This window comes from Toxotes jaculatrix, chromosome 12 (genome assembly GCF_017976425.1).
Source record: "Toxotes jaculatrix isolate fToxJac2 chromosome 12, fToxJac2.pri, whole genome shotgun sequence".
NCBI lineage: Eukaryota > Metazoa > Chordata > Actinopteri > Toxotidae > Toxotes > Toxotes jaculatrix.
Genome location: NC_054405.1, coordinates 12,953,787 through 13,231,279, shown reverse-complemented (window position 1 = coordinate 13,231,279; position 277,493 = coordinate 12,953,787). Strand labels below are relative to the sequence as shown.

At 40.4% G+C, this 277,493-nt stretch overlaps 19 protein-coding genes and 1 long non-coding RNA gene across 37 annotated transcripts; 10 read left to right on the top strand and 10 right to left on the bottom strand.

The window, feature by feature from the left end:
• The first annotated feature begins 11,278 nt into the window (after window positions 1-11,278).
• Window positions 11,279-11,999, top strand: LOC121191245. Its single transcript, XR_005895075.1, has 3 exons — window positions 11,279-11,361; window positions 11,519-11,698; window positions 11,894-11,999. It is a non-coding gene; the product is annotated as an uncharacterized LOC121191245 (long non-coding RNA).
• A 17,964-nt stretch (window positions 12,000-29,963) lies between these two features.
• Window positions 29,964-49,517, bottom strand: cxxc5a (CXXC finger protein 5a). Of its 2 annotated transcripts, XM_041050777.1 has the most exons (4): window positions 49,413-49,492; window positions 49,222-49,279; window positions 40,512-41,530; window positions 29,964-31,409 (listed from the first exon to the last, which is right to left on the bottom strand). In XM_041050777.1, exons 3-4 carry the CDS (start codon window positions 41,304-41,306, stop codon window positions 31,365-31,367), a joined length of 840 nt encoding a protein of 279 aa, XP_040906711.1. In that variant the 5' UTR covers window positions 41,307-41,530; window positions 49,222-49,279; window positions 49,413-49,492; the 3' UTR covers window positions 29,964-31,364. The 2 variants fall into 2 exon arrangements, with proteins under 2 accessions (XP_040906711.1, XP_040906712.1); XM_041050778.1 differs by having other exon boundaries at window positions 29,964-31,406; window positions 49,222-49,517.
• Window positions 49,518-57,963: 8,446 nt separating this feature from the next.
• ppp3ca (protein phosphatase 3, catalytic subunit, alpha isozyme) lies at window positions 57,964-80,160 on the top strand. Its single transcript, XM_041051505.1, has 14 exons — window positions 57,964-58,018; window positions 64,308-64,508; window positions 67,162-67,286; window positions 67,528-67,639; window positions 67,915-68,060; window positions 68,172-68,311; window positions 74,294-74,371; window positions 74,497-74,591; window positions 75,699-75,824; window positions 75,961-76,038; window positions 76,744-76,828; window positions 77,036-77,133; window positions 78,256-78,306; window positions 79,982-80,160. The coding sequence occupies exons 1-14, from the start codon at window positions 57,964-57,966 to the stop codon at window positions 80,158-80,160; spliced, it is 1,569 nt and encodes a 522-aa protein (XP_040907439.1).
• Window positions 80,161-84,788: 4,628 nt separating this feature from the next.
• On the top strand, window positions 84,789-91,422 carry dnajc18 (DnaJ (Hsp40) homolog, subfamily C, member 18). The gene is made up of 8 exons (XM_041052167.1): window positions 84,789-85,388; window positions 86,352-86,511; window positions 87,064-87,209; window positions 87,978-88,184; window positions 88,413-88,525; window positions 88,866-88,975; window positions 89,094-89,266; window positions 89,558-91,422. Exons 1-8 carry the CDS (start codon window positions 85,262-85,264, stop codon window positions 89,680-89,682), a joined length of 1,161 nt encoding a protein of 386 aa, XP_040908101.1. The 5' UTR covers window positions 84,789-85,261; the 3' UTR covers window positions 89,683-91,422.
• A 1,320-nt stretch (window positions 91,423-92,742) lies between these two features.
• On the bottom strand, window positions 92,743-103,459 carry brd8a (bromodomain containing 8a). 3 transcript variants are annotated; one of them, XM_041052393.1, is made up of 20 exons: window positions 103,083-103,459; window positions 102,573-102,669; window positions 102,069-102,138; window positions 101,882-101,931; window positions 101,660-101,782; window positions 101,459-101,539; window positions 101,264-101,328; window positions 100,948-101,090; window positions 100,216-100,404; window positions 99,208-99,298; window positions 98,622-98,771; window positions 98,118-98,224; window positions 97,420-97,900; window positions 97,269-97,312; window positions 96,899-97,155; window positions 96,625-96,717; window positions 96,441-96,509; window positions 96,059-96,341; window positions 94,573-94,617; window positions 92,743-94,287 (listed from the first exon to the last, which is right to left on the bottom strand). In XM_041052393.1, the coding sequence occupies exons 1-20, from the start codon at window positions 103,123-103,125 to the stop codon at window positions 94,228-94,230; spliced, it is 2,541 nt and encodes an 846-aa protein (XP_040908327.1). In that variant the 5' UTR covers window positions 103,126-103,459; the 3' UTR covers window positions 92,743-94,227. The 3 variants fall into 3 exon arrangements, with proteins under 3 accessions (XP_040908327.1, XP_040908329.1, XP_040908328.1); XM_041052395.1 differs by lacking the exon at window positions 94,573-94,617 and having other exon boundaries at window positions 96,009-96,341; XM_041052394.1 differs by lacking the exon at window positions 94,573-94,617.
• On the top strand, window positions 100,959-106,995 carry gng8 (guanine nucleotide binding protein (G protein), gamma 8). 2 transcript variants are annotated; one of them, XM_041052396.1, is made up of 3 exons: window positions 100,959-100,972; window positions 106,511-106,595; window positions 106,854-106,995. In XM_041052396.1, exons 1-3 carry the CDS (start codon window positions 100,959-100,961, stop codon window positions 106,980-106,982), a joined length of 228 nt encoding a protein of 75 aa, XP_040908330.1. In that variant the 3' UTR covers window positions 106,983-106,995. The 2 variants fall into 2 exon arrangements, with proteins under 2 accessions (XP_040908330.1, XP_040908331.1); XM_041052397.1 differs by lacking the exon at window positions 100,959-100,972 and having other exon boundaries at window positions 106,500-106,595.
• A 636-nt stretch (window positions 106,996-107,631) lies between these two features.
• On the top strand, window positions 107,632-111,059 carry tmem45b (transmembrane protein 45B). Its single transcript, XM_041051819.1, has 6 exons — window positions 107,632-107,759; window positions 108,973-109,170; window positions 109,260-109,472; window positions 109,576-109,760; window positions 110,062-110,204; window positions 110,779-111,059. Exons 2-6 carry the CDS (start codon window positions 108,981-108,983, stop codon window positions 110,888-110,890), a joined length of 843 nt encoding a protein of 280 aa, XP_040907753.1. The 5' UTR covers window positions 107,632-107,759; window positions 108,973-108,980; the 3' UTR covers window positions 110,891-111,059.
• Window positions 111,060-111,257: 198 nt separating this feature from the next.
• nfrkb (nuclear factor related to kappaB binding protein) lies at window positions 111,258-120,315 on the bottom strand. 4 transcript variants are annotated; one of them, XM_041051815.1, is made up of 26 exons: window positions 120,255-120,315; window positions 119,771-119,908; window positions 119,451-119,652; window positions 119,218-119,345; window positions 118,974-119,145; window positions 118,712-118,816; window positions 118,545-118,618; window positions 118,391-118,472; window positions 118,097-118,292; window positions 117,887-117,998; window positions 117,669-117,795; window positions 117,483-117,560; window positions 117,325-117,401; window positions 117,180-117,226; window positions 116,936-116,999; window positions 116,677-116,851; window positions 116,453-116,559; window positions 116,125-116,248; window positions 115,750-115,829; window positions 115,434-115,630; window positions 115,035-115,305; window positions 114,725-114,904; window positions 113,875-114,603; window positions 112,572-112,678; window positions 112,071-112,206; window positions 111,258-111,905 (listed from the first exon to the last, which is right to left on the bottom strand). In XM_041051815.1, the coding sequence occupies exons 2-26, from the start codon at window positions 119,894-119,896 to the stop codon at window positions 111,765-111,767; spliced, it is 3,837 nt and encodes a 1,278-aa protein (XP_040907749.1). In that variant the 5' UTR covers window positions 119,897-119,908; window positions 120,255-120,315; the 3' UTR covers window positions 111,258-111,764. The 4 variants fall into 4 exon arrangements, with proteins under 4 accessions (XP_040907749.1, XP_040907748.1, XP_040907751.1 ...); XM_041051814.1 differs by having other exon boundaries at window positions 119,771-120,289; XM_041051817.1 differs by having other exon boundaries at window positions 116,936-116,996; window positions 119,771-120,289.
• A 1,958-nt stretch (window positions 120,316-122,273) lies between these two features.
• On the top strand, window positions 122,274-167,011 carry LOC121191219 (ryanodine receptor 1-like). The gene is made up of 106 exons (XM_041052363.1): window positions 122,274-122,406; window positions 125,450-125,569; window positions 125,655-125,753; window positions 125,899-125,919; window positions 126,054-126,128; window positions 126,284-126,362; window positions 126,444-126,556; window positions 126,647-126,746; window positions 126,836-126,932; window positions 127,210-127,284; window positions 127,375-127,531; window positions 127,663-127,827; window positions 127,944-128,065; window positions 128,179-128,365; window positions 128,480-128,615; window positions 128,762-128,857; window positions 129,127-129,245; window positions 129,369-129,502; window positions 129,619-129,860; window positions 129,995-130,187; window positions 130,301-130,517; window positions 130,586-130,690; window positions 130,802-130,905; window positions 130,989-131,072; window positions 131,185-131,344; window positions 131,439-131,586; window positions 131,719-131,924; window positions 132,005-132,179; window positions 132,286-132,494; window positions 132,576-132,934; window positions 133,057-133,186; window positions 133,358-133,518; window positions 133,634-133,796; window positions 133,884-133,970; window positions 134,083-134,309; window positions 134,410-134,848; window positions 134,924-135,496; window positions 135,606-135,806; window positions 136,242-136,353; window positions 136,458-136,601; window positions 137,043-137,316; window positions 137,424-137,538; window positions 137,697-137,829; window positions 137,917-138,011; window positions 138,089-138,224; window positions 138,320-138,506; window positions 138,588-138,699; window positions 138,819-138,939; window positions 139,153-139,322; window positions 139,429-139,649; window positions 139,728-139,818; window positions 139,910-140,050; window positions 140,141-140,304; window positions 140,407-140,485; window positions 140,669-140,899; window positions 140,986-141,063; window positions 141,143-141,218; window positions 141,315-141,438; window positions 141,730-141,845; window positions 141,963-142,030; window positions 142,122-142,243; window positions 142,383-142,432; window positions 142,652-142,712; window positions 142,807-142,933; window positions 143,020-143,131; window positions 143,220-143,301; window positions 143,380-143,510; window positions 143,603-143,923; window positions 144,029-144,269; window positions 144,433-144,520; window positions 144,612-144,704; window positions 145,117-145,131; window positions 147,611-147,781; window positions 147,885-147,944; window positions 148,076-148,210; window positions 148,393-148,505; window positions 148,604-148,700; window positions 148,810-148,919; window positions 149,037-149,088; window positions 149,189-149,263; window positions 151,747-151,846; window positions 151,956-152,035; window positions 152,142-152,218; window positions 152,328-152,401; window positions 153,282-153,299; window positions 154,654-154,734; window positions 154,828-154,916; window positions 155,253-155,381; window positions 155,460-155,564; window positions 160,424-160,505; window positions 160,603-161,924; window positions 162,201-162,283; window positions 162,650-162,809; window positions 162,915-163,001; window positions 163,174-163,446; window positions 163,642-163,772; window positions 163,879-163,921; window positions 164,002-164,135; window positions 164,232-164,292; window positions 164,423-164,569; window positions 164,654-164,788; window positions 164,884-165,040; window positions 165,230-165,294; window positions 165,374-165,474; window positions 165,588-165,639; window positions 165,751-167,011. The coding sequence occupies exons 1-106, from the start codon at window positions 122,359-122,361 to the stop codon at window positions 165,844-165,846; spliced, it is 15,252 nt and encodes a 5,083-aa protein (XP_040908297.1). The 5' UTR covers window positions 122,274-122,358; the 3' UTR covers window positions 165,847-167,011.
• Window positions 167,012-167,252: 241 nt separating this feature from the next.
• On the top strand, window positions 167,253-171,227 carry LOC121191004. Its single transcript, XM_041052047.1, has 5 exons — window positions 167,253-167,295; window positions 168,237-168,495; window positions 169,031-169,064; window positions 169,583-169,757; window positions 170,004-171,227. Exons 1-5 carry the CDS (start codon window positions 167,253-167,255, stop codon window positions 170,345-170,347), a joined length of 855 nt encoding a protein of 284 aa, XP_040907981.1. The 3' UTR covers window positions 170,348-171,227.
• Window positions 171,228-171,863: 636 nt separating this feature from the next.
• Window positions 171,864-180,824, top strand: sms (spermine synthase). Its single transcript, XM_041051287.1, has 11 exons — window positions 171,864-172,015; window positions 173,256-173,376; window positions 175,774-175,861; window positions 176,199-176,263; window positions 176,385-176,560; window positions 176,786-176,940; window positions 177,101-177,190; window positions 178,150-178,264; window positions 178,588-178,667; window positions 179,262-179,377; window positions 179,695-180,824. Exons 1-11 carry the CDS (start codon window positions 171,970-171,972, stop codon window positions 179,723-179,725), a joined length of 1,083 nt encoding a protein of 360 aa, XP_040907221.1. The 5' UTR covers window positions 171,864-171,969; the 3' UTR covers window positions 179,726-180,824.
• A 612-nt stretch (window positions 180,825-181,436) lies between these two features.
• On the bottom strand, window positions 181,437-194,314 carry LOC121190495 (adhesion G-protein coupled receptor G2). Of its 2 annotated transcripts, none has more exons than XM_041051286.1 (30): window positions 194,230-194,314; window positions 192,608-192,678; window positions 191,847-191,924; window positions 191,406-191,476; window positions 190,769-191,319; window positions 189,406-189,442; window positions 189,288-189,325; window positions 189,073-189,203; window positions 188,911-188,989; window positions 188,700-188,758; window positions 188,432-188,476; window positions 188,265-188,332; window positions 188,095-188,138; window positions 187,946-187,985; window positions 187,643-187,677; window positions 187,425-187,552; window positions 187,183-187,303; window positions 186,760-187,016; window positions 186,463-186,664; window positions 185,908-186,064; window positions 185,205-185,369; window positions 184,960-185,082; window positions 184,805-184,850; window positions 184,626-184,729; window positions 184,349-184,473; window positions 183,789-184,160; window positions 183,383-183,666; window positions 182,491-182,592; window positions 182,216-182,359; window positions 181,437-181,958 (listed from the first exon to the last, which is right to left on the bottom strand). In XM_041051286.1, the coding sequence occupies exons 2-30, from the start codon at window positions 192,675-192,677 to the stop codon at window positions 181,855-181,857; spliced, it is 3,780 nt and encodes a 1,259-aa protein (XP_040907220.1). In that variant the 5' UTR covers window position 192,678; window positions 194,230-194,314; the 3' UTR covers window positions 181,437-181,854. The 2 variants fall into 2 exon arrangements, with proteins under 2 accessions (XP_040907220.1, XP_040907218.1); XM_041051284.1 differs by having other exon boundaries at window positions 194,050-194,311.
• Window positions 194,315-196,965: 2,651 nt separating this feature from the next.
• On the bottom strand, window positions 196,966-204,995 carry gabrr3a (gamma-aminobutyric acid type A receptor subunit rho3a). Its single transcript, XM_041051642.1, has 9 exons — window positions 204,853-204,995; window positions 204,051-204,163; window positions 200,949-201,016; window positions 200,609-200,832; window positions 199,822-199,904; window positions 198,885-199,022; window positions 197,890-198,042; window positions 197,406-197,599; window positions 196,966-197,259 (listed from the first exon to the last, which is right to left on the bottom strand). Exons 1-9 carry the CDS (start codon window positions 204,993-204,995, stop codon window positions 196,966-196,968), a joined length of 1,410 nt encoding a protein of 469 aa, XP_040907576.1.
• Window positions 204,996-213,623: 8,628 nt separating this feature from the next.
• On the top strand, window positions 213,624-229,556 carry phldb2a (pleckstrin homology-like domain, family B, member 2a). 3 transcript variants are annotated; one of them, XM_041051400.1, is made up of 17 exons: window positions 213,624-213,763; window positions 216,221-216,344; window positions 217,046-218,013; window positions 218,122-218,349; window positions 221,982-222,116; window positions 222,278-222,415; window positions 223,538-223,684; window positions 224,546-224,656; window positions 224,739-224,828; window positions 224,995-225,132; window positions 225,558-225,657; window positions 226,390-226,588; window positions 227,030-227,120; window positions 227,234-227,380; window positions 227,521-227,740; window positions 227,921-228,006; window positions 228,266-229,556. In XM_041051400.1, exons 2-17 carry the CDS (start codon window positions 216,290-216,292, stop codon window positions 228,404-228,406), a joined length of 2,994 nt encoding a protein of 997 aa, XP_040907334.1. In that variant the 5' UTR covers window positions 213,624-213,763; window positions 216,221-216,289; the 3' UTR covers window positions 228,407-229,556. The 3 variants fall into 3 exon arrangements, with proteins under 3 accessions (XP_040907334.1, XP_040907333.1, XP_040907332.1); XM_041051399.1 differs by having other exon boundaries at window positions 218,122-218,454; window positions 226,393-226,588; XM_041051398.1 differs by having other exon boundaries at window positions 218,122-218,454.
• A 10,141-nt stretch (window positions 229,557-239,697) lies between these two features.
• Window positions 239,698-242,856, bottom strand: LOC121190566 (organic solute transporter subunit alpha-like). The gene is made up of 8 exons (XM_041051401.1): window positions 242,778-242,856; window positions 242,263-242,414; window positions 241,998-242,071; window positions 241,214-241,372; window positions 240,968-241,079; window positions 240,729-240,875; window positions 239,952-240,057; window positions 239,698-239,843 (listed from the first exon to the last, which is right to left on the bottom strand). Exons 1-8 carry the CDS (start codon window positions 242,851-242,853, stop codon window positions 239,698-239,700), a joined length of 972 nt encoding a protein of 323 aa, XP_040907335.1. The 5' UTR covers window positions 242,854-242,856.
• A 1,622-nt stretch (window positions 242,857-244,478) lies between these two features.
• On the bottom strand, window positions 244,479-251,550 carry LOC121191121 (palmitoyltransferase ZDHHC20-A-like). Its single transcript, XM_041052203.1, has 13 exons — window positions 251,433-251,550; window positions 249,838-249,864; window positions 249,649-249,743; window positions 249,394-249,514; window positions 248,558-248,627; window positions 248,191-248,223; window positions 247,887-248,007; window positions 247,100-247,232; window positions 246,885-247,011; window positions 246,539-246,625; window positions 246,377-246,456; window positions 246,200-246,246; window positions 244,479-246,113 (listed from the first exon to the last, which is right to left on the bottom strand). The coding sequence occupies exons 1-12, from the start codon at window positions 251,548-251,550 to the stop codon at window positions 246,203-246,205; spliced, it is 1,056 nt and encodes a 351-aa protein (XP_040908137.1). The 3' UTR covers window positions 244,479-246,113; window positions 246,200-246,202.
• Window positions 251,551-252,693: 1,143 nt separating this feature from the next.
• Window positions 252,694-257,453, bottom strand: pcyt1bb (phosphate cytidylyltransferase 1B, choline b). Its single transcript, XM_041051542.1, has 8 exons — window positions 257,188-257,453; window positions 255,863-255,962; window positions 255,305-255,421; window positions 254,927-255,078; window positions 254,736-254,814; window positions 254,516-254,658; window positions 254,208-254,396; window positions 252,694-253,324 (listed from the first exon to the last, which is right to left on the bottom strand). The coding sequence occupies exons 1-8, from the start codon at window positions 257,266-257,268 to the stop codon at window positions 253,079-253,081; spliced, it is 1,107 nt and encodes a 368-aa protein (XP_040907476.1). The 5' UTR covers window positions 257,269-257,453; the 3' UTR covers window positions 252,694-253,078.
• Window positions 257,454-257,556: 103 nt separating this feature from the next.
• On the top strand, window positions 257,557-263,860 carry lipia (lipase, member Ia). 4 transcript variants are annotated; one of them, XM_041051538.1, is made up of 11 exons: window positions 257,557-257,694; window positions 259,730-259,814; window positions 260,849-261,219; window positions 261,299-261,407; window positions 261,680-261,781; window positions 261,946-262,035; window positions 262,122-262,289; window positions 262,689-262,778; window positions 263,048-263,156; window positions 263,250-263,423; window positions 263,574-263,860. In XM_041051538.1, the coding sequence occupies exons 2-11, from the start codon at window positions 259,757-259,759 to the stop codon at window positions 263,656-263,658; spliced, it is 1,356 nt and encodes a 451-aa protein (XP_040907472.1). In that variant the 5' UTR covers window positions 257,557-257,694; window positions 259,730-259,756; the 3' UTR covers window positions 263,659-263,860. The 4 variants fall into 4 exon arrangements, with proteins under 4 accessions (XP_040907472.1, XP_040907471.1, XP_040907475.1 ...); XM_041051537.1 differs by lacking the exon at window positions 257,557-257,694 and adding an exon at window positions 258,981-259,138; XM_041051539.1 differs by lacking the exon at window positions 257,557-257,694 and adding an exon at window positions 259,562-259,581.
• Window positions 263,861-263,993: 133 nt separating this feature from the next.
• On the bottom strand, window positions 263,994-266,966 carry si:dkey-71d15.2 (SH3 domain-containing kinase-binding protein 1). 4 transcript variants are annotated; one of them, XM_041051543.1, is made up of 6 exons: window positions 266,786-266,966; window positions 265,978-266,078; window positions 265,469-265,579; window positions 265,155-265,366; window positions 264,954-265,017; window positions 263,994-264,801 (listed from the first exon to the last, which is right to left on the bottom strand). In XM_041051543.1, the coding sequence occupies exons 1-6, from the start codon at window positions 266,841-266,843 to the stop codon at window positions 264,763-264,765; spliced, it is 585 nt and encodes a 194-aa protein (XP_040907477.1). In that variant the 5' UTR covers window positions 266,844-266,966; the 3' UTR covers window positions 263,994-264,762. The 4 variants fall into 4 exon arrangements, with proteins under 4 accessions (XP_040907477.1, XP_040907479.1, XP_040907480.1 ...); XM_041051545.1 differs by having other exon boundaries at window positions 266,026-266,078; XM_041051546.1 differs by having other exon boundaries at window positions 265,155-265,312; window positions 266,786-266,888.
• Window positions 266,967-268,522: 1,556 nt separating this feature from the next.
• Window positions 268,523-276,514, bottom strand: si:ch211-114c12.2 (uncharacterized protein LOC336578 homolog). 2 transcript variants are annotated; one of them, XM_041051535.1, is made up of 10 exons: window positions 276,437-276,514; window positions 275,000-275,061; window positions 274,175-274,870; window positions 273,185-273,823; window positions 270,197-270,309; window positions 269,922-270,033; window positions 269,728-269,803; window positions 269,500-269,571; window positions 269,255-269,405; window positions 268,523-269,101 (listed from the first exon to the last, which is right to left on the bottom strand). In XM_041051535.1, the coding sequence occupies exons 2-9, from the start codon at window positions 275,038-275,040 to the stop codon at window positions 269,265-269,267; spliced, it is 1,890 nt and encodes a 629-aa protein (XP_040907469.1). In that variant the 5' UTR covers window positions 275,041-275,061; window positions 276,437-276,514; the 3' UTR covers window positions 268,523-269,101; window positions 269,255-269,264. The 2 variants fall into 2 exon arrangements, with proteins under 2 accessions (XP_040907469.1, XP_040907470.1); XM_041051536.1 differs by having other exon boundaries at window positions 269,728-269,800.
• Window positions 276,515-277,493: the final 979 nt, after the last annotated feature.

The following is a 277,493-nucleotide window of genomic DNA, read 5'->3' as shown; positions in this document are numbered from 1 at the left end:
TGATTTCATTTTGACACTTGCAGTATGTGGTGTACAGCAAGCCATAGATTTAGAGTCTTGGAATGTACATCTCACCACTGCAATGGGAGGCGTTAGATCACACCTTCTTTGGAATGACATAAAAAATGTACCACGGCCTGATCTGCAGTCTGCTTACCAGCTAATACACCAGCACAGTGTTCAGACTTCGCCCATACAGCAGTGGTTCTTGTTTGTAATCCCTGTGCCACCTTATCTGTCCAGCATAAATGTATTATTCAATGCAATTAGTCAGTATTACTGTTTTAACTTTGTCCATGTTTGGTGGGGTTGAAGACTGCATACAAATTAATTTTCTTAACAAAACAGTGGTGTGTGGATTTCTGCAGCCTGCAATATTGTTGACAAAAAAGAGGTGACTTCAGTGCAGTTTAAAACTAAAAAAATTCACAAAATCTTTCTGCATTTTTGAAAAAAGACAAATTTTCAAATTTTAATTTGAACAGTTCTCTGGACAGTTGCATTGCATGTTTCTCTTCTGCTGAAATCATCCTCCCAGTGACTTTGCACATTAGCACTGCACATTTGAACGTATTATTAACAGCTCTAGCCCAAACCCAGCTTAGTGTATGCAGTTTAGGGCTACGGCTGTAGGAGCTTGGGCAACATACAGTTGGGCTCTGTTGGAAAAAACAGGTAGTGGGTATGACCCACTTCAGTAATGCCCCAGACAGAAAAAGTGAATGTGTGGTACCTTCAAGACAGGGCAGAAACCCTGCAGCTACGAAATCACTGGGAAGAAACCCACAACCCTAAAGAGACAGCTCAGATATCACAGTACACAAAAGTATAAAACACTATATAATGAAACCTTGTTGAGCCATAACAGTGACGACTGGAAGCCCCTGAATTTAAATTCATGCAATTCAAAAGTAGCTGATGATAGTCAGCTGATGTTGGGAAATGATTCAACACTGACACAAGAGTAAACCTCAGCTGATGCTCAGATGATACTAAGTTACTATGGATGGACAATCCATATGAAGTGTTTTTTCCAGCTTTGCCTCCCTCTCATTCAGTGCATACACCACTATGTAGAACATACATGCCTGTTACTAAAGTTTTAACTCTAACTTGCCAGTAAACTGGAGGCACAAAGTATGAACTTTGAAAGTGTTAAGTATGTGGACTCTTTCAATGTCTTCCTTCTCAGTTAAAATATGATTATGTGCCACTTCCTGTTCGATTGTAAAGTGTTATCTTCTGTGATTCCCCTGAGTAGACACATCACTGACTCGTCCATTATTTGTCATTCACCAGATCCCTGTGCCACTTTTCTGACTAGTGAATCTGTCTCAGAGAAACATCTTTGAACTGGCGGCGTGATTATTTCGGGTGATAAACAGAAGCATCGTTTTCCGATCAGTAACTCCACTGTTGGTACTGTATGTTCTGATAAAAGTGTTGCTTTAGTACAAAACTGAAGCAGTAATCCAACATGCGAGCCAACCACTTGACGTAGGTCCATCTGTGTATTTATCCATATTTTGGCAAAAATATGACTGTTTGAAACATATTGAGGATGCAGATGGACAGAGGAGGCTGGATGCTGCAGGAGTGGTTTGAGAAGTTTCTGTGGACATGTTGACACTTTTTATCCACTGCGATTATTACTGACACGATCAACATGAATTCAAGTTGCTTATTGTACTCTTTTACACTTATTGTATACTTTTTAATATTTAAATAAAAGTGTGTTTAAACTTCTCATTCAATCACTGTAGTTAAAATGTCTGTGTCACGGAGTCACGATCGAGGCAACCGGGAACACAAGGGGAGAGAGGACCCAAATGTAAAAAACCCCAAGACAGGCATATGAGTAAAAAACAAAAGGAAGGTAAGTCCACGAGTGGGAAAACACAAGGCAAATGTACACGAACGAACACAGGGACTTGGCAAGGCAGAAGCACACACAGGAACCAACAAGGATAAAGACATGGGCAGACTCAGGTACGGACAAAGACACATACTCAGGTACAGACAAACTGAAAAGGATGCAGGGCCACAACGAGACTTAAATACACAAGGCAATGGGCAACAGGTGACACCAATTAGGGCAGACAATCAAAAATGGCGGGAAACTAGACAAAGACAGGAAGTAGAACAAGACGAGAGACACAAGGACTATAACTTCAAAATAAAACAAACAACAAAAAAAAAAACTTAAAAAACTAAACGAGAGTCCAAAACAAGGTCCAAAAGTCCACCAAGAGTTCAAAACAAAACAATAGGGTTCAGAAAACAGCCCCCTTAGGGACTAGTCATGACAGTCTGACTCTGAACAGCATGTTAAGAGTCCTGGGGAACATCATTATCACCCAAAACCTTTACAAAACAACACCTGTTAGTCACTTTTCTTAACATTTAAAGATTCAAACAAGAAGGCCATAAATATACACATGCGTTATTGATTAACAATAAGCAAGAAAATAAAAGGGGGTGGCAGAGAGTGTAAACAGCACAACCATTAATAGCCATTTATAGAAGGTGGGACAGCAGGAATGAATGAGGACATGACAACATAAATAGCCTGCCTGTCTGAAGTGTTTAAAAGTGTCTGGTGTTTGGTTTGGTTTGAGTTACATGACCTGTCTGAACTGAGATGTTCAGCAGCTCAGCATCATTAATATACTGCATGAGCTTTTCAAAAATTTTCTCATCTCAGAGATTTTACTGAGGCTTCTCATATCTAATTAATGCATCTGAAAACACTTTTAGGCAGTAAAATAATATGTCACTGATAATCCCTGCGGTAGCCTACTACAGGTGCAAACCAAAGAGTTGTTTTATAGTATTTCAGCTCCCAATTTCCAAATCAATTAGAGAAATGTTATTTCTTTTGCAGATGTTGCTTCCAAATGTTCTTATCCAAGTATATAAGTGGCCAAATATAGACCCATATAGGCCCCAGACATGTATTTAGGCCTCGCCTATGCATCTTGAAGAGGGATATGATTGGGCTCTAGGTGGGGCCCAAGTGAGTGACTTCTATGAAACCCATGTAAGCCCTACCTGTGTGTGCCCATCTGGGCTTGAAGTGAGCTTTGACTGGGTCTTAGGTGTGGCTTAAGTGGGTCTGTTCTGTCAGTCCCATGTAGGCACCACCTGTGTGTTCCCATATGGACTTGAAGAGAGGTTTAACTGGACCTTACTTCAGGCTCAACTGGGCTGAAAGTAAAATGGGTTTGCACACAGTTACCAAAGTGGCCCCAACTGTCTCCTTGCCCTTGCTTGTCAGTTTACGTGAATGTCTGTGTCTTGGTAGGTTTGCAGTTGTGCCATATGCTTTCCATTTTCGAATGATGGATTAAACAGTGCTCCATGAGATGTTCAGAGCTTGAGATATGCTTTTATAGCCTAACCCTGCTTTAAACTTCTCCACAACTTTATCCCTGGCCTATCTGGTGTGTTCCTTAGTCTTCATGATGCTGTTTGTTCACTAATATTCTCTAAAAAACCTCTGACACCTTCACAGAACAGCTATATTTATACTGAGATTGAAGGTCGCACAGGTGGACTCTATTTACTAATTAGGTGACTTCTGAAGGCAGTTGGTTGCATTGGATTTTATTTAGGGGTATCAGAGTAAAGGGGGCTGAATACATATGCAGCCACACTTTTTAATTAAGTATCATTTGAATAAAGTATATTTGTATGTTAAGTATCATTTTTCTTCCACTTCACAATCATGAGCTACTTTGTGTTGGTCTATCACATAAAATCCCAATAAAATACATTTACACCCCATGCCCACTTAGCCCACTTACATTGAATGTAGGGCACAAACATGGGCTCTCCATGTGGCACCCATGTAACTGAAACCAAATGAGTGACGCACAGTGTTTCCCAGTTCCAGCCCATGCCCATTTAGCCCATATATATGGCCTATAAGGCCCATGTAGTGTGACAGCCAAGAGACTAAAACAGTATTGGTCCCTCATAGTTTTTCACAGTTACACCCCATGCCCACTTAGCCCATATATATGCTCTATGAGGCCCATGTAGTCAGCCCATATGGGCTCCCCATGTGGAGCCCATGTTACTAAAACCATAGGCGACCCACTAAATTTGCCCAGTTTAAGCCCATGCCCACTCAGTACCCATGTAACCCGTGCTTAATCCATGTGGGGCCCACACTGTCATGCTGGCTGGGAGCCAGTCACAATACTACAACACAGTACAGCTCACGATCACAAAAGAAGACTGTGAGAAGCTCTGTGCACACAATCTATGGCCACAGAAGATACATAGTAAATGGTAAAACATGGTATTTAGCTTAGTGTAAGTAGGAAGTGTAAACATGGCCACGTACCTTAGGGGCTCCTGTGCTGTTCATCAAGTTGTTAAAACAACAAAAAAAAGGTCTAAAAGAATGGACAGATTTTAATGATTTTCTAGCCAGATAGCAGCAGGTGGCCCCTCTGGTCTGATCTGCGGAGGCAATAGCACGGCTTGTAGGCAGCTGCTTGCTCAGTGTCACCAACCAAAGACCCCAAGCACTTTGAACAAAGTACAAAGCATTGATTCAACTCTTTATCCTTCATCTTTGATAAAATAAATTCTCGAGATTCATGAGTAGATTGAAACGCCTAAAAAAATAAACTAAATACCTTGAAAAGAATTGCTGTTTGCTGCTGATTGTTTTTTTTAAATCTTGTTACCTCTGTGGGATTATTCCACAGAGATATTAATAATAACAACCAACTGAACAGTTTGCTGCTAACTGAGTATGATTGTGTATGTTTGTACATGCCTGTGAGGGGATGTGTTTGTGGGTGTATATGTACTCTTTAGGGGATGTGTATCTGTTAGGGATGCTGGAGGCCTGGTTTGCATGCAGCGTGCAAAAGACTAATGCAGCTGCAGGGCCTGCACAGTGGGAAGTGTTGCCATGGTGAGCCAGGCTATTGGGGCCAGAGAGACCATCCTCGCAGGCCATACGGACAGTGCAGATATCTTTACTATCTGCATACCAACTATTTGTGTACATATATCTGTGTTAGTCCATCAGTGTGCACGAGTACAAATTATGAACTGTACAACAATAAAAATAACACAACCGTGGTTCAAATTAGCAAAGCAACAGAGCAACAGCTGGAGCAATAATGCACAAACTCACCTCAAACTGTGCTTCCTCATTCGCCCTTTCTTCAGACACGGCAACTGACAGAGTAAGACGTCCTTAGAGATCATGTCCACTGGGACCAGAACCACAGAGGCAGAGCCCACAGAGAGCCACAGTGACACTGTCCAAGTACAACGTGTCTGTTATAGTCATCCATGTGTGACGAGCTAAAGAAGGAGGATTTTACAATGTGTTTGTTTCTCAGAGGGACGTCAAAGAAAGCTGAGAGACGGGCAAACATGCAAATACTTAAAGGAAAAGCTTAGCATTTTAGGACGAACACTCATTCGCTTTTATGCCGAGAGTTAGATGAGAAGATCGATACCACTCTCACTGTACTTTAAGTTTCCAAAGCCAGCTGTGTGTTAGCTTAGCAAAAATAAGTTTATCTAAGTGAGACTCCACAACATTCATTCATTCATTTTCTACCGCTTAATCCGTATGGGGAGCTGGAGCCTATCCCAGCTTACTATGGGCGAGAGGCGTGGTACACCCAGGACTGGTCACGAGTCAAAAGACACTTTGACACACAAAGACAGACGCACACACTCACACTCGCAATTTAGATTAGCCAATTAACCTAACCCATGCATTGTGGGAGGAAAGCGGAGTACCCGGAGAGAACCCACACAGGACATGTGTGGGGTTTGAACCTGGAACTCCCTTGCTGTGAGGCAGCAGTGCTAACCACTGCACCACCGTGCCACCCACTCCACAACAAGAGCTTTGAGGATGCATTCTGGACCACCTGTAAAAAGCCTGGGATGTCTTCATAAAACAGATTAAAAGGGAGCTACAAATAGTATAGATGGGTTGAAATAAAAACACACCACCATCTCAGCTTGTGACATAATAGCTCAGAGTTTAGCCATATTTCTCAGCTGAAAAAAAAAACCTAGGAATGAATCAAAAACTTCACATGCTGTGGTCCTGAGATGATTCTGTTACTATGTGATTATGTGAAAGTAAACATCTGGAAATGATTATTTGAAATTGTACTTGGGTATTTCTTCACTGACGAAGCCAAACCCCTGGCTATCATGGCACTTCTTTCTTTGTTTTATCTTTACTCATAAATAACTTTTCTGTTACAATTTCCTATTTGAATAAGCACCCGTTCTTTGAGCAACACCCTCACGAGGTGTTGGATTGGTGCTGAAATTTGAAACGGGATTTTCTGTTTTATTGTTCCCACCCACATATGAACTGAAATAAAACTTACATTTCTACCTACATAGCAGCTTTCACCATTGCAACAGTTAGAATATCACGAGTATTATATCTGGCTGGTGCCCTCAAGTCCCATGACTTTACAACAGCCGCTTGTTGTTGAAAACGTTTTCACATTTGTTATGTGAAAAGGGAAAAAGTGTCTGGGCAACACTAAAAAATCAAGTTAAGATGTGCATCTGTTGTCTACTGACATAACTGTAAAGGATAACATAATTAGAATGAGCTGTATTATTGTTTTCTGACACAAAATGTAATTAAATTACTATCAAGTAGTACTTTTGCTGAATACCAAAAATTACTGCTTCAGTACCTTTCTCAGCTCTAAGCTCCTCATCTGCCCCATTGTGGTCATAAAAAAAAAACCTAGATGATGAATGTAACAGCCCACAGGAAAATAAGCAGAGGATATTTTGAAAATCCAATGATCTCACAACCTGTAACCACAGTTACAAGGTGTAAAACACATAAGTGTTTCTCTGCATGCTGTTTACTTGAAACATCGTGGCCATGCATAGACGCAGAAGATGAAATGCAGTATATGAAAGAAAACAAGTCTGGCTCTCAGCAGCCAGGCTGGTGGACCAGACTGCGCCCTGTGGAAGTCTGGTGATGAAGAATTTGTGAGCATATCTACTTCTGGTGTCCTCAGTGAGTTATGGGTTTGAGAAAAGCACTTAAATAAGGCCACGAAGCCAGCATGAGAAAAACAACAACAACAAAAACTAAAATGGCAGCATGTGCTATAGCTCTGACTGAAAATGGGCAGCCAATGGGACTTAAAGTATTTCTGAACTTTGACAAAACAATCTCAGTACTACGGCAAAAATCAAGCACAATTCACGGCCTTTATCAGCAGATGGAGCTGGCTCAGTTGTCATCACATCATATTTCTGAATCTGCGTTGTGGGTTCTAGATGACCTTTTGTCACTGAGCGTTATTAAGATTGATACTGAGTATGGAAATCATTCGAGATGCTGAGCGTAAGCGAAAGTGTAGGTGCAGTGTCAACGTGTGACAGCATAATGACTGCACCCTCACCCAGGCTTTCTGTGTCTGTAGCAGGCGCCCACCTTAGTTCAACAGCATGTGGATTTGTTAAATCAGACTCTACTGGTGCTCAGCCATGGTATCCTGTGTGTCAGACTCAGACATGGTATGACAAGGATGCTGAGCACTTAGTATAAGGCATTATCACAATTTCAGGTGAGATTTGGACATCTTGGCAAGATTTCAAAAAATGACTCATGCTGACTCATTCTTGCCTCTATATTGAGTCATGATCTGCAGAGGTTTTAGGCCTATGTACAGTACAACTCTACTCAGACGTGGAAACATGTCATTGATGTAACACGCAAGTTCAACAAAAACTGAAAATTAGGACCTCCTTGCAAGAAGGATTTATTGCAGGATTGTTGGATTACACTGCATAAGCTAAGAATCGTTGGGGTTTGTTAGCTTAAAATGGACCCTTCACATCTACATAGGGAGCAGATCTTCTTCGCCATGTTGTACCACCATATTTCTACAGTAGCCCAGAAAAGACAAACCTAACCTAGCACTAAAGAGGGCAACCCTCAGTCTTACTTTACCTGAAAGTCACTACATGCTTGAAAAGGGAGGTGTCAGGGTAGGGGCAGTCAGGTGGTTGCATTCTGCAACCTCACCAATTGATACCACTAAATCATACACACTGGTCCGTTAAATTTCACTAACAACTGGAAAAATGGGGTTACTAAAACTATCTAAAACTTTTGACTGTTAATGTATGTGACAATAAATGCCATATTTAGGACTGTGTAAACTCAACAAGGGATTTATTACATTAAAGTAAATGAAAAACATTTGTTACCAGGGCAACTCTGGTTCTCAGACAACTGAAATAATTGTAGATTGACTTACCTTAACCTTATGTGCGTGCAAGCTATTTTATTGTTCTAAATTTAAGGGATTATAATGGTTAAAAAAAAGTCTGTAGAGTATATGACAGAAAATGTGGTTATTTCACAAGATATAATGTATATCTACCAGAGGACAGCTGAAGAGAGGATGGCTGCACCAATGACAGTGTTTCTGAGTGACAGCAGTGAGCATGTCAGAGAGAAAAAAATGCTGGAACCTCGTATTTCTATTTATATGGCCACATACACACCTTTCAGTGCACACAGAATTGTGGTAACCCATTGTGGCCGTCTTTGATAAGCAAAATTCTCTTTACTGTACTGTTGATCATATTTAACTGCCCTGAAATAACACGCATCTCACCCACGTTCTTGTTTTTGGTTACCACCGTCCCTTATGTGATCACTGCCCACTCAGGATGCCCTATCTCCATATCCATTTAGCTAGAGCTGTGACACATGAAAGGATGTGGAGCTCTAAGGTGATGTGAAGTGCCTGAGCAACTAGCACCTGGGTCGGAAGTTTTCTCATGCGTAAAAGTGGACATGGCATTACTGCTACCATTGGCAAAATCGCACAGTGCTGTGCAGTTGGACTGGGTACAGGTAATGTCTGAAGACTCTTATTCAGTGAGGAGAGATCTCAGTTGGTAACATGATAGAAAAAAAACAGAGAAGGATGAGGTAGTTTTTCACTTTATAAAAATGTTGGCTTATTAAACTGTGTTAGCTCAGAATGAACTGTTTTCTGATATTGATGCTTTTTTTGAGGAACTCCCATCGCACATTAAGTATCATCATGGTCAAGTTGCCAGTTGGTTGCACCGACTTGCTAAACTCGGATGACAGCCGGAGCTGCATCTGCACATTTCTGAACATATGCGGATCATAACAAAGCTTTCAAAAGCAAGGTAGAGATGTTTTCTGTCTGATGAGGTCAGGCACAAGAAAATCTGCATCCTGTGTAGATCACCACTTGGACCTTGTTATTTCATGTTGGTTGTGGCTTTATATCCCGAAGATGCACATTTTCTAAACATAAAACCCACTATGAATTATACTTAAACTGATATATCATAGTGGAGGAGGAGCAGAGATACTTGATTCACCAAAAATTATGACGATTGACAAACAGCGCACAAATTCAGAGCATACATTGCAAATCATGCAGCTCAGTGGTAATCACAGAACTCTTTTTATGCTGATCTGAACTGGAAACAAAGAAGACGTTTGTCCCCTTTGATATCACAGAAATGTCATACACCCTGCTGCGAGCATCAAGGTAGCCATTGTAACTTAATGGTGCCCACTGTGATGTAAAGTTGCCCATTGTGATATAAAGGGGCATACTATGACCATTTGTATGTGCATTAGCATATTGGATATTTTACAAGAACAAGTGCATTTGCTTGTTTTTGTCTTCAGACAGAATGAAATATAGCCATCAGGGGCATGCACAAAAGAACAATATAAGCAGAGCTAAAGCTAATCAATTCTGGAAAAAATACTTAGTGAAAAAACAAAACCCAAGATTTGTTTATTGTGATGTTTAGGAAGCCTGTTTATTCACTTCAGCTCAATATTGAGCTGAAGTCACAGATAGCACATTTCATTTTCTCAAGTATGTCCATTTAATTCACTTGCCATTTGGATGGAAACATGACAGAAATTAACTTAGAACATGTAAGACAGATTTATACTTCTCCTGTGGCTCTAGTTAGAAAGAATTGAGCTTTCTAACTAGAGCTTAGCAGACCTCAGTAGCCCGATCCTTATCTCTGCTTGAGGCTAGCAGCTCCAGGCTACATTAGCCACTTCTAGAGAAAAACACCTGAATCTGCAGCTAAACTGTCACTGGTCAAGTTGCATCGTGGGTAATCCAGGTGTCAGGTTTTGCACATTAATAAGGAAATGTGGAAAAGAAATATCTGTGAATCTGCTACATCGATTTTGATAATTTAAAAATACATAAAGAGAATCACACCCACCTGCAGTCCCCACTGATGAGTCTTTGGGACAGTCATGATTGTTTATATACTCTAGAATTGTCTATCCATATCTTGGCCTTTTATTTTTTTCTTCTTTAGGGATGCTGTGTCTGTATTCGTATGCTCACGGATACCCGACTCCTGTGTGAGAGGACAGACTGCAGCAAAAGTATCGTAGGGACATTGACACACATCTCCTCCCAGCACTCCTGGGGGAGGATCCATTCCCTTCCAAACACACACCATCGCCTGAGGGGCAGAGTGACCGCTCAAGCAGCGCCTGCCTCAACACACACACTCACGCTCTCGCACACACACAAAAACACACTGAGGCACATCCGTGTTATGCCGTTGCAACAATTGATTAGAGAATACTGAAAGCCAAATGGACTGACCACCGATTAGCAGCTAACCAAGCCGCATGAAAGATGTGCAGCTCTCCAAGCAAAGGATGGATTTAGCTGTAGCAGCTGTACTTGATCACACTTTGTCTTTGTTTTTTTTTTTTTTGTTGTTGTTGTTGTTTTTTTTACATTTTAATACAATGCTCTTATTCATCCATCATTTGTCTATGTAAAAGTCAGACCATATGTTTCTGCTGTGGTTATTTCTTTCATGAACAGAATTGGTAGCCTCATTAGCTCTTAAAAACAAAAAAATAAAAAAAAACCCCACCTACAGCAAGATGCATCACGTGTGCAAGCACTTTCTTTACTCCACTTCCCCACAATTTCTCCCATCGTCCTGCTGTTTATATCTTTGTCTTACTCTCACTTTGCAGCTTTGTCTTCTCTTTCATATTATAGCCACATACCTCCTTGTTTTTCTGCCTCACGCCCTCCCCACTGGCTTCTTCCTCCGGTTTCCCACCCTTTGCAGACCTTGTGCCTGACACCTTCCCCTGCCCTTTGACATGCTCCACTTCATGTTACGAGCATCACATGCCACCTCATTGGATTTCGTGTGTGTGTGTGTGTGAGTTTGTATGTGTGTACACGTCTAGAGGGCATGTGACCATTTTCCGCAGGAGGTGAGTGTGAAGAAAGGAGAAGAGAGAATGAACAAGTGAACAAGGAGGTAGAGTTTACGCATTTAGCACGAGTTTGTTAATAATTAATGTGTCACAGGTTTGCAAAATTGCCTTGCACTCCCTCTGCTCAATCCTCCCTTCTTCCTCTCTCCCTCTGGCTTTCCTTTCTCTCTTTCACTCCGTCTTCTCTCTCCTCATCCTTAGCGTGGCGTGGGCTACCTCGAAGCAATGCTAATATACTCGCAGGGAAACAGGCAACATGCATCCAGCCAAGATGCCCACCATGACTCCATCTTCCTGACCAACAGTGTGGGCAGTCCTGGTGACAGTGTGCTGCCATAACAACAGGGGGATGTCAAGCTCACAGTGAAATTTGGTACCACTGTCAGTGAAAATTAAGGCTCTTTCACTGGCTCAAATATCTGTGTTGTAGACCCTGCTGCTAAGTTGCTTGTAGCCTTCCAGTTAAATTTACACATGACATAAACTACTAATTTGTATGAGTTTTAAAAATCTACCATTACAATTAAATGAAAGGCATTATGGTCATGTCTCTGCCTCTCTCTCCTCTCACTGCAGTGCCCGTCACTATGCCAGCCGTCTACTGCTTCAGGGTGCTGGACTGCGCAGGCGGCAGGTGACACGGATTTCAATAAAAGGGATTATAGATGTGGGGACTGCAGAGAGGAAAAACAACACATTCATGTATGCATTCGGGGCAAAAAAAAGTATGCACCTTAAAATGAGTGTTAGATTACATACATTTTATTTTAATTTGAATTGTAGGTGTAATGAACAGAAGAACAATTCAGAATATGTAAATGTCTGAGGAAGAATAAAGCAGCAGGAGATGGTAGAAGTCTTCATACAACCTGAAAGATGATTCCACTAATCACATGTTTTTTAATTCACAATGTGAGTGTGTAAAATGGTAATGTTTTCTCAGCTGAACCAAATCTAACACCTTTCTGTGTTTAAGTGCTGGAGGAATCAATTAAAGGCAGCTGGTGTGTGATCAACATATAAAACAAAGAGGTGTTTTTTTTTTAACGCAGAAGCTGAGTTAATTATTGATCATTTTTTTAATTATAGTTTTCAATAAGCTGAGAAACACAAAAATGGGTGCTTGCCATCTGTAGAGGCCAAACATGTCAATTATATATGAAAATTCTTATATAATGTCAAAAACGTAGATCACATCTTTAAGTGACTGAATAAATAAGGCCATTATTTAGTCTGTGCGGCAATTATCTTTGGACACAAAGAGGCCAGCAAAGTGACAGCAATTTAAACGAAGATCCTCTCAAGCTCTTCTCATATGTGAAACCCTTTACAGTGTGTCCATTGTCAGGTGCTGGACTTATGGGTCTCAGTAGGTGGACAGAGGACCACACTGTGACCTGCTCGGGACAGCTGCTGACATAATGAGGCCAGTAAACAAGCATCTGTCTCCCCAACTGAAAAGTGAACCCACTCAGACCAACCAGGGCATTTCTCTTCCCGTCTCCCTCATTGACAGTGGAAGCCGGGATGCTGCAAATGGTCGAACTGGTGACCATAAAAATAAAGAAACTCCTATAAGATTATGGAAATAATGTAACAGAATGGCCTTACTGGCATTTGCATTCTCCCCAATGGTTAGGCAGATGTGGAAGATATTTTTAGTTGCTACTTATTCAAGGAAGAGTTTTGTCAAGTATATATATGTTCTTTTTTTCAGCACAGATCTTCTCCAAATCCATACAATTACGTTTGGCTCATTTCTACTTTGATCGACATTGCAGCACCACAATCTTGATGGTCATGTGTTTGTCATGAAGGCAGTTCTTAAAACAGAAATTATCTGCAAATTCTCAAAAATACTGAGTGGTCCAATAAACCATCCTCCCATGCAGACAGAGCCACTCAGATCACAGTTAATCATCTTCTTATACTCAACTGTGCCAGGTAATTGATGTACCAAATCTGAAATCATATTGGGCGCCCATGAGGAGAAAATAGCATGTTTGACAAAGTTAGGTTTGATGATCACAGAGCATTCAAAACTCAGATTTACATTTGTATGCTGATTTGTACAGTTACTGGTTTCAGTGAGGTGATTATTCAAGTTTAAATCAACCAGATAAATCAAATTTTAAAAAGTACAGTTATTAACATTGTTACTGCTGATGATTTTTACTCACTGTTTTTCTTGCAGTTTTGCAGTCCACTGCAGCATAAGATAGCATAAGACACACATATAAACAAATGCTGGCACTGATGACACTAATGGCATTGTATGTGGTAAAATTGAGGAGTTCTGTTTTGTACAGGGGGAGGCTGAACAGGAGAGATTTATTGCGCCATAAGACAATAAGGGGGGGGGCTGAGGTTGTTGCCGAGTGAGGGGAAGGAGAACTGTTGAGTCTTTTCCTGTAGTGTGCGTCATTGTTGGCAACCTGACTCTCCAGTCTGATTGCCTTGTTGAGCTGGCTTTTGGCTTGGTGGCGTTCTCTCTATATCCTCTCCTGAGCGCCTGCTCCATGATATTTATGGGATTTCTGAGCTCTCTACTAATACTCTGATGCAACAGTGGTGAAAGTCACATTTGTCTTCCTCAGACTATATCAACTATTACCAAACACTATGAATTTAAAATCTTGGCGCACTAGATTGACGGTCAAAGGCAACTGGACCTGCTATTTTTGTCTTGGAGATGTTTCAGTACTCATCCAAGTCACTCCTTTAGTTCAGAGCTGGATAGTCTTTAGAGGAAATACAGTTGCCTTTGCCTTTAACATTTTATATTTAAGGAATTTAGTTGATACTTTTAATTAGAGAGAGACAAGATGACTGCAAATTCGACTTTGTATATGTACATGTAGTTTTGAAGGTGTTTTGTCATTAGTTAAAGGTAAGAAGTGAAAGAACCACATTTAAAATACTTTATCAGCATGTGTCACGACATTATTGTGACTTATATATAGATATGAAGGCAAATGAGAGCTGTGAGCGGAAGCAGGTGAAATAAGAGCTTTGGAAAAGAATTTATGAAACACAAAGCCTTAGACCAAGGCAAATTAGAAAAAAAAACTTGCAGTACAAAGAAATCCAAGGCTATGAGGTGAATTTTGGGAAGGTGATACATTTTCTGCTAACACCCAAAGATAGGTAGTGACTCTGCTGTTGAGGCTGTAGAGGGAAGGTCATTCCAGCATTAGGGAGGCAGGGGGAAAAGAGTTTGGGCTGGGTGGAGTGCTGATCTGAGAAGGAAGGGCCAAGCAAGAGAGGGAAGCGGAGCGTAGAGTACGAGCAGCGTGCAGGGCTGGAGCATCGCCTGGAGGTATGGGGGTGCGGCTCCCTCGGCAGCGCTGTATGCTTGCACCAGGGTTTACAATCCATTACGAACAACCACAGGCAGCCAGTGGATGGAGAAATGCACAGACGTCAACAACACAGCAAGCACAAAGGTCTGCTGGGCTGAGTTTTAACCAAAATATGGTTATGCCTTTGCTGGTAATATTAATAATGGGTATAGGTAAGAAATGTGATGGGCTGTTAACATGTAGTGTAGTTATTAGCTTTATTTGGGACTGATGGCAAATATCGCAGTGGCTTTTATTTATTCCCTTTTCATAGAATGTAATATTTATGAATAAATCTCATATTAATCAGCGAGCCTTTGTTTTGTCCTTCTGCTGGGTGCATATTACAAATAAGCTTTAAACTGCATGAGGCCTGCACTCCGACAGGCGAATGAAGCACTCCTCACAAAATCACACACTTCTTGCTTTCTTTTTTTTTCCAGCAGTACTCCACATCCTAATAAATATGACAGCAAGGAGTATGTGATTGCGCGAGGAACTCTTCATTCATTTGCTGGAGTGCCAGAGTCATGCAGTCCCACACAGTTTTCGTTGTGAAATTTAATGAATTTTAAAATTTCTGAAATTCAGTGACCACTTCTGCATTCACGCAGAGGTGGATAAATAGTTTTGTAAAATACAATGTCCATCCAGGGAGCAAAATCTTTATCAGGACTTTATTTTGTTTGTTTGTTTGTTTGTTTTTTTAGACTCATAAAGCTTACCACATCATATAAATGAAGCTGAAGATTACATTTATTAGAAATAATTTGTTAATCAACAGAAGTAATACCAACTACCATTAACAGTTTCTGCATTGTCAGGTATTGGGCATACACTAATGGGGCTGTGATTAAAGGATAAATCTGGTGATGTTCCATATTTTTGTTATTGTTAACAAATTCAATCAAAATACCAAAACCAACAATGATTGTGTCCTCCCAGTGTTCCCTGTGTAGCCAGAGCCTCATATGGCTATTTCCTCTTTGTCACAGAGCTCCACTGTTTTCCAGAAACTATCTAAAAAACACATCAGTGAACCACATTCTTGCACTGGGTGATATGGTGCTTCATCAACATGAACATGCGCACTGTAGATTATTTTGATTTAATCCCACATACACCATCCAGCTGCCATAAATAGTCAGTCAAGCACCACAGCTGTGTCTCAAAATAGACCTCAGTAAACACACTCTTTACTCCACTTTGAGTAATGTTTGCTAAAAAATACAGGGTCCAGCCATTTAGAAAATGATTTAGACATTTTAAACTGAAACCATATATTTGTCACCTGATTTACATTTCAGTAGTAACCAGTGTGCTTTGGGCTGAGAGCCACATACTGGTTGGTGAAGTTAAAGTGTTGTTGATGTGGTCTTTTCATAGACTTGCTGACACTATATCACCAGCCTTATCCTTTAAGACTATCACTGAACAAACAGTAGGTACATAAATTAGTAGTACATAAATTATGGTGAGTGAAAAGCACTTTTGATGCATCAGAGGCTTGAAATACAATCTGTGATCATTGGCAATACACACATATTAATTTAACATGAAGTAGAGGGGGAAAAAAATCTGTGGTTAGAAGTGTGTGTGTGTGTGTGTGTGTGTGTGTGTGTGTGTGTGTGTGTGTGTGTGTGTGTGTGTGTGTAACAGCAGAGAGAGTTAGGTTAGAAAAGCTTGAGGCAATCTCAAGGTGCTTTCTTAAAAAAAAAAAGTTTTTGGAAAACAATTGTGCCAGCTTGAGTAGGCAGTCTCTTTGACTCCAATGGAGGGAATTCATAAAATGCTATGTCACCATGGATGCGTTGCCAGTATCAGTAAACTAGACAAAGTTGATCTGATCTGAATGGACAATTGTGACAACAAACCATCTTAGAAGTGTTGTGTATTACTGGACAATTTGACATTTTGATGATGGCGCTATAGGTGGCAAGTTAAAGCAAAAAGTTAGTAGGATCTTTGGAGATCGTGAATGTCTGTGCAAGATTTCGTGACAGCCCTTCCAATAGTTGTTCAGTTATTTTAGTCTAGACCAAAGTGGTGGATCGACAGAGCAACATTGCCATCCCTGGAGCCACGCTGCTAGCATGGCTGAAAATCATGATCCCACTGTCCCTGCTGATCTTGTTCTTGTTATCAAAATGACACAACTTGGTTCTTAGCAAACAAGGCACTAAAAGCCACAATAGTCATGGGATGCTAGTTTTACACCTCAGCCACAATTCCAGTTGCCACAGCCAAACAAAGAACGTTTATAGGTCTTTCTTCATTCTTCAGAGGGGCCGAGTGAGAGTTGCACAGACACCAGGAGAAGGCCTTAGATGTAACACTGTGTTTTCCCATTTGACTTAGACCTGGAAAAATAAGTCAGACGGTGCAAGAGAAAAAACTGTGGAGGCAAGATAAAACAGAGTAGAGAATGATAAAACCCGGGTGGCAGCACAAAGGGACAGGGTGGGGGGCATCTCATCTAGGCATAATTGGCAGTCTTTGTCAAAGGGAGCCCTTGATTTAACAGGCGGGTCTGGTGACTAAACCACTGGAGTGCAAACAGTGAGGAACTGTGGCAAATCTGGAGTCTTCTGACCGGCCACCCCTCCCCCTCCATCTCCGTAGACAACTGGCTCACAGCCTGTCTGCCTGACTGCTTGCCCCAAAGCCACACTGCATACCTCTCACCACCGTGGACAGAGCACACTGCTGCACACACCCATAGAGCAGAGGAATTATCAGTTCCTCAGCATATTAAGAGTTCATTGCGTCTGACGACAGATGGGAAAACTGCCATGTAAAAATTCTCCTGGCATTTTTAGTGACAGAAAACATGTGCCATGAATTTATTTTGGATGATTTTTTGTTGTCCTGTACTTACTTTTTCAGTTGACTTCTCCAGATTGTTCTTAGTAACTTAAATTCAACTAGTTAGCACTTTGTTCACAGGTTGTGTTTTGACTAAGATGTACAGAGCAGATGTTTGACACACATACAGTAGGTGTGATTGACTAAAAATCAGATCTACCAAGTTAATAATGGTGTGTAGGTGTTGCTTATGAAACGTTATATGAGCCGCAGGAGTGTTTGCAACAGTGACACAGCAAGGTTAGCAAATGCTCAGTGGAGCAGGAGCGTGCAGAACAATACTATATTGACACTTTAAATAGTAAAGTGTAAAGTGTACACTGAACATATATTGCCCTGCTCCATTTCAGTTAGCCAACACATTGTATGGCGTTACTGTGTTAAGGTACAGCAGGTATATTTGTCTAGGCTCTGACTTTGTCATCCCCTGCAAGCACACACCAGGCTTAGCACTAAAGAGGTGCGGGAGTGACAATAACAAATTATAACTGAAGTATGACACCACTGGATACATTGATAAATTGAGAAATTTTTACTATTGAGTCATGATATGACACAGGTAGACCTCATCATGTTGATCTCCAAAACAAAAGAAAATTATTTGTTTGATATAGTTTGATATATTAAGTCAATTAATTAAGTTTTATATAATATGTCTAATAATCATACTAACGGAAACAATCAGCAAGCAGAAAAAAACTAGCTATGCAGCAATTTAAGGGTTGAGGAGCACAAGGATCAGCATGTCTGATTCATTCCAACACTCCAGTCCAAAAGAGACATATATGCTGGTAACTGTTGGAGAAGAGATTTATAAATAAACACAAATCAATACAGATGTCTTCTCACGTTCAGACAAGGCCAACGTTTTATCTAAAAAAAGAGTGCTGTGTGCCAGGTATCTCTGCTTTACAAGTCATGACAGCATCTAGGGGGTTAAGAACAGAAGCCTATAGATTACATCACCTCACCATCTAAAACAGAGGAAGACAGTTTCCAAAATCATATGCTTCACTGTCAGTTTTTTTTGGTATCAGTGCACCTTGTGTTCAAAACTGTTGATCATACATCATTCACAGCTGCAGACTGAGACTAATCTGAAAGGAGGTTTTGAAACCACCCACGGGTTATAGGGTCTAGGCCAATGAATAAAAAAGCCTGAGGAGCAGAAGGAAATGATAGGCTGCACCTGAGCTGACCCACTGAAGTTACAAAACCTAAGCTCCGGTATGTTCAGCCCTTTTTTTTTTATAACACACTGGTAGTACACCACACCTTGGAGAGCTCAAATTGTACATTTGTTCAGCTTTATGCAACATATTGCAGTGTCTCAGCAGTTTTAATACCCATTGTAATTAAATATGTGCATAAAGGTTATTTTCAAATAACTTACAGCACCATCAGTGCTACATAACAGTATCTTACTGCAATGTTATGCCAAGTCTTACTGGTTTGTAATATTTTACCATACATGCTCAACCACATATGCATTACAGTGTATATCTATGTGTTTAAACCAAATTTGTCATCCAGCAGTGGAGTGAAAAAGGTGCTAGTGCTCTAGTAATAAGGGAGCTAAAAGGTGGAACAGAGGAAGAATGGTGGGGATGTGTGGTGATGGGGGGTGGCAGGGCGTGAGGCTGCGTCAAAGCTATGATTAGCGCCGACCAAGCTACGCTCTTATTGATTGGCACAGTGGAGACACTGGGCTGCCTTCCACCACACTCTAATGAGAAGCCCTGACCTCCACTAGTCAGCAAGGTCACCAAAGCCTACTGTAATTGCACTTTCTCTAATGGCGTCAGTCACGCACGCACTCAAACCCCAGTAATGACAATTACCATAATGTCACTGGGCTCCATAGGGGCCTTCCAATCATCCGTCACTTTGGGAGAGGGGATGTTAGTCAACTGCTGCTAGAGATTCAAAGGGGTGCAACACCATATTTGATTATGATACTTTCACACACTGAAACCTGTTTCTTAACCACCATGCTGCGACAGATTTAATAACAACCATACCATACAACTTCACCTTTTCCATTAAAATGATTCCCGTTTGGGATATTCACCAGTTCTTGGCCTATTCAAAGACACCATATCAAGTTTATTTTCTATTATTATGTTTTTTTTTTAATTTAAAAAGATTAAGATTTATCTTAATACCTTATCTTAATTATTTATCCATAGTTTGCTTCCTTTTCTGTTTTCTTTTCTTCTTCAGCTTTACGACCTGGCAAAGTAGAAGGTTTTATGTCATTTTCACACTTGTCTTTTGATTTGAAATCTGAATTTGGGTGGCTCACTTATTTACAATTGTTCTTATTGACTGTTATCCTCTGCCCACACGTGATGTGATGCTCAAACTAACTGGAAGTATTAACTAATTTGTGCAATTTGATTCTCTTCTGCCAAGCAGCCACAACAACTCTGACACCTGCATTTTACCACTGTGCTGAGTTAAGGTGCTGCATCTGTAGCAAAGGTGAGGTCAAGAGTGGGCCAGGAGGTGGAGATAAGTATGGGCAGACTGATGTGATAATGAGTGATTCCCTTCAATGGGTCAGTGTCTGTCAGCTGTTCAGGAGAGAGAAAAGCCAAGGGCAAAGCCACTATAGACATTAAGTGTTATGTTTCTATGCTACCAGCTCAACTGCCATTAAAGGACCATAACAGTGGTGTAGCAGGCTTTAGCCGAGTCATGAGAAATCATGAGAATTTGAAGTGTATGTTGACCATTTTCCAGAGCACTATACATTTCAATACATCTTAATTTATCGTTACTCAGAAAAAACATATTTATGGTAGACACTTTAAAAAGGAAATATGCAGACCACTGATTAAGTTTGGTGAATATTGTAGTGCAAAATATTGTGTATTGTGTACCGGTAGTTGTCTGCCTTATTGTCAGAACATGATGCCATGCACATCAGTATGTAGTACTGTTCATGGTTACGCAGGGTTTTGAAAAGTAGTTGTTTCCATGGTCTTGCCAGAGCTGAGAGGATCGTACAAAGACAGTATAGATCAGAGAGGAAGTTTGTCATTTCGGCGTATTTATACCAGCAGTGTATCTGTGACTCACTATGTGTCAGAAGGAGGTTATTGTCCTAAAAGGTTGTGAAATAGATCTGAGGTTATTGAGTGTGGTTGTCACACACACGCCACATTTTTTTGCCATCACCTGATAAACCTCACACTTTATTTCAGATAGTGTGGCACCTGTGTTGTTCATGTCCAGTTGTCTGTAGTCTCTTGTCTCATGTTTTTGTTTAAAGCAATGAAGGAATATTGGAGCTGAAGATTTTTACTTTCATATAAGATTATCATTTAGGGGCCAACATTTGGTCAAAATATGTATATTTTTATTACTCACTGTAGGTTTGTTTGTTTGTTTGTTTGTTTTTGTATTCCCTCTTTATTGAGTTTCCAGTAGAACGATGCCAAACGTCTCTGTGGGTGTTTTTAATGGCCTACTGTGTTTGGCTTGTGTTTGCAATTCAGTTAGTATTGAAGGATCAATGTTTTTTTTTTTTTCCTCTCTTTTTCCTCTTCAAACACAGATGTTTGTTTGTGGCTGGTCCTGGTTTCCTTGTAGCTGCTGTTTCGTTTGCCAGCTGATAACGGTAGCTAGCTGGAGTGTTAGCAACATGGCTACCGATATCAGCCTGGCTACTGTGCAGAAACAACCGTTAGAATCCCAGTTTGAACTGGAAACCCCAAGCTCAGTGCTGTGGTAAAGGCAGAGTGAAACACTCAGTTGTATTAAAGGTTTTCTTACTTACTAATCTAGAAGAAATAATACCAACTGAATGTCGGTTTTGAGCCAGACAGAGGCTCACTCTTGTTAACACAGTTGCTCAGGTTAGTCCACTATTTCTGCTACCTGGGTAAAAAAGTTGCCTCTTTGAAAAGGAATGAAAAAAAAAATAGGTTTTGAATAAAACACAGTTAGAATTTTAAATAAAAGCCACAATGACGAAATAGATGTCACTCTAATCTTTCAGTCCATAGAGTACGTGTTTATATTCATGTCTAGTAGTGTGTAAAAGTATGCCACAGGTAGAACAGTGGGTGGTGGGTTCTGCGATAGTGAAAGAGGTTTTTCTATTTATTTATTTATTTTAGTCAAGCAGAGGGTCCAAAGAAAATTTTAATAATACTGTCGAGGACCTTGCTTTTTTTTTTTTATAAAATAATATTTAAGATTTCCCCCCTCATCCCCACCACAGAAATTTATGTATAGTCCGTGAAGAAATGGAAAGCAGATGAGCGGATTACACAGAGTAAGTATGGAGATTTACCAGGTGACAAAATATCAACATATTTGGTTCAATATTTACTGGACATGTCCACCACCACATAAGAAGCTAAGTTAAGAAGCGATTGCCACTGTGCGATAAAACCAAAACAAGTGCAGATAGGAGGAGGAGTGGTGCAGGAAAGCTTCACAAACACCAATCATCATCAGCAGCAGCAGCTGCAGCAGCGGCAACGGCACTGTGAATGTGCTGCAGGAATGAGTGTGAGCCACTCCGGCTTGAACAGACCGACTTATTGTCAGTCTGATTGTAACTTGTGTGCTCATGGGTCAGCTGATAGCATGCATGACTGACTGTCCTGTATGTACTGCTGCAAAGCTCCATCATATCCATTTAGACTTAACCTAGCCCCATCTACAGGTGAGTCTGGTTTCTTTATGTAGAGAGAGTTCTTTATGTAGTCAGCCTGAACCTGACTAACCATTAAACAGAATAATGTTATCACTGAGGCAGCCTGCACAAGTACAGTGTTTAGTTGATATGTACTTCATACCAGCATAATTCCTTGTTTCACAATGGCATGAATAGATTTCTTTGTTTTTCTTCTAGCTAATGAACAACATGAAACGACGTTTCTGCAGACAATACCTGATACTGCAGACCTGATAAGGGGGCTAAGGTTTAAGCCCTTTGGCAGAAAACATGCGCTCTGCCCCTCCGATTTATTGCTGTGTCTTTAATTTCACCAGGTTCACGTATTTAAATGAGAGCTAGGGTCATAAAAAAAACAGGGAGGGAGAAAGAATAAGTAAAAATGAAAAAAAAAAAAGATGGCCCGGGTAGGTGGTAGCTAAATCAGTGAGAGCACAAAGAGGCAGGCGTCTGAGAGGTATTGACCCTCCATTGATCGTCAGAAGCTGCGTGGTGGTATTGACCAGATAGAGGAGAGACCCGGGGAGGCAGCACACAGCTCCACCACTGAGAGCGAGAAAAAACAGAGAAAAACAACCATATACACTGCCTACTCTGACCTTGTGGGCCGTCGCTGTCCTACAGCCCACACCACTCAACCCCCACCTCACACACAGATATTTAAGCGTGCATGTGTGTGTGAGTGAGAGAGAGACGCAGACCCCTGTAGAGAACCATGCAGAAAGCTCAGCTTTATCTCACTGAGGCCATTTCCTATCGTGCCTCTTATGAAGCTTCACTGTTGCGCCGGTAAACACTGCGGCAGTTAACCATCCACAAGGCCTTCTGCTGCCTCTGCTACACACACACACACACACATACACACACACACACACACACACACAAAGCACAAACTCCCAGACACATCCATATGTAGAGCTGGACCTCTAAAATCATCACGATAGGTCAGTATATTTGTTATAATCCTGACTTTATGAATTATTACCTAGTTGACACACTTTTTCACACTGTAAACAAAAGACTAACAAAACTGATCTTCTCCAAAACAAAGCATTACTTGTTTAATAGCATAGTCCAGTGCAAAGACTAATTCAAAGATCCCTTAGCTTGACAACAGGTGCTGCCGCCATTTTCCCAGAGAAAAGGTGGTGCCCGTATAGTAATTGGCAAGCAAACATAGGCGGCAGAGTTGGATGGTGGATGGCAGCATGGTTGATCGTTTGTATGATATTTTGTCACTAATGGCCTTGATGCCGGTCAATAAACAAGCATTATTTATTTGTATACATGCATAAATAAGATGTGTATCAGCACCGTGCAGACATAGGAAACTGAGCTTGCAGCTCCAAATCCAGGAAAGTCATGGGGTAAAAAGCAGGGAGAGAGGAGGGGGGTCATTAAAGTGAAAACCAGGAGCCACATGGGAGGCAGAATTTTAAATGACTCCCCTTGTAGCAAGACCAGCCCAACAGAAGGACTAAACCTCTCTCCCTCTCTCTCTATCCATCTCGCTCTCTCCCTCGCAGAGATGCAATTAATTCGGATAGAGCGTGCCAAGTGTGCAGAGATAGAGCGAGTGGGATGCGCCCTCGCACATGCTGGAGGGAGGACAGTTTCGCATTCCCCAGAACAAATACAGATTTGGGGCTTTGGGTCCAGCACATCGTGACCAAACTTCATTTCATCATTTGCACCTTGTCTCTCAGATTTTTTTTTTCCAGTAAGGACTCAATCATTTAGCAGCCCTGAAAAAAATAAAATAAAATAAAATAGAATGAAATAAAAAAAAAATCTCCCTTTCTCCTGCAGTGCTGCAGCAGCTTAACACCACCCAAACTTTTTACACCTACCGTACTCACAAACCAATTGGCTAAAAATACTGCATTAACCTAGATTTTAAACTGACTCCCATATCATGGACGTGGAAACATTTGTGTTTTACAAAGGATTCTTTGCACCCTTTCCTCTAGACTGTTGATATTTCTCAAGGCCGGGATCGGGGGGGACTGCAGGTGGGAGAGCCAGGGGTTGGGGAAGATGTGGTGTGAGTGTGAGTCATGTCATGGTACACAAAGCACGTACCATGCAAAGTGCAGGAGGGAGTGTAGCTCAGGGCCAGGGAGGCCATCGATACCAGGGAAATTGATCGTAATCAACCAAGTTACAGAGAGTGAGCAGGGATTGGCCGACGACCTTCTTTCCCTGCTTCTCCTCCTCCCGCCTCCCCCTCTTCCTTTTCCCTTGTCTTCTTCCTCCATCTTATACTATGTTTCTTGATCCAGACTAGAGAAAAAATGTTAGTAAGCAATTAAAAACAGACCTTGGGAGATGTAAATACCAAAAAACCTAAAGTGACAGGTGTGTATGCTTTGTTCATCCAGTCACACAAACAATTCTTCGTTAGTTGATATTTCTTTTAGCTTTGTCACTTCATTTTGTGGAGGCATTTTGCAATATTTTAACTTGTCTGATAGAAACATACTTCGTCATATCCTCTCTGTATAAGTCTGTTTGATCAAACAAATCAAAACGGAACCACACAGGAAGAAAAACGTTCTTGAAAATCGGTCACATCTTCTCTGCTGTGGCTCCACTATAATTTCTCATTTGAAGACAGTGGCATACCTGGCAGTGCAGCTGCACCATTAAAAACGCTGGCCCAATTATAGCATAACACCTAGCCTTATGGTTTCCATGGCTGCACGATGCATTTTCCCGCGGGACGCACCGTGGAGAAACGAGCGTCTTATCAACCATCACCCTGGTAATAACACTCCCTCGAGCCTTTGCCGCATGTGTCAGACCTTAACGAGAACCCTGGGTGAAATCTCTCTCCCAGTCCAGCCACAGCCATTGATTTGGACTTAATCTGTTCCTACGTGTCCTCGTGAGGGTGTTTGTGTGTGTGTGTGTGTGTGTGTGTCTGTGAGAGAGAGAGAGAGTGTTTGTGTGTGTGTGTGTGACAGAAGGAGAGAGGGAGAAAAAGTGAGAGAAAAAGGAAGGGGGAGTTTGCATGTCTTTGTCTGTCTGGAAGTTTATGTGTTTATGTTTGTGTAAGATTTAGAGCATGAATGAATTTCAACCCTTGTTCTTTGTCCCTGTTTATTGCCCCGTGTGTGTGTGTGTGTGTGTGTGTGTGTGTGTGTGTGTGTGTGTGTGTGTGTGTGTGTGTGTGTGTGAGCCTGTGCATGTGTGTGTATGCATTCATTTGTTTTTTTGCTAATCTTAAACAGTTTCCCTCTGCAAAGGAACATCCATACAGTGCATAAGGAATGGGCTGTTGCTTTATGGTTGAATCAAGAATATAAAAATTTGATATCATATTATACTATATCAACGGGGAGAAAAAAAAACTTAACATATACATTTTTCTCTTGCCTTAGCTTTAAGTCTATTTACAGAGAACATAACTTACGCGAGAAGACACCTCAACGCTCGAGCGGTTGAAAATGATTTATTGAGATTTATTTAGTTTTGCCGCAGACTCGGATGCCATGGCTCTTGTAGTCCAAGGTTGTAGCAGATGTTGGCAGTGTGCATTGCAGGAGGGCGTCTCGGCCTGCCCAAGCATACAAACAAATGGATATTAAACCAGTTATTTGAGCCCTATTCAGTGATGGCCTTGTCCCAAGGCAGTGTACCATTGGCAGTGTGCCACTGGTTCAGACTCAGGTACTTGGACCCTGGTTTACCTGTTTGCAAGTCTAATGTATTCCAATTTTTATAATGGAATGTGTTGTGTATTAACTAAAATGGTGAAGTAGTTACATGTAAAAATTCTAGTCTGTTATTGTTCAACATGATTAAAACACATCCTCATTGGAAAGGCATTGTAAGACCATTTTAAGGGATCTTCAGTTGCAGGATTCTCCACATTAACCTTCCTAACAGCAAAAGTTTCATTGTTATTATTTTTAACAATGAGAATTAGTAACCTGTGTGTCATTCTGATGGCATTAGACATTTGAGTAGAGTCTAGATTATGTTTTTTTCTAGGTGTGTAACACACATTAAAACAAAAAAAAAGAAAAAGAGAAAGAAAATGGTCCCCCTGAGCAAGGTCACTTGTAAATTATGCTGATCGTCTGTAAATTTCTTTTTGATGAACACGACCTTAGACATCCCTAAAGCGCTGCTGGTTATCAATAATATATTCAAATAGTAGAAACGGATGGTGAGAGAAATCTGCCAGATGTAACTTTTATTTCACTTATCAGTTGTCAGTATATATAGAATATCTGTAAGATCTAACAGCTTGTTCTTTACTTTTTGTTTTTTTTTGTTATGCTTTGCTATATCACACCATCATTTTAGCAGTGTAGCAGTTAGCAAAGGAACAGCATTAACAAAAGTATTAATGGTCACTGGAACTGAACAGCTCTCCACTCAATACAGATTGTCACAGGCTCATATTATTAATGGCATTTTAGCATAAACACCCACAGAAAGTCCTTCCCTGATTCCATCTGTTTAGTGCTTCAGGTTAAAAAGGTAAAGCAAATTTTCAAATGAGAGCTCAGTGTGACTCTTAACAGTTGAGGCACTTAGATTGTGTATCCATTAAGGCAGCATCTAGACATGATGTTTGACTTTTATATTATTCAGTTACACGGCAGCAGGAAGTACTGGAAGTCCTGACACCATTTCATTGGATTGAGCCTGTGTTAGCTTCTGTCTGTGTCTGCTACATGCTACTATGTGAAAGAATAGTGAACACAATGGATTAGCGCAGGTGATAGCGTTGTGTTTTTGTCATAAATGAGTTCAGCACATTTGCAATAATATACTAACAGCTTTAAATATACGTGTGTGTGCGTGTGTGGACAGGTGCGTGGGTGGGCCGTGGCAGTGGTGGTTGGAAGAGTAAACATTTTATTCATTCATACCCAAAGTGAGATTTATCCTTTGCAATTTAGCACAATATTTACCTCAGCATGAACCCTATTCTCTCTGGGAAAGTCATATTTATTCTTGTGAAATCAAATGTCATGTGCTTCTGTAATAGATGTGTACACAAATGTGCGTTACATGTTACCTCACTCAACCAGGAAGGTTTGTTAAAGTAAGTGAAAGCGTGCTTAAAAACATACCCTACATTTAAATTGACATATTCATAAAAGATCCATCCATAAATTAATTGTTATGCATAAAAAATACAGATAGTTCATATCAGGCTTTGTAGGAAGAAAATCTGTCATATCATCTGTTATTACAGGTTAATGTTAATTGTCACAAAGCAAAAAAATAAATAAAAAATAAAATACCTGCCTCACTCTCTTTAGTTGCCAGCCACACACCATTAATACACTGAGTGGGTGACAGACAGTTTCCTTTCTATTATCAGTTTATTTTAATCTAACTTTATTATCACTATAGCTGTTGTTGTTGTCAGTGGGCCTGCCCATGAAGCAGCTCCGTGCAAAAGCGTTTCAGCCTGTGTTCACACCGGCAGAGCACAGCATGTTTTGATTTATATCACCAAACAAATTATAATACGTGTTATCAGAAGCTATTTACAATTACGGTGGATCTGAATCTTTCATCATAATAATGGCATACAGTTTTACAAGGGTGTTTAGGCGTTTATAGAAAAGTTGGTAATGCAGCATCTCAAATTCATAATAAAAAACAAAGACTACAAACTATCTAAAGGAATTAACAGCTCACCTGGAGTGCTTTCAGATAAATCTAAGACTGAAAACATTCATGAAAACGCAAATTTAACACAGTGTCTTCATATATGACCTTCGTTTTTGCAGCTTCTTTGTCAAACGTGGTGAGACATAAAAGAAATTATGTTCACGCTAATGAGACAAACTTTTTCATCTTCTTTCCTGCATTACACAGAGATAAATGCAAAATCCCTAGATAGCTGTTATTCATTTAATAACAACATTTTCAATTTCCAAAAAATCTAAGCGTATCATATTATATTCGTATTCATGGAGCATCATGCTGTCTAGTCCCACACAGTTTGCGTGACACAGAGAGGTTAGTGTCTTTTCATTCAGTGTATCCAAACCTCCTACAACAATTTGTTTGGTAACATAACGATAAAGAAAATATGTCACTTTAATATTCACATACACCACATTATGTTTCTCTCTCTGACTTGATTTATATTTAATGGTCAAGCGGTTAAACAGGGGTCACTGCTGACTCTCCAGCACTCTGGCCCGTGTACTCACTTGCGTTGTGTTTTTCTTCCTGTTAGTCACATTTTACAAGCAGCATTCCTCCCTCCCCAACAATTGGACTGCATCAGTTCCCGCTATCTCCCCGTTCGAAGAAGGTGGCAACTGAGCTGAGAAGGGGCCAGCCTGTGCAGGGGCATTTGGATGGGGGAAGGGCATGTCTGCTGGCAACGAGGGTGAGTAGATCAGTGCGGCTCAGTGTCTGTGAGGCGGTGATAAGATTCCAGGATTTTCCCAGTGTGACAGGCCTGCTCACCAAGCCGTACGCCCCTCTGCATGGAGACAACCACAAAAACCACTATCACCTGACCCCCCCACCCCCTCCACTCCACCCTCCACTCCACTCCATTCCCGGGCTGCTACACCTCAGCAGGCAGGAGCAACACTCACCTGCAACCACACCCAACACCTCCCCACTAAAACTGAAAATCTTAATCTTGAAGCATGTCGTCGTATATTTCTGTTTCAGGTGCAAAGGTAAAATAAAGTCTGTGAATGAATTTCCACTTTACAGTCATATGCTTCCACACTATATGCTGGTCGTGCTGTCTCTTTCTTTCTCTCTGGCTCACTTCTCTTTCTTTATCTCTGCCTCCTCAGTCCCCCCTCCCCACTCCCTCTCCCTTGGATGGCAGGTCAGGCAGTGAGCTGTGCGGGCTCAGAGGAGGTAAGGACACCGCGGTGCACATTAATAATGAAAGGCCTCAGCTGCCCCCCCCCCCCCCAAGACACACACACACACACACACCCCACTCACACTCACGCACACACTCCCCCCATCGCCATGGCGATGGCACTAGCCCAGCACTGTCACCGGGGGGGAAGCTGGGAATATAGCTACACTCTCCAACCCTCCGTTCGCCAAGCTGATCACGAGCTCGTACACAAGCCCACCATACTGGGCCTTCCACTGTGGATATTCACTAATTAAAAACACTCAGTACAACGGCTGCGGCAGAAATCTGCATCTACTTCCCCACCTGGATATGAAAGACTGACTATAGAGCTGTGAAAAAAAAAAAAATCACTGGAAATCATCACTTTGCAGGAAATGGAAATTCACTCCAGTGTCACAGACCTGAGGCGTTAGAATCAGTAATGACATTAAGACCCATGTGAGACTGACCACATTTTTGAAAAGGTTTTCAAATCAGCACTGCGTTCACTTATCCATGTCTTTATCCAAACTTCACTTCCCTTCTACCAAATGTATGCATAACACACTCGGCCCTAAACACACACACACACACACACAGTTTAACCAAGCTTCTTTATGTCAGAGCTTTATAGCTCTGACGACAAAACTCCCCATTAGTAATCCATGACTATGAATGATTTTCTGCTTGTGTTTTCTGGCTGTAAATGTCATGGAGTAGGGCGAATGTCACAAAAATCTTGGAGAAGAGCAAAAAATCATTGAGGGAAAAAAATGACATTTAGGAGGATTTTTTTCAGGAGGTTTCATGCATTTTGAAGAAACACCGCAATCAAAACTGTTCTTATTCAAACATCTTTTAAATAATTTTGGTTACATTTTAGCATTGCAAGGCTCCATCAGTCATTCCACTATATAGGAAGTTATTACATAGGCAGTTAGAGAAATATCTCAGTCAAACCAAGGACATCACGGTGATCCATACCACCGCCTCATTTACTTTTAATGAGTTCTTCTCCTGTCAGAAGCTTTCAGAATTTTTTTTTTTATAACATCCAATTATAAAAGAAAAGGGAACAGTTTCACCAATTTATGGAAAATTTATACTCGATATTTCTTTTTGTCAAACCAGCCGTTTAAAAAAAAAAAAAAGAAAACATGCAAATAGACAAGTAGACAAACATCAGAACTGTAAATTTTGACACGAATACATGCATTCCTTTTTATTCACAAAACCAGTCCAATTTTCTAAACGAATACAAAGATTGGTTATTTTTAAAAGCTGCAGCTACCCAGCAACATAACAAAATCATGAAAATATAACAAATAAACAAACAAAAAAAAAAAAAAAAAAAAGTAATCTTGTCTCAGTGCGTTCAGTAGGGTAGACTCAGAGCAAGTGCTGTCTCTTAGTGCTATTGCCCTGAGCAGTATTGGCACATGCTCAGTAGGGCCACAGTAACATAAGGCTGCCAGTTTCACTAAAGGAAAAGTTTGGAAATGCAGAGGAGGGCTGATTGAGGAGATTACAGTAGTGACGGCTCTGGCGAACAGCGTCTTCAACCCAGTGAAGAGTCTCTGGAGATCTGCCCAATAACGTGACTTTTTTTCAGTTTCATTGAAGTTCGAAATCAACGAATCATCGCAATTTGAAACATTTTCTTTGCCTTTCAAAGACAACCACCGATCAGTCTGAAAACTGTACTCTTCAACGAAACAAATCTTAAAATAGACAAAGGGTTTAAGTAACATAATGGTGAAGAATTACAATAATGTTTGCCATTAGCCACTAGTTTTAAAATATAGCTGTAAATTTACATTCTCTACACAAGTACTGTATCTTTCCACACATGAACAACATTAACACCAAACACAGAAATTAGTTGATTGTCCACACTCAGTCCGTCATTTCTGTTTCTGGTAATGAACAGTTCCATGTTTAAGCAACAGAAAAAAACCTGCTGGAAAAAGGACAAAAGGTACCAAAATGGAAACATAGAAAAGGGAATGAAAGTTGCCATAGATGCTTTTCTTTACGCTTCATTTTTGGTTCAAGGAATAAGTAGGTGCATCCATTACCCGATTGATTTCTTTCTTTCTTTTTTTCTTTTACTTTTTTTTTTTAAATTTCTGCTTTGTTTTTGTTTTGTTTTGTTTTGTTTTTTTTGTTGCTTTTTTTTTCTCCTATAATTTTATTTGTTGCTTGTTTGTTTATTAGCCAGTGTCTGTTCCGGAGACAATCCAGGAGTTGGCATTGCACTTGATGGCAGAGCTTTGGGTAGGGAGTGGAGGAGGAGTCCTACTGGAACCACCGGAACGCTGCTCCTGTAGGAAGCATCACCTTCTTGGAGAAACAGAAGAGAAGGAGGGAGGGGAGGGGAGGGAAAGGGGGGACGGTGAGAGGAGGTTGGAGTTGTTAATGAAAAGCAGCACTTTTTTTTTTTAAGTATTTGCAAATATAATCCCAAAATGTACTAGAAAAATCTGCAATGTGTTCACACCTTGACAGAGAAGCATACATAATCTAGATCTCCTGTTCCTACAATCTCCAATTTAGGGCTAATTATTGTCATTATTGATTCATCTATCAATTTTTTTAGTAAATTGCTTAATATGTGAAATGTGAAAAAGGATAAAGGTTATCAGAAACCTAAAGAAGATATAAGTTTCATAAACCTAAACATTTTCAGTTTGTATTGTTATAGATGAGACAGAAGCAGAAAATCTTCCAACATACAAAGACAGAACCAGGGAATGTTTGGTCATTTTAGATGATAATAGACTTAAATGATAAATGTCGATCACAGAATTGATTAAACAGCAAATGAATTCAGCACTAGCTCTCTTCCATGCTTAATGCCTGGATGGGTATTATGTGTGAAATCTCTACATCCTACATTGTCTGGCCCATCAGTTGCCACCCTCTCCCCTCAGCACCACCACAGGAACAGGCTTCAGTTCTGGCTTCACACAAAACCCAATATGCCACATTTATTATTTAACCACCACACGCGTTGCTCTCCCTCACCATCATCAATGATGATGCCGTTTTCAACCCAACCTCCCCCTCACCCCCATCCACACCCCTCTCTCACTGTGGTTATCTGTGTGTCTGATTGCACTGAGCAGGAGTGGCACACATGCATGCAGCTGCAGGGCTCAGCAGCGGCCTGCCAGTCAGGAGATAGGGAGCCACTCGGGTCCCTGCAGCTGCAGCACGCCTGGCGTCCTCTGCAACTCGATTCTGCAGCACGGATTCTTCCGTTCGCCAGCTCTGCCTGGAGCGAGGCAGGAGGAGCTCGGCAAACATTTATGCACCCACACACACTCTCACACCAAACCAATATGTATTCAAGTACAGTCACACACCTCCACACACAGTGGTACGTTAACCGACACTCACAATACACCCCCGAAATCACACCAAACAGTGAGACTGTTAAACTAAAATTCTCATGCGCGATGGATTCAGATTCACTTTTCCATCAGTGCTCGACAGCAGAGGGTTTAGTAATGAATCACACGTACCATGAGTGCAAACACAAATACACACACCCAAATACAATCACACCTATCTCATTGAAAAGGAATGATGTACTGCATGTGTCATACATCATTGGCATTCAAAATATTTGTATTGCTATATACAGCAAAGAGATGAAAAAGTTAAAATTCTACCCCTAAATTCTGATGAAAAAAAAATCATCTGTAACCTGTAAATAATAAGATTTAGAAATTTCTGTGCGTCTTGTTGTGCTGCTCTCTTCCACAGCTGCAGTGAAATTATGAGTTTTTCAACAAAGGCAACTCAGAAGCAAATGGCCCATTAGTTCAGAGAAGTTTGTTCAAAAACAATACCAGCCCTAATTACTTTTCCGGCCCACTTAAACCATTCCTCAACCCTTGAATCAGCAGCACAGTGTTCTTTTGAATGCTATTGTTCATATCTGGACATGAAACTGAGTGACAGTGGGGTTTGTGCTCCCCAGGTTTCATTTACTTTCATTTTGAAAGTTAACTCCTGCTGACAAAAATGAAACATTTTTGCTCGGGTAAAAAGACTTCAAACAAGGTAATTACTCTGGTGATCTCAGCCAAATATAGCCCGCACTGTGCTTCATTTGTTAAATTGACTCAATCAGGAATAATCTGACAGCAGAGACACTGAAAACCACGGTGCCGTTCATTGCCTCCATGTGCATGTGCCAGTTCACATGAACCTCTCGGCTCCATAATAGTTTCTCGAAGATGTACCAAATGTTTTTTGATGGTGCAGGTTTAGTATAAATATATACAGAATGTTTATGATGCTGATCAATTGTTTACCTCACCTCATCTTGCAAACTGTAGCTTTCAGTGTAATGCGCATTATGTCGCACATATTTAAGAAATGTCTTTTTGGCTCAAATGAACTTGAATACGAATCGCTAACCTGGAGGTTAACAGCAGCATATTGCCAACATTATTTTGTGGTGTGTGAGCTGAGTATAGTTAGCTGCTCATCCATCTCCGCGATGACCTTTCTACAGCAGCACTCAGCTGTTCAGAAGACGGTCCGAGGACAACAACATCTGCCGCTGCCACAGATGTCAAAAACCTGTTAAAAAGGGCTGGACCGACCATGACGTAATGTGTGGGAAAGAAAATCAACTCGTCCCTCGACTGAACCGTAAATGTTTTTTTTTTCCCCTCATTATCAAACACATGTGCAATCAATGAAAAATGGCAGCAGCTCAGGAATAGAAAAACCCTTCCCTCACCAACACTGATTGCACAGGTTCAAGCAGATGGGATCTGTGGGTGTGAAGTGGCCAATCACTATAATCGATGGATGTTTTTTTTTTTTTTTTTTTTTTTTTCAAAACAAGCACATTTGTCTTAGCATAGCACAAACAATTTCTGTGTCACATAACCACAAAAGTAGAAAACAGAAACTAAGCGCTTCTTATATGAGCTGAATCCACCATCATTTATAATGGACAACATGGAGTATGGCGCATGGTGTTAGGTGTTACTGATGCAAATTCCTGTTAGCCCATTTAAGCCATCATGAATTCAATGTTTTGTCCAAGGACACAACTGATCAGTCTGGTTATTGTTTTCATGGCTTTATCATCAACAATTGTTAGGTTTCCCTTATGGACACCAACAAGAAAGAAAAAAAATCTTTAAAAATCCTTAGTTTACTGATCCAACAGCTCACCTGAAGGAGACTAAATGAAATCCTCCACAGCTGAGGCCATCACTTTTCCCAGGACACCGAGCAACCAGTCCCACTCAAGAGTGGCAAAAATGGAGTTCAATCCCCCAGCCTACCTCACTAACACTAACTAACTCAACCCTAGTCTTCAAGTGGCTACTTGTGGTGGGTTCTTATACACTCTAAATCAGTGGGGTGGGCAGGCAACTGGTAAACCAGCGACCCCCCCAGAAACCCCTGAGGTGTTCCCGAGCAAAATGCTGCACCCACGTTCACCACTACACTAAAGTTGGAACAACGGAAACCCTACGCTGAATCCGTTGTCTAAGCCTAGCAGGGGGAAAAACTCCAACCAAAAAAAAAAAACCATACCCCAGCCACTCATTTAGAATCACCACTATACCAAACTGAGCAGCCAGAAACTGACCAACCTCTCTCTCTCTCCCCAAAACCAAAAGCAAAAATAAGGGAGATGACACAAACAGATAGGTGGATAATCAATTAAGTTTATTTAAAGTATAAGAAAACGTAAATTCAAAAGTTAATGTAGGAATCTGTACAGTCAGTGGTGTGGGGAATGTCTGCATGTGTGAAAATGTTGGATGTAAAAATACCCGAACAGAAAATAAAACAACCAAACCTTAACAACCAAAATCTACATGCTGGAGTGAGAGAGAGAGAGCGCGCACCAGCCTCTCCAGCCCTCTTTTATGGCTGAGTGAAACTCAGCTCAGGTGTGGCTCAATCAGGAGGACACACCCCTGCTACTCTGTCTATCTCCTGAGGAAAAGGAAAAAAAAAAAAGAAAAGAACACCAAATACAAACCCAGGAACACAGAGTAGGAGGGATCATCACACACATAAACTGACACAATGAACACAAAGCATCTCCACATACAGTAACGTATGTGGGCTGTAACACTGTCTGCTGTTCAGAGAAGCAGAAAAGAAAACCTTTAAAACAACCGAATCAAAACACCAGTGACCTCTAGTTGGCATAAACACTCACTGTTTGTCTGTCTGAAGGGGTGAAGCGTCTTCCTAAGCCTCCTCTCCCTTCCTGAATCAGTTATGATTGATATATATAAATGCATTGATAAAACTACTCTCACTGGGCCAGTCCATACATCTCAAAGCCAGGGCAGGATCATTCACATACACTAATCAGTCAATCAACTAATCGTGGCAGCTCTTGTTGTAAATATGCCAAAGACGATGCCGGAAATGTTTGACATGATAAATCCTAAAGCTAGTGATCCAAAACGTCCACACTAACCTGGATATCTAAGCTAAACTGGGCTAATTTGGTTGGAAACTGAAAGATATTTGGATGACAAGCTTTTAAATAATGATTGTTTTAATAGCATTTAAATGACTGTATTTACATTTACAAAATGTTGACACTGAATGACACTATCTGTCCTTACTGGGCTGACAACAACCTGGATTTTTTTTTTTTTTTATATGATTGTCTCTCTTAGAGTAAAGGGCTGTTTGCTTAATCCGGCTCTCAGTCCACAGTATGACACCTTGGCTGCCTTACTTCTTTCTCTCTCTTTCTGTCTTCCTCAGCCTCCTCTGTCCAGTCCAACTTGTACCTCTGTCTGCCCAGCAACTTGCCCACACATCCATGTGTCTCAGTGTCAGTCTGCATGCCTGTCAGTTTGCATGAGTCTCCTCTGTCCTGACTGTCTGGTGTACGGTGTCTCGGCGGCAGGAAAGACCATGAGGGAATACACTTTTCCCATAACAACATCCGCTACTGGCAAAGTGGCCCCCAATGGGCGAGACTAGTATGTTCAGGTGTTAAGTGTGTCTGATGACAAAGAAGCACAGTCTTTGACATATTTCATTACAAAATATATCATTCTATATGTAGACTATGGAAAAAACTCAGCTCCTGTCTTATAATATTTTCAAATATTATCCACCCACAAGTACAGTCCAGCCTGAATGTAATACAGTGACATACAAGTAAAAACAAGGTACACTACAACTTCCTAATCCTGACTCTCCTTCTTTCGCTCTGTGTTGAACAGCATCGCTGAGACTGACACCACTGGAGGGTATTCAGACACAGAGCAGAAAGGAACTGCCTTCCCACTTATTTCTCTCAAATGTAGCATTCCCAGAATAAATCCAGACATCTTCAGCCAGTGAGCTATGAGGTGGCAAAGGCCTCAGCATGCTAACTCCCCCTCACTTGCCAATTTTACGCTCCTCTTTGAGCTGCCATGAGCTTTCAATGGAAACCGTCAACACCCTTAAAATAAGCACACTGCTGCTGGACTGCACTTGTGTACCAACGCGTATATGCTCACAGGCTTCTACAAACACACGAGCATAACCTTTCGATGCAAATGCGGCACAGCAAAGCCAAAATGTTTCTGCCAGTCTTTTTGACTCACATGTGCGTGCACACATTGACGCCCTGCAAAGCAGTCAAGACCATCTGACAAACTGACCGCAAGACACATGTTAAATAAGACGTCATGCCCCTTTAGAGACTGCACACTGGGGGTAACAGCCACAGCAGAAGGGGATGTACCGCTCTGTCTTTGATTGAAGGGGAATGTGACACTCAGGGGCTGTTTGAGCTGCAGCTGAGGCTCACTGCAGTTCACTGTGGGCTCGGAAAGCCAGGAGGATCTTCTCTTTTGGCACAGGTGCAGTCCAAGTCGCCCTGAGCGTGCATTAAAGGCGTCGATGGGAAGAAGGAATTTCTCCTATAGAACCCTTGTTTAAAGGCAATAAAACTATATACTGTAATTGACAATCTTACATCATCTTCTCGATATTGACATTTAGGATTTACCGCTGACTCCCTGCTCTCCACTTTCTCTCCTGACGCAGCACATCCTCAGTGAATCTCATCCTCTGACATTTAGCTTGTACTGATGACATCACGCTCACTGACGGTGCGGCCCGGCCTGTATTCTCTGATCTAATCACCTGCTGAACAAGAGCTGTTGACTTAATAAGAAAGCCATTTGAGACAACTACGAGACTGCTAATGGGAAATGTATGAGTGCATGAGGACACATAAAAAAAAAAAAACAGACAAAATTGAAAATGTTGTACTACTGTCAGAGCTCTGTACGGGGGAGGAAAAGGTTGATACGGTTGTGCTGTAGCAAATCAATTTGGGACAAAAGCGTAACAGGTTGCAGACCTCTTTGATGGATTCCTGACTGAATGAGAACACTGTTCTCATTTTGAGTTAAAGTCCATTTACTGTCCGTGTGTGGTTTACATTCTGTCATTTGTGTTGCAGTGTATTCATGATTAGCTGCTTTGAGTACAAACTTTATCTTATGACAAAGACGTCTGAAATATACTGTAAGGAACATGAGTAAGGCCGTTACGGTTATAAGGCGACATCAGAGGAATAATACGAGAATTATTTTGTCTCAAAGATTTTATTTCTTACCGTAGGTTGTCAGGTGATTGCAGTTAATTTCTGATTTGTGCTTTCTATATCAGCAGACGTGCATGACCTTCAGTACATCTGTGGCACTGCAGAAACTTTCAGACCTCCAGGAACGCCCTACAGCATTGTTGATATAATGTCATATTTCATCTATTGAATGCCTACAATGCACCTGTAGTTTTGGCAGTTAATGAGACCCTAACCACTAATGTATTCACATCCATTTCTATTTAAATCTTTAGTGTAACAATCCACCTTTTGGCCCGCTGAAAAATGATAAAACTTCAAGTTTATTCCAAAACCCGCTTTTACATTTGCATTTAGCAGCTACACTAATGTTGGTCAGACACCATCAGGGATGATGTAGTGGAGAAGTGTAGTTCATACTATAACTGCAAACTTTAAAAAGCACTGATATAATCCTTTAACAATACTCATTACTCTAATATTGTTATAATATACTGTAAAGGTGAAATCGAGTCGTAAGCAGGGATTTGAAGTCTCATTTCTTATCTGAAAAAGAGGAAATTCCTTGATAGACACATTAAATAAATTAGCAGGTAGTAGATCTTCTCAAATGGCAGGAGTCAAAAAAAAATTTGTGCAAGGTAATTACAGCCTGTACAATTACTAAAGTCAATAATCAGACTGCTATTATACTTGGTACTTGGAAGGCTTGGCAGGTTTATGGTACCCTGGAGTTTCTTTCATCAGCAGACTGTGACGTTACAAGCAATATGATGACCTGCATCAACATTCATGAATATTCAAGCCGCAGACATTGAGTCGTACCACCTACATTGCAAGCTGACACATCTCACCGTTTTGGTGACCCATCAACGCAGACAAATGAACCCTCTCATCAATTTGCAACCGAACAATACAACACTAGAAGACACTGTCCCGACATTCAGACACATCAGCCCGATTCTCGACATACGTCTGGTTTTTCAGTCACTATGATGGCCAACACATCGATCCTTGAACGTCACACCATTAAAAGACCATGCAACATTTCTTGAATGTTGTAGCTCATTTACTGCAATGCAAATCAAGTGCACTTTTTGAATTGTCACCCGCTGTTTTCCAAAATTTTACCATGTGTTTTTAAAGTGTTATAGATCTGTTCTTCTCTCTGTTTTCCATTTGTTTTTATATAGTATGATGCAGGGCTGCAACTAACAGTTATTTCATTATATTATTATTTTCAAATGTCATGTTTGGTTCAGTCAAAGTTCCAAATACCCAAAAATATTTAGTCTACAATGATATATGACAAAGAACAGCAGGATATCCGCTCATTTCAGATGCTGGAATTGATTAATGCACTAATTGTTTCTACTCTAATATAATAATTGCTGTCAAGAGCAATATTCAAATACTGTATGTTCAATTATTTTTGTGAGATAGTGTACACAGACTCTTCATATCAGCCTGTACCTACACATGCACTACCACTCAATAAAAGAATAAATCGGTCATAAGCACATGTTTAAATCTCTGCGGGTTGGGAAAGGTTTTCATCATTTTGTTTCACTTAATAATAACCAAACTTCGGATTTCACTGTGCATGGCCAAAGTCAGCACATGGGGATTGAACAACCAACCTTTCAGCCTACAAACAAGAGGCCAAGCTGTCACCCTCAATCAACATCAGAAAGAGAAAGAAGTAAAGCCATTAGCAGTTTGAAGCACAGATCCAGTTTGTGTCAATTAGACCAGAGGCCTCTCTACTGGTTCATGCTCACGCTGTGTTACATATCTATCAATTTATTATGTAATGCCAAAGTGACACTATTATCCATTGATCACAAAGTTTATTTCCTTTGAGATGGAACATCTGCTGAAATTGATTTCATGATTGGTCGTTCTGTCACCACAGCCAGGGTTAGTTAGGCCACTGAGTGTGATGGAGGTAACAGACAGGAAGTTTGGAGGGGCCATTTAGATGAGCAGGAGTGTCACCGGAGAGAAGGACAGCGGCAGAAAAAGAGGGGGGAGCATGTGCCACACTGACACCTGGTGCTCCAGATGACAGCTCTGTGGCCAGATGGGCCTTGTTACATGCACAAACATACCCACGCATGTACACTTACACACAAACACATACTGTACACATATTTACAATTACTGCCACCCTGAATCCGCACACATTTTTTTTTTCTGTACAATCCACAGATGCACAAGTAAGCACAGGGAGGATGCAACAGAAAATGTTCCAGTGAAGTGAACTACATTGTGTAGCTCTATTTGAAAAACACAAACACTGTTTGTGTTTTGGCTTGAGAATTAGTCTTCCAATTGAAAGATGTGAGCAGGGTTATGGTGTGGTTATGGTGGACAGATTAAAGAGACCCCATGGTGCATGCTTACCCTGCACATACCCACCACACTCCTCGCCACCTGTCATTTCCCTGCTTGTGGAGCCATCACCCCCATAAGCCATAAGCCCCCCTGTACTACTTCCCTTAAAGGGGAATGACATTCAGAACTAAAACACCTTCTTTGTGCTTTCAGATGTGAAGCTCAAATTTGTTTGTGAGGTTTGCAGATCTCTAGTATTTTTAAAACAATTTTTCAATTCTTTGGAGTGGATCTACTCCAAATTTTAAATCTCGTGGTGACAAACTTATTGCTTATTTGTCTTGTTTTTCACTTAGGAGTAATGGTTAACATACCCAAATATTGTTAGTTTTTGTTAATGAATGAAAAACTTTGTAGCAACTCTTTGGATCAAAACTCTTTTTGCTTATTTCTGAAGAACCCTAAAGAATGGCTTACAAGGCAAAGGCACATCATAATCACCACCCTCTTACCTCCAGAGCAGCAGAGGGCTTCTTCTTCAGTTCCTCACATTTGCGAAACTTGCAGATCTGGTGGCCTGTTTTGCGATTCCGGCAGCTGCTGCATTGCTCGCAGTTAATCCGCCGTCGGCAAGGTGGGCACATGCCGCAACGTTTTCGCTTCTTTTTACCGGAGTTGATAGCAGAGGCCAGCTCGCTCTGCGCTGGGTACTCGGCCAGGCTGGCCATGTGTAGCGCGCTGTCTGCCAGAAACACTCCAGCCGGCGTCATGATGAAAAGCCCCGGGTTGAAGGGGAAGCCACCCCCTACTCCATATGGGAAGTCAACAGGACCACCTACGGCGTCCGTGACAGACGTACCCTCCAAGTCGCTAGCCCCCGAGCCTGCGTCTCCACCGCCAACTCCCACTCCCATGCCCCCAGGCAGGAGCATGTGCTCCATACCGGCCCGCTTTAACAGTGCTGCTGCCTGGGCAAAGTGCAGCAGGCCATTCTGTCCCTCCAGAACCTGTTCTAGGGTTCGGTCCAACTTGGCTGCTGTCAGTGCAGAGACAGTGGGCTGGGGCTGCGGGGGTGGCTGAGGCTTGGCCGAGTGGCTCTTACTCTCACTATTGTCCGTGTGTCCATTGGTGGTGGCAGAGGAGACTGCTGTATACTGGGAGAGGGTGCGGGAGTTCTTAAGGCTCTTACTAAGGGGCTCACTGATGATGCCACTGCGGTTCCTGCGCTCTGTGACAGGAGAGTCCTGTTTGCAGCTACTCCGCTCCAGGTCCTCTGTCCGGCCCCCCTCCGACAGCCCGGTAGACATGGTCCAGAGCGTACGTGCCTGGGTTGGGGGTGAGGGTGGAAAGGGGGCAGGGGTGAGCGAGGAGGGGGAGCAAAGACCTTTTCTTGGTCCGTTCTGTGCCCCGGTGAGAGTGGTGCCTCACCTCAATGGACCAAACAGCCAGCCGACAACGGGCAGGCCCCGGAGCCTTCTGCCTGCACTATATCTCAGGCCTCATCCACATTCTTCCATGGGCCGTCTGGAAACTTAACACAAGGGAGAGAAGGGAGGTGTGTAAATTACTTATCAGTGATCACTTCATCAAAACACTGAAACACACAAGAGAGACGTTTTCCATTTTTGTTGTAGGTCAAATTATGCAAATGCAAGAGAAACTACAGCATAGTATCTAAACTGATTTTTTTTTTTTTTTTTGACAGTGGAAACAAGTTGTGAACATGAGATTGACATATTACCAACTTTTAAGTTCATATAATGACCTTGTTAGCAATCAATTTGCTTAGCTACACATTCATCAGCAGCATTAGCATACATATGGAGTCATGTTTCTGTCCACCTGAAAATAACTCCAATATTCACTTGGTTATAGCTCTGTTTTTGGTCTCTACCAATGGCTACTAAATGCTCCACTTTGTTCACCAGCTAGTTGCTAACTATTACTGTCACATTGTTCGAAGATAACAGCTCAAGTTCAGAGTCGCTAAAGCAGCCAACATGACAAAGCCAACATCCTGATCCAGGATGACAAATGTGACAAATAATATAACTTATAATAATATTTCATAATGTTAAACTATGCAAACAGTCGAATTAAACATTGTGGTGGCAAATGAGAAGTCTGTCAGTGTATTTAGCATAAAGTGTTTTGATATGACAAGGGTTAGTGACGCTCGTAATCTACACAGAAATTAGTTTCACAAAATAAATTCTTACACAGGGGCCACCCAGTGTTTTCATTTTTAGCCCAGAAAACACTGATCAAGATATGCTGATATTAAATTAAAATTCAACCTCGAAAAATCAAAATCTTTAATTTCATGAGGTCTGCAGTCATTACAGAGGTGGAATCTCTTCAACAAAAAAGGCCCTGAATCTGCAGTGTGACATTCAACAGTGCTGAACACAATTCCATATTATCATTATTACCTGTGTTGAAATGATGCCCAGCTGAACTTCTCTAATAGCTCTCTGACCTTGTATCAGTACCATATCTGAAATAATTCCCCTTTATATAACCTGCGAAGCCCCCCGTTTGAGGCTAACCTGCTCTGTTGTGACTGCTTTATAAATAAACTGTATTGACCATACTGCAGCTTAGTCACTTAAGAAATGTTCCATTTATTGACTAACAATTACATGGTCATCGATCTGAGTGTATAACCTTGTGATACAATATGTGAGAAAACAAAAATCTGTCCCTTATTTGACTCTTTCACCCAACAACCTGGGGAGCTGCTGAAAATTCTGCCAAAAGCCCAGAAACAGAACCAACCAAACTTTTGATTTCTTTTGGTCACAGTCATCTGACAGTGCCAGTCAATTATTTTCCATCCGATTAAGTTGAAAGACTAAACCTCTAGCACAGTATATTTTGGTGAAATGTTAGATTAAATAGTGTGGTGAGGCTTATGAAGAGGGTTCACTAGGCCAGTAGTGGGAGACTTCCCAGTGGAAAGAGATGCATGCATCCACAGGCTTTTAGCGTTTTTCCTGTGACTGCTCATCTATGAAAAAAAAACACTATGCTGCTATTCTCCTGACCTGTCCATGTTCACAAACAAGCATACCACCTCCCACAGAAAAGCTGAGGAAATGGCCGGGCCAGTCCTTATAAGGGAAACAAAGGGAAAGGGAGGGGAAGAGGATGGGGGGGGGGGGGGGGGTGTCTGTGCAGTGTGTGGAAATTGGAAGGCCAGAATTAGTGGGAGGTAAAGCTTCAAAGGCAAGAGCACAGCCCCCACATTCTCACCAGCTCAGGGGGATGTGGCGCCAGTGAACCAGAGCCAGCTCCGCAGCCCCTCAGCCCCATAGTTTCAGTTTCTCCCACTACAGCACTGACCAGGGTCCGATTTCCCAAAAGCATCTCAACACTAACTGCATCTCTGCTCAGTTGTGGGTGAATGAGTTACAGCACTGAAAATCATCAGAGTGATACGAGGGGATTTTTGTGGTTTTACGGAACATTGGATGTGAAAAATTATGTATTTAGTGGTCAGTTATGATTAGTTTAATGTTGTTAAATGTGCTTTTTCATTGAGATTCTGATGTTACATCGTCTCAATTGAACTCTATGGTAGCTGTGTGTTTACAAAAGTAAATCCGGGTAGCTACTTGTACAACAACAAGTTGATTAATCATGGCCTGGGAGAATATCCAGCTCTGATCCAACTGCTCTATCAATGATCTAAATACAGTAAATGTGCTAAAAGACTTGAGTATTCCACATAATTAATGAACTGGCACATTATCAATAGATAATCACTAGAATAAATGAGAATGAGTTCTCAAGTCGGCTACAAAGTGACAAAGCTGGCAATCAGTGCTCGTGAAAACAGTTTCAAAAATACCACTGATCAGCTGTAACATAATAATTCAGCCAGGACACTGTTATCCCACCAGCCTGGCAACAGCTGACCTGCTGATGACACCAGTGGCTTAAAAAAAAAAAAAGGCAAGTCTTTCAAATTAGATGTATTTCACTGGAAATAGTATGGATGTGACACAATGCTTTTCAAGTGTCTTGTGTCAATCCCAGCAACACCCACTGTATGACGATAATACAGTCACACACACACACACACACACGCACACACACAGACTTTTATTTCTTTCTTCTATAAAATATAAATTATACGACAAATGGCTGGGATTTTTAGGCAAGCACAGGTTTTGTTTGTATTTTAACTGAACGCATCAGTGTGACAAGCATGACTGAGTTATAATGCTTCAGTAATTAAGGAACTTCTCAACAAGCTGTTTTATGGTGCAGTGATGTAAACCTATACTATGTTTGTGGAAAAATAAATTGTATGCAGAGTTAAGGTATTGTACTGGCCAACAGTTGTCCTATGATTTGTAACACAGAAATGTATATAGTGATGCGTTGGTTTAAGGATGTTGTAGTAGTTTCACGCATCAACAGCATTTTGTTGCCTGACTGAAGTTCAAAACTAAAAAGACTGGAATGACAACCATGTGTATCCAGATTTGTGTTTTGCATGTTTACAGCTTGTGTTCAGACCGAAGCCAAAACCGATGCACCACATCACAGCTGCGAAACAAATGAAACCAGGGGCACCTTTTTTAGCCCCCCACCCCCAGCTCTGTGTGTGTACATCTGCTTGCCATCCCACTGACCTATCAGTCACTCCCTTTCCATCGCCATCAACCCTGAGCATGGCATATAGTCTCCGGCTAATCACCTTCCTCCACTTCCAGCATCATGGCTCTTCAGATCCCTTCAGCTCATCATTTACAGAAGAGGCTTATGTCCTTATGTGAACTGCTGCTGAGAGAGTCAATGCCATACAGCTGAAACCAGATAATTGGTGTTGTTTTGTCCTTTACGCATGTTTACTCAATTTCCTGTGATGTTATAGACTTAATACAGTGGCTCACATTAAAGCCTTACACCTCAGATTTCTCTGAATTGGCCTGATAAGCGCACTGTAATTAGTCACATATTACAACCCTGTAAGAGCCACATTTCTTACACCTCGAGCTGTCTCAAAATAAAAAATCAGGTGCAAACATCAGTCTTTCTTGTTTTGTTTTTTTGTTAATCTGTCCGCACAAAAACAGCTGCACAGGGTTGGCCAACGGAGACTAAGATCTGGATCTCACCGATCAATATGGTCCAACAACTATGTGTGTGAAGCCTTTTTTCAGATTGACCAATGAAGCTCAGCTGGAGATTGCAGAGCATGGGTGTGGCCTGAGATGCATGAGAACAAAATAACTGGTGGCCAAAACTGCAGCAGGACTGTGTATCAGTATGACTTTCTGAAATGTTTCTTTAATCATCATTATAGACAACACTGCATCTGTTTTGTTAACTTAAAGAAAGTAAATCTCAGTGGCATAGAATGACTCCAGTTTTAATGGTCAGTGGCCAAACTATTGACAAGGCTGAGGAGGTATAACGCAGCACTTTTAATGCCATTGTCAATGCAGCTGTTCATTCAGTAAAGACACTTATAGATAAAGTGTTATCGTGGGATTGCATTTAAATAGCACATCACTTTCAGGGACATTTCATGTGTCATGTCTAGGGTTAGGGTTGAGATCTCAAGCTTTTCACGTGTCATTTAACACCATTTTGGTTAGAGGGACAGGGGTTAGTCAGTTGAGAAGTGACGTGGTGTGAAATGACAAGCGAAAAGCAACAAATGCGTTGTGATAAAACAAAATGACTTAAGGAAATTGGCGTGTTATTCACACTCCATTTGACAGGGCTGTTTTAGAAAGTCTTGACATTAATTGGGCCCTGTTTTGTCGAATCAGCTGAGTGATGTCAGCTCAGTTACTCTGTCACTTTGTGGACACCTGGTCAACATCAGCTGATCTGCAGAACTTGAGAATTACAATTTAGAATTTCAAACCATAACGTTTGAATGTCTATAACAAAACGTCACATAAGTCAATATATGGGTAATGAAGTGAAGTTTGATTCTGATCAATCAGCTGATCGATAAGAACTGAGTCTGGGTTCATATATACTGTGGCTGCTGCGTCAGTGAGTGAAATGGGGTGTTTAGAAGAAATGCCATGTCCACATAGTTATATTCTACTGAATACTGCATTGATCCTTTAAGAAAGATTCTGTTTCTGCTGTCTCCCCGTTTGCTTCTTAACCATGCTGCCTGAAATGTGTTCCCCCCAGGCCTGTGTTTATTGTTTAAATCTAATAATTTACATAAAACTTGATATGAAGCTACAGCCGGGAGCTGGTTAGCTTAGCTTAGCATTAAGACAGGAAATACAGGCTGAGCCAGCTAGCCTGGCTCAGTCCAAAACAAACAAAATACACCTAACAGCACCTGTGAAGATTACTAATTATCACTAATTTAACACATTTTAGTCCGTACAATTTTCACTATTTAACAGGACTCAAGTGCTAAATTGTTTCTTAGCCATGACAAGCTGCCAGACAACCAATGGAGACTCCAGGAAGTTACTGGTCCTGGCCAAGAAATAATCTTGGTATATAACCCTCTACAGCTAGCCAGCTGCTAGCAGTAGCTTCATAGCACACAGACATGTGAGTAATGTCACTCTTCTCATCTGACTCTCCGCAAGAAAGCAAATAAAGAGCATTTTCAAAAACTAGCTTTCTAACTTTCAAGACATATGGCACAAACGTGGTCAGTACTGTTGCGCATATTGTTTTTACCTGAAGCAAAGCTGATCATAACACCTACATAGAGAGTCTAAACATTGTGAAACCATTCAGAACCATAAACTGATATATCAGAGGTTCAGTATATGAATCGCTGATAAAAATCCGGTAGCAGAGGTCTTCTTTTTGTGTGGAAACTTTTGAGCTTAAACCACTGGTGAATGAAGCAGTCCTTTAATAGATTCTACATTCACAGCACTAAAAATGATGAGTACCTCCTAACAGCCACAACGCTACTGGGTGAATTTTGTCAGCACTATGATTTTTGTATGAGCAAAAACTGCTCATTTTAACATTCACATGCAGCTTCGTAATAGTTCCAAACTTTTACAGTTACCTTGACTACACATCTTTCAAAATGATTTTTTCTCCTCAGGTGTCTGATTTTATGCCAGTTGTTAGGTTGGGATGCAGAAGACAGATGAATGTCAGGCTACAGTATAATGACTACTGACTGACTGATGGATGGATGGTTGGTTGGTTCAGTTGTTGACTAGTGCGATCGATAGGTGATGGAGGAATGGTGGAAAGCATTTAGGGCCAGTGTGTGTTTATATGTATTTCTCATTGTTTTAGGATAGTGGGCCTATAATCTTTATCAGAACAGCAATGTAAACCAAAACCACACACTGGCTTGGTCTCCACAGTTGCCTCATATTACCTGCTAGGGTCATTTATGAGTTCAGTGAAACAAATCAAGCATAAACTCAAGGTAGGGCTCTCTATGCAACTTTGTTTCAGCAAACAATAAACCCTGAATTATTTACATTTTCAATAAAATAAACACATTTCCCTGCTAATTGAAATCACACGTTAAGCCTGACAGCTCATCTCATTTAAACCAATTAAGCATCAAGGTGTAAGAACTGACAGAGGTGTCATGAGCATCAGTCAGTCAGCCTGTGGTTCACCGTCAGGTAACGTAACGTATGTCCACGTGTGAGTCACGAGCGCAACTCTTGAATAAGTTTCCTTCACTGACGTCAGTGCATGCGCAGGTGCCAGGTAATCACAGTCAGCTTTTTTGCTTTTTTTTTTTTTTTTTTTTTTTTTTTTTTTAAGGAGGTGGGAAAACTATTGTCTTGTTTCCTGCAGGGTTACGAGGCATTTGGTCGGCGACAAACTCTGTAGTATCTGACTGCACCTCTGGAGACGCGAGAATACTTAATTCATTCGTTCAGGCGACGCACGATGCAAATGCAGCGTCCAGACGCGCTGTCTGCGGACCCTTGTGCTTGTCTACGGAGAGAGAGCAACACATTCTTTATTCCTCCCACTCCTGTCGACTGTGGCGCGGGCACGGACAGGCACGCGCGCACACACACGCACACACACACGCACGCACAAACGCAGAGGAAGTTAAAAAGCGTGGTGACAATAATTAGACTCAAGGCTTCATCCATTGTCCATAACCTGCTGCGTCTTATTTCCCCCCAGTTAGGCTATGCACACAAAAAAAGTTAAGAGGAGGAAAAACAACCGCGGCGTGAATGCTGTGACTTCAGATTATTCGCAAACACGAGGAGCACCTGGAGGAGCGGCACTGGTGGCGGATTGCAGTGGGGGGGCGGTGGGGGACATGACTGTAAATCTCCGGTTAGCGCGGTGAAAGCTACCTGGGAACTTTTTAATGATGCTCGGAGAGAAAATAAAGAGAGACCAAGACACGAATATGACATCTGGAATTATATATATATATATATATATATATATATATATATATATATATATATATATATATATATATATTTATGTTTTTTATTTTTTTTAAGCCAATGAATTCTTCACCTCTCTTTACACGAGTGGAAAACTGCGGTATCCATTTATTAGATTTTAGGGTGACAGCGGATTAAATAAAAGTTTCAATTACACAGGGTGACGATCAGAGAGAGTCCGTTGTCAAGATGTGAGCATGATCCGACTCTAATGCGCGTTGATCATTTCTATCATTAACTGGCAGCGTCAAGTTTCGTGCGCATTATTAACAGCTGATTCACAATAAACCACCGGGCTTCTGGTTCAGTGTGCGGTGCCGATCCCTATCAGCGCTTGCGGCGACTTATTAAATAAAGAGAAATGAGGACTGTTCTTGAGAAGAAGAAAAAAACTGACAACAGCTTGTGAAATGTCTCCTTCATCCCAGCACAACGCTGAAGCACCATTACCAATCCGATCGCCGTCTTTGTAGGTAAAGCTTTATTATTAGTAGGCCTATCTCTGTTCTTGTTTGTATTTCAAAAGTCGATCAAAATAGCTGGCTTTTGTCTGGACTCAGAGATCTATGAGCACGGTAGCCTTTCTGCGGTACCAGCATATGGTCTGCAGTCGCACATTTGAGGATATTACAGAGGAGCCCCCCCGGTTCACCCAGCTATAACTTGATCCTATATTAAGATGACATCCCAACTTTCAGCAGACTTCAACAAAGTATGATTCCCCCCCACCACCACCACCACCACCCCACCATCCTACCCCTCCTCCTTCCTCTTCCATGTATCTGCATATTTGCAAACACGGGCCCATTTTATTCGCACCTACCAAAGCAGATCCGAGTAGAGGGGAGGGCTCCCACAGTCCGAGCGGTCCGTCTCTCAGCCTGCCGTGCAGAATGGTGACAAAAAAAAAAAAAAAAGAAAAGGCAGGGGGGGAAAAAGCTTATTCTCCGAGAACACAATCCTACAGAGTGCCTGTCTGTTAATGACAAATGTGAAAAGAAAAAAAAGATTCACCGTCAGTTATTTCGGAAAAGCGTACTTTCTCAGAGGCTTGAACGCGTGGGTTCCCCCAGCTTTCTCGGTCCTTGCAATCCCACCTCTACATCCCCGCTTGCAGAGAGGAACATGCAAACACATTTCATAGATTTTTGGAGCTTCGCGGAAAAACCGAACTGGACTTTTGTGCGGTGCGCGCGCATCAGCTGAGGCAATAAAAAAAAAAAAAAAAGAAAAGAAAAAACCGAGAGAGGCCGAGCGGTTTAGTGTGATTTCAGGACAGCCGGGGAGAGAGGTGTTTGTTTCACAATAAAACTGTGGGCTGAGAGAACATGACTGTATTCTGCCCGAGTGAGCTTTTGTTAATAATGCTGTGGCTCAAATGGTGATGATATAATGTAACCCAAATAACTAAACGTTTATTTTTATTTCTGATGTAGATTATGTTTGTTTTTAAGTGACAGAAAACTCTCCGGATGAGCTGTGATTGTTTTAGTTTTATAATTATAGGTTTAAAAAATATATGCCTAAAGAAAATATTTCTAACATGTTAATAAATGCAAGTTTGGGGATCTGGTGTTTTCCTGTTTTAAGGGGAGACCCCCTTTGTCAGGAGGACAGAGGGGGGACTCAATTCACTCATCAATATTTATTTATTTATTTATTTATTTACTTATTTATTTATTTATTTTTGAGATCACAGGTTCCACCATTCAAGGCTGAGACAGAAATCAGCCTCATCCCTCCCTGCTACTCCTCCTCTCCTCCTCTCCTCCCTCAGCCCCAGCCCCAGAGTCCACTCCACCTCTTTCGACTGCCCTGTCTGCTGGCAGGCGGCCAACCCAAGTGTGTGGAAATGACACCGCCAGGGCGGCAGAGATTTTCCTTCATTTCTCTCCTTCCCGATCGCAGACTGGCTGACATTGGCCAGAAAGTGGAGCAGCTCGTCAGGGACAATCAATGCGAATCGATCGAGCTGTGCGGTTGAGGCTCCAGAGCTGGAAAATATCGCGGCAGCTGAAGAGAGAGAGAGAGGGAGAGAGAGAGAGAGAGAGAGAGGAGGGGGTGTTCAACCAACTCTGCCAGTAGCTAAACAACCTCCCTGCAAACAAATATGCTGTGGCTCACATAAACATGACACTTACTTAGCAAACAGTAAAGTCAAAAAGCCACCAAAAGCGTACTTACGCAATTTGTGTTCCAAACGCATATGCAGTAAAGATATTCACCCAAACAAGTTATTTTATGTTTTACTGACTTTAAAAATAATTTAAAACAATGACTTAAAATATAAAATATCTTGAATAAAGTCTATCTATCTATCTATCTCTCTATCATGTACAAGGCCATTTCACTTGTATCTAGGTTCTTGGACTTGTTTCAAAGTAGTTTTTGTAATTTTTCAAGATGGAAAAACTGGTTATAACATTTTATATGATGCTGTAAAGGTGCAAAATGTAAAACATCACACACCTTCCATATGAATGATTTCGCATGATCCATTGTGATTCATATTTATTTGGCACAAAGGCCTTAAATTCATCTTAAATTATTGAGTAAACACAATAAATTCTGTCCTAAATTTCAAGAAAATGTGTTCAGATGACATTCATTTTCAACACTAATCCATAATGTAACTTTAAATCCATCAGTCAGTGTAAAGGAGTGAATGTCATTCATCACAGTGATGGGTGTCTCATTATGGAGTGTGATTCCCTAGTTGCACAGCTATTGTTTAAAATCCAAATTAAATCCTCCTCAAGACATGTAGAATAAAATGTGCATGGCTGCGCGGTTCTTCTACCTCAAGGATAAGGAATTATGCAGCGACAACAATAGAGGGCATTAGTACAAACAAGACTAGCAAAGCAAAACGTGTTGCTTTCTCAAAACTCTGCTCCAAGACCCCCCACCCCAATATCACCTGTGCATTCACTGTCAGGCTTTTTCACACTTTTTTTTCTTGAAACTGATCCCTTCAGTTTCAGGTTTGTAGCAGAGGTACAACCTGAACAACCTGAACAATACCACTTTAAGTGAATTAAAGTGGTATTGTTCAGGTTGTGAACATGATCTAACAACACACATCAAGTGAAAAGTTCAAATAAAAATGACCCTTTTTCACTGCTGGCTATGTCCCATGTCCCAAACATGACAACATTGAGATTACATCCATCAATTTTGCAAAGATTTCCATTACAATTTTGGGGGAAAGGTTTTGTTGCTCACATTATGTTTTTCTTCAGCATACCAGACAAAATGTTCATGTAGCACATTTCTGAAAAACTTACACCAACGCTCAGCTTCAGCTTAATTTGGACACACTGGACAACCCTCTTCCCTCCTATGCATGGACAAACATGCTCTCATGGGATTGTGTAGAAATATCAGGTCACTTTCAGGACATTTCACTTGTTGCATCTCATCTTGTTGCATGTCAGCTCCCTTTAGTACGGAAGGCCAAAGCTGCCGAACTACATCACTTGATGTTGTTAATTTAAAAAAAAAAAAAAAAAAAAAGTACAAAAAGCTGCTTCCTGACAGTTTTTAATTTTCTTATGCAATTTTGTTAAAAAGAAAGCATAAAATAATTCCCTAAAGCTGCCACAGCGCCGCTTTTTGGGCTGTTTTGTTTACAAAACCCGATTGTCAAGTGATTTAATTTGGCTGCTTTGGCTTCCAATACTTTAGTCCTGTGTTCAATTTAATACTGTTTTTATTAGCGATAGGGTTAGGTTAGTAAGTAAGTATCTCTATCTATCTATCTAAGTAGAGACAAGTGACAAGTGAAAAGCAAAACACACACAGGAAATTGATGTGTCCACACACTGTTTGATGAAACCAGGCTGGTATAAAAGAGGTGTGATAATGGTTAGATAGTGAAGGTTGCAGAAACATGACAGCTCTGAATAATGGTGTGGAACATACTGTACCATGGCCCTGGATGTGACACTGGTGTTAAACATGTTAATGTTTAGCTGCATCCTCAGCCTCCACACCTTTACCTTTAGCTGCATATAAACATTAATCTGCTTCATACATCACAGTTGCACAAATGTACAAAACTCACTGGAGAAAAGCATGGACAGATTCATGACTTCCATTTGAAAACTGCATGTGTTTGCCATGTAGCTGTGATAAAGGTCGTCTTCAAGTGATATAGTGTGTTGTAGTGCAGAGTTCATGTGATGTTACCCAGGGCTGTTCTCTGTTCACTACTCTCTTTGAAGCATCTGAGTTGCACTAAGCTCAGTCAATGCTCGATCAATCCAGGCAAAAATGCTGATTCCCAGAATCTGATTAATTTCATGATCGTGTTTATTTAACAAATGCAGCCACCGATCCTCGTTGTTGTCCAGCAAATCTGTTATTATCAGAGGAAACTGATCATTTTCCAATTTCCAATTTCAAGATTTTTTCAGGACCGGTTCATACCCTGTGTCACAATAGGCCAAAAAGTTCACATGTAAACCAGTGAATAAAATAAGTCCTGATGCAATACTGGGACCATGGACTAGATACTACACTATCTCTTTCTTTCTTCCTGTCTGCTACTTCTGACTGATTCTGGAGACATTGATTAGAGTTTCACTTTTGTTTCTAAATTTTCTGTATGTTACCAGTCGGAGTTTTGTCTCTATGATTGTTCAGTCATATGGAATAAAATAAAAAAGGAATAATTTTGCCTCTATAAAACCCACTCTGACCACATTCTTTTGCTCTTTTGTCCCTTTTGACCTTCTAAAGTCTTCTGTCGCCGGAAAGGCAGAAATATTACACTGTAGTCTGCAATCATACGTGACATTCATAGGTTGAAAAGAGGGTCAAAGAGAGAAAGCATGGGAGAGAAGGAGAGTCATGCATGGATAGATGGGTAGGAGAGAGCAAGCTGTGACTCTTGGACATGTTCTGGTGGGTGCACTGAACCCCGGAGGCTGCAGCCACACTCAGCTCTTTGTTGTTTTCGTTCTGCACAGGGAGGCAGGGTACTTTCCTGAGCTGGGGAGGAGGATTAGCATTGCATGGCCTCCATCCCCAGCTGCACACATGACCAGACCGTAGGAAAGCCCCCGAAGACGGCCCAAAAAGAGGTACGTAAGGGATGAAGGGAGCAGGGCGAGACACGAAACATCAGCCTTCTCCAATACTGTGGAATGTTGCAGTCCCTGTAAAGTCTCCAACTGATCACTGTAACACATTTTCAATATCCCCCTTACTTCTGAGAGTTTCTTTTTCTGCTGCTTGTTTCTGCAGTGTCTCTCCCAGCTTACATTTTGAAATGTTTTTTTTCCTTTCTCATCGTTCAACACAAACACAGAGACTTGTTACATTCACACCTTAACCGCTAACCATTATCAGCATCAGTAAACGTCATCAGCCCATCCCCACAAGCAGTTTTATATTTCTATCTGACTATATGAATCAACAGGAATTTCTAATTTGCAGTCTAGAAAGATGCCTGTATTGTGGTCTAATCCTCTTGTTGACTTGTTGCTTAACTATCACTTAACAATTATTTAATCCCGTCGTAAACAATAAAATTACATTTACAAAATTAACTTATGTTATCCTCAAACCCAAACATGTGTGAAACATGAAATACAGGCAGCTAACAAGAGTCTCCCAGCCGCCTTTTGGCTGGTTTTTGGTGCCTGGTGAGTTCACTTCCTATAGAACACCATAGATCATCTGTCTCCAAAACCAACCAGCTGTTGGAGCAGAGTGTTCCAAGTGCTGTTTCTTTTCACAAACTCCCACATAATCTTTTTTTTTTTTTTTTTAATTTCCACCACATAACTCCACAAAAAAACCACAGTGTGTGGTTTTGACATTTCGGTTTCTGCACAGATTAAATGAGCAAGACACAGTGTGTTAATCAGTGAGCTGTAGAGTTACATGTAGGTGTTTGTTTGAGCCTTGTGTCTCCCAGCTTCCTGTCTTTATGCTAAACTAAGCTAACCACATCCAGGCTACCTTGTTCCATAGTTAACTAACAGACAGTGATGAGAGTGGTGTAATTGAACTTATCTCTTGGTAAGAGAGTGAATTGGCATATTTCCAAAAAAAGGCCACACTATACATTTAACTATAACTAAAGTCAACTTGAACCCCAACTAAATCCAGATTACCTAATCTGCAATGGAGGAAATCCAGACATTTTCCCAGGGCATTTTATATGGAGGACCATAGGTGTCATGTCAATGATTTTAAAACTTTTAATTCATCTATATGACATTTGAATAAGTAACAGCTACTTGAAAAAAAGAGCCGTTAGAGAATCATGAAAAAAAAGACAGATATATTAATATACTCATGAAATGTTAGTATTTACAAGCCAAGATATTTTGCTTGTGATGTAGCTGAATCACATTCAACATGGCTTGTGATTTAATTAATTGCTTGTGCTGTTAACAGGACTGCCAGTAAATAACTGTGAGTTTATTATGTGGGAACATACAGCTGGATAAGCCACAGTATGTTGGAAAAGGCCATTTCATAGTGCCATTTTCCCCTGCTGTTGTGCCAAGACAGCATGCCAGCACAAACAGTATTCAAAGGAGGGGTAAGGAAATGTAGCCGCACATAAGTCGTTGCCACTTAAGAAATACTTTTTTTTTTAAATAAGCAAATTTAAAATGGGATTGCACACTTTTCCTCTTTGCATATGATAGTCAGCTCTTCCAAAACCATGTCATTTGAAAGTAATGCAAGACTTCTTAGGCAGCCAGTCACACTTTATTATATATCATCATTTATGTGTATAGCATGTGCACAGCACAGTAAAATATGACACAAAATCCAGCATAGTTTCCTTTGCTTTTCATCATCATTCTCTGGTTTATGTGGCCTGGCAATATTGGCAACTTCAAGGACATCCAACAGGCACCTTGGACAGGTATTGGACACTGCTATCAATTGAGTCTCTAAAGGGTTATGGATTTTGTGGTGTGTTTTCCCGTCCAGTTTGAACAGACCTAAGTCAGTCACACCTTGTGTGAGCCTCTCAGTTGCACGCTGCAGAGGCCTGATGAGCAACACTGGCTCCGTTTCCCGAGATTTATTACTCATCCTGCCTCTAATCACATGCTCAGCCTCATCTGTCAGGAAGAAAGTGGTTCTATTGTGTTGACTGACAGTTTGAGGACAAAAAAAGCATGACAAAATTACATCAACAACTGTTTAGCTTGTAGCGCTAAATACATAGTGTCACTGCCTTCTGAAATGATCATGTCTCTAAATGTAAACATTGGCCTTAATGTAGCAGTACCAGCCACCAGCTGTTGCTGATGTTGCAGTCAAAATCAGGGTTAGGGCCCCATCTAGTGGCAAGCCTTCACAGAAGTTGTCTGAGAACTAGCTTACAGAATAAATATGAATCAGGAAAAATGATTAGGAAAAGAGTTGGCTATCAAAATTGTGTTTTTAGGCAACAAATAGAGCATGTTCCTCTCACATGCTGTTGCTTTCAGTGAATTCTATGTTTGAAAAGAGTTTTTACTCTTCTTAAGAAAGGACCCAACTGGTCGCCAGAGTACTGGCTATAAATTCAACCATTAAAAAGTGATTCGATCAATTTAAACTTTACCTCAGCCAGAGATGGAGGTCAAGGCTCATTCAAAAAACCTGCAGACATGCAAACATGAGCAATATTCACTTCTAGTTTCCTATGGTGAATCTACACCATATTCACTTCTAGTTTCCTATGGTGTAGATTCAACAAGGGCGCTAATGCTGGCTTCTCCTTAAATATTTCATAATAATGAAAGCTGAGATGAATACATTGAAAAATTAGCCAGCAGATTTAGATGTTTGCTTATTTTTCACCTGTGATACCACACACTGACTGTTTTTGTTTTGTAACAGTTTACATTTGCTGTCAGCATAATTGTGTAAAATGGAAGGAACATAAAGATTTTACCCGCTGGAACAGGTGACACTTTTTTTTTTGGTTAATTTTGATTCAATCTTAGAAAATGAGTTAAGAGTGTTGTTTGAAGCTTAAAAAATAAGATTTTAAATATTATGGGCAAACCATAAAGACAAGAAGGCATCCGTGTCCTTAAATAATCTTGAAAATGCAAATTTATTGCACAAACATTAAAATAAATACAAGTATGTATTTCTGTTAAAAGTGCAAGAGCACAGAGTAACCTGCCTCTATTGGTAGTGTGTAAGAACTGCAACAGAGACAGATCGATTAGCGCTGTGGATCCTTTGGGTGAAAACACCTGTCCCTATTAATACAATAAAAGGGTTTTGCTCTAAAGGCTTTGAGTTGTGTTCAAAATCTTTAACTTCTTGCTCATATAAAACTGTGATTTGTTTCTAGCAAGATCATTGCCAATTTCAATTTGATGCCTCCCATTAATGTGGTGTTCCAAAACAACATTCATGTGTTAAAATAAGGCTAAAGTCTGTGTAAGAGTTCCACAGATCAGATGCGTTACTTTGGCATCATTGGCTGTGTGTATGTGAACAGGGCACAGAGCTGTGTCTGTCTCATAGCTGGCTAAATGAAGAGTGAGGTGGGACTAATCAGGCATTTGCCTTACAGTCATCACTCAGGGATCAAAAGTTCAGGTGTCCACAATTTTGGGGTTTGTAGATGGTTTTAAATATTTGTACATTAATATTTCTTAATTTTAGTACCACGGAGGTAAGTTCTAACCCACAGTTCAGTCCATAGATTTAAAAAAATGACTAAAGAAATCTTTTACATTAAAGTGTGTGTTAGGCTGCAGCAGACAAGTTTCAACCAGTATCAGGTATTTTGATGTGAGCTAAATCATGAGAAAATGTATTTACTGATCTTTCCTGAGGGACGAGAGCACAATTATGTCACATCATTACATTTGTAAATTGCTAAAATTATTATTATTATTTCTTTTATTTTTTAAAACTAGATTAGTTTTGCACAAACCTCTGGTGGTTTGTCGCCACCAAGTGAAATTCTTCTGCTAACATTACAATAATCCTGCCTGCCTGTTACGTTCGCGTGCAAGTGCAAAATAAACGATCCTGCCGAGTTTATTGTGAATGTTAACACACGTTTGAACCCCAGGCCCGTACACTCTCGTCTTCAGGCGTACAAAAAAAAAAAAAAAAAATCAAATCGAGAATACCGAAACATGGCGCGCCGTGGCGCCGTTGCGTGGGGGCAACCCCGTCTCAGCGTCCATCTGATGGCAGCATCAGGCAGTTCCGTGGAACATTTGCGTGGGAGTTCCCCTCACCGCCATGTCGGGATAGTGCACATCTCTCTCTCTCTCTCTCTCTCTCTCTCTCTCTCTCTCTCTCTCTCTCTCTCTCTCTCTCTCTCTCTCTCTCTCTCTCCCTGTGCATCCTCCCCCACATTAACAGCTTAGCACAGCAGCAGCAGCTCCTACAGCATCCAGCATCCATCCCTGCCTGGGGAGCAGCAGTCCTACCCGGCGCAGCACCGACGCACGGAGGGGGCGCATCATCTAAGTGATGCCACAGCATCAGTCGCATTTCGACAACAAATACTGAGAGTAGATCCCGAAAGAGGAAGAGAAAACGCTTCAGCCTCGGAAGACAGCAACTGCCCATGAAGATGTCTAACGCTGACATCGTCTTAAACGCCTCCGATCGGGTGGTGAAGTGTAAGTTAGCCTACATTTTTTCCCCCCCGTTTGGTTATGGCTGTAGATATTACATAACATCTCAAGTGTTTGGCTCCTTGCGGTTAGACAGAACATGGCCTTTATTTTCATGTCGCGCTTTAATGGTTATATATGCGGCCGCCAAGTTGTGTTCATGGTGGTGGTAGTGGGCTGCTGGAGCTTTGATGTTGATAAACAGTCCGGTTTTCTTTGCTGCACAGACCCCCTCGAAGAACGGACATAAAGCTTAGAATCGCCAGCAGTGCACCGGAAGATGTGGATATGTTATTTTAAATGTACAGATGCATTTCTGTTTTAATCTTTGCTGTCACGATTCGACTGTATCTTGGCTTTGGCTCCGGTAGGCAAGAGGGGAGAGAAGGAAAAAAAAAAAACAGCTGAATTGCCGAGCTTGTGGTAGAAGCTGGGCCAGTGATGCAGCAGGATTTCACAGGCTTCAACAGGGCCAGTGGAAGAAGAAGAAGAAGAAGAGGAGGGCATGAAATTGACATTTAATGGAGAATATTTTATCAGGAGAGGATCATGTTTTAATTTCATCATCAAAGGTCTTTAAGGAATTCCAAAAGCTGCATCAGTAGATGTGGAGAAGGCTGCTCTGTCAGAGAATTACTGAGGATACAACTTGGATCAATGGAGGATGATGAAGTGCTCACAGTTGTGTGCCATAACTCATTTAGCCCTGCTCCTTTTGACCACAGATCAACTCACAGTCAGAACTGTGCATGAATAAATTCACATTTAATATATTATTATAATGGCTGACCAGCCCAGTCAGCATTAACAACTTTGTGCTTTCAGCTACAGGGTTGTAGAAACAGGGAGTAATCTGCACTGTGAGATGCATTCACTGTATGTGACAATGCCTGCAGGCACAACAAATGTACTGTATGCATAAGCTGTTAGAATTGAATGAATCTTTATTTAACAATTATGGACCCTCAGAAAAAGGAACTGTTGTTAGAAATTCACCCACATCCTTCCTGTGGGACCTTAACAGTCTTTTTTATTGTGACTCATTTTTGGTGGAGCACTTCATCGGAGTGACATAACAGACAGAGGACATCTGAACAGTTTCCTCTCACAAACTCATACTGAGGTGTAACATATACTGTGCATCCTAAATTATGAAACTTATCCATGAATTCATACTGTTGACATATACTTTTCCTGTTAGCAAATGATACAGTTAATCATCTTATTAAGACAAACAGTGCATCTAATTGCTGCAACGTTTGTTGTTGATCAGTCTAATGTCCACAATAAGAGGCAGAAAGTAGTTGGTCTAAAATTGCATGTTGTATTTTTGAGCAAGAATTCACAGCCATGATAAAACTATTGTGGTTGTCTCTTTCACAAAAGCTTTACCGACATCCAGGCATTTAAAAATATGTCAAAACAAAAGGTTTATATCAGCAAACACAGCACAGCCAAGAATTCTGACTCAGTTTTTTGCTTTTGTAACATGGTCACGTAACATTCAGGATTTTCTTACAGGGTTTGAAGAAACACTCAAACCATTTTTTCCTCTGGTTAAGGAAAATCATGTGCATGTTTCTTTTTTTGCTGTTCACAAAGCCTTGGGCTATGTAATTTAGAAATCAATAATAGATAATGATTAATAGATAAATAGTTTCATCTACAACTTTAAATCTCCATGAATCTTTTCTTTGACTGTCAAAAATGAATCATTTCACTAAACCCTCATTTGTCTTGTTGATCAGATGCTATTATTGTTGCATCAGAACTCTTATTTATACCAGGAAGGCTGGATATTGCTTGACAAGACATATGAATATTCTTTTTGTCACTTTTAATCCACTCTCTTACTCTTGTATTCCACTTTGAAAAAAGTGGAAAAGTACACACACACATATATATACACATATATATATAAGAAATGCACCCTTCAGTTGATCAAAGGGTGCTACCAATACAATAGTGATTTTGATGAGTTGAGACTGCCATTTCTTGCACTTATTGTGAGTGGTGCATAGCAAACTACTGAACACTGATACTGCAAGCTACTCCGAGTTATTTTTATCCCAGGATACATAAAAGTTTCTCTCTTCTCTTACATGCTTTAACCTGACAGAACATATCCAAAGAGATATAATAACTGCTGGTCTGTGCAGTTTGTTTTCCACTGTACTGTCACCACTGTGCTGTGGGCATCAAGCATATTCAGGTCAGTTATTTCCGGGATAAGGCCTTAAAGTATACCTGTGAAGTATCTTACTTTTTTATAGGATCTTACAAAATAATTTTCTTTGTGTTATTGACTTTAAGAATATTTAATTTCACAGTATACATACAGTAAACATAATGTAGATCTGTAACAGTTTTTATCCACTGTTTGAAGTTAAAAACAGTTTCCTTAAATAAATAATTATGCAACAATATGAAAATCATTGCACAGAGATGTAATATGTCAGCTTCAAACTCAACAGGCTCTGTGACAAGCTAAAGCATTTACTCCAGCTTTCAGAAGCAAACATGCAAATTGGATTCAACAACACTTAAGCTGATATTAATAATTTATTCATGGTTACAATACAGCAATAGTTGCATTTGGCAGAATAGATCTGCTTTCATCTACACGTTTAACATTAGTCACATGACCCTTCAAGTATCACATAAAGCAGATCACAGCAGGTGGAGTTATAGGGGGGTGGGATGGTGAAAAAAAAGCAACAAGACTCTTGTGACATTGTGTTAAAAGCTTGACACCTGTGTATCTGTGTATGTTAATTGGACTGCTTATAAATGCACAGTCTAGTTAGTCCAATCAAATGAAGCCATCCAGTGTCTCCTGACTGAACCCAGGGTTGTTAATTAACAATGCAAACCACACACTTCCTCTTCTTCTTTAAAGCCTGCAGAATTGAGAAACCGTGGAATTGAGGATGCGGTTTAACATAGAAAGTCTGTGCTTCATGCTGAGACTGAGAAGTCTGATGGGAAAAAATTGACATCTACTGTATCTGCATTTTCCAGCAGCATCTATGTGAACCTCCAATGCAAATTGCAGTTTTCCGTGGCGGCACTGGCTGTACTCCAACAGTCAACTGCTGCTGCTGCTGCTGTTGCTGTTGCCCGGCAACATACAGTATTTCATAGTTCAACTCTGCTCGGGTGCTGAGCAGAAGTCAGCCTTTTATCTCTCCGCCATACATCTATATCAGTATGCTTATATATCTGTGGCTACGTTTGTCTGTAATACACGTCGCTCAAGATCATTTGCTTTGTTGGAAAAAGTGAGTTAAATGAAGAGTTCCAGGGTGATTTGGGTTTCTGCATCACATGTATCTATCTCATAAATTACAGTACATACCCCAGTTTCATTTCACAGGTTATAGGTCTATTAAACATAGCACATTATCATTGGTAATTTCCAGTTCTGACTGATATGTTTCAGTCGGTGTTGTTATAACTCATTCGCTCATTCATTTCTTCTCAAGTTGTGTCGTCATCCCATCAGATTGCCGCTGTACTGTTTATGTTAAAGCCAAGAATCAAAGAAAAATCACTTCAAATTCATCAGTACACTATGACATTAACTAAAACCAAAACTTGAGAGAAAAAAAAACTTGAGTGGTGACTGTGCTGAGTTTGTACTAGCTGGTAAAGTGTCAAAGCACACATCGCCATCACAGATACACACTGCATACTGTGAAAAATGTTAGTCCCATTAAATCCACTCGCTGGGGCTCGCCTCATTATCCCAGGAGCAGCGACTCTGAGATTTCTCTAGTCAAGCATTCATTATTAAAGAGCATGTTGATCATGTTCAGTTTAAGCCCGGGCTTTGAGACTCTTCCTTTGTCTTCTCTTCATTTGGCACTGCTGAGTGGCCCTGTTTGCTATTCACAGCACAAATCTGGCAAGCATACCCATACTCCTGAATATACTACTGCTGACGGCTTATGTTATGTGTACATATGTGAGTGTGGGTTTGTGTCTAGCTGTTCTAATTAATTGTGCAACTGGACTTCATCTGACTTATTTTTCTTTTCACGTGAATTATTTACAGCTCCGACACTTAGAAAGAGTTTTCTGTGTTAAGCCAGATGATCTGTAGATTAACGTCGATACATTGGGCCCTGAAAGCTTGTCGTCACAGCGCAAAGAGATCAGCACCAGATCTAATGAATAACCTTTGCTGCCACTGAAGTAATGATCTGTGGTTGGATTTCACAGTTTCACATGCAGTCTGTTGGGTAGGTGACTGGTGCATTTTAATTGCCACAGGCTTTAGCTGGATGAATCCAGTGCTTATATGTTAGCTGAGTTTTATCCAGCACTCAGAAAATACTTAACAAGTAACCACACATCTCTACTGGAATAACTGTTATTAAGTTACTGAACTTCCCTGCTGCCATGTACATATATATAAAAAGGGGCTTTATTTTCTGTATTTTGCAAAGTTCAATACATAATGCAATAGTCTGTAATTTACATATAAAATTTAAATTTATATTTAAAGCAAGACATATATTGTGTTTAATTGTTTGCTTTACGAATAGACCTTACTGACACATAGGAATATAAGAATTTATATGCAACACATTCAAAACTCACTGCAAAAATAAATACAATGTTTTGCACCTCTGCATGTATATATAAATATATATATTTGTAAATGTAAACATCAGTGAAGAACAATGGTGTCTGACATCCTGTACATGTCTGAATAATTGAAGATAATTCTATTTCTTGTTGAATTTAAATCTGCAAATGGCTTTTTATACTCCATTGTCTCTCTGTATACAAAGCAAAGTCATGTTTGTAAAGATGGTTTTCATGCCAAGGATGCACATATACTGTCAACAAAGATGGATACAGCAGCAGCAGTAGCAGCAGCACATTATCGCCTCTGGGCAAAAACATGGATGGGTTTTTTTTTTAATAGAATTTCTGCATGAATCCTTGATAAGTTGTTTGTATCATTGCTTTGAATGCAGTTTGCCACCGTTTCTTCACCACAGTGCACTGAAAAAATGTTTTGTTGAATTTACTCAATTTTAATATTGAAAGTGGTTGCTAGACATCTAGACATATTTTTTAAGTTGGCTGTACTTAATATTTTTGAGTAATTTCAAATAAATTATGTAAGCAGTTTCAACACAAAAATTCTGAGTATTTGTTACTCTGATTTCCTTAGTAATTCTAACTAAACCCATGTTTAATTTACTTAAATTCATTATGTAATTCATATTTTGTGGTTACTAATTTGTTGTTGTGCTTTAAATTAAATTGTTTTATTTTACATATGTAAAATATGTTGATTCAATTCACAATTTTATTTAAAACAATCAAAATGCACATGTAGATGTGAGGGTGGCCGAGAAACCCGGTATATAACAATGAGTTGTGGCAGTCTGGAGAAATTCCCAATTCCACTTTATTTGACAAAATTAGAGTCTTGTTCAAAAACTTCACAAAAGTAAGCAAAAAAGGGGGAAAAAATTCTCAGGAGCACTTCTCAGGAAGAACTAAAATAATACACAACAAAAGAATTTGCTCTAAAGTGCCTTTCTGGCTATACCCTTAAAGTTTGGGCCCATGGCAGGAGCTACAATCTGGAGCTGTGTTCTGGAGCTGTGCTTCTCTCCTCTAGCCTCCGGCCACCACAGCCTCCTCACTTTTATACTGGTGGACTCCACCTTCTCAAGAAATCAATATCAATTATCTCTTCCAGCACACTTACTATTAATTACTAATAATTCCAATATTAAATAACATAATATCAAATAGAAGTCTCCACCCCCCCACCCCACCACCAGCAGTTCACACCAGGATCAACATTCTGATAAAAGCTACCTGAGAAAGAGTGTGTACCGCATGTGCCTTACTTTGGTGCATGGGGTCTCCCCGTAACAGTAGAATAAAACAATTTAATTTAATTTAAAGCACAATAACAAATTAGGTAACCACAATATATGAATTACATAATGAATTTAATTAAACATGGGTTTAGTTAGAATTACTAAGGAAATCAGAGTAACAAATACTCAGAATTTTTGTGTTGTAACTGCTTATATAATTTATTTGAAATTACTCAAAACTATTAAGTACAGTCAACTTAAAAAATATGTCTAGATTTAGATGAATGTATTTCGTGGAACCACTTTCAATATTAAAATTGGGTCAATTCAACAAAACATTTTTTCAGTGTGGCAAAGACAATCAAGAATTGTATTCTTGATGACATTAACAGTAGCCATAGTTACTCTGCTTAAATGCCAGTGTGCCTGTGCTCTGTCCTCAGCTGTCCCCTTCCCCCTGAGCCACCGCCTTACAATGAAAGAAGTGTTCGACTGCGAAGGGAAACCTCGTGTGGATCTCCTGAAAGCCCACCTCACCAAGGAGGGCCGCGTAGAGGAAGCTGTGGCGCTTCGAATCATCAATGAGGGAGCAGCTATCCTGCGTCAGGAGAAAACTATACTGGACATAGAGGCACCAGTCACAGGTATTAAACCTGTTAGAGACATTTACCTGGCGTGTGTCCAGCTGCACTTACAGTCAGCTGCAGGATGCCACACCTGGAAATTGTAATGATTCCGTGTTCTGGGTTAAAGTATTTTACCCAGTTGGATGTAATATGATATAGGGCTTGAATTAGAGAAGCTAATTTTCACCACTTCTATCTGCTTCTTCAGTTTGCTAATGTTTTAGCTTACCTGTTATGTTATGTTATGTTTTACAGCAGGCACAAATAAGATAAGATAAGATAAACCTTTAATAGTCCCACAATGGGGAAATTGCACATGCAAATGACTTATGCCATGGCTTTTTACACTGGTGATGATTTAACCATGTGGCCATTTTGCAAGCTGCAGTTTGTAGTGGTGTTGAACTGTATGGTTTTATGTGAATGGGAATTAATTAGGTTAGAGTGACATCTTAAGGAAATGGCTCCATCATCATTACCTTAGCTGTTGCTAATTAAAGAACATCTGCCTAAATTTACCTTCCAAAAATTTAAATGATACCTGCTCCATGTTGCTAGACACCTTGTTATCCATGCCCTTCAAAAGATTTAGCTATGTATAGAGTTTAGAGTAGTGTAGACTAGTCCTAAAACTTATAAGCATTTGCTCAAATTAAAGTTAGAATCTTTCAAGTCAAGTTAGATTTTATTTGTATAGCCCAATATCAAAAAAAATTCAAAATTCATTAAGGCACTTTGTAATCTGTGCAGCATCCAATAGCCTCCATCCTTAGACCGTCAAATTGGATAAGGAACTGCAATACAAGCCCAAACGCTTATGTTCTGTTTACTTTGACATGTCATTCAGCTTCACCTAAAACTCTGCGATATTAAATATACATGCACAAAATTAGCATGCCATCAGCTTAATTGTCTTACTTGAAAGCAAGTGCGGTGTTTAGCCAAAACGAAGGTGACAAATGGATGAAATGCACATTGACTTGGAGAAGTCTGAGGCTCCTCATCTTGACTGGCAGCAGGAAAATGGAGGCTTTATGTATTAAACATGAAATATGGATGATGAACTGAGTGTTGTGTACGGGCATTTGTGAGTGTGGAGGTCTGTTTTATATCTTTGTGAGGTTGAGTTGTGTTTGAATGTCTCTGCAGCTGTGTGTGTGTTGGGTTCATATATTATGAGGCATTTATGCACTTGTGAATCTTTACTTGCATGGTGTTTGTGTATGTACGTGTATGTGCGCATGTGTGTGTTTGATTGCTTTAGTCACACAAGCAGTCTCCCACTCACATTGCTCTAAGCTTTGAGTGGGCGAAGGCCACTGTGGAGCTGATAGGGGAGACAGAAAAGAGAGAGGAGATGGAGGATAAGTAGGAGAGAAGGAGACAGAGAAAGATGATAATGAAAAATTGAAGGCAGTGAGGAAATTAGGTGTAGGTTTGTACTCCAGAGCCATAGTGTTCACTACGAAAAAGTATGTATCTCCCTGGGGGCTTGAGCTTTTTCTGCCTCTTTGAGTTGAGAACTTCTCATTTTTCTGTGGACGACAGAGGCCTTTAAGCCAAAGACCATAGAAGATATCTGTGCTCGAAATACTTTCTGTATTATTTAGTAGTTTTAATACACTGTAACTGTAGATTAATAGATATAGATATATTCTTAATGCAGGAATGTGCATATGCAGGAGTATTATTTTCATAACTCATAGCCTCCTCTGCTGACTGTTTAAGTCCTCCTTGTTTCTCCAACTTATTGGCATTTGAGCAGGAATGAAGACTTAATGGTTAATAGACTATGAAACTTTTTTTTGTTTTTTTTTGACAACACAGTCAATGTTAAAAATTGACTGTGTTGTGTTTTCCACTGAGAGTTGTAAATGTGCGTTAAAGGACTGTCAGCCTGTTGCATACAATAATCTCTAGTAATGCTATATGATAATAGCTGTAACACACTTAAACTAGGATACAATAAGCTGTTGTTATTCGTGACTGTTTATGGTTACATAACATTTATATTTCATGAGACATTATACTTCATTATCAGTGATCGCTCATCGTAAGTTTATTGCTTTAATATCTTAGCAGTAGTACCAGCAATCATTACTATAAAGACAATTTATCACCTTTATCAAATGAGAATTATTGAGACTGTTGAGATAGAGATACTTCTGGTACAAGATGTTCTACTCTGTACTGCCAGAATGTTCTCTACTGTTTCTCTTGTTTTCTCTCTTTGAGACTTGAGAACTAATAAATAAAAGAGGTCTGATCTGATCAGCTCTTTTGACATGCAGATGTTACACGTCTATGTAAATTCATGCATCATGACTGTTGTGTAAAAGATCTATTTCTCCTGAATCTTTTTGTGAAGGAAAAAGTGCTTGATTTTTAGCTTCATGATAACACACTTACAACTGTATCAATTTATTTTTGAGTGGGTTTCGGAAACAACCCACTCATCCCTGTATTAGCCTGTAGTGAGGTTTCAGTTATTGTTTCACTGAGTGGAATATGCCAAAATGACTGAATATTAACACAGACCTGTGCTGAGCATGAGGAGTGCGTATTTGGCAGGATGTGCACACAGACATGCAAAAACACAAAGCTGCAGACAAAGTTATTCAGTGAGATTCTTTGATTTTGTAACGTTTGCTGTCCTTTGGTTGTTTTCCAGTGTGTGGGGACATCCATGGGCAATTCTTTGATCTTATGAAGCTGTTTGAAGTGGGAGGATCACCAGCCACAACACGATATCTGTTCCTTGGGGACTATGTTGACCGTGGCTACTTCAGTATTGAGGTAAAACCGTCAGAATATCATTAACTTTGTGACGAGGAAAAACAAAAAGCAGAAAGCTTCCTATAATCAATATAACATAAGTTTAAAACTTTGGTTTTTTGAGAGTAGCATAAAGGAATAAAATGTAATTTTGCTACAGTCTTGTGTGTATAATGATAATTAACGTGAATCTTGAATAAGTTATGCTGATTTTTGAAGCTCTTTGTGTGGAATAACACTTTGTCTATGTTTGTTTTGACAGTGTGTTTTATACCTTTGGTCGCTGAAAATCCTCTATCCAAAGACACTATTTTTACTTCGTGGAAATCATGAATGTAGACATTTGACAGAATATTTCACCTTCAAACAAGAATGTGAGTATCCTCTCAGTGTTTATCGTACTATTTTGATTTTGATTACTGTTTTTCTCTCTTTCTCTGTGTTGCTAGTGTCATGTGTTGCCTGGAGTGCTTTTGGTAGAGGTATCAAGTAAAGCACCTGTCTGTGGGGACTGTCAGGGTAATTCAGTGTGACGGCACAAAAATAAAAGGGGGATGGAATTTTAAAAAATCAGTGAATAAATACATGGATGTGCTATGTCACAGCTGAGAGCACTGATGCAGCTGATTGCATTTCTGTCTTCTGTCAGGTAAAATCAAGTACTCAGAGCAGGTGTATGACTCATGTATGGACGCGTTTGACTGCCTCCCCCTGGCTGCACTCATGAACCAACAGTTTCTGTGTGTTCATGGTGGACTCTCACCTGAAATACACACCTTAGATGACATTAAAAAGGTAATAACCTACTGGCTCAGCACTACCAGCTCTTAACTCTGCATTGGATGTGTGTGTGTGCTTGTGCCTTTGAGTTTTTCTAAACCTGCTTTCTGGTTTCTTTATCTTAAGTTGGATCGGTTCAAGGAGCCACCAGCTTTTGGGCCCATGTGTGATCTGCTGTGGTCCGATCCTCTGGAAGACTTTGGCAATGAGAAAACCCAGGAATATTTCAGCCACAACACAGTGCGAGGCTGCTCCTACTTCTACAGGTGAGCTGTTTCTTCTTCTTCATCTGGACCTTCTAGGATTATTATAACTCAAACACTGTTGTTGTCCTTACTCAGATGCTTGAGGAAATAACTGCATGACTTTGAAATCGGAATTCACTAAAGGATACAGGGCAGTGCTACTTTCACACAAAATTATTAGTGCTGATGAGATCTAGTTTAATCTTTCAAGAGAATTACGGGAGTAGAGGGTGAAATTTGTTTCACAGAAGCCTCTGAACTGAACTCTTAATATCAAAAATAGATGATAAGATTGTAAATTATTCATAGAAATCAAACATTTATTGCTACTTGAACATAACCAAAAAGAACAAAGCAAACAATTGATGCACACTTAACATCCCACAATGGGAATAACATGGGAAGCAGATGGTGATTAAGGAGGCTGACTGATTCAGTGAATGAATAGGTAAACATGTCATTAAAGCTCATAGATAGTGTCTGTGCTGATGAGTAAATGGGTCATATTGCCTTGTGGTTAACAACTGTTTTTTCATAAAAAGTTTGTCTTTTTGACTTACAGAACAGATTGTTACAGACAAAGGATTAGCTGGGTGAACCTGGAGTCAAATAAAAATAGAGGCAAGGAGAGGGGGACAGAATAAAATATAAAACATAATAGCGAGGAAAATTGGGAATGGGTTTGTTATGCAACTATTCAACCTCCGTGACAGAGCGTGTTAAAGAAGGAGGAGTGAGCGCTGTCCTAATATTGTTGTGAGAAGGAAGAGAGCTGTGGAAGTAGGTGGTGGTGAGGAGAAGAGATTAGGTGGCAGTTGTGGTGAGAGTTTTCTTAATGAAGGTTCAGAACAGTACAGACCCCTGCGTAGGAGCTGCTCAAATCACAGAAAGTGAAGTCAGGAAGATTTATTCCTCCACCTAAGAGGAAATGACATTCTGGACAGTGTGTGCAGGACAAGTGCAGTTCAGATTCACGTTGTAACCCCGCTGTAATTCTCATTTCTGTGTATGTGCACGCACATGGTGAAGTGTCATTTGCTTCAGATGAGATCTGATGAAATAGCTCCACTGATGCGTTAAGTGCAGAAGTTTCTGTTTCTCAATTTATTTCCACCTTGTGACTTTGAGAACAACCTTAAAACTGTCCTGACAGTTTTACACATTATAGCTTTGTGAACTTCCATTGTGCACACTGTCTGCATTAACCCTGGTCTTTTCAGAAAGCATGGCAAGTTTTTAGTTTTTTTTGAACGAGTTTTTGTTTCCAATACCTTTTGTGAATAAAGGCCATTGCTTTCTGTTCCAGAAATGAAAGACATAAATCACAGTGAAATTTTTTGGCACTTCTAATTTTTATATTTTATCAAAGGTACATTATTTTTGTGCAAAGCTTCACCTCAAGCAAGGACCATTTGAAAACTCTTCTTGTTGGTGAGCTCAAGACCTTTTAAACATCTGAGATAACCCTGCAATAAATGCAACAAATGTTCATTGAAGGATGAACAGTGATGGATTACCATCACTGAGCAAGTTTGCATCTAACAATCAATTTTATTACCACCCTGAGATGAACTGAACCCAGTGATTTACAGAAACATACCAATCTGAAAATTTACAGAATATTATTCTTAAGTATTATAAGTAGTATAAGTACTGTGTTAAAAACAAGCAAAACAGCACCTGACTCATGATTGACACTGATGAATAATAATAGCGTATTGGTAGAGTTTACCAGCACCCGTGGAGAACATTGGATATATAAAAAAGAAGCAGGGGAAGGGTGTTCCCCTTTCACTCCTGTTAAATGATCCCCGATGAAAAAAAACAAAAAAACAAGTATTCACAGTGAGAGAGGAGCTTAGTGAGGATTATTCTGTAGATGTGTGGAGGATGTTGCTATAAAAGTCATCTATCTCCCCATGGCTTTGTTCTGCCTTCACTCTCAAACTTACCTCTCCATCATTATGACTCTTGCCAACTATACAGTATGTATGCTGCACAGAGAGCCACATTCTCCTGGGGATTTCTGGGAAATGCAAGGAAATCTCTATCTGAAATAGAAGTAGATATAACAGGTTGAGAGAAAAAGGGGGTTACATTAAAATTCAATGACTGATTTTACTTTGAGCTACAGTACATATTGACAGCCACTGATTGTTGCAATACATGAACTTTTCACGCAAACACACACTGGTGGTGCATTGGGCAGCATTATTTGGCTCCCTAAAATCAATACTGAACAATTTTCACAAGTAGTCATACAATTGCTTTCTCCTCAGAGCTGAGGAGAATGTGTGAAATAGATGCAACATATCGCAGAATGTCCAGTGCTTCCTCTAGTATTTATATGTGATATATAATATTTATGTGCAACTATAGCACATCAGCTGACTTATTCATTTCAATAATGTAATGTGATAATATTTGTAATGCTCACTTATAAGGGTTTGTATTAACCCTGTTGTCTCATAATACTGGCTACACTACATGTTAAGTTCTGTATTACATTCTGCATTATTCACCAGCTAATGAAGTCTAATTTCTTAAGTAGTGATTGTAATTAGAAAAATGTGATTCTGCTTATTGATTAAAAATGTGGTTATCAATATGAGTTTTTTCTATATATATTGGGGGAAATTAATGTGATGACCACCACCCCGACAGACGGACTTTCTTAGGGGACCGAAAAAAAAAAAACCTCTCAGTTTCACACTCACAGCACAGCACTTCCATCTCTCTCTGTCAAATTCACTCATACTCACTTGTCAGATTTCTCGCTCTCTCTCACTCACAGGCTCACCGACACATAATTGTGTGTTTTCACAAAGGGGAGAGAAGGAATGTGAGCTTCAGGCAAGCAATGTGTGTGTGTGTGTGTGTACTGTGTTCCCTCGCAGTAATCAATACGATACTGGTGGAACGGACAAAAAATAAATTAGTACATAGTGTGTGTTGGGATCTTTATTTTTATGTTATTACATGACATTTGTGCCAGTACTGTGCACCAGATTGTGAGATGAAAAATACTGTTTTGCAGCTATGACAAACATAATCTTTAATAAGTGCGATGTAAAAATTGGCCTTATTTCTAAGTTGGAAATGAACTGTAGATGTGGTTTGAATAGAAACAGTTATATAACGTTTTTGAGACCAGCATTTTGCAGTTCTGTTAGGGTGCACTGTCAGTCACAGTGGAAGGAGTTACAGCATATTCATATTAGTCATTTATACAGCTATTCCTACAATTTATATACTGGCCACCCAGAGAATGATAGAGCTGTGTGACCTAGATACATGGCACAGGAGGATGGCACAGTTTCGCCAGGTGCGCAGGGCACAGCAGTCTCATTGTTTTTCTTCCGGCACAAACCTTTGAGCACTTAAATATTTTAAACACTTCTGAAAATTTGATGGGTCCATGGACGGCAATGACTGTAAGAAAGAGGATTGTTGCTGGGGAGGATATACTGTATGTTACTGTAGCTTTGGAAAAAAAGTCTAAGTGACTGGTGTTGAAGCAATTAGTTGATTAAGAAAAGCAATCCATAATTTCAAGAAGTTATGGACACAGTTTGAAGGGATGATACAGTTTCTGAATGACATAACAACCTTCTAGGTATTACATAACAACTGAGCTGCTGAATGGCAGGCTACATTCACACTGCAGCTGGAAGTGTCCCAAGTCTGATTATTTGTCCCTCCTGCGTGACACAGGTCTGATGTTTTCTGTGAGATTCCTTTTTTCTTTGGAAACAAATTCTGGCATTAAATCTGCTCCATATCTGATCTACAGCTAAGCAACTCTAGTCTGAAAAGTCACACACTGTAGGAAATCATGTGGTCATCTTTCTCCATGGGGACAGCTCATTGTCCATCTGGCCAGAAAAACATGGAGAACTACTTCAGAATGCAGCCAGCAGAGAGATAACAATATCACCATTTTAATTAGTCTTTGGGAAATGATTCAGTTAAAAGCAGCACTGGAGAGGTTGTATTACAGTTAAATCAGTGCTTGAAGGAAGTAGGTCATATTGGTGGCTTTACTGTTGGATACATCTAGATGCTAGCACCTTCAGTTACTGAAGTTTTCAGCCAGGAGGTGATGTTGTCAGGTAGCATCCAACTTTCCTTGGATATTTTTCAACCCTAGACTACAACATCCTCCAGTTGGTGGGTCCGAGGCCTCTTTGCAGCTGTCTTCCCATGGGACCATCAGCTAAATCAGGATGATACTCTTCACCTCAGGAGTCCATATGACTATGTAAGACCTCAGGGATGTTTGAATGACTTGGGAAAGTGCAGTTTTCTTCCCACCCTCATCCCTCTTCTCCTCCTCCCTGATGAACTGGATGGGTGCGGTTGGTCTCATGTGGGCCTGATGCTTTTTCTGTCTATCCCAGATGAGTCTTGGTAGCAGACCATGCTGATCACTTTGCTTCTTGACTTTCTTGGTTAGCACTTGATTCTTGCCCAGGTTGCCAAGTCATTAAGTGTCTTCAGGATCCGCCTTGCTTGTACATGGAATGAAGCTGTTATGGACAGGTCATCAATAAAGCTTCATATCGGAGGTGGGCTACTGCCAGACTCCATTGTCGGCCCTCTGGATTCCTTCCCTGTTGCTGTTACAAGCAGATTCATTGCCGTGATAAACAAAATGGGGGAGGTAGTGCACCCTGTTATGATTCCCTTTTCCAGGTCCTGCCACTGGGCTGCGAAATAGAACTTTCTCTCTCACAGGTTGGGTGCCTTGGGTGGCATTAAAACAGTCCCTCCTGTGGCTTTGGGGTGGAAAGGCTGCTGAGAGGTCTCCTGTGTTGTGTTTCCTGTCCTCCTGCATTTCACTGCTCTGCTTTGCATCCATTTCCCTCTTCCACTTCCACTTCCACCATATGGTCCTGGATTGATATATCTTAAGTACCTTTGCTTTCTTGCAAACCTTCCCATGATGGCACTTCCCCCATGTGTGTGGTTTGGGTGAGATATCTTGCTAACTGTGTGTTTTCCATGGTCGTTACCTTCCTGTTTCAAGGTCTTTCAACGTACCCTTCTCGGGAGACTCGGGGGGTATTGCTCATTGTTCACTCCTGTAGTTTTGTCTTTCCAAAGTAAGATTAATCTAGATTCTAAAACATTCAGTCACTTTCTTATGACTGAAGCTTTTGGCCAGGAGAAGATGTCATCAGGAGAACTTGGTGTCCTTTAGTAACAGACTGTCAGATGCACTACAGTGTCAGATGGAGGCCTTATTGTCATTGGTCACTTTGGAAAATTAATCTTAACAAACATTAATTTATTCCCAGTTGACCCATCTGTACTTGAGGGTTGGAACTCTCAGCAACATATCGCAATAAAAGATCTTAAGAAAGTGAGAAGACAAATAGGATCAAAATCATGCAAAAATCTTCCTTCAAAAATATCCAAAAATTTTACAGCATGCACTTTTCAACAATAGCAGATCAAATGAATGGGTGGGTCACCACTTAAAAAGACCTTGTGGCAAAAGATGCATTGGATTGTTGCAGCTGCTACATTTTGCCATGTATGAGTGTAGCAGCGCACTGAGTTGTCTGCCTGAACTAGCTCAAAGGCTTCACTCCCTTTCAGGCACATTTCCTGTCATGTTAGAGCCAGGGGGCAGGAAGCTCTGACTGCCGCTTACTGGGTTAGTTTGTTTTCTATGGCAACAGGTAGCTGTTGGATTGGTTTTTCATACCCTTGCATCATCCACAGCAAGGCTTTCATAAATTCATTTATGAGTAATACATCTTTGTTGTTTAATTTTCTACTGTGTAAAACTGAAAATAGTAACTCGAAGCTTAAATGTAGTTCTGCTGTGTGTTGGAAAAATATTTTTAAAGTTCTATCAAGTTATGGTAAGATTGTATTCTTAATTGAATTGATTTGTACTCTGACTTTTGCTTGCTCTGTTCTTTTCATTTTCACGACATTAAAAGCATTTTTAAGTGATGTTTCTAAAACCGGTTTTTATTTACTCTTTTCCAGTTATCCAGCTGTATGTGAGTTCCTACAGAGCAATAACCTATTATCCATTATTCGAGCACATGAAGCACAAGATGCCGGGTATGTTATCCTCTGCAACACAGATAAAAAGATGCATACCCACACAAAAAACAGATACTTGTTTACATATATAACAACAAGCCTTGTCTTTTTTCTGTCTTTACCTCCACCTGACCGACTTGAAGCTACCGGATGTACCGTAAAAGTCAGACCACTGGATTCCCATCCCTCATCACCATCTTCTCAGCACCAAACTACCTGGATGTTTACAACAACAAAGGTCAAAAAATCTTTTGCTCCTTTTATACAGGTCTTTGCTTGAGTTTTGCAGATTCATTTGCAGTTCTGTCATTTGCTTCTGCTGTCTGTCTGTCTGTCACGTTTTTGTGCAGAACTACAGAAATGGTTGTGAGTGATATTAAGCCATGTAAAATGAAATGTTCCTGTTGAAAAGAAAAAAAATATGTGTGTGTGTGTGTGTGTGTGTGTGTGTGTGTGTGTGTCTCCTGTCCTGTTCTGCACCTCTGGCCTTTTAACTGTACCTGGGTTAGATTTTATGAAAAACAAAAATATCCAATCAAAGAGTCTTGTATACTGTCTGTTGCTGAAAAAACAGGCACATAATGGAGTTGGACTAAAGGAACATTTGTAATTTTAGAACCTACTAAAAACATCTCTTTACATCATATAAAATGACTACCATGGGCTCCTCTGATTTATCTTTTAAAATGGTTTTAACAGCACAAACTGGAGTGTATGGGTTAATCTAACTGCATTTAGCTTGTGAGCAAGCATCAGGAGGCATCAGGGAGCATCCTCATTTGTTTGTGTTCTCAGATCTGTGTCTTGGTTGCTATGGGCTGTGGGAGATGGGGAGTGTGGGAGGGACTGTCGGCATCGCTGACTATCTCCATGTGGCTTTATCCCTCTTGATGTAACAGTGTCAGCAATCCATGGCCTCAGCTGGGCCATCTAGTGGTTGAATGTGTCACCTTCTGTTCTGCTTCTGTTTCCATACATCATGTACACATTAGCAGTGTTGGTAAAAATATTAAAAAGGGTAACATCACCAAACATGAAAACATTTGAAGCATATATGAAACAGTATTGTACAGATGGCTGTGACAGTATGTGACGCCTATATAGAGTATCAGTATTCTCTTTATCTTAAAGAAAGGCATTATTCATCTTATACTCTTTGTTGCTCTGGATAAATAAATCTAGACTTGTTATTCATTATATTCATTATATTCATTATATTATACTTAATATGTACTTTTACGTAAAGTGTGCTGTAAGTCTTTAGTTACATCACCAGGTTATAAAACACTACAAGATTTGAAAGGAAATTTTTACTCTACTGTCTCTCCATCTGTTCTCTCAACAGCTGCTGTACTGAAGTATGAAAATAATGTCATGAACATCCGACAGTTCAACTGCTCACCCCATCCCTACTGGCTGCCCAACTTCATGGATGTCTTCACCTGGTCTCTGCCATTTGTTGGAGAAAAAGGTATGAAATGTTTCCAGAACAAAGTCTTCTGATATCTGACAGGACTTTTTAGTATAACACCACATCCTGATCCATTATCTCTCTGGCCTGTTGCTAAGTGACTTTACATCTTTCCTATTCTCTGTTTCCTCCGCAGTCACAGAAATGCTGGTGAATGTGCTGAGCATCTGCTCTGATGATGAACTCATGAATGATGAAGATGAGATCTTTGATGGTGAGAAGTCTTGTAATTAACAATTTAATAATTCATTATTTATTTTTATCATTAGTGCATGACGAGTTCAACCCCGACTGCATAAAATAAACTAGGTCTTTCATGAAGTGAGATCTGCACTCTCGAGCTGTCTCATCTGCACTATTGGCACTAAGGATTTAGGGCTTCCTTTGCTTTTGCCAAATTAGTTAGAAAGTTTGGCATCATGTTCTTACAGAGAGGCATGGTATAAAATCAGGGTTTAAACTGTTCTCTTTTTCATGTGCTTTTACAAAGGCACCGCCTTAAATAAATACTGGCTAGAATTTAGTGTTATTAGAATGCATGCAGTAAACAGTCACATGACTGAGACATGTCAATAACATAAAACTAATACTGTAGCTTATAATCCATCAGTAAAATAAAGTCTTGTACTTTACTGCATTACAAAACAGAGGCCAATAAACAGTTTCTGATTCACTGGATACAGGCTGTCGTGAGTCCCAATAGGATTATAGTACATTTAATGCATCACAGTGGCCTATAACAAAAGTATATTTGTATATTTTATTATAAAGGATTATTACAGCATCCTAATCATAAAAAAGGGGGAAATCTGACTATTTTATGCATTATGGGCCCAACAAACCGTCTCATTTATTACATAAGCACATCATCTGTTGTATCAGAGAAGCATATAACGACAGTATGAATGTTTCTTTGCAGCCAATGCAGCCGCAGCACGCAAGGAGGTGATCAAAAACAAGATCCGGGCTATTGGGAAAATGGCCAAAATGTTCTCAGTTCTCAGGTAGACTTAATGTTTGTGCATGAATGTAAACTGTATTAGGTTTTTCTGTGTGTACATGTATGTGTGTAGAGTGAGCAGGTGTCATGTGTGCACACACTGTATGTCTATACTCTGCTGTCAAAGTCGGGGCATAAAGTTTTCTTTCTTTTTCTAGATTGATCAGGACTCAGCAAAGTTTTCTGACCTGTGTGTGTGTGTTTCCTGCAGAGAAGAGAGTGAAAATGTGTTGACGCTTAAGGGCCTGACGCCCACTGGCATGCTGCCGAGTGGGGTTCTCTCTGGAGGCAGGCAGACACTGCAGAGTGGTGAGTACAAGGTTCAGCATAAAACTTTTCTCTGTCATTTATTCCATCTTTTTTGTTTAATTTCTTCCTCATCATTCTCAGTTCTACCGTGGGTCTAATCTATTTCTCTCTCTATCCTCCTCATGCTGTAGCCTGTAGAAGAGGGAACTAATGTTACAGACTAGACCAAAGCTATTTTTCAGTATTTCTGTCTACAGTAACTCATTACAGCAGTCACACAACATAGTGTAACACCTGTGTCACTGCTTTCACTAGAACTTATTGCAACTGCTGTATCACAGATCCCATCACAGTGCCAGGCAATGACGGTGCAAAGAATAAAACACAAACTCACACCATCGTAGACCTATTGACTTTCCAAGTTGTTACAGCTCAAGTGTTAGCAAACAATACCCTATTTACACATTCAGCAGACAGAGAACAACATGGGAATCCAATTCCTGCTTCTCACTTCCTCAAGTCTATTATTTGCTCATTTTTTTAGTCTTTGCTTAGTTTGCCAGCTCGCTAGATGTTAAATTTTCCTCACCAGCCCGTCCTTTACCTCATCACTGCAGCATTTGACGTGAACCGCATCTAAAAGTTTCAAAGAGCTATAGAGTTCAGTGTTGATTCACAGAGGGATTGGCAGCACAAGCCCCCACAAAGAGCCATTTCATTCAGTGTTTAAATCAACCCAATCATTGTGATTGTGCACAAAATCTAGGTGGTATCCATAACTGTGTGTCACTACTGGTGTGCTGACAGCAGTGATAGCTATAACACTACTTAGCTCATAGAAAATTAAAAAATCATGAAATGAAATCATGAAATTTTAAAATATCTAGTGCAAAGACAGAACAAGAAAATTTTGTCCTCTTACCTAAGTTACAGTCTCAACTATTGCTCTTTCTGTCTCAATATCTTTGTCACTCTCTCTCTCTGAGGATCTGTCTTTGTTATTTTTCATATGAATTTTCCAACCCCATATTGACATTGATTCTTTTAGCACTAATGCATGGCGCGTCTCTGGGTTTGGCTGTATTGCCAGTTTGCCTAACACAAGCCGCCTTCTCGCTGGGGCTGCCTTTTACATTTGCATGGCTTTATCAACAGTAACCTGCTCCCCTCCTCCCCCCTCAGCCACCATTGAAGCCATTGAAGCCATCGAGACGCATGATGAGGACAGAGAAGGTAAACCTGTGCTCCCCCCTCCCACCCGTCCAAAACATATACTGCCAGGGTTTCCTGCTCCAGAGGCAACCTGCCACCAACAAGTTCATTCACACAACAGCTCACACAATAATAACTCCATCAATCAACATCTCATAGAACAGTTTGATGCCAGGGTGGCTGGCACTTTACTTTGCAGTACTATTGAATGATTGGATCTAAACTTTTAGAGAGGGGGGGAAACTTTTAGAAGCCATAAAAATATCTCATAAAAGACCATGGATTGTTCTAATGGGTGCTTGAGTGGTGAAGAGGAAAAACAACCTACAGTTGATAGTATTCACAGGGTGGGGAGCTGGTGAGGTCACATGTACTGAGGAGGGAGGGAACAGAGAAAACAGCATGAACTGCTGGAAACTTAATGCACTCTTGTTCCCTGCTGACAGATGAAAAGAAGTCTCAGGTTCCTCCATGTATATAACTCTAGTCCTAACACAGAGAGGCTTAGCACCAACAATGACAGTAGCAGACTTTCTGAATTGGCCATTTCAAACAGAGAAAAAACATGCAAAATAACAATAAAGGAAGAACAGCGTTTTAAGGCATACAGGCATGTTCATAATAAATTAAAACACTGCAAAGTCAAGTGCTGCTAAGAGATGCATGACTAAAATACCTCATTGTTTTGGGTTTGGCTTGTAAATGGCCTCCATCTGGTTCTAAAAAAGTGTTGCATGCACAAGAACAAGAAACAGACCGGAGCATCAACATGAAATATGCATCTTGAAGCGTCAGTTCCTCGTGATATGTCTGAGGTAATCATGGCTCACTAACCAAGAAGCTTCACTGTGAGACAGCAATTTACAGCACCAGCACAAATGCATGTATATATATATATTTTTTTATGTACTGTACATCTACTGTATATCTTATTTGAAATAACTGACGGGATGGAAAACATTAGCAGTGACTGTTTTGAGGGGTTTTTTTCACAATGAGGTTTGAAGATGAAGAGTAAGTCTTAGTTGGCTGCATTTTTTTTTCTATCAAATGCCTTTGGCAAATTTAAGAAAATGTAATTTAAATGAATCCAGGTCTTTATGCACATCTTTCTTCTGTAATTTGATGTATTTTCTGTTAGAACTGGATAATGGTGTGGGACATGTAAGGGGAGGGATATTTGTGTACCACAAAAGGATATCAGTTTGAAGGAGGCGCAGTTGTACTTCATCAAAGTTTCAGGCCATGTCTACAAATGTCAACCTGCACCACCTACAGAAACGTAAAGAGCAAGCAGTTTATACATACAGATGGCATGTTAATGTTTCCTCATAAAAACTAAAAACTGCTTTCATTTTAACACTTGTGTCACCTTCAAGTTACAGTTACAAGCAGCTTCTACTTTAACATGTCTGCTGCAGAGATAACTGAATAGCATTTACTATACTGGTAGTATGTGACATTTTAAAGCATTGTACAATACATATAATACACATATCCATCACTGAAACAGGCTTCTTTGTTCCCAATTAAGATGCATTGAATTTATGTCTCTGTTGGTTATAATGCCTTGGAAATCCCAACAGCATTTGAGATTTGGAGGGAAATGCACAATATGAGATGATATAAGGAATATTATGATTACACGCCATTACACAGAAAACCTGATCCCTTTATGTGTGTTTTCTCCTTTCAGCTATCCGTGGGTTCTCCCCCCAGCACAAGATCACTAGCTTTGAGGAGGCTAAGGGCTTGGACCGCATCAATGAGCGCATGCCACCACGCAAGGACGGGGTGAACCATGTGGGCCACTCCATGGGAAAGATGAATATGTCGGAGGCAAACGGCACGGATGACAACAGCAACATCCAGTGATGTGCTGTCTGAGCCTCAGAACTGTGCCGCTGTTGCGCTGTGCAGCAAGACATTGCCAAATCGGAAATTCAGGCCTCAGAACATAGAAATCAAACAGGCCCACAGACAGAACATGAAATCTGCAGCAAATCTAAAAACGGGCAAAAAGGTCATTTCTTTCATGACACTGTCATCGCACAGCTGGGGGAGGGGTGGGGGAGCTAGGGTTCACGGCAGAGGGCAGGGATGAGGAAAGGCCAGCAAGCTGCAGCTTGACTGACAAAGTGTGATTGAAAGTAGTCTCTGCCTGTTGTTCCCTTTCTCAGTTCAATTACAGACTGAATTGTTGGGGGCTGTGTTGTTCTGAGCGCTGACAAATGTCTGCTCCTTCATTGCAGGGCCCGACAGAAGACATTAATTGCAGTATCCATGCCACCACACAAATCATTTTACTATTTTATAAAGTGTTTATTATGAATCACTCGCAAATTCACTTCTGAGGAAAATAATCTTGTTTACCTACATGTTTTGCTAGTATTAACAAGTCACACCACTTTGTGAGAGAGAACGCAAAAAGAAAGAAAATGTATACCTCTTGTAACTTGCAGTGCAATCTTACCAGTGGACTTAAATTTATTGATTTACCTTGTTGTAAGATTCCGTCATCCTGCGAGGGAAAGAGGACCGGGTGCTCAGGTGTGCTCACAGCTCTGCCCTGATCACCAAAGCCACTGCTGTCTGAGATCAAACTCCACCACCTTGGGTATGTCTCAGTACTCTCCAGTACGGTTCCTTTCCTCACCTCCCTAGTTATCAGTCATCTCCTAGCAAGAAGTTACTTGGAGGGGACGAGGCAAGAAAGGGAGGGGATGAAAAGAGCACTTTGAAAATTTGGATCCACTGCTTGCTGTAGGTACTTCAGCATCACAGATTAAACACAAAGATTTAACATCTGAACATGTCCCCAAAAGGAAGTCACTATCCCATTTGAAGATGCAACTTCATCAACGTCTGTAGGTGAAGCTCAAAGGGTTATATTTTTAATCCAGACCATCCTCAAAGTTATTTTCTTCCTCTGCACTAATCGTTTAAACATGTCACAAGCATGGCATTTGATAAAGCTATACCTCACACGTGTCCAAAAATCATGCAACTCACTCTCTGGGAAGTACACACTTGAGCATCCTCCAACTTAAGGGGGCTTTGGAGCGTGATTTTCTCATCTCTTCTGCATTTCTATGACTGGCAACAAAACGGCATTAACGCCTGCTTCTGGAACACACAGGAAAAAGAGAGGGAGTGATTTTGAATTTTGGGACATTCTCTGCTGTCACACACAACTTGATTATTTCTCACCTGCTTGTTGCTAAAGAGAAAGTAAAAGAATATGTGCAGTCACTCAAGTATACATTAGCTCCCTTTGAGTTTTTGCACTTTTTGCTGTGCTGCAAATTCTATGAGATTTCATGCCTAAGAGCTACACGGAGTACAGTATCAGAGGGTGAAGGAAATTCTACAAATTTGTGAATGCATAAAATACCTTTTTGTTTTAAGAGTATTTAATAACAACACATCATTATTTCATTTGGAATAAGCAGGCATGGGTCCATTCTGAAATTTACTGAATGGATTTGAAGAATGTATCCTGAACATAATTTAGTTGATTAACGCTACGTTTGAGAACAAATGTAGTTTCTTTTCCATCAAAATTAACCCTAGATTCATTTAAAGTAGTCAGAAGTACCATCAGAAGTGGTTTATGAATCCATCCTTACGTGTGTTAATCATATATCATTTATTGTGTTTTAAATCAATTTTTCAGAGTACAGTGGAGAAACAGGCCGAGAAAACACTTCACTGACAAGTGCACCCACACTGTGATCCAAATAAAACATAAATTCACGCCCAAATATTGTGTCAAAATACACTGATGAAAAGTCAGGTTATATCCAAAAATGCCAATGTTGCACTGAGGGGGTTATTTTGCCTGATAGAAGAATGAGAAAAGAAACCAAATTAAAACAGGAAACATTCTGGTTCTTTCAAAATATATGATTTGGGAAAGTCTTTACCAGTAAAACCCCAACATGAAGCAACACATCACATAAATTTCTAGAATTTCCTTTCATACATCAATATTTTTTCTACCTTATATTCCATCTTTCTATTTAACGATAAAGGTATGTCAATTAAGGATGGACAAATTATTTTTAACACAGCATCTATGGTACGGAACGCATCAATGCATGCAATTAAGTTCCTAATTGTTATGTGAGATTATAATTGTGATAGTTGTGTTTCAAATAGTAAACTTGAATTATTTTATTTTTGAATTATATTTGTTGTTTTATTTGTCTTGTTTTATAAATTTTATAAATAGGCTTCCTTTGATTGTTTTGTCCATTTTATTTTTCATTCTGTTATTTATTACCACTGCTTTTAATTTTATATTGATTTACTGTATGCAGAGGTGTGAAGCCTTGTGTTTTATTTTTATTTTTTTCTGTTGTACTGATGTACAGAAAATGTTCAATAGTGTGAATGAATATAATCTCAGTGAAAAGCAACTTTCAGGCTGCCAAAGCATGATAGCATGGTTTTCAGATGTAAATGAACTGGACACAAAGAAAATCATGTGTCGCACTTACATTTAACAGGAAACATTATACTCTGGTTATATTTACTGCTGATATTATTATTGTTACAATTTAGCTTATGGTTATTTTTCCTTCCTCTGTTTCTGGTTCTTGTATGGTCTACATGCATATTTCAACAAACAAATATAATGGATTTTATCTTGCAACATTTTTTATTATCTATGGAAATATGTTTTGGCATTTGAATTCCTAAACAATACACACATTGTAAGCATGCCCTATGGGACAAATCACATTTTTTTACTCTTGAATAAAATATGCATGAACAAAAATATGTGGCATAGTTTCTAACTCACTGATGGAAGTATTAATGCTCATTTTAGCTGTCAGTCTGACTTACATCCAGACACAAACCCCCAATAAATAAGTGGCTTACTTGTGCTCAGTGTAGCCAACCAAGAATATCTGCTACACTTTGTTGATTCCTGTATCAGAATCATCACACCACAGTATCTTACATCTAACTAAATATGTGTTAATGTCCTGTCCAAATGTGCCTAATCAAGTTAATGACCAATTGTTACAGAGATGTAGACACTTCATGTAATGTTATCATAATCCATATTAGCTAATGTGCTATTAACTATTCAAGATCACATTTTAAAATAACTTTAGCTTAAAATATTCATTATATGCTTGCCGCATTTTTTTACTCTGCCACTGTAGTCAAAGGCATCAATGTTCTACTTTGAGTAAAAAACGAAGAAAAAGAAGAAAATTCACCCCAGTTATTCACCTCCATAGGCATCTGAATGCATCACAAGGAAGTGTCAGAGGTACGTCTTTCATGAAAGACCTTGAATCTAGCAGCAGCATCACTGGACACCTGCTGATGTTACCATAAGACTGTATAAAACATGGACGTAGCATCCGTGACGTCACCCATTGGTTTCGGCGAGTCGGTTATGTAACCAAACCATGGGCATTTGAGCTCTGCCATCTTGGATTTTAGTGGGAGTGTACTTTCCATATTTTGCTAAGAGGCGGTCAGCCGGGGTCAGCCGGCCGAGAACCCGGCCACTTAGCTCGGAGCAACCGAGCTAGCCTAAGGCTAATCAGCTAGGCTAACAAGCTAAGCGGCAGCTACACGCAGCTACATCCACCACACAACATGATAATGATAATAATGACATATTAAAATGTTTAATATTTAATATTCACAGGTTTTCACCGCTGCCTCCACCCACTATACAGTTACAGCAGCACACAAACAACAGCAGCCGCTTACTGACGGAGCAGCTCCTCTATCCATGCAATGTCAGACTTTTTAAACAGAAAAATGAGACGAAATAAAATTGTAGCCTAGTATTCCCGAAATAAACGGACTCTGAGAGCACGGAACACACCGCAACAGCGTTCCTAACATTAGCTGCTCCGGTCCTCTATCTATATCAGCAGCGACCATAAATCGGCAATTAAGTCATAAGCCAGCGGCAAAATATGCTAATACATGCTAATTAGTACAAACGTCAAGGTAAAATAGGGAGAAATTTACTTACCGAAAAAACAGCAACACAGACTCCTTCGACGGTCGGTTAGTACAGTCTACACTACAACAAGCCATATATGTCACAAACACGGACACCGCAGCCCCTGTCAACCGCTGGAGGTAGCGGGAGGCCTCTGGATGTAGCCGCCTAGCCCAGCCGATGCTTTAGCAAAAAGCTAACTGCCAGTGCCTGTCCATGGGGCTGTCACTCAACGTAACCATGCCCTAATTTATGTAAGAATTTTAAGCCTCAAAAACACTAACACCCCCCCCCCCCCCCCCCCCCCCCTCCCCGCCCCTCCACTCTATTTTATTTTGGGCTATTTTAACATGGGGGTCAATGGAGAATTGCTCACTTCTGGAGCCCGCCCCCAGCGGCAGCCGAGGAATTGCAGCTTTTTGTACGCGGAAGTGATCCTCACTGCTGAAACCTACAACTCCCCTCTTGGATGTTACTCAACCTTCTGGGTTTTGTAAGGACTAGGTTATAGACAGGAAACGAACAACATCAAAATAGAACAAAACAAAACAGAAAATCAAGAAAATAACATTTTAAGGACCTATACACAGATTTCAGGGTTCACTCCACAGGAAATGACGTCGCTCCTGGCTCGCCTCCACCTCTTGTCCATCACAGCTCCAGGACTTCAGCTTCATTTAACACGGTGGCCCTTTAAACACTGCTGAAAAAAAATCAGACCGCAAAAAACAGTCTGTTTTTCAGACTTCCAGTTTAAACAATGGCCCAGCTGCAGGCCTGTTTTCAGCCTGACAACAGCTGCCATCGTCTCGGACAGTGAGCGGCTGCGGGCTCGCACCTAGCTAACGTTACGCAGCTGTCTGTAACCAAAGCTAATCGGCTATCTGTGGTTAGCTGCAGCGGCTCGCCTGTGCCATATGATATTGACGCACATTGCACCGGGACAGACCTCTGCAGACGCGACTGGATCGGCTAAACGACTCGTTTACCGTTGAAATGGACAAAGACGAAGCAGACCGGCTGATAGAGAAGGCGAAGCTGTGTTTGCGGTCGGGACGAAAAGATCGGGCGCTTCAGCTGCTGTACGAAGCCCAGAATATTTACCCCAGCACCAGGGCCAGAGGTAAAATTAGCTGACGCACATTCTGCAATGGCAGTAACGTTATGTCAAGCTAACGTCTTGCTCAACTGCCTAACTTATCCTGGCCCTGTTAACTGTAGAAAATGAATTATAATGAATTAGCAGACTTCAGGAGGGATACAAGGAGCTGATATTTTCAGATGGGGGACAAAAATGTGCGTTCTAGCATCAATAGTTAATGCATTTCAGGCTGTTTGCTCAGGCTTCATGCTGAAATTTAGGGCTTTTAGGGGGCTCCCTCCCCCTCTGCAGTTCTCAGACAGCACCACAGACTGTGAGGAAGCGCTGCGTTAAAATCTGATTGGGTTTCCAGTTGCTTTACCTTCACTAATTGCTTTTGCAGTAATGCCATTCTAACCAATATAATTAATTTGTCATAGATTACTTTAAGCCCTGTGAACACAACCTGCAGGAGGCAGTTAAATGCCACAGGGTCAGCCATTTGTGTTATGTTGCATATGTTAAAACTTGTGCTGTACACTTTATGCTCAGTGTCACTTTGCTCTTATATAGATGGGTGACAAAGAAAAACCTGAATAAATGAGTGTGGAAACATGAGCAAATGTTTTTGTGCAGAATGAAAACAAGATTGAAAATGATGTAAAGCAGATACTATCGCCTTCAGCTTCACCAGATCTTGGAGCAAGGTGTTTGACAGTGCGCTCAACCACCATCTTCAAAACACCAAATATAACGTTTTGGAAGAATGTTAGAGTTTCAGAGATGTATATATTCTATGTCAAGAGGCATTGAAGCTGTTCTGATGCCTTACTAAGATATTTAATGTGGGCTTTTCCTTTTAATTTGGCACCCAGGGTTTGGGTTTTTGTTGTCTAGTAACCATCATTTCCATGGGCATTTTGACTGATACCAGCAATCCTCCTGTTCAAGCTCCGTGCATTCCCACCTGACTTGTCAGTTGACTTCAGACGCTCTTGTTTGTAGTGCTGATAGATGCCATAGTAAGGAATGGAGGCACCGCTACCCCAGAAGCAAACCACGTACCCCCGCCAACAGGCTGGAGAGACGAGGACGTTAGAGACAATGATGTGAGCAGTGATGAAAAGAAGAGCTACACCGAGGAGCAACGCCAGGGTGTTCTCAGGTGCACAGGGAGTCTTTACTCTTTTGTTTTTTCACAGTTATGCAGGGACTGATTGACCTCTGTCATTGTTCCACTTCATATAACTGCGGCTATTCCCAGATGCCAATAAGTAAACAGTTCACAGTATTCCTGACTACCTGTGGTGTCCTGCCCACAGATACAACACTCACACAGTTGGCTGCCAGCTGCCCTCTCTGACTGAGCAATATGTTTGTCCTAATAAAGGCCAACAAAATTATATTAATAGTAATTGTAAGTACTGCTTACCACAGTGCTTTTCTTTGAAATAAAACCATACACTTAACATGGACTGGAAAGGTCATGAAGCTTCCATTTACTTGTATCTTTGCATGTAGATATAACATTGACCGTTGGATGGAGCTCTCTGTAAATGTACATGCAACTAACTACTGTGTGAAGAGTATACACACTCACTAACCTCATATGGGTTTGAGAGAGTGTTTTGAAAGTTTAAGCTTGTTTTGTTTTTTGTTTTTTTGTTTTTTTGACACTGACATGTTTCTGACATCCGTTTGGACTTTGTTATTGCAGGATAAAGAATTCCAAGGACTTTTATGAAATCCTCGGTGTTCCTAAAAATGCCAGTGACGAAGATTTGAAGAAGGCGTACAGGAAGTTGGCCCTCAAGTTTCACCCTGATAAGAACTTTGCTCCAGGAGCTACAGACGCTTTCAAAGGTATGAGTTTCGGTGGGAAAAGTGCTTTTTTTTCCCTGTGAGATACAGTATAGACAGACGAGATACAGACGAGACTCTGCTGATCCCACAAAGAATCTTTTTCTCACTTACTGCAGTTCATGGTTTCATGGTCAGTTCAAGGGCATCACCCTCATGCTGGTAGTGTCTTGTTTAAACAAACTTCAACAGGGCTTGAAGCTTAGTCATCTATTTTTACCAGTTTTAATTAAATTCAGAAATTCTGTTTTGAGCTGTGAGGCCCACTTCCCCAAGGAGATGCAAGAGAGTTGCAGGGGAGTTGAAGATGGAGAGATGTGAAACAAAGATTAGTGCAATTTGCGTCAAAGGTGAAGCCTACTGCTGAGTCATAACTTAAATGTCTGTTGCAAATGATTTCCATATCCACTTAGCAATGATGGAAGAAAGATGCAAGTTTATAACTGCAGAACTTGCATGAGAATCATCATGTTTTTAACTTTTCTTCAGTATCAAAGTAATTCAGTAATAGATGCTTGTACATCCATGGATTCACTGCAAAGAAGAACTGCTAATAGTACATTCGGCATACTTTTGTTGGTGCCAATTTGCCAAAATGTTACAAATAATAGGTAAAAAACAAATGGGACTCAAGTTTTAGCCCACAGTCAACTAACTGAATCCATAGCAACATTATACTGACTGTTAACTTCCACTAAAACTATGGCTGTAATTAATCTGCTTTGGAGTTAATGCTTGCCTCGACCAAATGTGTCCTTCCTTTCCCAACAGCAATAGGCAATGCATACGCGGTGCTGAGCAATCCAGAGAAGAGGCAGCAGTATGATCAATATGGAGATCAGTCTGCGACTTCGAACGCACCCCAACAGTCCAGCCACAGTCGCCATGGACACTACCGAAGATTCCACAGAGACTTCGAGGCCGACATTTCCCCTGAGGAACTCTTTAACATTTTCTTTGGAGGAAGGTTTCCCACAGGTGAGCGGTTGTGTGAGGCCCAAGAGCCATGAGTGGTTTTTAATTTTATCTTAAATAGTCTAAAATCTTATTATTGTTATTATTAATAGTGGTAGCAGTATTATTATTTATTATTACTGTTCTCAGTATTGTTATGATTGTTACTTCTAGCTATAGTGTAGAAATATTAACTACTGTCTCATTGCGAAAGTGTAGATGTTATAGAACAGCGTGTGTGTCTCTCGACAGGAAATATCCACGTGTACACCAACCAGGGAGCCTCCTACTCTCAGTTCTATCAGCCTCGTCGTCGACGTGCTTATGAGAGGCGCGAGGAGGTGGTGGAAGACAACCAGAGTCAGGTCAGTGACTCACAAAACGTTAAGATAAATCCCTCTTAAACAACCACAGTATTATGCTGTGATCCTCCTGTGGAGATACACTGTTGTAATCATAAATGTGCAGTGGAGGACCACAGTAAAATGAGATTTTTGATGATGCGTTTTAGCCTTCCATTGGCTGTTTACTGTAATGATTTGATTTAATGCCACTCATTTACTTTCCTCATAACTGAAGTGCCCTTATTGTTTTGGAAGATTGTGGTTTGCTTCAAAGTCCTGTGCTGGCATGAGTGCAGTGTCAGTGCAGCCTACATACAGTATTACATGCTTTGTAATCTGTGCTGATTTTCTCTTCCCACAGAACACCTTCACAGCGCTCCTGCAGCTTCTCCCTGTGCTCGTGCTAATCCTCATATCAGTGTTTACTCAGATGATGGCCACTACCCCGCCCTACAGTCTCTTCTATAAGCCGTGAGTCTGTTGCACCTTCAACATTAACTACAGTGACATTTAAACAAATCCCTGGGTTCCACCACAGTTGACAGCACAGTTTGGCTGTATCCATTTTGATTATGGGTTTGGGTTTCAGGGCCATGGGGCTGGTGGTGTCCAGGGAAACGCAGCACATGGGCGTACCGTACTACGTGGATAAAAGTTTTGAGAAGGAGTACCGCGGAGCTGCGCTGGAGGAGCTAGAGAAAACAATCGAGAGCGACTATATTGAACACCTGCAGAGCAGCTGCTGGAAAGAGAAACAGCAGAGTAAGTGAGCAGCTCACTTGGCTTGGACGGGGAGTCGGAACTGACCATAAAACAGCATAATGATGTTTTCTCACCTTGTTTTTTTTCTAGGGATTAAACTAACAAGCTATGTGACATGTTCATGTTCTTTAGAGGCGCTGGTAGGTGGATTATGTAAACACTGGACTAACACAGGCTAACTGTTTCCATAGTTGCTGGCTGTAGTGTCACAGATATCTGTGTCTTTCCACCTAAATAAGCAAATAAGTGTAAAAAGCCATTTTAAACAGTTTCTTTTTCTTTTCCTTTCAGAATCAGACTTGGCAAACCTCGGACAGCTGTACCGAGACGAACGGTTAAAGCAGAAGGCAGAGTCGATGAGGCTGGACCACTGTGAGAAACTGCATCGACTGGTTGGGCGTCAGAGAGGCAAATGAGGACTCGTTTGAGAGGAGAACACGTTTCTTTAGAGACTTTACATTAATGCGTTTTATTGGAAGTCTGTAATTTGTTCAATCTGGCCACTTTGTAAAGAAATCTCTTTGGGTACAGCGCAGTCAGTGGGAGATTATGCCGCTGGAAACAATGTGCCTTGTCTCCTGTTTGATGGTAGAAAATAGAGTTGCATGTCAGCTGCTGACTGCGGTGGCAGCAGCATCATGTGCAAACTCACCGTGGCAGTGTGTATGATGTGTCAGAGCCTTTAAACTTTCTTATAGAAATGGCATGACATATGGGGGTCTCCCTTTGGGGTTCTGAAGGAAGTTGTATGTTCACACATACATGTTTTACTTGTTTAGGTTTTGTAGTTTACCTGTATTTATTTTCTTGAACGTTTTTTTGGTTCCTTGCTTAAATTGTAGGTGTATTTATTTTAATAGTTAATAGAGTGAATGTTACTTGAGCATCTTGGCTCATCATTTTTTGTTTTGTTTTTTTTGTTGGAAGTGATGAAGTACAATGACTTAAATATTACTGTAGACAAATCTGAGAGCTTCTGTACTGTGAAATGACAGAGGACCTTTTTATTTATTACAACATAGACAAATCAGACATTAGAAAGGACTGTAACATCTATATTGTGGTTTATCAGGCAATTTGACCTCCGGTACTATAGAACTAGGGAGCACAATAGACTTCACAAAACATGACCACATTTTTCTGATTAATGAGCTTATAAGGTTGTACTTGCCAAAAAGTGAGCTTTCTTCTACAATAGAGCTTCCTGCTCCCCTCTCTACTCCTGGCATTAGTGTTTCATTTCATTGTCCATTAAGCTTCAGCCACTCGGGAGAGATTCGTTAGAGGTTTAAGTGTGAGAAATGACTGTTGTGTGTTGGAGGCCACATTTGGACGAAGTTCAGTTCAACCAAAAAAGCCCATACACAGACCTGCACAGTTTTCCTGGTATACCTGTTACATATTGGAAGCTCAGTGTTGAGCGTTACCTGTAAGGATACCGGGACTTAAATGGCATGCAATACTTTCTTCTCATAAACCATACCCAAGCTTCACTTTGTCTGAGGAAAAATGCTTTTCAGCTCGAATTTATAAATGTTTTATAAATCCTGCACCTTTCATTTATACAGTGTTTTATAAAGAGCGTAAACAGAATTAACCATTTTAATCAGTTCTATTAACTATCTGTGGAGATGAACAACTTTCTCTCACAGCTAGGAAACCAGAATTGTGACTTTAACTTGTCAGGTCTTGTCATGAGTAGGTCGCTAACTTTGTGAAGTTGTTAACTTTAATTCTTTAACCCAACCCTACGCAGACATTAACACTTGTCGCTGTGCACTAAGACTGCCGATCTGCCTTAGCTGTTCTCATACTTGTTAAGGTGACATGTTAAGGTTCATCTCAAGCACTTTTTAAGTTAATACTTAAACCTGTGTTCCATATCATTACTGTTGCATGCACCCTAGTGAGAGAGTGTTATTAGTTGCATTATTTATTTATTTTTATTATTTTATTTTTTTTCTTTTTGGCAAAAAAACATCTTCATGACTACTGACTCACTAAATGTTATTTAGAATATTCAGGGCCACTCTGTAACTCACAAACATGTAAAAACTTTTACTGTGATACACACAAATCAGGTTTTGGTATCAGTCAGTGTGGTAGTAACACTTCAGCCAAAAATACCAGAAAATTAAAGATGTATCCAGAAAATATCTGGGCTCGTCTGATTCGTTCATTTGTGATTTCATGGTGGTTTTACTCTTTGAATGCCTCGCGTGTTTGGTCACATCATTAAGCCAGAAAATGAAAGATGCATGTCACACATATTTAGTGGTTGCTGTTCAGTATCATCATGGGAAAATTAAGCATAGTTCTACTTGAGGTATAACGTTTTAACTGTGGCTGTCATTCAACTTAGGGTCTCTTTATTTCAAAGTGATTATTGGAGCGTCCAAGCCAATCAGCACATCCTGCTACAACAGTTGATGTTTGTCAGACAGGAAGGAGTGTAGATTATAGGTATTTGGATGGTTACACATTTTGTTCGCTGTTCATTTTCAGTTAAAAAAAAAAAAAAGGGATACCACATTAAAGTGTCAATTCTCAGCTTAATTTCAGTAGAAAGAACTGTGTGGGAGGTACAGTCCTTTTAACACATACAATTTAGGTGTTCAAAAGTAATTAGATAAACATGAAGTCAAACAAAATCAACATATTTAATATTTTGTGGAAAATTCTTTGCTGTCAGTGACTCCCTGAAGTCTTCAACCATCCTCTGGTGATGCTCTCCCAGACCGTCACTGCAGCCACCCTCAGCTCTTGCTTCTCATGGGGTCTCTTTGTCTTTAGTCTGGTCTAGCAGGTTGAATGTCACTCAGCCAAGAGATAGGTGGATTTTTGTTTTATCAGTCCATAGAAGTTTGTTTGTTTCACAACTCTACCAGTATCTTCTTGTGTGGGTTTGCAAACTGCAGCTTGACCTTTCTGGTTTTGAGGCTTATAGTAGGGGTTTGTATCCTGTGGTGAATCCTTTGCATTTATGGTCATGAAGTCTTTTCTCGGATCTTTGACAAGGAAATGTTCACCTTCATCCTGGAGAACATTCTTGACTTGCTGTGAGCACCTGCTTTTTTAAGGCTGCATCCAACTGTTGATTTTGGCGAATTAACTAACCTTTGTTGAGACTCGTTTTGAGACTTTTTATTATCCTCTTCACTTGCATGGGTTACCTCCTTATTCCTCATACTGACTCCAGCTCAATCTAAAACTTGCTAAAACAGTGAAAATGATACACAGCTGCCCATGAAACATTTAGTGGCCTAGCTGTCCATTTACTTGCAGTTTGAGCACTATGTGTTAAAAGGGTTGTATCTCCCACACAGTTCTTTCAATCCTGACGTAAACCTTCTCAAATTAAAGCTGAGACTTGCTACTTTGATGTATTTTCCATTATTTTATTTCAAACTGAATGTGCTGAAGCACAGAGAACAAGAAATGTGTAACTGTCTACATACTTAGAATTTGAACGGCAGAGAAACTTTTGTTTATCCTTACACTTTGCAAAGACATTGGAAGTGGTCATAGTGAAAACATGAACACAATGTATTTGCATGTTCAACAGAAATGAGTGAGGACAAAGTGGTAGCTGACAACAGCAACAATGAGGCATCATCAGGTAGCATCCTGTAAACAAGTTGGCTCTGGCTCAATAAAAACTACGGATGAGTTTTATTGATCAGGCCAATTTACATAACACTGAACATGACTAAACAAAACCCAATATGAAAAATCCTACACCAGAGTGGAAGCTTCGTGGAAGATGCTACGTCCCCTCTGTGCGTAGACAGCAATATGAAAAAACAGTTCGGACAGTTTATATGAAACACAACAGCGCTCACTTATTCCTCTCGTCACGTAACACTTAACAGCTTCATGCCGCTGCGGCTTAAAAAGATTCTTAAACGCAGTCCTGAGAAAATCTGCAAGCTTCCCCCCTGACATACAGTACATTAAACATCAGTGTCACATATTAAGCAAAGAGGACTTTTATACTTGGAAAAAAAAAAAGGTTATAAAATGTTAAATATTTAAATTTCATCAGGCCATTTTTCACTTTTTTTGCACACACACACACACACACACACACACAAAATTTCAAAAAGCTCTTAAACATCGAAGTTAGGATGCAACAGTTAATAGTGTGTTGTGGGTTGGCACTGCAAACGTAATAAGTTCGGGGCTCTTAATACAGGTTTATTATTTTAACATTTTAAAGTCCACAAAACACATTTTTAACTTGACATTTTTTGTTTTGTTTTGTTTTTTTAAAAACACTGAAAATGATGAGAGTATGGATGGAGGTTCTGTTTCACCGGTGTGTAGAGTGTACCATAGATAAAAGCAATTCATCACAAACATTCGAAAGTTTTTAAAATTTAAAAACTAAAACTAAAAAACAATAAAAAACTCTTATGATTTTATACCATCAATGGAAATGTTTCTGTTTGAAATTAGTATGTGTGCCCCATTATCATTAACTTTTTGGGCTCAGACTATCAGACTAGAATCAGACTCTTTGGCCTCTGGTTTCATATATGATCAAAATCAATAGAAATCAATCACTAATCAGGAGTTCAACCAGGTTGGTTTAATTTCAGGCCATTTTTAGGCTATGAGTAACTTTTATCTTCATTTATACAACCTGATGAAATCCAGAGCAGGCTAAGTCTAAGTGATCTGCAGCTACGTCTATGGAAGGTTTGACCTAGTCTTTCTGAACGTCCCATTGTAATCTGGGATTATACAGTATGTAATCCATGTCTGCATGGCTGTCTCAGAAGAAATGAGCTTCTCCACATTACAGTCTACCCATTTAATCTAGAGTGCAAATAAAGGTTACACTGCACAATATGCAGAGTGAGAATCTGTGCAACTGACAGAGAATAAGCTCAGTCTTGCGGTACCACACCTTTCACTACAACCTGGGGACACTGTGGGGCAAAATTTTCACACTGTATTCATTTCTTCATCTTGAGGTCAGCTTCTATGGCACAACGGCGCCCTCTGGTGCCTCCATCCTACAAAGAGAGGAAAAGGACAACCTATTAGATCACATTTAGGCCACTTAAAATATGTGACTGAACTGATGCCAGTGTCTCACTTGACAAACAAGTTGTGCTTCAAGATATGAAGATATTACAGTCACGTATGATGCAGCCGATTATCGTATTTGTTCAGCTCTATCTTAAAATAGTTTTTCTTTGTTTGGATATATACGACGACTGTGGGTTTTATTCTGTTTGCTTCAAGAAAAAAAGACAAGAGAGACAGAAAGCTTTGAAGGCTGCAGGATGGGTACTTACAAAAAGAGAAAGGAGGAAGGCAGGAGAAGACATGGAGACAGTGTCCTGTAAGAGGAACATGACGCACATCAAAGCTGTGACTCAAGTGCATTGAGTATCTCAAGAGGAAGCAAAAATAATGCCAAGGAAGATGCGACACAGTGTGGTCAGCACATGGAAAGGATGTAGTGAGCTTTAAGAGAACTACTATTAGAGCACATTTCTTCCATAAATTGGTAGATTGCCATGTGGCCGTTTTCGTTTACTGTCTAACGCCTTGCTGCACTGCAATTGCACTACTTAACCACACGTTATATTTTAAGGAACATGCCAGCACGTTTAGCTCTTTATCTACATACATCATATACTACAGACATATATTCTTGTCAACCATTTTTCAAAGCATAGCATTAAGTTTTACAATCATTTCCTACCTTTCAGCTAACTACTGGTTTTTGTTTACATCACTACATTCAGATAGGTCATTTGACATCAAAATAGCCAACCTAGTACTCACGTAACAAACACTCACCAACAAGGGCCATGGGCTTGTGAACAAAAAAAAAAAAACAACTCAGCAACCCTGGCTGACTAATTGGAAAAAAAACTTTATTTCACCAACGCGTTTCGGCACAGAGCCTGCATCAGCGTGGTTTACAGAATGTGTGAAAACTCAAAAATATTCAGTCATCCTTATTCTGATTTGTCAGTAACATTATTGTGGTATGGTAACGTAGGTGTTTTGAAAATGCATATTTGTTTCTGTTTTCAAGATCTAGCACAAATCTCCAACATCAGCATTAGCAGTTCTTCACGTAGTCACATTATCATGCAAAAATAATACATTGGGAAATAAATAAATAAATAAATAAATAAATAAATAAAGGTGACTAAATATTAAATGCGAATCATTACGCCAATTACCTAATTTTCATACTGTTGTGAAATTAATCAAAAAGTGTAGCTTTCTTGAAGGTAGAATATGAATGTAAACACTGTATGCTTTGGTAAATAGTTGTCAGTGATGTTCTTTACATTATTGCATTATTACATTAACACCTACCATTTCCCAAAGCATAACATAACGTTTTGAAATAGATTTCTTGGTTTCCAGTAACCCTCTGGCTGAAAGTGGTTTTAAATACACACAGAGCTCTGCTGTCTTCATACAGTAACGCCTTCAAAGATAAACTGACGTTCAAAACTAAAGTCGGCCTTGCATGAAAAAAGTTGACTTCTGACAAAAAGATTTTCACTGTGACTGTTTATATAGCAAACAGAGGTTTCAAATCTTAGTGCCAAATCTTTGGTAGGTTTCGACTCTTTTCATTTCATTCAAAACCAATGGCTGACTGACAGGATATCATTCAAAAAACTAATGTCATGCTTTGGAAAATGGCCAGGAGATCTAGTTTAGCATCACTTTCTTCTACCTTAAAGTCAGCCTGTTGTCTCACCCTTGTCTCTTCTTCTGTACTCTGCTTTTGTCAAAATTCTAGTGAAGCACCTTGTCAGTAGAGTCCTGTTTGCGTGTGCTCTCACGGCCCCTCAGACTCTTGGCGCTGATACCAGACTCTGAAGTCTCCATGATGAGCTGGGTAGCTAGAAACTGCTGGATCTGCTCCAGGACATCGCGCTGCATCTCCAGAGCCATGTGGTACACATCGTGATCCAGGCTGTTGTACATGACAGCGTTCTGAAACATCAGCATAATGTCCCTCTGGAACTCGGCGGTGGTCCGTATCAAACCGGTCTCAATGTTCTTTTTTATGGTGGCCAGGTCCATGGGCCTGTAGAAGAGAAGAGCAAAGACGGGGTCAGAGTGATGAAAAGACATATAAAAAGAAACCATTATAAAAATGATCACAGCAAAAATATCCTGTGCTTACCTGTGAACAATACTGTGATATCCAGGTGCAATTTCATCTGTTACTGGCTGCAGGAATACATTTGCATACCTACAAAAGGTTTGCATAAAGGTTTCAATGATGATACAAAAAAATAAAAAAACTGAAAATATATGAGAGGCTGAGCATCAGTGGCTAGTGTTACTGTTACAAGTAACATCCTGACCTGTGATTGGCCGCTGCACGCCACACCAGCATAATGGCTTTCTTCCAGATCTTGTGAGCCTGTAGCGCTTCCAGGTCCTCACTGCACACAGAACTGCACAATAACAGTATGTAAGGAGGAAGGCAGTACAAAGAGAAAGGTCATCAGGAAAGTATTTTCAAGCAGAAATAAAGAGAAATAAAAAACAATCTGCACACACAACATCCACAACCCACAAGTGACAGTTTGTTTCCTTGCTATGCGTGCCTGTGTGTTGTTGTGATGTTTCACTCACAACTGCGATGAGGCAGGGCTGCTTGGGATGGAGTCTGCGGTTGTGTGGAGCTGCAGAGACGAGGAAGCCGTGTGGAGGCTGTATCCGTCCTCACTCTCACTGGCCGCAGGTTCTAGCTCCATCTCGCCGTCCGGCTCTGATGTGAATTCCTCCTCTTCTCCACACGCTTCTGGCCCATTGACCTCACTGTCCACTTTAGTCCCTGAGGCATTCTCTCCTCGCCTGACACTTATTCCATTCTCCTCAGCCCTCGTCTCCTGCAGAGATGGAGATGAATGCAGAGACATTCAAATAAAGCTTAGAGTGCAGGGGGATTTAAGGACAGCAATTACAAGCATTATGTTTGCTCTGTCCTCGTTGGGTGCTGTACCTTGGGATGCCTTTCTGTCAGTGGGCTGTCTCTTAATGTGGCATCTGGTAAGATAGAGATAAATAAGAAGGAAATTGTTATGCAAAATGCATAATTGCATGCAAACATGTTATGAATCAAGTGAAAAATATTTATGCATGGTTGTGCATACCTCCATGGGATTTATTAGGTCTTTGCTGGGCCCACTTCCCACTCTTGCATTTTGTGGCAACATCCAATGAAATTTGGCTTTTCTGGTGCACCGCCTCTCCAGTCTCTCGCATTGCCTCAGGCCGTGGAGGTGCTACGGTGTGGCAGTGCTCCAAACTATTTGAGCTGCATGAGGTTGAGGAGGTGGGAGGAACGCTCCTTAGTCCCATGGGGAATGCTGCAAGACAGTTATCTTGACTGTTGCACAGGGAGGAGAGTGAAGCTGAAGTCTCATCCTGAACTTTTAAAACTTCTGTCTTTCCCTCCAGGCTACAGTGAAGAGATGAGGACTGCGGGACCACCGTGGGCACTGTGGGGTGGGACTCGTGGGGCTGGAAAGGTCCGGTTTCCCAGGCACCAGACAGAGAATGGCCGTTCTCCTCACACAGGGACAGTGCAGCCTCGACTGCAGCAGCATCCAAAGCCTCTGCTGCCTCATCTGCCTGCAGAAGAAGAGATATGACTCTGTATCTCAAAGAAAATCTGAAGTATGGGTCCTATTTTGTACCCAAATCTTAGCTGGTGAGTAAACTGTTGATGAAAATACCCAGACTGTATAAGAATTTGGTTTTCATTTAACCTCAAACTATTGTCATAAATGCTTTACTTTATCCCACAACTGTGCAGTGAACATATATAGTACTTCTCGCCCTTTTGCACCTTGTCTTCAATGATGGCGATAATGTCCCCCACTGTCTTCAGGTCCAGCTCATCTCCCATGTAGGACACAGTCACATCCTCCTCACTGAGCCCTGACACCTTGTCCTCTGCAGAGACAGACAGAACCATTGCATCCACCTCTGCATACATACAACAACCAACAGTTTTAAACTAGCAACAGTAGCAGTTTGTAAAAGTATTCCCACATTGGGAATATTTGTAAAATATTAATTGCGTTTTGTACCACTTTTCTGACATTGCACAGTAATTTGATCGTTAAATTTGTGTAATTAATCCTTCATTTTTCTTTTGCAACTCAATGAATTAAGTTACCAATCATAGCCAAAGTATTATATTACATATTTGCTAGTTTTAGAGGAAATGGTCAAAAAACAGAGGCTCTGAAATTCTGCAGATATAAAGAAGGTGGCATTAAGGATGCAGAGAGGTTCAGCCTGTGGATTGAGTGCTGAGCGGTTTGGTTACGGGTCAAAGTGGACAGACCTGTACTTGCTGAAGCAGTAGAGACAATGGGAAGAGGTGTGGCAGTACAGAGGGGAGCACTGGAGGCTGAGTCTGCACTGACCATGAAACCTAACGAGCCAGAAAACTGGGTGGGACCTGCCTCCAAGAGACGAGACAACATCGGAGCACCTGCCATGTAAACGTTCACACACACAAACATTAACACACATAATGGAGGCTTTCAGCTAACAATGTATGAGCAAACAGCTTGGACAATTGTGGCATGCTTATATAGAAAGCATACATACATTTAGGATTCAAGGATTAAATTAACAAATATAAAACATGTTACAACAATAAAGATGTGTGTTCAACCCTCCTGAACTTTTTTTGTGCCAAAGGAGATTCTACTAAACATTGTCTTCACGGGAATAAAATCATATGCAATCAATTATTCCGTGAGACATTTGTTTGCAATTTGACAGGAAATTTCTGCTGATTAGTATCAAGGAAACAAACTGTCCACACTGTGATTCAGCGGTGTAAACCAATAAAGCACGAAGGACTCAAATGGGGCGAGTACATTTTATGAGTCACGAATACAAATCAAGCGCAGCCTCTGTACCTGTTGCCTGAGAGAGAGGTTGACTAGGCGGAACCAGCTGCAAGTCATGTGCTCCGGTCATATTACCAGTGGACATGTCACCCTCTCCAATCTATAAACACATAAAAGCATGTCAAATATTTTACATGTATTTTGTCTGTTTTCTTGCACATAAAGTGTATATCAAGTATTATAATTTATCCTCCAGCCTCCATTTAAAAAAGGTGTTAAATCTGAAATTTTGTTACTGATTCACACAGTGATCCATTATGTCAAAGCGAATTTTTGTATGTACATAACATAATTTTAATAATAATGCAAATCTCAAGTGAAATGTCTAAATGCTGTGTTATTTCTACAATTGACTGGAATCCTTGTGTGTACATTTACAGTAGATGGCCCTACAGACAGCACTGCAAGTCAGAACAGAAACATTTCCAGAGGAATGTCAGAAAGCAAAGATCTAGTAAAGGATAAACCTATTCTGACATGCTGGGATTTCACAAGAGCACAGAAGGTTTCATTAAACAGAAAAGGGAAAAAAAAAACATGAAGCAAGCCAGACAATTCAGGAGGTAAATGTCCAGCAACAATTCAAGAAGAACCTTGGTCAAAGACTGACTGAATGACAGCTCCTTGGCTGCAGAGGAACAAATCAACAAGCAAAAACCAACACAGTTATTGGCGTATTAACTTGCTTCCTGACTGAATGCACAATTTCAGTGGCATGGCAACAACTTTCCAAATACAGGAAACTTTTTAAGGATAGGCTTCAGAGTACATATGACCACAAGCAGAAGTAATAACAGGAGAACTGCCAAGCATATTCATAACACTGCGCTGACTACAAACAGAAATATGAATGACCTTGTGTAGCACAGCCTAAGACAACTACTGAACCCCAGACAGGAGTTAACTTAAGACAGCTGCACATATGTGCACACGAAGATGAGATACCACTTCAGACTTGAACATTTTAATGACAGAACTTGGCGCTGTTGGCATCATGCACAAGTTCTCTCAACATACCAGTCTGGAATTTGAGGCCAAGATACTGCCTTTTTTCAGCAACTCTGACAGGAGTGGAGATGGCGGTGGAGTAGCTTTCTGGCCCAGGAGTTTCTTTTGGGTGGGGTCATCCAGAAGTGACCCGTGGCTGACGTCATCATTACCAAGTCCAGACTCAGTAAATGTCATTAACCTGGCTGATCCTGAAGCCTAGATACAGAAAGATGGAAATGTGATATTCATAGTCATATTTGCCATTCCGATCCAGGACTGCTTTCATGGATCAACCTGTAATGAACTCTGTTAAGTGTCCCTAATGTGTCTCTGTCTCTAATGTGTTTCTGAATGGTCATGGCCATTTCCTCAGGGGAAACATATTAGATCCCTTTCTAATTAAGTTTTATTGTAATTCTGCTTTTATGCTTATAGCAGTTCAAACAAGTTACTTTCAACAGTTAAAATTTAGTGTGCGGGGTCTTTTACACATTACAAAGTGGAGAGAGCACAAGGTCTCTGGTTTTTACAATAACAAGAAAATTGCAAATTACTTAAGCAAATTCTAACATGACCATCTCAGAGAGGAAAACTGATTGGTCTGCAGTAATACTAACAGACTTACAGATTCCTAACATGAGCATCTCACCTACCAAAAATACTATCAATTTCTTGTTTTGAAACATTGCCCCAATAGGAGGTGTGATTACTGAAAAATAGGGCAGACCTTTTAATACCCCTGAACTTTCAGATACTTACATTCTTTGTGGATGCAAGATCCAGTGTCAAGCTCTCGAGTGGGTCACCTGGTGAGAACTCCTGGCTTGGGGAGCTACAGCCTGAGGGCGAATGCATGGTGACACCGGGTACTCGCTTATGTGTGCTCTTTGCCACCTGTCTGGCTGGAGGAGTGAAGGGGCAGCAAAGAGAGGATTTTCTTATCAGTCACACAAAGGCTGACACTCATCCTAGTGGTTTTCCAGATGTAAACATATTCAATATGGAGCATCAATGAAAACATAATTCTATATTGATGTTTTCCTCTGAAAAAACACTTTAAAAGTGAAGGAGATACCCTGATATGCAGCATCTGTGTTTCTTCTTTTAAACTCTGCTTCCTCCTCCTCCTGTTTCTTCTTCCTGACAGACACAGATAATTTAATTTTTCTAATTATTAAAGAGTGTCTAATGTCTAACCTTTACAAACAGAAACATAAATGAAATGTATCTCTGCATAAACAGGTCAAATATAAAGTTTGCTGATTCTTACTGCAGAATTTCTTCCCATAAGTCTTCTAGTTTGGAATCTAGATGTCCTGCTTGAATCAGTTCAGCCTCTCTCTTCAGCTTCCTGTGATAACACCATCAAGTCAACCAATCTCATTTATGCAGTTTATAATACATCTACTATGTTTTTTTGTCTTCACAATGGTGATGATGCATCCACGCTGTAAAAGCTATGCTTGTGTACCTGTGCTTCTCCTGTGTTTCTTTGATCAACTTTTTTAGCTCATCAATCCTCTCCGCTGTCAGCCTGCGTACTATCACATCCTCCACCGTCTCCACCACTTCACCTTTCTCACCACGTTTCCTCCTGAAGTTAACAAATGTGTCGTTAGTTTAAGACACCGTTTTCTTGCCATATATTTTTAGTGCCAAATAGTATAAAGTTATGTAATATATTTTAGCTCACTTTGGGGCTTCTGTTGTTTCCAGGAGCTCCGAGTACTTGGAAGCACAGTGCTGCGAGGAGCCAAAGGAGAATTGAGAACAAGAACAGCTTTGTGACAGGACAAAATAATAATGTGGCAAACCTGCTGCAGGGATCATGATTTCGGTCCCTGCGTTCTGCAGTACAGAGAGATTGGCTTTTGTCCTACCTTTTGAGAGAACCAGTCAGGTGGTCGCCCAGGTTCTGCAAATGGTTTGATGGCTCGACTGACAGATACCCTGTTTAGATGAAGAAATGTTGTAAGATGACCCAAGATGAAATAGACATTAAATACTTAAAGCCCACAGCAGGCTGCTGTACTATAGTCTTAAAGACATTTTCTATTCTCATGCTAAATTCTTCTAAATCTATTTTGTCAGTTTATGTGTTATTGATATTATTATTTAAGGCTTTTAGTTGTAAATGTAAGCACAATTAAAGGCTGCATGCACTGGGCAACATCATGGATAGTGTGCCAGTCCATTGTGAGGTGACCACAAATATACTCTTCTCAGACTGTACCATGTAACTTCTGACAATTGTTCAAACTACAAATGGCTGCAAATGACCATAGCACAGACCTATGACACATACAATTTTGCACACAATAAAGAATAATTGGCACCAGCTTTAGACAGAAGTGGCAAAATAAATGGGGGAAAAAATGCACTACCAGTTCTGGTCTCCACTCTTCATGACAGATGTGGCCAAACACAGCTTCTCCCTCACTGACCATGGCTCTGGTGGTCCAATGACAAGCAGCTTGTGTTCTGCAGATGTGGTGGAAAAGGGACACATATTTTTAATACTTTCACAAAGCCTATTTGTCATGCATGCTCAACTGATTGCCCGCTACCGTTCTCAGTCCTGGTATCGACAGGATTGATAATCTCTTGAGCTTGGCTTCAGTTATTCTGCCGCTATGCCTGCAATTCTCCACGGACACAAAATAAATGCATGGAATCAGCACGCAGACCGCACGTCGTTTATACTGTTGGTGGTAAACAGTAACCACCTACACTAGTGTAAACAGAGCTGTCAACTCGTGATGACAGCCATTAATCCTTGCAGGCTCCCCTGCGGGGAGCGGAGGCTGCCACGCAGGAAGTTACCGACAGTACGACACACTAAGCGCTAACGGATAGCATGTCATGACATTTGCTATGTACACGACGTTACTCACTTCCAACCCCGTTTGCCATCTTCCTGTCATCCCGACATCCCATACATCTTGGTAGATAGAAACCCAGCAATTAATAACGCTGGCGAGATCCGAAAACGATAGCTAGACATACAAATATGGACGTTGACATCAATGAATGTTACGTTAAGGATTGTTGAGCCTTTCGGGTTTTTTTTTTTTCTCACTAGCTAGCACGCCGAATCACCACGTTAAAGTCACAGTCTTATGTGTCTTTGATAACTTAAGGATTTAGAAGCTAGCTCAAATGCTATGACGCTTTCTTTGTTAAGAGTCGCAAAAAAAAGCTTAAATTTCGCCTTAACCCCAGCAATAGTCTAAGCTATCAAGTAACAGCCAGTCGAGGAAATTTAGCTTAATGTAGTCACTAGTTATTCATCATTGTGGCTAGCAGCGAACTGTTCGTACACGCCCACCACCACAGTAACCCTAACCCTAAAGATGGTACAACCCAGGCTGCTGTTCAATATTCTTAACTTGGCTCATTTAGCTTGTTTTGTGAGTTTCGTGCAAATACTGTCCTTTTTTTGTGGCTGCAGAGCAGTTAACACACGTAAAAGAAAAAAAAAGAAGAAGACATTTTTATTTTATTTATTTATAATTATTATTATTGTTATTATTATTAACCTTACAGGCTAAACTGTAAGGAGGACATTTGATGCCACTTTTGTGGTTAGGCTTAAACATAGCTACTGAGTAAGTGTGTTTACCTTACTTGTTTTTCAGAGAACTAAGTTATAATTTATAGCTAGCATTATCACATACCATACACATTCACACAACTGTACATCTGCTGTACAGGTATTAGAAATGCACTATAGCCAGTTGCAATTACATAATATGGAAGATATAAAATGCCAAACACCTTAAACAAAGAAGTAAAATGTCTATGAATGAAACACAAGACACTCTTATAACCATTTTATAATTAATTTACAAACATGTTAAAAGGACATTTATTTTGCTGTTTGTCATTAATAATGAAATTCCTTGTTTTTCATTGTGAAATTACGTTTCCAAGGCACAAAGAATACAAAATGAGGATAACAATATTTCCAGTAACCACGTGTGAATTCCAGTCATATCATGCTGATAAGTCTGTCACACCTTCAGCAGCAGGAGCTACAGACTAGAAAAACTGGTTTGTGACTAGTATGATGGGGCATAAAAACAACCAGGACATCAAGGAGAATCAGGGGCTCTGGGACATTTTGACATGAATAGCTACATGTCTATATTTTCCACTATTTACTGTTTTATGAAACTGATACATTGATAGAAAAAAATGTTTTAAGGCTGTTTTGACTGTACCAGAACAGACGGCAAAATGTTGTTGCATTTGGCCACCTGCTGCATATGATGCTGTACATCAAATGTTGCTAGTCCTGCATTTTTAAGCAGCTGCTGTAGAGGTGCCTGTTCTTTCTTTCTTTTCTTTTTTTGTCTTGATATCCCTCAGTGCAATTTATTTACTTGGTATTTACTGACCAGTATTTACCTGGTTGGGGCAAATAGTATTTTTGGGCCCTTGGCGGCATGGTTGGGTTAGATGAAGCAGCAACTCTTTCTACTCATATGGTCCCGTATCTTCCACAGAGAGAGACCAATTACTACAGGGAAACAAATGTTAATGAGGCACTTGACATTTAACTCCATAACACTGCCACTTTGCACCCTGCTGCTGTGTGGAATTACTGTCGGCTCCACAGGAAAGACTGGCAGCCTTGTAAAGGATAGCTTCAGCATGAGAGAAATAACGTTGTGTGAAAAAACTCACACCTCACAAACTTACTATTGATTATATTGGATGTTATCCAGAGTTCTTGTGTATTTTTTGTAAGAAAGAATTAGGCTCTTAAAGTATGTGTTCGAAGCTTGATAAGACTTTCATTGTTTATACTGTACACACCCCCTTGAAAGACATTAGTATATTACCTGTGACGTGTGCATTTAATGTCACTGCTTACTATTGTTACGTTGTAAATCTACACAATGCTCACACTCCTCACACTTTGATTATAACATCCAGTTAAGCCACATAAAAAATATAGTAATAAACTTCTTATAAACTTCGCTTATTCATTATTTTGTGTTCTCAAGATTAAAACAAGTGCAATGAGCTTACAATGGATGCTATTTATAAAAGCATCTCCAAGTATTAAAGATCTGATGCTTGTCTAAAGATGAATTCCAAATAGGAAAATTAATTACAGTCATGAAAAACAGCCTCACCTATTCTCTCGAGAGATTCTTCATAACAATCTAATGCCTTTTCAAGTTGTAGCAGGGTGCTAGGCAAAAACAGTATCTGTATATTTCATATACTCTTAACTAATCAAAGAAAAGTAGCATTTAGTTTTTTTTTTTTTAAACCATACTAAATATACCATCTCAGAACACAAGCTCCTCTATTATCTCAGGTAAGTGAGGGATGGAGACTCAAGAGATGAAGGTCACACCACATGTTGCCTTTAACTGCTGCACTGAGCCCATCCTGGGGGCAGAACCACAGCTAATTATTTGAAGGAGGGAACCTATTGAAGCCTTCCTCCTCATCTTTGCCATTAATCTCACTTCATTTGTTACTGTAAGTTGGTGTGGAGGACCCTGTTGAAGATAAGCGCATTTTTCATTGCAGGAGCCCAACGGTTGCTGTCGGTCTTGTGGTGAGTGATATTGCGAATTATTATGAGTGACGATAAATTTTGAGACACTGTATATTTATTTTTTTAATTTACATTGTACAGATGCATGGAAACAGCTCATATCAGATTAAATATCTCAACATGCATGTGTGCTGATACTGAAAGCCTGTTTCACAAGTATGAAGTATATGTAGGAATGATTTGTCTTGACGGAGCTGACAAATGAATTTCACATTCTCAGATATTGACAAATAAATAAAACGAGTCTCTGGTTGTTGATAAATGATGCTTATCATTTGCTACCATCCAAGAGGTTCAGCAATCTATGCCAGCAATAGAGGAACATAATAGCAGCAGCGAGAAAGCGTTAATAGCAGCTCTACAGTTAATAACAAATGTACTGTTAAAAGCAACAAGTTAATGTTAGATGTATTTACATTCTCAGTCGGTGGATGTCACCCCCCCCATGCGCCTCCACCCCCATGGGGAAGGCTGCCCTGCCTCCCCTCCCCTCCCCTCCTCCTTTGAGACCCTCCCTGTGCCACTTGCAGCTGAGACCCAGGGAGCAGAATTAACAAGCAAATTGAAACAGACACGATCCACGGCAGAGAGACCTTCAATAATTTGTCACACACTGTATAGTGATGTCTGTAATTTCCTTCTACCCGGTTTCTTTGTTGGTGATGTGCACTCTTATTTCTCTGTCTCATAACTTAACTCTTGACATTTTGTTTCAGGCTGACTGACTTTAGAGGGAAGGGGCAGGATGTCCAACAACATGGCCAAAATAGCAGATGCTCGAAAGACGGTAGAACAGTTGAAACTGGAGGTGAACATAGAGAGGATGATGGTGAGTCAGCACATTATTGAAGCACACAGTCAAGCATATAATGAAATGTTAAGCAAATTTAGATTGATAAATATGGAACATATCCTGTGTTTTACTATGGAGTACAATCAGACCCCTTCAGTCAACTAAAACTGGCTTCATTTCCATAATCAATGTCATCTTTCAAGAGGAAATAAATCAAATCAAGGAAAACAGGGGAGCTTTAAAAATAAATAAACATAATTAACACAGAAACTTTAACACAGCCTTTTTGTGCAGGTATCTAAAGCAGCAGCTGAGCTGATGGCCTACTGTGAAGCTCACGCCAAAGAGGACCCCCTGGTGACACCAGTACCTTCCTCTGAGAACCCATTTCGAGAGAAGAAATTATTCTGTGTAATATTATAACCTTCACATTCACCAGACAAATATCAGTGCATTGACACCTGTAGCTATTTTGATGTGTGAATTCAGTGTCATCTTTAATTGCACAACAAGCACAATAAGAAAACCTTTTGTACAACACTCATTTGCATTTAAGTAGCTCTTTGGTAACTGACTTTACCCGAGGACTGATTATCATTTGAACATGATAATGATGACAATAAAGATTTATTGAAAATGGGTGCAAAGTTCATTTACACAGGCCAGTGCTACTGCCTCTCCTTGTGCACATAGCTTATATATTAACTCCTCAGTAAACCTCAGTTTTCACCAACTTGCTTTAAAACTTCCCAAGGTTTTAAAATAATAATTTTTAAAAAATCTTTGATTATATTTTGGAATAAATGTGTGAGATTGACTAGTTGTAATATATTAAATCAAAAGAAAAAATGCATTTGTTGTTCACACAGAATGAAAAAAAAAACTCTTTTTGCTTAGACTACACTCTTTCCATTGAGGAAAATTAAAAAATTTTTTTAAATTAATCCCAGAATAAACAACATGATCTGCAGCCAGGTATTGTTTTTCTGCCTGAATGTTACTGCTGTTTCCCAGGAGGATGTCCCTTGGTCTCAGAGACCAATGCAAATGATGGGTGGGGCCATGTTGTGATGTCAATACAGGTTAAAGGTGTAGGCAACAGGTGTGAACAGTTTACACAGACCAGAGAGCTCTCGCTCTGACACCTGCCAAGTTTCACAGATTTCTCCTGATCTTCTGAACATTTGGGAATTAAATAAGGTATGTACATTTTTTTAAGCAAACCCTGCATTGTAACTGAGAGTAAAGGCTCATTTTCACATTTAGTATCTGTAGAGGGGACTGTTCTTCAATAGCTAACCTATGCTTTGGATGTAGAAATGACTTGCTGTCAAAGCTTTTTTTAGTAATGTATTTTGTACAAATTACATCTACTTAAATGCCTGTGTCTCTTGGAAATTGATGTAGAAAGTGTGAAAGGAAAAAAACAAATGTGTAGTCACATCAAGTCAAACAGGGCTAGTCAAGAAAAACTTGTCTGACTAAACATGCAGATCCCAAACACACCTGTGCTTCTTGTCCACTGAAACTGAGGGCAAGAGGAAGTTACACATGGTGTTGATTCGGCAATGAACGTGACAAAAAAGGAAAAAAAGAAAACCCCAACAGGCTGCCTTAAGTGAGACCAGGGCTACAAGAGACACGTCTCATTTTAATTCATGAAAATACCTTAGTGGCACCATCATGCTGAAAGCACATAGCGCAGCTTTTCAAAACAGAGAAACAACTTGCTTCAGTGCTCAGGTGGACAACGTGTTCATTTACCAAAGTGCCCTGTCTCATTTGAATTTTCTTTTTGCAAGACAAATGATCGACTTTTGCCTGGATCAGAGGGTAAACTCTACAAACATGCCCTGATCAGATACAATCCAGGATATGGTACCAAGTACCATTTCCATTGTATGGTAGATCTTTGATGCTATTGCATCTCTAGTTAAATATTTAGTTAAATTGATATGAAATTAACCTTACTCATATTAGACAAGATGTTTTGGCTCAAAGTTAACTCGCTCTCATCTTATAAGTGAGGCTTTCATTGGAGAATATTACTCACTATTTTGATTATGCTTATCATACATATTTGGGAAGAGAACACTATACTCATGAAGTGTAAAATTACATTTATCTAGTACTTTGAAATCTAAAAATTTTTACAAACAGACTATAGGCATCCCATGACTGCGACTCTCTTTATTTCCTTTTCCTTTCCTTCAGCTGACCCTTGATGACATGTGCTATCATCCATTACATGGCTCAAAACACCATAAAATAATGCTATCAGCCTGCACTTTAACCTCAGAGTGGAGTCTTTTTACATTCAAAGGAATAAGAGCACTAGGCCAAAATAATAAACACTGTGCTTTTCTCAAATGTATATTATTGATCACTAAGCTATATTTCTATATGTTTTCAGGTCTAGCAATGGCCAACTTTGGAGGACATGCCATTCCTGGCTCCTTTTTCCTGTTCTATGGCTTTTGGCTAACAGTGAAACACATTCTGCAACACTACTGGAGGACAAATCAGCCCAAAGGACGACATAATATGCCACCTGTATTTACCAAAATGGAGTACGCCGAGGGAGGAATCCAAATCTTTGCTTCATTTGTGGGTCAGTTTTCTTCTCAATCCAGCTGCACACTTAAATCCTCCGAACCTCTTCTTCACTCATCTCATTTGTGTCATGTCGTACTGTCACAGGTATTATGGTTGAACAGTTTGTGGTGGATGGGCCCCACGCCCACCTCTATGACAATGAGAACAACTCGTGGGTCAAGCTGATGAACTGGCAGCACAGTACAATGTACCTGTTCTTTGGGATCTGTGGAATAGCACTGGTTGCCAGCACTGCATCCAAACTGGTGCCACTTGGTGTTGACCGCCTTGCCCTCTCCTTGGCTCTTTTTGTTGAAGGTAAGCCGTGTGGATGCTCAGTGTTTTTCCTTTACATCACAGTTATGTCCCTCTGACGTGTATTTGAGCTGTGTTTTCTGTTTGACTCTCCCGTATTATCCAGGGTTTCTGTTCTATTACCATGTGCACAGTCGGCCCCCTCTGGATGCTCACATCCACACCCTGCTGCTGGTGGCTGTGTTTGGTGGATCAGCCAGTACTATGTTGGAGGTGTTTATAAGAGACAACATTATTCTGGAGCTGCTCAGGGCGTGTCTGTTCATCCTGCAGGGCTCATGGTTCTACCAGGTGATTAGCAAAATGAGATGAGGAAAATGTCAAAATGTGCTGAATGTGATTTGTGAATGTGGCCATAAACGTTTCTTGAGCTCTCAGAGCCACAACCATTTGGTACCACACAATCCCAGTGTGCACTCAATACCTAAAAAAAGGGAATTCTTAAAGAACCAAATGATTATTCAGCACCAAATTAGTTTCATCTTGGCCTAATTGCAGATAATTTCTCATCTATTACACTAACCTCAGACCTGTCTCCTTCTCCAACACGATGTTTTCCTGAACACCAATAAATTTACTTTTCAAATTTCAGATTGGATTTGTACTATACCCTTTGAGCGGACCAGAGTGGGACTTGAAACTGCACGACAACATCATGTTTGTCACAATGTGCTTCTGCTGGCATTTAGCTGTCGCCCTGCTTTTAGTCGCCTGCACCTCTTCGGCGGTTTGGTTGTAAGTATCCCATCCTTTACCTATACAAGTTTGAGAACTAAAATCAAAAGTTATCGAATGTGCCATAGCAATAGGTTTACACAGAGGGAAATCGGAATCATATGTATGTGGTATATGTTATCTACTTTTTCACTTTCAGGATACCTACATGACAGAAGTAAACAGAACCTGTTTTTATAAACATTTACTCAAATGAGCCTTTCCTGTAAGCTGCAAAAGAGTTTAATATTTCAGCACATTTTACCCTGTATATTGTGTATTTGTAACTCACTGTGCAGAGGAAATGATGGGTGATCACAGCACTGGGCACAAGTTAAGTTTTTGTCGTCAACATGGTTTTGTTTGTATTCAACATTTCTCACCTGAATGCACCGTTTCGTTAAGGCTTTACTAAACATGTTGAATGAGTGTTTAAAATGTTTACTAGGCCTTAAGGACACTCCTCCTTGTTTTGAAAGCTGTATTGATTACATCAGTTTGCTGTCTTCTTCTTCATCTGTTTTGCTGGTGCATTACTACTCTTTACAGTCCTTTGTTTCTGTTTCCTTAAAAATTTCCTCTCTTGTTCCAATAGCACAGCAAAGCGATTCTCAGGAAGGGGACGGGACATCGAGATTGGAATGCGAAACACATCCTCCAAAACAAGCAGCCAGAAAGCTTTGCTTGAAGAATCAGATGAAGAGTGAATGCTTTCTTACCGTTCTTCAATTTCATTTCATTTTTTATGTTGATGGTCCATGTGTAAGACCATGTCTGCTCTTTGCACACTGTACTTAAAGTTGTTTTTGTAAAAAAAAAAAAAGAAGAAGAAGAGGAAAGAAAGAAATTAAACTCAAATCTATTTAAATACAATCTGTTATTATGGTACCTGAACTGTATGGTTAGGGTGTATGGCCTACTATCAAATAAAATACAACACCTGGTAAGAGTACAAATAATGTATTAACACAAAAAAAGCAGGTCACAACATTCAAATAAATCAGATGTTAAGTCCAACTCACTTCAAATTTGCTAATATTGTATAACATCATACATTTAAAGAGATGAAACACATTCGAATGACAGCCATCCAGACATTTGAAACGGTAGTTTAATATTAATTGACACTTAACAACATTTTAGGTTACATTTAGGTGGACAGAGAAACTGGTCTTTTTAAATTCTGCAACCTGCCTGGCTGCAGTTGTCAACAGCCTGGTGGGTTGTTCTACGTTATAATTTGGGTGGTATGATTGGTGGGTATGATTTGAGGAATAATGACAACTTTCATCATACTGGTGATACTGGTAACTTGGCAGAGATCAACACCCTCCAACAGAGAGGGTATCAATCTGAACACAAGCCCCTCGGATTCACAGAGGATAACTGTATTTTGTGGGCACTGTCCAAATTGAAAACAAATAGAGGCTTGTTACACACTGTAATAACAATGTTAGACAAAAAATAAGTAAAATGATCCTAAAAAAAAAAAGCTTGCGAACCAAAGCTCTCAAACAACCAAATACAGGCATGTGTATTATGCACTGGACCTATGATTCTTTGCTGCCTGACAAGATGGGATCACTGCTGAGGTGCAGATGGGGGATCGGGTGCACATTTGGGTGAAGGTGCTGTTGTGACTACAACTGTGGAAACAGATTTCGGAGAGCCTGTGGCCATGTGCTGCTGGAGCTGCTGTGCCGGAACCGTCTGGATGCGAACCTAAAAGAAGGAAGACTGACAGTTAGCCTTAGGATGCTCTGTGTTCATTTAAGATGAACCATAAATCAAAAAGCCATTTAGTATTTATTATAAGTACCAGTCATTCTAACATTCAGTATGTTTTCTAAAAGCTGTTAGAAAATACATTATTCCCTGTAAGCTAACCTGTGTGGCCTGTCCTTGCTGCTGAAGCTGCTGGAACTGTTGTGCTGTGACAAAGCTGACTGGTTTGTTCCCTGCGATCAGCTTCGTGCCAGCAGGCATGGTGGTCAGGATGATGTTCCTGCCCAGGCTGCTGATACTGCGCAGAAAAGAGACGAAAAGGGACAAAAACATGTCAGTCTACCAGCAAAACCAGCTGTAGAGAAAAACAAGACAACACTTCAACAAATAAATATATTTAAGAGGCTCTAAACATGGTACCTCTGCCACTGCAGTGTGAACTAAATATACAAACAATAAAAATGTAGGTGTCATTTTGTGTCAAGGGAGGTCCAGTAGAAGTTAAACCTAAAGCATTGAATCTCACTATATAGTGGAAATCTCTAAATAATGCACTTTTCATTCTTTGTTTAATCTCTATAATCAAATTCTCCATTCATTCTGTCTGGAGAGGGTCTTAAGAGAAATATTTCATAAATAAATAGTGTGGACTATGAGACTTACTTTGCATTAAGACTTCCTTTCACGATTGGTGTGGTCACCACACTCTTGCTCTTCAGTGGCTGGTTGAGGACAGAGAGGGGCACAGTGATCCGTGCAGGTAACTTCCCCTACAGAGTTGACAGAGAAGAGGATCGTTGCTGAGTCATGTGACTTATAGAAGGTACAGTTAAATACTGAGGCACGGCTGAAGAGAGTTTCTTAAATCAACAGTGCAGAGGGAATCAATACACACATCAGAGAAGTCATAAAAATTCCCATTATTTAGAAAGTGCTTCTACGTGTAAGTACTGAAAATAACTAAACATTTATCATTTAAAGTCCAAAGTAATTTACTAAGCTGAAGAAGAATTGTTGGAGAGTGAATAAACTAAGAAAGAAGCTGATGCATTCCTCATCATTCAATTCCAACTCTCTCAGGAGGAAACTATGCAGTTCAATAAATCCAGTACTCAGAGAGGCATTTGGGAGTAAGTATGCAGTCATTTTTAGTTAAAGTTTAATCAGTTTAACTCATTTAAACCTAAGAGCTTGTGTTCAGATACCTAAATTGACATTGTGTCTACAGTCAGCTCACAGTTCACCTGGCATCCAACTGCAACTCAAATGACCACTAATAAAAAAAATTTCATTTACCCCTTGTTTTTTCTGGGAAACTGTAGCTGCTGGTGAGCAGGAAAAAAACCCAAACAAAACAGATTTGTGCTCAGCTGTGTTTATCTAGTATTTCACTTCAGATCAAATCAAAAACATATCTGGGTCATTTGGCATAGGGAAATGTGAGCTGCTAATGCCATATTTTCCTTATATACACATATTTGACTATGGTCTGTGGTTACATGCATCCCCTTACTTTAGTAGCCAGGATTTTTGACCTTCTTTTGCTTGCCCAGACAAGCTTTTGGTTTATCCTGCAGAACTACATAAAACACTTAGAGCTCTACTTTGATATGGTATAAAGATCTATCAAAGAAAAAAAAAAGTGTTTAGCTTGTACAACGTTACTGAAAAATTCCTGTAATATAAGAGATGTGTTAAAGTAATGTTCCCACGGGAACCAAGTGAGACGAGGAATGAGTCAATGACTGATCTAACAGTGGCCCCTAGAGGCCATGATGTTTCTTACACGTACATCCTGAAATGGTTTGATCCAACCGACTAAAACTGACTTTCTTAAAAGCTACACACACTTTCAAATATGGCTAAAAGTGTTAACTTTGGATTTCTAGTGTACAATAGCTTTGATCACACTGAACTACATATTTCATCTGATAGAACGTGTACAGAAAGTGAATAATTCTCTTACCGTTTGTGTAGTAACCACTGTAGCAGGGACCTGCCGCACAGTGGCTGTAGCTGTTCCTAGCGTCAGAGGTGAGCCCGAGGCCCCGGGACCCACAGTGATCCCCTTAGCACCAGCTACAACGCTGGCAGCCATGGTCACTACATTAGCGCATGTAGACACCGTGAGTGGTTTACTGCCAGTGGTGGTTGTCATTGTGATGGTCTGACCCTGTTTCTGCGGAATAACACCAAGGCCTGGCATTATGCGAATGGTGGCGCCACTCTTGTCAGGGGAGGCCACGGTGGAGAAGGTCCTAGATTTTTGGTCAGCTGTGACAGCCAGTGTGGGCATCAGACGTATGGCTGTGTCTCCTGCTGCCTTCAACAAGGTGGAGGCCACGGGGCCTGCCTTAGTGGTCTGTACTTCCCCTGTGCAGGTTGCGGCACTAGAGGCAGAGGAAGGTGAGGGGTGGGGCGGCGTCACATGGAGAGTGGCTGATATGCTCTTGCTGCCGGAGGCGGCAGTGCCCAGAAAGTCGGGGGTTAGTTTGACAGTTGCAACCGGAGATTTGGCAAGAGTTGCCATCATGTCTGGGGTTATCCGCAGCACGGTCTGGCCCTTAGCGTCTGTAGTGATGGAGGACGGTGGAAGACGTAGGACATCTTTACCCTGAATGCGTAAGTTTGTAGCTGTTATTGGAATTCCTGCTCCTCCTGGAGTCTTCACTCCTAGCTGTCCTGTGATGGACACCTTCAAAGAAAAAAAAAACCATTTAACATAACAACAGATAAATCTTGTAATCATCAACATGACAAACACTTGCAGCCTGACTGAGACATGCTTGTAGTTCAAGACTGTTCCCATGCTTCACCTGTTTGATATTCGGGTTGGCAACTCCTTGCAGCACAGCAGAGGAAGCAGGGTTGTTAGCTGGGCTACCAGGTGACCCAGGTTGAGGTTTGGCCACAGCTACAGCAGACACAGACAGGGTGGTCGGTACCTGGACCGGACTACTAGCAGACTGGCTCCTCAGAGGCACAGAAACCACTGTCTATTGATATACACAATAAACGCACACACAGTTAATTATACATTTGCAACATGCAAAAAACCAAAAAAAAAACAAAACAAAACACCCACAGATATTAATCTTATGTTTAACTACTAGTTGTTCTGGTTACCTGTGAAATACCCTTGGTTGCCACTGACACTGGCATCCGGATCTGGTGAGGGGTCTGATGTACCAGTGTAGCTTGCTGATTTCCTGCTGAAGAGCCCAAACCAGACTGAGCAGAAACCACCCGCACCTGAGGGAGCGAGCCTGCCGCGAGGTGACTCACTATCCGAGCCGTGTGTTGGGACGTGACTGGTTGCGAAGCCGGTGGACCAGCCTGACTGGTGGGTAAGATGGCTCCCAGCTGGGGCAACGAGGGAGGGGACACAAGCAGAACACTGGGAGAGCGAGAAGGGGCAGAAGGAAATGACAAGAGAAAAGTCATTTTCAAACTGCACAAATGAAGATTTGATGTACTTTAGGTATTCTAAAATATAAATAAGCACAAAAAAATCTTCACACTGACCCTGGGCTGGTTTTAATTGTATCTGGGACTCCAGTTTTTGTTGGCGTGGTGACTGTGCAGGGTAAGGGTGACTTAGGGGTTCCAGGTGTGTTTGGGGTGGGGGTTGTAGGGGTCGGCGACATGGGAATGGAGCCTATATCCTGTCCTGCCTCCAGACATCCAGGGGTTTTACTGGCCCCATCTTTACTTCCAGACTTCTAAAACACAAACAGTGATTGAAGTTCACAAATTTAACAATTCAAATTTAAACAGTAAAACCCCAAATGTAGCTAGGTGTTTTTTCTTCCTGCAGTAAAAATGGTGGCAGTGAACTCACAGGCTTAGACGCTGGTTTAGGTTTCTGCTGTAGAGCTTTTCTTGCTTTCGCAGCAGCAGCTTGAGCCTGATGGATCCTCTCTGGATGGGAGAAAAAAAGAGCACAAGAATTATTTTTTTTAAACCAGTTTGATCTTCAAGATCAAGAAGTTTTGAAATTCTACAAATTCTGGTTTAAAAAATTACTAACAATTAAAATATATGTGTCAAGCAGAGCTAAAAAATCTTAAAAAGCTTCTCTTCAGACAATAACAGACAATGAAAGTAGACAAATGGCTTCTTACTGGCTGCCTCCACTTAAAACTACCATATTAGAGACTTAAAATACGTCAAAGCAAAGAGAAGAAATTTCTTGATCAAGCACATTCTTGCTTACCAAACTCCTCTTGACTGCGATGGCGGTGCAGGTAAATCCACAGTTTGCGGCCGATGTCGTACTTTACACAGGGATCTTTCTCGTAGTGAAGTCTATCCAGAGCCCCACTGACAACTGTGTTCACCTAAGTGGAAAAACAAAGCTCCTTACTCACAGGAAATGTGTCCATAAGGCACCAGCTTAAAGGCAACACCTGCCTTAGCAAAGCAGGAAAGTAAGCTATGCACAAAACTACATCTTGTATAATGCTGGCATCTTAGTCAAATGACAAGCCACAATGCCAGAGTACGATGAATGAATACAATGAAAAATGCTAAATTAATCACACCTGAGCGCTAGTGACATCTGGAGCAAGAAACTGTGAGTCTTTCAGCAGCTCACAGATCTCTGCCCTCGTTCCTTCTCCATTGGGTAACCTGGCTGCTGCATCCCGCACTGCAGAAGAAAGAGGGTGGAAGTCAGAATTGTGTGATTGGGTTCTTTTGCACATACTTGCAAGCGCTGGTTCCCCACGGCTTGAAAACAGAGTCAGAGTGAAACAGAGGGTCTCACCCAGAGAGAGGATGGTGACGTATGGTGGTCGGTCCGAGCGGAGCAGTGTGTGCTCTCTGGCTTTGTTGAGAGACATCTCCTTATCAAACACTCCTTTAACAGGCCCCACCACAGACTCAAAGCCGTGCATCCTAAAGGTGAAGGCTTTATGTGGCTGGTTGTATCGCTGCTGCTCCTAATAAGCAAACAAGAAGTATGTCAGCTTAGAGAGCTCATGCCCGAGCACGAGGCAAAATATTTTAGAACAGTGCAAACACACCTGGACTTGAAACACTTGTCTTTCATCTCCAGTGCTGGGACGCACCACATAATCAGTCGAACTGCTTGGTTAGAGACATTATACTGTTAACTTCAACAATCTTGATAATCAGACTCAAACTCTACTTCATACTAGCATACTTCATGTAAGGCTTCAAATAACTTTATTTACAATTCAGCTAATGATAATTTTTATTAAGAAATTAAGCATTTTCTATAAACCACCCAAATAATCTGAATCTTACAGTCTTGGAGTGGGAGAAGTCATCTCTAACATGTCTTCATTTTCTGTCTGTGGATGACAAAAAAAAAGTAATGTAAACAAATACAGCACAAACTTTAAAAGTCAGTGCTGAGACAGTATTTGTAACATAATGATAATTATACTACCTTGACAACTAAATCTTTGGAGTCCAGCCACAGCTGACAGAGCGCACTGAGATCCTTCTCTGTATCCTGAGTGGGACCTAAAATAAGTCATGGACATTGATCTTAATGAAGAGAATCGACCTGAAAACCAAGCTCTGCATCAATCAGGAAGTTCTTACCAATCCACCTCCACTGCTGGGACTCATCAGAAAATTCCACAAATGGACAAAAGCCACTAGGGAGTGCCATCATGCCATCTGATTAGCAAATGTAAAAGTGTGGAGAAAAAAAATACAAGTAATATGAGTAACATGGGATGGAAAATAAATGTCTGACTATTTCAGTGTGAGTCTACTGCTACTTACCTTTAGTCTCTCCTGCAAGAAACTGCAGGCCTTGAAGAACCAAGTCAGACCAACAGGAGGCGGATGAAAACCACACATTGAGGGAACTGGCTGGAGAGGACTGCCACATTTGAACTTTCTCTTCCAGCTGAAATATCAGAACATAGCTGTTAAAACGTGTGGTCAGAACTGTGATCAGTTCTATAATATGTATGCAAGGCCTGGTAATGATTGCACACCGTTGAAGTACTGGCAAGGTTTTCTGCCCTCAAGATGTTCTCCAACAAGCTGAAGAAACTGACAGCTATTTCCTCAACTGTAACTGGGCTGCTCTGACACTCCTCCACAATCCTGAAATAATGATGGAGACTCAGTACACACACACATATACACACACACAGATACACAATACTGTAATATTCTTAAGGTCAGCGTGGAACGACACTCACTCTTCCTTGATGTTGGGCAGTGGAGTCGACGGTGTATCCGGCAGGGAGTTGATAATGTTCGCCGGCGGAGCTGATGGAGTGTCTGTAGGTGCAAGAGTTTCAAAGGGATCTTCAGATTCCACTTTTATTGTCCTCATTTTCTTCTTCCTTCTCTCATCTCTAATCTTCTTCTTAGGCAGAGACAGATCAAAGAGTGCTGGAAGATAAAAAGAAAAGAAGCATATAAACTATGTCATGAAATAAACGAAAACAAGACTTTAGCTTAAGATTTGTCATTATTTATTTTTTACTCACACATAGTCCCCTTCCGACCAATATTTGCTCTTGAAAGTATGTCTCCAAGGTGGATATCGGAGGTCATCAAGTCTGGATGATCCTGAGCAAATCAATCATTAGTGATATACAATACAATTTAACACAAAATAATATGTTTTTTTTTTCCACGTACTGGATGTCGCTTCCTCTTCTCTCGATGATTTTGCAGCATGGCCTTCAAGTCCTGCTCACCCAGTTCTATTTTTTCTGTTATAAGATATAAGATGTCTTTTAGTATTATATTCACACTGCTAAAACATGAGAGTAACACCTCATCTGGGTATTGCAGAGATCACTGACCAGTAGTCTTCATGTCTTGGGTGGAGAGACTGGGAAGAACTCTGAGCGAGACAGTGGGCGTCGGAGAGGAAGGTGATTGTGGTGCCGGAGTCCATAATGATATGTCTACAACCGAATGCAATAAGACGTGCAAAAGTCTGAATCCATCTTCATTTGACACTTTCATATATTACTATTGGCTGTGAACTCTAATGTTAGAGAAGAGCTTTAGAAACTAAAGGTGTTATCATCAGCAGTGATACTAATGAAAGAACAGACTGACCGTCATCGTCAGATGAAGCGTTACTGTCTCCACACTCAGTTTTGACCTCCTTTAATATGCGGCTCAATCTTCTTCTCACCCTTGGCTCCCGCATCTCAGCATGAGCCTTGGTCGGTAACTTTCTTTTTGGTGGAAAGTCCAGACCATTATGAACTGCAAAGTCCAGGAGCTCCTACAACAAGAGGACATGTTAAGACTAAATGCATGAGGCCATGTGGCTTGTGTGTGACTTTTAGAAAAATACCTTTCTGGAGACGAGGATCTGCTTCAACAGTCTGTGGTAATACTGCTGAAGGGAGTACAACTGTCGCTTTCTCTGGGACTTCGCACACAACTGTCTGTACTTGACCACCTCAGGATTGAAGTAACCATCTGGGTTGAGATAATTTGGGTCATGATCAGAAAGTGTTTCAACAATTCACACAGCGTGATATATTTTTGTGATGGTGGGTAAAGAAATGGGTAAATCAGAAGCACCTCTGAATAGCTTTTGAGCAAGGTGAAGTGGATTTCCAAAGTTAAAGTTCTTGTTGTTGAATAGGTCACTGATGGTGCTGTCCTGCTCCGCAATGTTGCTGTCAGGAAACTGTGGCAAAAACTGTCGAAGGTGCTGCCTCTGGGAATCCGTCAGTACTTCACTCCAAGTGCTTTCGCTCATCACAGAGAAGAAAATTTCAGGCTGTAGAAAATAAGAGTAAACAGCAAAAGTGTACACATCGTCTGCGTTGTGTCTCAGCATGTTTACACTCGAACAATGCGTGGAAAGAGAAGCATTTAGTAACTGAGCGTCAACTCACGTCCTCAAGTAGGTCCTCTGGAAGGTTCACTCTGCAGTTCCCCAGCATGCATTCCTCTGTGATTTGTCCATCGTTTTCTTCTTTTGGATCAAGAGGGTCTGTGAGCATATGTGTAAGAGCATCCATTCTTCTCCAAGTCTGTCCACACAGAGAAAAACGCGTACAAAACCTCGTTTAAATCAGCGGATCGACGCCAGCTGATGCGTTTGCTCCCAGTCGACTTGCAAACGCCGGTGTTTTTATAGTTTTGAAAGAGTCTGGTAGTTCAGCTACAAATGAATAACATTAGCATGCACTGATCAATGTCAAAACATTAGCCATTTGCGAGCTAAGCTACCAGCTAAGTTAGCAAAAGCCAGTTACAACATTTGGATTCCTCTTTCGACTTTAAACGCTAACATATTATTTCTGTGCGACATACTGGCAAATAACCGTATAACGACTAAGCTGATAGGGCTCGTAATAAACTGCTAATAGCTCTTACTTGACACTACTCCGTGTTTCGGAAGTGAAGAGGGAACTGTTTTGCCGACGTACCATTTTCTTCTTCTGTTCAAATTGGATGACTACCACCGGACGCCGCGTTTTGCTGCCCCCCACAGGACGTTATTTAACTCAATTTGTCATCAAAAGTCGACATCACTGCAAATCAAGGGGGGAGTCGTAGGTTTCAGCATATATGTTCTGTTCGTGTTAATGCACAATTTATGAAATAAAGCTGAAAATAAAAAATGTTTCAGCAGTGAGGATCACTTCCGCGTTCAAAAAGCTGCAGTTCCTCGGCTGCCGCTGGGGGCTGGCTCCAGAAGTGAGCAATTCTCCATTGACCCCCATGTTAAAATAGCCAACTTTACAGCCTAGAAAAACATATTTACAGCCTGGTACATTTTTTTGTTTTTGGTCTCTATTGATAGTTTCCACCTCTGTGAACACACTAAAACAATCGTTTTAGTGTTATTTAGGCTTAAAATTCGTACATAATTAGGGTGTGGTTACGTCGAGTGGCAGCCCCATAGACAGGCACTGGCAGTTAGCTCTTTGCTAAAGCATCGGCTGGGCCAGACGTCTACATCCAGAGGCCTCCGGCTACCTCTAGCGGTTGACAGGGGCTGCTGTGTCCATGTTTGTTTGCCAATGTTCGTATAGGCTTTTGTGACAGTATGGCTTGTTGTAGTGTGGACTGCACTAACCGACCGTCGAAGGAGTCTGTGTTGCAGTTTTTTCGGTAAGTAATTTTCTCACAATTTTACCTGAATGTTCCCACTAATTAGCATGTATTAGCATATTTTGCCGCTGGCTTATGGCTCAATTGCCTATTTATGGTCGCTGCTGATACAAATAGAGGACCGGAGCAGCTAATGTTAGGAACGCTGTTGCGGTGTGTTCCGTGCTCTCAGAGTCCGTTTATTGCGGGGATACTAGGCTACAATTTTATTTCGTGTCATTTTTCTGTTTAAAAAGTTGGGACATTGCATGGACAGAGCAGCTCCGTCAGTAAGCGGCTGCTGTTGTTTGTGTGGTGCTGTAACTGTAAGTGGATAGTGGGTGGAGGCAGCGGTGAAAGCCGGTAAATATTAAATATCATTTTAATAACAGCATTTAACGTTTTAATTAATAGCATTTAACAATTAATAAATTTAAGCCTTATGCTAGCTCGGTTGCTCTGAGCTGAGTGGCCAGGTTCTCGGCCGTCTGAGCCGTAGAGTAACCGCCTCTTCGCCAAATATGGAAAGTACATTCCCACTAAAATTCAAGATGGCGCAGCTCAAATGCCCATGGTTTGGTCACAAAACCGACTCCCCGAAACCAGTGGGTGACGTTACGGGTGCTACGTCCTTGTTTTATACAGCCTATGTTGCAAATAGATTTCATATTACCAAGTATATTTATATTACCAATTATTAATACATGAAGTAAACCTAAACCTGGGCCTAGAGCCCCTGGGCAGTTGCCAGCTTTGTATGGTTGGTGATCCAGCTTTGAAGCTAATTCTTGGGGAGCTAGCGTTCGCTAATTACAACCGCTCCGTTTTTCTTTCCTTTAGTATCTCATTTATTAGTTTAGTCTTTTTACAGCATATTTAAAATGTAAAGAATACATCTAAATATAAATAATGGAACAGTATTATTTTTGAATGTAAATTCCATAGGTTAATGTATGGCTCATAAGCATGAATCAACTAAAGTTTTCATTTCTTGCATGTATTTTTGTTCACAGATAAACCCTAACAATACAACTTAGTACTGCTGCCAGTTCAATTTAATAGAATGTGATCCTTTTAAAACTAGTCTTTAATTTTTATAAGGCATTATGGTAGTTGTCACTTTCTGAAATTGGAACATTTGAATCGCTGGTTCAGCTTTGTCAGCTTGCTCCACCTCTTTATGATGCTGTAATGAGCAAGAAAGAACAGGCAATCCCTCTGCCTCATAACACAGCCTGAGAGAGGCACAGCACCAGCATTGCCCTTCAGAACCAACATTGTTTTTGCCTTATGTGGTGGGTGCACAGGCACCAGGAGGCACAGAACCGTGAGACAAGCGTTTATACCATTTCCCTCAAGGTTTCGCCTTTAATGCCTTGGGAGGATGGCAGAAGGTGCAGATGGAGAGGAAGAGATTCAGTTCCTGCGTACGGTAAGAGATGCTGTCTGCCTCTTCTTAAGTAGTTTACAACTGTTATTAAACTCATTCAGTCGGTAATGTACAGAAATATAACTTTTGTATCTTCATTACAGATAATAGACAAACATTTTCTGTGTCATGTAACTGTCTTTGCTCGGAGCACAGACTGACAAGGACAGGTGGCTGGTTGTGTTGGTATTGTTATCTATTTATATCCGGGTGCTTGATATGTTGCTGTTTTGTCACAGAGAAGAAAACTTCTGGTGCCAGGTGACAGTTAACACATAGAACAGTAACAGAGTATGAAAAAAGCATATAGACACACTTACTTAGCATTTTCACACAGTAAATGTTGACCCTAACCCCATCATCAATCAGTAATTGCATTATAAATTTTGTGCAGTTTGTAGTGAGGTCCTGAGTGCCTGATGCAGAACATTGCTCCTGTGGCCGAGACAGGGATCAAGATTACAATGACTTCTCTTATTTAAGGGTGTAGTGTGAAATCCTGCAGTCAGTTGTACTATGCCTTGTGGTTTTATGGGAGTGTGGATGCTTGTTTGTTTTTTTTTTTTTGGCTTGTAGGTTGAATATCTACAACAGAATAATGCAGATATGGTAATGAAGCTTCAGCCAAAACTCTGAGAGACAACAAAGTCCTTCAGCTTCCTGTCTCACCATATTTGATGCAATGTTATTCCAAATTAAAAGAAAATGAAAATAGGACCAATTTAAGTGTTATGGGCAGTGTGCCCATAATGCATTTGTGTCAAGAACCTGTTTGACCTAGATTAGTCTGATATCTCAAGGACTGCTCACCCATTCTTACAAGGCATCAATTTTCTCTTCAAAGTCTTTTTCTGCTGCAGCCCTGTTTTGTGTTTTAGGTAACATTTATCTTTAATATACATACATATACATACACATATATTGCTTAGGGAAGTTTCCATACATTTTGAAGTTCTACTTCTACCCTAGTGTAGATGTAATTGATTATACATGTTCTAAAGTATTTAGTTTAAATCAGTTTATTCTTGCTGCATTACTCACCGCTGAGCTATCAGGTTTCCTCTTTAGAGCTCTGTGCCAAAGCCCCCCAGAAGGGCATTGTGGCCTTGCAGAGCAGACTACTGTATGTAGCGCTTTATTTGGATGACCAGCACTGGTACTCAGCTATTGTAGATGTTCCACATAGCGTCACTTGAGTTTCCTCTAGATCCTGGTAACTCTAGCTTTGATGTTAGTGTAAGCCAGACACCGATTATCTATAGACTGTGTTACAAGTATCACTTGAAACTCCTAGCTGTCACATGAATATAAGTTGCGTTTTTGTTCTAAAGTGTGACTGCAGACTGTCTTTTTGCTGACAGAAACATTTACTTAATATTGTGATGAGAATGAACACATGGAAGTTGTTCAAATGTTCAGTGTTTTACACATTTGATCCAGCATTTACAGAAATCTAAAAAAAATAACAAAACACATTTTCAGTGACCATTGTCTCATGGCTTGAAGCAGTAAAATAAAAATGTGTCAACAGTGTGTCATAAAGTCACTGTCAGTCTGTTGCTGTTCACCCTGAACTCAGCTGAGGTCTATATTTACTGTGTGAGGATTAACAGGTTCAAAGCATGGCCCATTTCAGCACCTGCTTACTTCAGTCCATGCATGTAGGACCTTTACAATTAAAGTAGTACTAGCGAGTAATTCTTACACAGCAAACCTTCTGGCAAAAGTTGGTGTAATTTTATTTAAGCACCTAACTGCCTGCCTCATGTTGTTATGGTGGCATCTGTCTGTCAGTCAGCCTGTCTGTCAGTCTGTTGGTGTTGGAGAACGTGACAGAAACTTGATACCTACCTCTGTCATGTGTTATGGTACAATTGTCAGTTTGTTAAATGGTCTCCAATATTTGGCTCACTTGTCTTTAAGGTTCCGGTACTGTTAGGTGCCTCAGTTTAATGTGTGTTTTAAATTATTACACAACTACCAACTTTATTTTTATGTCCACTGTAAAGGAGAGGTGTTTCATTGTCAATTTTAAATGATATATTTATAGCCCATCTGTTCAGGACATGAGACTGATGAAGAGGGAACAGACCGCACCAGCTCCCTTTTTACAACACTTCAGTCTCACTAACTATTACACAGGAATGATAAAAATGATCTTAGACACATACTTAAAATCTACCATATAGCAATGAAAAATAGGGGCCACCGTGCTGCACCTTTAACCTGAAGTTTTTGGCTGAGTTGTATCAAATTAATTGACTAATAGCATTACTGAATCAGCAATGTGGGCTGATTTGTTTCCTGGCCGTCAAATCACAAATATCTGTGGCTTTCCAGAAAGAGACGTGTGAACGGCAGGTGCAGCGGCCTGAAATAGAGAGCTGTGGGGGAGCGGTTGGTGTCTTCGAGCCAGAGAGGCAGGGAGATTATAGCTGGACCAGTGACAGGCACAGAGAAATGCAGTTACAGAAAACATTCATGTGAAGGTCAGGAAAACAGCTGTTGTTGCAGGGAAACTGTTGTTTTTTGCAGGTTATTTTGTTCATGCATTGTCCTATATTTTTGTTATTTATGCTGGCCACAGTCTGATGTCTTTGATTAAAGGTTTGGTTGCCAAAAAATGTCTCACTTATGTGACGATATGCAGTCAGACATCTACACCATCCATGTTCCCGGAGACACCTCTAAATTAGCTTTGCTTGCGGTGCCCCCGCCTTGCGAAGGTAGTGTAGATTTGACCTGAGTTTAATATGACATTTGACATTAGCTGCTACCAGAATCACACATCCAGATCTCCAAACGATCTGTCAGCAGTCTAGTTGCATTACGGGTCCTGAACGCACAAGGTTTTGACAAGGAAAAAGAATGCATGAAATAAAAATGACAATATCTCTGATAGCATCTATTTTCTACTTTTTTTTTTCATCACAGTAGAAAATATGCAATTTCCCTTTTGAATTTTTTTAAACAAACTGCCTGATAGCCTAAACTTAATCTGAAACTCAAAATGTCGTGTTTCCCTTGACTTGGTTTGTGTTTGTAGGACGACCAAGTGGTGCTGCAGTGCACTGCATCTATTCTGAAGGAACAGATCAAGCTGTGTCTGTCATGTGAAGGGTTTGGGAATCGCCTGTGTTTCCTGGAGACCACTTCGAATGCTCAGGTACTGAAAGGACTCTTTTATGCCTTTTTTTCCTCATTGCTAAATGCTACTATTCATCAGCTTTACTGGTTGTTCTGTGTCTCAGAATGTCCCTCCAGACCTTGCTATCTGCTGCTTCATTTTGGAGCAGTCCCTGTCTGTGCGGGCACTGCAGGAGATGCTGTCCAACTCCTCTATGGATGAGGTAAGACACAATTAGAGGGGAATAAGTAGCGTTTGGTTAAAAGGTGCCTCTTTTCCATAGCATGGGACAAGTACAGTATGTTGTTCATTCGACAACTGAAACTTCTCATTTCTGACTTGATCCCCCATGCTCCTTTCCTCCACAGGCTGTTGATCTGGACAAGTGGGTATGTTTGCATATTCTTCTTTGTCACTGTTCACTGTAGACTTGCACTGTTGTTATTTCGATATTAAGTTGTTAACTTTGATATAAAATCTAATTACATCTTTTGCACATTTAACTGACTACGTCTGCTCCCAGTCATCACAAGGTGGAGGTCACCGAACCCTACTGTACGGACATGCTATCCTCCTGAAACACACTCACTCCAGCATGGTGAGCACATTTATTATCGAATATGTGGCTTCTGTTGCTCTATCCTGTCTTCTCCTCCAAGCAGCAGTTTGCAAATTATTGTTCTCTAATTTGTTTGGACCGCATGTCCAATCAAATCATGACACAAAGTTGTCATCACTCTCTTTACGCTGCAGTACCTGAGCTGTTTGACTACTTCACGCTCACTGACAGACAAACTGGCTTTTGACGTGGGCTTGCAGGAAGACTCCACAGGTGGTTATGAACTTCACTGCCCATTACACCCCATACAAGCCAATGCAGATTTCTGTATTCTAAATCATTTGTCCGTCACAGGGGAGGCCTGTTGGTGGACCATCCATCCAGCCTCCAAGCAAAGGTCTGAGGGCGAGAAGGTCAGGGTGGGAGATGACCTTATTCTTGTCAGTGTTTCTTCAGAGAGATACCTGGTAACTAGAATTTTATGCACTTTCACTGTAACTGAATTTGTTGTCTGTAAAAATAAATCTTACCAGTATTACCACCTGCACTCTTTTTAGCATCTGTCCTATGCCAGCGGTGACTTGATGGTAGATGCTTCCTTCATGCAAACACTGTGGACTATGACCCCTGTGATGTCTGGATGTGAGCTAGCTGAAGGTCTGTAAATTTTCTGTTGCTAAAATAAATAAATAAATAGTTCATAAATCTGTCAACTCTGTCTTAGCAATATGTCTTATGTCCTCTAGGTTTTCTGACTGGAGGGTATGTGCTCAGGCTCTTCCATGGTCACATGGACGAGTGCTTGGCAATCCCAGGAGCTGACCAAGGGGACGACCAGCGCAGGTGAACAATATCTTTCATATCTCTGCATGTCATAAGGTATTAAAACATTATTTAGATTTTGGTGGATTTAGCTTTACACTTTATATGAACACACCTCTGCAATTGCCTGTCTTGTGATACATGGTGATAGATGGGCTTTGTTGGCAGAAACTGAAACCACTGGCTGCTAGAAAAGTGGGAAATAAATCAAAATGTTTTGGAATTTGTCAACCTTAAATTTTCTGATACAAGTTCCACATCACTGACTAGCATGTTTTTTGTATTTTATTTTTTTCAGAGTTGCTCATTACGAAGGAGGAGCTGTATGCAGTCATGCCCGCTCCTTATGGAGACTTGAGCCACTACGTATTGCGTGAGTATTTTTGCATTTAGTTGTATCCTTTATTTAGTTGCTATCCTTAACGGTATGCTAATGCTCATACATTTGTGCCTGTGTTGGCAGTTGGAGCGGAGGTCACATAAAATGGGGCCAGTCTTTCCGGATACGTCACATAACAACGGGCAGGTACCTTTGTCTGGATGAAGAAAAAGGACTGCTGTTGGTGGACCCAGAGAAGGCCGCTTCCAAGATGTCTGCCTTTTGCTTCAGAATTTCGAAGGTCATTGTTACACAAAGTAAACTATGCCAGAATTCTGGCATAGCATAGACATAAATGTCTGAAACTCCGTTGTGCAATATAGAGATTCTTACCAGGCTTAATGAAAAATACTCTCTTTATATAAATTACAGGAAAAGATCGAAGTGACCCAGAAGCGAGATGTGGAAGGCATGGGCATTCCTGAGATCAAGTATGGAGAGTCCATGTGTTTCGTACAGCATGCTTCCTCAGGCCTCTGGCTAACATACGCTGCTGTCGATGCTAAATCTGCCCGTCTGGGTCCTCTAAAGAGAAAGGTGAAGCAGAATTATACACCAAGATGGTCAGCAAAATACTCAGACATTCAAGTCAAATGTGTTCGAGTTGTCGAGTATGTACTTGTGTTTTGAGAGCAACTGTATTAAATTCTCAGGCCATACTCCATAAAGAAGGCCACATGGATGATGCACTCACAGTGGCTAGATCTCAGACCGAAGAGTCCCAAGCTGCCAGAATGATCTACAGTACAACAGGCCTCTTCAACCAGTTCATCAAGTAGCACTACTTCACTTATATTTTATTCAAATCTTTCCTAAGAGCCATATTTTTGCTTTTGAGAATGCTGTATTCGTTGTGATATTCTCATCATGCCCTTCTCACGTTTCCAGAGGTCTAGATGCTCTGAGTGGGAAAAACAAATCTGCCAATCCCCCATCTCTGCCTATGGACGCAGTGGTGCTCTCCCTGCAGGACCTCATTTTCTACTTCCGACCCCCCGAGGAGGAGCTGGAGCACGAGGACAAACAGTTCAAGCTTCGCTCCCTGAAGAACAGACAGAACCTCTTCCAGGAAGAGGTTGGTCTACCTACTGAGGAATGACTTTTCAGGAAAATATCTAACAGTGCTTGGATGTAAATTTAGTTTGGCTGATTTATTTCCATTTGTATAAGTCTTGATTGTTTTGAACAGGGAATGATTACTCTTGTTCTGGACTGTGTCGATCGGCTCAACGTCTACAACACAGCAGCCCACTTCTCGGAGTATGCTGGGGAGGAAGCTGCAGACTCATGGAAGGAGATAGTAAATTTACTGTATGAATTGCTAGGTACAGTATGTCCATCTGGTGATTTGTTCTATGCATTCATGATGATTTTAGATTAGTCCTTTATGTTTCCCATATCCAGCTTTCCTTTCTTTAATGTGTGAATACAGTGCATTAACAACCTTTTCTGCTTCTCCTCTTTCATGAAGCTTCTTTGATCAGAGGTAATCGTGCTAACTGTGCCCTGTTCTGTGATAACCTTGACTGGCTGGTCAGTAAATTGGATCGATTGGAGGCATCTTCAGGTATCTGAGACAAATAGAAGCTCATTTAAATGTACAGTATGATGCAAGTTAAAAGAATATTCCTGCAACAAACAATAATTGTGTGAAACTCACAAAGTAAAGCTATAGATTGTTCTGTTGCACTGTTACCTTACATTTCAATGTGTTTCTGTTATTTTTGGTGTATTATTTTGTACTGTGCTTTTCTACCATAACACATATAACCAATGTTTTCTATTCTATATGCCAATGCTTATGTATTTATATATTGTCCATTTTTTTAATGACAGGGATCCTGGAGGTGTTGTATTGTGTTCTGATTGAGAGTCCAGAGGTGCTGAACATTATCCAGGAGAATCACATCAAATCAATCATCTCTTTGCTGGATAAGCATGGACGCAATCATAAGGTCAGGAACTTGTAATACTTTTCACTGAGCATGTTGGGGAAAAAAACAAGACTTCCTGAGTAATAACTCAAGCAGCACCAGAACAATTATCACAAATTTCTGGCCCCTTTGTTTTTTTGCCAGGTCTTGGATGTGCTCTGTTCTCTGTGTGTGTGTAACGGGGTGGCCGTGAGGTCAAATCAGAATCTCATCACTGAGAATCTACTTCCAGGTCGTGACCTCCTACTTCAAACCAACATTATCAATTATGTAACTAGGTGGGTAAGTTTGTAAGAGCACTCCTCAAAGTGCTTTGTGCTTTCTCTTCTGTCCTTAAGCCCAGTTGTGTAGACAGCTGCTCTGAGCTAGATATTTTTTTGTAATCCTCTCTTAGCATGAGACCCAACATTTTCCTTGGAACTTGCGAAGGATCCACTCAGTACAAGAAGTGGTACTTTGAGGTGATGGTGGACCACGTGGAGCCGTTCCTTACAGCTCAGCCCTATCACCTACGTGTGGGTTGGGCTCTGACGGAGGGCTACAGTCCTTACCCTGGTGGAGGGGAAGGCTGGGGAGGCAATGGGGTCGGGGATGACCTTTACTCCTATGGTTTTGACGGGCTCCACCTCTGGTCAGGTAAAGTAAACATGGTAATACTTAGGCGTTATCTTTTGTATGCTTTTCACCTGCAAGAACAATTACATGTATTACCCGTATTCTTTCTCATGCATTTGATCTACACAATTTTCTCCTTCTCTGTGTGTACACAGGACGTGTTCCGCGTCATATTGCCATGCCCAGTCAGCACACCCTGGCAGCAGAGGACGTGGTCAGCTGCTGTTTGGATCTCAGCGTCCCCAGTATTTCCTTCCGCATCAATGGGCATCCTGTTCAGGGAATGTTTGAAAACTTCAACCTGGACGGCCTGTTCTTCCCCGTTGTCAGCTTCTCTGCAGGCATTAAGTAGGGTGTTGTGAATGTATAAATAAAAGATTAGGAATTTATTTATTTTTGTTTAATAAACAGTACAGTTATGACAAATGAGACTAATGTCAGTTTTCCACTCTGATTTCAAGACTGCGATTTCTTCTCGGAGGGCGTCATGGAGATTTCAAGTTCCTCCCACCTCCAGGCTATGCTCCTTGCTATGAAGCGGTGCTGCCCCGGGACCGTTTGCGGATTGAGCCCATCAAGGAATATAAGCATGATTTCAACGGCATCCGAAACCTGTTGGGTCCAACCCAGTCCCTCTCTCATACAGCCTTCACTCCTTGCCCTGTGGACACTATACAGGTAAAACCATATTCCATCTCTTTTTCATCTTCCTCTTTTCCTCTGCACTGAATTTATTATCCTTTCAGATTGTACTTCCTCCTCATTTGGAGCGCATTCGAGAGAAGCTTGCAGAAAATAGCCATGAGTTGTGGGCTGTTACTCGCATTGAACAAGGATGGACCTATGGACCAGTGAGTGTTTTCATAGTTGATCATCTTTCCCATAGAAAATGTTGTTGTGTACACTAATTATAACTTACTATAATAAATCTTTACACTTTCCTTTTTAAAATCAATGTCAAGTTTCGTGATGACAACAAGAAGCTGCACCCCTGCCTGGTAGATTTCCAGAGTTTGCCTGAACCAGAGAAGAACTACAATTTAGCCATGTCAGGAGAGACACTCAAGTAAGTCACTGGCTTCACTTGATTAACTGCTCAGTGCTTTCGTCTTTTTGTATTTCTGATGCCTCTCGTGATTCGTTTCAAAGGACTCTGCTGGCACTAGGCTGTCACGTAGGAATGGGAGATGAGAAAGCAGAGGAAAATCTGAAAAGGACCAAGCTCCCCAAAACGTGAGCCGCAGGGCATGCGTTCATGTTGTGACTTTGCCTCTCTTTTATTGTGTATACTCTAAATGATCTTGTAAAGGCTCTCCAATTCTGACCACAAAGCATTGTTTGTTAGTTACATGCAGAGTAGTGGATATAAGCCGGCCCCCCTGGACCTCAACCATGTCAAACTGACTCCAAATCAAAACACTCTTGTTGAGAGACTAGCAGAAAACGGACACAATGTGTGGGCAAGAGACCGAGTTCGCCAGGGCTGGACATACAGTATCGTGCAGGTGCCAACATTCTTTTCATGAACAAGTCCCTAAAATAATAATGATAATAAATAAGTGTAGATATTTTTGATGGATTTGTTATTTTCTTGTGTAGGATATAATGAACAAGCGCAATCCCCGCCTGGTACCTTACAACCTACTGGATGAAAAGACTAAAAAAACCAACAGAGACACTGTTTGTGCAGCTGTTCGCACTCTCATCGGCTATGGTTACAACATAGAACCACCTGACCAGGAGAGCAGTAAGTTTGCATTGCTATTTATAATTAGGATTTTTTTTATGCAGTACTACAGGATTAATTATTAGAGCTACAGTGGTTTTATCAAATCTACCAGCTGTTCTATTAAATTGTATCGTGTTTGTCTTCATGTAGGTGGGCATGGACCAGGCAGCTCCCGTGGAGATAAGATCAGAGTGTTCAGAGCAGAGAAATCTTACGCTGTCACACAGGGGAAGTGGTACTTCGAGTTTGAAGCTGTGACAGTCGGGGAGATGAGAGTGGGCTGGGCCAGGCCCTGTGTTCGTGCAGACACAGAGCTCGGTGCAGATGAGCTGGCATATGTCTTCAATGGTTTCAAGGTGGGAGAAAGATCTAGTTTACATGTTTGTGAAGGATGCCAAAGCCTCCGTAATACTAAATCAAGAGTTTTCTTTTTCAGGCCCAGCGTTGGCACATCGGAAATGAGCCATTTGGTCGTCAGTGGCAGTCTGGTGATGTGGTGGGTTGTATGATTGACCTCACGGAAATGAACATTATGTTTACACTCAATGGAGAAATGCTGATCAGTGACTCGGGCTCGGAGATGGCCTTCAAGGATATTGAGATAGGAGAAGGTAAGTGCAGTAACAACTGATAGCAAGCACTAAGCAGACACTGGAGATTAGCACATGTGGGTTTGTATTTCTGATGCACAGTCATGCATGTATTGAACATCCCCAGGCTTCATACCTGTGTGCAGTCTGGGCCTGTCCCAGGTCGGAAGGATCAACCTGGGTCAGAATGTCAGCAGCCTTCGTTACTTTACCATCTGTGGCCTGCAGGAAGGATTTGAGCCCTTTGCTATCAACATGAAAAGAGACATTACCATGTGGTTCAGCAAGAGCCTTCCCCAGTTCATCAGTGTACCTACTGATCATCCTCACATTGAGGTATTGAGCATTAATTATCAAAGTGTTTTGATGAAATATTTCTTTGTCCCCATTTTGAATGAGTTATTATTTATACTCTAGGTGTCCCGTATTGATGGGACGGTGGAAACTGCCCCTTGTCTCAAAGCGACCCACAAGACATTCGGATCTCAGAACGCCAACACAGATCTGCTATTCTTCAGACTCAGCATGCCAGTAGAGTTTCACGAGACCTTCAAACTCCCAGCGGGGACCACTCTTCTCACTCGTGCCCTGACCATCCCCGAGGACGAGGTGGTCGAGGTGGACCCAGACTCTGACTTTGAAATACTCAAGAAGTCTGCTACTCGCAAAGAGCAGGAGGAGGAGAAGAAAGAACCCTCTGTACCTAAAGAGATCCCTGCCATCAAAAATGGAGAGAATGAGAAGGATGCTTCAACTGAGAAAAGCAAGAAGAAAGGGTCTGTATTGATTCATGCAGAGTGACTTGTGAAGGGGTGTGTGAGGAGTTAGAAGGCTACAGTTTGGATGTTGTTTTTAATTTTTTTAATTTATGGTGAGTCATTACTGCTGTTGTTTACAGATTCCTTTTCAAGGCAAAGAAGGCCGCATTAATAACACCTCCGCCTGTTGTTCCCACCATGCCCCGCTTAGTGGAAGATGTGGTGCCCGATGACAGGGACGACATTGACATTATCCTGAACACAACTACAGTATGACCATAACTTAAACTTTTGTGGTTATCATATTCCATAACCATATAAAATTCACAAATATGGTATTTGTCAGGTTGAACTTGTCTGTCAGTACTGTTATGACTTTAAGGTTTGTTCTGAAATATACTAATGTTTATTCTTCCCATCATCCCCTTCTTCCTTTACCAGTACTACTATTCTGTGCGAGTGTTTGCTGGGCAGGAGCCCAGTGGTGTGTGGGTGGGCTGGATCACACCTGACTATCACCAGTATGACCTTCATTTTGACATGAGCAAAGTGAGAAATGTAACAGTCACTGTAGGTGATGATAAAGGAAACATTCATGACAGGTATGTTGGTCTTGTAGACGGTAAACAAAAATTAGCATGTTTTAATTTATAATAACAAACATGCAATAAATAATAAATAAATATTGGCTTCTTATTTTTTTTCTTTCTTCCTCAGTATAAAACGCAGTAACTGCTACATGGTGTGGGGAGGGGAGTTTAGCAGCTCCCAGCAGACCCGAGTCAGTCAGGAGGATTTTGTGATTGGCTGTCTCATTGATTTGGACACAGGACTCATGACTTTCACTGCTAATGGAAAAGAGATAAACACGTTTTACCAGGTCAGAAAAGCTTCAGTCTAGTATTCAGACAGTTCCTTTTAAAGTCTTGGTCATTTAAAGTAACTGTGTAAAGTTCCCTTTTTACAGGTGGAGCCCAACACAAAGCTGTTCCCAGCTGTCTTTGTCCTTCCTTCCAGTCAGAATATGATTCAGTTTGAACTAGGCAAGCTCAAGGTCAGTCTGCACCATTCCTCGCAATCGAGACTACAACACACGCGTTTCTGACTTTGTTATGTAACTGTTTTTTTGTTATACATAATTTGTCTTCTTTTACTTGTCTTGCCAGAATATTATGCCGATCTCTGCTGCCATGTTCCGGAGTGAGCGCAAGAACCCTGTCCCCCAGTGCCCTCCTAGACTGGATGTGCAAATGTTAACCCCGGTCATCTGGAGCCGCATGCCCAACAACTTCCTGGCTCCAGAGACAGGGCGTGTTAGTGAGAGACTGGGCTGGATGGTGCAGTGTCAGGAGCCTCTTACCATGATGGCCCTCCACATCCCAGAGGAGAACAGGTCAGAGCTGCAGAACTCTACATTTACCTGATGCATTGTGAGGATTTACAAAAACTTTCTGTTTTATTCCCAGCAAAATTAACGCCTTGGTATTCTTTAGGTGTATTGACATCCTGGAGCTGTCTGAGCGTATGGACTTGCTGAAGTTCCACTATCATACTCTGAAGCTGTATGGCTCGGTGTGCGCTCTGGGGAACAACCGTGTGGCTCACGCTCTGTGCAGTCATGTGGACGAGTCCCAGCTTTTCTACGCCATAGAGAACACCTACCTACCTGGACCAATGAGGAGCGGCTTTTATGACCTGCTAATCAGCATGCACCTGGAGTCTGCCAAGAGAAACCGGCTGGGAACCAACAAAGAATTCATAGTTCCAATGACAGACGAAACACGCAGTATCACTCTGTACTCTGACAAGTCTCATGCTTTACCTGGGGTCGGCCTCACCACATGTCTACGTCCCAAACTCCATTTCTCTTCCATTGGGTTTGTGGGAACAGATCCAGACATCTACACACTGAGTCCAGTCATCCCCTTACAGGTGAGGTGGCACAGGTTTGGTATTTCAGGGAAATCTTGAGTCACTAATAATCATAAGTTTTGCTTGTATTTCCAGGTGCTAAAGACCAAGGCCCTGAACATGCTGACTGAAGCAGTGCAAGATGGAGGTCAAGCCATGAGAGATCCTGTGGGAGGCAGCGTTGAGTTTCATTTTGTTCCAATCCTGAAGCTTATCAGTACCCTCCTCATCATGGGTGTGTTTGATGATGAAGATGTCAAACACATCCTGAAGATGATTGAGCCCACTGTCTTCAGTGGCAAGAAAGCAGAGGAGCCTGCCGATGAGAACGCCAAGCAGAAGGAAGATAAAGAGCAAAAAGCATCCCCAAAAGTAGGAACGGTGAAGGAGGAAGAGCAGGAAGCCGTGGAGGAAGAAGAAGAAGAATATGAGGATGATGGCTTGGGTGAAGAGGAGGAGGAGGAAGAAATTGAGGAAGAGGAAGAATTAGAGGAGACAGAATCCATCATGCCACCTGAAGAGAAAAAGACAGAGCAAGCAAATGGCGAAAAAGGCGCTGAGGAAACAGAGAAAGAGATGAAACCTGTAGAGACAGGAGGGGACGCTAAAGAAGAACATCTAGAACAAGGACTTTTCCAGATGAAGCTTCCAGAGTCTGTCAAATTGCAGGTATTTCTGGTCTTTTTAGAATATACAAAAAAAAATCCTTTTTCCAGTGATACTGTTGGTATCTACTGTATAGGATTAGTGACTTTTTCACTTTGCTTTTGTCCTTTAGATGTGTACTCTGCTGCAGTATTTCTGTGACTGTGAGTTACGTCACAGAGTGGAGGCCATCACTGCCTTTTCAGACCAGTTTGTCAGCCAGATACAGTCCAACCAGAGGCAGCGTTACAATGAACTTATGATGGCCTTCACCATGAGTGCTGCCGAGACTGCCCGCAAGACCCGTGAATTTCGGTCCCCACCCCAGGAGCAGGTACGCTCAAACGAATGCATATAAAAAGAGTAGAGTACATTTGTTGACTGTTAAATTGCATAGGGAATTGTTAAGACAAAGAAAATTCCCCATTGAAAAACACTCAAAAACTGTTGGAAAAGGCTAGCACGAATGTACACTATGTTCTCCATTCAGTGATATATTTTGTTCTGGTACAAAACTGGTCACATTGTAGGTAAAATAATATAAAATTCACAACTATTCTATTCATCTGCTTCTTGAAAACATTAATGGGAGAGAAATTATGTGCACTATATCCTACCAAAGAAACTCATCCCAGCCAGTGCTTGCATGCGAGAACTTCGTCTTTCTTTTTGGGACAGAATATACTCCTCAAAGAACAGATATCATCATTTTTGGCTTTTGACAATAAAAGTAGCCTACTTTCTTGTACCTTTCCTTGTTGTTGTGAAGGTCAACATGCTCATGAACTTCAAGAACTGCACTGAGGATGAAGACTGCCCTGTTCCTGACGAGGTCCGGGAATCCCTGCTGGCTTTTCACAATGCTCTGCTGGCTCACTGTGGTCAGTTTTCATTCACACTATCGAATCTGCCAACATCAGCATTAGAAATGAACACTGCAGATGGCATGTAAGTAACAATGCCTTATTTAAAACGTCATTCTCAGGAGTTCATATTGAAGAAGAAGAACAAGAGGAAGAAGTGGATAATTCCCTCCGTGGGCGACTGCTCCGTTTGTTGGAAAAGGTGAAAAAATTCCGTGAGAAGAAGGTGGAGGTGGAGCCGGAGCCACAGGAAGATAAAAAACCAAGTGAGCCTCTCATCTTTTGCATTTCATAATGCACAGCTGCAATAAAGCTGGAGAAAATGGAAATACTTCACCATTTTAAGTGATCAGTGAATATTAGAACTGTAAAAGCATCAGTCGTCACTTTTCTCTGCTTCTCATAATGAAATGCACTGAAACCCACGATGAGCACATGCCATGTGGCTACGTAGCTTGTAATTAAAATATCAGTGCAGACAAAAGTCTCCAATCATAATGGTACTTTTTGGTCATCTAGCAACAACTTTGGCAGAAGTATGGCAGTGGCTTTGTTAACTATTTAGTTAGTTATAAAAATAGGATTAGTTGAACATTTGTCATCTGTTCTTCAAGAAAAAAAAAAACTGTTATGTTATCCCTGTTTTATCTCCTGTAACAATCACTATAGTACATAGTACGTTTTTTAATTACTGCTTTCTTTGCCAGGCACATTGCAGGAGCTGATTTCCCATACTATGATCCACTGGGCCCAGGAGTCATTTATCCAGAACCCTGAGCTAGTGCGTATGATGTTCAGCCTCCTTCACAGGCAGTATGATGGGCTGGGTGAGCTCATGCGTGCCCTTCCCAAGGCCTACACCATCAACGCAGTGTCAATTCAGGACACCATGGACCTGCTGGAATGCTTGGGCCAGATCCGCTCACTGCTTATTGTCCAGATGGGTCCAGAAGAAGAGAGGCTTATGATTCAAAGCATCGGGTTGGTATAAGATTCAAATTTATTCTGAATGTCTTGTCTTCAAGTGAATTCTTTGATAAATCCATGTCACTGAACCTATACACTAACTAAATTTTTGTCTCCCTTAGGAACATCATGAGTAACAAAGTTTTCTATCAGCACCCCAACTTGATGCGAGCTCTGGGCATGCATGAAACTGTCATGGAGGTGATGGTTAATGTACTGGGTGGTGGAGACTCAAAGGTAATTACGCTTTGTTCCATTCAGCTGCATTGTAAGTATGCTCCATTTATAAATAGACCTTGATTTCTATTACCGCCAGTGAATAGACAAAAGAAGGCAATAAGACCAACCTTATATGTTACTTAACTTTACATTTTTAATGTGCTCTCTTCCAACAGGAGATCAGATTCCCTCGAGTGGTGACAAACTGTTGCCGTTTTCTCTGCTATTTCTGTCGCATCAGTCGCCAGAATCAGCGCTCTATGTTTGACCACCTCAGCTACCTTCTCCAGAACAGTGGCATCGGCCTTGGTGATTGTCTTGGTTAAGTTCCAGTGTTATTTTTGATGTTTTAGCCATGAACTGAGATAAAGCTCCACATTATGTGCTGTTCTTTAGGAATGCGGGGCTCCACCCCCTTGGACGTGGCCGCAGCCTCTTGTATCGACAACAACGAGCTGGCATTGGCTCTCCAGGAGCAGGACCTAGAAATGGTAAAATGAGATCATTATGTACAAAACAAGCACTGTGCAAAATTGTTCATTACTTGAGCACACTGATGTCTTTCCAGGTGGTGAAGTATTTGGCTGGATGTGGGCTGCAGAGCTGTCCAATGCTACTGTCTAAAGGCTACCCTGACATTGGCTGGAATCCTTGTGGTGGAGAGAAATACCTCGACTTTCTTCGCTTTGCTGTGTTTGTTAATGGTCTGATTCTAAATTTGTCACAAAATGCAGTATATAATTCTAACGCCCATATTGTCTCCCTCATGAATCACACACTGTTTCTTTCCCTACTGTAGGAGAGAGCGTAGAGGAGAACGCCAACGTGGTGGTACGTCTCCTCATTCGCAGGCCTGAGTGCTTTGGTCCAGCCCTGAGAGGGGAGGGTGGCAATGGTCTGCTGGCAGCAATAGAGGAGGCCATCAAAATATCAGAGGACCCTGCGAGGGACGGCCCTAGTGTCAAGAAAGACAGACGCTTTCCCATGTAAGGGCCCTTAGGTTTGTAATTAATGAAGTGCCAGTGAGTGCAAAGAAATATTTAGAGCCACTGTCTTTTTTCTGGTAGGTTTGGAGGAGAGGAGCAGCATGAGGAGAACAGGGTGCACCTTGGAAATGCCATCATGTCTTTCTACTCTGCCCTCATTGACTTGCTGGGACGCTGTGCTCCAGAGATGCACGTAAGCTGTTTAGTAGCTACAGTACCCAACTTATCAAAGAGACTCTGAAAGAAAGATACAAGAATAGGGCATCTGGTTGAAAATGTCTTTATTGAAAAGCCAAGCTTTTGTCTCTGCAGTTGATCCAGGCTGGTAAAGGTGAGGCTCTGAGGATCAGGGCCATTCTGAGGTCTCTGGTCCCTATTGAGGATCTGGTGGGAGTCATCAGCCTTCCTGTTCAAATTCCTTCTTTTGGAAAAGGTAAATACTTGGGTGACCACATTGAACTGGTTGTGCGACTTTAATCAGTGTTTATACATTGAATGATGTTAGTATCCTGGCTGGTGTTAATTCAAGGTTTAACTCTATGTAACTTTACCATACATAGTTTATAGCTGTATGCTGAAGGTTTGTTGTGCCATCAGATAATTTCTGTCCAACTTAATGTTAATTTTTTTTTAATGTCGTGCCTAGACAACAGCATCATAGAACCAAAGATGTCAGCTAGTTTTGTGCCAGATCACAAGGCTCCCATGGTGCTGTTCCTGGACAGAGTGTATGGAATTGATAACCAGGATTTCCTGCTCCACGTGCTGGAGGTGGGCTTTCTGCCTGACATGAGGGCTGCTGCCTCTCTGGACACGGTGAGCCTCAAGCAATTTACAAACACATAGTCATACTGTGTATATGGTCCTTGGGGAGATGTCCAGAGCAGGATTACAACCCTTCTGTTGAATTTCTGTCCAACAGGTTGCTTTCAGCACCACAGAGATGGCCCTGGCTTTGAACCGCTACCTGTGCTCTGCTGTGCTGCCACTCATCACCAAGTGTGCCCCACTCTTTGCTGGCAGTGACCACCGAGCCATAATGATCGACTCCATGTTGCACACAATCTACCGGCTGTCTCGAGGACGAGCCTTCACTAAGGCCCAAAGAGACATCATTGAGGAGTGCCTAATGGCTTTGTGCAAGTGAGTTTAACCCCATGGAAAACTTTTCATGTCAGTTAATATTGACAGGTTCATAGTAGAAGTTAACTTTGTTTTCAGACATCTACGTCCATCCATGCTTCAGCACCTGCTGAGACGCCTGGTATTTGATGTCCCCATTCTCAATGAGTACGCCAAAATGCCACTGAAGGTATTCACCTTTAAACCATTAAACCCAGCTTCCATTCGAGTTCAGATCTTCTGGGATTAATTTTTCACTTTTATATGTTTGCGTCCTGCAGCTTTTGACCAATCACTATGAGCGTTGCTGGAAATATTATTGCCTCCCTAATGGCTGGGCCAACTTTGGAGTCGCATCAGAGGAGGAGCTGCATCTGACCCGCAAACTGTTTTGGGGAATCTTTGAATCCCTGGCACACAAGGTGCAGCTCCTGCAATAAGCAAGACTTTTCTTATTCCCTATAATAGAGGGAGTATGCACATACTGTAATACTTTGTTTTTGTGATTCCAGAAATTTGATCCTGAGATATTCAAAATTTCAATGCCGTGCATCTGCGCCATTGCTGGAGCCATTCCTCCCGACTATGTAGACGCCAGCTACTCCTCCAAAACAGAGAAAAAGGCATCGGTAGATGCAGAAGGAAACTTTGATCCCAAACCAGTAGAGACCACAAAGTGAGAGGATTTTTGTTATTATTTCTTTTCAATACATAAAGTATCTCTCAGCAGCAAAATAACTGAAGCTTAACATGCTCTCATCCTTCCTCCTATCCACAGCACTATCATCCCAGAGAGACTGGATCCCTTTATCAACAAATATGCGGAATATACACATGATAAGTGGGCCTTTGAAAAGGTAGACCTTTTGTTTTCACCCACTGCCATGACTTACAATAGTCTAATACTATTCATCAGCTAATTCAGGAGCAACTTGTTTAGTTAGTTTGATCAGAACAGCTTTACTTTATATGCTGGCATAGGGCATATCTGTAAGCATGCTGTAATGCTGCTGCTGTAATATATGTTGTGTATGTTTCAGATCCAGAATAACTGGTCTTATGGTGAGGTGTTGGATGAAAATGCAAAAACTCATCCCATGCTCAGACCGTACAAAACCTTCTCAGAGAAGGACAAAGAGATCTACCGTTGGCCAATCAAAGAGTCCATCAAAGCCATGCTTGCATGGGAGTGGAACATAGACAAAGCTAGAGAGGAAGAAGAATCAGAGAAGAAGAAGGCAGCATCACGAAAAATCTCACAGACTGCTCAGGTAAAGAGCGGCTGGATGAATGCACAAATACTAATGTTATCATAAAAGGGTTATTCATTGAATAATTTATAGTCTTTCTGTTTTAGGCTACCTATGACCCAAGCCATGGTTACAGTCCACAGCCCATTGACATCTCACACATGGCTCTTTCAAGAGACCTGCAGGTATGGCAGTAGGCATTTAATCCCTTTGTGCTATAATCTTAGCATCTGATCAATAATCAGAGTTCATATCTGTTCACAGTCTATGGCAGAGCAACTGGCAGAGAATTACCACAACACCTGGGGGCGGAAGAAAAAGTTGGAGCTGCAGGCTAAAGGTAAGACACAAAGGAGGGAATATACACGTGGAAAATGAGAGACTTGGCTTTTGTTCGCTTCCTTTAAGAGTTTTGGTTGCACGTCTGTTTGTATAGGAGGTGGAACACATCCTCTGCTGGTGCCCTACGATACTCTGACAGCAAAAGAAAAGGCACGAGACAGAGAGAAGGCTTATGAACTGCTGAAGTTCCTGCAGCTTAATGGATATGCTGTCACAAGGTAATAAAGCAAGAGAATAATGTTTAGCAGTAAATTTGTTTCTAATACTCATAACATGCTACCATGTTTTCTGTTTCCGTTAATTGTGTTGCCATAAAGTGGATAGTATCCTCAGATCACCTGCCCATTCAAATGACACAAACGTGATTAAAGCACAGCAGGTCACATCTATACTGATCAAGCTGAAAGCGGTCAAAATAAGCTGATGCAAAACAGACTGGATGAGTGGATGAATGTAGCTGCCATTCTATATATAGATAGCACAAATAGTAAAAGTCTGTTTCACTTTAGGGGCCTGAAAGATATGGAGTCTGACATCTCATCCATCGAGAAGAGATTTGCTTACGGTTTCCTGCAGAAGCTGTTGAAATGGATGGAAATAGCTCAGGAGTTCATCGCTCATCTTGGTACTGTGATGAAGAACAGATACTGTAACATCTTATAAAGCTGTATTGGCGTAACTTAAAGTGGTATCTTTGCCTGTTTTATTGTGATGTCGTCATGTTTTGCATTGTGTTTTACAGAGGCTGTTGTAAGCAGCGGACGAGTAGAAAAGTCTCCTCATGAGCAGGAAATCAAATTCTTTGCCAAGGTGAAATTATTGTTTGAAGCTGGAGTGGACATACTTTTGAAGACTTGTCCTCATTGCTGTACTAAATGTCAAAACTCACTCTCGCTCTCAGATCTTGATGCCTCTGATCAACCAGTATTTCAAAAACCACTGCCTCTACTTCTTGTCAACACCTGCAAAAGTCCTGGGTAGTGGTGGCCATTCTTCCAATAAGGAGAAGGAGATGATTGCAAGGTGATCTCTCTCATATACAGAAGTAGCACACAGAAATTGCTTTGTTTATTTTATTTCATATATCATTTTCCCCCTTTTATCACCTTTTCCTTTTTTTGTGTATTTCCTTTTCTTCCTTTTCTTTTCCTTCTCATCATAGTATCTTCTGTAAAATGTCCGCTCTGGTGAGACACAGAGTTTCTCTCTTTGGTAAGATGTCAATTTCTCAACGTCTGTCTTTCGGAATCTCGTCACTTTTTTTTTTTTTTAACTTTTCTGTGGGTCTATTGTGTTGGCTCCAATGTCTTTTTCAGTCATCCATGTTAGAGAAAGTGCAGTTGCTCTTGTTTGATATGCGTGTGCAGTGTGTGGTGATATGGATTCTGTAGAAAACATCATATAATAGCAGAGCTTCATCTGTATGTGCAGGAACGGATGCTCCAGCAATTGTTAACTGTCTCCATATTCTGGCTCGGTCACTGGATGCAAGGTTTAGTATTTTTCATTTTGTCACAACACGCTCACCATTAGGATAAATATGTTTGTTTTTCATTCTAATTTTTTCTTTTTGTTTGCTTTATTAGGACAGTAATGAAGTCTGGGCCTGAGATCGTGAAAGCGGGGCTGCGGTCATTCTTTGAGAGTGCTGCTGATGATATCGAGAAGATGGTAGAGAACCTCAAACTGGGCAAAGTGTCCAAAGGCAATCAGGTAAGAGAGGAACACAGTATTTGAAATGGGCCTTGGATCTTCTGCATCTCAAGTCCATGATCACATGCTGCTTCTCTCCTTTAAAGCAAGTTAAAGGCGTGTCCCAGAACATCAACTACACCACCATTGCCCTGCTCCCAGTGCTCACCTCCCTGTTTGATCACATCGCCCAACACCAGTTTGGAGATGATGTCATCCGTAAGTTTTTTTCTTTACATCCGTGTTAGTTCTGATTTCACATGGTGTTTATTTATTATTTTAACCTGTCCCTGTTGCTTACATACAGTGGATGACCTACAGATGTCATGCTATCGCATCATGTGTAGCATCTACTCCTTAGGAACTGTCAAGAATCCACATGTTGAGAGGTAACTCCATATCTGCACTCATTAGAATCTGTGAGGTAACTTGGGAGCATTTTTTTCACTTGTTCATTGTATTTACAGGCAGAGGCCAGCTCTTGGGGAGTGTTTGGCTCACCTTGCGGCAGCTATGCCAGTGGCCTTTTTAGAACCTCGTCTCAATGAATTCAACGCTTTCTCAGTGTACACCACAAAAACACCCAGGGAGAGAGCCAGTGAGTGCAATGGTCTTTCCTTAGTTTTCTGTCCAACAGAGTCTCATTTCTTAATTTTCTTTCTTTCACTTCTTCTCTTGTGAATGTCAAAGTCTTGGGCCTTCCCAATGAGGTCCAGGAGTTATGTCCAGACATCCCAGAGCTGGATGCTCTGCTAAAGGAGATCGGAGACTTGGCGGAGTCAGGGGCTCGATATACTGAGATGCCACATGTGATTGAAATCACTTTGCCCATGCTGTGTAACTACCTGCCTCGCTGGTGGGAGAGGGGACCTGAGAACTTCCCCGAGATGGAGGGCCGGCTCTGCACTGAGGTCACATCAGAACACCTTAATCAGCTGCTGGGCAGCATCATGAAAATTGTAGTCAACAACTTGGGCATTGATGAGGCCTCCTGGATGAAGAGGTTGGCAGGTGAGCTTTCAAACTCCACTGTGTTTTTGTACACCTGAGTAAGTTTTTTGTTTTTGTTTTTGTTTTCTTTACAAGTGAGGTGACACCATTTGTTTTCTGTCCTAGTGTTTTCACAGCCCATTGTCAGCAGGGCAAAGCCAGAAATGCTCAAGTCCCACTTCATTCCAACAATGGAGAAGCTGAAGAAACGCACATCGAAGGTGGTGGCTGAAGAGGACCATTTGCGTATGGAAGGCAAATCAGAGGGAGATGAAGAAGATGGCACTATACGTGATGAGTTCGCTGTCCTCTGCAGAGACTTGTATGCTCTCTATCCTCTTCTTATTCGCTACGTGGACAACAACAGGTACAAGATTAAAAACACACAACATTAACAACAATAAAATAATAAATAAACAATAAAATTTTTGAACTGTGAATTCAGCCTGATATTGGCAGAATTGAATCACAGAGTGATTAATTTTTCATGCATTGTTCATTAAGCCTTAAAATAATTTGCTCTGCTGCAGGGCAAGGTGGCTGACGTGCCCAGACCCAGATGCGGAAGAGCTCTTCCGAATGGTTGGAGAAGTCTTTATTTTCTGGTCCAAATCTCATGTGAGTACGTTCATTTGGCCTTTGAATGCAGCCACGCGTAGCAGCTCACAGTACTTACTGTATGTTTCCCATTTCTCTCTCTCTACTGTAGAACTTCAAGCGAGAGGAACAGAACTTTGTGGTGATGAATGAAATCAATAACATGTCATTCCTCACCGCTGACAGCAAGAGCAAAATGAGCAAGGTGGGTTAATGGCAGCTGAAAAAAAAAAAACATCTAGGATGTATTGCAGGCATATTGTAAAACAACTGTGTTCATTTCTTTGTGCCTTCATTTATTGAACCCTGTATTATTCTTAGAATGGCTTTAGGAAATTCAAAATATTGTATCACTGATTATAATCCAACAAAGCAATCTAAGACAGAAAGGCACTTATGCACCATCTTTACCAGGTACAGCATTTCAAAGTTTCTCGTTTTGTATTTGCTCTGTAGTTTGTGTTTATTGGGCTTGGTTAAACATATCGAAGCCTGCTATAACTGTTGGAGCTTTGATTTTAAATTCGCAATTTTTAGAACGATAGCAGTTGTGTTAACAATATTCTCTCTTTGGCTGTCCCTTGTCCTCTTCTTTTGGGTTGCGGCTGGGTTTCCAGGGCGGGGACTCAGAGGTTAGACTTTGTTCCTGCACGACCGCTGTGCTGACCGCATGGCACCTCACTTTGGGGGAGCTTTTCATCAACCTCTCCAGCACACTGGCACATCTGATCCACATACATGCGCAAACACACACACGCAAAAGTAGTACACTTACTCACTCATGTGCACAGACACACACATACACATGCACATTCCATTCAGACAGACATGACCCCAGATAACTAAATCAGTGCCAGCGACAAATGCTTTTACGGTTCATGCAGCTGCGTCTGCTTAGTCATGAATACTTTACAGTGTGTTAATGAGTGGAACAAAACTCAGTTGAGAATTTGCCGTTGCTATAAATATGTAGTTATTTATATTAATAGAATATGAAAATCCGAGCCAGAAGTGTCTTCATAGGAGCCACAGATGGAGTTTGGATCCACTTACACTGTCATTAGCATTGCTATACCCCAACATACAAGCAGCTGCACTTGTACACTGATGCAGTCTTAGACTGGCCACACTGTATACAAAACTACAGATTTATGTCCACACACACTTAATACATTTTGCACTAGGAGAGACACTCACATTATTCTCATAAAGGATCACTGGACAAAAGGGCAAGCCCCATCTGTGGGCTGTCCCCAGTCCTGCCAGTGTGTGAGGGGGGGAGTCTGGAGGCGCTTGATGAAAGTAATCAGCTGTAGAGTTGGGCTCATGGCACTGGGCTTTACACCAAGCCCAAGGTGGCAGTGAGAGCACAGTGCCATCATCCTGTCACTGAGTTTGCTCTTTTTTTTTTATCATAGTTGAGTTGGAGTCTTCTAGTATGTCTTTTGTTTCCTTTCGTTGAAGGATGGTTGACCTGTAGCTTTTGCAATGCAGTTTTTTGCCACTAGGGGGCAATGTTAGTCTTCTCTGTGCTCTTTCTTCTCTCCTCCCCTGGAAATGCCATGGCACATCATGGTTTAGTTTCCTTTATGCTCCCTAGTATCCACACTAACACTTGACTTGGTGTTTAATGTCACAGAAGAAAAGATTTCCTGAAGCATTTGTTGGATTCCCTCTTCAGAATGTGCTCAAAGTGACCTTGAACCTAACCATTACATTAACTCACACTTACTACCTAAAATATTCCCCACAATGCTTTGCACCCTGTCTCCTCTAAACTAGTCTTCCATAACATACTTGCATCTGGTACTGAGTTGAAGCAGAAGCAGAACATCTGGTAATGATAGACTTTGTTGTTTAACTCGAACAGGGGGGCGTTGGGCCTCTGGGATTGATTTTACTGATTTTCGAAAGTCAGACATTGGCCTCATCTGTTCATTTTTCCCTTTCAGACTTGTCTGAATTTGTCTAGTTCCAGGCCATTGATGAACAGACCTAGCTCTAAAATCTAGTCATTGTTAAGGTTTTACACACTAGACTCACTGTTTACAATATGTGTAATATCTGAGTGGTATTGAATAGCATCGATGCTGATGACCCCACACTTTTCTGTGAGGTGGCAGTTACTGTGCAACCATGTTACCTACACAATGGTTTAAACCAAAAACACCCTGTAACTTAATCATAGAGCATGCATTTCATAGACTAAACATTCATATCACAAAATGCTGTCACATACCTTTGCACATCTTGGAGGACTCCAGAAAAAGCAGAAGGACTGAACTCTCGCAGAGCCAGAACAGGAGTTCAGGAGGCGAGCACAGGGACGGATCCCATAGCCTGTCTTACAGTAGCTGTGTGACTTTAACAGCCCGCTACTAATAAGTCTATCTCTAAATTCAGAAGTGTCGTTCTGTAACTTCTTCTAATATTTTAATGCTGCTGTTGTGATAACGTTTAATTCACACGTTGGTTTTATCTCTTTATCCTATTCATGGAATGCTGAATGGGCTGCCACTTGAATAAAATCGTTTTTCTTTTGCATGTTTCTATAAATGCAATTTCACTGATTTACTTTCTTATAAGACCCGTTCCTTTCAGCTTTCCTTTCCCAAAGCCAGCTATGTCCCCACTTTGTCCTCACATTTTCATTACACCCTCTACTTACCAGTCTGAGCTCAGAGAATCAATGATTTTTACAGTTGGGGAATCGCAGGTTATAGACACCCAAACTGACTGGGTAATTATAAAAGGAGAGATGTACTACTATTGGATAATAAACAGCTTGCAGCACTGTATAATGTAGTATAGTCATTACTAAAAGGTAGGATGATGTTCAGTAGTTAGTATTGAAACAATCACAGGTTTGTCATGAATTGTAATAAATGCTGACTGTGTTGACAAACTTATTCTATATTTACTTTGTGTGATATACAATTGCATATATATATATAGAGAGAGAGAGAGAGAGAGAATTAGTTCATTAAATCAGGGCTGCAATGTGTTTGATACGAAGCAGTGTCAACGGTGGTGTCGTACTGTAGGTATTTTATGAGATACTCTGAATGCTTTTTTTTTTTTTTTTTTGGGGTTTATTGTCTGTTTTCTCAGGGCGGAGGCTCAGATACCGAACGCACCAAGAAGAAGAGACGGGGAGATCGTTACTCTGTGCAGACTTCACTTATTGTGGCTGCCTTGAAAAAGATGCTCCCCACAGGCCTCAACATGTGCTCTCCCGCCGATCAGGAGCTCATTAACTTGGCCAAGATTCGATACTCTTTGGTAGTTTTTTTTTCTGACTTTGAATTAGATTCTTATACAGTTTTACCTCCCAAACCATAAGGATCTTAGGTCAGGTCAGTGATTAAACTTTTTTACTTTACAGAGAGACACTGATGAAGAAGTAAGAGAGTTCCTGCAGAACAACCTTCATCTTCAGGGGAAGGTATAATTCCTGGACTGTTAGTCCAACACTTTTTTTTTTTTTTTTTTTTAACATCCAAGATAACCTATAAGTGATAACAGATTTTCAGTCAGTATGCATTTCAGAAAGATCTGTATCTGTGTTGTGGAAAGGTGGACAACCCATCCATGCGCTGGCAGATGGCTCTGTACAAGGAGATGGCAGGGAAGGCTGAAGATGCTGACGCTCCTGTGAAAGTTGTCAAGAGAGTGCAGGAGGTTTCTGCTGTTCTCTACCACCTCGAAGTGGTGAGTGGATAACATCATCCACAGTAACTGTAGTAGATGCATATTGTGTCTCCAACACAGAGCACGAGATGTAACCACTGATAATTGATAACTGTGACTTCAGGCATTTCCTGCTGTACATAAAAAAATGACCATAGGAACTCTTTTGGCCACTTTGCCAATGACTACCTTCTCTGATGCAGACGGAGCACCCGTTTAAATCTAAGAAAATGGTGTGGCACAAGCTGTTGTCCAAGCAGAGACGCAGGGCTGTGGTTGCTTGCTTTAGGATGACGCCACTATACAACATTCCAAGGTGAGAAAACTACACCTGTGTCAGAACCGACGATTACAGTATGGGATGTTCACAAAATGACTAAAATGTAAAATGTGGTTTGGTTTTGTGCATTGCAGGCACAGAGCTTCAAATATGTTCCTTGAGGGATACAAACGCAATTGGCTTCACACTGAGGGTTACTCGTTTGAAGATAGGATGATAGATGACTTGTCTGTGAGTGGCATCTCACATCTGTTCCAACTACAGTTGTTCTTTTTTTGTTGTTTTGTTTTTATTTTATTTTGGCGCCTTTACTCACTCTTACTCTACCCGTGCATCCCAGAAAGCAATGGAGCAAGAGGAAGGAGACGAAGAGGAGGAGAGAGAAACAAAGCCAGATCCCCTCCACCAGCTCATACTGCATTTCAGTCGTACCGCTCTGACAGAAAAGAGGTTAGACAGAACCTCGCTGATAGAGTAAAATGATTCTGAGATGCAGAAATGAGGTATAAGTGCAGGGAGACATGCTATTCCTTGTTTACTTATTGTCTTCTCTTGTTCCCATTTCAGTAAACTTGATACAGATCATCTTTATATGGCTTATGCAGATATTATGGCAAAGGTGAGTCATCGCAGAGGGTTTGGGGTGTGAGCAGAGGTTTGATATGTGCATAACCCACTTTGAAACGCTCATATTTTTTTCTTTATCTCTCTTTATTTAGAGTTGCCATATTGGTGAGGAAGAAGAAGGAGGAGAGGAAATGGTGGAAAAGGCTGAGGATGAGATGTCCTTTGAGGTGCGACAGTCAGAACTGGTAATGGGCGGCCAGGGGCTAGGGACCAGGAACACAGTGGAGCGGTAGCTCTCGACGCATTGAGTGACCTCATCATCCGAACATTATTTCACAACCACGTCTTTTCTTTGAAGTCGTCATCGTCTTTGTTTTGTCTCATGACCTCTGTCTGTTCTGTCTGTGCTCTGTCTCCTCTGTCTGTATGTTGTGCTTCATTCATTGTGAGCTGCTTGATTTAGAGACTCATAGCTCCAATCCAGATGTTTTTTTTTTTTTTTTTTGACTGTATCAATTACCCTAATTTTCCAAATCCCACAACAACTTGAGACAAAAAGTTATTATATAGGCCTACTCGAATTTTAACAAGTTCAGCAACTTTTTGTGTCTGGAGTCTGGATTGGGTCTAATTAGATTGAATTAAATTAATGTAAAATTAACATCAACAATAACAATAACAATAATGATAACCAAAACAATATTCATAACATCAATAATAATAATAATAAAACACTTTTTAAAATCAGTTATCATCTCAACTTCCAGGAAGAATGCAAACCACTTTCGTATGAAGTAATGAAAATCCAGCAATGTGTAAGAATAATGTAGCTCAAGGGTTTTCTGTTACACCATAAAGCACCATAAAGCTTACCACTCTATCCACTGATCTGGTTTTAACATGTACAGCTCATAGAATTGGAACAGGCTTGGCAGAGCTTTTTATACTTTAAGGCTGACTTTGAAAAGCAACACCACCTGCCACTGTGCAGGCCTTCACTACATGCCGTGTGTCAAGCTTCTGAATCTCAGATACTGAACCCACTGATACATACTGTACTTCACAGTTAGAAGCAACTGGAGCTGAACTGTTGAAAAACTCCACTGAAATTTTTGTTTGTTTGACCATAAGCAATTTCTGTGCTTTGTCAACACGTATTGTCGCTTTAAACTACTAAAAAATATTTACAAATTCAAAAATGCCTTCAAAACGTGTGAGGGCTTATATTAAACTGGGGAGTTAGACATGCTACAAGATTAAAAAACAAAAACCTGCAGATGATATTGTTATTGAAGGCCATTCAAATTGAGATTTCCACTGAAAATGAACGTCTTAATACAAGCTCACTGACTAGTGATGTCATTCCTCCCAGTTTATATAGCTGTCCCATTTGTCTTTCTCTCTGTCTCTTTCGCCATCGTTCCATGTAATCCCTCTCACCTTCATAACACCAGTCTTCATTAACTGAATGCTACTGATCAGTGTTCCCTGCCCCCACTCACATAGCGTACTGACAGACTACAGTGAAAGCCAGTGTAGAACATGCAGCGTTAAAAAGCTATGCGTTCACACACACAGTCATTTCACACGCATCATATCCTGTAGCTCATAGTTCTTATTCAGGTTTCATTAGATAGTCAGGGACTGCAGGACACGTAGTGGGTAGAACATGGCCAGGCATATGTGGGTGGGTGGGGTTGGCTGTGGGAAGGGAGGGAGGCGGGGGAGGGGGAGGGTGGTATTTAAGGGTCAGGATGTGGGATGCTACAAGTTGATTTGTGATGTGGCCAAACAGAGGAATGTCTATTTGTCCTCTGAATTCAGAGATATTCATTTGACAGCCATTTTTCTCTCTACAAATGGCATTTAATTCCCAGTTAATACTTTAAATAAACAATTGTGCAACTGCACGGGTAGAGGTTAAAGGCCATTTAGAGCCAGAGTAATGTTTGAGTTTTTTTTTTTTTTTTTTTTAAATTGTGCAAAGTAATTTGAACCATTTGTTAGAGCAAAGGCACACTGCTAAGAAATGCCAAAGAAATATCTCCGATACAGAGGGATTACAGCTTCTGTCCAAAGTATCTTATTTGCAGGGCTACTGCAATGAAGACACTTTGGGAAGCTATATGGCTAAAATGGTAAGCCATGGGGGCTGTTTCCTGTAGTCTAACGCTTGCTCCAGCCAGCAAACGTGAGGAAGTAGTGTAACAACTCCATGACTAATAAAGTTGGGTGAAAGAATGTGTGCGCGTCAGGGTCAGACAGGTGCTTTAAATGGACAGTAACGAGCCGTAATGCAAATGCTTGTGAAAAGACAATATTACTGAAAACAGTGAGTTTCAGAATGTTTAGAGTTGCAACTCATGGAAAAATCGTAACGTGATATAGATTTTGTGAATAGGTAATTCACAGAACTTATCAATTAATAGATACTTTGTCTGCATAGATGCTTAAAGTTATCATTAGAGAAAAAAATGGTAAGTTGATTCAGCAGTAATTAGGTGAAAAGTTAGGGACTTGGGTGAAAGGAGAGTGAATGTGAACTGAAATTGAGAATATGAATGGATAGAATGGACAAGTTTTTAAATAAAAAACCTTTTTAAAACATTTAAACAGCTGACCTGGAAGAGTCCATTCTACCATTCTGAATCCTCTCTGTGAAATATAAGTAAACTGTGCCGAATGCTCATAATGTTTGTGTCCACCACAGGAAAAAGAAATGGAGAAACAAAGGCTCCTGTACCAGCAATCCAGACTTCATAATCGTGGCGCTGCAGAGATGGTCCTGCAGATGATCAGTGCCTGTAAAGGTAGTCAGGCTCCTTATCTTCAGCCCACATTTTTTGTCTGCAGACCTGCCTACACTGTGCTTCAGTTTACCTTCATGAGTTTATGACTCTGGTTTTTTTTTTCCTTTAGGTGAGACTGGCCCAATGGTGTCTACAACCCTCAAGCTGGGTATTTCTATCCTTAATGGCGGAAACAGTGAGGTCCAACGGGTATGTGTTCTGTAAACGAATCCTTTAGATGAGGTGATTTAGAATTTGAAGTTACCTTTAAAGTACCAGCACTTTTTATGGACTACACCTTCTTTTGATTTGTCAGAAAATGCTGGAGTACCTGAAGGATAAGAAGGACGTGGGCTTCTTTTTGAGCGTCCAAGCACTGATGCAGACGTGCTGGTCAGTTTTCAATCAGTGAACACACCTGTCAACTAGCATAAGTAATGTAGGTGTTTGCATTTGAAGAGTGGATATTGTGTATCTAAAAAGAGGTGTGTGTTCTCTGCAGTGTCCTGGATCTAAATGCCTTTGAGAGGCAGAACAAAGCAGAGGGGCTGGGCATGGTTTCAGAGGAGGGCACTAGTAAGTCTCCGTATTCTTTTCTTCAGCATCACCTTTTCACACTTAGTAGGGCCTATGATACAGCAGGAAAAACTTCAGAATGCAGCCATTGTTTAATATTATCATGTAATAGATTATCTGCACTGTTTGGTACAGTTTGCATTGTTGAATACATCCACACCCATCTCATTACACAGGTCTTGTTTTCACTTCACTTTAGCACTGCATATGTCCCAAAAATCCCCAATATGTTATTTCTGTGCGTTGTAGATTAGAGACAATAATCATAGAGCGGACAACTCTATCCAGTATCAGGTTTTACAGTATAGTAAGTCATGGTCAAAATGGAAAATCCAGCTCAAGTGATGGTTTTGTTTGTTACTGTAAGAAAAGTTTGTCTCATCAGCATAGAAACAACATAGAATACAAGGTAATAAATCAAAATAATGAATACATTTGAGACACTGATCATCTATTCATTCATCTTTCTCTAAATTCTTTCCATCTGTGACATTTACTGTACAAACTTTTATTTAATTGAATGATTAGTCTCCTAACATGAAATATTATTAACACTTGGAAAACGGTTAAAAGATTAGCTTTAAGCTCTTGTTTTGTTTTTTGTTTTGTTTTTGATTTAACTCAAATTAGTTCAGGTTTTTTTTCCTTAGTATGTCTGGTAGTTTGACTTGTTGATTTGGGCTTCACCTATGTTTACCAACTTTTGTCATCTAATTCTGGAGGTTCATTTGAAATTCTACCTGAATGAATTTGCCATGGAATGTTGTTAATCTCCCCCTCCTCATCTCTTAGTCCTCTACTGTTGTCAACACACTGATCCTCTCTCCCTTCCCCACGATCACTGCCACCTCTCCCTTGTCCCTTCTTTCATGGTCCTCAGACTTGAACCTAGATCGGGGTAAATCATGTTTCTGTCCATCTGCGTCTCTGTTCCTCTTATTCCTCTCTCTCGCTGTCTCCACTGTCCCTCTGGCTCCATCACTTCTTTTGCTAACATTGAAAAATTCTACCAAGAGAGGATTGGATGCCTCTGTCCATCTTTCATGTTCATAGCTCGTGCCCCTCCTCACATTTCTTGTTCATTTCAAAAGACAATGAATGGAATCTGGTCTCTTCTGCTCATCAAAACCTACTAAAACTGTGCGTGTGAAACTTTCATGAAAGAATATTTTTTATAAACAGTGATAGAGCTCCTTATTTCACAGCCAACTTCTTGCATATTTTCAGTCACATCATTTGTAGAGAGGCTGTTCTTTTCTTGAATTATGGCTACAAACGTTAACGTAACTGCAGCCAATCCCGATAACTGTAATGTGCATCAAGTTTTAACCCTCTTTAAACACACAAAAAAATAAAAAGAACATTCTGATATCTTAAATTTAGTCTGTTGGAAATCTATAGTTGGACGTCAATAGCTCCTTAAACTGTAGTTTTGAACAATAGAACGCACCATCTCCTGTCTCTGATGTACTTTATCAAGCACTGGATTCCCTTCAACATTTTGATGGACAATGCCCCAACCTCTCTGACATTTAACTCTGCTGCAATAGAGCAAAGTTGGCGTGTGCATGATTCTGTGTGTGTGTGCGTGTGTTTATACAGTGGTGAACTGGTATCAAGTACTATTCCACGTATGCAGCACACGGCCCATTTTTGAAGAATATTTCAAAATGGTACTGTGATTTTGTATATGTGACGATACACACTTAAAAAAGAAACTCCAGATGATCAGTTCACCCCTGAGTACTGCAATGTTGTCTTTCTTTCTGTACAGCAGCGTATTTGTACTGTCTGCTTACTTTATACATGTTGTTAATCTGTTTGTCTTTTACTGTGTTGAGGTTTCACTGCAACTCACTTGTGCATTAGCTGCGTGCATGTGACGCTGATGCCTCCTGTATGTTGTTTGACATTTGATTGTTAGACCATTGTCAATCACAGTCATTTGTATTTCTTCTATTAATATTATTGATACAATTTAGTGTGACTCTTTCTTTAGGTTATAGTAAAAAAAAAAAACAACACTCACAGGTGGTTATTGCACTGTCTGATACTAAAATCCATTGAGAAATGAAGATGGTAAGTTGAGAGATGAATATTATTTCCCATCCTCACACTGTTTAGACAAACTGTTAAAGTAATTACCAGTAAGACTTTTTTTTTTTAAACCACTTTGAGTCCGATCTCAACCTGCTTTTAGGATGTCATTTAATTTTCATTCATTTAATTCTTATTATTTCTTTTTTTTTTAGATGAGAAAGTGATGGCAGATGATGAGTTCACCTGTGACCTCTTCCGTTTCCTGCAGCTGCTTTGCGAGGGTCACAATAATGGTGAGAGTGACCCGTGTTTCGAAATTAAAAGCAAAAGTAAATTCAGACCCACGGTCGTTACTATTTTTCAAAACAATCTCTATATTGCTGCAGATTTTCAGAACTACTTGCGGACGCAGACTGGCAGCACAACTACCATCAACATCATCATCTGTACCGTAGATTACCTCCTCCGACTCCAGGTGCTGCTTAAGAGCAATTTAGCGGAAAGAGTGAAATTAATAAGGATTAAAACTAAGTCTGCAAGGCCAAGTTAAGAATTATTTTTTCCCCAAAAGTACATTTATAACAGGATGTGGTATTGAATGTGTAGCTGTCTTTTTTTTTTTTTTTTTGGTAATCCAGAAAGTCATGATCAGAAAACTGTGAGTATTTTGTTTATAGTATTTTAAATTGATTAAGATGGAATTTATATGCCAAATAAAAGCTTTAACTGTGATTTGAAAAACAATCTTTAAAAATAAAGTATGTTATTGGTACGGGAGTATTCTACTTACCTCTCATATTTCCCAATCAAGGAGTCTATCAGTGATTTCTACTGGTATTATTCTGGAAAGGACGTCATTGATGAACCAGGCAAAAAGAATTTCTCCAAAGCCATGACGGTGGCAAAACAGATTTTCAACAGTCTCACTGAATATATTCAGGTAAAATTTGAACATATCAGGCATTTCCACTAGCTGGTTGTTTGCTGTGTGTGTAACACACACTGTTTCTCTCTTCAGGGTCCATGCACTGGCAACCAGCAGTCCCTGGCCCACAGCAGGCTGTGGGATGCTATTGTCGGGTTCCTTCATGTCTTTGCCCACATGATGATGAAGCTGGCACAGGTACGCACATACCGATCAGCTGATCATAGCTTTATTTGCCGTGAACAAGTAAAGGAAAAACAAATTCACTGTAGCCTTTCTGCAACTTCATGTGTGAACTGACCTCAAATCTACACTTACACAATCAATACTGATGGAATAAATCTGTTATACAACTTTTACAGAAATTGATGGTAACTGTGGAAGGTGCGACGCTCTTTAAAATGTTACCTTTTACCATGAGTCATAAAAATGGTGATCAACATAACCATTATGTTGATGTTTAGAAAAAGCACCCCACCATTACCAAGCCTTCAGGAATATCTCTCTGTTTATTTCAGTGGACTTTACCTTTACTGGGTACATATACACATCATAGTATAAACCATACAACAGCTCCATACATGTGCATGAAAAAAAGTTATGTTGTCATAAGCCTAACAGTAAACATGCTTGGAATAGTTAATAGTTTAATAGGTAAGTCAGTATACACTGCATATACGTCTGAATTTTACATTTAGAGAGTAGAGTCACTTTGGATTTCTTCTTTCTATAAATATTTCTGCCATTTATTTGTACCTACTGTATGGACTGGTTTCAATGTGGTTCTTCACACTCACATTAATTCTAAATGGACGCCTTTTTCCACAGAAGACATTTTGACATGTGACAGTAGAAACATCAGATGTGTAAAAAAATAAAATAAAATAATAATACTAAACTTTCCTCATTCAGTTTTACCATTTAATTTTGTGAAATAAAAAATATGTAATCAATTATGAAAATAGAAAATGCACTTAGAGGTCCTTTAACTATATACTATATTCAACAAACCAACCAGACTGAAAGTGTGGAATCACATTGACTTCAAACTATATGGTGCAACTTCAGTGCTACAAATGAAAGGCCAAAATACTTTGGGAGAAATCACATGACTTTCCCACTCTATACAGTGCAGTCATCCTCCGGGGATGACTGAGGCTAATAGCACATCTTTATTAGTAGTAAAGTGTTTGCATGCATAACCCAAGTTAAGAGCCAAGCCATACATACTTCTGTAAGCTCCCAGCTCAGCATACTCTAACACATATGATGCACTTAACACAAAATTACTTTCCCGTGCGCTGCCCTTTCTGACCTGATTTTCTCACCCATTATTGGCTGTTCTGTTTTGCAGTAATCATGTCTGAAATACTTTGATATACCAGTGAACAGGGAATATTTTCCATGTCTAATTACAAAAAGGAAACAGTAATTATAGGACAGTTTGTAAATGATGGGATTTATTATTTAGGGTCCTGTTTTCTTGGCCGTGCAAAGACAAGTGCAAACTGCACTGACAGTTTGGTTATTTTCTGAACTTTAAACTCACTTGGCCCACATGTGTTGTATTTTGGTGCCAAGCACAGACCACACAATGCACAGGTGATAGGGGAGGTGCAAACACTTGGCAGCTTCATTCAAATGTGGCGCACTGCAAAGCCCGAAGCACGTTCAGTCAGAAAACAGAGTACAGTGTTTTTCTATGATTTCTGGGTTGAATGACATTCTTCCCCAAAATGGTGTAAAACCGTGTGCAACAGGTTTTACAGACATGTTTTTTTAATTCGGTAGGTGTGTCAGAGGTGTTACTCAATCATCGGCAACGTGTTTAATCCCTGCTGTAAATAAAAGGAAGTGCTCTCCATTGTAAACGTTTTTTTTTTTTACATTTTATCATGGCTCAACGTGCCATGAAATTAAATTCATCTGGCATCAGCTGCCACTTTAAGACTAAATACACCGCACAAATGCACAGCAATAATGGAATAAAGCCTAAAATGTAAATAAGTCATTGTAACTCATCAATTTCCAGCCAGTAGAAGTGTTTAAATCAGCATTAAAAAGTTCATGTTTACTGTGTTTAAAGAATGAACATGCAAATCAGTGAGCAATCTTCCTCTGGTTCGTTAAATTCCTGCAGCCATCTGAAGGCAGCAGGACTTTCCCATGCGGACACATGTATATGAAAAATCCGTAGCATTACGCATGACTGTCCACTGTTTAACATTATTAAGTCCCGTGTGAATGACATCAGCCTGCAGCAAAGCAACCCCCATACAATACTACGCACATCAGTCTGGTCCCTTATGGTGCGATATTCAGCTGTTTAATGTCACTGACACACATTCATATTCACAGAGAATACTGAAGTACTGAAACTGAAAGAGCGTTGGATTGATGTGGTCATATAAATGGCCTCATCCACATTTTTATTATTTATTTATTTCTATCATCATTGTATAAATTAAATAAAAACCGACACTATCTCCCTCTGGCTGCAGAATTGAGCTATACCATCCATACAACAATTTGATTTCCTGGAGAAGCTTCTTTCCATTTGTTGAGATGTTGTCAAAGTGATGAGACCAGTTGTGTGACTGGCTGGGAGTGAATTTTACTAATCCAATTTATATTCCACTTCAGCCAGCCCTTTTGCACATTGTGCTGTTGCACCTACATGACCCAAAATAGCAGGGGCCACCCCCACAGTCCATGCACCCTACCACCTTGAGATGTACCACCTTGCACTTGTCGTTGTGCTTGCACGGTCAAAATAGGACCCTTAGTGTGTAAAACAGTACTAGCTCCAACATTGTTTTACTGTGAAATGAAAGAAAATATGCCATACACAAGAATATTTGAAAATGTAATAATGTTTTGATTTGTGTAACAACTGAATAATTTATGCATTATTTAAACTGTCTTCCACATGGTCAATGCAGGGTAAAGTATGTATCCATTTTATTTATCTATTGATGTGACATTGTGTTTGTAATTTATTCAGTGTTGGTTTCCCTTATCAGGTTGTTTTATACCCACCTGCTTTTAAAGGTAAAATAAGAATTGACCTGATTTGAAAGGTCTTAATTAGGAGTTTGTGAAGATTGGAAGTTTGGAAGATTGAAAAATACCTACATTAACACAAGTCAAATCAAAAAATAGTGTCATAATTAAATGAAACACAAATGTAACTAAATTATTTATTTATTTATTTTATTGTGACATGGTTTTTCCATGCCACATTAAAATAAAAAAAAAGCAGCCTGCTGCTGGACAACAGTGAAAAGGTGTAATGCTTTCCACTGTTGTCCAGCAGAGGGTTGGAGCTGCGAAGCAGCTTTTTTCTTGTCTTGAAACAGAAAGACATTGTCATTTCAAGGTGTTCAGTACATGTAGGAGCAAATCTGTAGCAACAGAAGTGAACTGCCTATGCTGAGTTATCATAGTCACTGACAGATTCAATAGCTTTTTGTAGTGGAGCGCCACTCACCGGTGACTGAAAGCCCCTGTGGCAGTTCACGGTCAGATGCTCAGTACGATACCTCCTCATTTAGCTATCTATGTTGTGGACATCTGTTTACATTAGCTAATCCTCCTCCATGAAATCAGTCAGTGTTTGCTGGGGGTAAGCAAAACCTAGCCCCCAGCAAATTATTTGTGTTTGTACAGTCCCTCCGTTTAAACAGTTTACAGTGATTCACAAATGTCACCAGTAGTGTCCTCCTTGGTGGCTGGGTACCCCAGATAAAGTTTTATTGTGAAAGGCTGTCTGTCATGGCTGAAAAACATACTGAATGTGAATTTCCAGACCCAACAATGTTCTCCTTACAGCAAAGCATCTTGCCTTGTTAAGCAATTAAAACCAACAATATTATAATTAGAAACAAATATGGTTTTTGCTGAATCGGTGAATTCGTAACAAAGAAGCAGGTGACTACAAAACATCCTGAGAGAGAGACTGACCTTTAACCTCCACTGTTGGAGTATACACTTTAATATGAGATTATTTGGTGTTGGAAAATACATTTTAATGTGACATCCACTTTGTGTGCACACACCTAACAGGGCTTACAATTCTCTTGCCATTTTCATTCATTAATAACTAACCCGAAGGGGAATGCTGTTCATTTGTGGTGTGTTGCTTTGTGGCTTCTGTGTTGCCTTGGCTGTAACACTATTTAAGTATTAATATAACATTAGCATATATCTGTATAGCATATATACTGTGTATATACAGTATATATATATATGTAGTAAATAAATGAATTTCATGGAATTGAAGTTATCTTCCAACTGAAATTCTGTTACCGTTCATAGAAATCCATGGCATATTTAGGATGAGGCCACACATGTTGAAACACAAAACATATGAAGAGAATAAAATCAGGACAGTGGCATCCGCTGGCATGAGCTCCTATTTCTCTGGTTGAAGGAATAATGAGTAATGAACTAGCACGTGGTATAATGTTTGTTTGCCATGAAAACCTTTAGACTTTTTCATTGCACAGGTAGAGACCACAGTGTTGCAGATGTAACCCCACGGATGGGTTGTTACATGCCTGAATGTCTGCTCTTTGTCACAAAAGCTTCAGCTATTAAATCTAATGCTCACTGTCATGAAGATTTAAGCAGCATTCAGATAGGAATAAGTGACGTGTGGAAACCAGAATTTATGTAAAGCTGAAGGAGGTTGGTTAAATTTACATTCTGACATTCAGATTTTCCTAAACCGTTTTTAAGTTTTGAGACAAAGACAAGGTCTCTCAGCATGAGGGTTTGTTCAGTTAACTTCTTTTTGCAGCACCCTCTTTGTTGTGAATGTGAGTGTATGCAACACACATTATTCTGAATGTACACCTCATGTTGTAACAAGTATTTGGGTTACTATATGTTAAAATAGTTTTGTGTGATAACTCTTGACATTTTTCACTTGTGCCTTCCACTTCACCAATGACTATTGCATCTATATAAGTCTATGTTAAACCCCTAATATTTTAAAATGGTATAAAATCTGTTGTCATTACTGTAAGATCTTGTGCATCTTTTTATGGTCACAGGACTCCAGCCAGATTGGTTTGCTGAAGGAGCTTCTTGACCTACAGAAAGACATGGTTGTTATGCTGCTCTCACTGTTAGAGGGTAAAGAGTTTGTATCTGTTTCATGTGCAACAGTTATAGTCTCTTCCCATCTTGTCCTGTTCAAACTTCTGAGTGAATTTTACTTTGTATTATTCAGGAAACGTGGTAAATGGCACAATTGCCCGCCAGATGGTGGACATGTTGGTAGAGTCATCCAGCAATGTGGAGATGATCCTCAAGTTCTTTGACATGTTCCTGAAACTGAAAGACATCGTGGCATCGGATGCTTTCCGTGATTACGTCACAGACCCTCGGGGACTGATCTCCAAGAAGGACTTCCAGAAAGCCATGGACAGTCAGAAACAGTACTCCCCCTCTGAGATCCAGTTTCTTTTGTCCTGCTCAGAGGCAGATGAGAATGACATGATCAACTATGAAGAGTTTGCCAGTCGCTTTCAAGAACCTGCCAAGGACATTGGTTTCAACATCGCAGTGCTGCTCACCAACCTGTCTGAGCATGTCCCCCACGACACCAGGTTACAAAACTTCTTAGAACAAGCGGAGAGTGTGCTGAACTACTTCCGCCCCTTCCTGGGCCGTATTGAAATAATGGGCGCCAGCAGAAAGATTGAGCGCATCTACTTTGAGATCAGTGAAGTAAACCGCAGACAGTGGGAGATGCCCCAGGTCAGAGAGTCCAAACGCCAGTTTATCTTTGACGTTGTTAACGAGGGCGGTGAATCGGAGAAGATGGAGATGTTTGTCAACTTCTGTGAGGACACCATCTTTGAGATGAATATAGCCTCGCAAATTTCAGAGCAGGAGGAAGAGGAAAAGGGAGGGGAAGATGACGAAGGAGATGAAGGTGGAGGTGAGGCAGGACCAGGAGGGGGAACAAATGGAGGTGGTGATGAGGATAGCAATGGAGAGGAACAGCAGCCTGAATCAAGCTCTGCCTTTGCAGACTTCATAAACAGCATGTTAAGCTTCTTCAGCATTTTCACCTTCCGTAACCTTCGCAGACAGTATCGCAGAGTGAGAAAGATGACCTTCAAGGAGATCATAGTGGCTCTGTCCACTTTTTTCTGGACCATCCTAATGAGTATACTACACTTCATTTACAATGTATGCAAAGGCTTCTTTATGATCATCTGGCAAACACTGTTTGGAGGTGGCTTAGTGGAGGGAGCTAAAAATATCACAGTGACTGAGATTTTAGCAAGCATGCCAGATCCCACGCAGGATGATGTGCATGGGGATGGACCAGGGGAGCCAAGGACAGGGGAAGAGCAAGACACTGGAGGGGTAACAGACACTGGAGAGACTGGGAGCGGAGAGGAGGAAGAGGAGGATACCCAGGAAAAAGAGGGCGGGAGGATACCGGGTATTGATGCTCCAGGTGGACTTGGAGACATGGGTGTAGAGGCACCTGTTGAACCTCCTACTCCCGAAGGAACTCCCATAACAAAGAGAAAAATGGTGAGTTATTTTGCACCTCAGGTACATAAAAAATGTCTGTAAATATTTGCTAATTCTCATGGTAGTTATCCGTTCAGTTCCTCAGATGTAAGCCATCCAATTTTAAATTTACACTATTTTGTTTATTAACAGACATTGTATCTCTCAAAAATTAAGAAAGGAAAAATAAAAAGTCTTATACAGTATATTTGTCAAATAAAAAAGGAAGAAAAGTAGAAATAAAAAGTGAAGGCTAAAATTTTGGGGGCTATTCTGTGTGTTGTTGTTTCATTGCAGCCACCAGAAGAGGCCGATGCTAGCCAGAAACCACCTGAACCTGTTCCTGTAGAAGAGCCTCCACCAGAGCCGGAAAAAGCTGAGTAAGAAATTTGTTTTGGTTTTGCATCAGCATTAACATGATCCCAAATGTATCTCCTCTGTCAAGACTGTAGATAACAGACTAGACTCTTTAACCAAGACTAGAATATAGTGGAAATAAGTTCTGAATTCACAGCTTTGGTACATGCCTTTGATTATTTTTGTGAGGCAGTTACTTGTGCTAACTGCCAAAAATGTACATTACACTTGGAGTATTACTATACAGAATTAGGCCTCTCTGTAGGGGATGTGGAGAGCACAGACATAGACAGATGGATGGCAAATTCAAATCGCTGCACATGATTTTGAAGTTGATCGGATACGGTAATAAAAAAATAATTCTACTGTCTACTGTGTTTGATTTTCAGCGTGGAAACCGGAGAGAAAGCAGAGAAAGAATCCCACAGCAAAGAGAAAGAACAGCCAGAAGAACCAAAGAAATCTGCCACAAAAAAAGAAAAGAAGATGAAAGGGGAAGGAGGTTTTCAAATCTGGTCTGAGCTGGAAACCCAAAGGAATAAATTTATGGTGACAACAGCTGCTAGTGTTTGTTTCAGAATTGATTTGCGAGCATAACTTCAGTTTCACTCTTCACTTAGCAACTCACTAAAAATATTCACCTCTCTTTTGTAGAACTACCTCTCCAGAAACTTCTACAACCTGCGTTTTTTGGCTCTGTTCCTTGCATTTGCCCTGAATTTCATTCTGCTGTTCTACAGGGTAAAAAGATAATTTCACATTTGAATAACAATGTTGTACTTAAGTGCTCAGTACAGTTTTATATTTTTCTTAATCTTATGTGCCTTCATCAAAGGAAATACCTACTGTATAGATAACAATGTGTGAGCTGTCTGAGGTTCAGTTTTACTCTACATTGTTCTGTTCTACTTAGGTATCTGACACCCCGCCTGAGGGCGAGGAGATGGAAGGATCTGGACTGTCGGAGGGAAACGGGCTGTTCGAGGGCTCTGGGTTGTTTGAAGGTTCAGGGGAAGAAGCTGAGGGATCCGGAATGAATGAAGGAGGCGATGAGGACGAGGAGGACGTGCCAGTTTACTTCTATTTAGAGGAGAGCACTGGCTACATGCAGCCCACATTGGCCTTCCTCGCCATCCTGCACACAGTCATCTCATTCATCTGCATCATCGGCTACAACTGCCTCAAGGTATGATGGGCACACAGTAAAAAGCAGTTGATTTAGTGTGTAAAATTTGACACACTGTTCAAAATCTAAGAGACAAAAGTGTCAAGTGTTAAATGTTGATCAGATTTTCAAAAAGCAAACTGTTGCACTGAACCATGTTCTACCTTACACCAAAAACCTGCATAGTTATACAGCATTTACAATTGTTTTCGTCAGATTCCATTGGTAATCTTTAAAAGGGAGAAAGAACTTGCAAGAAAGCTGGAGTTTGACGGCCTGTACATCACTGAGCAGCCTGAGGACGATGACATCAAGGGCCAGTGGGACCGACTGGTCCTCAATACACCGTATGTGGATAAAACAATCATTAGTAGGCTCACAAGAAAACTACTTCCAACACCAACAGTTTTTTTTTTTTTTTTAATAAATAAATGATGTCCCTTTTTTTTACAGCTCTTTCCCAAACAACTATTGGGATAAATTTGTCAAACGAAAGGTGAGTTGTTTTTGATTTTGGTGATTTTAAAATGAGTGTCGTAGGGCGTTGTTAATGTGTAATGTAATGTCCGTGTCCAGGTTCTGGACAAGTACGGAGACATTTATGGCAGAGAGAGAATCGCTGAACTCCTGGGTGTCGATTTAGCCTCCCTGGATGTGAGTCAACAACATGAGAAGAAACAGGAAGAACCAGACAACTCTGTGTTTGCATGGTATGGCACAATAAAGATGTGAAATCAGACACATTAGACATTACTCTTCAAAGTTGAAATTTAAAATGAATATCAAGCAATATTGTATGTTTTTAGGGCAACTTCCATCGACATCAAGTACCAGATCTGGAAATTTGGTGTTGTCTTCACAGATGGTGTAAGCAAACCCATATTTAATTGTGTATTGCCCACTATACTATACTATTCCATACTGTACTATAATGTCCTATGAAAACATGACCTTACCTCTGTGAACTGAATGAACCTTCAGTGTTATCCCTTTGCAGACCTTCCTTTATCTCTGTTGGTACCTGGTCATGTCTCTGCTTGGGCATTACAACAACTTCTTCTTTGCCTGCCACCTGCTGGACATTGCCATGGGTGTCAAGACTCTGCGCACTATCCTGTCCTCAGTCACGCACAATGGCAAACAGGTAAGTGCAGGAGAAATTAACAGTTAATTTTAATTTTGCTTCAGTTTGAATGACCTAACTCTGTGTCCGTCTTTTTTCTGCCAGCTCATGATGACAGTGGGCCTGCTGGCTGTGGTGGTGTACCTTTACACTGTAGTTGCCTTCAATTTCTTCCGCAAGTTTTACAACAAGAGCGAGGACGAAGATGAACCAGATATGAAATGCGATGACATGATGACCGTATGTCACTGTGGATCTAAAAAAAAAAAATTGCACTTTCCTGCATTTATGTCTGCACACCTTCCTAAATGATGCATATTTTCTTTGCTTTACAGTGTTACCTGTTCCACATGTACGTGGGTGTGCGTGCTGGTGGAGGCATTGGAGATGAGATCGAGGATCCTGCTGGAGATGAATACGAGCTTTACAGAGTGGTCTTTGATATAACTTTCTTCTTCTTCGTCATTGTCATTCTGCTGGCCATTATTCAGGGTAAAGACAATATCGGCCTGGAGAACAAGTTTCAGATATCATGTCATTGAGTACTAACATTGGAAGGAACTTGGGAAAAGGAACAGACTTACTTTTGTTTGACAACTGTTGTAGGAAAGAAATTTTAAGATACACTTAACAGAATTTATAAACATCTCTAATGATAATGTTACTCTACAAATATTGTAGGTCTGATCATTGATGCCTTTGGAGAACTTAGAGACCAACAGGAGCAGGTCAAAGAAGACATGGAGGTACGACACTTAAAGTTGACACCTTTACCCAGTGTATGCACAACATGGCTTTAATGCTCATTGTTGATTTTTTGTGCAGACAAAATGTTTCATATGTGGCATTGGAAGTGACTACTTTGACACAACACCACACGGCTTTGAGACCCACACTTTCGATGAACACAACCTGGCCAATTACATGTGAGTACATCGTTTGTGTTACAGCGTGTGCATGTTTGATATGTGAGTTTGTGTATGCAGGCACAGTATGTGTGCATGTACAAATGAGAAAATAACATGTGAGTCGTTTTCAGGTTCTTCTTAATGTACCTTATCAACAAAGATGAGACAGAGCACACTGGTCAGGTCAGTCTGAATAGTTTTATTACAGTTTTTTTTTTTTTGTTTTTTTTAATTGCTGTACAGGATTTAGGAGCGACCTCCTCTAAATTGTCGGTCTTACTTCCTGTGTTTTAGGAGTCGTACGTGTGGAAGATGTACCAGGAGCGTTGCTGGGACTTCTTCCCTGCTGGAGACTGTTTCAGAAAACAATACGAGGATCAACTTTCCTAGGCAACAAGTACTTTACACATACAGAGGGGAAAATGACACCTACTGAACTCCTACGTGTGTTCATCTCATCATTCCTGACAAAACCCACAACAAATTGATTTTGTCATGAAAAGTGCAAAAAAAAATGGAAAAGATTAAATGCATGAACATCACTAGACGCTTTGGCCACTTCCAAGCAGAAACATCGACTTTAGCAGGTGGCAGAAAACTGCAGTGTCCTTGAAGTGTAAGAAAGATAGTTTTTATATTCAAATGGCATTCATGCCAAATGTTTTTAGGCGTAGTCATCTATTTAATCATACATCAAATTGCATACAAATGTTGCCTCTTTAACCAATTTAGGCAAATAATAGTCTCCCAGTGGGTTTTAATTTGCTGAGGCAGAGAGGATAAAACCACTGTTTATGTGAGAATGTGACAAAGTGCCTAAGCAGTAACACAACTGCATCAATCAGAACATACAGTACCGAGTAAATCCCTGGGAAGTTAACCTTTTCTGTCTTTATATACAAACAAAAGTTTTATTCAAATTCACTATGTATTTCCTTTGTGATTATTGTGTCACTTTAGCTTATTTATTTGACTCAATTAGTGTTTTTTTCTTTTCTCTGTTTAGTTTTCTTCAGATACTGTAGCTTATGTCTTTGATTTTTAAGTTATTTTATTTATTGTTTTTCAAGACAACTTAAACTCTGACAGTAATTAAATTCAGTGTAAGAATACACTTCACTGCAATGTGACATCGATTTGATTGATTGATCAGAGTCACAGAAGGTTATCTACAGTTTAACTACACTTACATCTGCAGTTTTAACTATTTAATTTCTATTCATGTTAAGTACGCAACAATAAATGTTTGTCTTAATAGCACTCAAGTGTTGTCTGACTGGATAACAGCCACCGAAATATGCAGGACTACAGAGGGCAAGACACTAAATTGCACAGAAAAGGACTCAACATGACTTAATTGTCTTTTCATGACTGCTATGGAGCTGTTGAAAGGTACATTTTAAAGATAAAAAATGGGCTGTTTTCTGTACCATTTGGATTTGAATCAGGAAATTAGGGAAGAGGTTTAGTGAAACTGATTTAAAATTACTTTTAATTCTATGTATGCAAAACTGAATTGATATTAAAGAGAAATATACTTTAAAAAAAAAACAAACAAACTGATGAATCAGTCTGATTTACTCTAACTCCACACACGCTCCAGCAGTTTGTGTGTAACATCTCATCACAACCCATTTTCATACCAATCTGCTGAACTGTGGCCCTGTGGAGCCTGACAGCTGAATGGGGATTAAAGCTGAGCATTAAAACTCGCTTTGAGCCTGGTGCTTTTCTCTCATCCTGTCCTGAAACATTTCCTTCTGAGCGTGTTGGACTGGGACACATCGTCCGTTAACATGAACATCTCAGGGATCCACCGTGGGATGCTCAGGATGTATGGTGAGTTGATTGCTTTGATTCATTACAGCTGTGGGAACATTTTGTGAACAAACATCACTGCTTCACTTTAAAGTAGCGATAGGATAGTTTTGCAGTTCTCTGATGGCAGTTGCTAAATTTGATGTCTGCTTTCTATCAAGCTTTTATAAATACTGATCTTTATATTTTTGCTAGAATAAGAACATTGCATAGTTTCAGTGAGATTCTGCATCAGGGAGGTGTGATGATATTTAATAATTGTTCACTGATAAATTTATTTTGCATCTCCATGTTTGCCCAAACTCATTTGAGATTTGTTCCAAAATGACAATATGTTCTGATAATTGAGTTAGCAGTGGTCCTAATAATTTTTTTTTAAATAAACATGGAGCATTACAAAATGGTTTGCACTCAGTTGCCACAGCTGCGTAGCAAACCTAATGAAAACATAATCTCAGGCTCTGCAGCTAAAAATACACTTCATAGAACAGACTGAATCTCAGCTGCTCTTCTTCCATCTTTTTTGCTCAGCTCTCGGTGCTGTAATTCAGTTATGTACTTCGATAAAATGTGTCCATGTGTTTTTTTTTTATTTGTATTTAATGTGTATACACATAGAATATGTAGATCCAGATGTGTGCGTGTGATTGTGCTAGCATGTGCACACTGATCAACATCATCTGATTGGTCCAGCCCCACATCCGTAGCCCCTTGATCCTCCAACCATCTGACTGCCTCTAATCTGTGGGGATGACAGAATGACAGAGTGTCCATGCTTTAATCCAGCTGTATGCTGCTCGCACTGTTGACGTGATCACTGCAACCATAGCTAATACTGTCTGTCAGCTTTGGGTGTTTTGTGGTTATGATTACAGTGTATATTAAAGCATAATTTCTCCAGCAAGTGCGATTTACTATTCAGTGCTATTTCCTGTTATTTCCAATCTGCTTCTTTTATCCAGGTGGATTTATTTTCAAACAGTGGAAAAAGAGGTTTCTGCTGCTAACAGCTGAGGGCAGTCTCCTCGTGTGCCATGATGCATCGTCTCCTCCTGATCAGCTGGTACTGTTGCAGAGCAGCTGTGAGGCAATTGTGGAAGGCAAGGAGATCCTAGACCTGCCTAAATTACCCTCCGGTGGACACAGGGATTGCTGCTTTGCTCTGATCCTCACCCAGAATAAATACCTGCTGCTGCTGGCTGAAACCCCTGCAGACTGCAGGTCTGGTGGTTACGGTGATTCCTTTGTTAATTACCATGCCTTGTTGCAGTAGAATTAGATACTGTCCAAATCTGATTAAAGTTTTGTGGTGCAATTTCACAAAACTGCCACCAGTTACTTATGGGAATAGTCCCAGTATTTTCAAGGAAATATGCTTTTAACTATTTTTGTTCGATGAACAGATTGATATCGCTTTGATGTCTGTCCTTTAAATATGAAGCTATGAAGCCCGGAGCTGCTTGGACAGATAAGAGAGTCGTATCAGTCTTCTCACTTAACTCTCAGCAAGACCTGACTACATATTTTGCAATTCCTGCTCACCTCTGGCTAAGCAGGACATCTCACACAGCTGACAACAACACCCACTATTGTGTAGCGTGAGGTGCGCTAGAGAGCGCTGGCAACTTTTTGGCTACCGAAAAGGAACAAATACTGCACATTCCATTCCTGTGACCCGCCCAGTTATTTCACTAGTATGTACTTGATTTCATGTATTTACACAGAGGTAATAACAATCCTTTTTATTGCTTTCTAGTCAGTGGCTGAATATGCTGAAAAAAGTGAAAAGGGTGAGTTAATAGATATTTACTAATGTTTTGTGAAATATGAAGGCCTGCCTAACAAGGCTAAGAGTCTACAGCCATGCTAGTGACTCTGTTTGGCTGTGCTCAGTTGCTGTGGTGCTTTGAGTTAAATGCTCACATGAATGTGTTTACCAAATATCATGGCAATCCATTCAATAGTTGTTGAGATCTTGTAGATGTTGAGATGTTTTACAGTGTAATCTCTGATCTGCTTACGCCAGTGGATGAAAAGTCAGGGGATCACTCGAGTCAGTAGGATTCATCCCCTGGGGACCAAGAATGTTTCATAATAATCCATCTAATGGTTGTTGAGATATTTAAGTCTGGATTGACATAGCCATCCCTGGAGCCACTAACATGGCTAAAAACTGAGCATTAGAAAACAAAGTCATGCAAAATCTATAATCATAGATGTCTTAGTCCTTTAATCAGTCACTGAATGAGATCCTTGTGATTGCTGTCAAACCCATATTTTTCCTTAACAGTTTTCTTATTTCCTACAGAGTCTTTCATCACCTCTCAGTCCTTGTAAGAGACATCAGGTACCACCACCACACATTACACTCCATGATCTGGTGCCTGAGCAAATCCTTGACAAGGATCCACCAACTCCACCAATTGGTGGCAAAGAGATACCCTCTCCAGGACCGATGACTAGTGCCTCCACAAAGGAGAAAGGTGAGCTTAGGTTGTGTTTCTCTGTGTAACATTTTCTTGTCAGTTATCCAGTTATTTTAAGTTTCAGGTAAACTCAATGTCTAATAATGTCTAAAGGCGTGCCTCAAGATGAAAGGCGAAAAATAGGCAAAGATCATACATGATGAAAACAAAAGATGAGAAGGCATTACAATACAAAGGGAATAAGACTAGAAGTACAACATGTAAAGTATGTTCTTTTTTTCTTCAAACCACTCAATCCAACAGGCAGAAATTCTCCCCGTACAAAGTATAACAAAGGAAGTGCACATTCAGTAGGGTGTCTGCGTCATGGCACTATCAGTAATGCCCAGGCAGTGAAGGCGGTTTATCTGCTGATGGGAGGGGCTGCTGCTTCCTCTGCTATGGGTTACCTGGGCGCATGCTCGACCTCTAATCTGGAAGCCAAAGCTCCTGACCTGCCGCTCAATACGGATTTCTCTGGCATGGGACCAGCAGGAACGTTTCACACCGGCAACCCCGCACTCGACTCCACTCACTTTAACAGCTTTGACTTTGAAGTGGCAGATTCTGATTTTGATGCTTTTGATTGTGGTGGGTTTACATTCTAATGATGTAATGCTTGGAGGCTATGGACAGTATTAATGAAGCTGAGAAACGTACCTGATACTGCATCATGATTTGTCAAAATGACAGAACCAGATAAAGGGTTTTGATTCAAGATGCTTTTTAGGAGACATATCACCATTTGGGATGATATAGCAAAGTTGTTAGGAAGCAGTCGGCTACAGTATTTCTACATTTAGCAGTTATGGATGAATGTAATCATTCATTTAGAGTCATGTCTCTGTCCACCTGAGTAGGTACCAGTGAGACAATGTAATATGACCCAGAAGATCTAGTTGGAGTAACAGATTCTTTAAACGCCCCCATGTTGTTTTGACATGGATCTGGATCCCTGCTGATGGTGCTGCACATACTTGAGAACAAGCTGTATATTCTATTTAAATTACTGGAATATTCTGTTACATTTGATTAATGCAAAGTAAATAAATAAGTTTTCTTCATCAGATTTGAAATTCTTCAGGAAAAGCTGTAACACTTATTTTGTGACACTGTGATAATATTGCAATATTCATTTTGTGCGTATTGCCCATCCCATGTGCACTATTTGGCACAATAATTACACTATCAACATTATTAGTGATTGTGAATGTGGTAAGAATTTGTGAGAATTTGCAACATCACACACTTCTGTACCATTTCTACACAATGTTTTAGGAGTATTATACTTATTTTATAACCTTGAGTGGATTAAAATAGATCTGCATCAGATATTTTATTTCATAACAGTTAACCTCTGACTGTGGGTAATCTACTAAGGCTCCTCTGAATCTCAGCATCATCCACTTTTGTGCCTGTGCAGTATTTCATTCAAATGTCCAGCTGTTGTGTGCTCATGTCCTGTGTTTGGTTAAAAGCAAATTTATATTGTGGTGTCTATTTGAGCCCATTTCACTTAGATGAATAAATCTGATGTGGAAATTTGCCAGTTTTCGTTGCTTGCCCGTTTGTCCTGCGGTAACTTTAGTGAGATAAGGTGGTGACTGCAATAAATGGTTGAAAGTGTGGTTTACTTCACAGCAGGTTGCCCATTCTGTTTTTCATTTAAAATTACAAAAACTGAATAAAACGTGATTAATTAATTAGCTATATGTCAGCTGTGAAAGATCAGGCCTGAGAGGCCTACTAAAGGTGGGTTTTTTTCGAGTTTAGAATTTTCCCTTATTGATACCCATTTACAATGAGTTTGTTTTTGTTTGTTTGTTTGTTTGTTTTGTTTTTGTTTTTTTTTTGTGTGCACATTACTCATATGCAAATCTAATGCACATTCAGATTACTGCACACATTCACAAATCTGAGTACACACTGGATTCTTCTACATATCCACCGACTGAGACACAGTTTCACAACTCTCTACAAAAATATGCAAATATTGTTCCAACATTACTCATTGTTTACTGACGGTCCCTCCAGCGGAAGATTACTCTCTCGTCTCATCCCTCACTCTCTGCTCTCGGTCGCCGCAGACTGGCAGCACAGTAGCCACGCCTGCTTTGGCAAGTGTAGTGGGTAGTGGTAACAGCAGTGGTAGCAGGGCCCTCCCTCTGTCTCTGCAGATAAATATTCCTAGCCTGCCTATTCCAGGCATGGATGACGGTTGCACTCAGACATGGCACTGCGACATTACACTCTCGACTTCAGCCTCTCTACGGCAGGTAAGATGAGCGCGGTGCGCGGCTGCTACAGTCAGTGCATCCAGGTTACAGTCATTCACTGCACCAGGGCTGCATGCTAGTTAGCTGGCTAGCCTGCTAATGTTAACCTGCTAGTCTGTCATTGCCCTTCAAAACAGTAAGGCTGCGCTGGTTTGGACGGAACATAGCTGATAATGGCATTTACAGGTATATTGTGTTTAACATGGTGGGGCATAAAGCTAATAGTTGCTGTCGGTGAAATATTTAATTTCAATCTCTTTTACATGGACGTGTGTTATTACACATGTATTTGTCGTCTGTTCAGTGTCGTCGCTCCGGACAGCGGCTCAATACCAGTCTGGCTAACAATGCGAATAAAGTATATTCAATCCATCGCTGTCGCACAGGAAGTGGCGCACTGTCGGCCATTTTTGTAGTTTTATGCTGTGCTTTTGCACTCCGATACAGACCGACCAAAATTTAACCTACCTATCTCTAATAATATTATAGAGACTGTTAATTTAGTCACCACTAATTAAAATATGTGACTGTCTGAAAATAAAAAATGAACTGCATTTGGGTTTTGAAACACATCTGTTTTGTGCTAATGATGGAGGGAGGATTCACTATCACAGTGCATTAACATGTTGGCTGCCTTTACTACGTTGGTTTAAGTGGAGCTGATGTAAACAGCTTCATATTCTGCTGGGCAGTTTAATCTACAATAATGCATCATAGTTTATAAACTGCTCATGTATTTTGTTACGTCAAATCTTAATCTGAAAAGTAACTAGTAACTGTAACTGTTGCATAAATGTAATGCAATGATATAAAGTATATATACTGTATATATATATAAAGTAAGTACTCCAACTTCTGAGGTATTTGAGTGTTTCCATTTATTGCTATTCTATACTTGTACTCCACTACGATTAGATTTTTTTTTTTTACTCTTAGACATTTATTTGACTAAAATCACTCATTTGCAGGTTAAGATGTACACATGTCAAAAGCAGTGCTTTGTTGTACCCAGCAGTAAATATAATATAGCTATAATGTGAAAATGCTGCCTACATGTTAATCCATCTGTAACAAATGTGATGATCCAGAAGTATGAAATTTAATGATCTTACTCTGTCAGGTTCTGCCTGACAGAGTAAGATCATCTGAGTACTTCTTCCACCGCCTATGCAGAGAATGCATAGTAGGTGCAGACTGTTATTATTTTTTGTCATTGTTCCATCCTCTGTGCTTTTCCCAGTTGACTCTGCTTCGACAGTTCCCGGCCTGCTGTCCTTATTTCATGAGCAGGAAATGACAGAGACTGTCCATGACACAAATGGGCATGGATACCTTGCTACTTTTGTTGGAAAGAATGGCCGGTAAGAACAACACTTTTGTTTTATCCCACATTTTTTAAATTAATTAAAAAAAATTATGTATTGTGGTACTTTACAGATGTGGAAATTTCCAGAGACATCACAAAGTTGTGTAATTTTTTACATAATGTTAGTTTCACATTTTGCATAAACATACACATTAGATTTTCATACTGTCACATGGACTGTTGATTTTTATTGTGAGCATGGAGCGCTTTTAGTTTGATTACCCACTGAAAATGAATAAATTATCCATTGAAATTACCAGGGTTTTCATGACTGCCCTTTGTATTTGTTTTCTTGTTTTAGTAGTGACTCCCTGTTCTGTGGAACTTGAAATGCTGTTGTGGCAGGAAGTGTTACACAATAGAAAACAGTAGCAGTTTACCAAAAGCTGAGGTGTAGGCTTATAAAAGTTCTCCAAAATCTATTGGTATTCGGCAGATTCTTTCTCATTTTTGTCCTGATCCACTAAAGAAGCTACAACCCAAGAAACCAGTCCAGAATTAAACTACTGGCTGGGCCTCTTCAAATCTGCTTTAAGTAGCTTAGATAACTCCATGTTATTGTTTATACAGACAGGAGACATCCTGTATAACTGACATTAATTCACTGTGAAGAAGATCATGAATATCACATGATGATGATGATACTGACTCAGGAAGCAGCGAATTTTGTTTACATGTTCACTAGTATTCCAATCATGAGGTTTTTGTAGTATCCCAGTTATGTTATGTGTTGCACTTGTAACCATCATGGCTGAGGTGTTTAAATAGAAACCTTGATACTGTTGTGATCATGTAAACAGGGATATGATGAAACATCTTTCTCATGTCCTATGTAAAATCATCTTGAATACAGTCAAAGCCAAAACAACACTCAAAACTAGGAGGCTAAAAATGTCTTCCTAAAAGAGCCAACCTTCAACCCCGCATTGTCATTTGCAGAGAGGAAGCTGTGGGTCAAATGTTTGAGCTGTGTGGTCTGAATTAACCATAAATACCTCCTCTAAAATTCAGTGTTAAATTGCTGTGTGGAAATAGGTTTAGCACAGTGTTTGGTGTCTATAGTTCTGTTTGCCACCGACTAACAAGTTAAAGTCACTGAGCCTAAAATTCAACCAGTGTTGACTGGCCAACTTGTACTGGTACCAGACACTCACAAACAGTGTTTCTTGTCAGAGCCCTGCAGGAGGAGTTCAGGCTAGCCTTGCCTTAAGAAAGAAAGAGAATTGCTAAGCTAAGAGAATTTGACTGGTTCATTCTGTCCTCGGTGGTTGGTATTTGACAGGTCTGATAGGTCTGTGACAGTCAAAGAGACAGACAGACAGACAGACAGACAGACAGATATATTTAAACATTAGTCCTCAGCTTGTCCCTCCTGATGCACATCCATCTTGAAGCTTTCTCTACTGCTTCTCAAGCACAGCCGATGGCTTTTCTTATGCATGTGCCAGTAATGCCCCTGGAGGCTGCAGGCTTTGCCCTACCCTTCCACTTCAATGTGAGTGCACCGTGCACGGCACTCCCATCTGCAACAATCCTCCCTCAGTCACAAATATTTCCCTCAGGGTACCATAACCTCCAGCATGACAACCTGCTTAGATGTTTTAGAGACCAGCATAAAACAAACAATGTAAAACACTGATTTGCCAGGTATATTGTATCTGGCATCAAACAGCATCAGCTTGTAGTACTTTATCTAGCTCATAAAACAAGTCATTATACTGTGAGATAATAATTCTACATTATAGCACCAACTTTAATGGATAATCCAGCGACAACCATGAAATCACCTTTATTCATGTCTTTGCTGCAGTGAGTGCTCGGATTCTGCAGGACTAACTTTTATTTTCTCTCAGACTTAGGAGCTGCTTATAGACACAATTCTTTGTGAATTACCCTGTGAATTACCCTAAAAACCAAAAATGAGAGAGACATGATCATTAAGTTAGGATTGATGAATATGGCCCCAAACGTGTAGTTACACAAAGCAAAATATGTGACTAAATTCAGTTGAAAACACTTGTTTGTGCTTTCATTTATCATGAAAAACAGCAGCTGTTGTCGAGAGGAATTTGTGTCAGCATGAATGATTGTTTTCACAAGTTTTCACAACACTCTTGCAGTATGCTGCAAGAGTGTGACACAGAAGCAACATATTTAACCATATTTAGGTGACCACAGGGTACATACATAGAGAGTAAGGATGCGTTGATTCCTTCCTCTGTGAAAACTTCAGACCATTCAAAGACTTTTGAAAAAGAGAAAACAACAACAAACCTTTCACAGCAAACTTCAAGGCAACAGGGATTTCGGGTATCAAGTATCAAGGCCAAATGTTCTAAGTACTTTATTGCTTTGCTTCCATCTCTTTATCTTAACCTCTTGCGTTCCTCAGGCTTGTTGTTCTGCGTGTGCACTCCCATGGGTTGGTCACCATTGATCTGCAGTGCTACGAAGAGGACAACATTGCACAACTAGACAATGTAGGTGATTTAGAAAGAAAATACACAACATGCCCAATGATGTAATACCTTGATAGTTATACACAAAAATAGGCAAGGACATATTGATAATAATAATAATACCAGAACCTTGCATTCTTAAATAGCTTTTGCATGTGTGAGAGATAAGATGAGGCCCAGTGTCCAACATGACTGCCTACACATGTGCCAAACACACTCTTTCCCACAGACGGCACATTTGTGCGTCCTCTATTTGATGTGGAATATCAAGGACACAGTGAACAGTAAACCATATACCTGCTGCATTGCTGTGCGCTTAAGCTTTTATGGTGTTTCAGACTCAACTGTTTCTTCACAGCTTTTAAATGCACTGGAAAAGAAGCTAAAGGTTCTCTTAAATGGCAATATTACAAGGATCAAAAGGTAAGCATCAGGAGGTTTGTGACTTTGCTCATGTTATAGAAAGGTGATCATTATATTTCATGCAGCTTGCATGTCGCAGTAATATTAATTAATTGTATTGTACACCATTCACCCCTTCAAGGCTCCCAGCCCTCGTACGTGGGGCAAAAGTGGACCGATACTGGCCAACAGCTGACGGCAGACTGATTGAGTATGACATTGACCGGGTGGTGTATGAAGAAGATTCTGCATACCAAAACATAAAAATATTGCACTCACAGCAGTTTGGAAATATCCTAGTGCTCAATGGAGATGTTAGTAAGTGTATACAACACTACAGTACATGGCTTATTTGTAATTTTGAGACACAGGATACCATCAACTGATTTTGCTTATTTTTTTGTTTTTTTGTTTTTTTTTTTACTTTAATGTGTCAAGTGTAATGTGATGTATTTGGTTATACTTGCATCAGTATGTTTAATGATGGCTGCTGTGTTAGTTTCTATCACATATGAGTGTGTAAATGAATCGCTTTCCCTGCAGACCTGGCAGAGAGTGATTTCGCCTACACCCAAGCCATCATAGGTAGCGGAAAAGAGAATTATGCTGGAAAAGAGGTGCTGATATTAGGAGGAGGTGATGGAGGCATCCTCGCTGAGGTGGTCAAACAAAAGCCAAAGATGATCACCATGGTGGAGATATCCTTTTACGGGTTCTGTTCTGTTGATTTTTTTTTCTATCTTTGTATTGTGACTTTAACTTTGCCATAAGCAATGTAGTTTCCCCTTCACAGCTTTTTACTAATAGGTATTATTGAACATCCTCACCTGATTGATTCTTCCTTAACGAAGGGTGCACATTGACCAGAAGGTGATCGACGGGTGCAAAACGCACATGAGAAAAACCTGCGGCAATATCCTTGACAACCTGAAGGGAGACTGTTACCAAGTGAGTGCTGAATAGGTATTTATTGGTGATCCCGAATAACTGGTATCACAAAGCTGGTTAGCAGCTGCCTCTGTTAACTCTGGTTTTTCCTGTCCAGCTCTGAGAAGTTCAAGTGCTCAGAGCTGTTTTATACAACAAGGTAAAATGTTTACAATATAATCACGCAACCAGGAAATAATAAGGAGCTTTAGGAACTCTAGAAATAATTTCCAAAAAGTAAGGCTACGGCTATAAATAACTGTGTGTCAAAATTATTCTATATCATCACAAATCCTCTTGTGTTATTATGAGCTACAGTGATGGAATAAAAGTGTAAAAGCATTAGTACAATCAGGAATGAAAGAATCTTTGCACAGTTAAAATGCAGCTATAATCATCGTTATGTAATTAGTGTCTTAAATTCTCCCTCTGGTTTTTAAAGCTGCAGGGAAAAAATGGAAAACCTTGAACAACCAAATAATTCTCCTGACCTATAAAAATATCCAATGCTTTTTATTGTTTTTCACTTAATCATAAATTCTTTTGTCCGTGTTAGGATCCTGTAGGAATGATGTCTCGGTTTTTCCACTGATCTTATTGGTCAGTAGTCGGGCTGTTTTGACCTGATCCTCTAAAGTTAAACTGCTCTGGAGCAGATTTAGTGCGAGTTACTATGGTGATTTAACCCAGTTAAACATGAGCCAGCTTCGTGAAACCAGAAAACCTGAGTTAAGCCCAAAGACAGCTGGGTAATAATTTTGTGGGTCGATGGCAAACTCCAAAACATGTTGTGTCTCAGGCTGCTCCAAAGAATTGACAGATTTACAGATGTTTACAGTTTGAGATTTGACTGAATTTGAGACTAGAGCAAGATAAATGTGCATCTCCAGTTTTCTTATGAGTCATGTATGCCATATTTTCCAAATGTAAGAAACTTAAGAAGAAAGCTGAGTGGATTCTGCTTGTCTCACGCACTACAGATACTAGTTGAGGACTGTGTCCCCGTGCTGAAGAAGTATGTTCAGGAAGGACGGATGTTTGATTACGTAATTAATGACCTCACTGCAGTCCCAATATCCACGGAGCCAGAAGAAGGTTTCTGTATTTTTCATATATACTATATATAATATATAACTGTGTGTATATATAACTGTATGTATAATCTATTCTTTTGGCTTCGGAAAGTATTCAGGCAACATCAAAATATGATTTCACTTTGTCATTATGGGTTATTGAGTCTAGATTGATGAACCAAAATGCCAATTTTATCCATTTAAAATTAAATCTATCAGACATGAAGTGTGCCAAAAACAAAGGGGTGTGAATACTTTCTGAAGCGTCTGTGTGAATACCTAATCTGAGGTTTTGCATAAACACAATATAGAGATGTCTGAACTTGTCTTACCTGGATTTTGCAGACTCGACATGGGAGTTCCTGCGTCTGATCTTAGATCTGTCAATAAAAGTCCTACACCCCACTGGGAAATATTTCACACAGGTGAGTCCTTTTCATAACTGCCGATTATGTTCAGTTCAGTAGTTTTGTTGATATTGGCAGTGTTAATACACAATACACGTATTTGTTGAGTGGCTATTAACTGACATCCTGAGAGTCCTAAGTCAGGTAGAAAAGTTTTTTTTACCTTTTTATCTACCCTCCATTAAATAGCAGGGATTCTCCAATCTGTCCTTACTTAGTTTTGCTGAAAATTTTTCGTCTTCTAGCGGATTACTTGCTTTGCTTGTTTGATATTTTTCTTTTTGAAAGAGGCTATTTGGGCAGAAAATATAGAAAATATTGCAAGGAGCAGCACAGTTAAATCAGCTGTACAACAGTCAAGGAGAGAATTACAGTGCTATTTCATGGGAGGGCTGAAATTCTTCTTTGCTCTAAGCTTTGTGGTCGATGTAAGTATGTAAGTATGGAAAATCAACAAGAGGAAAAGCTAAATTTTATTGTGGTTAAGCATTCAAACACACCACTTCCATTTATATCCCTCCAGTTAGGGTTGAAAAAAATTGTTAGCTGCAATATGTATTTCTCTTGACTTTTTCTTTCTTTTTCTTTTTTTGTTTTGATGCTGGCCACCAGGGTAACAGTGTGAATCTGACAGAGGCACTGAGTCTGTATGAAGAACAGCTGGGAAAGCTCTCATGTCCCGTGGACTTCTCCAAAGAAGTGGTGTGTGTGCCCTCCTACCTGGAGCTGTATCCTTTCATGGCGCTTCTAAGGCGTGACTGAATTCACTTTCAAAAATGTGTTTTCTTATCCCATTTATATTCTAAAATGTTTTAGCTTTGTAATATCTTACTGTCTTATCACTGTTTGGATCTTATTTTTGTAGATATGATTTTTCTGGTGCACACAGAAATAATGGAAAAACAAAATTAAGACCCATGTTGCAATAAACTGAAATTATCCTTTAAAATCATTTGTTCATCTATTCCTCAACAGGAACAAAGTAATATTGTGCATTTTTGCTGTCATATTTTGTTGCATACAATCCTTGATTGCACTGTATCAGATGGGTTTTCTACACCATATGGAAAAAGTAAAGACCTCCGGTTTTCTCTGCTTGAATCCCCAGCAGCTGGAATGTGAATGCTCTACTTCTTCTGCTTCTGCTGTAGCCTTAAGACTGTGCTCAGACTGAACGTGACATGAAAATTACAGGCAGCACAAAGTTTGGATGAATGCATTGTTATGTGGAATTCCTGCATTGTCAAATAATAATTTACACACAGCAGTCTATTTCTTTTTTCAGTGACCTATAACAGCGACTACATGTATATTGTAATATTGGTATTTCTTTGATAATCGACTACAAACCACTCCAGCAGTCAAGTTGGTGTGAATAAATCGAAATTCACTTTGCCTTCAGTCTGAACACTTCTTAAGGGGTACAACGACAATGTTTTATCATCCCCAACCTATTGTCCCCATTCTACCCCAAGCTTCCTTCTCTTTCCTCCTTTTTTTTTTCTTTGTGTTTCACCATTGTTTACTACAACTTATGAGTTGTATTTCATTTGTGTTACTTGATTTGGAATGTCCATTTGCATGTACTCTGAAGGAGCTGTTAGATGTTTAAACACTGATTTGATACACTGAGGATGTGGTGTAACTCATCTTACAAGTGTGTCTTCTCGCTTATTTTCTTTAGGTTTTTTTTTTTCTTTTTTGCTTTTCACTTGAGTTACGAGCTCAAATCGTGTGATAGGTTCAGCCCAGCTGAAGTGAGTCACGTTCAGGCTCTATTTTTGTTACTGCCGCTCAAATGTGATTTGATTCTTTCAGGTTGTATCAAGGCAATGTGATCATGCCCAGGGAGACTGAAGTGTTGAAGTCCAAATGTGTTTTAAAAGGGAAACAATTCCACCACTTTAATGCCACCTCTGTGCTTGTGCTGTTTTTATGTCATGTTTTATTAGCACCTTGGTTTCTCCTGATATATTTAAAGTTTTTTACGACTGTATTAGGTGCATGTAAAGGACGGTGAATGTAGCTTGCATATACAGTACACAGCACGTTTACACGTGATCAACCCTGTGGGACTCAGTTACATTTATTTATTCAATATAAGTTCACCAAATGCTGTTCTGTCCCACTTGAGATCATTTTTGTGACCATCTGCAATTAAAATGTTTTGGGGGAGAAAAATGTTTTGTCTTATTTTTTCCAAAAGAAATGCAAATGATGAATTAAAATCAAGGACACCCTTTGAATAGTTTAAGAAAACTGGTCAGTATAAATGGTGGGCTGGAAAACCATGTAGATATAGCATGAGCCACTAATAAAGTCTTACACAGTTGTGTCATGCAACCCATATTTGAAAACCTCTTCTGCAAATCTGTCTTTAGTGAATTGGTTTTAAAGTTTTGTTTTCAAGGTTTCAGATTCAAATTTAATGTTCATGTACTCTATGTGTTTATCAGGAGGGATTCATTCACTCAGCACCACCACAGTCAAGTCTTGTTCTGGGTTTAAGTTCATACACATAAAAGCCTCCTAAATAAGCTGCCTGAGCCAGTTCTACTGCAATGTACTACAGCAACACCTGAAAACATACCTCTAAACCTAATGACTTAATTACTGTCAACCTGAGCCTAGAATACTTCTAGATTTAACCTTGGCATGCTGACATGTTAAGTCTGAACTGTTGCTCTAACAATTCACTCTAAATGTGAGCGTACTTCCTTGTATTTGACACTGTTGACATTTACAGAAGAAATCTGAACACTGAGTAGAGTAAAACAGGGCATGCTCTTTAACTCTTTGTTTAAATTTTATTTTAGAGATTCCAGAATGTTTTTTTTTAACTCAACATATTTATTGAGCTCTACTTTGCATTTGTAGCCAATCTCGCCTAATTTAGGCTATCCAAACACAAAGCAACACTGCTTTAGCAACTGAGTCAATTTTATTAACTTGATCTGATTTATTTAGAGATGTAGATGTAAAATAACAAATTTATACTGATAACATTATTGTACAAAGGAATTAAAGTTGGTATGAAGTGAATGAGTAAATGTAGGGAAAGTACGTAAAAAGTGCCTTGTATAATTTAGACTTTACATTGTCCATTTAGTTATATAATACATAAATTACTCTCTATTAATTTACATTATATACAAGTCTTTCAAAATAAGAGCCATTAAACAGTCCGTTCTCTTCTTTTTTTGGATCAGGATACGTGCCGGTTTCTGAATTGGCTGTTGATCTCGTTGAGGATCACGTCCCTGCTCTGGTCTTCATCAGCTGTGATTGCTCTGTCGTCAAATGGACTACCTATAACACAGCATTAGTGACATTATTTCTAATGTATAGAGTTTGTGGCAAACTATATAATAACCTCATGCACATCTGTATGACAGGCATGCAGGAAATAATATATAGTTAGACAGGTGGGGTAAAGTCCTACTCCTAAGACTAACTTATATTAAGTGTATGAATTAGTGGTGTAAATGTCAAAACCTCTTATGAGTGACTGAAAATCTGGCAGTCAAGTGGCTGTGAGATAAAAAGCTTAGACTGTCTTCACTTACTGATGCCATTAATCTGCTCAGAAGAGTCACTGACAAGAAAAGAAGAGGAGCTAGATGAGTTGTTGGACTTGGAGGACTGAAGAGATGTTAGTCTGGTCACTGATGACTTCTTCACAGTCTTCTGTGTAGCAGTGCGACTCCATTCTGTGAAAAGAGATTCCACAAGAGAAAGAAAGATGAGTTTGATGTTTAATTGATTATGCATCCAACGGACTTGAATCTTTTACTTTGAAGGAACAGGTGTCCAGTTGTGGAATGGAAAGAACATATTTAACCTGAGTTCTCTGCTAGTCTCATTCTGCCACAGCACAGGTAGATCCTCCACTGCCTCCTCACGTTTTCCTTCACCGCACAGTGGAACACAAATATAAAGAAACCTACAAAAGGAAAAGTTTGTTATGCTGCATGCGCAGTTTGTCTGAATGAATTAAAGGGCAATATTATAACTTCTTGTTATTGTAGTTTTGGCCATCATTCCTATCTGTAATTATGACATGGTACTCATCCAGTTAATTGCTGAAATTTGGGAAGGAGAAAACGTCTGTAAAAAGAAGTGTGACCTATTTGCAAGGCGAACTGGAAAATTATTACCCAAACTGTAAACACCAATTACAGTATTCTTTCAGCTTTAACCTATTATGCTTGCCAAAGTTGTACAAACAACTGATTTAGTGGTTTAAATAATCTGTCTGAAATGTTGGCATGTTTACAACCTGTCTGTTTGGGATTCTTGTCCCATCTGACGTCATTGTGGTGATGTTGCCACACTCCCAGATCTCAGCAATTGGTAAATGTAATGAAGGCCAAGACTACACAATAACAATCACTGGGTTAAAACAAGTTTCACGTAAAAAACCATCAGAAATGTATGATACAGTACAAGTCTACAGTTTGTGGATATAACATGGAAATGTAAATTTTACTATCAGTAAATCAGGAAGAAATAGTGACATCTAAGTTTATAAAGAGCTACTATAACTTAACAATTTGCTATCATACCATAAATTTGGGCAAATAACCGAACAGTAACATAAAAAAATGACACTAACACGTCAAAACAACCTTTATTTTTTGGTGGAGCCCCCGTGATCCCAGAAATGACCTTATGACCTTATCTAGATTTTACTGGACCCATTATTACGTGAACACTCAAACAAGTGAACTCACCTTGCAAGGAGTTAAAGATGGCAAAGAGGTACATGAACGGCAGGTTGAGGGGCCCCCAGGCAAAAAAGGCAAAGCCCCAAGTGAGGCCTAGAAGGATGGTTATCCCCATCACACTGCGCACATCCTGCAGTGTGGTGCGGTGCTGCACGTTGTGAGGGTTCTGCCTCTTTATCCGACACAGCTGGACCAACACCACAATGAACATAATGAGGTTGAAGAGAAAAATGACACAGAAATAGGCCACCACAGCCACATAGAAGGCAATGTCATTTCTCAGCCAGCAGCTGCGGGAGAGAGGATGGAGAGAATTGAAGGGTTAGTTTTTGGTTTTGTGCTGTCTTTTTCTGTTTTGTTTTTGTTTTATTTTCCACATTTCATGCATTTTGGTATTTTTGAAAAAACTCACAAGTCATCACTAGTGCCATCAGTAAACTTTCCATAGGAGACAAGACCGTAGTTATTCTTGTCAATCGCAATGACTATAATGACCACAATCATCGGGACGCCCCAGCCGACCAGCGAGAACTTCAGCATGTAGCGTGACACGTAGCTGTTGAAGACTTTCACGAGGGCCAGGTACATGTGAACAGCCTCAAGTCCCATCCAGGTGAAGGCAACCAATAGGAAGTAGTGAAGGAACCAGGCAGTGGAGATGCAGAGGCCCACAGCATCTGGGTAGAGTGCCAGCCAAGAATCCACCAGGAAGACCAGGTTCAGCAGCAGCAGAGCCAGGCACAGCTGGATCAGGATTTTTGATGGAATGTCCTTACGCAACTTCCTGCAGGGTTCAGATGGTCCAGAGACATCTCAGTGGACTATTCTCACTGAACATTATCTTTATTATAAGAAATGCTGTGAAAATATATCTGTTGCTTTGTACATTGACATTCAACTTGTGGCCTCCTAGTGGTAGGATAAAAAAAAACATTTAACTGTGTAGTTTGTCTTGTGGCTCTAAATTCTTACCCAAAGGCCAAGTAGGTGAGGAGGGTGACAGACAGGAAGATGGCAGAGATTCCACAGCCAATATATGTGATAAAGGTAAGGATGGTGGCCTGGAGACGACTGGTTAGAGGCTGTCTGGAGAGGTCCTGTAAGAAAAAGAAGAAAAACAAAACAAAACAAAACAAAACAACAAAGTTACAGCAGAGTGGAAGTCATAGAACTAGGCTTCAAACTATCATTGGATTAATCATTACAACAGGATGCATAAGACAAATGAGAATACTGATCATCTTCATACCAGCAGGATGGCAAAGCTGGTTAAATGGTTGCAGCCACAAATTGTCTCATTCTCTGTGCTGTTATGGACCGAACAGCCGTTAGAATTCCAACCACCTGACCCATCTGTGGGGAGAAAATATTTTTGTCTTTGTTCGTTTATGATCATTTAATTTTCAGTTAAAAAAAAAAAAAACTTACTGTTGGATTTAAAGTCCCAGAAAACACATGTAGCCACAAAATTAGCCTGTAGTTTGGGAAAAGGCACAAAGGTTTATATCAGTTTACAGTCTGTAGTTGGACTTTTTTTTTGGTTTGTTTCTGTTGTGAGTAAAATATTTCGAAAATAGACTCACTGGAATGGGCTCTGTGTTCCTCAAGTTAATTATAACATCGTCCTTCAATCCTGTGATTGACAGGTTGGCCACACTCGCTCCCAGGATCCCACTGTTAAGTTTGCGTTGTCCCATAGATCTGTCCTGCATGGCCATTTAGAGACAACACAATTTAAAACTCTGAAAGAGTCTCAGTGCTCTGAATCTCCTCAGGTAATGATAATGCATATCCCATATTCAGTGGGGCGTGGGTTGAATGTATGGACCTGGAACACTGTGCTCTTCTGGTAGAAATTGAACTGGACTCTGGAGACCATCTGCTGCTCCTCAGAGGTCAGGGCCTCTGTGAGAGAAGAGGGAAGTGTAATGGAGCCCTGAGGGACGGAGGGGTCTGCCCTCACACTCCTCCTAAGCCTGGGATCCCCACGGACCTGCAACACATATGTGACATGGAAATTGAGACACAGGCTTAACAAACAGATTTTATAACCATAGACTTTTAATACCACTTTTTTTTATTTGGGGCAACTGATTTCAGTCTGTCAAAGGTCACTATCTGGAATAGCTGAGCTGCTGTGGCTCAGCTCTTTTCCTCCTCAAAACGGTCTTGCGTGTACAAAGACAAGTGTAATCCAGGGATCTACCCATAGAAATCACATTTGAAGTCATGTCATTGTGATGAAAGGAAGCAGGGTGGCGGCCAGAATCTCTGACCTAGTTCACCCCAGTGTTTTCAGGAGGAAACAGCTGTTCCACATTTGTAGAAAATATGAATGTAGCATATGAATGTAACATCCGGACTATTTATTAAGGCAGGTTTTTTTTTTTTTCTTGATTTAATTGGAACAAAAATACAAACACAAATGTATGTGCACGTTATATTGGAGAATTTCCAACCACTAATGTTAAATGTTGTGACCTATAAAATATCTTACACAGACATTATAAACTGAAACATTCACATCATACCTGTACGTTAGTGGGGTCTGAGATGGAAAAAAATGTCTCCTGAAAGTTATTGCCCTCTGCTGGTTTCACAGACAAAGCCACATCAGGTGACAAGACGGTCTCAGCCTGATTTCCAAGGACCAGCTTCAACCCCACAGTGTCAACAATCTTTATAATCCTGATGAAATAGAAATGAATTTGTAACATGCACAAAAACAATATATGTTAACATTCACTGAGCCAGTGCAGTCATACAGGTGGGCTATAGACCAGTTCCAGGCCACACTCCTGGCCACACCGAATTAAAGTAGGTTGTTTCTTCACCAAAAAAGAGGGAAAAAAAGGATTATCCCAACATTTCAGCATTAAACGCACACAGTAATGGAATGTGGAGACCAATTATGCTCCAATTAGAGCAATTATGTTGCTGCAGCAATCACGGGCAATCTGCAATAGAATTGTCAATAGAAAAACGATTTGAGGTGCAAACAAGGTTGGAAACCCCTGTGTTATACCATCAAATTTCTATAACAGTACTCAGTCTGTCAGAGAATGTCAAATAAATGAATCAGTAACCTGTTGGAGGACTCGGCCAGCGTCTCAGAAGAAGCACCCAGCAGATTACTGACAATGTGGACGGAGATGTTTCCCAGAGCCATGCTTACGTTCGGTCCTGACAAAAGATTCTCCAGCTGAGACACCAGTTGATTCACCTGGCTGGAGTTCAGCTTGGACACGTCTCTGGTCAACTCAAGGAGTGCGCTGGCTTGGCTTTCAGCTGCAGTTGACAGAATTTGAAAGTGATAGTATAATGATGCTATAATGATGTCAATGCTGCAACAGACCCAACACGGTGCTGGGGTGATAACAAACCTGATTCAGTGGTTGTTGGGGTCACAGACACAGATACATTTGCTGTGGTTGTGTTGAGTGTTGCTGCCACCGTGACATTAGCAGCAGCGGTGGTGGTGTTGAGGGGCTCAGCTGTCGTGTTCAGTGGGGATGAAGTTACATTTACAAACGCAGTGGTGGTGTTCGGTTGCATGGTTGTCACATTTGGGCTGACTGTCGTCAGCGGCTTCTGAACACACTGCTCCTCCAGTTCTACAACCAAATTTTTTCCATTTTCACTATAAAGAAAAAAAAGGATGTATTTAACATCTTTGGAGGAATTTTATATTTTGAGCTACAAGAATAAGAACAGCCCTGAAGCAGGTTACTATTATGTTCACTGACTTTGTAAAGATGTAGTGAAGTTAGTTGCAGATGATACTGTGGTAAGAAGATCATACAAACCAGGTGAGGATGTTAAACACTTCATTTGCCATGCAAAACACAGCAGGCTTAAGGTTAACTTTACACCACGTGAACTGGGATGCCAGTGGATTGTTGCTGACTCCCGAGTTCCCACATATTGCTGTGTGACATTTCAGATAAAACAAAAATGAGAAGTTATACAAGACACACCTGCAGTTATTTATTTATTCATTTATTCTTATGACCGCATGAACTTGTTTCCCTGTGGTTGATATACACACCTGCTCGAGTCACCAGTCCATCAAAACTGATCTCTTCCTCAGACTGAAACGCTTTCGTCACAGCTGCCAACACAGTACAGATAGGAACCTCCTGGGCGAAGCCTAAAATCACTCTGCAGCTTTGAAGACTAGAATAAAAAAAAACAAAAAAAACAGGAATACGTTTAATTCAGATGTATCAGTGCATAGAAATGTTATTGTATTGTGATTTGACTCACTTTGTTTCTGTCATTTCACAGGCCACATTGGCATCCTGAGAAAAAAAAGTTAAAGTAACATATCAAGTAATAACTTATATAAAATAGCTGTTTGGGCAAGTGTTCGCAGTATCAGGTCAGCAAACTGCTCAAGAAGTGTCACAAATAGATAAAGAGAGGAGATAAAGTGTCACCTGCACTTATTTTGGGATCATATGAACAAACTGTCTTGATTAAATTTGGATTAGTTAAAATAGCTAAAACAGTGATAGTAGGGGAATGTGAAAGTTTAAGCAGTGTGATGATGTTTTGGTGGCTGATTACCTTGTATTCTGATGCAATGATGGACAACGGGCATGAAACGCTGCAAAGGAACATTACAAACATTGTAAATGATGTGTATTAATTTAATAGAAGTGTGTTTATTCATGCTGACTGTGATCTTTATAAGCTTGCAGAATGGCAAAACTCACTCTGCAGTTGGCGAGCAACTCGGTTCTTGTTTTAGCTTAGAAATCTGTAATGAGATTTGAGATATTATAGTTTGATGCTACAAGAATTAATTGTTGCAAAATGAATGATTAAAGATAAAAACTAAAACATAAGCTTACATATAAATGCATAATCTGTGAGTGAAACTTACCAGGGACATGATATATGAAACGTTCATCTTGGGATCTTGTACTGACATTTGAAAAGTGTAGTATGCATCTAAAAACAAAGAAGAAAAAGTTACTTGTAATAAAACCTTTCAAACTAAATCGGTAACAATGATAATGTGGTGGGTTTGTTAGTTAATAAAACACTAACCAGTTCCATTGCAGTAAGCAGAGCAGCTGCAGTTGTTCTGTGGAGCTGAAACAAAGTCAAATCATGTTGCACAGCAAAGGGGTTAGGGTATTGCATAAAATACTTTGTCTTCAGAGCTATATGATGTGCTTTAAGAGGAAAGGGACACATATTTATCCATTCAAAACCTGCTGATTTTTATTTTTTTTTTTAAGTAAGAAATGTATAAAACCTGTAAAATCTGTTTTGACATTGTGTGTTCTTGTGTGTGGTTTGAAGATGTTCTCACCTGAACCACAGTTAGTTGAGTTGCTTTGACCTGCCACATATGCACTGGCAGACTCATCACTGTTCAAACACAACCATATTTAATTTAAAAAAGAAAAAAAATGCATATAGCAGCCAGTAAACCTCATCATGTTACAAAGATGCAAAGGCAGTACTGTATGTAATTACCCTTCAAATCAGCTCACAAATAATGCACATTATAAATGTCTTACCATGATACACTGTCTGGACCTGTATAAATGCAACTGTCTTCCTTTTGTGGACTGCTATTGCACTCGTTTTGTAGCTGATCTGTTCAGGGGCACAGAGGGATAATTGCATTAAGGGAACTTTTTAGGTAGGTAACTGTGTATTTCAGAGTATTCACCACTCACTTGCCCAATCTGCTTTCTTTCCCACCACATGGATGTCACGGGAAGTTTTTGTGGCAGAGCAGAGAGTTGAGAGGATACAGCATGAAGGTACTTTTTGCCTCAGCTGCAGCGTCACAGCACACCTTGTGTTTCTGAGGTATAAGGTCAGTGTTACCAACAAATAGGTTTTCTACACACACTTCAGTCATTAAAAAAAAACTCTGTTATTAACCTACTTTATTGCAGTCTTCACGTCACAGATAACTTCGATTCCCTGTTAAAACATGAAACAGATTCACATGATCCCTCTGTTCACATACTGTAAGCCACAGATACATTTGAATGTTAACTTACTTGATATAGGGCAGCTGTTGTTCCATTAATGATCTCACTGAAAAATAAATTGAGACAATGTTAATGAATAACAAGACTGATTTAAAGGGAGTCTGCAATCTATAATTGTCATGACTAGCCCCTAAGGGGCTCTCTCTTTTGGACTCTCAGACTCTTGTTAAGTTTTGTTCACTGTTCCTGTTTTATTTTGAAATCATGGTCCTTGTGTATCTTGTCTTGTTCTACTTCCTGTCTTTGTCTTGTTTCCCTCCATTTGTGATTGTCTGCCCCGGCCTAAATGGTTTCACCTGTTGACCATTGCCTTGTGTACTTAAGTCTCGTTTTTCTCTTGTCCTTGTTGGTTTGTCTGTGTCCATGCCTGAGTGTGTATCTGAGTCTGTCTTTCCCGTGTTCGTTCCCGTACCTGTGCCTTGCATTTTTTCCCCACCTCATTTACTTACCTTGGTTTTCTCTGTTTGCATGTAAGAACGTTTTGTATTTTCGTTTGGTTTGGTTTCTGAGTATTTTTCTCCTGCATGGATGATTTTTGGTTGTTTGAGTTTTGTTCCCTGGCCCTGGACACTTCCAGTGATTTTTGGTTCATTAAAAGACTTTAAGTTACTCCTAGCCTGTCTTGGGGGTGATTGCTTTTGGGTCCTGGCCTGATTCCTAGTCTCAGCATAACAGAAACCTTGGAAAGAAGATATCTCACTTTTTCCCCAAATAAGAGTTGAATTCATAAACAATAAAACACACTCTTTCTTAATGTAAAATGCCCAGAGTTTTTACACTTGTAGCCTTATTTGGTCTGATATGACCTGTAGTTTATAGTGGCTAATGTCTCAAACGTGAGCTGGATGCGGACATAGCATGTATTTGGGCATATTACTGAGTCAGTTCACTGTCTTGCTTCTTCTCTACTTGTGCAACTGATACTTTTATACTCTTTCATTTTTTTTTAGATAAACAGATAAACATTTTAATGCTTTCCTGACAAATGTAAAACAAACAATTGTGTGTCTCAAGAGGATCTTGGGAAATGTAGGAAAATTCAATGTGCCCATCATTTTGTAATTGCAACTTGTGCCCACTGTGGCCGCTATTTGGGAGAAGACAAAGCATCAGATTCTTAGCCTCACAAATATCACACATCACAAGGTAAAGTTATATAGTTATTAGATATTAGATGTATACAGATATTTTGCTCATTACTTTCTCCTCCAGTCCATAGTGTAGAAAAAGAAGCACATTTTACTAAATCATGTGTAACATTCTCTTTCTCTGGTGAGATACCCATTTGTGGACTGCACTGTGAAAATGCTGGAAACTCCTCTGTCCATTAATTAATTCATTAAAAAAAAAAAAGAAATTACTGCAGTGATACCTGATTTGTGTCACGCTGCCACTAACTTGACGAGCTACCCGTTGATTATTGTTGGACTGGTTGGAATTTGGTGATGGTGACTTTGATGGTACGTCCTTTCCTCCACCGTTTGCTGTTTGTGTGACTGCATTGGTGTCGGGTAAAGAGCCTGTCAGGTTGTTGTTCTGCGTCAGAGCTGCTGTGGTGGACTGATCCGTTGTAGCTGTGCTTTGGCCTTTTATTGTTGTTGATGTTGTAGCTGTAGTTGGGTTTTGGCTTTTTAATGTTGTTGATGTTGTAGCTGTAGTTGGGTTTTGGCTTTTTAATGTTGTTGATGTTGTAGCTGTAGTTGGATTTTGGCTTTTTAATGTTGTTGATGTTGTAGCTGTAGTTGGGTTTTGGCTTTTTAATTCTGTTGATGTAGCTGTGGTTGGGCTGTAGCTTTGCGATGTTGTTGCTGCTGCTGACGTCTCATGGGAAGTGCTTGCAGATGTAGTTTGTGGAGAGGTAGTTGTTTCTTCCTGGTATGGAGACACACAGCTCACCAGCTTGTTTTGGAACACTGCGTCAAGCTGAAAAAAAAGGGGGAAAAAAGAAGATAAAAAATAAATCCAGTACTTTAACAAGCAACTTGTCTATGAACAGTTTCCTAACATACCCAGTCCTTAATTTCTGATTCCTTCTTCTTTTCTCCAGTGACATCCACAGTGACGTCGAGAAAATAATATACTGCCATGAGAAGGACAGACAGAACATAGTTGAGGGAGACAGATTTTTAAAAAATTGAATGAATGAATGCAGCACAGGCCAAAATATTCTTGACTCCAAAAATTACAGGGTCCAGTGTTTCTCGTAATGCCACCAACAGGAACATTTTTAGACTCTGTCTGGTAAACACTGTGCAAACCTTCTGTTGCAAATTTGTAGTCTCTAAGCCCAAGATGAGATAACCCAGATGGCATTACCCATATCCACATGACCACAGAAGGCATTATACAACTGTTTTCACAGAGTTGTACTCTTCATAACTAATGACAAAATGAGGATCATGGTTTCATCTCTTACTTTAAAATTGCTTCAGCTGAGTGGAATGATTTACCTGACGTCTGTGCAGTTGTTGTAGGAAGAGGAAGAAGGGAAGAAGGAACATCAGTGGTCAGATCACAGGAAATTCGACCTGATGGGAAACACAATTATAATCGGTCAGAGCATAACAAATGACAAAGGTGACATTTAAACTTCTTCTTCATTACTACAGTTTCAAGGTGATTACTGTGACCCACAGCCATAATACTGGATGGTTGACACTGGACATCATGAAAGAGTTTTTGTTCACAGTCACAGTCACAGTCAAATTTCCGAATCTTGCATTTCAATCCAGAAACCAGAAATGTAAAATTTAAATAAAATAAATAAACAATCCCGAAACATACAGGATAATTTCTATATATTTCATTTGAATCTTCCTCTAAACTCTTGCACAAAATCAAGCTTTTGACAACTTAAGTTGCCTAAAAGTGGTTGAGAAACTCAAGTACATGTGACAATTGCTCAAAAAATTTCTGAAATACAACAATTTTCTGAGTTTGCTCGTGTTTATCATATGTTCCACCTACGTCGAGAAAGAGGCTACAGCATTGTGGCGTTTTGTGCGATCAGGAAACAGCAATCAAACTAGAACAACAAGTTACAAAGGAATTTAACACATTTGCAACTGAATGACTCGCATGACAGACATGTTAGACCCTGCTGTTTATAAATAGAGGTTGTTGGTCCAGATAAGGTGAACAGTTGACAGATACCTCTGCTCCATTGTCTGCAAACATTTTTTTTTTCTGATCAGCTGACGTCAGACCTTACCTGCCAGTAAGAAGACCAACAGTATCTGAGACCAGTGTAGGTGTCGGACACGCAAACCTGGCTTCTCCATTCTGTAATAAAACAAATGAAATCAATTACACCCTTTTTTAAGTTCTCAGTGACCTGCATGACATGAAAAGTGTTTGCTTTAATTGTCATTATAATGGCGTTTGGCACTTTTTACACCTACGATAGAAGAAAAGAGTCAGAATGAGTCATGCAAGAAATTTGAGGAACACCCGCTCTATGGGAACACCTCTACCCCTCACACCCATGCTAAGAACTGCTGACGCTGTTTCCTTTGACTATGGGTTTTCAAGTGTTTGTCTTTTGCTCTGGCTGTTCTGTTAATTAACCATATCTTGTATCTAAAGAAATGGAATTAAACACAAGAAAGCATTCCAGTCAAGACACACCTCTGAGAAAAATCAGAGCTCGAAACAACAGAACAAACACATTAGCTTTATCGCTGCTTTGGGGAAGTGCAAACAGTAATATATGGAGTAATATGTGCAGCACATATGGCTTTCTATGAACAAATGTTGACTGTTTGCTCAGACCACTGAGCAAACAGCTTTCCAGGGGTGTTGATGTCTGTTCGAAAGCCGTGCTGTTATCACGCAGTAAATTAAGAAGTACTGTGGCAGGAGTAGACCTACATTTATAACTTTCTAAACTTTTCAACCTGCTTTGTCTACTGTCTACTATGATGATTTGTGGTGGAACAGAACAGTAGTATAAGTGATGTACAGGCATCGCTGGGTTATGAGTGATCTTGTGATAAAAGAGAAAGAGGAAGAATAGAGTGAATAAGAATAAAAAGCCCTATTCAGAGCTGTTGTTTGATGAGGGGCTCAACTCCTAACAGGTTGAGAACAAGTTATGTGTGATCTCCAGAAACTGATGGCGAATGAGTAGAGGAATAATGTTGCCTTGTCCAACAAATCCAGATGTCTTGTACCAGTATATAGATGTGGTAGGATAAAAGATAAGGTCAGAATTATGCATCAACAGTGCAAATCCAGGGACCGATCCTTAATGGGAAAGTTCTCTGCAGCTCCTTAATGTGATCAGAGCATCAATGTATTACCACATTGTTTATGGTGCATCAGCTGCATCCCTTTTTATATTCTCAGAAATACTATCAGTAGCTTGTGTTAACACTTGCCAGATAAGATAAAAGCAGTACATCCTCAAACACAGCCAAAAAGTCACTGAAGAGGAACATAATATAATAAGACAAAAAAGGAAAACAAAGATATTTTAAAAGCGGTAAGAAACAGGGTTAGAGGTTTCGAAAAACGTTCAAAGGAATTTACTGAGATATATCTATGTACCTGGATAAACTAGCTTGGTAAATAATCCTGAATCAAATCAGAACTAGCTCTGATTTCTGAGGTGAGCTGTTCATCACATCCATACCACCACCACCACAACTTTACCTGATACAGGGGGCACACATGTGCCAGCATGAAGATCCACCAGAACAAACACTGGGAGCTTTCATAACTTTGTCCTCATTTTCATGACGCATAACTTCTCATGGGTAAAATCCAAACATGAAAACAAAGTCAAACCACAAACATCAGATGTTAGTGTCTATGCTCTTAATAGACAACAACCTGGCTATTGTTCCTGGTAGGCTGCTGTGTAAGTTCACTGTGTCTTTCCCATGCAGGATCAGTAGCTAACACGTGGCACGCCCCTGAAACGTCAGCCTAAACAGGTGGATGTTGCGTACATCCACTTTACCTTGAACAAGTTTCACTCAACAAGTGTGCACCCCGTAAACAGGGAATTATTTGATTTTACACCAGATCAGAAAAGCTCCACTGTGCTTTGCTGTCATTATAAAAAAAAAAAAAGAGTTTGCCGGTAGGGTAAGTTTTTGGAGGGAAGAGATTTGTCTTTTTTTAATTTTTGTTTGGCAGTAATGGTACGCCTCAGGGTGTGTCCTAACCCTTTGAGTGTTCTCACTGATAGACACGACTGTAAACAAGAGTTTCCAGGGTAACACTGCAGAGTTCATGAGACATTTACTATTGCGTCAGAAGAAGTCACACACCAGCAGCATTATGTTTCTTTCATGCACCTGCTTTTCAGGACTATGAATGGGAGGCGATTGTTTGTCATTCACTGCCTCATTTATTCCTTTCATTCTTGTGGCTCTCAAACTTGTATTTACTTGTAAACACCATATTAAATACAGCTACACACTAAAGAGCGAGCACACTCACCAGGGAGTGTGTGAGGGGCTACAGAAGACTGAAGTTGTGGAAGGGGCTCTGACAGCATGAAGATCAAATACACTGTCAAACAATGTCAGAACAAAAGAACATATCAAAGTGGTCCAACCTGTTTTAGGGTAAATACAAAATAGATCTGAGTCAAAAATGTAAAAACACCAGCCTTGTTTCAGGAGGTCAGAGTTCAAGATGTCAGGTTACATGACTTGGTAAACTATAGCAACTTTTTGATCTGTAGAGCATTAAACATGATACATCAACATTAAAACAGTAATTTGAGACAATTTCTAAACTTTTATAAGTATACTTTATTGTATAATGGTACCAGAAAATATTTGGTGATTTGAGATTTGTGTAAATAAGGTGAAGTTGTTAAGAGAATAATGAAAGCTGTAGCGCTCCATCTGTACACCAGAGGGAGTCTGGAGGATAATTATACCTACAAAGCCAGATTATCATGTCTTACTCTTCATACCAGCAGAGGGTTGGGAAACAAAAGTGCAGCAGAGCAGATCCAAATAGCTTCTTTGAAGACCAACAGTCTTTGAGTGGCCTCTCCATTGTTCATGTTTGAAATGATCAACTTAATGTCTGCTGCTGATCCATGGGCATGATGTTTTGGTCACATACTCCATCTGTTACAGATCAGCGTGCCCGCCCCACACATCAGTATTTGTGAAGATCTAAAATGATCCAGGTGTTTGCAGACATCATAAGTGATGCCAGTATGACTAGAATAAGACATTAGGCAAGGGAGGTGTCAAGTCAGTTGTTGGTGTTTGTGGAGCTCTTGCACCACTCAGTGGAGGTTATTTGTAACAAATTACAACAGGTAGTTGACTGTCTTTATGTGGTTTGGGAGCCTAAAAACAACACACACGCAGGTCACTGTGCCCTGAGAGAAATGGTTCCAACGCCTTGTAAAAAAAAACCCCACTTGTTGTTTTAACTCTAATTTTTGTGCAGATCAAGCAAACCAGATTTGACATGTGGTTTGACATATATATATTTTATATAAGCTTTTGTGTGCTTTTGTGATGACAATAACTCCTCACTGAACCTTGTGTACAGGGCTCTGATCTTGTTTCATCGCCTTTGCCACTGCAAGCATTCATCACATTATCAATCAATCACCTCTGATGAATCTGACGTCCTGCTGGTTTCATGTACCGCAGCAAAATGTTACGCAACCGAGTATAACTGACTTTATGGCATGTAATCCCCTCTCTCCATATTTTCTCCTACTTTTCAGTCCTCATCTACTAATGACTATTTTATCCAAATTAGTTTAAGAACTGGTCTTTTTTGTATTATAGTATATAACGTGTGTGTTGTTCAAATTATTTATAAATCTTTATTACCATGCAACTTGTTGCCTTGTGTGGATGTTATAATCTTTTTATGATTATATTTATGTGGCTGGTGAACATTATAGAGCTTTTAGCAGCTACAGATAAATATCAGGTGATAAAACTGTATATCAGTGTTGTTTTTACGATATGTTCTGCTGCCTCCAAGAGGCAAAAAGACTCAATTAAGACCAGTTTTAGGATTAAGTGGCATCTAGTGGTGAGCTTACAGATTGCAACTAACTGAACACTCCAAGCTCAGGTGACACTCAAATCCAAAAGGCCCTCTCTGGCTGTGGCAGATAAAAAGTAAAGCTTTATCAAAAAATATTTAGCTGGACACACATCTTTAACAGCATAAGTTTATTTTTCAAGACATTGTGCATTAATTAAACAATTTGATGTTTTGTGTCTAGTCACACAATAAAATAAAAACCTAAAAGTGTACATACAATTGTTTGGTTGTTTTCTCTTATAAAACAGGCGTGCCAAACCCACACATAAACATCTGCAAACACAACAGCCATTCAATGCAACAACTGATCTTGGATTGTCTCTTGAGTTACAACTAAATATTTCTTGAGTAGAAGACATCATGTAAGATATCAATGCTCAACAGCAAACATGTTGTAAACTGGAGGTTGTATCCCATCGCAGAACAGAGAATCGTAAGTTAGTTTATCGCAGCCTGTTGGTGTTAAAATGTATAATTGTGAAAATAGTCAAAAAAGAATACCGTTTATTCTGCTGCATAGTGAATGTACTATGCATACATACTCCAGTAAATGATGTTGAAGAGCAGGTAAGCCAGGGGAAATATGACTCTGGAGTAAGAGTCAATCATGTAGCTGTTGCTCATTATGAAGCTGAGATTTTGTTTTAAAGGGTTCTTGCGGCGTAGCCTGGTGCCTTCTGTGGGTGCGGAGACAGTTGAGTTTCGTGACTGGGTGTTCCTCTCTGTATTTGGTGTCTCTGGGAAAGAAGTCAGGTCAATGTCATTATCATGGAAACATCCATCAAAGACCATAGCCTGGTTGGCGTTGAAGGAGGTGGGGATCTGCAGCGACAGAGGGAGGAGAGGAGAGTTGTGTTTTCAGGTCAGCAAGCTCCAGATGGTAGGAAATTGTTTTCTGTGGGTCAAACAAGTCACACGAGATTTAAGAAGTCATTAAAGGACACACAAAAAATCTGAATATGAATGACCTTTGCCCCTTTGAGCTTCTTCATCTCCTCCACTGTGGTGAAATAGTTCACAGCAGCGTACTCGATGACAGACAGGAAGACAAACAGAAAGCTTGCCCACAAATAGATGTCTACAGCTTTGACGTAAGACACCTGTGGCATAGAGGCTGAGACACCAGTGATGATGGTTGACATTGTCAGAACTGTGGTGATGCCTGAAAACAAACATCGTAGTATTAAAAATAATTCCTCACAAATAACATCCACTGTGTGGATGGATTATGCTTTATACTGCACTTGTGATTGTAGGTCAGCAGATCAGAAGCATCACCACTCTAGTGTACTAGTAAACAATAGTTCACTTCATGTTCACTTCATGAAAACCTATACTGCATGCAACAACTTTCTTAGAATAAAAAAGAAAACAAGAAAAGAAAAATGTGTTTTTCATAGGAAGCTGTATGTTCAACGAGTTAATGGCCGTGTTGACACATGTTCTCAGTACCCAGAGAAACTCGGGCAGGTACGGCCCTCCTGTCTATCCAGAAAGACACCCAGGACAGCATCACCATCAGCATTGTGGGAAAGTACGTCTGAAGCATGAAGAAGAAGATATGCCTCCTGAGAATGAAGTTAATGTAGAGCCGATTGTACCAACCTGAAAAAGGGATAAATAGAAAGTGGAAGTGGAGGGCAGGGAATAATAATAGTGAGTGGCAGCAGAAAACAAGACAGTCACTCTGGGAAACATTGCAAATAAAATAAAAAAAAACACCTGTACTGGATTTTGAGAGCTGTGAATCTAAGAAGATACAAGATGGAGCTACAGGAAGAACCTAGATGTGAATGTAATTATTTTCTGGGGCAGATCTGTCTACAGCTGAAGTTATATAACAGCCTCTTCAAGTGGATAGGTCCCCACAAGGTTATTTCACACTGAGAGAATAATCTCCCCTGTCCCTCTTCCTATCTTTCTTTTTCACACTTAAAATGTGAATGTAGAAGCAGGCAGAGTTTCAAAAAGGGGGCTTAGCAGTCAGTCATACAACTCTCAAATACTCAAATCAGAAGCAATGTTACATTACATTTCAATACTGTGAATAAAAAGGCACATGATGATTTTTGCACATATGATTTTAAAATTCAAAATGCAAATCCAAAGTGACTTTAATGTCAAACCATTTCTTTAAAGTGAAAGTTTAGGATGTTTAGACCTACAGTGTTACTCACACTTTGTTACAGAGCAGAGTGAGTACATCGAGGTGGAAGAGCTCTGTGCATCTGAGACTACCATGAGCTATTCATCATCATACTGTTCTCACTTTTTTTTTGCTGTAGTTACCAGCAGAGTAAAATATAGTACTGTACATAGGTATACACATCTCAAACCTTTCCTTTTAAGAAAAACAGCATAGGAGATTTGATAAAAACAGGAGCCCTCTGGTCGTCCCCCAAACCGGGCACAGCTCAGAGGGCCCCCACAGCTCCAACCTCACATACCAGTACTGCTGTAGAAGGCAAGCCCAAAGGAAGGCTGGAAGTCTTCAATAAAAAACTGAGAGAGCACGATCTCGTCAGTCCTTAATGAATCGTTCCCGTTCTTCCAGTAGAGCATGAGGTCGTTCTCATTGTAAGCATCTTCAAGAGAGGAGAGAAGTGGGTGGGGGGAGGGCGTGAGGGGGATGACACCTGCACATGTTGCCTCTCTTAGAAGAGTCATGGATGTTTTTCTCAGAGGAGAGGAGAGAGTGCACAGAAATGGGACTCCCGGCTCTCCTCTGAGATCACGACCCATGCTTTATTTATTAACATGACACAGAGAAAAGGAGAGAGAGAGAAAAAGAGAGAGACAAAGAGACAAAGAGCGCGACAAAGGAAGAGAAGCAGGCCAGAAAGACAAAAGAATCCCCAAAGTCTAAATTGAAAGTAATCCTGACTCTGTCATCAGTTATGACCAACTTCAAGTTCGGCGCAGAACAGAATGAAAAAATAATCCCTGGTAAATCCTGCATCAGAAAGACAGACATGTATAATGGACAGAGATTGACCTGATTGAGGATTATGACTTATTTACTCTTTGCAAAAAAGAAGATGGCGATGGTTACTGTGTGATTATGAAGCATGGTAATGCAATGTGAGCTGTAATATGCAGTGCGTTTCTCAATGATATCCAGTGGTGTTTTTGACGAGCAAAATGGATACTGTTTAAATATTTAATGGGCTAAAAGCTATTTTTAGCCAACGCCTTTAAATTACAAAATGATGTATTAAAGGTTGTGTAACATGTTTACCAGGAAAACACATCAAGCAAGTAAATTATTTTAAATAGATTTTTGTACACATTTAATGCAGCAATTAATATTATTTTCCTGGAAACTACATTGTTTTTCATATCAGGCATTCACAAGCAGCAGTGTCCCAACTGTTTGATACTCACAGCTCTCCAGCTCCAGAGAGCAGTTCTGTGTGTCCAGAGGAAAACTACTGAAGTCCATTGAGCACAGTGCAGTCACAGTGATCCTAAAATACAACTTACAGTTAAAGAAACAGCCACATAAATCAAGCAGTCATTCAGCATCAGCAACTGTGCTCACAGAAAATGTTATATTTGGGTGACTTTCAGAGTAAAGCTGCATAGATTAGCCTCAGTCAACTGGTAGGAAGTCAAACGGGGTGTAAAACAAAACTGGGCTGATTTTTAACAGCTAAGATGTTGATGGACGGCTGAATTGCTCATTCAGTAATTGCTTCTGTGCCTGACAGGGTCTGTGGCCGCAGCGAGCTGTTAGTGATGACGCCATATTGTGGACATCTGTGGCTGAAATGGATATGATGAATGTGGTCTGAAAGCTTTCAGGCCACCCTCTCATATTTCTACTCTGGCTCTGCTCGCTAAACCCTGCTGCAAGCGTCCAGTGGGATGTTTTATATCTTGATTGATGTCCTTTTCAAAGTGTTTTAATTTTTAATAATATTTAAACTATGACTCACTGAATTTGATTTATGACCACATGTGAGGTTAAAGCAAGACTATGTGAACCTTTGAAAATAGAAACGACTCACATGTAAACACATGCACATTCATATGCAATAAAACACACCTTTGTTCATTTCAATACACCCAGGGCTATTGTTGCTACAGTAACAGTAGAAAATACAAATGGATGGACACACTTCATCTAAGCTATTTAATGATAATCTCTTTCTGAGTAATGTAAAAGTACCTGACACTGTAGAGGATGTTGCCGTCAGGATAAACCCTCAGCATGATGTTCTCCATGGTTGTATCATGGATAAAAGAGCGTTTAGAGTGGACAAAGAACACATCAGGAACCCAAATTTTCTTCACAAGACGTGCATCGAAGGTACGACTCTTGTTGTTGCTGGAGGGGAAGGCCAGGCGATCGTCCTGCCAGTAATGTCTCAGGTACAAAGTCATGGTGAAATCCTGGACAAAAAAAAAACCAAACAAAAAAAAAAAAAACCAAACATAATTGCTCAGGTCCAACACAGAGAAGAAGAAAAGGTATGTTTGCTAACTACAAAAATACTTGAGGTGCATACCATGTTCACTTCAGATATGCTGTCGATGCTTTCCACCTGGACATCGATGCCGACAGGAATGGCTGAACCTGCAAAAGGTCAAATGTTGGAATGGATCGGCTTTAAGCAACGGTTGGACTGCATCCTCCATGAATCGTCTGTCTACACATCAGCCAGAGATTATTTATGTGTAAATCCTACTGCTGAGCTTTAAGACATAAGCCACAACTTACAGTCAACAGAGAGGTTATATGAGAGTGATGACCCCGACATCGTGCTGGTTCGTAAGCGTGGCTCAGCTTAGAGTTGCGTTCACATCATCTCGACATAAATCCTGTATAGCTACAGCATCACTTCAGGAGAGTTACACATAACTGACGGATACCGGTTAACACACAGCACCTTGGGAAAAGCAGTAATCCTCATCCTCATCTCTTCAAGTCTGCTGCTCACTCAGGAAGCACAGATAAGATGCTACAAGATACTTGAAAGCTTTAGAAATATTTGCAATTTCAGACCTGTAATCAGCTTTTCATTTTCTGGATGAGCTATAAGTATCAAAACAGTATTATGAAATACTTGGCCAGGAACTATTTCAGAGAAACTACATAACCCGAATGTTCAGAGAAGATAACTAATTGTACTGCTGTCAAAATCTGCAGTTAAACCACCTTTTAAGATGACATGCTTTTCATTTACGTAATTTTACCAATGTTTGTATGACTGCTAATATCAGGATACAGCTTTAGTTTTGGCAAAACACCAACAAATCCTTTCAAAATTAGACTTTTGCAGAGAGGCAAGAGATCCAAAGCTGATTTTATCGTATTTGTGAAATCTGGCCTACGGGCATAACTGGCTCACCACAACAACCTACATAGATATAATATCACCTGTGTTACGTAGTCAATATTCCATGTAGATCAACAAAACACTCGTTTGTTTATTAGTTAAGGTTCTATAACAGGCTCTGTCAGGAGGCATCAGGCCAAACAATCACTGATACTAACAATCCTGTCAGTGGGGCATTTTAGGTCACATGGCCTGGACTAAACCCACAGAAATAGTGGAAAAAAATTCAAACTCTGAACAGAAGGGGTCAGAGCCAGGAAACGAGGCAGGGTTTTTCTCGCTACGTGTTGCTTGTTTCAGGTGTGACAATGAAACTGAAGAGCCACACTGACAACAACAAAGGGGTTCAGCTTGTACTGCAAGCACATATTCCAGTTTGCATGAATAAACCGGTTTGGTGTGGATAAATAAAAACGGTTGTACAAGAAATTGAAACGTTACAATGCAAAGTTGAGTACTACCTTATCATACTAATACAATCTCCAATGCATTTAAATGTCTAATGCTGTGTGTAATAAATGCGACATGGCCTTATGTCATCATCCAGTGGCAGAATACTGTAAACGTATGATGTGTACTATAAACATGTCGTTCTCTCTGTGCCATTATCTAATGAAGGTAAGCACTCAGATCCATCAGTCTACGATTACAATGGAGTAGAGAAGAGGGAGGGATTATATCGGGCAGCTGGGGTCCTGGGACCAAAGTCCTGTTCAAAATATCTGTGGTATAAGACTGTACATGCAATGTTGATGAAACAGATCAACTACAAGGAGCAAGGGAGTACGAAAACAGTCCGACCAATTTTTTTTCCTGAGCCAGAATTATATTTAACTCCCCTGACTCTAGTTTTTTTCTCTATTATGTCTCTGTTTTTCTACTTCTGAGCTTTAAGACATAAGCCATAACTTACAGTCAACAGAGAGGTTATATGAGAGTGATGACCCCGATATTGTGCTGGTTCGTAAGCGTGGCTCAGCTTAGAGTTGCGTTCACATCATCTCGACATAAATCCTGTATAGCTACAGCATCACTTCAAGAGAGTTACACATAACTGACGGATACCGGTTAACACACAGCACCTTGGGAAAAGCAGTAATCCTCATCCTCATCTCTTCAAGTCTGCTGCTCTCTCAGGAAGCACAGATAAGATGCTACAAGATACTTGAAAGCTTTAGAAATATTTGCAATTTCAGACCTGTAATCATCTTTTCATTTTCTGGATGAGCTATAAGTATCAAAACAGTATTATGAAATGCTTGGAACTATTTCAGAGAAACTACATAACCTGAATGTTCAGAGAGGATAACTAATTGTACTGCTGTCAAAATCTGTAATTAAATAACCTTATGAGACAACATACTTTTCATTTATGCAGTTTTACCAATGCAAGTATTTGCAATTTCAAAACTGTAATCAGCTTTTCATGTTTTGGATGTGTTTTTGACTCTAGTTTTTTTTTTCTTCCCTCTCTATTTCTCTAGTATTCTCTAGTATCCATTATTCTAAACAAAATGTGATATTTGATAAGTAAATGATAGACAAATCACTGGGTTCGCAGTTGCAGTACATTTATTTATTGATGTGCATCTGAAACTAGACTGAGCTTATACAGTTCATAAATGGGAAAGAAATAAGGGATTTGTAAAAACACTCCACCAGCCAGCAGCTCTCCTGACACAGTGACACAGCCATACAGGAAGTCTGCTACAGCCATGCCAACTGGTCACAATGCACAAAACTACACGTGTTTTATGTAAAGGTTTCTGTACAAGAATGTGTATTTGCTGTGTTTCTGACAAAATGCTTTTATGGAAAACTACAAAGCCTGTCATGTACAGATTTCTTGTACATATTCCACAGTGTTGGTTGTGGAAGCTAAAATTAAAAATTCTTCTTACGATTTTGTAGATTATGAAAGAAAAGTAGGTCTTACAACAGTTTTTTTGAATATCAGAACATCACCCCCCCCCCCCCCCCCCCCCACACACACACACACACACACACACACAGAATTAGGTACGCTGTTCAGATTATTTTATCTGTACCACTGTCTGCAGGCATTGTCTCACACCACAGACAATCTAGGTCACTAAGGGTTTTTTTTTTTGGGAGGCGTAATACAAAGACAGCACAGTAACCTACATTAACCTTAGTGAGCTGCCAGGAAGGCACACGGTTATTAAAAAATTCACAATAAATAAATAAATAAATTACATGGGAAGAAGCAAAATTAAATAGATAGTTGGACGGATGAGGTGTGTGTCTTACCTCCAAAGCCCGGCCGCATCGCAAAGTCATGGTCTTCAATCCGAAGCAGCTGCTCAGATTTAATTAGCAGAGACTTGGTGCTGTCCAGCTTTTTCATCTTAAGATCCACCCGTCTGACAACCAAAGAGAACAAATACCAGCTCGCATGAAAAACTCTGTCTCTATCTTTCTCTTTCTAACACAGACACATGCTTGAAACAGAACTGACATCTGGTCGAGGGAGTTAGTGACGGTTAATTGGACTTGTAGCACTCTGATTAAATCCAAAGGCCATGGTCTAATGAGAGTTCTTTTGCTTTCGCTGACAATGATCTAACAAAGTTGTAACTGGGTTGGAGATATTGTGGCGCCTGTCTTGTATCTGTCGCATGAATTGCACCTGAAAAGTTCTTTCCTTTTTTTTTTTTTTTTTTTTTTTTGCACCAAGTGGCTTTAGTGTCTTCCTAAAAATCTTCATTAAGAGAGAGATGTTAAGCCCAACTGAGCTCTCTTGATGATGTAAATGACCATTTTCTTTGTTCAGCAACAATCAACACCAAACCACTGAGTAATATCGACCTTACCTCTCACCTCACATGATCCTATGACTTGCTCTTACCTTGATTTGCTAGGACATTAATGGAAAGCATCATGATTAATTACGCAACCATATTTGTGATGACACCGTAAAGCAGCATACAGCTCAAAATCCTCCCATAAAGCCACCAAATATGGAAGCCAGGTATCACAAGGTCAATTTTAACGGCAAAAACAAACAAAATTGCAACAAAGCAGAAAGTCAAGAAATCCCACTTCAGCTCACCCGCCATGCTTTTGTTTGGTGTTCTCTCCGACATACATATCCTTGTGTCTCCTCTTGTTTGGGAAGTGGCTGCTGTTGAGTTGGGTGACAGGCCACAACCAGGCCAAGCACATCAGTCTGAGGGCCAGGAGGGCCACTCTCATGGTTAAGCTGGGGCTAGAAAGACGAGAGGAACCCAGACGTTCCCCCCCACTGCGTCAGTGTCTTAGCCAGGGGAAGCAGCTCAGCTGTCCCTGTCCTCTACTGGTACGTCCATGTCCCAGCAGCACTCATTCTGCCCCGCCACGCACACACCCAGCTACGTCTGCGTTATCCTGCTCCTTCATCTCCTGTGACATGGAGAACATCAGTCGAGATATCCAGTGTTTAGCTCCAGTGAACAGGCATCCCCCTGGATGAGTTTGCTTGTCACTGTGCCATCCCTCTGCTTACGTCTCCTGCCACATGTTCCTCCGACTCCCCAGTGTCCCCACCCTCTGATTTAAAACCAAATATCAATTTATTCCTATAATGACAAAGGAATACCATTAATTCCTCTCTAATCTTCTTATCTGTGGTTGGTGAAATCTTTCAGTAACCTACAAACTGGAGGCAGCAGCGGGCGGGGCGAGGGAGGATAATACAACCAGCAGTTTCATCATCATTCTGACCAGATAAAAATAAAAAGCCTGTAGCCTACTTTTACACACTGCAGGATTTTCCCTCGAGTTGCACGCTGTGGTGGTGGGAGGATGCAAATGATCCGGTCGAGAGGAAACAGATGCAAGCATATGCCTGGGCAAACATCTGCAAACATTGCACTTATGGCTCCTGAGCAGATAATATTCATTGCAGAGGATGTGATTCCCAAACTGAGGCTTTGAACTGTTTTACCCTAAATAAAAATTAGAAAGAAGGAATAAGAATATGGCCGGTGTTAGTGTTTATACAAATGTAGCTTTGCATCCTCCTTTGTTTTAACCCTCCTTCTGCACTGTGGTTTAGATCATGTTTTAAGACCACAGGATCCGCTTCATGAAGGACAAAATAAAAGCGATGATTTATTTAAAAAAAATTAAAAAAAACGGATGAATCAGTTCGGGAAAAAAGTCAACATTATGACTGATATCTTTATGATATCTCAAAAATATTTGTTTCTGGGCGATTTTAATAATAATTTAAATAGTTCTGTTCTCATTTTGCCAATGTACAAGAAAAAAAGTGTTTCATGGGTGTTTGTGAACTATTTCAGTGCAGGTGTCGTGTAGTGGAGAATTCACAAGGAGTGTGGTTAAACTTTTACCTGCCTGGTTAATTAGTCAGTGTTTCATTAGTGTTAGGAAGGATGTAAAGTGGAATCGCGCAGACACAGTTCACAGCACACCAGCGTGCTTTCACACACACGCATGCCAAATACTGTTACAGGATCGACACCTCAGCGCAGGCCGTCTGACATGGCAGACACTCGTGGACTCATGGTCGTGCTTCTAATTTTCTTGGAGGAATTGTTATTGACTGACTCAAAAGGTATCGTAACAAATGACCTCTGAACCTGCTACTGTTTGTTATGACAAAAGGGAATTTAATAGATGAGATTCATATGAGTTAGAGCTGTGTATTATCCACTTACAGTGAGAAAATGCAAATTGACCAGGGCACTTTGTCTGTGCTGTGGTTTCTTTTAGTATCATCATTATTGGTGAGCTAATTTTAACTTTGTAAAATCTGAAGGATGACAGTGTTACAGCAGGTTGAGAGTATTTTAGTGGACAGTATGTATTTCACTGTAGAAAGCACAAAACTGTGGTACCATCAATGTGCTGATGATATTAATTTGTTTGCTAGCTTATGCTTGCAAGTATGAGGTGAGCAACATGGAAAGCGTTGCAATGGTCATGCAATAAATAAGAAAAGTGATGTTTGTCAACACCTCTTTTAAAGGTGAGCTCATCTACCGATGTAATGCTCTTTATTTCTCCGAAGTCATTCATAGTATGTAAAAAAATTATTTTACGGCTCAGTGGTTCATGCAGCAGTATGTGTTAAAGAACAACACAGAGCTTTAAAAAACTTAAAGCTGTCACTAACAACATTAGTTTGCCATCATACCTCCACATGAGGAGCAAACACAGCTGCACTGTGTCCTCAGCGCCCTTCATGTGTTACCCAGCTGTGACAGCTGCACACATCTGGGGGAGATATTGAGCTCGCATTAAGTGTGACTCAGTTAAAAAAAAAAGAAAAAATTCAGTCCAGTAAAACAAACAGCTCAGATGTTTATTAGAGAATGAAATCAGTTGAGGTCATTTGTCTGAATTTTGCATTTCCCTTCAGTGTAGTTTCATGGTCGCATCAGTGGAATGGTGCAAAAATCGAAGGATGTGGTTTGTACAATCAATTTTTTACACTTAATACTTCCAGATTTTAGAGTTGGACAGTTGTTTTGCTTATTCTGTTGTGTACAGGGTTTTGAAACCCAACCCAAAGAAAACACAGATTATATGAAAAAAATAAAACTTGTTTGTTCATTTGGTTTAATTTTCAAAATAAGGCAAACAATATTATTCAAAGAGAGTGTAAGTAACAATGAAACTGGGACAAGTGGCCAGATGCGGCAATTCTTTACTTTTAATCAGAACAACACTATATTGTTAAGTTATAATAATGATTATACAAAAACATGCAGTGAGCTTAAATCTTGACAATAGTTTTATCATCTCAAAGTCATTTTACCAGATGCCAACGTCACCTGTATCATCCATGACGACTGCATCCTGCCCTGTAGCTTCAGGCCCACGGGCACTGTGGTGATCCACTGGTACAAGCAGCAAATCCCCGTCCACAGCTACTACTACAACAAGGACCAGTTTGGACTCCAGAACAAGCATTTCAGTGGAAGGACTAACTTGTTCAACTCACACATCCCTCATGGCAATGCCTCCCTGCTCCTCAGGAGGGTCAAAGTTCAAGACAAGGGCAGGTACAAATGTTACACAAGCACTCGCAAGGGCAACCAGGAGATCTTCATCAACCTGGAGGTTAAAGGTTGGTACAATGTTACGGAATTACTTTCAATATACATGAAATTTTGTGCATTTTGCTAATTTTCAAAGTTGTTTCTGTTTTTCTTAGTTGGTCTAAAATTGATGAATTCAGCACTGATGAAGCTCTGAGTAGTAGATGTGTCTCCATTCATAAATTACCTTCAAGGTCGTGACAACAAGGTGGAACATTTGGCTCTTTTTTTTTTTTTCCACTACTGAGCAGCAAGCTGTCTGCCTTTTTCTTGGGACTTAATGGTAAAGCATTTGGAAAACAAACACCTAAATAGTTAATGGTTAATTTTTGTATAATCATACAGAAATGTAATTGTTATAGACTGGGTTTTTGACTTATTAGGTACACCTAACCTACACCATTGTATTATGTTGCAAAAATCCAACTTTCTTGTCATTTTAAAGGATGTAGTTTGTGTTGCTGTTGAATTGTAGTACAACTGAGTGTATTTTTCATGACAGGAAGGACATTTTGTTCATTACTGAAATGTTATGGCCTGAGGAAGGGAACTAGACCAAAAGAGCGTTGATGCATTAAATAAGAGATTTATAGGATTGTTGTATTTTGGCAGAATTTCTGACAAATCCTTAGAAGAGACGAATGCCAAAAATATCCACATAAAACAGGGTGTGTAAAAGGGGGAGTTTGTGTGCAGGGATGTCTCTACTGCAATGTCTAACAGTCCAGTTCTCAAAATAAAAGCTTATTTCATCAATTGTGTGCCAAAAGCAAGTCTCTGGAAACAGTCTGCACTAGCTAAGCTCATGTTAGCTGTCTGCCCTACTAACTTACAGTGCAGCCAGTGGACTGGGGCATTAAAGTGCAGCGGAAAGGCACCATCTGCAGGAGATTTGTTTGAAAGCGCCGCTGTGCTAAAGGCCAACAGGGCAACAGAGAATGAGTACACTGTAGCTTACAGTAAACTGACTGAGACAGGGTACATTCTGTATCACAGTGTGTGGGTGAGAGAACGAGATGCACAATTCTTACTCCAGCTGAATGTTTTAAAGCCCTGTTCACTTCAAAATACACAAGAATTTGAGTGTCAGACTAATAAAGTTGCGTATTTTTGGTTTCCAGTGCCATACATTTTATCATATGCCCATTAAATGCGTTTTGTTCTAGCTCTCATCCAGTCAGTGATCATGGAGATGACTGACGAGATGGTCACCTGCTCCTCTCACAACATCTACCCCATCCCTTCAGTTACATGGGCCACAGAACCCACCTCTGCCCAGGGAGCTCTGGAAAATTCAACTATTAAAACCACAGACCACAAGGGTCTTTTCACAGTGGAGAGCACACTGAGGATTCTGGGTAATCTCTTCAACCATACCTACTTCTGCTCTTTCACATCGGCAGACAGGACCCAGGTGTGGACTGCCTCTCGGAAAAACCAAGGTGCATTTTTGGTTATATAATGATGTAGTTTTAATGAAGGGGGTGATTTCTGACAAACAAAAAGCAACAAAAATGTGTGTATCTTTCAGAGGATATAACACAGGAAGAGGGTCGTGCACTGTCCATCCCATGCGTCGCTCCGCACAGTCTCCAGAATTTCTCCCTCACTTGGACCTTCACCTTGTCCAGTGAGCCCACAGTTGTCTTGCGATATGACAGCCGGACCAGAAACATCTTTAACCTGTGGGAGGGTCAAGCTGAACTGGACCAGGACCTGCTTCTGCTGGGAGATGGATCTCTTCTGCTTCACAAACCAGACAGCGAGGAACACTCTGGGACATACACCTGCACCTTTTCAGGCCTGCAGAGCAGACACATTGTTCAAACTAAAGTGAACATCACTGTTGCGTCAATAAGTAAGTATTAGTTCTGTTCCTGAGGGAGAAGAAATCTGTATAAATCATACAAAAAAATAGAAGCAGTTCGTTAAAAGAATACGTGTCATGTTTGCTCTGTAGGTGTGAATGAGCGGAGTGTGCAGAGGACATGGTGGAGCACTGCAGCTTCTGCAGCCTTTGTTTTGTTCACCATCATTGTTGTTCTTCCCCAGTGTGTGAGGCAAAGAGGTATGTGAGATGATCAGTCTGTACAATATTCAAACCTTTTAAAAGGGAGCAAAAACCTTTATGGAGAATAGGACTTTGCATCCTCCATAAACCAGCACAATGTGTGCTGTGCAGTAACTGAAGTGAGTCAAACTCATGACCATTTGAACTGATTATGTTGCTGCTGCAGCACCTGTTGGCAAAGGCAAAATGCTATTAAGATTTTGCAGGAAGATTTGTAATTTGAGGTTATTGGCAACTGCACAATGTTGGAAGTGTTACCACACAAAGAATGATGGAAGTTTAAGTCAAAATGAGGAAAAGATGATGTTCAGAAGAGCTCAGAGTTCAGAGTGGTGACAGTGATTTGCAAAAGAAAAAAAAAACTTCATTGCAAGTCCAGGAAGAACTAAAAGTAGAACAGTTGAGTGCTACCTAAAATGACCATAGGGTGGCACTGTTCATAGCTAAAAAAAAAAACTAAGATACAAAGAAAAGGAACCAAAATAGTGGAGGCAATAAAAATGCAAATTCAGTTGCACAAACTCTCTTCAGTACTAGCAATTTAAATAAAATAAATAAAAATGTAGCTACCATCGTGCAAAATCTCCATGTTTCTTGACTGTTGAACAAACTGTTGAATAATTCATTTTGTGTGTGTGTTTTCCTCACTGATGCAGCAATGGAGACCAGGGCAGCATCACATAGATGCAATGGAGGAGGACTTGCTGAAGGTGGACTGGACACCACAGCTTCATACATAATTGTACAACACGGAACTGAATGCAACAGACTACAGCTGCAGTTTGAAGCACAGGATGAACTGGCAGGCAGTTCACCAAAACCAGCAGAGAACTTTACTGTGGCTTCGCAACCAGATACTGAAGTGGAACAAGGAGAAAAAACAGAAGGTCCACCTGTGGAAGGAAATGAAAGGCTGCAGCCCAGTAGTCTGGAGAGGGATGGATTTGGAAACACTGAGCCTGGCCTCCGTATACCATGAACTTATGCAAGTAATTAAAGTTAAATTAAATAACTGAGCAACAAGCGGTGGAGGATAATGCACAGAAGCCTATCAGCTACCTCCAACAGAGAGAGACGATACAGACCAGACACATTTCATTTAGAATACATGTGCCAAGCCACGGCTTCAACATTAGTGTAAAATACATGTAATGTATCCTTGTAAAAGCTATTACTTTTACAATACTTTGAGTATGTGCTTGTTTCCCTGCCTTGAAAATAAAAAAACAAAGTCATGGAAAAATCATTAGTTCTGTGCTCACATTTCCCAGTTCTTTTGTTTTGTTTTGTTTTTTTCCAGAAAGCAATGTGCAGATGGACTTTCTGCTGTCTAACCTCTTAATCATTCCAGGTTACAGAACTAACCAAACATGCTGTTTTATTTGAGAATGCATGAAATTGTCTCCAAGGAGTTGCCTCCCACTTACCTCAGCAAAAACTGTATCTTTCACTGCTATTGCACCCTTCCATACACAGCACAATGCTACAAGGCCAATTTTATCATTTCTTCGTCTTTTTTTTTTTTAGTTTGTTTTGTTTTGTGAGAACTGGGCAGCACAACAGGCACCTCAGGTTTTATGTGGATCAGTAGGCATGAGACCAGCATGCACCTGGGAGGATCTGTGGTTATTTACTGGGTCTGTGGAGTTTCAGAGTCACCACAAGCCTTGATTTCTTTGTCCTGTTGTGTGTTTGCTTGCAGAGGTTAAATAAGCCATGAGAAAACCACAGAAGGTCTGTGTGGACGATGGATTCAAGTTCCAAATGTGACACTGCCCAAAGGTCCCTGCACAAACCGCCTACATTACGCCACAGTCACATAATTACAGGCTCAGTGGCAAAACAAAGAACCAAACATCTTGTTTTGCGGTTTCTAGAGAACCATGATCCAATTTTCTAATTAAACTGAATTTGGTTATCTAGATAAACCCTCAGTTTTCATCTCAGCCCTCAGTTCTCAATTTTTTGGGACTTTGCACAACTGTAAAAATTAGATCACAACAGACACACAATGATGAGAATATCACAAAGTTCTTCTCTCTGGAAAGGAAAGTCAGATAAATAAGAGAGAACAAAGTGAAAGATGATCTGATGAGGCCAAAGTTCAGATTGAATAAAACAAACAAACAAAAATGATCCACGTCTCACACCAAAACTTGCCTATTGACTTTAGCGTCTCGTGACTGGGGGGAGACACAGAGTTTTCATGCTGTGACTCAGACCTCCCGACGATTACCAGAGTTGATCATATACCCACTACCACAATCTGACACCAATTTTTCCTCCATCGCTCTCCCCTCTTCCCTACTTTTTCCACGGTTTAATGTTGGTGTGTTAACATTAAAACATATTTTTTAAGCAGCTTTGGACAGGAAGTGGAGTAACATTCCAGCCCTCTATGACAATTAAAGTTTTGTGCTGGCAATAAATTTAAAATGTCCCAGTTTTCAAATGAGACCCTCCTGGGATTTATAGGTGTCATTTTATTTTCCTGAAACTGTAAAGAACGTATGAGAGAGAGAGAGAGAGAGAGAGAGAGAGAGAGAGAGAGAGAGAGAGAGAGAGAGAGAGACAGACTTGTTAGCGTGTGTGTGCATACGTGTGTGAGTGTGTGTTTTTATGACAAAGACCCCAGCTCTGTGTCTGGAAGTAATCATCTGGTCCAGGCTGCCATCCACAGCCCCCTCCCTATGACGTAATTGGAGTTTTTTTTGCATGAAGGTTCAAGATTTTGTAAGTGGGGAAATCAAGGGATTTTTCCAGAGTAACTTTTCATTCATTCTACTCTCTGAACTTGCTGCTTCAGTTTTCACATTTTATTTACTTGTGACATAGCAAGATGTTAATGGTGCGATCAGTTGAAAAAAAAAAATTAGATTAAACAATGATCAGATCAATAGATATGTTCCTTGGCACTGACTGTAAGGGTTTTTTTTTTTGTTTGTTTGTTTTTACTCTTTTCCCTCGCAGTTAAGGGGGGGAGTGAGGTTGGCTCTCTTTCAAACACAGCGATGGATGGGGCCTCCTCCCACCTCCACATACTGCTGAAACAACAATCTAAGAGTCAACTTTTTTTTCACAACTTTGAGGCCTAAAGCCTGCTCTTGCTTCTCCTTCTATAGAAAACACACATTGTGGGAAGACGAACAGCAATTAAAAAAAAAAAAAAAAGTCTAGTTTTCCTGTGAAAAAATTGATCAGACCGCCAGAACACTGTTGGCACTGAGAGGGTAGGTCTGGTTTAATGAGGGAGCAAGAAACTGGAAATTAGACAAAGTCACATGACAAGTACAGATTGGCAGTAATTCACTCAAACCCTTTGCTGGAAAATGACAATGATAACATGATACTGTGGCTTATTGATTATTTAGAGGTCAAAGGTCAGAATCAGAGACAGGAAAGGAAAGAAAAACAAACCTCTGGAGCTGGAAGGGATTAAACACACTGTTTTAAAATACGTATAAGCTAAGAGGCTGATAATGCTTCTTTCAGTCCTTTTGTTTCCTTGACTCTTCTGCTTCTTTACATAACAGCAGTTCTTCACCTAACCAGAGAGGGGCAGCAGCCGCTCCTGGTGCTGAAAAGTAAACACACACACACACACACACACACACACACCCACTCTGGGACCTGGGGAGGAGGACAGATTGAGCAGAGGGCTGAGGTGGGTGGGGAGATGGAGGGGTCTCCTGCCTGATCCTTTGTCATGGGAAGACTTTACTCTGCAGTTTCAGACGGAGGGAACGGACTTCAGCTTCAACTCCAACAACAACAACATCAGACACATGCCAAAAAACAGAAAACAACCACCGGCACAACTATGTGACTGGGAACAGAAAGCAAAGGTCAGTCGCTTTACTTTTACGCTCAAGTCGATTTCAGCCAGGTCCTATATTTCCCGGTCGATACAAACGGTGATGCTCCGGAAAATAACATATCACGGCTGCATTTGGTTTAACTTACAGCACAGACTTTACTGCAGCTGTTAGGTTTTAGGTATAAGCGCATTGTTTATCACATACTACTGAATTAAATACACTGATGTTGACAAATGCAACATAAACATAACCCAAAAAAAAAAGACTTGAATTGACTTATGCCTTTCTGTAACTCGTGCAAATGTAAATGTGTCCAAGCTGTTGCACAAGAAATGTGCAAAAAGTCAAGAGACTGAATTTGAAGCTGTCTGAAGCTGGCTGCGTTAAAAGGCTTGAAGGATGGTGATTTTTCCACACATGGTGTTTGTCCTCTCCATTGACTTAACGTTAATGGAAACAAAACCATTGGGGGAAAAAAGTGGATGAGAGCCAACAGTGGTTATCAGCAAGTCTTCAAACAGTTGATGACAACAGCATGTGAATGTTTGTGTGTAGAGTATGTGTATGAATATATATGAGGTTTAAAAACAGCAAAACCCAGACATCACCCTGTTGTAGCTTCTCTGTTGTGAATATTTGCTTCTTGTCTTTGTCTTTATATCACTGTAAACTGAATATAGAGCTTTGGACAGTTAGGCCGATAAAAGGAGACATGGGCTCTGGAAAACTGGAACAGGGCTTTTTCCACTCAGAGGTTTACATACCAAACGAGTAATAGAGAAAGTAATCAGAAGATCAAATAATCAAATTGATCTTCCTTTTCAGACCACTTTGATTTCCCATCTGATTTTTCTTTTCTTTTCTTTTCATGGAAATAAACTGTTTTCTTCTGGACAGTGTGTGAGACTTGTAAGGCAGCAGCAGTTTGAGAGTTTTGTGCGACGTGAGAATGTTTATCTGCAGTGTTACCACACATTAGATGAAACTCCAACTTATCAGTGGCCATTCCTTAGATTGTTTAAGTCTCCATGTGTGTTTATGATCCACACTACCCTGCTGGCTTGTAGTCTGGGTGATGCAGTAAAAACTTTTGCTCCTGACATGAGCCTGGGGGTTTTTTTTCCACCCTTTTTTCAGGAGGTCTGGAGAATGAACTCCTGCTGATTGATTGTGTGACTGTGTAAAAGGATACCCTACTTCCTGTAGGCCCTCTCTCCAGACAGCATAACCAGAAAATCTTGGATCACCATCTCTGTCTTTCTCTCTCTCTGTGTGTGTGTGTGTGTGTGTGTGTGTGTGTGTGTGTGTGTGTGTGTGTGTGTGCTGTCTGTGGATTCAGGAAACTGTAACGTCTGACTTTTAAAATCCCTATGTTGTATCAGTGGAACCAATAATATCATCATTCAGTGTGATCTTTCTGAATTATGGCCCTAAGCATGGGGACCTGAAGAAGCATTTCTCAGTTTTATTTGATGTATTTATTTCTTTTTAGCTTTCTTTTTTTTTCCTAAGGGAGAGACGAAGACTGTCTTTTTTTTTTGCTGTTGGATGCTCAAAATCTTCACTGGAAAAACTGGGGCTTGAAGACTGCTAGCTCTATTTTTATAATCAGTCATTCTATTAATTATTTTTTTGATGTGTTGATAAATCATGTACTCAATTAAATGTCAATAATATGTCCTCTTAAGTTACCAGAGTCCAAAATTATGACTTAAGATTGTTCGTGTAGTCGGAACAAGGACTGAAATTGTGAAGCTGTGACCTGCAATTTTTTGGCATTTTACTATTCACTAATGTTTGTTTGGTCTTGTTGTTTAAAACTGTAATCAATCTTCTGTAAAGGGACTGATAATTCAGCATGAGCTGCAGGACATCTGAGATCCTCAAGCAGTCCCTGTCCAGATTTACCCAGCCTGAACCTCTATCTTTGGCTGCTGCTTCAATAAGTCTGAGTCTCTGAGGGAATACTTCTGAGGACTGGTTATGAGTTTGGGGCTAAAAGTTCGATTAAGACGCAGAGTCCTGCTTTTCAGGCTGGGTTTTTATTGGTCAACACTGAACCAGACATAAAAAAAAACTTTCCTCAGTATCTGTTTTCTTACTTAGTCTTTTGGAAAGTTTTTTTCCCTGCCATTTAAATATGCACATTTGAAATATCTGCTTGAATTGAGGCGTTGTTGTATCAAGTTTTGAAGGATAAGTTTAGCGGACCACAAGGCATGGATTCAACTTCCTGTGATGTCTTCATAGCATTTGTTTCTGGATTGAATGATGCTACTGTGTGATATTGCTGGCGTACTAGAGCAGGGTGTTAGGAAGGAAAGTTGAACTCATTGTTACATACAGTATTTATTTGTATTCCAGTGGGTAAAATTAGGATGAATCTGTTTCACATGAGGTAAAACTCTTGATGACACTGTTAAACACAAGATGTAGCAGCCTTTTTTGTGTTTATATTGATTCTCTTCTCTTTCTTCTTCTCAGGGAACAAAGCACATAGGGTCCAGCTGAATCCTGTATCCTCAGCCTGAAACAGAGAAGGAGGTCAGTGTGATGAACAGCATGCTTCCTCAGAGGAGTGCGGTCGCCGCACTGGGCTACAGCTCGGGTAAGACAACATTGAAGAACATTTGTGTTGATATCGATACAATATTTTTTTCAGCAGTGACTCTTCAAGTAATCTACAATCATAGATTATATACTGAACATTCAATATTTAATTACATGTCCCTTAAGATTTAAATTAAATCTAAAGAACCAGTCAGCTGAATGACAATAATCAAGATCGTTTTAGTTGGCTAACATCATGTAAGTTGGAGTCTAAGTCTGTTTATTGAGTTATCTGGATAACTTTCCTTAATCTGGAAGTCAGAACAGCTCTGCTGAAAAAAGCAGTCCATTTTTCAAGACTTTAAGGGCCTCTGGGTTTTAGTCATCAGAGTCACTCAGATGCCCATGACTCAGGGCACCGTCCTCGTTCTGCTTGCTAAGATATTTGGGTGTCCTTAGGCTTTTTTTTTTTTTTTACAGTCGAGACTGTTTTGCATTCTGGCTTGTCTTGGTCCACCAGCATTCTTCCATTTTTAGAAGAAACTTAACCACTGATTGAGCCAGTGTTTGTATTGGGCTCAGAACTGTATGAGCGTACATTCTTCACTGGTTTCCCCCCCCTTACTCAGCACATGTGTGATAGCACTTCTCTTAGCTGAGCTGGTGCTTATTAAAGAGGTTACATTAAACCTGTGTGTGTGTTACATAGTCCGAAAAGAGACAGGATGTCATGCTCGGTCAACTTTCTCTTTTCTACAGACTGTGTGAAGACTGAGCACAGCAGCAGTGGCTCGGTGGGCGGGACGTTGCTGAGAGGCTCCCGCTCTAAGGCAGAGTTACAGGAACTGATGGAGACGCTGCAGCGCAGGAAGAGTGCTCTGGAGGCCAGCCTGAGGGCAGCTGAGTGCAGCCGCAAGTACCTCAGTGTGCCCTCACCTGGTGGACCCCAATCCACCAGGACCCTGTCCATCCTCAGCAATAGCGATCGACCTCTGTCTGCCTCTAGAAACTTCTCCTACATGACAAGCAGCAGCGTGCCTCCATCACCTCGCCAGGGCGATCGCCAGCTGAGCCCTAACGGCTTCGTCCGTCACTCCCACTCTCGCCACCAGTCACAAAACAGTTTGCTCCTCTTAAATGCAGCGGATGGAAGCCCTCTGCTCTCCTCTTACGGGGAGCCCCTACCTCGTTCTCCAAGGGTCAAAAGTGGAGCAGCCAGCATGCCATCGAGCCCTCGGATGGGCCGCAGACTCTACTCTCAGGGCAAAGCTGGAGGAGACTCCCGGCAGAGGAAATACTCCACTGGGTCCCTCAACAGCCTGGGGATGCACAGCCGTTCTCTGCCGCGGCTTCACAACACAGCAGACCCCCCTGCTCTGTCGCTCCCGTCACGCCACTCAGTGGGTTCCCACAGAGGAGTGGGCTCAGCAGGGGCGCGACGCAGTCTCTCTTCCCTGGAGCAGCCGCCAGATGTTACAGTACCAGCCAGCATGCCCAGCACTCCCAGGAGGGCCAGTTTGGCCTCTCTAAGCTCTCTGGGTGTAGAGATCGACGGGACAGGCTTAGATTTGGGCTTTGGAGAGAGGAGGTTGTCCTTTGGGAAGGGCGGGTTGGGTCCGGGACAGAGAGTGGGAAGCATCAGCTCTTTGAATGGCAAAGAGGAACTGAGAGACTACCACCAGCATCAGAGAGATGAGCGACTCAGGGAGCAGAAAGTGCAGAGACTGGTGAGTTTCTTTTTGAACAGCTTATTGACACCTTGTTTGACCTTGTTTGAAAACAGTAAAATAACTCAAACATTGTTAAATGAATAATTATGAATCCCTGGTCTGCAGGAATGCCAGCGTTTAGAGACCATCCTGAACCTGTGCACTGAGTTGGGTCAGGCAGAGAGAGAGCCAGCAGGTTCAGCTGTTTCTGATCTGCAGAAGATCAATAAGGAGCTGGAGAAGCTGCAGGTGTCAGACGATGAGTCGGTGTTCTCGGACTCTCCCAGCAGCACTGCTCCAGAGGGTTGCTTTGGGCCCAAAGCCAGAGACTTCCAGCTCTCTGATGAGCAGCAGGTTAGTCAGCGTCAGCAGAGCGGCTACAGAGAGGCCAGGTCCCACTCACCAGCTATCAGCCTGAACAGCAGTGCCCCCTCACCCTCCACCCACCATAGAGTCAAAGTAAGTTTCACTAAATTCAATCTTATCGACAGATCCTCATAAACATCAGGCCAAGAGGGTGAAATTGAATAGTGACAATTTATAAAGAGGGTAATTAAACTAAATCTCTACCAAAAAATGTGATGGAAGGAATTTGTTAGAATTGGGTCAATGTATGTTTTTAAGTGGTTTGTGTGTTTTCATTTCAAGTATTATGCAAGTTGCTAAACTCTGAATACAAAGACTAATCAGTAAAATCAATTGCTAGGACACTAGGACACTGGAATGTGTGTCCTAGTAGTATTTAGTAGTATACTACACTAGGTATAGTGTGGTAGTATAGATTACAGTCTGTATTTTGGAAATTGTCTTGGTAATTCCTTTATTCTTTCTTAATTTAAAAATATTCATAAATGGATATCTGATCCATGGGTATGTTGTTTTAATTTTGCTAGACACGGTTAAACCTGCGTCTGGCTGTAGAACGTAAAGTTTCTGATTAGGATGAATCAGCTGGACTGAACTTTTTGATGTAAGTGACGACTCTGACGAGTCTATCCACATCCTGTCTATCTCTTATTTGCTGTCCCTGTCCTCTCCTTAACTTCTCTGAGTGAAGAGAGGACCAAGCTGTGGTGAGGACCAGTGGGTCACACCCCTCCTGTGGGATGAAGTTTATCAGACTGCTGGTCGCTTGTTTATCTTTGTTTGTTTACCTATTGTAATACCAGGGTAAATTCTTTCCATCTCCAGGTCAATTTGCATTTCCCTTTGCACATTTCCACAGAACGTCATTTTAAAATCCAGGGGAGATTACAAAGTTTCCAGAGAAGTGTGTCAGTATGCGAACTGTGGGGGGGAAAAAAATATGTTTGAGGTGTCTAGAACGCTTACAACTTATATATTGGTGCAGACATTTATTTTCCCTGTATTTTAAGGATCAACCATTTGGGTTGAAGGGGTTATTGTGATCTGCAAAACATAATCATCCTACACACACGATGATGAATTTTGTCTTATACTTGGTTCAAACTGGGTTTGTCTAGATGAAAAGTGGAAACATGTGTACCATGAAGCTCTTTTGCAGCTCTGAGTCATACACTGACTGCACATCCATGGCATGATAGCTGCATATAGTGTGTGGCTTCCACAGTATTATTCAGCACATAAACTCTTGATTGAGGTAGATTCCCCAAAATCTCTGGGCTTTTTTTTTTTTTAAGTACTGTAAGTGTGTGCAGTCGGCAATTTGTAGATTTCCTGTTTATGTGGGTTGTTCAGACACATAAACAGGGAAATCACAGTTTGACAAAACCTCCTCGCAGCTTTGATGTTGCTACGTCTTATGTCTCATAAACTTTTTGAAAGCGTTACAGTGGGATGCCTTGCCACACGCACTGAGAAATGAATGAGCCTGTTTTATTTACAAATATAAAAACACCAAAAAATGTATTAAAAATTGCAAATCCAGTTTCCAGCCAACCAGCCTCCACTGCTGTCTCGGTCGTAGTGGCACTGAGTTACTGTCTCTGTAAAAATGCATCTTTTTCCCCCTCTAGAGCAGAAACAACCTAATGGTGTGTCTGGTTTTAATGAAGAAGTCCTGGTTTTCTTTCAGCACTCAACCATAGAAACTCTTCAAGGAGGTGGGGGCAGGAAATGACTTTATCCCACCGAGAATGAGTGCTCTTATGCGTATGCACGTGCACAACTGTGTGCGCGGGTGTGTGTATGTGTGAGTGGGAGACTGTTAGTGTAAATGCACGGCAAAGACGTGCGTTTTTCCAGATGTTTTGAACTTTATACTGAGGCTAAATGGATGGAAGATGTTTTGAAAATGTAAGACATCAACAGAAGTATCTAGCCAGTTGTTGTTATGTGAAAGATACAGTTTTCAAACATGCCCAGAGTTTATGGAAATGAGATTTCCTAGTTGAAGCTATCATTTCTGCAGTGTGTCAGTCGTGACAGAGGTTTACAGACTCCAAATACCCTCCGTCTCTTGCATTCCTCAGAGCTGTGCGCATAGGAAGAAAGAGAGCACACAGCCCATCTGGGAAACTATAAATCCTAGACCTGCTGGCCACATGAGTCTCTGAAAAATCCTCCTGACTCCTTTAAGGAAGAATACCTGATAATACAGGATCTGTTAGATTCATCCATGTATGATTATGAATGAATGGTTGTAGGATGTTGGTAGATGGTGCAAAACGTGGGAGAGCTTTGGCGTGACTGGCAGCGACTGGAGTGCAGTGATAGAGATTTCCATTACACCAAGTAGAAAAGAATCCTGTTGTCAGTGATCCAGCCACGGATGAGTTAGAACAGCAGCTGCTGTCATCTAATTCAACCAAAACTGATTCAACTGACTGGCAAATTATTTTAACAACACACAGTAATTTATACAAGTTTTTCATGTAATAAAAACTTTCTGTAACTTTTGATTGAACATACAATCACTAAAAAATGCTCCTGTAAATAAACTTTGTGATAGTGGTTTTTCAAACTTTAATGGTGGGGTGGTGAAAAAAAAAGATTTTTTTTAATCGCAATTATATTATGGACGATTATGTGTCGATTATTAAATTTCCAAAGATCGATTGGTAATACACTGCAGTGACTCTCCAGTTACTGGCTGTCATATAGGGCTTAACCACAAGGCGGAGCTGTTGACTAACAGTCTTAACAAAACACCCTGTAACAGAGCCAGCGAGCGAGCTTACTATGCTAGAGAGGCGAGAGGCGCGTGAAATGGTCGAAGAAAAACCATTAACCGGCAACCCACCAATCCATCCAGCTCCATCTGGGCTAAAAGCGAGTGTGTGGATGCATTTTGGTTTACACGGCAGGAGTTTTAAACACGTCGACAGGACGTACGTTGTCTGCAAACTTTGCCGCACTAAGCTACAGTACTGTGGTAATACTAGCAACATGAGGGCTCCAGGTTCGAACCCCGGTCTGTTTGCATGTGCTCCCTGTGCCTGCGTGGGTTTTCTCCGGGTACTCCGGGTTTCCTCCCACAATCCCAAAAATATGCACATTAGGTTAACTGGCTACTCTACATTGCCCTTAAATGAGTGTGTGCGTGTGTAGCTATCTGTCTTTGCGTGTCGGCCCTGCGACTGACTGGCGACCAGTCCACGGTGTACGCCGCCTCTCGCCCGTAGTCAGCCGGGGATAGGCTTCAGCTCCGCCGCGGCCCTGACGGATCAAGAGGTGTAGGGAACAGATGGATGGATGGATGAGGGCTCACATGTCGCGCTTTTTTCCAGAGGAGGCTGCCTGGGCTAAAGGCAACCGCCCCTCAGCCTGTCATTCCACCGAATCAACGTACTCTCCACGAGGTGACAACAAGTAGTTGTGTAATTCATCAGCTGATATTTTTAAAGGTGCAATACGTTTATGGTTTATTTTGGGTTACTGTTGTCAAATGGAAACTCGAATCGAATCAGGAAATTGGACCGATTAACCACCCCTACTTAGATGTATGTGAATTTTAAGTCTCCTGTAGAACCAGGCATTTATGTGCGTTTCTGATGTCATTACAGGTCTTGGAGAATGTGCAGCTGAAACAGGAAGTAACACACATAGAGGAAGAGAGGATTCAAGTTCTGAACAACATAGAGGAGCTGGAGCAGAAGATCAAAGACCTGGACAACCAGATGGAGGAGTCTGTCCGAGAGGTAGACACCACAGCCCGGCGTATAAACACAACTGGCACCTGATCAGCCAGACAGTGTTTGTTCTTATCTGCTGTCAGATAAACTGATGTTGATTCTTGATAACTTAAGAACTTATGAATGCAGAGGCAGGTTTTTTACTCTGTTCCTGATGTTTCCTGCAGATGGAGGTGGAGTGTGCTCTCCTGGAAGGGGAACAGGAGTCCGAGATGGGCCAGCTGCAGAGGGAGAAGGAGCTTCTGGACCAACTCAAGGAAAAGATGCATAGTATTGAGAAGACAAGCCACACTGAGAAGTCACAGGTAAGCAATTTGTAAAATGGTCAAAAAATGACAAGGTATGAATACATTTTAGTACCAGGCAGACAAAGCCAGCAATCTGAGATGACAGTGCATCTTTAGTAGTTTGTCCGTCATGAGGAATTTAGCACGTTGAATTAGGGGAATGCTGTGATCAAGACACAGGGCCTCTGATACTAAAGCCACAGTTCATGCAAAGTCTCAGAAATCAGTTCAGTTAAATCACAGCTTCCCCTAAAATGGATTTGTTTAAAACCAAACGGATTATTTCTCCTAAAGGAAATGCTTCAAACGCCAGACCGAGGGCTTTTATCACTGATTGGAGTGGCATCTTAGAACGCCTTCTCATAGATACTTAGCATAACTAAAAATGTCCAAATATCCAACAGAAAACAAAGAGCTAAAACATAAATACTCTCAAATATCCAAACAAATTGATAGAGTGTGTTTAGACCTGTTATTTGACTTCCTTTGTAGCAGTGCTGCTCTGATATGTAACCAAGGACAATACGTGGTGGTTCATTCTGTATTCTCCAGAACTAGCTCATGTTAGCGCCAAGACTCAAAGAAAAATATCTCAGGTCTCATTTTTCACCTCATCTTTCTACCCAGTTTGTTTTTTTTTTCACCTCCATTATCCTTCTCGACCTTGTTCTCTGTAATCCTGGATCCCTTCCTTTACACCTTGTCTTGCAACATGTCATTCTTGTTATTCACGACTTCTGTTTGAGCCCTGGTATCACTTAGAAGGGGCCCAAATTGTTACCATGTGTAAAAAAAAAAAAATGTTAGCACATCTGACTCCAATTTGGAAAACTAAAATTACTTGAAATCTCACGCTGCTAGGAAAGACATGAAGTTTAACACTTATATTGTTGAAAAGAGAATCTATTTAATGTCAGAGAAGATGATCAGTCAAATGCTTAACTTCTGAATGTCAATTAGCATTAAACACTGAAAAGTCCATAACATTTTACCCTGATGGCTTTCTGTATTTATTAAAAGTTATATTTAACTCCTTATGCCCAAAGTAGCTCTAGTTCTTAAACAGTGTATCCTCATCTGCTCGTGGCCTTCGGCTTTGTAATTGAGGTATTGTGTGTGTGTGTCTGTGGTGTTTCCCAGGAAGCAAAGGAGCAGACAAAAAGTCTGGAAGATTTGGAGTTTCAGAAGCTGGAGAGAGAAATCAATCAGGACGAGGAAAAAGAGAATCAGAGCCAAGAGCTGCTGCGAGAGATCGCGGAGTGTCAGCGTCTTACTGTCACACGCAAGGTACAGAGAGTGAGGCTTTGTGAATGTGCACGTGTAACACACACAGTTAGTGCTGGCATCAGTCAAAAATGTCTAATTATCAGCCACAAGTATCTACAGTACAAATACTACTATGGATATTTTTTTAGATCATTACAACAGAATGTACCTAAACAGTATCCAATAAAGTAACCAAACCAGATTTTGACGAGATCTGAAATGTGTGCTGTCTGAAGGCCAAAAAGAGCAATAAAAAATAAACTGGAACGGGAACACCAAACAAGCCTTTCAGCAAGTGAGGAGTCTGACAAGCCACTAAGCCGACCACCTGTGAACCAGACCCCAACACCTTTGCCAAAAATCTCAGCAATTTCTATGCCCGATTTGATAGCTCTCATATCTCAGCAGCGTGTGAGAGCCTCTTGGACTCTGTGCCCTTTCATGAGTTGGACTATGAGTCCCTCCTAACAAAACAGGATGTCTGTCTCCAGATTACCAGGTGTAAACCCAAAAAGGCAAAACTCCTAAGTTACTTCTATCTGTAGTTTCAGTAACACAAGCAAAAAAACAGTAGTTTTTAATAGTTTTAATACTATTTGAAAATAAAATTTTAATGTTACAGTTTGCAGCAATTAGACAGTAATGGGATTGTAGTTTGAGTTTGAGCACATCACAATAAAACTATAAAAACAAGTACCAATACACTGTAAATCTTTTAAAAGGTTTTTTCCTGTCTCCCTTGCTCTTATTCACTCTGCTGGTGCTTCACAAGAAAACACCTCTGCTGTATCTGTTAATATAACCACACAAAGTTTTTCATACTTTGTGAAAGTTGCCAAATATTGTGTAGTGATACCATGTATTTTTTTTTCCCCCTCATAGGAAAGACTTATGACACTGAAGAAACAGTCCTCACAGATTACCTTACAGGCTCAGCAAGAAAGAGAGAATTTCCAGAAAGAGAAAAACAATTTGCTGGTCATGCTCCAGAAGGTAAGAAAATTCTTTGCATGCTGAAATGATAAATATTTAATTAACATTTACATGAAGATCCTGATGATCGTGATATCTGCAGGAGAGAGAAAAACTGGTATCTTTGGAAGGAAAGTATGCAGAGTTGTCTGAGGGGCAGACCTTCACTAACATCCCTACAGCCATCAAAGAGGTAGGAGTTACAGTTACATAAATACTTTATATGTCCATTAGCAGAGTTGTCCTGTCTTTAAATCAAGTACCTCACACAGTGGAGGGGCCAAAGTGTCAGTGTCTCTGAGGAGGAATCGTGTTATTTTTATCCTTTGTGATTCCTCTGATTTCTGTGATCACTGCAGCACTTGCACTCTCTGAAGGAAAGGAGAAGAAGCAGCAAAGAAAACTCCTCCCACCCGAGTGACAGCCTACCTCATAAGAGGAGCCAGCAGCTCCCCACCTCTTACGGCAGATCTCTGGGACGCACGCTTCCTCCCAAGGTTGTTGGATATTGTAGGATTGAGCTGGATGTTTCAGATCTGATAAAACATGTTTCTAAAGGTGTTTTTATTGGTCTTTAAAGAACTATTAGTATTTTGTGGTATTATATATAAAACATACTGTAATGCGATGGTAGAGGCCTTACATCAAGAATAACTCAGATTTTAAAAGCTGGCTCTTGAGATATTTGAATAAAGTTTCATTCTGATCCTGGACTGCAGATGAGGGGATTTCGTTGCCCTGCATCTAAAAACATTTGAGCTTTCTGTCCCCAGAGGATGATCCACCCAAACAGGAATTCTCAGTTAGTCTTGAAACACCCATCTATCTCATGAAGCACTTTGCGACTGAGAAAAGTTTGTAGTTGTGTAAAGGCTGCAGAGCCTGGTCTTGACCACCACGTGTGCTGCTTTGTCCTCCTCAGGCTCACCTGCCTCTGTCCCAAAGCTCCAGCTGTGGCAGCGTCATCCCACAAGGCTTCAGCTTCTCCACCCGGGACCTGAACACCCGGCGCCTGCCCAAGAGTGAGTCAGAGTATCAGATTGTCTCATGTCGTCTTCATCCAATCTGTACAGTGTGACCAGCTTTAAACCACAGGCTATATGCATGAATCAGGAGAGGAGAGGAAATACTGTGGCACTGCACAAAGTAAGCTACATTTAGTCCAAATCTGATATCAGGGACTAAATGTTAACAGAAGAGCTACAATTTGTACAAGATAGGAATTTTTGATTTTGAGGCAAAATTACTAGTTTTCACAGCATGCTCAAAACATGAACACATGCAAAGTGTCTCTATTGGAAATAGCGGTACGTATAATCCTCAGTTTATGAACTCTGTATCTTTAATTTGATGAGAAATTAGATTTTTTTTCTTTCTTTTTCTTTTTTTTTTACCAGAATTTATCACTCAAGAAAAGCATGTTGTTAAATACTCTAGCAACAAGTTTAATAATACAGTTTATGATATGTGTTTTGTACATAATCACAAATCATCTGAACTATTTAACCAATTAACTTTTTTACATCATGTTGATTCAAGTTAAATGCCTTTATCTTTCTCTAGCTTGATGAATCACTGTTACTTGGCCCAGTTCCTGCAAACAAATAAAAGAAAACTATGATTACAAGATGCTATCTCGCTTGGCCAAATAGTTAATGAATTGCAGCTCTGTTGTTGTGACTTGGTACGTACACATTAGATCATGCACGCTGAGGGTATTTCCATTTTGTTGCTGTAATATTTTCTTCCGTCAGCAGGCAACAGCCAGGCGCACGTGAACGAAGACAGACAGAGAAGAAGTGATTTTTGCAGCAGGATGGTGTCTGAGCCCAACGTGTTCCTGGACTCCTTCTCATACCCGGACAACAGCCAGGCCTCAGATACCGTCAGCGTGGACAGCTCTGACAGCCTGGAGACCAGCTTCTCCGCCTGCTCCCCTGACAACATCTCCAGGTAAGAGACGAGCCACGAGGACGCACAGATGAGAGGTCGCGTTGAAGAGTTTAGACAGAGCAAATATGAGTGAATCAGATGATAGAGGAAGTGGTACTTTTTGAAAAGATGCTAGAGCATAAATGCTGCAGGAGACATTTAGGAGAGATGTTCTGAAAAACAAACAGAAAGAGGAAATGCCTTTGGCTTTTTGAAGAGGCTGTAATGCTTTTGTGTCAGATGAGAGAAACAAATCCACATGATATTTTACTGTTCTTCCTCTTTCTCACTCAGACAGTTACAAACACATGAGCAAATTCAGTCACGCCCTTTGTGATGGTGTCCGTCAGTCCTTAACTAAAATCTATATTTTCATTTTATGTGTATATGTTTATTTGCATGTTTTATTGCAGAGTGTCTTCGTCCCTTGTTTGACAACTCGTGTTTTCCATTTTCCATCAGTGCTAGTACCTCCAACATGGCGAAGATTGAGGAGATGGAGCGTTTACTCCGAGAGGCCCAGGCTGAGAAGCAGAGACTCCTCGAGCATCGGGTAATGAGTCCAACCTAACCGAAACTCACTGTGTATAGATATATATACATATATATACAGTAGATGTGTGTGTTTTACAATGGATGTAATTTACTCATATGTGACATGTGCAGGAGCGTGAGATGGAGATGCGCAGACAGGCTCTGGAGGAGGAGCGACGGAGAAGAGAGGAACTAGAGAAACGACTGCAGGAGGAAACAAGCAGAAGACAGAAACTTGTAGAGAGAGAAGTGAAGCTCAGGGAGAAACAAAGATCACAGGTATTTAGAGTAACTGGCAATCAGAGGTTCAAATCCTGAATCCCTTTTTTTTTTTCATTGTTAGCTTCATGTAAATACTTTTTTGAACAAAGCTGCGTACGTTTACATCTATAGTCTAATTTCATTGCTTGTTTCCATAGTCCCGGCTGTTGACACGCTACCTCCCTGTAAGGAAAGACGACTTTGATCTTCACGGCCACATTGAGGCAGCAGGACACAACCCAGATGCCTGCTTCCATCTGGCCATCACTGATAAAACCTGTCGAGGCTTCCTGGTCAAAATGGGCGGCAAGATAAAGACCTGGAAGAAACGCTGGTTCGTCTTCGACCAGAATCGCAGGACTCTCACCTACTATGCAGGTGAGCGAGCCTCTTCCTTTCTCTTTTCCGTTGAAAACGAGCAGTTTAAAAAATGTGAGACAAAGTTACTGCGAGCATGATGTCATTTTGAAGCTGTGCCAGGAGACTTCGGATGCCGAGGATGTGCTTTGATCACGGTGTTGTCAGTCCACAAACAGTTCTGTTTATATTCTGCTGCAGACAAACATGAGACCAAGATGAAAGGAGTCATTTACTTCCAAGCCATAGAGGAGGTGTACTATGACCATTTAAAGAACGCGCACAAAGTAAGTCAGTTCAACCTCATGTGTGTTGCGTGTCTGTGATTTTCAGCATGGGGCATCATCCACGCATTCACCCTTTTTCTTTTTTTTTTTCTTTTTTTTTTTGTTAAACACTGTTGACATCTGTTTGTCTTCTGCTTCTCTCCCTCCATTTTGTCTTTCTCCCTCCCACACGGGCATCACCTCATTCCTCCCCCCACCCACCTTTACTCTCTATTCTTTCACATTTTTCCTCAAAATCACGTTCACTCGCGAAACCAAGAGCCCCAACCCCTCGCTGACCTTCAGTGTGAAGACCCACGATCGGGTGTACTACATGGTGGCTCCTTCCCCCGAGGCCATGCGTATCTGGATGGATGTTATTGTAACAGGTGCTGAAGGACACATGCATTTCATGGTGTAACTGATCCCAACAGATCAGGGCCCACGCCACTAAATTAGTTTTTTTTTTTTTTGTGAGAAGATTTACGCCTCTCTGCTCATATCAACGTAACAACAAACATGTTGCGTTGAGCTGAGATAGATGTTCATCAGGTCAACAAAAAACATGAACTTCTGTTTACACTTGTAGTATTTTTAGCTGACAAGGACAACTCATGCTCAGAAGCACACTTTAACATGTAATCACGTATAACAAATGAAAAGAATTGATATACAGGTTTCATAATTAAGCTATGTAGTTATTTTTTTAATATGTTTATGTGCTGTGAGTGGATGAAGCACCACTAAATCAATTTAGCTGTTACATCTTCCAACTTGCTCCTTCCTTTTAATGTCATGTTTAGCCTAGTTATTTTTTAGTTTTTATTCAGATAAAACTTTATCAGGGCAGCTTTTAAATGATCGGAAACTCAACATCTGCCAAACTGTGGAAGTGATGCGGTACTGATACACTGATGCTGCTTCTCTATAACAGATGCATATCAGTCAAACTGTGGCCTTTTGTAATTTACTCATCCCACATTCAAACCAAAGTTTATCTTGTAGATCCACCTCTGTTACTTTTCTTCACTTCTCTCTATTTCCTATTTGACTCCACTTTCTCAAAGCTTCTATGTCTTAGACTGAAATTAATTTCCTTAGAACACCAGTGGGTCTGTATCAGTGGGTCACAACTTCCCAGCCATGTTTTCCCAGATAAAATCACCTCCTCTGTGTATGTGGTTCCAAAATGCACATTTTTATGTTTACTCAGATTCATTATTTCTATATTGTCACTTATATTGCAGTGTAATTAGTGTGAGTATTATTTCACATTTTTAACTCAAGCATTTTGATTGCTGCTGCCAGACTACCAGCATAAGCTGTTCTTGTCTGCTTTTTTTTTTTAAAGCAGGGCTGAATGTCCGCCATTAGTATTCCTTCAAACTAGATACATTGCTCCTTGCATTACTTTCATTCCAGCTAGCCTTGACCTGTGCTTTTCTTCACATATGCAAACTTAATTCGTGAAGGAGAGCTTATTATAGGCACTTTTTTTTTACACTTAATTATTATGAATTATTTGTAATTTTATAAGTATTCTACTCATTAAAGTAGAAAATTTTCCCATATCACAATTGTACTGTGTTTCATACCTGCCACTGTGCAACCAGCTCTCTTTGTCTATAGTAGACGCCGCTGGCCTGATAAGATGAGGCCATGTTGTGCGGCAGTGATGCTGCATGTACTGCATCAGCCACATGTTCCTCTACACTAAAGCATTTCATTATGTTATTTCGCCAGCAGAGGTCCTCAGTGCAGAGGGATTGCACTGGAATGATGTAATGCTCTGGCTGGCTGGTCCATACTCGCTAGAATAAATGAGCTGTTACTGAAAGAATAGAGCCTCAGTGATGTTTATAAATGCTTATATGTCAAATATGTGCATTTATAGACACATCTATGTCAAGCTTAAGATTTGCTTTTTGAAAGCAAAACAGAAATCATCATGTACAGGATCTTGAACGCAAAATTATTTTTAGAATTTTGTTTAATATGTGTTATAAAATCCATATATATGTATATGATTTGTATATTCATTGACTATTTGCAACAGTCTGATTGTATTTGATAGTGAAAGATCACTTGAACACCGAGTGACCAGCTGTTGGTTCACAGATTGCAGGTCGCTCGCTGTTTGTCTTGAGCTGGTTCAGTGTTGGTTGACTCATTCGTGCAGATCAGGCTGCAGAGCCGACAGTGTTGCAGATGAGTTGTTGCCTTTGCTCGATGCTTCTACACAAGCCTTGAAACCAAACAAAGTGCCACATTGATATATGTTTTGAGAACATTTGATACTGTTTTGTATATGAACACGTTTTTAGTTGACGCTATTCCACAGGTTTTTATACTCGACGTGTGTCACGAATAAATAATTTGGATCATGAATCATATCTCTGGAATGTTATGGTTACTTATTTTGTATGCGGAACAATCACAGGGCTGTAAAAACTGGATTGTGTTAAACAGTGGGGGATAAGTGAGCTCTGTCTTTGCTGTAGCACTAAAATGGAGCTTTTTAAATCCCAACATGGCAAGATAGTGTTTTCCCATGGATATTGAGTACCATATCATTATTTCTACACTGTTGTGAGGTATCACCATGGGAATCGATGGCCTTATTATATAGGGCTGCACAATGCCCCTGTCGTGCAGTGTAACTAGATATTTTCATCAAACCTCTTAAAGGAGTTTACCTTTTATTTTTGGATTTATAGAGGTCAGTATCACCATTGTTGTGCCATTTTGCGCTGATTCACCTGGATAGTATCTGAAGTGTCTCAGAAACTCAACACTATAGACAGTGTGGTGCAGAAGAAGTAAGAGGTGTAAATGTCCACATCAGTTCTTTTTTTTTTTTTTTAAGACAATATGTTGGTAAATTGTTTTACAGACAGAAAATCCAGCATTTTAATTTCACTTGCGGAGAAAGTATTCAGATCCTGTAGAAACACTCAGAAATACTCCCTTACAAGTTTTAGTCCTGTATTGAAAAATTTCAAAATTAGCTGTAAGTGAAAGTATGGAATTATAATCACGAAAATGCACCTAAAGTATTAAAAGTAAATTCACCTATCATGCAGAAAAAAATTGCCCCTAGTGAAGAACAGCAAATTGTTGTATTTGATAAACTGGAACCATCACCTAATTTATGAATCAACTTATTGTTTCAGCTGTACTTGAATATATTGTTGAGTAGTTCTATTTATGGCAAAGCATCATCTTTTATCAGTCTTAATCTGCTAAGTAACTAGTACGGTAACTGAAGCCATTAGATAAATGTAATGGAGTAAAAAAGTACAATATTCCCCTTTGAAACGTAGTAGGGTAGTATAAAATAGTAAAATAGAAGATGGAAATATTCAAGTAAAGTACAAGCACCTCAAAACTGTACTGAACAAATATACTTAGTTACATTACATTATACTTAGTTTTTCTGCTTTACTGTTTCAGCCTAGATAAATGCAAATACAATATATTCTTTTAAACTGATAACAGTAAATAAAATATGTCTTAAAATAATAGTGAAGCATAGTTATGACACACAAAAATGTTACACCTCAATAATTCAGTTTAAAACTGTGTATGAAGTAATCACTGGGTGTCTTATTAGCATGTATACCGTGCATGTGCTCATTAAGGCACTCATGATTCTAAACTCCTCCTCCGGACACTCACAGCCTTTCATTGGTTGACCTAGTAGGGTTGGCATGGAAACACAGAATGAAGCATGCTAAATTAGGTTCTAAAGAGGCACATATCTCTGCAGAGGCAGAAGCAGACATAAACACATACAGATCATAGAAAGCCAGGGTGGCCTCAGTGCATTATGGGTGCTTAAAGACAGTGCAGCTATGTTTGCAGGGAAACTCACAAACAGTGGTACTATGAGACTGATTATGCAATGGAACTCCAAAGTTTATTCCAACGTGTTCCCTGGTTGTACTTTACTCAAGGCTGTTGTCACTACCACTTACACTGTAAGCATGAAATCTACATTGCCAGGGAATCATGTGAATGGATGTTGACAAAAGGCAGCATTCACTGAGTATGTCTGTTTCAGTTTCCTCTGTAAAACTGCGGAAATCATATTCATACCAGGAGTTTCTTGTAATGGAGAGCATAATGTAATTTATCACACTGTGGCACAATGTGAGCCCTCATAACAGGCTTGATCTTTGCTCTAACAGGCATGATTATAAGTCGACATGCCGTTTAAGCCAATTTTTTAATGTTTTAACTCCAGCACGCAGGTGTTGCCAAGAAGCAACCATGTGTTGTGTCAGAGCCTCAGGGGCAAACTGTTCTTTTCCCAGGGAGATGGTTTTACCCTCTGTTGTCTGCATCAGCACCTGATGTGGTGAAATCCTCGTGTTTTTCTCTTGCAAATGATGGTCTTCTCTTCTCAGCTTGCAGCCTCTGGCTTCCCAAAGTAAACAGAGGTCTTTTTGTGTCACCTCCGCAATGCTTTTTTTGTAACCAAAAAAAAAAAAATTATCCTTTGTCCTTTTACTTCTTATTCTTAACACACTAGACTCCCCTTATCATCATGCCCCATGACTCAGATCAGCTTCCCATCCTTAACCTGAGGTTTTACTCTCACCATTAGTAGCTGTAAGAGTTGCTTTTCAACATTTTCTGCCGTTATGCAACATTGTGCATAGTCTTTATAGTTCACCCCAGCCTTTTGTTAAAAAAAAATTATCTGCATTTTGTTCTCTTTCGAAAATGATGTCAAGCTTATACTAAATGTCCAAATCAAATGATTCACTCAAGTCCGAGGGGAATTATTCAGCAGATCCATTGGGCGCGTTTCACACTAAGAATAGCAATGACACACATTCCCAAACCCTTTTCCTGATAATAAGGTATGCATGTTAAGCGTTGTCCCTTGCAGCTGATTGGCCGGGCACTGCTGACATTCATGTGCTCGCTATTCAGGTCAGTGAGCTTGAAGTGTGGGTGATGCTGGAATGATGCTCCTATGAGGGCACACTGAACCCAGGCTGTAGTAAGATGTTGGCCCTCTGTGGATGATTTGTTAGTAAAAATATAAACTGTCATTTCTCTTCTCTCTGATCTTTAACTTTTCTGTAGATGGCAGAGTTATGTAATGTCCTTCCACTTAAAATTAACTCAAGAGCGGATGTATTCCTGCTTAAGTGCTCACATTTCTTATCTGCAAACTGCCACAGTATGTAATGCAGGATATAATTCACAACTTGAACAGATCTCATCTTGCTCAAGTACTCATATTGTTTTATTGATTAAATAGGAAACAGAACAACATAGATGAGACTATACACAGAGATATTGTTCTCATCTTATAGTATAAGTGGGATAAGGTTAAGGATGTGCCAGTGTATGACCTGGAGATCTCATCTCTTCATCCTCAGTGCCATTCATAATGGCTGCTGCCGCCTGTCCATTTCACTGGAAGGAGTGATTTCCACCCCTCCTCCCTCAAACCACAGTCTCTCCCATAGTTCACAGTGAGATCTGATTGAGTTACATATGAGCAGGCGGACACAAGGGCGCTGTACAGTTCAACATCTTGTGCAAAAATTAATGGCACGTTTTCTGCTACATACATCCAGAGATAGGTGTGGAATGTAAATTTGGTTGTTGCATTTATTTATAGAGCTCCTGCTGTTCTTCTCCTGACGTGAATAAAAGGTAAAGGGCCCGGTTGTTATCAAAGATACTTTCTGGAAAGAAAAGACAGAAAAGATTTGACGGTTCCTACAAAAAGTGGGAGTAACAAAAGTTAAAAGTACTGTAGAAAAGACTGAATAAATTCTGAAAGTCTGTAGGAAAAGCACCCTTAGCAAGGCACTCGCCCATGTTGTGTGTGTGTGACTGTGTTCCCAGAAGACCTTTTATCTTGCTTATCCTTAGTTACCGATGCTGCTGTGTGTTCAGATGTGACCCTGAACCTTTCCTGAGTGCATGTCCAGTTGGCTCAGCACCAAAGAGCCAGGCTTGTTGCTTCGGCTCCCTGTGGAGATGTTTTGTGCTTGAGTGCTGTCAGCCTCCTTGACTCTGTTACTGTTGCTTATGGTGTAGTGAAGCCAAGAGATGACAGAGAGACGAGCCAAGAATTACAATATAGAAACATGAATAAAAAAGGGTGGTCATGTTGTTACATTGGAAAAAAAAAATTGCAGTCGAAGCCATGATCTGTATCCTTGATTGATTCAGTCAGTTGTTTTATTTTCTTATCTGGGTGCTGCCTCCTGCAACTGCAGGTTTAGTACCAGCCCTGCGGACAGGAACCTTGGACACAGGTATCTTGGTGCGAGGGGGTTCTTTAGCTTGAGGGATTTGGGAGGCAGTGTGAGACTGTGCGCCGTGCTTCACAGGGATCTTTGAGTCACGCGGTAAACTGGTGAGGACTTTCGGCTGAAGAGGCTGCTGACTCTCCTCCTGGGTGTGTTTTAAGGTGGGCACATTAGCCTCAACATCAATGATTTTATCTTTGCTCCCAGTGTCATGTGAGTTGAAATGAGGCCTCTCTTCTTCTAGCACAGGAGTAGGTGGGTCTCTGCTTGCTTCATCGTCTACATGTTGGTTGTCCCGGACAGGTGGCTTCCCTGCTCTGCCCCCTCCAACTACGGGTATTTTGCTGAGCCCTGATGCCTTTCCTTGTGGTGTCCTCCTTTCTTTTGAGGGGCCCTGTAGACTTGTTCGTGACTCACCATGCAGTTCTTCTGTCTTGGATGTCCCAGTCTCGGCCCCGTGGGCACCTGTGCTACTTAGACCATCTACTGATGCCTGTCCACTTCCTCTCACCTTAGCAGAGGCTGGGGTTTCACTCGACCAAGGTGCAGGGGCAGAAGGAAGAGAAGTAACAGGGCAAGGGGCAGGGGCAGGGGTTGGCACAGGAGGGGCTTTAGTTTGAGGAACTGGTATTTGAGCAGGAGCAGGAGGATCTTTAGATACAGAAACTAGGCTACAGGGAGGCGCAGGAGGGCCTTTAGATACAGAAACTGGGATTTGAGCAGGGGTAGGCGGCCCTTTAGATACAGAAACAGGGATCTGACCAAGTGCAGGAGACTCTTTACATACAGAAACAGGGATCTGACAAAGGGAAGAGAGCTCTTTAGATACAGAAACAGGGATCTGATCAAGTGCAGGAGGCTCTTTAGATACAGAAACTGGGATCTGAGCAGGGGGATCTTTAGATGCAGAAATTGGGATTTGAGCAGGGGCAGGGGGAGCTTTAACTTGAGAGACTGGGATCTGACCCAGAGCAGGAGGTGTTGGGGATGCTGTAGAAACAACAGCATGAGTGGTAGGGGCTGGAGTCGGTGTGGTAGCAGGGGGTGTCTTATCTAAAGAAACTGGTGCGGGAGCAGGCTTAGGCGTGGGAGGAATCTTATCTAAAGAAGTTGATGATGGAGTTGGTACAGATGCAGGGCTTGGTTGGGTTTTAATTGTGGCAGTCGGGGTAGAGGAAGGACATATATCTGGAACAGTGACAAGGGAGGGAGGGGTCTTATTTAAGTCCATTGGACTAGATGTGAGTGGAGGCTTGGAGAGGGCCGCAGAGGCTGAGCCTGTGGTTGTAGTTGATTTGGGAACTGTTGTCATCGTGGAGGGAATAACTGGTGCAGGAGAGGAAGGTTTGGTTCTAACAGTACAGGTTGATGATACTGTCACTGGGACTTTAGGTTCTCCTACAGCTGAACTTAGAGAAGGTTTGTAGGAAGTGGAAGTTTGCAAATTCAAACTGGTCGCTGAATCCAATTGAGCAGATGGAGGTTGGGTAAAAGCAACAGGGGTGGGAGGACTATATGTTACTGGTGGAGGTTTAGCTGATGCAGGAGGTGGAGTAGCTACAGGGGTAGGTTTACTTACTGAATCAATAACTGGAGGAGGTGCTGCAATCTCTGAAGCCAATTTGCTAGCCGTTGAGGTAAGAGTTGGGCTAACTGAGGGAGCCTTGACTATGGTGGCTGGGGTGTTCGGAGGAGCTGTGGTAGTAGCAGAGGTGGAGCTCAGTGCGGATTTAGTTGTTATCAAAGAGGAAGACATAATCGGAGCCGAAAGACTTGTTAACGTTACAGGGGTAGTTGAAAGTTTCGTTGCAGTGGGCGTGGGAGTCGAATTAATTTTTATGCTTGCAGAGGTTTCAGTAGAGTCCGAGCTCAGTTTGACTGAGGGAGTTGTCAAAGTGGAAGATTTGGTCAATGTCGTAATGATGGTGCTCGGCTTGGCAATGGGAGAGGAGGTTGAAGTTGTCTTTGTCAGAGGGGTATACGATTGGGTCGAGGCTGTTGTGGGGACAGTTACAGAAGAGGGTTTTACTGTAGCAGCAGTGCTGACAGAGGTAGAGGTCAGTGGAGAGGAGATGGTGGGTTTGGAGAAGAAAGATGTGGATGACGGCGTGACTTCACTCACCACAGCACTGATGGCACTGCTGGCTTTTCCCCACTCGGCCTCCACATCAGCCATGATGTCTCCACCCCCTGTTATTGAGTCAAAGGTCAGGAGCGAGGAGATGTCCGCCAGCAAGGAGCTCAGGCTGTTATCACCGGGTACCAAGGGTGGTTCAGAGGCAGACTCATTAGCTCTGCTCACATAGCCTGTTGTCACCTGGGGAGTTATGGTCTCTGATGGGGACGTGGCTGCACTGTCCTGTGTTGTTAAGCTCTTGAGGGGCTCACAACTCTCAGTCTCGGGGCTGTCCAGAGATCGAGGCTGGGATTTGGGTGTGAGGGTGAGGTCCTCTTTGATGATTTCCACACTGTTGGCACGGGACGACATAAGAAGTGGGCTCGGAGGGGCTTCCTCCTTGTCCTCTTTATCCTTTGAGCGGAACTTGACATTGCCGAAGAGACCCTTCAGCCCACGACGCTGCCGACCCACTGGCTGGGACACGGTGTGGACTCTGCGGTCCCCCACTCCTCTTCGGCCACCCCTCAGTAATGACAGGAAGCTGAGGGACTTGGCTGAGCTAGCTGAAGAAATGGAGTTGCGAGCAGGGGCAGCAGCCAGAACGCCATCTTCACCAAGCGGCTCCTCCTCTGCCTGCTCCCTCTCTCCTTGACTCACCTCCTGTCCCTTTTCCTTGTCTGGGTCCTGCTCCAAATCGGGTGTAGCATTCTCTGATAATCCATCTATGGTTTTGCTCCTGATAACAGGTGACTTGTTGTTTCCGTCCCCTTTGCTTCGAATAGAAAAGATGTTACCTGGCTTGCGTTTGCTGAACAGCTTGAATCCTTTTCTGATTTTTCCACTCGGCTGGGATTCACAAGGCGGGGGGTCCGTGCTCTCCGTTTGTACATCCATCTTCTCTCTGTTTTCCCCTTCCTCTGTATCCTCCAGTCAGTCAACTGCTGTTTTTATTCCCCAGCCAGTGGAGTGAGCATTTATATCCAGACCTTCGCTTTATCTGCAGCGTGGCTTTACCTCTGTTGCTCTCAGTGTGTTTCTTTATCGGTTGTCTGTATCCCTCCTTCTGTCTATCTTTCCCATCCAGCCTTTTCTCCTCTATTTCTCCCTTGAAAGCCCCTCCCCTTTGCCTCGTTTTTTTTTTTTTTTGTCTGGCTGCTCTCCCTGGTTGCCATAGCAACTGAGGAGCTAAGCAGCTTTCGTCAGCAATGCAGAGCCAGGGGCTGTCATCAAACCACCCTGAACGCAGCTTTCTCTTCCTCGCTCTCTTCCTCTCTATCTGATGACTCTGTTTACATAAACAACAAAGACAAATACTCCATTAATAGGGACCAGATTTTGAATTCCGATTGATCTGGCTTTATATAAACATCTCATCCAGATTAATGTAGTGTACCTATGCAACATAATCATAATCTGTCAGTGGAACAGATTTGCTTTTATTCTAAATAAATTAATCTCATTCACATCTATGTTGCAGCAACATACAATAACTTACCCCAAACAACAATTTTATTAATAGTTATTGCTGCAAAGTGTCACAATTTATTACTTTCAAGTTTGGGAAATGATTAGCATATTGACCTACATCCCAATATGTACAGAATTTTCCTCTTTCAAGCGATGAACAAGGCCGCATATTACTTCAAACATCATCATTTTAACACCTAGTAAAGAACATATAAAAAACAAATAAAATAAAAACAAAATTAAATGTAATGCTTCCTCTGACGTGTACATGTTGGTGTATCTGTCATAATAACAAATCAAAGTCTTGTGTGAGGGCATGACCTTTTGAACATCCTAACAGAGTCAACAGTCCTGAAGACAATCAAGCCATTGAGAAGGATTGCATAATTGGAAGTCCATGAACAGATTTCATTTTAAAGAGAGGAAGTGAAAACGAGTATGGTAATGTTAATGTGATTCCTCTTACTCTCTGGTAAGGATAAGTTAACTTAGTCTTTTTTTAATCATATATTTTATAATTGTGAGATGCGATTTTTTTTTTCCACTTCTTCACAAGCTTCATGTGACAAAAGGTTATTTGCCAGTTTGTAATACCTATATATATATTACTTGAGAAGTTAGTCTGACTTCAGTAAATCTTAAGAAGTAATGTAGATGCTCATAATCATCAAGTGCTATCAGTTTAATGAATGTTCTGCTTGTTTTGCAGAGGTAGTAATAAAGGACTATAATAACTCCCCCAGCATTAAATGCCAATTTATGCTTTTTATAGATTAGCCTTGTGAGTCACGGGAAGGTTATGGGGTTGTTCTTTATTACCAGGTTAAGCAATGAGGCTTTGAGGTGGAACAAGCGCGACCTCTTGTGGTTTCTTGAGGAACAACACATGGCACACTTTGGCTGCAGACGGCTGTGAAATGTACCGAGTCTGAAAATAAAGCTGCTGTCTCATTCGCATGCATTCCCTGGCCCAAATAAGTCTAAGTAAGTGGGTCAGCAATCTTTGAACAAATCTGGCTGTTTTCCAGGCTGTGTTAAGACACAGCAGGAGGTTCAAGGATAGAGTCGCACTGGTACGCAGTTGGAGAGGACAAAGAAATATAACATACGGATTAAGTTGCCTTCTAAAATCTTTTTATATTTTTGGATCACCAGGGTGCAAAAATGTTTGCAGCAGAGATGGATGAGATTGACTCCGATACTCTCTCTCTCTCTTATACACACAAACACACACACACACATAACACAAATAAATAGGTGCCTTTAATAACTGTTTTCAAGGCAAATGTAAAAATGTTGTTCTATGATAAACACATATATTCATAAACCTGCACAATCCCAGTCCAAAGAAACGCTTTGCCAATTTTCTGCCTTTCATCTGCTCTATATTTGTACCAGTATGACATTCATAAACACAGCATGCTGTCATGCTTCACTCTACATTCTGTATTTTTTGTCCTCTCTTTCTAGAATCAGTTTCTTATTTGCTCTTGATAACCCACAAACCTCACTGTGTACAACCTTCAGAGGTGGATTTTTTGGGCAGGACATACATTGTTACCTACAGACAAATGTCAGTGACTGTTGTGTGAAGAGTGCAAAGAAACAGGGTTGAAAGGCACCAAAGAAGTCTTTTGATTTAAAAAAACAACAACAAAAAGATGTTCTTTCCTCTTAGACTTGAGTGACAGACTGAGGTAAAATGTTATATCAAATGAGATTGAAAATGGTTTATCAGACCCCCGTTTGACCATCTGATGGTCTCCTAACTTAAATCATCTGATGTGTCATTTAAAGAGCAGTGCTGACTTCCACTCTTTCACTGTCTCCTCTTTTTCTTTCTTTTTAGACATCATGCTCCACGAGAGCTTTGGCATTGTGGTCGTTGTCATGTGCCTCAGAATGAAGTGTGTCATATGTGCGACGATACAAAAACCGAGTGACCAGAGTGATGATGAACATCTCCATGATCATCATCTGCTGACTTAGCACTGCAGGGCACAGAGAGAGAGAGAGAGAGACAAATCAGTCGTCTTTTTGTTCATTTCACTTGTCAGCAGTGGAGGTAGAAAGATATATTCTGGGTTTTTTTTTCTTACTGGATCCACGAGCTTGAGAAGAGAAGGGAGGAGAACAGGCGATGGTTCCATCTAAGGCCAGGATGTTAATGATTGATGTCTGCAGCTGACTCAACACAAGTATTAGCTAAGGGGGAAAAAAAACAGTTCTTGATCAGTTACATAGAGTATACATGCAGTTAAATGTGCACTGTGTAGCATCTCTAAATATCAAGATTTTTCAGCTGGAGTCTGGTGTAATGAGACCAACCAGCCAAGTGGATTGGTTAAAACTCTGTGTCACACCAGTGGGTATTTGCAGTGCTTATGTTTCTCCAAATTTCCCATAAACCCTGTCACTTGTAACATTTTCTCTTTTGCTTTGCTGAACACGATGAACATGCTGGAAAGTGTTTCTCCATCAGGCTGTTACCCACTCCATTATTTTCCCTTATAAGAGACTTAGTGTTTAGTGTACAAAAAGTAAAAAAGAAATTAAGCCAATCTTAATTGTGCAGTAAAAACAGAAGCGCTCTTTATCATTTTGAGCCATAATGTAATCAATTTGACGTGCGAGAGTGGGAGAGGTTGGTAATCCTCTTAGTTTAAGTTTCATTTGTTTTCACCTGTGTAACTACATTTGTGTTCAAGCAACACAAAGCAGTTCATGTATCTACTTAGAATGTTTTTTTTTTATCTGTAGTACATGTATACAGAGAGGTTTTCCCCATGCTGGGTGAAGAAATGCTGGATAAATGCAAAATATCCAGAGATTGCAACTGACTGAGCACTGTAGCATACAATATGGTATTGACTCACCTGGTACATAGCATACTTGGGTATGATATTGAGGTTGCGCATATGTCTGTTAGTGTTCATGAAGATGATTGCGACAGGCCAAAGGGAGATGATTGTGAGAACGCCAATGAATGGGTTGATCCAAATAGCTGTGCCAGTGATCTCTAGCTGGAAAAAAAAGCAAAGAAATATTTAAATTTTATGCCAGTTTTTTTTTTTTAGTATGATCAGATATGTAGCAAAATGCTTCAGATACTTACATCAGAGAGATCAAAGTTGCCATTTGTCCACAATATTATGGCGAGGACAGAGAGCACCGTCTTTAGGACAGCATACTGAAGAGCGCCCAGCTTCAGCAAGAATAACATTCGCCTGAATGATAAAGGATATAAATAAGGGTGAGATTGAATTCCCTTAAAAGACTCAATTTATGAGGCGCAAAGAACACAGGCTTGAGTTATTATAGCCATAACAGTAATACCCAGACCGTAAAGAGGTATAAATACCATGACATGGGTACACGGGGCAAACAGGGGCAGCAGCAGCAGCAGGGTCCTGTGCTGATCCTAAAGGTTTCTCCAGAAAACCTATTCAGGAAAACATTGGTGCCCCCCAACTCTTCAATCATCAGAACCAGGACTTTATACACCACCACTGCAAAATAACTGCAGAGACAAAAAACCAAAAAATTTAGGCCTGAAACCAAATGTCAAATTTTCTATTTCATGTATACATTACATAAAATCACACCTCCTCCTGACAAATGAGGACAAACTAAAGACAGCTTTATGTTAATGGATTTTTAACCCAGCTGCTGAACATTCTGCACTATGTACTGTACATAAATCGCATAAATCAGACAGCACATAAAATTTACCACTGTATATAGATTGTCTATTTTATTAAAGTTGAGCACGTGGTGGCTGGAGATGTAGTGTGATCTTTGATCTTTGTGTGTGTAATGATTCATCGAGTGGTTAAACTGTGCTGTGAACTACACTGGTAGTGAGCATACTGTGTAATGAGGGTCGGTGGGGATGAGGGATTATATACATTTGTAAATACAAATTATTTTTGTTTCCGTTTACTGCTTTCACCAAAACTTATATTAATAGTTAAAATAATCTGTTTTATCTTCACTAACATGATGAGGTGATACTCTTCATCTCATTTTATCCTAAAATATGGGCAGAAACCCCAATATCATGTTTCAGCTAAAGAGACCCTCTACTGTATTAGGCAATACTTTGCTCTGTGTACTGGTTTAGGTGTAGTTGAGAGAAAACATACCAGTTAGATGTCATGTCTGTGAACATGACTGCCTTTGGGATCCACATCCCAAAACAAGCCATGGTGGCAATGACCTGACATAGAGAAATAAAAAAGAAGTGCATTTAAAAAAAAAAACATTGCTCAAATTCAATGTTAATATAGCATGCTTTGTTTTTTATTACATTCCATTCCATTTTCCACAAATATAGTGGATGATGATAATTATATTTCTGTTTTAGAATTAGCATCATGTTACAACATCAAAGTAGGCCTGAGTGCTTACTGGTGCTGCACCGTTTATCCAGATGATGGTCGTCTTCTTAGGGTAGGGCAGTTTTTTATAAATATAGACGCACTGCTCCAGGTAGAGCAGCAGGGAGACGCAGGACATGAAGGTGAGCATGGAGTACAGGCAGATACCAAACACATCGAGCTCTGATTTAAAACAAAAAGAAATCAGGTTTTCCTCAAGTTAAAAAAATTTACATTTCAGGACGTTGTGATTAAAGTCTCTTGTTACTCGAAGACAGATATACTCCAGCAGACATTTATTTTCTGCATATCCATGATTTTGTCTTGTTAGGCACTATCAGATTATTTATTTTCACTTTGTGGAACATTGTTGTATTTTGGAACAATTAAATGATCAAAGAAGAAACCAGTATCATATGGTTCAAGACTGTCAGACAGAGAGATGCACGCAGGACACTGCTATGTGAACTGTTCATGTCATTAGCATAGGCTGGCTGATAAGGAAACATTATCAGTAATTAGGATGTAGCTATGTGGGTCACTTACGCTTTATCACGTCGATAGCCAGCGGGGGATCTTGTAAACAAGCTGGATCTATGGTGGTGTTGAGAGCTTCCTCCATGGTGTGCAGATATCCCTCTTGAGAAATTCACTAATAGACTAAAGTTTAAAAAGAAGCAGTCTAGAAAATTCAAATTGAACTCAGCTGTTTCTCCTTAAGTATAATTTGTAGTAGTAAAACAGTAAGTTCTACCTAAATAATCCCTTCACATGTCAGTGTCCAGCACTGGATTCTTGTAGCAGATTTGACAGCGAGTGTAGTTTACCCTTTAGGGGACTTTTAACAAGTGAAGGTAAGATGACAGGTTCAGAGCTTAAAAGTTTATGGGAACTCCTCCATGCAAGTGTCACTCATTCATTCACAGACTGAAGTCACAGCAATTAAAATAACACCAAGGTCAGGGTTTTAGTAAAAGAAAGGGTGAGACCCACTGAGTGTGTCAAGAAAGTTGAACTTTGACAGGGTGTGTTGTTTCCTTCCCAGTGAATATAAAAAGGATATAAAAAGATAAAAGTTTCAGTGCATTGAGTGCACACACAGTAATTCTCAGTTAATTTACATGACATGTTAGTAATGGTTTTGGTATTTTGTGTCCCCCAGTTCTCTACTGGATCTCTACTACTGAATTCTGTAGAATTTTTTTTTTTTTACTCTAAAAAGTGAGTTGTCAGCATCACTCTTATGCTAATGTTGAGTGGGAGGTTGAAAGAAAGATTAATGTTTTACCTTTTCAGCTAATTTCACCTTTTGCCAGTATTACATTGTAAGTGAAGTAGCAATAATAATAATAATTATAAATAAAAATAATTTTAAAATGTTGGATAACCATTATAAGGAAGCTATAGGCTATAAAGGGTCAAAAGCTTAACTTTACTACTCTCCCATGCAAAGCTGAGTGTGGAGACTCTTACAGCTTTATCTGTAGCAGGGTTATAGAGAGCTCACTGGCACTGAGGTCATTCACCTCTACCCAGCTGGATGAGTCATTGTTCCCCGCTCGTCATGTTTCTGTTCTCAGTAAGAGCCAAACACTTGAGTGGAGGACTTGATACATGCGCCGTTCATGATTGATAAAGAATTTGTAAATTTTGCTCAATAACTTTAATGAAGCCAAGGTGTCACAATCTCTATACTTTGCTGAGAACTGAGAGTTTTGTTTAGTTTCTCTACAATTCTTTGCAGTAGAAACATCCACCACTGAATTTTATTTAGCATTTCAGAAAATATTACAGTGACTTTTTTTTTTTTTTTGCTACACAATATGGAGCTTCAGTCTAGATTTAACAGGATCAAGAGTCTACAGCTAAACTTGTAGCTCTGTGAGACTGTACTGAAGCGCAACAGTGCTTTGTGCTAAATGCTAATGTCAGCATGCTTTTGATAATTAACTCTAAAGTACAGCTGATTGTGGCAATGTTGTGAGCTTTTCCAGGTTTTTAGCTAGTCATAAACCCAAGCACTGGACAAATTAAAAAACTGACCTGATGATGGCACTAGATGACAAGTTAAGAGGTCAGCAAAAATAGAAATTATATTTCTATTTATATATTTCTATTATATTTATAAAAATCCCTCCAATAGTTACTCAGAAATTTCACCGGAAGCCAAACATATCAACCTACAGTTGTTTCACAGAGACTAATTTCAAATTCCTCTCATTTATTACAAATCACAGCGCACGAGTCTTTAAGATGAAGAATCACACTTTATATAGTTTCTTACATTTATTGTTACAGAACAATGAAGATCACCCTGCATGAATAATTTTCTCACAAAAACAAAGAAAAAAGCAGCTCTTTACAGGCCGAACTACAGCATCAGCTCTAGCTGCCTGGCGGTGTTTTTAGCCAAGTTCAGTCAGTGAAATTAGTGATTAAACTACTGTGAGTACATTCACATGGGCTACCACTCAGTCAGTAATATCTACACATAATTGTTATCTGCTGATCACTCAGACAAATCCCACACTGTACTGTGCATTGTTTCCACTGAAAAGGAGTGTAATGTAATGAAACAGCTGCCAGAGCACACAGAGGAGCATTTATGACGACACAGGTATATGAAGTCCACCTCATCTGTCCTGTTCTGGTGCTTTTTTCTTTGTTCGTTTTTTTAAGTTGTGGTTTCACTTTATGCTCTTTGCTTTCCAAGCTTTCAAATAAATCTTATCATCAAACTGGAAAAACAAATGGAAAGAACACAAATTTAAGCCTTGATCCTTGGCATTAACACTCAGGACTGATTCATTTTATAAAAATGCAAAGCAAAGGATTGATCATAAATGTGAAAATGTTCCATGGAATTAAGACAAACCTGGTCATCTATAATATAGTAAAAGTATCTTTAAAAAAAAAAAAGGAAATAAATATAAATAAATAAAATCAATATACATGGAAAGACAATGCAATTAATTTATAAAAGCTTGACAACAAATAAATTACAAATATTTATAGTGCAATGAAAAATGGCAATGTCATTGATAATTACAGGATTGCATTATACAGTAGGTTATCTATTGGTTATGTGGCTTAATTACTGAGAAATGGTTTTAACTGCAGTTGAACTGGATTTGGTCCATACATCTTAAGCTTATGTCACCTCTATGTTTACCCATCGTATAAAATTTGAAATGCAAAAATAACATCTTAAAAGTGTAAACAGAAAGACCATTAAATCTTTTCAACCATGTAAACTAAATTAGACCCTTTGATAAATAACTACTGGTCTCAATAATTGCACTGTGCTTGGAGTTAAAAACTGATAAGACATATTGCACACGCTATCGACAGTACTGAAATGTCTCACCATTTCATATGAGTTACACAAATCTTGCTTTAGTGGTTCCCACTGCTCTGCATCAATCATAGTCAGATTCAAGGCTTAGTCATTAGTCATTAATGCTTGATTAATACTGACAAAGGATGATTCTCTTGTTGAAATCTATGATGTGATTAATCCATGTAGATAAATGCAGACAATGTAGATGTACATCGGCTTGAGGGGGGATAAAAGCTGTCCCAGAGTTTTTCCAGATGCAACAATAATAATAAAACATTATTTGAATGTCTTTGGCTCAAAACAAAGACAAAACCTCTGAATCACCTCTGAATGACCTGCTTTGGTCTATGAGGTCCCTGTACAGTCTCAGTTGACACGATAACAGTATTTGTTTAAAGCACACTAGATGAAGGACAATGTGTTTAATGTACATACAAAACACGAGGCTGCACCAAGTCAAAATGAGGGTGGAGGATGGCTCCTGTGGAGGTGCTGATGCTCCCGATTTAAGGCGTCATAATCAAAGCTCTTTACTGATGTACCTGTGACAACAGTCAACAAAGTACAGATAAACACAGGAGGATGGCAAACCAGCCAAATTAGTTTTACAGCTGTCATGTCCACCTACCTGCTATGGCTCACTCTCCATTGTCACAGAGACTACCTGGCCTCCATCTGAAAGGAAACAGAGAGAACACCATAGAGCATTCAGGAACTCAGCAGAAAAAGTAAATGCCAGAAACTCTTATCATGAAAAACATAACGACAAAAAATTATAACATAAGAAAAGTAATCAGCAACACACCGATTTTCTCTTTGGCGTTGTCCACTGTGTGTTGTATGTTGTTACCAATCGCACAAGGGTTGGTCTCCCCATCAGCAGGGCTGTAATTTAAGTCACATTAGAGATTAACACTCAGCAAAAAGCTCAGTGAAGCAGACTAAATAAAAAAGAAAAAAACCCCACCTTTTCCCATTTTGCTGGAGGACACTGTTTGCTTGTTCAGGATCTATTTGTACCAATCTTGTTACAAAGGAATGTCCATCTCCCAGACTGACAAAGCAGATAAACACAGCATTAATGAACATGCCGGAATTGGATTGAATTCAGGTTAATTGTACTTTTCACACTACATTTCCTGATTTTCTCCACTCCATTAAAACAGTTTTAACACCAGTGACAGATATGGAGTTTATAAGTCTGCTAATACAGAACTAATCAGCCTTAAGCACACTGTGGTCATACAGTAGTGCTGATTATGTTTGCATTTACTTCTGCAAGCAGCAGTTATATCAGGTCAGAGTAGACGCACCTTGAGAAAACAGGAAATATCCAGTACTTTGCTTGGTCTCCAAACACCTCGGCTACATTTCTGCTAAAGCCAAGTGAAAACCCATTTTTGTCTGGGCCATTTGCGAAGACAGGAGCCCTAAAAGCCTCTGAAGAGGATATAAAAATATAGTCAGTCAGTGCTTTTAAAGGATATAATCAGCAGCTGAATTAAATTACATATTTATTTATAGTTACCTATAGTGGTCCTGTTCTTTCCCACAAGCCATAGATGGTAGCTGAGAAGTGACAGGATGCTGATGAAGAACAGGGCCGCCACAAAAAATAGAAACAAGATGTGGAATTTCGCGTGCGTGTCAAGCAACTGTTTCTTCAGAGGGGAGGAAAAAAAATAAAATACAAAAAAGAGAACAAAAGTGTTAAGTCACTCTACATGTCTGCAAGAGTATTACTTATCCTCTTGTCAAGTCATCTTTACTTAACAACTGACTTCAGTAACAGATCAAGCCACGGAACACTATTCAATAATTTTACTAATAGATTTTATTTTTTATGAGATAATTTTTTGCTGTGGTTGGACTACGTGACAGGAGCCATTGTCTTGTGCAAAGTTGTAATGCTGAAGAGAGTCTACTGATAAACGATCATATGACACACTTGTGCACTACAGGAAAACCAACCAACTGATCCATATCTTATCATGCAATTAATAGTGGCTGATCACATGCCTCACGACAGCCTGACTGCTCTTAACTTTTAAAATGTATTTAATAATTAATGTTAAATAATGTTTAATAATTAATCATGTCCTCCGGAAGATGTAAGTTATTTCATTTCTTGCCAAAATGGAACTATTTCTAAATTTAAGAGAAAGCATGTTGATGTTTGTTGAACCCAAAACTGCGCCTCAAAAGCTCCTGCTACCATCTCTACTGAACTGTGACAACAGCAAGCCTTCATATGCAAGCACATGTGCAATTAAAAAGAAAAAATAATAATAATAAGAGGAAGCGTCTGTACTTACAGTCCAGAATTTGATGAAATACTGGATGACTGTAGCACAAATTACTACACAGTAGAGTGACGCGTAGGCCAAAAACAAGACAAAGTATTTGTAATTTGAGAATCCAACACAGTTGTTCACCCTGAAAGAAAACATGACAGAAACATAAGGCGGTGAGATCTCTCCATATTTTCTCCATTTTATAATAAAACAAAAAATATAGCAGTAAAGATAAAATAAGCTGATGGACAGCACAGCGAGCAAACCAAGTTCATGATGAAATGAAAGAGCAGTTTAAATTCAAAGTTTAATGAGAAAATCCTACCAGGGGCAGTGATGGTCCATTTTTAGCACACACCTTCAAGTATGAGAATAAAGGAGACATACATCATATTAGTAAAATCCATAAAACACAGAGCTCAATATTTAAAAAAGAAGTTAGAATTTATGTGTTTATGTTGTATAATTTAAACTTTAAAAAACTTTGCTTTAACGCTGTTTTAATTATGTATTGTCTTATTTCTCAACAGTAACACATCTGCATTTTCTCCCCCGTTGTCTCTTCACTTTCTGTTACCAGAGGCTGCAGTTAATGTTTCCTTGCAGTCAGACTGGGGAAAACATATGTACAAAAAACTGAAGTGATGAGCCTTAATTGTACAGTGTGTGGACTTAGTTAGAAAAACACTCACATTTCACAAGTTGAGCAGTGATGGCAGCGGTCAGGTTTGATTAACTGGCAGGTGTCACAGTATCGGATGGCTATTAAGGGAAAATGGAAGCAGAATTATTTAAGTTCTAAACTATGCCCCCCCACCCCCCAACACACACAGGGCTCTTATATCAAAGATAACACCATCACGGTGTATGTGAGGAAGCTGATGTTTAAGCTACGTAAGAATTTGTATTCTGGATTTTTAATGCATACCACTGAAGACTTTCCAAACTTTTGTTTAAAAAAATCTCCTGATTTCCTCATTGTTTCTGTCCATTTTTCTTACTAATTCTTTGAGTTAAATTAACACAAGGGCTTTATTTTTTTTTTTTTAAATCTTTTCAAATGTCCCTGTGAAACCAAGTAGGTGAGATCATGACTGTTGATGAGTGGAGCAACCAGGTGCGGTCCCGCAGAGATAACAAGATGCACCTGAGTCCAATTAATCCTCCTGATACGTGCATTTCCGTAAACACATGGCAGACGAGCCCGATATGTCTCAGCAGAGAAATAACATCTTGTAGTATCATGGAGTGCGTTGTTTTAAATAAAAAAAAAGAAGTGCACTTTTATCCAAAAGAGGAAGAAACAATGCAGCAACACATTTTACACAATTTCATTTGCTTGGTCAATGTAATGCTGTGTATGTGAGAGACAAACATGAGCTGAACGATGAGGAAAGTGTCTCTCGGTGACAACAGTAAGACAGTTACTTCGTAGAGTTTTCCCTGGTGGCCTGCTTTTGAGAAACTTCCGGGCATTAAAATAGCAAGTCAGCCACTGGCAGTATTGCTGCTGTGGTGAAAGCCTTACCTCCCCCTGCCGTGCGCGTATACACGGGTAAATTCCTCGCCACTTTCTTCAGAATCTCTTGTTGCACCTCGGCTCGCTCCTCTCTCTCGTACTGCTCCTTCTCTGCTCTGGGCAGACTGAACTAAAAAGGGGGAGAAAAGAAAGTGTAACAGTCAGAGAAAGCTTTAGGCATAAAACAATATTTTTTTTTGTATTTCATTTTTCTTTGAAATTATGAGTTTTCTCTACAGGCGTATTTGCCAAATCTTGGCTTACGGCTTTTGAGGGGCTGGCTGGTGTGGACCAGATAGTTTTCCAGTAAGACCAAATAAACATGGCGAGGAAAATGTGAAAGATGACCAAGTAGCTGACTGTGAAGAGAAAGAAAAAAGTTACACCATCATATGTGAATTAGTAAGCAGTGTGAATGTAGAAAATGAACAGTGTGTGGGGGTTATCACTTACTTCGTTCTGCATTGTTTGTGATTGTATCTACACAAGGCAGAGAAAAAAAAATACATGAGTGACCAGTAATGAATGTCCTTAGAACGCATGACCACACATCCCCCACCACACATCCCCCACCACACACACACACACACACACACACACACACAAGCCCTTTCTCGCACCATGTGGCAGCAGCCTGGCACGGCCAGCAGTGACCCACCCACAACAGAGAGCTTTGTTTATACAGCAGGGATGTCCCTGTGCTGACCACAGCCACTGAGGTACAGACATATCTACAGTACCCCCACATGCTGGTAATGGTATCATCAGATCCAGCCTGAAACAGGCTATAGAACACGTACTGTCAGTGCAGGGATAGCGCATGATCGATATCTATCTGCTGAATAATACATACCATATTGAACTTCTTTCAGACCTGCTTGTTTAAGCCTGCTTGTTATCCTAAATAAATGCTCTATTACCCAGTTCAACTTCATGCATTACTTTGTAACAGTATTGATTGTTTTCACCTATAAGGACCTATATGGATTGATGTATAATTCAAATAGAGTTAAATTCTAATAACTTAGCTACAAACTTTTCTCTGTCACTGTAGTTTTGTATAAACAACTTAAAAAACTAACCCTCAGTAGTTTTAACTCTATTGTGTTTTAGACAGTTTGTGTGCGTGTCCTTTAGTTGATGATATTATATATGTTATAATATTTGTTTTGTTTTGTATGTTATTAATCCTTTATAACTCCTTTAACCCACATGCTTTTTCTCCAGCCCTCAATACATCTTCAGTGAATAACGTATGATGCATCAGATAATTAAATTATAGCCAACCCTATTTATGGTTAACCTAAGGATTTTACAGCTGGCTCCCTGTGTTTGTTCACTATTGCTAAAGCCAGAGTTTAAAATAAATTACAGTCATTGCCATTTGTAAAATATCAACTTGTGGAAAGGAAATATTTTCTTCAAATAAACATGTAATGTGTCAGAATAAAGACAGCATACCATGTAATTATACAGGAAGAAAAAAAAAAACAGCTGAGGTCCAAGTCCTGTCAGCTGACATCATGTCACACAGTAACAGGAAATAAACAGGCCGAGCTATAATTAGTTTAAAACCGTGAAAACAGTGTATGTCATTAAAATTAGCTTTTAAATCAAAGAGCTCACCTGCCCATTCATCACAATACACTGTACACATTTTAACAACAAAAAACATCTCAGGAAGTTTCACAGTATGTTGCACCTTCGTCCCATATCTGATGCTGCCTGGTGCATTATGCCATGATGAAGTTATTAATTATTAATGGATGACTGTAGAAACTACCCCGACTATCCAAATCTAATAGGAAAAAAAAGTTACCCGGTTATATTAACATATATGCTGCTGTCATAAGGGAATGCATTTATGCAAACGGGTTTAACAATCAGAAACTGATGTTTGGACGCATACATGCAGCCTGGGGGATGATTTTAAATCTCACTTCAACCAGTTTATCAAACTTGACAATCCCTGAAACTGTCAACACAAGCCGGACCCCCACCCCGCGATAAAGGAAAAAAAAAATACTTATAAAAGTGATCGTACTTACACACACATAGCTCCACGACATACGCGTAATAAGACCAGCCGACGACCAGGTTAATAAACAGGACAGGTACCCAGTTCAGAGCCCGTTTGCAGCACCTCAGCGCATGAGAGGGCGCCATCTTTAATCCGCGTAGGATATTAGCTGAGGGCGACGTCACATCCATGGCTTTAAATGACGGGGAGACAAAGACACTACAACACCCAGACACCCGGCTGGGGACATGCGCAGAGCCTTTTGTAGTTCTGAAATGTTCAGTCAGGTCAGGCAGCTTATAGTACTGTACTTAAGTATGTATTCGAGGTACTTTACTTTTTATTATTTTCTTTTTATGATACTTTACTGGCCTACATTTAAGAGGGAAATGGACCTATTGCGCTTTTATTCTACTACATTTATCTAACAGCTTCACACATTGATATTACTACATATAAAACGTACAGGAGCTTATAGAATATGATGTCTTGTTATAAATCAAATTACTGTATCAAACAATATATATGAATTGAGAAAATAATCGGGAGATTAATCATAATAAAAATAATTAGTTGCAGACCTACATAAAACCACAGTAAGCAACCACTATTTTAAAATTCAACCTACACATTAACGCATCAGAAATAATCAAATAATAAGTTATATTAGTACAACAGTCACAGAGGACATTTTTCTCCATTCAGTTATGTTACTTTTGGCACTTTCAGGATATTTTCCTGATTACATTCATATTCTTTTACTTAGAATGTGCATTATACATTTACATATACTTTAACTTCTAATCGAGTAAAGCTCAAATCAGTGCCCTGCCATGAATATTTCTAAATAAACCAGCCATACACAAGTCAGACATCTTGCATCTCACTTTCTTTGTTTATTCTCAAATGAATTTTTTTTAGTCCATGGCACTCTCTTATCCATTCATCTTGGTTACAAGTGGCTTATACAAGAGAAAAAAGGCCACTGTGCTGTCTGTACTATATCAGCATCTACTTAAGGTATCTTAAGTCTCTTTCCCACTAGATAGGATCTGTTGGTGAGATGGCCCTGATCTTAACCCTGAATTTGATTGGGATACCTTAAAGATGTAATCTTGGCCACCAGCATATTTTATTTTAATTATCTCCCACAAACCTACCTAACAACTAGTAAAAATAATCTGTGTTCACTTAGACTTAACATTATATATAGTCATTTGATCCATTTGAATATGGAAAAAAAAGAACCTCAGCTGTTTCAAAGGTTTTTTTTTATCCATACCATGAATCAGACAAGGACATTTGGATTATCACTGTAATTCTGAAAAACACTACTCTGTATGGCTGGATATAATTTAATATATATGTGGATGTAATATAAAAATAACACTCCTTTACCAAGACCTATGAAGGCACCTGAAGGGTCAATATGTCTTATGTATTTAGATATTAGACATATGGAAGAGTAACAAATAACAGACATCAAATCACATCCAAACAAAAGCATTATGTACATTATAATATATTGCACTTGCTCTTGAATAAACAGGTAATAAATGAAAGTGCTTCCTTTTCATTTGTTGATTTTATTAATGGCCTCCTTAGAAATAGTATGTGCCAAATTAATGACCAGTGGTGTCTAAGACCAATAAAGATGACTGAAGAATGAGGAGCTCATTGTGCATGTCTACTGTGTGTGGAGGCAGCCTTGAGAGAGGAGTGTGTCCCCTTTTTAGGTGAGGAGGGGGAGGACGGAGATGAAGGAGGGGAGAGAGAAGATGGAGAGAGGGAGGGAGAGGCAGGGGAGGAGTCAGGAGAAGCTGAGCGTTGTCTGGTGGGACTGCTGCTGGGGGAGCCACGGGGTGAGGAGTAGGGTGACAGGGCCTGGAGCATACGGCCACTCCGCTCCTGAATCGCATGCTAAATAAACAAGGACAGAGACAGAAGAGAGGTTTACTGTGTTGTTATGTCGTGTTTTGTTGCAGTGGACTGGTGAATTATTTTGTGTTGACATGTGATGACATGTGATGACATGCATCTGCAGAGTATGGCTCAGAATTTTGTTGTGTTAAGTTGTGGTCGTGGAGGTTTTTGTGCCTTAGGCAAACTTCTCTTAGTTGAGTAATTTTGATGAAGAAAACATCTAAACATGATGACACATCAAGATCTGAAGTTATAAGAAGTCTGTTTTTGTTGATGATTTTTAAGTGAATTTCTGGATTTTTATCAGATACCATCAGAGATACTGCTATCCCCATACAGTGTACTGCTGTACTGATTCCAGCAGGGTGTGTATTCTGAATTCAGATTGAGATTTATGAGTTATGACTCTGAGAAAAGGTATGCAACCCCATTTTGCCCATTGTACTGGCACCCAGGGCAATTGCCTGTGCTGCCTGTTTGTTTTTTATGCAGAATGGAAAACATGTTTTTAAAAACAAAGCAACAAAAAGCAAAGCAAGACCACAGAGCTGCATCTAACTGACCACATGTCGTTGTTTCATTGATGCTACCACTGGTGGATAAACTAGTATATCTGCTTGTTAAATGTCCAGTTGTGTAAGTTTAGAGTGAAGCACTTGTTCTCACACCTCATATCTGTGCAATCAGAAACTGGAATGAGCAGTCAGCTTAGCATAAAGATGGGAAACAGCTAGCGGGGCGCATTCCTAAGGTAATAAGATCTATTCACCAGACCCACTAAACAACAAACTAAATATTAAAGGTTCTATATCTTCTAAGGTTAAGAAGGATTTTCCTTTCTGTTAGTGTGTGCTCTGGATTAATATAAACGTAAACTTGCCCAGGCTCCATCAGGTCCAAAAAGCTCCAAGAAGTTGCCAATGAATTCTCGTGACTTCTCTTCCCACTTGTGAATGAGATCTTGGCTCTTTTCTTCCACTCTGTAGACAAAGTGTTTGGACTTCTCCTCCACCGTGCGGACTGTTTCCTTCATCTTGTCCACCTGGTTCTGGAGCCGGTACTTTTTTTCCTGTTAGAAAAAAACAAAGCAGGTGACTATCAGTACATTTGTGATTATTTCTATATTGTGTTAAGATATTGTTTGTTTTAAAAGCCTTTTTTCAGCTTCTTAAATGTGATTTCTCTTACATTAATGAATCCAACATTCAGTTCTCGGGCTGTGTAGCCTCTTTGCAGGTTGCGTCGAACATAGATGTCATAGTCTCGCACAATGCGAGTGATAAGATCAGATGTGGAGATGCCCTCTGTCCTCTGAGTGGCCACAAACATTCCTGACATAAATACACAATTAATTCATTTCAGTGACATGAGAAAAGATAGAAACAGAATTCATTAAATGTATCCTCACCTGCTTCCTTGATGTGTTTATAAACATCCTCTGATCCAGCAGAGGTGTATGGGATATCATCATGGGCCACAAAGTCAATCTGTGAGCACAACAGAACAGCCGTAAGACTGATAGAAGACCATATCCTTCTGTTGTTGTCACTGCATGACATTTTAAGAAGCTGTGTGTCCAGTGATGGCGTGACCTCTGACCTTATGTTTCTTGAGGAACTCAGTGGTAAGGGTCCAGGGAGCATCCCGCACCACCTCATCAACATAACGGCAGTGCCTCAGGGCCTCATAGCGTTCATCCTCTGTCATCACCGTGTAGCCCTTAAACTTGTGGGTGAGTTCATCACTGCAGACTAAGGAAATAAACAGGAAATCACATGTGATGTTTAACATTAAATCCAAAACTTTAAACTGGAATTAAAATGGATGATTCAGCCCAAAGACCCACGAGATTCTGACCCTTTAAAGATCTTTTTCTCTAAGGTGAACTTGGCCCATTTTATGTAAACAAAGTGTCTTACTCTTCCTATGTGTTTTTACTGTAAGTTGTTCAGAGAGGGAGTGGCATTCATACTTTACCTCCCACTATTAGATGAGTGTTGGGGAACACGTTTTTGGCCTGCATCAGAGCTCGAGCATGTCCCGAATGGAACAGATCAAAGATCCCGTCAGCATAGACTCGCACTGGACGATGAGCTACAAGATGAGATATATGAAAACATGTCTTTAAGTACCAACATGACATCACAAAGCACCACTGTAATTTATAGGGATTGACTGACATGCCATTTAGCAAATACCGATATCTGATCAGCCAATAAAGATCTTAATACTTTTATTTTATTGCTAATTTATCAGCCATGTGGCGTGGCACATTCCTGGATAAAAAGATCATAATAATAAAAACCTTACAATCAGCCAAATAACTAGCAGTAAAACAACATTATGCCAATGCTGAAATCGCTTTTTGCAGCTGATGTCAGCTGATACCAACCTATGTATCTCAAGGTGGTAATTCTCTTTCTAGCTTTCCCTTATAGTATTCCAGCCTGCAGCTAGCTGGGACTTGATCTGAAGGCACGCTCAGTTACATGACATTAATTATCAGTGTAAACAAGAACTATTGAGAAGTGTGACCTGGTGTGCCCCTCCTCGCTTGGGCAATAGTCAGCTTATCATGGGGGATCTCTGATTCACAACCTGTAGACTTGGCAAAAGCAGCTGGCTCCCGCAGAGCCTGAACAGAGGGACAAAGGGGAAAAAAAGCACGTTAAGTTTCATCAAAGAGTGTGTTTTTCCAGTTTAGTTCATCTGTTCAGGGTTTCAGCATACATGAGTTGAGAGAAAAAGTACAAACTGGACAAGATGCCTTTATATAGTGACTTGCAGTCACATTTAAGGGCAGTTGTAAAGTTACCTTTTTACCTAAACTGCATGTATTTGGACTGGGGGTGGGAGGGAAAGGGTGTTGAGTGTGTGAAACACACCGACATTCAAAAGCAAAATAGTGCAGGACAATATACAGCAACGGAGTTACTGCATTGTTTTGAATTAAAGTAATGCAAAAATAGCAGTGATGTTATAGGTTTATTTTGATTAAACATAAGGTAACATGATTTGCAGGTTGAGACTCTGTGGATTTGACATAGTAAAAAAAATTATCAAAACAAGATAAGCTTTGAAGCTTTAAAGACAGTTTGGAACAATCTCACCACTCTTAAGTAATGAGCATCCTGATATGTCATGGACTTTGTGTTGTGTGTAGGTACATATACGGAGCCGTGTTGAAAGATATGCTCTGAACTTTGATTTTGCTGAAACTTTGAGTGTTTCTTGTGTTAAACTATAAGATTGTTTAGTTTAACAGCTTACAATTTGTTTTGAAATACTCAGTTCTTTATGAATGCTAATCATTTTAGTATCTTTAGCTAATATAGTATATTTTTCTCCTAGTCCTTATAGTTAGCCACTGATTTCACACTTTACACTGTCAGTACAGAAGCCAGTACACATGTAGCCCTTGTATGTTATGTTTCCACTGTCGAGGAACCAATGTTAGTTATGAATGTGCAGCTTATTCAGTTAAAGTCTACACAAAATGATTCACAGCTCTTTGATACATTTATAGTGATTAAAACCGATTACAACATAAATACTTTGAGTCATCACTGCATCGTTCCACCCAGCCGATCAGTTAAGCTTCCACTCCCAGACACAAGTCAAATAACCACAGAGGAAACGTTTTCCTTTGTAATAATGACTGATTATTACAAAGGAAATAATGACTGACAGTGACTGATACGTTTCTGATACATGTTCTCATTTCCAGTATCTTTAAATGATGTACAAAAACAAGACAACCAGAATCTCTTTCATGGGACTTTAAATTCCTGTATGATCATTATTTGAGGTGGAAGAATAAACAAGGTGACCACATTTCATATTTACAGAACAGGACTTACCCTGCAAGGGCCTCTTCTTTGGTTCTGCGGGGCCTGTTGTTGCTGGACGTTGCTGCCTCGGCCTCGTCTCCTTCCAGCCATCCTGGATGTTCTGCTGCCTCTGTTAACCGCTGCACCCACCTGCCACTCCTCTCTGCTTGTTTAACTAGTGTGCAGGGGCGATCTCTCTAGCCGCTCAGTGTTTTTAAGGATAACATCCCATTGGCCTGCCTGACCCTGATGACTAGAGAAAGTAGTGAGCAAAGTTCAAACCACTCTGGTAAAGGCATTCAGAAATGCAGACTGCACTCGTCATCAGTTTTCCGCCTCTGAGGAGTTTCCCTTTCTTCATATGGTAACACTGAAGCTTGCAGCAATGGGAAGGTGTATGCAAAGTTACACAGTTAGTAAATGCCAAATGCAACAGTCCAGCTGGAAGTGAAAGTGAAAAAGTGTATACAGAGAACAGAGACTACTAATAGTGTACCAGTGAATGCTGAAGTAATCGAAATAAGATCAGCTACAAAGGTAAGTGCCCAGAGCTTTTACATTGGCAGCCTTTGGAACCAAACACAGAGGGACAATATGTCCCAGCATTTCACAAAGCTGTCACAAGTTACCCACAGTACCATGCTGGATATTATGTAATTTCAGTTGCGAATACAGTTTGGGTACATCTTAAAATCAATAACATGCTGTCCTGTCTCCTTTCTATAGCACACCTGCTACTTTACCATACAGATTGTTTACACTGTGGCAACCAACCAAAGTTTGACCCTGTTGTAAAAAGCTACACGGTTGCTACACGGAGAGGGTGGTAAATAAGGCAAGCATAATCAATACGTTTGTTTGACTATCCACCCATTATCACAAAACTAATTCAGAAATGGGACTGTTGTGCTCTACAGTCTTTTTGTTTACATGACAATTACATTTTTAACACAGTAAATTGCACAGAGAAAGGCTGAAATAAAACATAAACTGAGGTGAGAAAAATTTCAAAGGCCCTCCATTCAGCACAAAACAGTACCTAAGGCTTTTCTGGCAGTTGTGCCCCCGCTATTAATTTTTGTACATTCCCTTAGCATGCAGAACTTAGCATTTAGCTGCAAGCACTGTTGTGCCTGAATACAGCCTCACTGAAACACATGGCTGTTGAGTTTTGTTATTATTGTGGGAGTGTGTCATGTTCATAGAAGATATTTCTGATACATTGTCATGAATATTTTCCTCCTGATTATATAAACATAAGGTCAACAGGATGTGCTCTCAGGGACATGCACATTTGCAGGTCCTCCAGAAACATTTGCAAAGATAAATAAGTAGTGAAGTTGGAAGTTTACCTGTTTTATGTTTTTCTTATTTTCATCTTTATCTTATTTTCACTCACTTATTTCACTTTACACTTGTTTATTTTACTTTATTTTCCTCCATCTGACTGATAAAATGAATAATTCACCCCAAAATGAACATTCAGTTAACACCCAGAGCAACTGAAACTCAAGGACTACAAGATCCTCAACAGGCACTTTATTTGTTTTATTTTTGTTTATTTTATTGCAAATTAAAAACTACACAGCAAGTAGTAAACCGGTTCATTTTTAGATAAGGTTTTGGACATGTTTTTCTTTAATTATAATTAGAATGGGCTCAGTGAACAGAGACAAGGTCATGTTTACAGATTCAAGTCATGTTCAGTGGAAACACAAGAAAACAGTAGCCTAACCGGTTTGAGAACAGAGGATCAAGGAGTGACTTCACAGGAATTCTTCACCTGTGAACACAGTGACTTGGAGCAAGGGGTGTGGCTATCCCTGTGAGAAAATGCAGGGCGGGAGTACAGCTTTGCTGTTAGTCCTTTCACTTCCTGATCTCTGCCTGAATATGTGGAGTGACAAACGCAGGATAAACTGTAATATTCTGGACCTTTGACAGAGGAATTTGACACAGGAATTATTATCTTGCAGCAAAGGTAAGACTGATAACAGGGAAGCTGCTCTCATACTCTTCCGCTGTTGTCCCATTTGTGCAGGTTGAATCTGAGGAAGACACTGTCCGTTCAGTAAACCTGAGGGGTCTTCTGTGGCAGAATAAGTTTGTCACAGAGAGACTTGGGTGTACAAGTAGCACAGACTGTGATTTCTGTAGGTTTTAGTTTCACTTTCTAAAATCTGGTTAAGATTAATAATAGTTGGTGGAACCAGAAAAAAACAGAGTTTCAGTGGAATGGAGGCTGGTTTTCCCAGCTCATTCATGACCATAGTTTTTTCACATTGAAAAGTAAGTAGACAAGTAACTGACTTTTTTTTTTCTTTGCTTTGGTTGAGTGAGGTTGGCATCCAGAGCAAAAACGACTAAGAATATAAAACTATAGCCTGCTGGGAAAATACAAAGCTTCAGAGAAACATCTGAAGGGTTAGAACAGTGCTCTACTTTTAATGTTGCTGTGTGTGTTGTTGTGTAGTGTGTTCATGGGATTTGCTGTTAACTACATTGTGGACCAAATAGTGTCTGACTGATGTATTTTCATGTAATGGCCTGACTCAGATAACTTGTTCTGTAGATTATTTGCCCATTGTTGGTGTGAAGCATGTTCCTGTGGCAATATCTGACAGTGCTCCTGCTGACAGCTGTTCAACTATGCAAAGGTAAAGCCCAAGAACACTCTGAAATGTAAATGTATGTACACAAAAACATATACACACACACACAGTCACTTTCAGTAAATGTATAGTGACTGTTTTTCTGGGAAACAGTCGGGCAATATTTGAGGAACTGAAATTTAATGGGAAAACCAAAAATCTTGAGCAAATGCCCTACGTGTGGTCTGTAAAATTCAGTGGCACCGCATAGATCTCAACGGGCCTCTCAGCTGATACATGTGCCGCCATGCCATGGTGATTTATTGTGTAACAGTTAAGGAGAGCAGCTGATGATGCTTTTTCAAACATAAACCCAGTGTATTTGTGTGCAGTTTTATGAGAAAATGAACATTCTGCTTTAAAAAAAAAACAAACCAAAAAAAGTTTACACAATGTCAGGTTGATAGCAAGAAACTATCCATCTAGAGATCACAACCAGTTCAGATAAAAAGCGTTATCTTTCTATCTATCTATAGACTTGCTCAGCAGACTGGTAGCAGAAACAGAGATGAGTGTCTGTTTTGGAATGACTTTATTATTATCGTTTGTTTGTTCAGTTAATAGTTTGGTAGGTGTTTTTTCTTGAAGACTTATCATATTGTTTAGTTTTACTGAATGAGGCAAGTTGTTTCAGACAATATATTTACCGCCATGTCTTTGCAACACCTCCAGACCATTGATGGTAACAAGAGGTGTGGATGTACTGTCATTGTGGTTTCTTCTAACCACATCGCCTGCTTTTCCAAGGCTCTATAATTAGGTGTGTCAGATATTTCACTTGATGAGAGCATTTTGCAGGTTCACTGATCAACAAACCACTCTGCTCATATTTGTCATTGTTGTAGCATTGAATGCTCCCACAGTCATGTAGGCATTATGTCATTGATGAGGGCAGAAACCTTGAATGAGACGTCATTAAGCATTTCAAAGTTATGCAACCTTGAGTGAAGCTCATGAGATCAAAATGCCTGTCTGATTTATTCTTGTTCTTTATTCTCTCTCTTTCTGCTCCTTCTTTTTTTCTCATCATCACTCTCCAGCTCAGAAATGTGACAAATTTTCAGACCTAAATTTAGGTCACGCATTCATTGGCACCAGCTTCAGAATTAGGTTGTTGCTGTACACCAGGGAATATGGCAGCTGTGGGACGCTCATGTCCCACACCAACCTGTCCGCCCATCCCCAGTTCAATTTGTCCAGACCCACCACCTTCATCGTTCATGGGTATCGGCCCACAGGATCTCCACCAGTGTGGGTGCATAATATGACGGCGCTGCTCCTGGCCAGGAAAGACCTGAACGTCATTATAGTGGACTGGAACCACGGAGCCGCCAATTTGAACTATTTTAAGGCAGTGGAGAATACACAGAAGGCAGCAGCCAACCTCACTGCTTTCATCAAAATGATGCAGGTATGAGATGTGTCTGACAGTCTCTGTAACTGTCACTGACAATGAAATGTCTAACGAGACTAATGACCGATCTTTTCAGGAACGTGGTGCCTCTCTAAGCTCCATCCACATGATTGGAGTCAGTCTCGGAGCTCATATATCAGGTTTTGTGGGTGCTAACTTGAATGCTTCAATTGGAAGAATTACAGGTAAGAGTGGCCCATGTTGCCACATGTATCCAGATCGCTTTCTGTATCTGAAATGTGTAGAGAATTATACGTTGACACTTAGACGAGTAAAAGAAATATTGCACTGAAACACAATTAATCTGGAAAAGGAAAAGGGATGTAAGGTCAAGCAGTCCAGGGTCTTAAACTAAGTGATACCTAAATCTTTTCCAGTAAGTAGTCCCATCAGCTAATTTTGAGTTTGGGAATAAACTTAAAGCTTTCACTGAGGTCTACTGATGTGATGTTTGCAGCTCTGGATCCTGCTGGGCCTCAGTTCACTGGCACTCCTCCAGAGGAACGACTGGATTCCTCAGACGCCCAGTTTGTGGATGTCCTGCATACAGACATAGATGGTTAGTTGAGCTGAAAGTCTGTATTATACATTAAGAATTATTTGTAAATTTTGTTTGTTTTGTTGTTGTTATGTAGGTTTTTTCTTTTAATATACAAAAGCACACAGATGATTCATGTGTGTAAAAATTATTGTTCTCTTCATCTGCTAATTCTGTGTTCACAGCCCTGGGCTTCAGAGAAGCTCTGGGTCACATTGATTTCTATGCAAATGGAGGAACAGACCAACCTGGCTGCCCAAAGACCATCTTTTCTGGTAAGGTCTTTGAGATTTATGGGAATTGCGTTTTAAGGATATGAGCAGTATGATAAAGTTCCACTTTCTGTCTCACCCTTGTGTAGGAGGAGCTTATTTTAAATGTGACCACCAGAGATCAGTGTTGCTCTTCCTCGACTCTTTGAATCAGACGTGTTCCAGCACGGCCTTCCCCTGCTCGTCCTACTCTGACTTTCTGGATGGCAAGTGCTTGAACTGTGACCGGTTTGGTGCTGCTGGATGTCCTGTCTTCGGTTGGTCTATCTATTGGAAATAAATAATGCGCATTGTTTACGTTTTTTACTCTTCAAAAAAATATTTCTGAGGCTGATGGACAGTTATGAAAATAACTGAAAATATTTTTTCAAGGTAGATATAGGTTTTAATCTGATCTGATATGACATGAATACAGTATTGAACATTGCAAGGCCTAATGTTAACGGAGACACTCAGTGCATTGTGACATTAATTGATTAATCTTGAGGCATTTTAGATCAGAATAAGTCAGGGATCCTTAAGGTATTGATAGACTAAATATTTTAAAGTAAAAAGTTATTAGAGTGTCTGTCGATGTGTATGTGTTTTTGAATAGACACTCCAGATGTTACAGTATGTTATTGTAGACCTGACACAGCTGTTCCACTCAAATGCAGGCTATGACGTCACACGGTGGAAAAACATCCTAGTGAAGCTGGGCCAAACTAAAACGTTCTTCACAACAAAAGCAAAGTCTCCGTTCTGCAGTAAGTATCAGAACACGTTATAATCACAATCATAATCATAAAAACCAGACAGAAATACACAGCACAGCAGAGTCTCCAGGTCCCGTGACCCTGCTTGCTCTGCCAACTAGTGGTGGCACCATATCTTTTCCAAACAACTTTACACTGTTAGATATAAAGTATAGTAAAAAATATTTGAAGAAAGATATTGACTTTCATCTGAAGACATTGAACACTGATGAAAGATGGTCCTAAATTTTTTGAATAAAAATTTGGATGTCTTCTCTTAGTGACAAGCTACAGGGTGGACGTGATGATATGGAACAAGGATGCTCGCTGGGGATACCTTACTGTTAAACTTCATCATAATGGTACTGAATCGGTGGCAACCATTGACCAGTAAGTCTTCTCTCTAAGTTCTACTCAAAGTACTAATATTTCACTGTGACTTTTCTTTGTCCCTTTGTTAATGTTTTTTTTTTTTCATCTCAGTAAATCATCACAGTTCAAGAAGTACACAGAGACCACATTGTTAGCCCAGTTTGACAAAGACATTCAGTCAGTGGAAAAGGTGTCTCTCAAATTTTCCACTAAGAATGTATGTAAGCCCAAATATAAGCTTCGTGTTCTCCGAATCAGTCTCACACCTCTGGAACGCAAAGAGAGGTAAGCAACGCATACTGATTTGATTTAAAAGTCTGTAATATTTCTAAGAAACTGGATCTATTTGACTCACAGTATTGGCTATTTTTTCCTCAAAGTCCCTCACTTCTCCCAGCTCTAGATTTTAAGTAACACCAACTTTGTTTCTTCCAGGCTTCTCTGCCGATATGACGTCCTTCTTGAGGAGAACAGCGAGGTCGCCTTCAGGCCCATTCCATGTGAAGAATCCAACTTCTGAGGCAAAATCGGACCGAATGTCAAAAAATTTCACCGCTCGTCTTGTATCAGGTTTAGCTTTTCAGTACCTCCAGTATTGTCCAGGGAATCAATAAGCACCGATCTAGCAGCCAAATGTTTACTTACACACTGTGAACTTCTCTGGTATACCAATATATAAGATGTATATGTGTTTTTAAGGGAAATTATAAATGTGTTTTTCATAAAAAGAGACTATTTGAATTTCATTCCAAGGGAAAACTAGAAATGGGAATAAGAAGTTCTCTCAGTCACAGTTCCAACATGCAGTGTTTAAAAAAACAAAAAAAAAACAAAAACAAGTCAGCAATGGCCGGCTCCAGCATCTTTAATAAATTCACTATACTCCTACAAATCAACAATCAATAAATTAAGTGACGGCTTGGTCAATTTTTGCACGTGATAAGAAGGAAAACTATTACACTGGTTGAAAAATATATGCACCTAAAATACAAAAGAAGCTTTATGTCTGTGCCTCTATATCAAATTATTATAAACAAGTGGTAGCTCAGCCCTCAGCTCTGCAGACTAACTGTTAGCTCTCATCTTTTATCCTCCTCTCTGCCTGTTTCAACATCAAATGTTTCATACACAGTTGGATAAAGAAAAAAATGACTGAAAACCAAGTTAACAGTGATGATCTTCAACACATATTAAGGCCTACACCCAACAGTCAGTACTGCTTTTTTTTCTCTTCATGGAAATCTCAAGACAATTGCATGAGTCTCACTTGGTCTTGAACTGCATTTCCAGAGAGAACAGTCAGCATATTTTCCTCTCGGGGGGAAAACACTGGATCAAAGGACAGCTTTTTTTTAGCAGCCTGTCACCTTGAGTCTGCTCCCACTCACTTTCCGCTTTCAGCTGTGACTCAGTAAAAACATTCAGTCCTCTTGGTCATTCAGCACCCCCCCAAAAAAACAGATTTTTAAAAAAGTAAATAAAATTACCACCTAAGGAAAATGTTTTCTCTAAAAACTGCCATAAAACTTTTTTTAAACTTAGAAAAATATTATTTATCAGGTACAACAAGACCTTTAAACTTTTTTTTTGTCAAATCAGGACCTCTTGTCTTTGATGATTCCCCTCATTTAGACATGTGCTTCTTCATACGCTGAATCTCCATCTATAACAAAACAAAACAAACCATGAGGGCAGCTTCTAGATATTTAGTCTAATATTCTCTACTTTTAAAAAAAAGTTGTTTTAAAAGTAAAAAAAAAAAAGTGAATAATACTTTATAGAAATTCTGCCATCCTTTGTTTCTTCATGTCACACCTGTAAAGTCAAGCGAATCCTTTTCTCCTCATCCAGCTCATTCATCAGCAGTTTAATTTCTTTGCTGGAACACAAAATATTGTCAAATTAGTTGCAGCAGAAAAAAAAAACTCTCCTGATGGAAACTGAAATAGAGAATGTGATGCAGGGGTGGGAATGTCAGCAAAAATCTGAACAGAGATTACAGTAAGAAAGCCATACTTGTGCTGACTCTTCATCTGTTCAAACTGGTCCCTCAGGTCTCTCAGCTCTGTCTGCAGCTGCTCCAGGTTCGGCGATGCACATTTCGCTGGGTTTCTGCTCAACTGGGGGTCCGATTTGAGGCCCGGGGCCAGCGGAGAGAGCACAGCAGAGAGAGCCTTTGGTAACAGAGAGGAGAAGGACTGTGTGGGCACACTTTTGGGTACTGCTGCCTGCGGAGAATAACCCAACATTACAGGCTGACGACAACAACAAAAAAAATCTGGAATAATAATTTAAATTTTAACGTGGGTAAGTATTTCTTTTACACTTACAGGCAGGTCGGACCCATTTTGACTTGTTTCCTGAGAGTTTTCTTGAAGTGTTAAAGTTTCCAGTTCTTCACTCTGGTTTTCTTTTCTTTCCTCTTCCATCATGAGTGTTACCTGTAAGTTAAGTCTAGTTTGAGACATCTGATAAGTAAAATACATTTACACTGCGTGTACCTCACCCATTTAAAAGAATGACAACAAATATCCCTGCTTTTGGTGTCCCCCTGAGAAAATGTCCAAAGTGACCTTTAGGTCAGTAACACATGATTATAGAGATGGACCTTTTAACCTTGTTTTAAGTAAGTAGATATCTTCTGCTGCTATACGTGACTGTGTGTGTATGAGGTAGCTCAGAAAAGTTAAATTTAACCCAAGGACAGATGGGACACAAACAGACACACACTCTTCTATGTGAGCCAAGTGATATTAGTATCATAGTATAGTAGCATTTAGCTGGATAATGTACCAGAGGAATGGTTTCTAGATAACTGCTATTAAAAATGTATACTTCCCAGAGTCTGAAGCTCTGACTGTAACCTCTCATCTGCAGCATGAGCTACCTGCTCATTCAGCTTCTCCGCGACTGACACAATTGAATCAAACTCTTCAGTGTCTTTGAGAGAAATGGAGAATAGATGTTAAAACACACCTTTCAGACCCCGGAATTCATTTAAACCCATCCTTACGGAGAGCGTAGGGCCATTCTCAATAAACCTACGTCTTGATCCACTTTTTGTGACTCCAAAGTCTGCGTTAACATTTTTTTAACATGCAGCATTCAAGCATGGTAGTGTTTCAAATGACTTTGAGACACATGTAACAACAATAGTTGCAAGGCTTACCAGGGATGAGGACTGAACTATAGTTGCCCATCGTGACAGAGAGGAATACAAGTGTAGAGAGTGAAAGACAGAAAAACCTGCAGAGTCTTTAAGTCTACATCTACAAATGACAGATTGGAGCAAGTCAGTGGAGCAGAAATCAACAGAAACCAGTCAGCTCAGCATAACCTCATGCAACACTTTCAAAGAAAGTGAAATGCACTGAAAGATAAAGGTAATTCTTCAACTGTTACCTGTGCTTTTCATAAGAATTCAGCGACCTCCGTTTTTACGTTAAACTGAGATACTACTAAATTTGGGAGTTACAGTAGAGGCAGCTGTTTGTCTCATGCCAAGGCAGTGAACAAATGTGCAAAACATGCTGGAACCGACTCACAGAGAAGAGCACAGTGACAGATTATACAGTCATTAGTAAACATAATAAACCAAATATCAGATTATTGTCAGTTACAGTCATATATCCGGTGCGCACACTCACCTTGCTTTGCCACTGTCACCGGTGAGATACAGCAGCATCTGTGGTAACTCGACACCATCCATTGTAACCCAGTGTGGTCCGCAGAGTATGTTGTAATGAGGAGTGGTAGTGTCAGGGCTAAGTTTAGCTCAGGACAGAGTGGAGCTGGACTCCACTCACAAATATCACAGGGGCAGAGCAAAGGGCGTTGCAGACTGAAGGGCGAGGGCGGGTTTAAAAGGGACAAACCGGGGAGCAGTTACACAAGAACTGATGTTTGAACTGGGAAGACAGGAGAAAGCAGAAAGCTCAGCAGAAAGATGATTTGTCTTTATTGTGAAAGCTTATAGAAGCTGTTTTGATTGGCTTTAATTAGTGCTTCCTAAAGAGCACCTAAAGGGACATCCCACCAATTTTACACATGAAGTCCAGCTGTTTCATTCTTCAGCCTGCGAAAACAGTTGTGTAATGTTGTCTGTGGCTGTGGGGGGAAATTGCCAAGTCAGTGTCATCTTAGCCTGAACTTTAAGTTTTGACAGAAAGTCTGCATTACAAACTGGAAATGTGGGGTTTCAGAAAAAAAGGGTATTTAGGAGGCAGGAGTAATGATGGGACAAACAACACTGGTGCGTCAGCACCACTGTGCCGAGCGCACAGGAGTCAAACCCGTATTGGTGCGTGTATCGCTTTAAGAAAAAAAATCATGTGACCCATACAGGAAGTGTGTCGTTTGGATGTGCCGCGCCAAATCGTGTGTTAAAGGAAACAAACTGTTATTGACGTGCATTGTTGTGGATTTGTTGAATGGAGATGAAACTGTGTTTGCTGTTGCTGTGTCTTTTGGACTTTTGCTTGCCCTCACCTTGCTCAGCTTCTGACTTCGTGGATCGTTCCAATAAGAAGGAGTTTTCCCCAGTCTGGAATCATTTTGATCTTTTGACGGCAAATAAGGTAAATCTTTTTCTCCTTTGGGCATTGTTTACTGTTAGTTTTTTTATGGAAATATGTGTCTATTCTTTTCTGTAAGAGGTTTGAATTGTTATCAGATAAATTAACTATTTTATTGTAGGTGAAGTGTCGGCTCTGTTTTTAGTCTGTTATTTCGTATGATTGAACACTTAAGTTACAGAAATTCCATACATAAGTTAAAAATTTTAACTCTGAATTTTATTATAGACAAATTTGCTATATTTTACATACCAACTCATTTTAGCATTTACACAAACAAGGTTTTAAGCAAATTTTCTTCACTCAACTTAACTCAGCAAACAAATTGAGCAAATGAAATTACACAATGATGAGATCATATTTTAAGTAAACGACTAGCAATTAAATAAAAGTTAGATATTATTTCACAGGCTGATGTTGGGTTTGCAACATGTAAGTCTTTCCATCTTATTTTAATTTTGTTTACCTGCAATGGTTTTAGAACTGCTGCAGGGGTCACTATTGAGTGACCAACACAGTTTGGGTAATGTGTCAATGCACTCCTTGAGGTATCATGATCCCATCACTAGGCAGGAGGGGACTAATAAAATACACTACTCGACTGCATTATGGGAAATGTAGGATCCAGAGGTTTTAGATATACCAGCTGGGATTTTGAAGACAGATTGTCTTTAAGGAATAAAGCTTACCAAAAAAAATTCAATATAAAGGCTGATTGGCAGGCAAAGTAAGGTTTAGAAACTGGACTCTACTGATGAACTGATTGTGTCCTCTGTCCAAATTACAATCAAAACACAGACAACTTTCAAATACAGATTGTTAAATCCAATTTTATTTCAAGTCTCAAACAAACTGAACATGTGATTATACAAGTTTTACAAGTTGTAACTAAGTGTCAGTTGACAAGCCCTGGTTTCTAATCAAAACACCCATGATTAATCAAATAGGACATCTCGTGAAAAGTCTTTACAAACAATAACGAGGAGATGTTAAAGTAAACATTTCATGGACTTAACAAACTTGGAACCTGGATTGTTCTCTGTAAACAAGTAAAACAAGCAAAAAAAAAAGCAGTCTATTTAAAAAAAAAAAAAAAAAAGCAGACTGCCAAGATCACAAGCAGCAAATCCCAAATCAAATTACACCAGAAAAAAAGCAGGGCAGTAAATAGAATGGCATGTGTTACATACATTCTAAAACAAAGCACTGCAGTACTTCAAAGATGCAACTGAAAAACTTGTACCAGAGAACAAATGTAAGCAACAACACTTGCATAATTTACAGGCAGGTTGGGATTGTAGTGAGAGAAGGGTTTGTGCAGTCCACTCAGAGGAAAAGAGCTTGAGATTTTTCCACGTTTTCCAGTGTCACGTCTGCAGAATGTGAGACCTGTGAGGAGATCAAGAAAAAAAAAAACCTCCTGTGAATATAACATTTCTGAAAGATGTTATATCTTCTGTTTGAAGAAGACACCACTCACGGTACATGGTCAGTTAAAACTGTCATGCTGCCGCTTCACAGCTACACGTTATGATTTCTTACCTTGAGGTCATCACCAGCGTTGTTGGTTGGGTCCTCGGTTGTACGGCACGCGCTGACGCATCACTCTCATGTTGCGGTATTTAGACATGATACTCTGACTTTTTCTGAACACTGGCCTCTGATTTGGGAAGGGGCGTGGCACTAAGCTCTCCTTATAATAAAAAAAACAAAAAAAAAAGTTATTAAGAAAGCCATTTAACATTTCCCAGAGGAAGAAAGTGATCTCCCGAAGAGTGTATGCTTACCATGAGTGGTCTTCTTACATTTCCCGACAGTTCAGGACCTGTCTTCCTTGGACTACCGGTGAACTTTGGTCTCTGTAAAAACAGAACAGTGAAAGCTGGTTATAAATCTGCCTGAAAAAAACCCAGCTGACATGCATCAATATTTGGTAGTGTGTGGTAGAGCATTGATCTTTGTGCCTCCATAGGCTGAATCACTCAGCCTACTCTTACTATAGATATTTCATTCACCTGCATCGGTCCTGGTGGTGGTCTCCTGAAAGGCCTCCCAGATCTGTGGCTGTCCTGCATCGGATTAAATGGCCTGCTAAAAATACAAGAAATATCAGGAACAGGACACTCTCCGCACAGAGCTTACAGTTAACATATCAAAACCATAAAAAAGAAGCGCGTTTCAAACTATGGGATGACTCTCAGAAACGTACCTGAACATCCTCTTATCCAAATATCCCCGTTTTCGGTCGTCAGGCGGGGATCTGGAATCATTCGTCTTTGAGAGTCGGCTGTTCGATGGACTGTCTATATCTGAACTGCGGTCTAAAAAAAATAGGGAGATAACAAATCCTGTAGCTGAAGTTTAATAAATAAATAAAATCTATCAACCTAAAGAGCAAGAAGAGCATGTAAAATGATAATAATTACTGTAGCTACTGTCCTTTTGTTGTTAAAATACAAAAGATTACAAAAATAATTTACTTACCTGTCTTTGACTTTGGGCTGTGATCTTTCCGAGGTGAACCGTCCTTGGAGGAGCTCGGCCCGGGTGGCCAGTGGGACAAAACGACAAGGTCACGTTTCTCTATGGGAGAAGATCTGTGGAGAGTGTCGCAGAGCCAGTGGTAAGGACATCAGCATTCCTATCCCAGCATCATCTCACGTTTATGTCAGCGTACAAACATCTTAAATGTGTCCTGGACACATTAACAACATGTCATTCAAGATATCATAATGTAGAAAATAAAATGACTGCGAGTGAAAAATAAAAATCAACCTGTCAGCTCTGTCAGAAATGCAAATTAAACCAGTAATGAAGAGCAGTGTTTTTGCAGGCAGATAAATGATCATAAAGCCACGCATCACACATGGGTACTTACAAAAAAACCATGGAATGTCCATGCTCCTTTACTCCTATTTTTGTACCCTGAATCAATCTGAGCTCTCTTCATTTACTCAGTGATTGTTAGAGCAGGCAAATCTTGGAGAGGACTTTAAGATATCGGTCTAGATCACGTCACCAAATCTTCATCCTTCTCTCCGAAGCACACAAGGACAATTCCCTTATTTTTACGGTCACATTGAAGATCAGAGGGTTTTATCAGCGGGTCCTTCTTAGTTGTTCCTTTATCTGTTGTCTTCAATCATTTTTCATCATCCATAGGGGCTCACAACATGCACATCGGAGAGGAAATAGGAGATCTGAGTTTTTGAGAAGTCGGCAGTTTTGATGTGAATAGCTGAGCACGTCCAGGCAGGTGATAATGTCAGCTTCTTCTCCAAAGCTGTGCAGTGGTTTTAAGAGATGAGCCAGTGTTTGTCTGCTCTTCTAAAGGCTTTGTAGCGCCCTCAAGTGAGATTTCTATTCCTTCAGATCTACTCTCCTTATAATTTCAGGTGCTGGGCATGATTTAGGAAAATGTGGGAATTTAACAAAGACGATCATCTGATTGGTTCTGCAGTTAAAGCTATAGTGCCCTTTTTTCCTCTTCACGTCGTCGTTTTCAGTTACAGTGTGATAAAGTGCCAAGAACTGATTGAGGACATCTTTGGTCCATCACAGCAGGCAAGTTCTTCACAGGAAGATATGTCAAGCAGCTACTCAATATTCTGCTTTCCCTCAGGCTGATGTTGCACACTATTATTACGTTTAGGTCACGCGTCAGATTAGACACAGGAACTGACCACAGCACATGCTGACCTGTGGTTCAAGCCCAAATGTGTTCACACTGATATGAAGATAAGGTGGCATGGTAAGGCTGCAAAAACCAGGCTTATCTTGCTTCTGTCCCCACGTCGTATCAAGCTGGACTTTCGGCCACTTACAATCTCTCCTTTCATCTTGTTCTCACCCATTTTAAATCCATTCTCATCGGTCTTGTTTCTCCACTTGTCTCATCCTTTTCCATAAATTTAAAATGACACATCAAGGCTGATTTCACTCCGGGCTTTGTTGGCATGATTAGTATACAATGCTGGCCATCTAGTAACTCAATGGTCACTGGTTTGACTCCTGCAAAAGCTGACCTAACCATCCCTGGTCTGTTTCATCAAAAGGCTTGGAAGCTTAGGAATGCTTCTAAAGTCCTTATGACTGCAGATAAGAAGACAGCTCCAGTACTTAGGTGCTCTGTGTGAAGTGTATTACTTTGGCTCCTCTTCGTTCTGCTCAGTCTGAGCAGGAATGATGCAGCACCATCTGCAAGGCTTCACACTTCGGGTGGTGCAGAACCACGTATCGTATTCAAATAATTGAATCCTTCGGAAATAAATTAATTCAATTTGCACACAGCAAGAACATGGTTTCCACTTCTGTGTAACACATGAATTGGGCATTACATGTGTACACGTAGGTATGCACCTGACAAATGCGTGACGATAAAATTCCTGAATACGGTGACTAATGTGCTGTCAGTCAAAAAAGATCAATTCTTTGCAGAAATCTTTGTCTTGGGTTTTGACTGGTTTTTATGTTGTTAAAATTCTTTTATAACCACTTTGGAAAGTTATGACAAGAGTGACTGGTGACTTGATGCACATAAACAATGGAGTCAGAAGCTTCAATCTCTGCATATGAGTTATGTGTCGGTTAACTTATCGAGTGCCTGTTGTCCTCTAACTCTGATGGCAGCTGGTAATGTCCAACATTAGAAATTCCTCTTCATTGTTTGATGGCTTTCATCATCTCTGTTGTCAGCCACAATCACCATCATCCATCTTCATTATGTTGTGACTGGATTCAAAGCCAAACAAAGAGTCCCAGTTTAGACTTTGTTTTTGAAATTCCTTGAGCAAACGTGCCATGTGACTCTCAACTTTTCACTTGTTTTAGTTGGTGCCTTGAACATTCGCCATTCAATGCTGGACATCCATTTGATGCATTTCCTTTCCCCAAGGCCCATGTGTAGCGGACGTGTTGCCAATCATTTAAAAATGGGGGCAGCATCTCAGTGTCAGTTTAGGTCACGTTTAGTCTTCTTTGTGTACACAGATATACTGCTTTACATTAAAATGTTGTAACTTCAGCTTTGGATTGCTTTTGTTTCCTATTGAGGATGAAGGGGTCGTAACAACACGCTGAAGAGCACTTCGTTCTTTCTTAAGACACTCACTGCTGACAAACTGAGGAGTCCTTAAACAGCACAGACTAATTTTTCCACACCGCTCATCGGGGGCACTAAACTTTTTTGTCAGGTTTTAAAACAGGCTGGCTTTACTGATATGTTGCGTAATTTAGCACCTTCTCTTCAGCCCACTTGATAGGAAGATATTTTTGAAACACAGGCAGCACGCAGACAGGGAAGCATTTCAGACCTCTGCAGCTTTTCATCAACTGAATCAGTGTTGCACATTTAGCCCATCACGACATCTCCATTTTCCACAGATGGCACCCCCTTCACATTGAGACATTCTTTCTTGACTTCCTAATCACCATCAAGCCCCTGCGAACAGTGCTAGAAGGAAAATACCGTACCTGTGTGTGTTCAAGGACCGGCGAGACTCCACCTGTTCTTTGCCTGTGTCAGAGTCTCTTGGAGACTTGTTGCCATTGCCTTCTTCCCTGGGGGGTGACTGCTGTGGTTTTGGCCTCCTTGGTTCCAGTTTTTTCAGGGGAATGGGATTTGACTGGAAACGTTTCTTCCTCATAGCAAGAACAGAGTTGACATTCCCCCGCGAGGTGGAGTCGCCCAGGCGAGGCCTGGGTTTCACCGATGGAGGTATTCTGAGCCGCATGAGAGACTCTGCTCTGATTTGTCTGCTCTTAACTAGGTAACCTTTATCCCTAAGAGACAATGGTTTACCACCAAATGGCCTGGGAATACTGAGCAGCTGAGCTCTCTCTCTCCTGGGTTGTTTTGGATTGCCATGCACCAGTGCAGGGTCTGAGGAGGGCATGCTGATGTCTGATATCCTCCTCTTGCGGGGTCCTGCCACTTGCCCCTCTTGAGGACTCCTGTGGTAGGATGATGGCTGTGGTGGGCCTCCTCTCCATGAGGGGGGTCTGAAAGGGGGCAGGTGAGGGACATCTTGTGCCCTCTCTCTACTGTGCGATCTGCTGCCCTGCCTCTCCACCGGACCCCGCTGCCGCCTGGAGTCTTGATCTGATGACCACCTGCATATCCATCAAACAATAGAGAAATCATTACAATGATAGATCCATTGCCATGTTAAGTGGGAGGCGGAACTTTTAACTTTTATCTTAATGCAGCCCCTTCATAACGACACGACAGAATGAAACAGGTAGGAGAAGTAAATTTTCAAAGAGTAATTACAGATGTAACACTCCTCTCAATGGCAGGTGAAACCACATTTACATCAGACCCCCATTAATCCCCTCTAATAACTATGGCTGGGGCAGAGTAGAGGTAATCATTATGACCCCTGTGACTGGGAGGACTGGGCCAGCTTCAGGCCTCCTCTTTAATAATTTTACCCAGCTGGGATTGTTGCTTCACTCCTGTACCTCTCTGGACATGGGCCTCTCCCATGCATCTCTCTGGGGCTCCTTTGTGACCCAGAGGGCCTGTGCTCTCCATTGTGTGGATGAGAGAAAGCTCCAGTCTCATTCCAGCGCTTTATGCCATGACCTGAGTGCTCATAGGGCCTTTCTCTGGGACTGTAACTCCCACGAGGATCTCGACTCCGCTGCTCCTGATGGGGAGAACCTGACTGCCTTTTGGGGCCCCTGAAAGACCCCTGGTAGGGTTGTGTGGAGCCTGGCCTCCTATCAGCTGGGTGGCTACGAAAATGCCTTGGGGAGGGTGACCTGGGACCTGAAGGGTGACCGTGGAAAGGTGGGCCCCTTTGACCGGGGGATCCTTGTGCAGGGCTGCGAGAGGATGACTGATGCTGGCTGTGGGGGGAGCGGTTTGGCCTAGATGGAGAAGACCTCCTCTGGCTATGGTGTGGTTCCATTTTGGGAGGGTATGACTGAAAGGAATCCTGATTCGGCGACCTCCAGTGATTGAAACGTGGCTCCCTTTGCTCTCCCATCAGTGGCACTCTCTTGACAACTGGGGGTCGTCCTCTACCTCTGGATTCTCTCCAGTTAAAAGGGGCCTTTACTGGGTAGCCTTGGGCATCTCTTCGACTTTTGGAGTTGGGGTTGGGGTTGTAATTCCCTTGACTCGACCCAATGCCATGACCATCTCCATATGGTCTGGTAGGACACAAGAAAAACAGATATTATGTCACAATTCCAAGAGGGCCACTACTGATGTATACAGCAAAAGATTAAACAAGCATGAGCGTAGCACCAGAGTATATGGGTGACATAATCAATTATTACCTGGGCTTCAAGCGTGGTGGTCCAAAATGTGGTCGGACCATTTTTGGAAGTCAGCAAATAATCTATAGACATAAAAGAAACCATACTGAGTTTGACCACCTTAAGCAGATATTATGCTTGTTCCCTAAAGCTAGCTGCAACCTTTGGTCTGCCCTGACACTACAGGTCAAACAAGTACCTTACAGTCTGAAGCTGAGTCACTTATTCAGGTGGATCAAATCAGTTCAAAATTCAGATTTTCATTACATAATGTTACAATACTGTTGAAGAAACTAAAATTCAGATGCTTAGCAAAATATTAAACATCACATATTTTAGTGCGCAAGTTTTAAATTAATTGTAGTGTAATAACTTAATAAACGTAAGTAAGTCAAAAGGATCAAATTCCAACACAATGGTTCAAAGTGCATATGCAGTTAAAGTTTTCATACAGTTAAAGCCAACCCACAGCAATATGTGAACTATTTATCATAGATAAAAGGTCATTCAGTCTTAATCTAATCAGTCATGTCTGACAAAAATTACAGCTGCTGTGTTTCAAATATTTCAGTGATTGATGAGAAAGCCTTTAAGGTGCTGGTTAGAGCTGGTTACAGCAAACGTTCATTTCATTTTGCTGTTGTAGCAACAATCACCTAAACAGGAGTGTTTCTGTTCTCAGTATTGTATAATTCTTACATTAAAAATATCTACATTGCAACATAAACTAGACACTGCTTTTTATATCTGAATAAGCTGGTTATCTTTTTTTTTTTTTTTTTTTTTTTTAATCTATTACACTGACAATATTTAAAGAGCCGAGCTGCTTTGAAATCCACTGTAAAGAGAAATAAAATGTAAAATACAAAAACACGTTTCCACATGCTGGCGCAGCTTTAAGGGCATTTTCGACCTCGTATTTACCATTACACTTTTAAGCAAACGAGATGGCAAAGTCACAGTTTTAACCAAACGCGGTTTACAAGGGAATAACATGTTTAGGTCGGGGTATGTTTCTCAGGGGGCCGCTGCTTCACTTTCAGCCCTGATCCTTAAATCCTGGTGAGGGATCAGCCCTGCTCGTGCCTCCATTTTTGGTATGGGCCACTGGCAGTTGGCTGAGAAAATAACACGACTCAGCCATCATATGTTCCACTGTGCGGACACCAAATCCTCCGCTGGAGTAGTGAGCGTTTTGGTAACACACATCGTCTTAATGTTTCGACTGGGTTTATATTTAGCGATTGCAAACGTAAAGGTCGAGTCGACGCTAACAACCTTATCTTGTGGCTAAAGTTAGCTAGCCTGGGTATTTAGTTAGTTTGTAACGCCGCTCTCAGAAAATGGCATCGTGAGTCGGTTGAAACGTCTTAGTGACATATTCAAAACAAAAGAAATAACGAAATTTCAGCTTTACCTTCCAGTAAGAGCAATTCGGTAATTTAGCTTTCGACTCACCAAAGACCAGCCGTCGATGGGATGAAAGGTACGTGCGACACAGTTCAGCTGTTCTTCCTCGTCGCTCCGCTTTAGAGTAAAAAAAAAAAAAACAACGCTTTCGCCTCTTCAACTCAGTGTTTGACAGCCAGACTGCAGAGCCACCTACTGCCCCGGAATGCGAACTACATGTGTGGGCAGACTGCCGGAAGGCCAGCGTACACCTTGCTTTTCTCTTCTTCACTTGGAAACCACACCAGGTTAAAATTTGTGCAATTTAATACAAAAACCCAGCAATAAATACTACTTTCATCCAGTGGTGGAAGGTGTTTATTTTTTTTTACTTGGCATTCAAAATTTTACTGAAGCACAAAAGTGTTAGCATTGAAATGGTAAAAGTACTCATTGTGCAGAATGGCCCATGTCATAATAATAATATACATTATATCACTGTATTATAATTGATGCATTAATGTAGGTGTAATCTATTACATTATCTTTACAACTATACATCATTATGTATTTGTTTATTATACTTTGTATGAATAATCTGAAAATGATAATCTGAAAAGTAACCAAGACTGTAAAATAAATGTAGCAGGGTAAAAAGTACAATATTTGCCTCCAGAACGCAGCGGAGCAAAAGTATAAAGTAGTTTTTAACATTTATTATGGAGGCGTATTTATGTGTCAAAGCCTATGTTGTGTTATTTAAATGGAAAGTTATTGTTGCTACTGTTAATTTTCTAGGTGTTTCTCTGCACAAAGGAAGTCACAAGGCAAACAAAACAGGTAATTAAAGACAACTGATTAACACCCAGAAAGTTTCTGTCCATCCTGTTTACTCCTGTTCAGTCTGACGGTCCAGTCAGTGACTTGTACCCATGTTATCTGCTTAGTAACATAAACACACACTAACAAACAAACACAGAATTCTCAGTTTTTTACATTTTATTGTTTCATATAACATTACTATGACCATGCTAATCATGCACAATGTCTACAGAAATTATTTAACTTAAATAGTTAAACTAGCTATGAGAGACAGTTTTGAAATATGGGTATGAGCAGACTTGCA

Coding starts and splice junctions, on each gene's coding strand:
- nfrkb (XM_041051815.1), bottom strand. CDS start 119,896: ATGGATGCTCTTACACATATGCTCACAGACCCTCTTGATCCAAAAGAA. Junction 118,619..118,711: donor CCAAGACATGAAGACTACTG/GTCAGTGATCTC, acceptor ATCTTATAACAG/AAAAAATAGAACTGGGTGAG. Junction 117,000..117,179: donor ACTTCTCCCACTCCAAGACT/GTAAGATTCAGA, acceptor TCTCTAACCAAG/CAGTTCGACTGATTATGTGG.
- tmem45b (XM_041051819.1), top strand. CDS start 108,981: ATGGCCAACTTTGGAGGACATGCCATTCCTGGCTCCTTTTTCCTGTTC. Junction 109,171..109,259: donor AATCTTTGCTTCATTTGTGG/GTCAGTTTTCTT, acceptor GTACTGTCACAG/GTATTATGGTTGAACAGTTT. Junction 109,761..110,061: donor AGGGCTCATGGTTCTACCAG/GTGATTAGCAAA, acceptor TTCAAATTTCAG/ATTGGATTTGTACTATACCC.
- LOC121190495 (XM_041051284.1), bottom strand. CDS start 194,141: ATGCGTCATGAAAATGAGGACAAAGTTATGAAAGCTCCCAGTGTTTGT. Junction 187,678..187,945: donor TCATTGCATCAGAATACAAG/GTAATCAGCCAC, acceptor TTTTTTTCTCAG/GATGCCAATGTGGCCTGTGA. Junction 182,360..182,490: donor GAGACTAGCAGAGAACTCAG/GTTAAATATGTT, acceptor CTCTTTTCACAG/AATGGAGTCGCACTGCTACA.
- lipia (XM_041051538.1), top strand. CDS start 259,757: ATGTTCCTGTGGCAATATCTGACAGTGCTCCTGCTGACAGCTGTTCAA. Junction 263,157..263,249: donor TCGGTGGCAACCATTGACCA/GTAAGTCTTCTC, acceptor TTTTCATCTCAG/TAAATCATCACAGTTCAAGA. Junction 263,424..263,573: donor CCTCTGGAACGCAAAGAGAG/GTAAGCAACGCA, acceptor TGTTTCTTCCAG/GCTTCTCTGCCGATATGACG.
- LOC121190566 (XM_041051401.1), bottom strand. CDS start 242,853: ATGGAGGAAGCTCTCAACACCACCATAGATCCAGCTTGTTTACAAGAT. Junction 242,072..242,262: donor GGATAAACGGTGCAGCACCA/GTAAGCACTCAG, acceptor TCTCTATGTCAG/GTCATTGCCACCATGGCTTG. Junction 240,058..240,728: donor CCAAGTATGCTATGTACCAG/GTGAGTCAATAC, acceptor TTTCCCCCTTAG/CTAATACTTGTGTTGAGTCA.
- gng8 (XM_041052396.1), top strand. Junction 106,596..106,853: donor TGAACATAGAGAGGATGATG/GTGAGTCAGCAC, acceptor CTTTTTGTGCAG/GTATCTAAAGCAGCAGCTGA.
- gabrr3a (XM_041051642.1), bottom strand. CDS start 204,995: ATGAGAGTGGCCCTCCTGGCCCTCAGACTGATGTGCTTGGCCTGGTTG. Junction 197,600..197,889: donor ACCTGCCCGAGTTTCTCTGG/GTACTGAGAACA, acceptor GTTTGTTTTCAG/GCATCACCACAGTTCTGACA. Junction 197,260..197,405: donor AGAAGCTCAAAGGGGCAAAG/GTCATTCATATT, acceptor CTGTCGCTGCAG/ATCCCCACCTCCTTCAACGC.
- si:ch211-114c12.2 (XM_041051535.1), bottom strand. CDS start 275,040: ATGGTCCGACCACATTTTGGACCACCACGCTTGAAGCCCAG. Junction 274,871..274,999: donor CCACCACGCTTGAAGCCCAG/GTAATAATTGAT, acceptor GTGTCCTACCAG/ACCATATGGAGATGGTCATG. Junction 269,804..269,921: donor TTGGATAAGAGGATGTTCAG/GTACGTTTCTGA, acceptor TTGTATTTTTAG/CAGGCCATTTAATCCGATGC.
- LOC121191121 (XM_041052203.1), bottom strand. CDS start 251,550: ATGGCGCCCTCTCATGCGCTGAGGTGCTGCAAACGGGCTCTGAACTGG. Junction 249,515..249,648: donor CAGCCAGCCCCTCAAAAGCC/GTAAGCCAAGAT, acceptor CCCCCTTTTTAG/TTCAGTCTGCCCAGAGCAGA. Junction 246,247..246,376: donor CAACGCCAAAGAGAAAATCG/GTGTGTTGCTGA, acceptor GTTTCCTTTCAG/ATGGAGGCCAGGTAGTCTCT.
- ppp3ca (XM_041051505.1), top strand. CDS start 57,964: ATGAAGATGTCTAACGCTGACATCGTCTTAAACGCCTCCGATCGGGTG. Junction 67,287..67,527: donor GTGGCTACTTCAGTATTGAG/GTAAAACCGTCA, acceptor TTGTTTTGACAG/TGTGTTTTATACCTTTGGTC. Junction 67,640..67,914: donor TTTCACCTTCAAACAAGAAT/GTGAGTATCCTC, acceptor GTCTTCTGTCAG/GTAAAATCAAGTACTCAGAG.
- dnajc18 (XM_041052167.1), top strand. CDS start 85,262: ATGGACAAAGACGAAGCAGACCGGCTGATAGAGAAGGCGAAGCTGTGT. Junction 87,210..87,977: donor AGCTACAGACGCTTTCAAAG/GTATGAGTTTCG, acceptor CTTTCCCAACAG/CAATAGGCAATGCATACGCG. Junction 89,267..89,557: donor CTGGAAAGAGAAACAGCAGA/GTAAGTGAGCAG, acceptor TTTTCCTTTCAG/AATCAGACTTGGCAAACCTC.
- pcyt1bb (XM_041051542.1), bottom strand. CDS start 257,268: ATGGCTGGAAGGAGACGAGGCCGAGGCAGCAACGTCCAGCAACAACAG. Junction 255,422..255,862: donor AGCGAGGAGGGGCACACCAG/GTCACACTTCTC, acceptor CTCATCTTGTAG/CTCATCGTCCAGTGCGAGTC. Junction 254,659..254,735: donor TAAACACATCAAGGAAGCAG/GTGAGGATACAT, acceptor TATTTATGTCAG/GAATGTTTGTGGCCACTCAG.
- cxxc5a (XM_041050777.1), bottom strand. CDS start 41,306: ATGTCTACCGGGCTGTCGGAGGGGGGCCGGACAGAGGACCTGGAGCGG. Junction 31,410..40,511: donor AGCCCTCTGCTGCTCTGGAG/GTAAGAGGGTGG, acceptor TGTTTCTCCAAG/AAGGTGATGCTTCCTACAGG.
- LOC121191004 (XM_041052047.1), top strand. CDS start 167,253: ATGAACATCTCAGGGATCCACCGTGGGATGCTCAGGATGTATG. Junction 168,496..169,030: donor GAAACCCCTGCAGACTGCAG/GTCTGGTGGTTA, acceptor ATTGCTTTCTAG/TCAGTGGCTGAATATGCTGA. Junction 169,065..169,582: donor TGCTGAAAAAAGTGAAAAGG/GTGAGTTAATAG, acceptor TATTTCCTACAG/AGTCTTTCATCACCTCTCAG.
- si:dkey-71d15.2 (XM_041051543.1), bottom strand. CDS start 266,843: ATGGTGTCGAGTTACCACAGATGCTGCTGTATCTCACCGGTGACAGTG. Junction 265,580..265,977: donor AGTCAGAGCTTCAGACTCTG/GGAAGTATACAT, acceptor CTTAACTTACAG/GTAACACTCATGATGGAAGA. Junction 265,367..265,468: donor AAAATGGGTCCGACCTGCCT/GTAAGTGTAAAA, acceptor TATTCTCCGCAG/GCAGCAGTACCCAAAAGTGT.
- LOC121191219 (XM_041052363.1), top strand. CDS start 122,359: ATGGCAGAAGGTGCAGATGGAGAGGAAGAGATTCAGTTCCTGCGTACG. Junction 155,382..155,459: donor GTCTCACTGAATATATTCAG/GTAAAATTTGAA, acceptor TTCTCTCTTCAG/GGTCCATGCACTGGCAACCA. Junction 162,810..162,914: donor CCCAAAGGAATAAATTTATG/GTGACAACAGCT, acceptor TCTCTTTTGTAG/AACTACCTCTCCAGAAACTT.
- phldb2a (XM_041051398.1), top strand. CDS start 216,290: ATGAACAGCATGCTTCCTCAGAGGAGTGCGGTCGCCGCACTGGGCTAC. Junction 223,685..224,545: donor GTCTTACTGTCACACGCAAG/GTACAGAGAGTG, acceptor TCCCCCTCATAG/GAAAGACTTATGACACTGAA. Junction 225,658..226,389: donor CACCCGGCGCCTGCCCAAGA/GTGAGTCAGAGT, acceptor TTCTTCCGTCAG/CAGGCAACAGCCAGGCGCAC.
- sms (XM_041051287.1), top strand. CDS start 171,970: ATGGCACTGCGACATTACACTCTCGACTTCAGCCTCTCTACGGCAG. Junction 176,941..177,100: donor AGATGATCACCATGGTGGAG/ATATCCTTTTAC, acceptor CGAAGGGTGCAC/ATTGACCAGAAGGTGATCGA. Junction 179,378..179,694: donor GTGCCCTCCTACCTGGAGCT/GTATCCTTTCAT, acceptor GCACTGTATCAG/ATGGGTTTTCTACACCATAT.
- brd8a (XM_041052393.1), bottom strand. CDS start 103,125: ATGGGATGTCGGGATGACAGGAAGATGGCAAACGGGGTTGGAA. Junction 101,091..101,263: donor CACAGATGCTGCATATCAGG/GTATCTCCTTCA, acceptor TCACTCCTCCAG/CCAGACAGGTGGCAAAGAGC. Junction 94,618..96,058: donor AACAGGACTCTACTGACAAG/GTGCTTCACTAG, acceptor TTCCTCTTACAG/GACACTGTCTCCATGTCTTC.